Source organism: Scaptodrosophila lebanonensis, unplaced genomic scaffold (genome assembly GCF_003285725.1).
Source record: "Scaptodrosophila lebanonensis strain 11010-0011.00,11010-0021.00 unplaced genomic scaffold, SlebRS2 tig00000089-arrow-pilon, whole genome shotgun sequence".
NCBI lineage: Eukaryota > Metazoa > Arthropoda > Insecta > Diptera > Drosophilidae > Scaptodrosophila > Scaptodrosophila lebanonensis.
The window spans coordinates 2,228,566-2,516,923 of record NW_022060565.1 but is presented as its reverse complement, the minus strand read 5'-3'; the positions used below and the strand labels follow the sequence as shown (position 1 = coordinate 2,516,923).

The window sequence follows — 288,358 nt, the reverse complement described above, 5'->3', positions numbered from 1 at the left end:
TGACCTTAAATAACTGCAAGCATTTAAGATGCGAGGGTGATTACTTCCACCCTTCCACTTCCCTGAGTTACATTTTTCAGCTGCGATATTTTTATCAGAAATGTAAGGCCAATTGACTATTAAATTTGTTCTATACAGGAAAAATGTCTATTCGACCAGCTAAAATATATTTAAAACATAGCTTTTAATACAGATTTTAAAACAAGCCTGCAACAAAACATTATACTTAATAACTTTTCAGGATACAATGCTTGTGCTTAGTCTTCTTCATCAATAATGTCCAGAAAAATATCTCCTGGCAAACACTGTTTGTATTATAGCTTAAAAAAAAAATATCAGTGTAAATTAAATATACTTTTACAGGAATAACAATATCAATCGGTTCGTATCAATACTATGCCATGACAACTTTTCTAATGGAATAAATCGATTAAATAATTAAATTAAATAATCTAACAAGTTATTTTAAATTTGTTACATCATGTGAAGCAAATTTTTTGGTTAGCTTGGATTTGGAACAAGAAATAAATGCGATAGATCTTTAATCTTTATTCCCGATGGCTTAATAATTATTAAGACTATTAAGGCAGTTTTCTGAAGATTTCATTGCAAGATTGAATATTAATCGAATACTGTTTAACATTTTGGTGTGTGAATAAAAAGTCTTGTTTTTCATAAATTACCTTTCTAATATGTTCGATGTCCATCCAATTATTACTTATGACAAGAATTTAATTATAAATGATGACAAAATTTGTTATATACGTGTCATTTCGAATTTCTTCCCAAACAAAAACTGACAGAAATGAACACGTAAATATTCCTATTATAATTGCTTTCTATATACAATCCGCTTCAATTTGTGATTAATTGTGACAACTATTTAAGAAATAAATTAAATTTGACACGAAATATGGATGATTTATGACATTTTAAATAAGCTAATTAAGATGAAAAACCGTTGGGTAAAGCATAATTTAGTTCCAACTTAAAAAGTGAAACATTCCAACAAGGTTGAAGCATTATAAAAAAAAACTTTCCAAAATTCTTTAAAATGTGAAACTTATATGAAGAGATGTAATGTAATATGTCAATACAACTGTAAACATCAATTAAGTAGAATACGAAAGTTTTACCAAAATTTTTCCACACTATACGACATCGATCTGCACACAAATACGGTTGTTCATTTTTTCAACCAACTTTAACTTCATCCAAGCACTGGCAAGTCGAAGTTTCTTGAAAAGAATAATTAATTCCGAAATACAAGTACTTGCACATTTAAGTCTAAGGTGAGCCCACACACACTTAGGAATGAATAGGCCTAATGTGATGTCCTCTTCGCTTTATTGCTCCTTTTTCAACCTCTCGTTGGAGCAATCTCCAGTTTTGAAATGCTTGTGAGATCGAACGAATCTGAGCCTTCTAAGTGCTTGACAGCTACAAAGAAGGTGATTCTCCACAGTTTCTGCAGAAATCATCACCAAGTCCGGAAACACACAACTGTGGAATCTTCAGTCCTTTTCAGTTTTAGGAGTGTTGTAATCTCTCGACGTCCAGACTAACTGCGAAGACTAGCGACATACCGATTCCTTTCTCCCCTGCCAGCTCAGCTGTAATGCAGTCTCCCGTGTTCTGGTACCCAATGAGGCTGGGCTATCTCGTTGAGAGATCAACTGCAATCATTAAAGTCTTAATTTCTAGGCCATTTTAAACATCAATCAGTTCGAAATTCCAAACATTTATTGGAAAAATGCTTTAATGCATCCATCAAGCAAACCGGCAATTGCATTCGAAATGTGTTTAATTTAACACGTATGTATGCTTTATAAAAATGTAGGTGAATACTTTGTTCAGATTAAAGCAGAAGGAAAGAAAACAAGGACAATGGACATTGCAACACCAACACCAACAACAGTAAGCAACGAAACAAATCAAGGTAATAAACATGAAATCAATCGATTTGCGCTTTTAGGCACTTTTCCTTTTGTTTTCTGCAATAATTTTGCGTAGATGCTAAAGCACAAGCACAAACAAAAAAATTGCAAAAACAAGAACAAAAACAACAGGAAAACACAATTTAAAAATGCCTTTGTTGAAAAGTGCAGACAAAGGACAATGGGAAAAAATTTGGAAAAGCACGGCAACAACAAAATGATGCTGGCATATGTGAGGCGCGACACGGAAGGGTGTGGGTGGGGGAGGGTGCTATGGAAGCGAGGCAGTCGGGGCAGTCGGCAGTCAGTGCTGGCAGCTTTAGTGGAAATGACGGCAAATAGAAATGCTAATAAAAAAATTCCAACATCAATCTGTGGAATTTGTGTTCAACATATGCGCCAATAATGTTGCCACACACACACACACAGGCATACATGCATGGAAACATACGCAAATATACACATACTATATATACACACACGCCTCATGGGCGCACGCAGCTCTGTCGTCATCGTAGTCGTCGTAGTCGTCGTCGTCGCCCTCATCCTCATCGGCCTCATCATCATCGTCATCGTAGTCGTAGATGAGGTCGATATGTTTGCTTAGCTGAATGTTGGTGATGATGTGTAAACATTTACATGACGTGCTCCAGTTTATTTTAACCTTTGATCGGCCTCAGTTTGTAGCTTGCTTTCTGGCGCAATGTTTGTAAGTGTGTGACTGCCTTCGATGATTTCACAGGAAAAGTAAAAATAAAGAAAAATATTTGCATTAAAAATGACTTGTTTGTGTAGGCAAGCGGCATTCCACTCAACATGTTTAAATGTATGCTTGTACTCGTTTGTATGTATGTATGTATACATGTGTGTCTGCGTGTGTGTATATGACTTTAAAGTCTGCGTGCATAAATAAACAATACACACGCATACGCACACACACACACACACACACACACACACACACTCGCACTCGTACTCGTACTCGCACGCACATGGGCACGCACATAAAAAGCGCAACGAACAACAACGAGACAAACCTCAAGCGTACAATAAATCTGCACATGGCGTCGCCCGAAGCTCAAGAGCTTGCCTCATGCCACCTCACATGCCACCAAAGGCGTTGCAAACAAAAAGTGTCTGCCTGGATTTGTAGCCAGCCATGCCCGCTTTTGCCGTTTGTCTGCCCAAACTTACTTTCCTATATATATATATGTATGTGTGTGTGTGTGTGTGTGTGTGTGTGTATGTGTGTGCGGGTGCGTGTGTTTGTTGAATAAACAAAACAGCAAAACGTGCCGAAAATAGCCTAAAACAATAAATGCTGCCCTTGACAACAACAACAGCAACAGTAGTAAAACCGATTTGCTACATCAGCCTAAGGCGCAGCTTTGATCGCCTACACCCATACTTGTACACACACACACACAATCAAACATAGCGTCAAAGACCCGTTTAAGACTCAGTGAGAAAAAACTTGTGCAGAAGTAACGCCGCAAAAATGCACGTGTGAATTAAACAAAGCACATTCAAATCTTTATCACTCCATGGAAAACCATTTTTAATTATGTTCGCATATTCCCATTCAGCATTCATTTCACTTGACAAATATGTGCAAACAATATACTCGTATGTTGGCCTGACATTCTAACAAAAGAAAATTTCGTAATATTCCTCGGAATTTGTTCATTTCGAATTCTTCAGCTCTTAATAAAGCTCTTTATAAAGCATTGCTCGCCACTCGGACTGGACATGAGAGAGAAAAAAACTATTGCATAAGCCAAGGGGCAAGAGAAAAACTCACAAATGAATGTCATTTAAGAAACGTACTTTGCCGTGTATTATATTATCAGTCAATGCTATTTTATTTCTTCTTCTTCTTCTTTATAACTTCAATTAAATATGACTGCCCTGAAGAATCGTAGTGCCTTTGATTCTAATGTATAGTATACTATATATTATATTTAAGTTGACCAAAAAACTACATTTTTTATTACCATCAGTTTCTGTTACTAAGCTAATGAAGCTATCAATGCAAATTGATCGATAGAATCATCAGCTGCGATTCTCCTTACTTGACAAAGCGTGCAAAAGAGAGAGTTTGATTTCATCTTCGTAGCGTCTCAAAATTAACTTGAATTAACTAAATATTAAGCTGCGGTTAAATTGTTCTAACAATCAAGAATCACTGCATTTTTCTTTTACATAAAACAAACTTTTGCTTTATGCATTCCGTTAAATGCTCTGTCAACCCACTCCATGTATTGATCTCATTAAACAGTTTATAAGCACTGAGAAGAGTTTTTGTACAAAAGTTTTGTTTGAACAAATGAGTTTCCCTCAATACTTATGCAATCACAACCTTATGGGTGGTTTTAATCTATTGAGTGCACACCGAATGGAATTTCTAGTATAATCTGTTATTATTTGTAATTTATAGTATTTTGAATAATTTTTCATTTGTCCACAATTTAGATTTTCTATTAATTTGTGAAATAAACACATCCGAACGAACAAAGTTTAATTTTCTTCCAAACACTCACTAGCCATAAAATGTACCGGATCTGAACTCCAGCGGATTTTGTCATAATCATGGAGGTATGTAGCGCAGTATAGCCGCGTCTCCGTGATGGGGGCCTGGCCGATTGGAACACTTGACGTTGCTCTACCCCCCCCCCCCCCCCATGTAAGAAGGTGGCAAGGACAAAGCCACTGGCAATGGCGGCGGCCACATGGGCTGACACTGATGATCATGGTAATCACTGCGCTCTATGCTTTTTATATATTTTTATTGCTTGTTTATGACGTTGTCGTTGGTTCATCCTGCCCCCCTCCTCCCCCTGCCCACCCAGCCGGTCCGGTCCGGCCCACTCCAACTCGCTCGCAGCACATGTGCGTGTGTCTGTCTCTCTGACTGGCTGGCTGGCTGGCTGGCTGGCTGCCTGCTTGCCTGCTTGTCTCTCCATCATCGCTTTGGAGGGTGTGAGAGAGCGCCTTTTGTTTTTTCGGACAAAGGATACTTTGCGTGCGTACGTTTGGGGGCTTGAACAAAAACGAGGCAACTTTTACGAGCACATAATCGAAAAAGTTCCATGCACAGGCGGCCCATTTAAAACGCGCTGTTGTCTAGCGGTTGGTGACTGGCGGCTGGCGGCTGGCGGCTGGAGACTGACGGTTGGCTACTGGCGGTGCGAGGCCAAAAGCCTGTGTCGTAAACAGCTGCTTTAAATGCAACAACGACGAGGGTGATGATGACGACGGAAACAAGGACGATACAACGTTAACAACAACAAAAACAACAGCAACAGCAGTGACGACAATGACAATGACAACGACAACTTTTTCATTGTTGCTATTTCGATGGCCGAATGGAGCAATGGAGAGGATGATCGAAGAGGGGGGAGATGTCGAGCTTGGCCTGGATGGCAGCTTTGCTAATTGTGTGCGCGACTTTTTGATTTCGCATTTGTCTTCATGTGTGTGACGACAATTGAGCTTGCCACTAATTGTTGCATGCCCAGGCAAACAGGCAGTCAAACAGACAGGCAGAGGGTCAGACAGCGGAGGACAGAGGAGGACAGAGGAGGAGGAGGACTGGCAGGCAGGCAGTCAAATGCCTGGACATTTCAACTGCCGTACAGAGAATGTCGAGGTCACAGACGTTGCTCACATTTTGTTTGCCATGTTTCATTTCAGGTTGTTCTATGTGGACTTGTGGACTTGCATTTGAAGCTATATACTTGTACATACATAAGTATTAGCGAGGGGTGGCAGTTGTTTATTGCCTTCATAGTCATTAGACGCACTTTTTTTGGCCACTCACTGCTCTTCCTGGACTGAGCAATTAAAAATATATAGCAATTGACTAAAAATTGTGCGGCTTAACGAGTGGCGGACATTTTCCGACTGTTACCGAAACTGCAACTCGAAGCGCCGCCTGAAATTTTATGCGCTTTGACAGCGCCAATTGGGTTGTGGCAAGCAGCAAGTGGAGCCTCGGTTGCAGCTGCTGAAACTTCAGTTAGCTTCAGTTGTTGACGCACGCCGCAAAACTTTCTCATATTCAATTAGCGAGTGAGCGCGAGTGCAACAAAATATTCTGCAGACTTTGTCTTGGCCCAGGAGACAATTTTAAGCTCCAAAGCTGGCCCAAGAGAACGTGACGCAGCCAGCCTACAAATAATTCACAGGCGAGCTACTGAATTAGAAATGAACTAGAAAAATGTACGCTTTGGGTATGTTTTTATCAAAAGAGGTAAATTCTAAGCACATACTATACATACATAGGTCATAACTTCTTTGAAAGTTAACATGCTCGTGTGCCTTCAACATTTCAATTTAAAAAAAGTTACAAAGTAAGAAAACAATACGAAAAAGCTTTGATTTCATATGCTTAGAATATGCGTGTCCTTTAATGTTTTGTGTAAATAAATATAAATATAATAATGTATTAAAAAGATGGGGTTTCGATTTCGAAACGTGACATTCTTTGATCATTTGTAATTAATTAGTGTATTCTATGAATTTTCGGAAATGTATCCTATAGGGATATATCTGCAGCGTTCAATTTGTCTACAATTTTGTAGACAATACCTTTAAGTTTTGCGAACAAACGAGCCTTAATTATTATTGTCTGTATTTAACTATAAGTTTAATTTAAATTATAAATATGACAGTATAATTTAAAAAAAGAAATAAAAAAATATATATATATTAATGTCCGCTACGTTTGTTAACAATCCATATTATGATGGAAAAAATATATATATTATTGTCGGCTACATTTGTTTACAATCCATATTATGATAGTATAGAAATATCAATACCATATAGTATTGGAGGGAAATGACGATTAAGTCCGCTTACATGGCTCGACCATTTGACTTAAAGTTGCTTACTGCTTTGGTTTTGGCTCCGGAGCTCATCAGCCCCAGGAGCTTACGCTGCTGCCTTTGTCGCCTGACTGCCACAAGATTCGCTTGAGATTTTATAAAGTCCTCAGCATATGACAGTTACTTATGTGTGAGTTCGGGTGCGGGTGCGGGTGCGGGTGCGGATGCGAACTGGGATGTGGGTGTGTCAACTAGTTACAAAGTAATTTTTGGCTATGGCACCACCGTCAAGCTAAGCAAAGCCCTCCCCGTGAAGTCAACAATGTTGGGCGTCACATGAGCTGCGAGCCGAGCAGCGCCATCTAGTCTAACCCAATCCAAATCCAACCCAGTTGCTGATGGTGATGGTGAGGGTGCGGGTGAGAGTAACGGAGACGGTGGCGCCTTTGCCGTTGATTGCGATGTTGTTGTCAACAAATATTTGTCGTTATATTGCATTATTAGTTATGAAAAGTTAAATAATTGCACGCACAAAACTTGAAATTGTCAGGACTGCGTTTGTGATCTGCCACTTTTCTCCACTCCAGACCACTCTACTCCGCTCCACTCCACTCCACTCCACTTCACTGTAGCGTCGTGTGCATGTTTGTGCATGTGTGTGCTTGTATTGCGTTTGCAACTTTGTGACAGGGCCGCCTTTCGTTTCATTTCGTTTGGTTTACTTTTCGTTTTTTGTCCGCTTTTTTGCTGACACACGTTTCCTATCGTTATTTCCGCTATTTGATTGCCACGCCAAAGTTCTTTCGAAATTCCACAACTAACTTGACTCGGGTACACGCCACACACACACACACACACACACACACATACAAACACACATGTACGTGTATATAGTATATACGAGTATAAGTTAGGGCTCCCCAGATAGTAATTATCAGTAGATTGTTTGCTCGTTCAAAACAACTTTGACAAGCCACCAAGTTGTAATCGTTGTTTTGCTTTTTATTCAATTTATTGCATATGACAGGCATGTGGCTGTATGGCAAGGAGGCGGAGGCGGAGGCGGGGTGGGGCGGGACGGTGCCCCAGCAGGGAATGGGATTGTGTTCAGGTTGGGGTTAGGGTCTATGGATGGTCAGTTTAAAATGTCAGCAAGGCTGCTGACGTAATTAGGTAGCCACCACTGCAGAAGCCAGCCATGGCCAATATCCGATCAGATACATATATATGTATCAATCTACTTCTGTATCTCAACATTGACGCAGCCAGTCTATTGGCTGTAGCATACTCTACTCATTTTTTATTTTTTTTGTATTTTCTTTCTCTTGCTGCCCATCGTTCTCTGCGTGACAATATGTTCGAGAAATATTGAATAGTTACTTAGCTTGCTTTTGTTGCCGTCCAGCAATGGACATAGCAATAACATCAATGCTCCTCCTTCTTGGGTCCTTACACACACGCCTTTAACCACATACACAGTCACACACACTCACAAGCGCAGACACAAACACATTCACACAGACATCATTGCCCGTCATCCGTCGGCCCCCTTCACTTATGCTGTTCTGCGTTAAAGGAAATGAAAAATTCTTAGAAAAATTCCCATCATCCCTTATTGTGCTCTAGGGCATTTTACTCTGCTCTTTCAAAAATACCCTTCCCATCGGCACTTTGCATTTACAGTGATGTTTGCAGCACACCCAAGAAGGCATCATGCATTTATGGCTGGCAGCCCAAATAATCTGATGTCATGGATAAGCTTCTCCACTTCTTAAGCTACAGTTCTCGCTTTGCATCTGCAAACGTGCGAGAGTCTGTAATCTGACCCAGATTCCATTGAAGAAACAATTATTACTCAAATATTATTCACCCCAATTCGTCTAGTAGGTTCCAGGTTCCCTATTCTTAAGATATTGAAAAGATACTTTAGATACTTCTTTCATAATATTTCCTCAGATCGTTAATTTAAGAAAAGGAATGCAAATTCCAGTCCATGATCTGCTTAAGAATAATATTTTGATCTGACTACATCTTATAAAGGTGCTAAAATATTTGCTCAGATCGTTAATTTAAGAAAAGGAATGCAAATTCCATTCTATGATCTACCTAAGAATAATATTTTGATCTGACTACATCTTATAAAGGTGCTAAAATATTTACTCAGATCGTAAATTTAAGTAAAGGAATGCAAATTCCATTCTATGATCTACCTAAGAATAATATTTTGATCCGACTACATCTTATAAAGGTGGAAAAGTATTTGCTCAGATCGTTCATTTAAGAAAAGGAATGCAAATTCCAGTCCATGATCTGCTTAAGAATAATATTTTGATCTGACTACATCTTATAAAGGTGCTAAAATATTTACTCAGATCGTAAATTTAAGTAAAGGAATGCAAATTCCATTCTATGATCTACCTAAGAATAATATTTTGATCCGATAATAACTATTGTAGTCCACCTAAGCTACTTCCCACAAGAAGTATTTTTATTTTTTAGTATTATTATTAGTATAAGTATTATTATTTTTATTTTTTAGTTTCGAAATAATTCACAGAAAGGGTATACATTTACCGGCGCGCAGCTCCCAGTACTATTTTTTCCAGTTTCATTTTTTTTTTTATTTCATTCTCGTTTGTGGCGTTTTTAACAAAATCGGTATAGTGTGTTAGTGTGTGCATGTGTATGTGTATGCGTATGTGTGTGCGTGTGCGTGTCTCTGTGGGTAAAAATGACAATAAACACACACAATATGTAATAAAATCGGACCCGTTATACATATAGTATAACGCTGCAGGCCACGAGCTTGAGGAGAGCAGCGAAACGAGTAATAAATAAAATATGAAAAATGAAATATACTTGTGCATGCACATAAAATCGAATCGAATTTAGTTAAGTGTTAGTTTGCGGTCACTTGATTGGTCAAATGCTCGAATCGGGTCATCTAGATCTCATTTAGCTCTCAGAGCGTCTATGGGTGGAGTCGTAAAATAAGCTCCAGCTTCGATAACAACAGTCCGTTTCAAAATGCTTGTTACTTAGTAGAAGAATTGGCAAAAAAAGAATTTCCTTAGCTATGCGCTAACAGTTTAACTGATAAGAAAAATCAATTGCAACATCCAGTGGTTAGTTAAAAAATGTTTCAAGGACTGGCTTCCCAAGCAGGCAAAAAAACCTTTCTTGAATAAATACCTAGAACTTGAATAATTGCCTCCGAACAACAATGTATTTGTATGTAACGATATAGACTATTTGATTGAAGGAACTGCTCTTACATTAGACAATCAAAGATTACTATAAAAAGTACCAGAGAGAGAGGAAGATCTTGAAATACCTATTATTGTTAAGAAGCTATCATACTTATGTATGTAATTCTTGCCACGACCCCAGGACTTTACTTTAAAAAATTGTTCAGCTTCGAAATATTTAAATTATTCTGTAGCCAAGTATAAAGGTCATTTAGGAGCCTATTCACGAAAAAAGAGCGACAGTGGATAGATCATCATAATTAGCGCCAAGATAGAACCGAAGAAGAAGAGTTCATAGATTCTATTTTTATCAGTAGCAGAGAAAAATGAGGACAACTTAAGGAAGTTTCTGGTATTTTGAATACTTTTAAGCTCCTTGACTGATAAATAAAAATATGTATGAACCCACCAATTATTTCAGCCTTTTATCAAAAGACTAATGGATACGCTACTTGTTCATAGTCAATATTTTTAATAATACTTGTAATAATTGTAAATAATGATTAATGATTAATTATTGTTAGTCCTTTAAGAAAATAAGCGGAGATTCAATGTTTAAAAAAAATTAGGAATGTATAGGTAAGAGTTTGATTAAGTTTTTAAATGGGTGGTTTAAAAACAGCATCATATAAATGAATATAAGCAATCTAATCAGGAAAAAGAAATTGTTCCAATACAAAACGTAACAGAAACTAAGAGTAAAGCTGTACTGATTCTTTTAATTTGTCGAAGACTGAGCTTTTGTTGAGCACTGAGAATTCTCGAACTGCCTATACTTGTAGATGTACTTATATTTTTTTCGGCTTTTGAATGTCCAGTTCGATTCATTCCCTCCAATGCCCATATCTGCCTGCACCCAAACAAATCAACTAAAAATATCAGTTTTTGTGCCATTTTCTACATGGGCTTTGCTGTTCAATTGCCAGACATACTATACTCTACATACTTGCATGTGTATAAGTGGAGCAAGTCCAATTATGCAAGCATAACTGACTTTCTTTGTTGACATAATTTATTTATTTATGCATTTCAGTTAGCCTTTGTGCACACTAATTAAAATGAAATAAAATATTTGGGAAGGAAGCCAGCAAAGTGTTTGCTTGTGTGTTGTGTGCCCAAAATCCATCCGACCTCCAGGCCCCCACAAAAACCAAATAAACTTAAACGCACACAATCAGAGCGACAGCAATGCTGTGGGCAACAAAATCGAAAGTCAAATAAATAAATACATATTAAGTATTAGCATTTGCTGAAAACTAAAATGGCAAAAAGCAAATACCAAATAGCAGTAAAGGTAATAAAAAGAAGTGCAGGATAGCAGGATAGACATACACACACATTGTATGTATGTTGTACGAATGTTTGGAGTGTGCGGCATGGGAAGAGCTACAAATTAGTCAAGTCCTCCCGATGCCCAGATGTGCAGTCGTCCCGTCGTCCCGTCGTCGAGCTGGCCAAGCTGGGCAAGTCCTGTCCGTTCAGTTGGGCAAAGGCCATGTTGCTTCGATGACAGATTTATTTGGCTTTTCAATGTCGTAGGCATTGGCGTTGGCGTTGGTGTTGGTGTTGGGGTTGGCACGCACACGTCGGCATAGACAAAGGCAAACTTAATTTGCCACAGTGTCTTTCACTCAACACTCACCGCTCACCACTTACCACTTACCACTCACCGCTCACCACTCAAGCACGCCGCACGCCTTCACCTTTGCGCCACCATGCTCCACCTCCAGGTCTGCCTCCATTACTGATGCCAACGCTACCCGCAGCCATTTGCTGCACATAATTTAATTACCGCAAAATACTCACACCATGTGGAATGTACGAGTACGGGAGTATGTAGCAGTTGGAGGCAGTTTCAGCTTCAGCTTCAGCTTCAGCATCAGCATCAGCTCCATGCCTACTCCCACGAACTGATGCCGAAGCCACTCCACTTCTCCACGTCTTTGGCTGCTTGGCATTGTCTTGCTGGGAGCTTGGGGGCGCACTTCCTCGTTGCCATTGTTGCTCGCCCTGCCTTGCCTTACCAGGCCTCTCCTCGTCCGCCTTTCCACATCTTGACTGGTTCGTGTGGCAACAATAAAGTGCAACATGTTTAGAATAGCAATTAAGTCAATAGAGCCGGAGACGGAGACGGAGCCAAAGCCAAAGCCAATGCTGAAGCTGAAGCCAAAGCCATAACCATAGCCAAAGACAAACTCAGCTGCGTGTCGGCAGGCAGACAAAGACAAAGACAAAGATAGAGATAGAGATAGAGATAGAGATAGGGAGAGAGACTAAAGCTCTTAGGCTCTCAGGCTCTGAGCCAACTCGGCCGACTGGGAGAGGCAGCAAACTGAATCGAGCTGCCTGACACTTTGCCACTAAACGTTTAAGTAAACGTGCGTGCATGTACACACACACAGGCACAGGCACACACACACACAGAAACGCGCTTGTAGCTGCCACGTGGCTAGGTGTGCGTGACTTCAGCTCCGGCCAGCTTATTCCACAGGCAACGCACCAAGACCCCAATCGCATCCGCCTGCCCTGGCCAAGGCAATCAGCTCCACATATCTGCGTATTTATAGAGAGGACTCTGAACGGGATTTCGGATGCAATTCTATATGCAAGCATCAATCTGCATCAACCTGATGCTGAAAGGCGCAATTAGCTCTATATCCTGGCCAGCACCGAATGAAAAGAGTTGGCCCAGAGGGCCAAGAAGTTATCGAGAGACTTCTCAGACTGACATTCAATGAAGATATTTTCTTTCTTATGCTTGTTGGCTTTTCTCTTCTTTTCTTTCATTTTCGCAATTGGGTGATTAAATTCGGGTATTTTTCTTATGCCAGCGTAAAAGAAATATATTAGGTTTGTACAGCAGGTATGTAACAGGCATGAGGACAACAATCGAGCTTTTCTTTTCTTTCATTTAATTTTCACAATTTGGTGATTACACTTTTCTTATGCCCTGTATCCGAAAAGTAATACGGACATATACGATCTTCAGCAGATCGTTATGAGCCTGGATGTCTAAGGCCCAGGTAACACAAATAATATTTTATGAATAATTTGATGAAAAGAGAATTGCATTTTTACAAATGTATGTACATAAATATTATCCAACATTAGTGCACAGAGCGTATTTATTCGTGGGGGTACTTGAAATGTATAATCTATGCAGACTGAAAGAAAGAAATTGGTGCAACATTAAATCACCAAGAAAAATAAAATTTAATGATTTTGAGCTGACGAGTTCCTGCTGAACGGCTGTTGACTTGGTAACAGGATGTATTGCCATACTTAGATAAATAGAAATTAGAGGAATTAAGAGTTGATTTAGATGTGATCGTAAATGCTAAGTAGTTGTTGCTCACAAAAGAGGAAGTCAAATGCTAATTGTAAAGAACAATTTTAAATAAAAACAAGTTGATTTCAATATTTAACAATAATGCAACACAATACAATTGAAAATAAAATTGTAACCACTATTATTATCTATATTTCAAGTCTCTTTGGCAAGTTTAGAGAAACGATCTCATCCACTCAAAATATTATCATTTCATTTACAGCAATCGAAATGACGGAACAACCAATTGAACGCAAATTCTACGGCTACAGTCCTGGTTCAAACCTTTGATTTATCACCTCAAGCTGGCCGGTTGGTAGTCGGTTGGCTTTAAAATATTCGTTGCGTTTTGCATATTTTTGGGCAATACACTGCATTGCATGGTCCTGGCCAATATGTAGCCAGAACAACAAGGACGAGCATTTAGAAGCCAACACCAGCGTCGATGCACATGAGCATTCATTTGTTCATTCATTCATTCATTAGCTCTTTCGGTCAATCAGTCAGTCAGTCGCATGGCCTTTTGGAACATTTGTTGGCAGACGTTGTGACTGTGTCGTTGTTGCTGCTCCTAGTGTTGGTGTTCTTGGCTAACGGCCTGCATTGGTTGGGGACCGGCAGGTTGGCATTTGCTTCATTACCCCATCATAGCCCCGGGCCGCTCATTCGCTCGTTCATTCGCTCATTGAATGATGCGTTTCGTAATTTACAGCTTTCCTGATTGCACATGCGTCCATGCAAGTGCGTGTGTGTGTGCGTGTGTGTGTGTGTGTGACTTGGGTAAATCATCGTCATCATCAACATCGTCAACACATTGCAGATGAACATTTTACCGCCGTTTGAATGCTCCAAATGATTTCGGAATCCAGCTCCCCACGGCAATCGCGCCAACCATGTCTGCCCTCAACTCCCATCATCCCATCATCCCATCAATGAATGAATTTTGCATTAATTTATACTTGGTTTTTAATACACAGACAATTGCCGCCACAGCACCCAAGAACTATTTAACAGGCACTTCCGCTTCATTTCACCGCCACATGTAAACATAGCCATGACATTTAGTGTTACGGGTATTCCGATATTCGAGTTGTTTGGCGAAGTGTACGCATTCCAAGCCAAACTTTCGCTGGTCACTTCGCTCTTGTTGCCAGCTCCCTTTTCCCCTTTCCCTCCCTACTCCCTTCCACTTGCTCTATGCTTCCTGCTCCATGCTCCAAGCTCCCTGTTCCCTGTTCCCTGCTCCCTGTTTGGCGTCCTTCGCGCATTCCGACATTTAAGGCCACACTCGGCTGCACTTGCCAACGCCATTTTCCATTATCCGTTAGTTTGCGCATTTCCGGTCCATGCGATTGCACGCTGCAGTCAACAGCGAAAGGACCAACGGGCCGACGCGACGCGACGCGACGCGACGCGACGCAACTCCAACAGTCGGCAACCAAACGACCAAAAGCGCTAGTGTCTTTACGGAAGTGCGGCTGTGCGGCAGTGCGGCAGTGCGGCAGTGCGGCAGTGCTTCAGAGGCGTAGTCATGGGTATTACGAGTACCTGTCCAGAACGATAGCGTGAGCTAAAAATAAGTTTTCAAACTCAAAGTTTGCCCGAAAACATTCCAGTAGTAAGTATGACAGAACGCATGATTGAACAAATTTCAATTCCACCATATTATTTAATAATTGTTCTTCTTAGAGCAGTTCTAAATAAAGAATAAAGATTACAAAAAATATACAAGTATATTTGCCCGAAAACATTCTCATACTAAGTATTCAAATAACATGATTGCAAAGCAGCAAAAACTTAAAAACTATTTGCTTCAAACACCTAAATTATATCCAATTATAAAATGCAAAAAAAAAGTGTTAACTTTCGCATTAAACATCTTACCACTAACTATTAAATATATTAAATGAAATTTGCCCACATTTTCTCATTCTTCGGAATGTGCGATAATTAAAAATTTTATTTGAACATTTCTCAATATACAGATGTAACTCTAATTACCAAAATCATTTTTTATTTCCTATTATAGCATTAGACCTATGTTTTGAACAACTTTAAATACAAGTTAACAACAATTTTTCATTACTCATGTTAAAGCAGACGATTAGAGATACAGTCGTGAAATGTTCTCTTTCGCGATAGTTTCGTGTTTGGAAAATATACATACTTTATGTTGTTTTTTATCTGCAACTCATAAACAATGATTGATCATCATTCCTTTTGCACGAAACTGAGTAATCAATAAATGATATAGATATAGCCAATTAAGCGAATAATTTCCACATAAAGTTGGAAAGTTTTACATGTAGGACGGAAAATAATAATAATAAATATTATTTTAAAGCGGTTTGTTGAATAAAATAATGCTTTTAAATAACAAAATTCGTATTTAAACAAGAGAGAATATTTTAGTGAAGCATCCTGTGGCCAAAAAAACATCAGCCACACAGCGAATCCATTGCAGAATTGTCCGATTCAGATGAAATTTAAAATAGATAAGACAGTTTCAATTTAATTATGATTTCAAAATCCCGTTTATATAGCTCTAAAATTGTAGACAATACTGACGAATTTCTGTATTGGAAATAGAGGGAAGCGATCCAAAAACTCAAATATCTAAAGATTAGTGGAGTAGTTTACATAAGAAGTTCGGTCAATATGGACTTTCCGTTTCAGAAATCTAGGCATCCAGACGAAGGGACAGCTGGACATGTCAAGATCGATTTATCTCATCATGCTGCTTAATGTTTGTAATATACCCTTTTTTCTTTGTGTGCAGATTTTAGTTTCCTACCTCCAACCTCGAAAACAGTTAAGATTGTCATCAAACACGCAGCTAAATTATTTTAATTAAATTAAAGTAATATTATTAAAGTAATACCACTGCGAGGAGAATCCCCCTGCATCCAGGTCTGGACTACGCACCGTGTGGGACGCACACTCGCATGACCTCCAATTGGACCGAGCACAATTGCTGCTGAATTTTTAATGTGCTTGAGTGTTGCTGCGGTGGCAGAGGCTGGTCGATTGTTGTAGTTGTTGTTGCTCAACGGACCAGGTCCAGGCCCAGGACCAGCGAAGGAACAAAACGTGTATAAAAATAACAACAAAAGCAGAAATCGCGCAATTGCCGTTTTAATTAAATTTTTATTTAAGCTTTGCATATTTCTCACATTGTCATTAAGGAAGATGTGGGAATGAGATTTTCATATATGTATGTATGTACTTGTATCTAGATGTAGCATATTTTGTGAAGCTGAGATCTTTCAGCTTCGATTTGGTCAATTCTACCAAGAACCTTGGCATGACCTTGAAGCACCAGGTCATATGCTTCAACCAATTGAGTTTTGGACTTATTTAAAAATTTCTTTAACTTTGTGTTTTCTCATGATTAATTCCAAAGTTCATGGTAATTTTTTATTATTAATATTGATTGGTCTTGTTTGTATAGTATCTAGTTAATCAAATCATATGTTTAACGAATTTAACAAATATTCATTAAAACAAGTCTTTTTCATCTCACTAATAGGGACTATGAATTCTTTCGGTTAGTAAGAGAGGCGACTTGGAAGAGATCTGAATTTTTCCATGGTTAATATCATATACATATGTATGTATAAAGGTAAAATATTATACTTAGCGGTCGGTCCAAATAGTGTTTTTTTTTTTAGATTCAAGAAATGAAATAAAAATGTATTATATTATTCATTATTCGAAGGAGCAAATATTCACATTAATTATCGAACACGATTCTATTCATGTGGCTGCCTCGGCTCGCTTCGCCTTGTCGAAGGACTTTGGCGAATCAACCGCAAGTTTCTGCACAAACACTGCAAACTTTAAAATCATATTATATTATATTGCTTGCAAAGTGTGACAAATATAATATTAATCGTTTTTCAATATTGACTAAACTTCAAATGATGTGCAGGCATAACAATTGTACTGCCAACAAAAAAGTTATTCTAGTAAGATAGATTTGTGTACCAATCGGTTCTGTATGAATGGTGGCCCTAGCTTTTATGATTCAAAAGTTTTCAGCGTTTATACGATGTCTAAGTCTATGTCGACTTATCTAGTCAGTCGAATCATATGTTTAACTAAATTAACAATTATTCATTAAAACAAATCTTTTTCATCTCACTAATTGGGAAAATGAATTCTTTTGGTTAGCAAGAGTGGCAGTTTGGAAGAGATCTGACTTTTGTCTTGCACAACTTTTCTGTTTTTAATTCACGAGTGTAATTGTGTTTGTTGTTCATGAAACTGGCCTAAAGAAAGTGAAAAATTCTGTGAGCTAGCGGATTTTAAGGTTGGTTGATACGGCCAGGTGCCTTTTTTTCTGTGTTTGGTATGTGTAGTTGATCTTTAAAGGCCAGACAGGCAATGGATGTTTGCAGATGGCGGTGGAAAAAATCACATACGCTGCACTTTTAAAGCCGCGCGCGCTGCATGGATGTGTGTGTGTGTGTGTGTGCGGAGGTGTGTAAAATGTGTATGTATGTATATACTTTTAAGTATGCACATAGAAATATTTAAACATTGAAGATTGGAGGAGACACAAGAAGTGACGGCGACGGCGATGGCGACGGCGATGGCGATGCCTTTCCCTTCGCAAAATGAAGAGGAACAAAGCGGGCAACAACATTAACACCATCAAAGTTGGTAAACAGAGATACAGCACGTATCTAATAAAACGCCACAACGTGCTGCTCGCGGCCTCGTCGCCATAGTCGCCATAGCCGCCGATGTGTGCTTGTGGGTGTGTGTGTGTGTGTGTGTCTGTGTGTGGGAGTCCGTTTGCGTTTCGTATTGGCTGTGATTTCCTTCTGTGGCACACACTGTGTGTTGCACGTTTCAGCTGCTTTCTTACAACAATTTCATACATAAATACGTATACATGCACATACATATTATATATACATATATATATACATACATATGTATATATGTACATATATAGGCGGCTATGCGTTGCCGTCTGTACCGTTGCTCCTTTCAACGCTTTTGCCAGTTGATATCCTGCTTAAGGATGCGCTCAAGTACTTTCAAGTCACTTGGCAGCTGCTTAAGTTAACTTTTACTTGGCTGGCCGACAGCGACGACGACGACGACGACAACAACAACAACAACAAGAACAACAACAACGAAGAAAGACGAGCACGACACTGCACGCCATGGCAAGGCACGACAAGGACGAGCAGGACGAACAGGAAGAGTCGCACGAGCATGGCATCGCAGCTGGCATGAATGTGTTTCAATGTTGACAGTGCGCTGGGGCACGGCTTCACTTGGCATACCTTTCACCAAACCAGTCAGTCAGTCAGTCAGTCAGTCTGCCAGTTAGAGAGCCAAGTCGTCTCCGAACTGCCTGTTGCCTGGCTCGGTCTCGACCCTGTGCTGCCACTTGACTCAAGTGGCCTGCTTCAAAGCGACAAAAGTGTCGCCGCAACAGTTGCGGCTGTATCTGCAACACATACACGGCATACCACCGACAAAGCAGTTGCGGCAAAACAAACCGGCTTAAGTATGTGGATTACACTTGAAGAAATCATCTCAAAGACGGATGAAATGAACTGCGCAATGAATGGTAACAAACACTCGGCTTATTTATTTCTGCCCTCTGCCCTGCAACAACTTGTGTTTACAAGTTTCAAATGCGGGCAAAGCGGATTGCAACTCTGTTTATACGAGTATTTTCATATTTTCCACCATGTACTTGTATTTGTAGAACAAACACCAACCAAGGCGTAAATGCCACCTCAAAGCATTCACTATGATTTTCATGGATAAGTAAACAGTACAGACATACATCAGTTGTGGGCTTTATGCGAGAGCAAAACTGTATACCTAAAAAGTAACTAAACTTGCCAAATCACATAACTCTCTTTTGTGCTTCAATATAATTAATTTAATTTAATTTAATTGAAATAAGTTAGAAAAGAACGCAATTTATTTGCCCCTAATGTTAGCCCTTCTATCGACTTTGTGGACACTCTTAGTAGCTTACGAAGTGGATAATTAAGCATCTTTGTAACACATCAATACTATTTAGAATCAGGAATATTGTTATTATTGGATGTAACACCACGAAATACACCTAATTCTGTTTTTACACGATACATTGGTTCCTAACAAAGTTGAGTAATATAAAAACCGTATAAAAAAAAATTAAAGGGATATGCAATTTTTATTAATTTTCAAACCGTGTTAAATCAAAACTGTTTAAAAACAGAATTAGGTGTACTGCTGTACGGATGATTTGGGGTATTATAGTAAAAATGAAATGAAAACAATAAACACTTTCCATGCAATCTTTTCTGTGGTTATACAAACTAAAGCTTAAAGGCTAACAAAAGAAATTGTTATTGTGCAAAAAAATGTTTAGATAATGTTTTAGACAATGCTTAAGAAAATGAATATTCCGTAAGAACAACCAACAATTGAGTATATTATTCGCAGAGAAGCAAGTGCAACCAAATGCTTTCAAAGAAAATGGTCTTCCTTATTTTCTTGGCAGAGTTCCCGACTTCCCCAAAGATTACGTACACTTTGAAGCAGAATGTAGGAATATTTCAGACTGACAACAATGATCTTATACTCATCTACGATCCTTGGTCCCAAATGTGTGAAAATTAATTGAAGTAGGACAGCAGGACAGTGCAATCAAGACCTTAGTGTGATGTTTTGTATTCCTGATAGCAACGAACATATTGAAAAGGATCTCTAAAGCAAGCTAAGCAAGTGTTTTACTTGTATATAGTATTACTTATACCCTGCACAAATATACTAGTTTGTGAAAAGTATTGCCATATCTGACCATAGCTTTATACCGACCGAAATATGAACTGCTATACTGACCAAATTTGTGTATAAAAAATAAACACCAATCAGCTCATCTCTATCTAAAAAGTAAAAACTTCTTCCCTGCCTTCTTCTCTGCAGTTTCGATTCTTTGTCATATACTCGTATTTGACACTGTTTCAGAATAATGTTCGCCATTGTTTAATTTCACTTTCAAAATTTGTGTGCTTCCTCAGACAAAGAGATGTACTCTGTACAGGTTGGGGAAACACCAAAGTTGAAATCAAACACCCCCTTCGTCCCCTCCTCCGTAGCTAACCTGGCGGGCTCTCGAGTTTTCGGGCTGTCGATGCCAACTCTACTCTCGTTCTCCAGTCCCAGCCATGCGAGACGCCATCAACATAAACGGCACTTGTATTTGAATTTCGTGAAACATTTTAGTGGAATTACTTTTAGTTTAACTTGCTGTAGACGGCTTAATGTTCAGGTATATAAATTACAAAATAAATTAAATTGTTGAGCAAAGTTTTGCGAAAAATGTAATAAATATCTGCTTTAAGCTTAGCCTAAAATAAAACATGAATAATACTATTACTTTAATAGTAAAAAATGGTATAAACAACGATGATAGACAAAGATAGATATATAAGTACATACAATACAATAAGGGTAAGGCGAGGAGATTTTATTAACCACCTTTAAAATACGGATTTGAATTCATAAAGTTTGGCATATAAAATGTGTTGTTCATGAATGAACAGGGGCCTGTGACATAACTCAACCAGCTAACAGGAATCCGACAATGTGAGTTCGTTTCTAAGTATATAACGCGGTACGAATCACGGCGCTAACATTATCGAATAAAGCATGATTAAAAAATTACTTGCAGTTTTAAAAATTCTGTAAGAGTGGTTTAATTTCTGAAAAAAAAAAATTGTCTAACTGTCGTGTTATGACCAAATCTGCAAGCCGATAATAAGCATAACAATAAAAATAAAAAAATAAAAAATAAATATAAATAAGGACCTTTACAAATGGTTCAAATATACCTTTGCTGATATGTATATTCAAAGTCTAATAATAGATACTAAGAACTCAGTCTTCTAGTGTTAGTCTTCTGTTTTGGTAACTTAGAGCATTGTTCTGATCACCTTGATTAGAATCTGTCTTCATTCGTCTTCTCAGGCGAGGAGATTTTACTAAACACCTTTAAAATCCTTATTTGAATTCATAAAGTTTTGTACAAAAAATGTGTTATTCATGAATGACTAAGCACCCTTACCAATGGTTCCAATATACTTCCCTTTCTTGATTTGTACAAGTATATGCAAAGTCTAATAATAAGTAGTTACTTGGAATTCAAATTGTTTGGTCTTCTATTTTGGCATTCTATTTTGCCATTGTTCTGATCACCTTGATAAAAATCTGTATTCATTCGTCTTACCATTCGTCTTCTCAGACGAGGAAATTTTATTAAACACCTTTAAAAATCTTATTTTAATTCTAAAGCTTGGTATAAAAATGTGTTATTCATGAATGAATAAGTACCCTTACAAATGGTTTAAATATACTTCCCTTTCCTGATTTGTATATTCAAAGTCTAATAATAAGTAGTTACTTAGAATTCAAATTATTTGGTCTTCTAGTTTGGTAACTTAGAGCATTGTTCTGATCACCTTGATTAGAATCTGTCTTCATTCGTCTTCTCAGACGAGGAAATGTTATTTGAATTCATAACGTTTGGTGCAAAAAATGTGTTATTTATGAATGAATAAGTACCCTTACAAATGGCTTAAATATACTTCCCTTTCCTGATTTGTATATTCAAAGTCTAATAATAAGTAGTTAGAATCTGTCTTCATTCGTCTTCTCAGAATATAGCGCGTGATGCTGATCAAGAATTTGTGTATATGCTTTGGCACAAACCTAACATACTCTCCGACAACTGAATATTATAATTGGCCGTTATGAGACATAAATCCCCCCATGCTTGAAAATAATTCACAAGTAGTTGTTGCTATAGAATTTTCCATATAACTTTTTATTGGTCTATCGATGTGTGTATACTCTGAAATCTTTGCCTCTCTACAGGATTGTTTACATAAAAATAAAACTTTAATTACTAATAACTGAACTGTGACGAATGCTGCAGTCTGCACGTCTTTAAATTTTTCCCTCTGGCTGCAATATTCCGTTTTTGGCTGCGGCCCGCGGATGTGCCACTTTAAAAGAGTAAAGGCGTGGGAGGGGGCTCGACTCGGCGTTAAGTGTAACGTGATCAAATGTACGTAGGATATATGTGTGTGTATGTACAAGTATATAGCTTTATCTGAGTACCCACAATGAGCCCACATAGAACCTGACCTCCGCTTCGTAACGCCAGTAACTCGTACACGGCATCAAGGCAAAATCAAAAACTCACTCGCACTCTTGCAAGTTTGAAATTCAATGCAAAGGGTGCTGGAATGGGTGCGGGAGTGTGACCTTCTATGTGTATGTGTGTATGTGTGTATGCGAGTGTGCGAATTGGTGGCAGAGGCAATGCGGTTAAAGGTTAAGTTAAACTCCGTTTGAGCATTGTTTTGTTTGCTTCTTGTAGTCTTCTGTTGTGTTGTGTTCTGCTCTGTTCTGTACATTTCTTTAGGATTATTCGTTTGCCTCGTTTACGTTTTCGTTTACGTTTACGTTTCGCTTTGCCGCTACGTTGCCTTGCGTGCCGAGCAATGCGCGGAATGCAAAAAGGCAATACAAGTACCGGAAATACTTGAAATTTTCAGCGCGCTCAACTCGCTCTTTGCACTTGTTCCTTGTTTGTAGTCGCTTTGTTGTTGCTGTTGTTGTTGTTGTTGCTGTTGTTGAAGCAAACGTCAGCTTGCGTGTCTGGGTGGGCGGGGGAGAAGGAGTACCAATTCAACAACAGGACTCGTTTGGCATTGAATTTAATGCTAGGCATTAAAAAGAACTTTGAGCTCAGCAGTATGGATAGGTAGGTATGAGTATAAGGAAACTAAACACACAATTGCCGCTTTAATCCTACTCCGTGTTGTAAGACAGTCACTTGTCGCTTTCGTTACATCGTTCCCTTCATCGTCCTCCACTTCGTCGCTAGCAGCGCTTCTGCCGTTGGCCACCGACGCGCCTCGTTGCCACACGAACACTGAGCCAAAGGCTGCAGCAGCCAAAGGCAGCCAGAAGCCGAAGCCAAAAGAAACGAGACGGGTGGCCAACGGGACGATGACGACGACGACGACGACGACAATGACGATGGCGATGGTGACGACGACACCGACAATAAACGACGAAGGGACGACGACTTTGCCAATTGGGTGACGCTGACGGTGACTTTGTTCTTGGCAACATGTTGCCCAACATGTTGAGAAGCTCTCTTTGTTGCTGGTAATGCTGTCGATGTTGCGCATGGCCAGGCAGGCAAATAAATGATCGCCCATTTACTAATTACTAACACAATTATTGTTGCATTTGTGGAGCAGACCGCATGAGCACTTTCAGCTGGACTCTGAAGTCAGACTCTGCGATAGCAATGGTGGCAGTGTCACGTCTGTGTCTCTGTCTCCGTCTGGCGACTCCGTTCGCGTCACTCCATTAAATTATAACGAGGCAAATTAGCTAACAGAATTATGAGCCGTAGCTCTTGCACAAAGTTTTCAGCTTAAGATGCACCCTCGCCAAGCACCCCTTCCCCCTCTCCCTCCCGCTCCCCTTCCACTAGTCCATTTTCAACTGCAACTCTGCGAATGTCAGCGCTCGTACATTTTGCCAACGATTTGCCTTTGTTGCACTTTCCATCATCATCATGCACAGCATGCGCCGCTTGTCAGGAGGCAGGGAGTTTGGAGTAGGGAGGTGGGAAGGACTGAGTGACTGCCAGTGTGGATCGGGTGTGGGTGTGGATGTGGGTGTGGGTGAAACTTCTCTGGCTTAAGCGCCAAAAGTTTCGTCTGTGTGCTGCCCTGCTTTGGCAGCGCCCTGGGCTCGGGGTTAATTTCAGTTTCTTATTGCAGTTAATTAAGTGAAACTTGAGTTTCCCACTGGGCGCGAAAAGCGAAATAAGCACGCGTATAAAGAATAAGGAAAAAGCCAAGCAAGGAAAACACGCCAGACATAGCAACTTGTTTAATTTATGCGTGACGCTGTCCTTGCAATGCAAGTCAAATTTGCCAAGTCCTGCGGCTGTGATGCGCTTGCCAAAGTGCGATGACGCTGATGTTGACGTTGACGTTTGTCCTTACTCTGTCTGGCAGCCTGGCAGCCTGGCTGACTGGTTGACTGGCTCTAAATTTAGCGTTAAAGTTGCCGTTGACAATGGCAATAAAATGTCATAATGACATGAAAATGATAATGAACCGAACCGACAATAATTTCACAAACGCCAACGTCGCCAAGCAACTCTCCCACACTCACGAAACAGTACTCGAATAGTTTTTATATGTATTTTCAGTAACTGAGATAATTCTGACATGATTCCAGAGAGCGAAGAACTTGTAAACATTTTTACAGCTGAGCTTCGTTCATATCTATGCTAGGTTTTTATTATATTTTATTTTTACCCTGCACCCAAAAAGAGAAAAATCTTAAAAGGAATCGCGGCAGCTAAAGTACATAAATGATTTTCAAGCAGTCGATATGATAGCAAGGTTCTTGGAAAGTATAGGATCTAGAATAAGTACACCTTTAAGCCATAAGCAGTACATGTTCTCCCCGTTGAAACAATTTATTCTTCTTTGAATATTTGAAAATAATAATTCAACCTTTTGTTGTGGCACATATCGTGCCTTCTTCAGCGAGCCTGTTTTATTCAAAAAGTACATTTTTCCTACAGTCTCGTCATTTGTCCTTGTGATATAATATTCAATTAATATTTTATTTATTGATGTATTTATTTATCATTAAATATTATATTATTGTTAACTTCGTGACCAAATTTTAAGAGACTCCTAATTCAGCCTTTACTTTGATTTACAAAAATACTTTGGCTTACAAGAATAAAGTTTACAAATATTTTAAGAATTTTATTGTGGAAGTAGGTAGAGATTATTTAACAGTTGAGCCCGCTCGCCTCGAGCATTTCATTGCTTAATTTATTTTCACATTGTAAAAGTCTTTTAGTTTCCAGACAACAAATAGAAGTAAATATTCAACTAATAACGACATTTGAAATTTAACTTATTGCCTGATTTTGCATTGAACTAAATGTGAAAGTAGCAAAAAAAAACTCTGCAAATTGTTATTTACACTTTTTGCCCATTTGATCTCAAAGTATATGCCAATCAAATATGTTGCGTCTATCAGAAACACAACACAAATATTGACTTGCGTTAAAATTTGAAATTGACATTTCTGACCATTTTCAATCTTGAGGCAACCAAAAAAATTCATATTGTTATGCTTACATTCGTTTATTTGATTTTATATTGCTTTGGTCCAACAGTTTGTGCAAAATACCATACATATGTAGACTTTTAAACCGCAATTTATTCACAACTCAGACACGCATGCAATTTAACAACTTAATCAAAAAACAAACATCAGAGACCGAAAATTATTTCGCATAGTTATAGAACTTTTCTGTCAAGGGTTTGCGATGTAGCTTTCATTTATGAAAATTATTATTTGTAGCCATGGAAAGGAATCTCTTTCAGCAGCTACATCCGATTAAAAACTATTTTGTAGTTAGTAGACAGTTCAAGGGGTACTTTATTTACTTTAAGCAAAAATATAGAATTTTATTATGAATAAACCATTACCTAGGATATCAGAATTCTTTTGTCAATCAATCGAATTAAGCTAATAATTTAACATAAATTGTTCGATATTTGTGCATTACATTTAAACTCCGTAGGTTCGAAGGAATACTGATCACCATTATCGCATTAATTATTCGACTTCTGTAATGGTTTTTCAAATTCAGAAAATATCGATTTTCAGCAGTCAGGGCAGTCAGTCAGAGCAGTCACAAAAAATCGTGTTATACTTGTGCGTTTTAAAAATGGCTTTCTATTTTAAATCAATCCTCAAAATCAACTTCACAGCATGCAACGAACAGACATGATTATAGCGAGTTAAGAAAGTTAGTTACTTTGGTTAAAAATATAGTAAATATGTTGACCAGCTTTTAAAGCTACAAGTGTTTGTTTCCTCATATTAAGCACTTATTGGATGAATCGGTGTAACTTCGGGTGCCTTTCTCTAGCTAGAAAAAGGATTATGCGTAGCAACTGGCATCTAATCTCCGCACTGAGCTTGCTGCGCATATTTCCGAGTATTATATGTGAGAAAGTCCAGCCACATATATTCAATTGGACTCCTTAACGTGCTGTGCACTCGTATGTGCCGGGACCATTGCAGAGCTGCTGGTTGTGCGCATTTTGTATGCGCCGGTGTGTGTCACAAACAGTGATTACGCCATAAAGTATGCAACACTCGATGCGATACGAAGTGTGGTGGGGATTGTTATTGGGGATGGGATGGGGTGGATGCGTGAAGCAAATATCTTCACATAGGTGCGAAGCGGACAATCCCACGCATAATCATCATAATGGCAAATTATATATAATAATAAAATATTTCGTGTCCAAACTACAAAACTTCGTGCTGAACTCTGTGAGTTGGTCTGATGGTGATGGTCCGTGCATTTGTCGATTTGTTTGTACGTTTTCCAATACAACACAATGCGTACGTGTTTGCGAAACCGGCACCCGTTCTAGCCAAGCCACTTCCAGCCCCGTTCCTCCGCCAGTCCTCGCCCCAGTTGGATGCTGTTTACTCGACTTTAAGGAAATCCTTTTCGAGGATATGCCACTATACTTTACTATACTGTATAGTACAGTGAAAACTCTCTTGACAGGACACTCACTGTCGAAGCGAAAAGCTAAACGTTTTTTCATTTTTTTATTTCTTTTTCTTGCACATGGATATTTTACTAATTTTTTGCTTGTTTTTATTACTTTTTCTTTTCTATGAGTATTAATCAAAAATTCAAATAAAAAGAAGATCTGAATTTATTCAATAGTTATACCTAATAATTAATGCAGAAAAGCGAAAGAGAGAGAGAGTTTAATGATATTTTATTGTGCATCTATTACAAGAAGATCACATGGGTAGAAAGAACTAATTAGAAATAAAAGCAATCTGAAAAATACGGACTATCAAACTTAGTGAAGAGTATCACTACAATCGTCCATTAATAAAAAGAATGGCCCTAGTTAAATTGTTTCAAACAATTGTTTCCGGTTAAGAGTGAGTCCGAGGAAAGTACACCAAAACGAATGTTCCAGAAAAAGTGTCCGCCTGAGAAGAGTGTCCGGATCAAAAAGGGGTGTGCATTAAAGAAGTTCTCACTGTATACGGCATGACAATGGACCGGTTCCAAATCAATCGTCTGCGTGACTACACCCTCGCACGTCTGCCGAGCCACTTTCAGTTTATTTGGTCGTTGTTGTTGCTGTTGTTGTCGACGTCGACGTCGTCGTGACCTTTTTGTGCGCTGCATGCAAAATTAGCCAAGAAGGGCAGACAACGCCACTGGCAGACCAAATCAAATGTTTGGAGACCTTGAGTGCAAAGCGTGTGCATTAACAGAGTCTGTATGTTGGTGTGTGTATGTTGTGTGTGTGTGTGTCATATCCGTTTCCGCCCGCCTGCCGTTTCGCTTTGCCAACAAAGGATACGCTTCGCATTCAACGCGTGCAATATCAATTTCGATATCTTCGATTTTTCTGCTGCCGACTGCGTCTGGCAGCTTTGTCTACAAACTTTTACCTTCGCCGCCAACGATAGTCACAAATTAAGAACAAATGCTGCTGTTCCAAGCAGCACGCTGGACAATCGCTGACGGCATTTTAGCGAACGCATAAATTATCCACTTTCAGCGAGCTGGTCTGAGTCTGAGTCTGATCGGTCGGTTGGACTGGCTGGCTGGTTGGCTGGTTGGGTGGTTGGCTAGATACCTAACTGGCTGGCCTATGAATAATATTGCGTGATTTGCCAGCGTTCAATATTTTAGCAATTCAACTTAAAAGAACCGCACAACCACCCTCCCCTACATATGTAGGGGCATGTAGAAGCGGCTACAACGCCGACGGCTCACTCAACCATGGACCAAGTCAATTTACAACTTCGCCTGTATGACCGCAACCTCAGCGCGCCTCGCCGACTGCCAAAGTATTCATTTCCTTTGTGCCACTTCCGCCAACTGCTGTGAGTGCCTCACAGCAGCCAAACTCTTAAAATGTGCTCTCCAACGACCAAGTGTGCGTCGTCGCCATCCTCGCCGCTGTTACTGCTACTGCTGCTTCTGACACTGCAAAGTTCAAAGCGAACATTTTCGATTTTGCCATTAATTAACGTTAGTAAATTAGCGGCTCAGCTGCCGCCTCTGTTGCGGTACAATGTTGCATCAGCGCGTCGGCCAGTCGCGGCTCGGTGTCGAGTTCATTGAATCATCATCAATGGGCCCCGTACGATTTACTCCAAACAGGTGGGCTGGCACACGGCTAGGTATTACCATTGCGAGAAAATTTATAATGCATCCATGTAAAAATATATGTGCCCTATCATTTATGTATATGCATGTATGTCCGTTGGTCCGACCATCTGGATGAACACCCTAATTTCGCATTGACTTTCAACAACCACCTGCTCTCTACTACGAAAGCGTTTTCTACAATTAATGCTATAAACGGCCTGCGTATATTTTATTGGCAATTTTGCCCACACTACAATTTTCAAAGTTTTGTTCGTCATATTTGCTGCTCAAGGTCGTACTCATCTTTTACCAAAAATGTAATATTTTGATAATAAAATAATAATTTATGCATATGATCAACAGAAAAACTTCAAAATTTCCAACTCAGTACCACTTTAAAGCGAAATAGTGCGCGATAATAATGAATGTATGGTCGACTTCAGTTAGCGAAATTTGTTTTTAAGATTTAGAGGACTGCCTCCAGTTCTGGACTTCTGGAACAATATTGTCGTTAAACTGACATTTATTTATTTATTTAAAGGGCAGTCTAAATAAAACACAGAAGAAGGCTTAGCAGGCCCCCAAATCATATAACCAGCATGATAAGATGCATCGATATCTGTCAGTTTTTCCGTCTGTCTGTATGACCGCAAGAATCCCTGAGAGAAAGAGCTACGATTCAAAAATTTGTATTCATATTCTCCCAATAAAGAGATAATAAACCAATGCATAAATCTTTAAATTTGTTTAACTTATCGAGAAAGTGGCGCATGCCGTTGGAGATTCATAAACACATTCGCATTCGCCCTGTGCATCATTTAAGCATGAGCATATATATGTATGTATGTATATATACACACATATGTATGTGCTACACATGCGTGTGCATGCGCTGGGCTCCAACTTTTCCTATTAGTTCGATTTTGACAAATTCTGATGTGCTCTTAATGTGACTTGTGGCAGCAAAACTTATAGAGATACATACATACATATGTATGTGTATGTATGTATGTAAAGACTAATACATACACGCGTATACAAATATATGTATGTATGTTCATATGTAAGCTCTACTGATTATCAGATTGTCCCTGCCACAGATGACAGCTGCTGTTGCTTTTGAAAGTTTTGGGGCTCATATTGTGTTGGACACACATTTCGCTGATGAGTTTTCAGCTGCTTGAAAAATACGTAAGGAGCCGCAACAATAGCAGCATTAGGGCTGATATTTTTCCACGTCATTTCAGGCCATCAGTTTCTTTTATTTAGCACTCATTTGAAATCTAATAAGTTTCACATTTATCGTTCCGTATAGTCGCCTATCGATTAGGCAGATAAGTGCATAACTGGCATACAAGTATTTGAACATAGTTGGCGACGCCACAAAAATGTATATAAGGACGGAGATTTCAGATACTGCTCCATTTCATTTCGAAGTCTTGAACAGCCAGGAGCTGTTCTAAAGAGCCATTTTCTTTATTATTTCTATTTTTTAATTCTGATGATTTCTTATTTAGTGTTTTTTTTTTCGCCTACTGAGCATTCTTGGAATCCTAGAACCAATTTCGGACGAGCATCATTATTTTTACTTTCTATTCTTTCTTATTTAGACAGTCACCAGTTTTTATTTAATTATGTTTGTCATTTATTTCAAATTTCATTTGGATTGGTCAATCCTCCAGCACTACGCCCATAAACTTGCAGATTCCAGTTCGCACTGGTTTTTTCAATTGGCTTCTGGTATTTGCGCCTTCAACACATCAGCGGAAATTTGCTTGGGTACAGAGTATTGTATTTATATATTATTTATTCTTTATAAAAGTTAGTTAAAGAAGTTGCATTTTTTATTTTATTATTACATATTTTATTTGTTGCATATGCTTCGTTTATTTTTTGCATTTTTGTGTACGGGCTAATAAAATGAAATTGTTCACCATTTTTAATTAACCTGTCATTTGAACTAAATCATATATTATATAGTTTAGAAAATATAGCGATGTGCCGAATTGCATCAAATGATGTTTAAATCAATAATAAAGATTTATGGACTTTTTTATAATGTGCGTTGGTTTTATGAAGTTGTATTTGGGAGCAAGAAAAAAAATTACTCATATACATCTTCTTGTAATAAACATATATTTGTTTTTCGAAACCCCATAGAAAACAATTATGCAGAACTCAAGAACTATACAGAATAACTATATGCTGTATAGAATTTGCACTTGAATAGTATGATTTATTAGAATACCTATACAGAAACTGATATCTTATATAGTATAATTTTAGTATGGTATGGTGAATGTTTTTGCAACAAAATGCAAATCGTTGCTGAACCGATCAAATAGAACACAGAACAATGGCTATGTACAGTTCTTGGTTATAGATGTATGTACATCAATACACGATTATTGGCTATGCTTGCACATATACAATACAATTATATTTTATATTTGATTATTTAAGTATTTTAATTTTTTTTTATTTTCTTTTATCGTTTATTGCTTTTTTCACCTCCACTTCTTTTTTGTTAGGTCTAATAACGTATCTAACTACTCTTTGCTGTGAATCGGAGCATAGCTGGCCGTTTGGAAAATAATATTCCACCGTGTCGGATTCGTTATTATATATTTTTATAGCCTGTACCCAAAGGGTGAAAGGCTATACTAGTTTTGTGCGCATGTATGCAACACACAGTATATATATTCTTGATCAGGGTGACAAGCCGAGTCGATATAGCCATATAGTCCGTCGATATAGTCCGTCCGTCTGTCCGTCCGTCCGTCTGTATGAGCGCAAGGATCTCACAAGGTATAAGAGCTAGAATTACCAAACTTGGCATCCAGGTTCCCCTAAGCCCTAGGCAGGACAAGTTTGTTTTTTTATTTTGATACACCTCCCGCATCTCCGACCCCATAAAGTTTCTACAATGTTCTTAATCAGCATGACGAGAGAAATAGATCTAGACATGTGCGTCCGTCTGTATGAACGCCTGGATTTCGGAAATGGCTGAGTCCACATTAACCAAAGTTGGTAAGTAGACGCTTCTGGTCCCTAGACAACACAAGTTTATTTTATTTTTTGATTCCCCCCTCCTCCCCCGCTTGCGTTGAGTTTTACATTTGTGGAAATGTTAAGCACGGCCAACAGAAAACACATTAGTCCCTGCTGTGTGGGTTTTAATGTAAAAAATAGTATAAGTAAACTACATACAAATGTATGTACAATACATACTACATTTGTTATTTGTAAAGGCTAAAGGCTGTGTGTAATATTCGATTCAAGCAATAGTATGTTCAGTGCTCTGTTGTTGACCATAAAAATGATTTAAATGCCCTCGACATCGCATTTGGCTGCTGTAGACTGAGTGCCGGTTAAAGTGACAGTCGTTTCTGGCCATCAAGTAGTATCAACTTCATGGCTGGCCATTGCTAGTGGCAACTTCGTTATGGCCGTTAGCGTCTTTATTTTCCAGCGCGATGCCGTCTGCTTGCTGCAGTAGCTTTGGACCTCCTACTTACATACTACAATATACATACACACATACTCGTTTGTATGTATGCATGTTGCTTTATATATTTATGCAAGTACATAAATTTATATATACTTACCTCCTTCACAGCCGCACATCTAACTTTTTTGTATACTACATCTGCATACTTAATGCATTTCCATTTTATTTGAACTGACGTCAGGCAACCAAGTCGAGAAAAAGAAGTCGACCAAAACGGCCCCTTGCCCAGGATCTGAAAATCCCAAATGCAAGCTTGCAGCCTTGGCAACCGCCTCTCACCCCGTGCTGACTGCTGGCTGTGTTCTTGGCCATTTGCTCTACGCCTTGTCTTGTTTGCGTACTTTCATTTGTTTACTTGTATTTCATTCGGTTAAGTGCTTCCTTGATTGTTTTGGTTGCGACCGCGCTGCTTTCATTCCTTTGGCCAACTCTGGTGCTGGGGCTTCGTGTTCATCTTCAGAATTTTTGCATTTTCCACTTCTTCAAGTAGTTTTGCATTATTATCGACGGCATGGCGTGGCAGCGTTGAGGTCTGTAAAATCAGCGTGTGTTTATGTCTTGTACTTCCCTGACTTTTGAGCCCTACCCCAAGTGCACTTAGCTACTGCGGACCCGCCAGTAAGCACACTAACCAGCCGGCTGCAGTGCACCAATTACGTTGAAACACTCGTCGATGCTCTCATAAACGCAACAATTTGCTGCCAATTGCTGGGGCTTAACTCGGCCTCGACGCATTAAATTGATCCTATTCGCATATGGGCCGCTCCCGGATCAGAGCACTGTGGGGCACGTAACTTGCGCGGCTAATCAATAAATATATACATACATACATACATATATTGTTGAACCAATGCTGCAGTGTTCAGCCAAACTTATAGGATTTAAAACTACGAGTACTGTCACCATCATATATTGAAGGCGTTCAGTCAAACTTCTTCTTTTTTTATAGTTTTTAATTTATCGAAGATCGATCAGGCAGCTTGTAGCAGAAGATTCGAAACTTAATTGCTTATTTAGGATGATTTCGTTTTTTGTTGCGTTAGGGATTTCGTTATTTGTTAACGATTCTCAATGATTCATTTACACGTGTTCCACATACTCAAGATGCGTAAAAATACACCCATCTGGGCTAGTCGGCCATTACGTTTCAAATAGAATCTCTGTCTTGGTCCAATACTACCATTAAAATCAGATATGTAATTATATTTATTGCTTTTTATACTACATTTCCATCCAGTAATGCTTGCCCATTATATTTCAAAGCTCAACAACGCACTTACAATTTGAAATACGAATCCGAATTCTATTTTTTAGCCAAAGAAAAAAACAAAATGCTTCACATTCGAAACCAAATTATGTTCCAATCTTTAATAAGGACAGTGTTTCGAAGGCTTAAATAAATTTATTATTGCTATAGTTGCAATTTTTTTCATCGTTTATTTTTCACTCAGCATAAGCTTGTTATGTTCATTGAACATTGAAAAAATGGTGTCGTTTAACCGCCATTATGCTACTTCAATCAATCACTGTCAAAACTTATTTTAATTAATTATTAATTCATTAATTGACTATGAAAATAACATTTGAATGGTGATTTTGTGTCACCAATCAATAATCAATGGCTAATCTATTAATGAATCGAAATTTAATGATTTTGTTACATAACATCATTAACGTCTGTAATTACTAAAATTATTATAATAAAGCACCAAATTTTGTAGGAAAACATTGTGATCAACAAAACCAGATAATTGACATACTTTGCAAGCTCCAAAAATGATGTCGGAATTTAATTCGAATATAAAATGTGTGGTTTTTGATTCTCTAAAATTTAGAGTCTAAATACACACATGGATATGGCGAATTGGTAGATCTATAATACAGGTATTCAGTCATAAATGTAGATATCATTATATACTTACAAAAATACATTTTTCATACTTTTCGAACAGCAGCTTTTATTTAAAGGTTTATACAGCCTTTACACAAATATTTGCAGATATTCAAGCAACACAATTACAGTTCCGTCCCATTGTACAGTGGTTAAAGCCAAGCGCCTAGTGTTAACAACATTGTGCAGGATTATGTGCAACTATTGACACCAATTGCAAACAGAGGACGCCCCACAGCCCGCTCCCAGCCCACTCCCCCCACCAGCAACATTTTGCTCCGCTTATTCTGAAATGGTCGCACATTTTGCATAGTTTATGGCGCGCTTTCAGTTATCGTTACCATCTACCATCAATATGCCTTTATGCATACATTATTTTAATGAATTATTGATTTCATGCAGTGCCACACGTTGACACCAAGTATACACTCACACGCATCTGCATATATATAAATACAAGTATATTGATGCAGGGGCGTAGTCCCCATCGGAGTGGGAGGGAGTCGAAATTTAAAAAGTTAAATTATATATATGTATGCGAGTTTTAGGAGTAATATCAGTTTTAAGAACCAATGCGCCAAATGACGTATTTCTTATTCATCTCTTCTGAATTCCATTGTTAAATTATGTTTGTTTTCGAGAGAAAACGGCAGCGCTTTTGTTTAAAAAGCTTTACAGATCGAAACGAAACAAAACGCTACCGAAATGAGGAATGGCATGAGGAAATGAGGAGGCGAAGAAAATGTTTTGGGTAATCCCATGTTTAACAAAGCTAGCATCAATTATTATTTGTGCTCAAAATTCCGAATTCTTCCTATTATTATAATTTAAAATACATTTTTATTTTGATTATTGCTTTCGTTTTCCGGTGCCCGGTAATCAAATTATGGCTTGATTCTTTCTATTATTGTAAATTAAAAGTTAAATATTATTTTGATTGTTGTTTTCGGTGATAAAATGATGGCTTGAAGGTTATTTTCGTTTCAAGCCCTTTTACACAGTCCGGGCTCGTTGAGGATCCTTGATAATATGAGCTCTTAACGCCATCAAGTTTTTGGCGAATTTATTTTCTTAATTAATGTAAAATTAACTATTATTTGACCTCTTTAAATGTTACACTATAATTCTGGTTATTCACTACAAAGAATCATGACTACGCCCATGCATATGCACTCGAAATAGAGATGTACATGAATGCGTGAATGATCGTGAGCAGCTAATAAGAAATAGAAATCTCAATCAGAGTAAGATTGATAGCAAACTTCGTTATGAGAAGGCGAGTAACATAAAATATCGTAATTTGGATTTGTTTCTGTTGTTTCTTCAATGAAATGAAGAAACATATATTCAAACGCCTTTTAAAATTATAAATTTTCGTTGCAATTGAAATTCACGTGCATTCACGTATAACGAAATACAAAACACATATTTAAATGCGCTTTTAAAATTATAAATTTTCTCTGCCCAGTTAAGAGTAAAACTTCAAATAACTTAAAAGTATGAGCAGCATTTATTACGATAATGCAATAAAATTGAAATTTACGTATCACGAAACATGAACAAATTCTGAATATTGCACGAATGTTGAAATTGATTTCTTGAATGTGCGTGATCGTGAGAGCATTTTCTGTCACGCGCACAGTTTCAGTTCGATATACCCATACGTACTATCTACTACTTGTATGTATATGGGGGTGTATGGCTGTGAGAGGGTTTATTTTCTTATATGCATGTATGTACAAGTATGTATGTGCCACATACACACATACATACATACACATAATTTATAATGCTCGTTTCACATTGAACCCATTTTGGTATTGATGGCTCGACACTTTTGAACTTACAGAAGCAGAAGCAGGCGGCGCCTTGTGTTTACTCTATTTCAGATACTAAGTTAGTTGTATTCAGTGGCGTGCTCTTTGTTGTGCGGTTCTTGTGGCTGCCAACAGCACTTTGTGCGCTCGCAACTAACCAACACACCAATACACCCAACACCCCCTGCACACCCACACGCACACCCACACGCACACGCATACACAGTCTTATACAATAAGAGCCTTTTAGGCTGCTACAAAACGCATTAATGGAAATAATGGGGTATCTATTAAATTATTTCGATGCCCATGCATGGGTTTACTTGCTGTTGTTGTTGTTGTTGGTGTTGTTCCTTTTGTTGTTGCCCTTTCTTGGCCTATGTATCACGCGGTTTCCTTTTAGCAACCTATGTATGTAGGTGCAGGCGTATCAATTGTATTTATGTTTGAGTGTATATACCATTTCCCTTTATATATATATACTATATAATTGTATGTATGTGAGTGTCATCCTAATGGATGACAAGAACATTTTATGGCTAGACATAGACCATCAGCATACGTGTGCCAACTACTACGCACTAGTCGTTGTCGCCACTGCATATTATGTATTATATTAAAAATCCATTAGTGATTTTTGAAACTTGTGGTCGCTATCTTTCATTTTCCATTTACATTTTGGCACAGAGATGTGACGTCAATAAAACAAGCCAGACAAGCCAGAAAATCAACCGACCAACCAGTCAACCATCCAGTCAGCCAGCCAGCCAACCAACCAGCCAACGAACGAACACGCCGACCAACCAACGAACGCCATATTGTGGTCACTAATTGCATTTTGGTTGAGCCCGAAATCGACGGCAGCAGTGAGGTCTGACAAGGCTCGTTGGCCAACCTGTGTAATTATCCAGTGGAAGCGGAGAGTTCTGCTTAACATGGGCACAACGCTCTTGTGCAGTCAAAAATCGAGTTCTATTACACAAATTTTTTTTTGAAACCCGAGACACATCAGGTGATTGAAATGCTCATCACCAGAGACAAAGTGGCGCACACTATTACACCTAATTGTGCGCCTTTGACGGCTGCACCAATAGATTTCTTTCGTTATGTACAAGTAATGATATGGCCAGCTGAAGTTCCCGGAATTTAGAAACGATATTCGATCTCTGCGACTGCCACGTACAGAGTCGATACGGACTTTAAATTTTCTTTCACCTTAAGGCTCCCTTTAATGTTTAACAGGCTTAAAGGATATTATTAATAAGCTCTTTCTGTCTGCTTTTGTAAGAGCTCTATAATACCAATAACATCACACTTCTCACTCTTCTTCTTTACACATTTTGCAAGCGACCTAAAAACTGATTTTTTAATCTACCTGCATTAATTTCCAGCAGCATTTCAAACGTTTTGTCAGTCTTAAAATATGCCTTTAGCTTAGCTGATCTCTTCTATATTTAACTTTCAGGTTTCAAACCACTTACAAATAGGAGTACTATAGAAATTTCAATTTCATAGACGTTTTTTTAACTCTCTTAATATTATTGAATAATGATAATCATGATTTAATTTTTTTTAAAAGTCGAATATATCAAACCTCAACTACAAACTGCTCCACAATTGAAACACGGCATCATAACTGTGCCATGTAGTTGCTCGCCCAATTGGATTTAAATTAAAGCTATGCATCTGCAATTAAGATGATAAGACGACTAGGAGTTAGTTAACTCGATTCTTCAACTATGTGCTTTCGAACAAGCCAACAGTTTCTTTATACGCTTCTCAAATCTTTCTTGCATACTAATCTGAAATGTATTCCAATCAATTGTTTCACAACCCGTTTCCCAAATTGTTCAGACATTGCAAAAATTTGTTGTTAAGATGTATAATTTATTTGAAGTGCAGTAAACTAAATGCTCTACCTCTAAGCCTCCTTGTATTTATTAAAAACAAAATAGTTCCAATAAGTCGCAAAAATATATAATTGACGATGTCATTCTCAAGCGTGGTCTTGATTTTGAAAAATCAGATATACATTATTAATAGGTTGTTTTTTAAGTGCAAGAAGGTAACATAATGCTTAGTCCGGTAAAAATAATGAGCGACAGCTGGTCGCTCCAAAGGCGCATACCATTTGTGAGTATCACTTATCCCTACAACTAAGCCGTTTGTTTCGGTAGAAGTATTGCAAGTTGTCAGTAGATTCTTTTGATATGTTTTTAGCAAGGATTCGAGCCCAATATAGCTTATACAATACCGAGTATCAGAGTGGTCCCGGAACAGTAAATGCTGACAGCTGGATATTAAATTAAAGGTTCTTTGCTTGTGAATAGAAACAAAATGGGAAAACTGCACGTTCATTCGACAACGCGCTGAATCTATGACTAATCTCAACTTTTAGCAACGCCAGCAATATTAACGGCAAAGTCTGCATTAATGCATAAAACAAGTCTATGAAATGGAAGGGGGCGCAACGCACGAGGGGGCAGAAGAGCGCTAATTTCTGACACCGGAGCTTTGTTGCTTACTCTGGATTAAAACTGAAGAGCACTTTGCACAAGTTGCTTGCATAATTCCAGGCTCATAATGGAACGGTTCTGGCTGCAGAGCATCTACAAAGTGTTGATGTCATGGCCACCTACTTGTACATTCGTATTCGATTGCTTTAAGTGGACAAGGACAGAGACCAGAATCGTTAGAGCCACTGATTGGCGCATCGTTATCTAATAAATTGAATGGAATTTTTTGTTGACATACCCAATTATTGTTTGGATTGTATGGGAAACAAATTGTAGACACGAAAGGTTTCATTTACTCAACAACAAAGAGCTCGCCGGTACTTTTGTAGCAAACGCCATTCACTGGCAATCCTTTTAGCATGATAAGCTGTTCAATGGGCGTCGGAAAATGCACAACAGGCTCACTCTTAGCGAGTCCTGAAAGCTTTTAATGCCACTTACTAGCTAAGTAAATTAGGTTTAAGGTGTATGCTGTCCAAGCACAAAGTGCCGCTCCTCCTCTAGACAATAGCGATACTCAAATACTCGCCGGTAAGCAGAATGAAAAAAAAAGAAGGGATCGCACACAATCTCTCTATTATCTATCGATGTAGCATTTGAACAGTAAAAACTCCTAGACGTATATGAAAATAATATATAGTAAGTAAATAAATTAGAAATAGACCGCTTAAAAAAAACAATGCATCGAATATTAGCCGTCCATGTAGTGTTATCGGCTCTAGAAAACAAAACAGAATGACCTGTTTAATATTTTGATGTGTAAAGTGATATTTAGATATTTATAAAAGCTACTTGTTGCATAACATTTCTTTATGTTTAGCCCATAGAACTACTCTTTTTCCCACTGTCAGCTGTCCGCAATTTCTAATTCCTTTCGAATTGCGACAGCATCTTCTGTGTACGTTTTGATTTAGTTTTGGCAAAATTAAGGATTAAATAGGCATCTGGACTATTAGCTTTTATCATATGATATTGCTTCGGGATCGAACAATTCATTTCTCAGTTGCTCAAAAGTATTTTATCATTAGTTTTATGGCTTGGCCCAACTTTTCTCTGTCATACAGCTCCTCCGGACACATTCAACTAATTGGCTCATGTGTCACTCAGTCGGACTCCATGTGTGCCATTCACGACTGAGTGGCGACCAGGGAGCAATGAGGCTGAGAAATAATGTTTTTGATTTTAATACTTGGTCGCGCTCTTCACAGTGGAACCACCAGGAGGAGCCGCATTCCAGCGAATCTGCCGCAACCTTTGACGCCTACACGTGGCTCCAAACAGCTTCGCGTTCGCGTTTCTTTCAAAGGATTTTAATTGAAAACAAACAACACTTTTGGCATTCGGCTGAAAGTTTGCTCGTGCGGTACCTACACACCCAGCCACCCCGGCTCCTCTTCTCCTCATCATATCCTGCAGCCTCTATCCCCTATCCGAAGAGTGACGAGTCGCTTAACACTTTGTTTGCATGTGGTGTGGTTGACATTGGCGTGGGTAGTGGGTAGTGGCCATTGAAAGTGAAATGTCTGTCGTGGATGTCGCTGTGGCTGTGGATGTGGATGTGGCTGTCACCCTGTTTGGGGAGTGGGCCACGTTGAATAAAAGTGAAAAACAATTGAACCCTTGGGCAAAATTGGTTTTGACAATGTAAATAAATAAAACACAAGCATAAATATTTACTGCTGACGGCGGAAGTGAAAGTAGTCGTATAACTAAGTAAGCGGAGAGATTACAGCAGCTCAGCAGAGTACATTTTCGAATGGGTTTTCACAAGCAGCAGCATCACAAGCACAAGCCCAAGCCCAAGCACACGCATGCCCATCCCACATCCCGAAAACCTTGCCCACACCCATACACAGAGACAATCAACCCAAAGTTCATAGCAACATCAACAACAACAACAACAACAGCAGAAGCAATGGCGTCGGCTTTGTTGCCGACAGGGCGGTTGTATGACCTTTGGCAGGGCAAGTGCCTGCCTGGGTCGATTGGGCAGCCTCTTAAGCAAAATGCTGCCAAAAGGATTTGCAGTTCATTTCATGCCAAATGCACTTGTGCGTGGCCCCAAGACCCCTTGCCAGATCCTACCCCGAGCACCAGGCCCCGGCACCCGCCCCCGCTAGAGCCATAGCCTTAGCCCAAGCCCAACGCAGCAATCCTTGTGCTAATATTTGATTGTTTGGTCTCTGGTCTGAACAGAAAATTTAAAGCGAGCTTCGAGTAGCAAGCTCTTTGTTGGCCTAAGGTTTTAAGTGCATGCAGTAAAAATATTTGAGGGCCTTTGAGGCTTACCACGCGATTGAGCCTGACTAATAATCGATTTTGAATGTGTGCGAGGGTCGTACAAGTATGATGACAGCAACCCATCCCAGATAATTTCAACACCGACACTACCATGGAATGCTGGTACTAACCCAACAAGTCATACCGTCTAGCTTAGATCTCAGCTAAAACTTTGTAATTAATCTAGGAATCTCTTGAAATACTTGTTATAAATTACTCAACAATTTCTAATAGCACAACGACCATGCATAAAAAGCGTTCTATCCAGAAATCTGAACATCTGAAATCAAGGAGCTACTTTTTTCCGAGCCTCGAGAAAAACGACAGCAAAAGATTTTCAGGACTCCACAATCAAGCAAGCACATAATAAAGAATTAAATAAATTTCATTCCCATTTGAGTAGAAATAAATATTTGCATAGGGAACCATATAAAATAATTTGAATTTGACTTTGTCAACATTAATAATTTTAATTCGGAATCTCTTTTAAGCCTCTCCTATTTTTTGCATCTATGAATTTCCTTATTAATTTTCGTGCTACTACAGTTTATTACATATTGCCAAAAACCACTTTATAACTCGAGCCACGCATTTACTTATATTTATTTAAAAAAATATATACAGGGTATGTCGGTATGTAAACATTGAATATCTTTGAAAATAAACAACCGATTTTCAAGTATGAGATATTTTTATTTAATTTGGTTCTGTACAATTTCTTGATTTCTTGAGGCTTTCAACACTGGTCCACTCAAGTCAATCGGTTCACTAATGACAAAGTTATTCAATATTTACATACCGACATAAAAGATGGCGCACCCTGTACATAGTACCTCCAGTTGTGTTGAATGAAATAGAAGTTGCGCATCTGATCACTTTCAAAACTCTTCCAAAATGCACACTTGATATTTTGTTGGAAACCCTAGAATGCAAACTGCAGATATCCAGAAAAACTTGGATAGATTCGCACTTCTTTTCTATATTTTCGATGGTTTATTGCATACAAGTATACCCACAAAATATGCTGTTCATTGAAATAGTAGTGCTGGGAGTAAATACCTCAAAAAGATGAAAAAACAAAAAAAAAGATAAAATAAAGACGCAATCAGTAAGTTCGCTTTAATTATTGATTATTTTGATGAACAAAATTGTATGCACATTTATATATACAAGGACAAAAAAGACATTTCTGAACTCAATTATGGACTACTTAGGAGCATGCATTTAAATGACCAGCGCCTAATATCGGATGTACGAGAACTTACACACACAACTCGCATTTTTCACACAGCCCCATACACACACTTATGCAATGCACACCCATGTAGCAGAGAAGAAAGCACAAAAGCCATAAAATTTCAATTAGGCAAACCATTCAAGAAATTAATTGACAAACCTTCTCCTTGAGTTTTCACTTGGCACACTCACAGTCATACACACACACACACACACAAGCACATACGCACGCATAACAACAACAACAACAACAGCAACAACAAGCCTCTCAACGCAATTTGCAGCTTTTCAACATGAAAATTAATTTTCGACAATTTACTGCGCAATCTTACGCAAAAGTTCAACAAAAGCTTTGCGCACTTTACTCCACTGGCAGTTGGTGGCTCTCCGCCCCACACACCCTCCCACAGCACCCCTCACCTCACCCCATCCAGCGCATGACCCCACCGTCACCCATGGCCCAACATCTCCCCAAGCTGCGCCGCACAGTTAAACCAAACAATCTGCAGCTGCGTGAGTGAGCAGCGCATACGGCGAAGCGTTAAAATTCCTTTACACTTCGACTGACACGACCAGGCGGGCGGGCGGGCGGTCGTACGGGCAGGCAGACAGTCAGACAGACGAGTGGAGAGTAGAGTAGAGGCGAGGAGAGGAGAGAAGGAAACAGGCGCCAGGCGGCAAGCAGGAAGCGGCATTCATTCCAAAACAAAAACAACAAGTGCAAAAAATGTATAAAACTTCTTGAAAAATTACGCTCTCTACGCGACGGCGATGTCGGCTCTTCAGCATATGAGCGACAAGAAGTTATCGCATAGCCTCCCCATTCCGCGTCCTCCGACAACAGGCTCGGCTCGGCTCGGCACCTGCGCCGCCCATTTCCGGTGATAGCGACAGCGACAAAATCATCCACATCTATCTCCGCTTACAACAATCTTGTTCCCCCCCGCTCTCGCTCTCGCCCTCCCCCACTCCTGCTGGCCTCGTGCACGCTTTCTCAACTACATTGTCATTTAATTTTGGCAATAAATGTGCATCCCCTCCACCCACACCATTCGCTACACGCCCATGTCATCGGCAAGCGAGTAGCTCGCACACATGCGCCGGCGACATTGTGTGCAAACTGTCTGATAATCGTCTTCCGCCTATTTTAACGTAACCCCCCTCCCCCCACCCACTCCGATACCCGCTCCCTTCATGAACAACCCCTACAACCATTGAAGCGACTAAGTGTTTTTTTTTTTTTTTTCATTCGCGCCCATGTGTGCGTTTAAATTATTCAACGGAAGTGCGCCAGCTCCAGACTGCTTCCCTGACATCCTGCCAGCCTGCCAGCCAGACTACCAGCTCTTCGAATCCGGCAAACGTATTACAAGCCTCTGCTCTAAATGCCGTTAAAGCGCCACCCACGCCATACTGGTGTCTGTCTGTGTGTGTGTGTTTGTGTGTGTGTGCGTGAAATATGATATTATGGCGTTCAAATAAATTACGCGGAAAATTATTATGGCCAGCACAGTAGATGGCTGCCGTCGCCGCCGTTGCCGCTTCTGCTGCCTGGTGGCCCATCACTTCATCGCTTCCCAATGATAATGCTCATAGTAATGTAAAATTAATGCAGCGCCTGCCTAGGCTGCACTGATGCCCTGCCGCTGCCCCTGCCGCTGCCCCTGCTCCTTCCCGCCCCCCACCACATACAAATGGACATGCTTATACATGCACACCCGTATGTAGAGTGTAGACTGCCGACTGCGTGCTTTCAGCATGAATTGTTAGCTGAATTGTTAACCAAATGCGATTGGGAATGTAAATGTAACAGCAGCCTCCGCTGGCCCATCAATTGGACGCGTAGTCAGGTCCAGCATTGAGGAGACTAGTCAGATAAAACTAGTCACAAAACTATGTACACCTAATTCTGTTCTTACACGGTCTTTTTTTAAACGATTTTGATAAAACACGGTTTGAAAATTAACAAGAGAGAACGCTACAGTCGAGCAAGCCCGACAGTGTAATACCCTGTACCCAGGTAAACTTCCGGCACTGAGATATATGCGCCTCTAGCAGAAGCAAAAGGAAGAAGAAGAGCGAACATGATGCTCCAGCTTGTGGACGTAGTACCGAATTAAAATTGTTTCGCTAATAACTCTTCTTAGAACCAACCGATTTAGATGAAATTTGAGACAAAAGTAGATAATTATATAGGAATTATGTGTGCAAAGTTTGGTTAGTAGCTTTGGTAGCTTTTGAAATGTACAACTATTGACGACGACGGTATTGACGAAATTCTGTAGCGGGGGAAGGGAGGGAAAATTCCAAAAAATAAAATAAACTCGTCCTTTCTCGGGACCTAGGAGAATCTGGATACCAACTTTGGTTATAGTTTCTGAAATCCTTGCGTTCATCCAGACGGACAGACGGACGGACGGACGGACGGACATGTCTAGATCGATTTCTCTCATCTCGATTCAGAATATATACACTTTATGGGGTCGGAGTTGCTTCGTTCTGCATGTTACATACTTTGCACAAGCCTAATATATAATTTTTACCCTACGGGTACAGGGTATATATATTTATTTAGAGATAAGGAACCAATCACATATTTTTGCATATGATCAATGTCTTTTTTACACGGTTGTTTCTGGATCCAATCTACCGTGTAAAAACAGAATTAGGTGCATATACATATGACACCACTCTAAACACCATTCTTGTAGAATGTGCGAAGGAGTGTTGAAAAATATTAAATAAAACAGAAACAGCTTCAGAGAAATTATATAGTTTGTTCACACAACTTCTCATAATACGCTTACACTATTTGTGCCAACGCCCCAGTATACAGCTAATTCTTTTTTTACACGGTCTTTTTTACACGGCTTTGATCTAACATGGTTTGAAAATTAAAAATGTTTTATATGGTTACACGACATTATTCCATTTAGCACGATTTAAAATAACACGATCAATGTCTTCTTGTACACGGTTTTTTTACACGACTTTTTCTGGAACCAATCTAGCGTGTAAAAACAGAATAAGGTGTACTTAAGTGTATTGAAACTTCAACAATCAGCCCTTCTTTCAAATTTTATCTTAAATTTGTAATAGATTATTATTAGAAATCAAATCTAGTTACGGGAATACCACTTACTATATACATATGTATTTCCTATCAATATTTTTCTGCAACATACAAAATTAGTCATACATCGAGCAAATACAAAACTTTGAGTATCAGAGATATGAACCATATTTAAATGTCATTTTGGAAAACCATGTTTTTTATATTCAAAAAATATCTGGTTTGTTTTCTTATAACAACTAATAATTGAACATTTTGGAAACACAAGTGCACCTCACTGTCTTCTGTTTCTTTTTTTATGAACAAGTGTGCGATCAACGACTAGCTTTACATTACAACCAAGCTTCGGTGAAATAAATTGAAATGGAATCAAATACATATCAAATTTAGGAAAAATGTCGTATTAATTAATATTTTGATATCGCTTCACCCTTCCTCTATTCCTTTAACCCGTTTCTTTTAGCTCAAGTCAACATTTTTATTTAAGCTGCTTGCAAATTGTTTCTTTGCACTGCATTTCTTGTCTAACTTATTCCCAACCTGTGCACTCAACTTTAAGGGTATATGCATTAGCTTTGGATTTTATCCGATTTTGCAGAGAAGTCTGTAAAAATCGTATTGGAATAATCTAACTTCAACGACGGAAAAATATCTACAAGCAGTTAATATTATAGCCCTTTCAGACTCTGATGCATTAAAATTGAGAAAATGTTCATAAAAGGTAAAGACCATATATTTCAAAAATCATAAAACAATATTCAGTGGTTTGGCGGGAGGTCTGAAAGTGATAGAAGAGAACTTTTAACTTTTCACACTAAAGAATATTGTGAATGGCCTATTTACTCCTTAGCATAAAATTCGTATCTGGCGAAAATTCTGTTCCGCTTGGTCGTTTCCCATGTAAGAAATCGAATATCTTTTCCATCTTCTTAGCTAAACGCGCATAAGCTGCAATATCGATTTCAATTAACAATGAGTAGCTCAAGCTGAATATAAATTTGTAGCTATAATCGCCGCTCAACTCCATTGCCGACATTAATGAGCTGAAATGTTCAGCAATAGAAGCAGCAGCAGCATCAGGAGAAAAACAACAACAATAGGAAAAGCAATCTCTACAAAAACGAGAGCTCCAATGTCGTCATTATAATGATATCAAAAGCCATGTTGAAGTTGTAATTCAATTAGAGTTCATTAAAATGATTACATAATCAATTATCTGAGCTGAAATGAGTGTGAGCGTGAGCGCTAAGCGCATAATGAATAACTTTATGTTGTACTACTTATAAGCAAACACACACTTATATACACACGTACACACGCCCACACCCACATGTGCAAATACACGCACAAGTGTGTGGAATTACACGCTCGCTGATTGTTTTTCAAATGTTCCACACAGTCAACATTTGATTTAAATATGCATGATTTAAAATACACATAAGTAGATGCTAAATACACATGCGAATGCACACGATGATAGTTAAACATTTCATTTATAATTCACTGTGAAATATGAAAAATAAAAACTGTTTCGAATGCACAAAATGAATCAATGCAGTATTTACAAATGGAAACAAAATGCAAAGCTTCAATACAATTTTGTGTAATTATTGGGCGCTCGAACTCACTCGAATGGAAAAATGTGCCCTACACATATTAACGAATATAGTGTATTTCAGATCTTTCATACCATATTACATATTTCTTTTTATAGCCTGTACCCAAAGGGTGAAAGGCTTTACTAGTTTTGAATCCAATATATTTTTAATGTATTATATATATATATTTTTCAATACGAATTTTGTTTTAGGCAGTGGTTGGCCTGCATGTCCTTTAGAATGGTACCAACACTTTGAATGGCTTAAGCTTATTTGCTTTCATGGGCCAAAATGTAATAATCGCACGGAGCTAAATCAGGCGAATATGGGATGCAATTTTACAGACGGATGGAAAATACCATAATAAATTACAACATTATCCGTTTGTCCAGGTTGAACGAATTCCCATTAAATAATTCCTTTTTTATAGCCTGTACCCAAAGGGTGGAAGGCTATACTAGTTTTGTGCGAATGTATGTAACACATATGTAATTTAATTAAATAATTTAATTAATATACTTTTTTTTAATTATTTAAAATTTTTTTTTTCATTTTTTCCTTTTTTGTAAGAGGTACAGGATATTTAAGAGTTGAGCTTGCTCGACTTTAGCATTCTTTTCTTGTTTTTAAATAATTTAATTTTTAAAATTTTTCTTTTTTGTGGAGAGTACAGGCTATTTTACAGTCGGGCTTGCTCGACTGTAGCGTTCTATCTTGTTTTGGGTTTTATCTTATGGGGGTGATCGCATTTGTTATTTTGACGCATGGTTTCAGGAGCGTATTGTAAAACATATTTTGATATTCTTTTCATTTTCCAAAAAAAAAGTGCAATTCCCACCCATTTCAAGAATTATTCCACTTTAAATATTTACATATGAAACATATATTTTTATTAAATTCTTTAAATGTTGCTAAATAGCTGGCTTAGGCCGAGTCTTAGATTTAGTCGTTGTTGGTTGTCGCAGAAAAATTAAAATAAAAAGTTAGGTGCTTACGCAAAGCTTAATACACACACACACACACACACACCGACACACACACACCGACACACACACATCAACACATGCATATTTTCAGGCACAGTTCACATAGATAGGCAACGCTCACGAACTCAGCTCCTGCAAATCCTTCAGCTAAATATCCAACGTCGCCGTTTGCTGGCTTTGAGCGTGCAAATCCCCCGCACTACGACCGCTGCATACACGGGTTGGTGTGTGTGTGTGTGTGTGAGTGTGTGTGTGTGTCAGGATGTGCTGGGACGGTTCACAAGGCAAAAAGTAACAGCAGCGAGGATTAGGCAACAGCAACAGGCACTGCAGGGCTTCGACTGCTTTGCTGTTTTTGTTAGAAATCGTTTTTGTTGACATAGCCGCCGACGTCGAAGCAACTGCCAAAGCTACTGCCACCTGCCCCCGCGGAACCTCCCACCACTCACTCCATCCCCGACTTCCCCCTTTGTGTTGTGGGCTGCTTGCTCTCTTGTGCGCGTTTTTGTTGTTAATTACAATTATGATAATGAATCTTACAAAAGACTAATTAGTATGTTAAAAATGTTGGCGTGCACAAAAGCTTCGGATTTATACCTGTCTGCTGCCCTTAGAGTGCACATGAATGCGTGTGTGTGTGTCTCTGTGTGTGTGTGTGTGTCTGTGTCTGTGCTTAACTGCTTTCAAGTATGCATATAACTTAGTCCTTATGTGAATTCAAATAAAACCTGCACAAAGCCAAAGCAAAACAATCTTTAACAAATACATACGAGTATATGTATTTACACATGTACTCGTATGTATAATCCAGCCCCGGCCCTTCCGCTTTATAGTTAAATCAGAGGTAACCAGCCAGCTTACTAGTCGACTTAGTATTGCACAATCAACAGTTAGGCTGCGAGATAACTGCTGGGAGTTAAGCGTGTGTTAGTTAGTTGACGGGCATGTCTAATCGGCAGAAACGTTACCATAACACCTGAAAGGAAGTGCTGGCGAACATGTAATGGTTTTCAAACAAAGGCTATTTTTGAATCAAATCAGTCCGATTTTCTCGAACATATAAGGTATGGTTAGCTGAGAAAATTTGTAATTAAAACAAGAAAGGAATGCTAAAGTCGAGCAGGCTTAACTCTTAAATACCCTGTACCACCTCACAAAAAAATTAATTAATTTAATTTAATTTAATTAATTTAATTAATTAACTAAATTAAATATAAAATATTCCATACATGCATACATACATTTACATCAAAATCGTGTCTATGCGTGTTTGTGTTCTTGTACATATGTATGTATGTGTGCATTGGGCATGGTTATATGGCTATAACTTTCTTTCTAATCAACCTATTATAATGAAATTTGGTATACGGATATATAATTACTAATTGGATGTGTCTACCAAATTTTAATTTAAAATTCTATACGGGAGTTATAGAATCTTGAATAGGGGGGGAGCGCATCGGGAAAAATGAACAAACTCGTCCTTTCTCGGGCTCAGGAGAATCTGTATACCAAGTTTGGTTATTCTAGCTCTTATACTTTCTGAGATCCCTGCGTTCATACAGACAGACAGACGGACAGACGGACATGGCTATATGGACTCGGCTTGTCATGCTGATCAAGAATATATATACTTTGTGGGGTCTGACACGCCTCCTTCTGTGTGTTACATGTACACTCGCACAAAACTAATATACCCTTGTACCCTTTGGGTACAGGGTATAAAAAGTAAATTGTCAATGCAGTTCCCTGAAATTAGTTCAGAATTTGAATTCAAACGTTTAGCGTCTTTTTTTTAGGCCTTAGCAATGTCTTTTCATGTCTATTTATCAGGGACTGTAATCATTACAAGTGTTACTAAAAAAAATTACAAAATACTGACTATTTTTTTACTTTATTCATTCGCTCACAATATAATGATTAATTTTGAGTTTTAATTTATTGTAAAAATTAACCAATTATCATTTTTGATGAGCCAAAAAAATAAAACTCAAAGCATAAACATTATTTTATAATTTTATATATTATTTTCATATAAAACTCAAGCTGTAATTTTGTCTTTTTCATAAGGACTAAGGGCAAAATTTAATCCTTAAAAAAGGAAATCTGTAAACTCCTCGCTTTTTCAAAGTTACTATAATTGAATGATTTTTTCGTTTAAAAAAATAACCAAATAATCATTATTTGCCTGCTATACTTATTACTACATATATAGCTCATCTAGCAGTCAGATAAGAAAATATATACTTCATTGTTCACAACTACTCAACGAAATAAGCTATAACATGTGCCGATATGTAATTACTTTTGAGAAATGTTCAGCTTTATTGACAGGTCGCTTAACTGGAAATGCGTGATGCATGAATTTAACGAGTGTGGAAGCATTATGTGATGATACCTACTTGTTAATTTGATTATGACATTTATAATGGGTATTCGAGCTTAATATATGCTTGCCAATGTTTGTACTTACATACGTATTATGCACTGGCCTGTAAATAACTACATATGTTTATATTTGTTTGTATTTGTATGTATGTGTGTGTGTGTGTGTGTGTTAAAATGTCATTTGTAATTAATTTTTGTGGTCGATTTTTTCATGTGTTTTTTGTTGCGTTCACTGAAAATCATTTATTTTAATGAAAATATACATTTTTCCATATTTATTTAAAATTGCTTTTAGGTGATAATGGTGCGTCCACAGAGAAGGCAACAATTTACAGAAAACTACATACATATACATATATATGTATGTATGTATGTATGTATACACATGCGTGCATTTTGTAAAATGTGCTAAGCGCACACACACAGACACACTCACACCCACACCCACAATACGCATTCGCATACTGCTAGTCATGCTCATAGACATGCAAATCTAGTCGCTTTCCGCTTTCCATTTACAACCGTTACCGTTACGTGCATGCTAAAGTGACTCTTTAAACGATTTAGCTCTGCAGTCGACACATGAATTAGCCAGATAATGGCGACAACATCACGGCACAGCTCACCAATAACAACAGCAGCAACAAAAATACAAGTATGAACCGAACACAAAAATAACAGCAACAGCAACAACATCAGCATCAGCATCAGCATCGACAATGCCGTCGCCAATATTGGCTTTAACAATTTTTCCTTTGCGCCAACCGCCAACAAGTTGTAGATTTTCATTTCGATTTGTACCAGAAGTTGGCGCTGAGTTTACGTTAAGCGGTTTTTATACCAGCCAGCCAGCCAACCAGCCAACCACCCTCCACCCACCACAAACAATTGTTGGCATTTACAACGCGACATCGACAACAGCCAAAGGGGCAGGAGCGGGGACAAGGACTGGCACAGGAACAGGAGCAGGAACGACGGCATTTGCATAGGTGCTGGTGCAAGCGAATGTCTGTGCCCGACGTCCAATGCAAATGAAATCGATAAAAAGTTTGGTTTCTCTTAATAAAATCAACTATAACAGCAACAACAACAACAATAACAAAAACGACAGCAGCCGCAGCAGTCTTGTAGTCTCGATTCGATTGCATTTCCAATCAAATTCAGCATGCAAACAAGCTCCTTCAAGGGGCAAAGGACTTCAAATAATCCTAATTCTTGCTTACTCTTGCAGTGTTCTTAGCAATATCTTATCAAAACGTTTAAACGTGTTTGTTAGATCAAGAAATAAATACAACAAATACTAACGAGTATACTAGCAATGTGACTAATTCAATATAAATTATTCTCCCTACTTACGAGTATGTAAGTGCTGTACACCTACAAGTATGTATATAAATATAAAATTTGTGGAGCCTGCAAGCCTCCTTATGGATGTTACATGCATTTGCCGTTAATATTTATTGCCTTTTATCCTCTGGGAAGTGGGTATACTCGTAGAAATATGTAATAGAGACGAAGGATTAATTTTTAGAAATATATAATAGAGACTTGATTGACTTTTAAGAACATTTAAAACCATGCTTCTTCTTGAAACTGATCATATCTTTCTAGTAGCCTGTTCCTACCCCATACGACTGCTCTCGAAACACTAAAGAATATTTCGAAACATTGATGATAGTAGTGCTAGAAACAGTAGGAGCCAAAACATATTTTTCCATTTTAAACAAACGGTGGCATGATGGTTTGAAATTCAAAAACTCAAAAAAAAAAAAAAAGGTGATCGGATAATAGAGCGTGAAGTCCCTAAATACTACAAGTAGGTACTGCTTGAATAGCCTAGAGCACGAGTCCTTAAAACTAGGGCAGTGTGGAAATACATATGTAGTCCAAGTATAGGGCACAACTTATAAGAAACACTTTGAATAAAGATTAGATCAGATTAGATCGTACTTGAATCTTAGATGCCATAACGTACTTTCTAGCCATAGACAATAGAACAACAAATAATACCCTGATTGAAATGGTAACTAAAGCAAGTTATCTTCAAGTATGCTGCTACCACAAAACATGATTATTGGTACCGAGGCGATACACCTTTGTGCTTTTATACACACACGCCTAGACAGAATAGGTATGTATATGGACAGCCAATTAGTATTCGGTTCCGCGCCGTGTTTTCATTTATTTCGGCAAATCCAATTTAACGCACAGCTCTTGACCCTCAACGACATATTGCTTGTATTGACCTTTCTGGCTTTTCTCCGATCTGCTGCCGGGCAATCCTTTGCCATGCCGCCCACTTTGTTGCCGGCTCTTTGGGGCACTCAGTGCGCCGGACTTTGGCTAACTCGCATTAAATTTGTACGAGTTTTAGCATTTAGCATATTAAGCGTTACTGGCACTGAAGTTGAACCGACCACTGGCCGTCAGCCAGCGGTACTACGGGCTACGGCTACGACTACGACTACTGCTTTGACTTTGGCTTTGGCTGTGGCTCCTGGTAGGGCAACGGCTTCAACTACAACAGTAGTGACTCGTCTCGCTGTCGTGCACTCATTTGCCGGATATGTATGTGTGTGGACGAGTGGACATGCGGATGTTGTGCGATGCTGTTTATGCCTTTTACATTTTCCGCCGTAATGAATTCTACGCTGTAGCAGCAGCAGCAGCCGTAGTCCTAGTCGTAGAGTCATGGCTGGAACAGCAGCGCACTGTGAAATTTCAAACTTCCGCTTTTTGCAAAGTTGACAACATGTCTCTCCGACTGTCCACATGTCCGCCTGGTCGTGTGTCTGTCCATCTGTCCCACTGCCCAACTGCCCAGCTACCCAACAACTGCATGTGCATTGCCTCAACTACTCCGTCGACTCTTTTTTGAGCTTTACTTTGCACTCTCGATTTTATTTTTATACGACAACATCTTTACGGGAACTGGAGTTGTGGTTCCCGCTTTTTGTCAGCCACTGCTGTGCACACCAAAGTTGTACACTTAAGCGCATTATGGTCGGAGCGTTTTGTCACTGCAGCTGGACGAGTTGCTCCAAATGGGAGAGTGGCTTAGATTTTCCACTTTTCACAGTCAACGAATTCTTTACAACTGCACATTCAGTCGGTAATTAGGAGAATGAACGCGAATCAAATTGGTTCCTACTCATTCCCCACTTTACTTCCTGGTTATTCTAGATGTAACGCTATCTCTATACCCTGGCTGCGAAAGGTAAGACGGCTTACTAAGAAGCCCAAAAGTGCATGTAACAGACAGAACAAGAGAGAACGCTACAGTCGAGCAAGCCCGACAGTGTAATACCCTGTACCCAGGTAAACTTCCGTCACTGAGTTATATGCGCCCATAGCAGCAGCAAAAAGAGGAAGAAGAAGAGCGAACTTGTTGCTGCAGTTTGTGGGGGTTGTACTGGCGAGAATTTGTTTCGCTAATAACTTTTCTTAGAATTGACCGAATTGAATAAAATTTTGAACAACAGTAGACAATTATATATAAATTATGTGTGCAAAGTTTGGTTTAGGTAGCATTTGAAATGTGACGAAATTGTGTAGCGGGGGAAGGGGGGGGGGGGGGGGGGGGGGGGGGGGGGGGGGGGGGGAATTAAAAAAAATAAAATAAACTCGTCCTTACTCGGACCCAGGAGAATCTGGATGCCAACTTTGGTTATTCTAGCTTTTATAGTTTCTGAGATCCTCGCGTTCATCCAGACGGACAGACGGACGGACATGTCTAGATCGATTTCTCTCGTCATGCTGATCAAGAATATATATACTTTATGGGGTCGGAGATGCTTCCTTCTGTATGTTACATACTTTGCACAAACCTAATATACCCTTTTTACCCTACGGGTACAGGGTATAAAAAGGTGTGGTACGAATCGATCCACACATATTTCTCATTACGTATGAACACCGATTACTTTTTTGAAGTAGCTGGCTTACTACAAAATCCATATACATACATATGTACATACATACATACATAGATATACATATGTATGTATATATGTATGTATGTCGTAGTTGTTTGCGCAAACTTTTTCATTTATTTTAAATAGCCAACATTCGAGTTTATTTGATTTTTAAATATTGCACAATTTGTTATCAATATTTGCCTCTTTTAAACCACCTTTATCTCAAAAGTGCGAATGCATTCATGCCAAAAGAATACAAGGAAAAAGCCGGGATATTTGGCTAACTTGCAAAAAAACACATACATACATATATATGTATGTATGTATGTATGTATATACGTTCTTTAGGCGCGTTTCAGCAGAAAAAAAAATTGGTTTTGTTGCTGGCCCGTGTAGCCATCTCCTCTTTTGAAGGCACATACGACGACACAGAATAAAATGAGCGAATATCATGTTAAATGTTCACCATGATTATTAAAAAAATGCAGCTTTTTACGCTTTTTGTAAAATTGTTAAGCTTTATATCACTCTTCTTCCCGTCAAACACAGCTGTTTTCCTTCTAAAATATTGGCAGCACTGTAAACGATATACATACACACATATGTGAAGAAGAAGACATTTACACCCGATTAATTAAAATGTTCAAAAACTTAGCCACAATAAGGTTTTTCAATAAATATGTTTATATTTTTGATATGTATGTTAAATTTTCCCGATCCCTCCTATAGTAACTTGATAACATGACGAGGCAATAAATGTGTGCTTATACTCTGGGTATATTATGTTTGTGCAAGGTATGTAACAGGCAGAAGGAAGCATCTCCGACCCCATAGCAGATCTTCATTCAAATCGGTAAATTCTAAGAAAAGTTATTACCGAAACAATTTCACTTGAGTAATACGTCCACAAGCTGCATGATCAAGTTCTCTTCTTCTTTTTGCTTCTGCTAGGAACGCAGACGGGAGTTTGACTGGGTACAGGGTATTTCCCTGTCGGGCTTGCTCGACTGTAGCGTTCTCTCTTGTTTCCATGTATGTACATACTTACATACATACATATTTATTCAAGCCTACATATGTATGTACATTCATAATCAAAAACACATACATATATATGTACATAGCTTTAATTTAAATGTATCGGCAAAATATCCCAATCCATATTAAATGTTTGCATTTGTCCACCTTGCGTGCAAACACTGACCATACAAAATGTACGGTTAGATGTGCAAGTCTGGTCATGTTTGCAGTGTTGTTAAACATCACTTTCCTCAATTGGCATCCTCTTCCTCTTGCTTTTGCTTTTTCTCTGGCGCTTTTCCCAACATCGTCTCTTGCGGTTGCAGTTGCGGCAGCGCGCGGTTTTTGCACTTTGATTAAAAATTGCATTCCACATCGAAATTCCACAGTTAAAAGCATAAACTACTTAATCAGTTGTGTCTGTGTGTGTGGCACGATTTACTAATTTCAGGTAAGCGGCAAAGTGAAAGTGTTTAAGGTTAAATCCGACAACTCTTTGCGCAAATAAGCTTAAAGCAAATGAGGTAAAATTGTCTTTGCGGCGACTCCATGTCTGCACGTTCGGTTGTAACGGCGACTACGGCTCATCATATGATAAAGTACCGTTTTAGAGGCAAACGGAGAGACGCCGACATCGGCGAACCGACCAACACATTGGAATTCATGGCTACGCCTCTGAGTGCACCGCACAGGCAATAATTTCATGCATTGTGTGTAGCCTTTTCTTGCTGTTGTTGTTGCTGTTGTTGTTGGCTGTTCACGGAAAAGTGCGCAGCGCGCAACATAACAAAAAATGAAAAGAAAAGGAAGAAAAAAACCACATTAAAATAAATTTGAATAAAAATGTCTGCAAAGATTAAATCGCTATGAGCCGACGGCCTCGCAGCCGTCGCCCATCCAATGGCCACAATCGTCTGCAATTCCCAGACGCTCGTAACTCCCCTCCCCCCATCATGCCCGTGCCCTGTTCCGTGCATGACTCGGTCACAGAGCACGGGTGCTGCTCGATTGCAGTTGCTTGTTGTTTGGCTTATTGTTGCGGCATCAACTTCCTGGACAGCGACCGTAGCTCTTTCGTATGGCCCACAGAAAGAGAAAATAAAGGAAAAATACAGAAATAAAAATGCGTATCCGTTGCGGATTTTCTGCCGGCCATGCAGCTGTACAGGCTTGGCTCTTAATTTGTTTATTTGTTGCCGTTGTCGGGGGCTGCCGTCGGCGTCGCCTTCACCTTTAAACAATTCCATTTACAATTTCAACAGTCGCCGCACAATTGCGACAAATTTCAGTTTTTATTACTTTCGTTGTCAACTTTCTTGCCACGTGCGGCAGGTGGAGTCCGTGTGTGCCAGATGGTAGGGTTTTAGGGTGGGGAGGGGGGATGCTAGCTCCTCTGGGACATTCAGCGACGCCGCTGGTCACTCGACAAATTTTTGGAACGGCCTCTGATGCACAGACATACATATGTATGTATGTACATACATATGTATGTAGATAGAGCTGCTGCAATAACAATAAATAAGTTAATCTGAATACAATAAACACAATATGGCCGCTGCGCCAGTGTTGGTGAACAGCCCTCAAATAGACTTATTCTTTCATTTCATCCATAGGCTGCCACTTGCCATTTTCCACAAACGGCTTTAACATGGCCAAACGCCGCAAAGCTGTGACCTTTGTCACATCCATGGAGGAGCTGACCCAATTGCATGGGGACACGGTGGTAAAGGCAAACGTGGGCATTGACAATGTGCTGCCCCGGCGGGGCTGCCTTATTTTTCATGCCCAGGTGCCGGTGTCGCTGGTGCGCGCCAATCTGTTGCACTCGATATTCGATTGGCCGTTTGTCAACCAGCTGATGGTCGCGACGATCCCCAATGGCAGCCTAATGTTGCAGAAGAAGATCAATGATCTGGAGAAGCTTTACAAACTGACCAGCACGATGCAATGCATCAGTCTACAGCACAAGCCGGGCTTTAAAATGGAACACATAATAACGAATCCTACCTACGATGTCGCCGTGAAGCCCAATGGGCAGGTCGTGGTGAAGAAGGTGCCAAATCTTCTAATCAAAATTAGCGCGCCGGGTAATGCCGATGAGGAGATTGCGGATGATGAAGGCGGTGTCTCAACCTCTAACCAATTGCTTCCTGAAAAGGCTGCTGCTGACCTTAACGACAGCTTGGATGATTACAAAGTCTTTCAGTCAATGACCCAGGTCAACGAAGTATACAAGAGAACGGAGCAGCGCCTACAAATGCAGCAGCAGAGTACTCCGGTTCATATTAAGCCCATTACTGAGATTCCCGTGAAGGACTATAGCGCGCTTGGAGCGAAACCAAAGAAACTTCACATGCAGCCAAATGTTTTGATCGACGACTTTTCCATTGCGGAAAATGAAAGTGGGCTTACTAATATGGACGCCAAGAAGAATAAGAATACCAACGAACTAGCGATCGAGGAGCACAGCCCAAAGATTGATAAACCAAAAGAGCCAAAAGAAGATCTCAAAACTATAGATATTATCATCAACCCAGTGGTGGCCATCAGTAACGATGTTGCTACGGCTACTGAGGTCGTTGAACTCAATGATGTTCAGCTGCCGCAGGTCGCCGCGGAGTGGGAGGTGTCAGAGCCTAACATCGAAACACGCTCGTTCTGGGATCGACTTTACAAAGCACTCAGGCTATGTTAAGCGCCGTTCCACAGCCTAGCCTAGTTCCTATTTTCAATTCGAACTAATTCGTACAACAATTTTTAAATTTAAAAAATAATACAGTTTTCATTTGCAAGCTACCACAACCCCCATTAGAAAATGTGAAGAGGATATACATTGAATTTAAAGAAAAAAAACTGCCATTTGAGTTCTCTTTAAGCAACCACCTCCCATTCCTTGCAAAATAAATCTCAAAACTTTGTCACAAATATAACACAAAATAACTGATTAGCAGATGTACTGCAATTTATGATTCATACGCACGATCTACTTATATTTGTGGTTCGCTTTTTATTTGAATAAAAGTATACATGGCTATAAGAATAATTCAAGCTTTTGAGGTATTTTGTGGGCTTCAGCCCAAATTATAAGATCTCACTAAGACCATAAAAGACAGCATCTCTAGTTCGTATTAACTAATGCTAATACTAACTAGTAACAGGAAGCCAACGCGCTTTGTTTATAAACGAATACCGCTATAGATTTTTATACCCTGTACCCGTAGGGTAAAAAGGGTATATTAGGTTTGTGCAAAGTATGTAACATACAGAAGGAAGCATCTCCGACCCCATAAAGTATATATATTCTTGATCAGCATGACGAGAGAAATCGATCTAGATATGTCCGTCCGTCCGTCTGTCCGTCCGTCTGGATGAACGCGAGGATCTCAGAAACTATAAAAGCTAGAATAACCAAAGTTGGCATCCAGATTCTCCTAGATCCGAGTAAGGACGAGTTTATTTATTTTTTTTTAATTTCCCCCCCCCCTCTCCCCCGCTGCAGAATTTCGTCAATAGCGTCCACATTTCAAATGCTACCTAAACCAAACTTTGCACACATAATTTATAAATAATTATCTACTGTTGTTCAAAATTCAATTATTCAATTCTGTCAATTTTAAGAAAAGTTATTAGCGAAACAAATTCTCGCCAGTACAACCCCCACAAACTGCAGCAACAAGTTCGCTCTTCTTCTTCCTCTTTTTGCTGCTGCTTTGGGCGCATATAACTCAGTGACGGAAGTTTACCTGGGTACAGGGTATTACACTGTCGGGCTTGCTCGACTGTAGCGTTCTCCCTTGTTAAATTTAAAATTTACCTTATTTTAAATTATAGTACAACATAGCCTGTTGCAGAACTAGCACATTGTATGTCAGATTTAAGTATGCAGTGCTATATATATATATAGTGTATATAAAAAGCTAATAAATACATTATAGTAGTAGTGGATTACCATTAGTTTTGTTCAAATATTGCCCTTGGGTTGTTTGAAAATACTTGCTATTTGCTATCTGAGAAACGACTAAGGTTCACGAATACTATTTATATTGCAAGTTTTCATTGAATTGGACTTATGATTGATTACATTTGATAGGAGTACGAGTCTTATGTCCCATTTCCCGACTTCCTTGTACCGCCAAGCTTGACTGTTCTATAACTTGTGTGAATTTGTACATATCATGCATTTGTTATTAGACTTTAAGGCAATACTCACACACACCTAAATATCCTTGAGTTATTTTTAGTCCTTAAACTAAGTTAAAGTTTTATTCTACTTTGCTTTGGCTTGGCATTTAGTTAAACTTTAAAGTTAAATGTTGCAAGTGGGTTATAAATATGTTATGCAAGTTATATTCATATTAATTTTAATTTGTACACATTCTGTTGGGTGTTTGTCGAAAGCTCCAAAACAGATATGTACATTAAATTCATATGATCTACTAATAGGAGGATATGCACATTTAAATGATAGATTCATAGCTTTAAAGCGTACAGTTACTTACGGAAGGAATAGAGCTTCCAAATGGAATTATTGGAAACTAATGAAGTTAGTTCTTTCCTATAGGTATGTCCAAAAACGAATACAATTCGCACGATCTAGAATTTAATTTTAATTTAATGTTCATTCGGTCCATTTTATTCGGCCTTCCATAATCTGATGAAAATCAGCGTCTGCTGGCCCTGGCCGGTGGCAAGACGAGGCCAGAAAACCGTTGTCGAGGAAAGTCGGAGTTAAATCTGCAGATGTGCATATGATGTGTGTGGGTGGGTGTGGATGTGAATGTGGATGTGGGCGTCGAGGTGGATGTCGAGGTGGGGTCGAGGTGAGTCGAGCGGCAAATAAGTGTGCATAAGATAAATAGAGCAAAAAGCTTTGAGGCAACATTAAAAGAGGCACTGACAGTGGCAGTGGCGCAACGGCCGTGGCGGAGGCATAAAAATTCATTCACTAATGGCTCGTCAGTGCAGTAGTTCCGTGCACGACAGTACCGTTCAGTTTAGTGTATATACATATATATGTACAATTATTGCATATACATACATATGTATATGTATGTATATAGCTCAGTGCAGACAGATGTGATGCGCGCGGCAGACTGCCAAAGAGTTCGCAGTCGCTGGCAAATATACGGCCTGGGCTTGCTGTACATGCAGTACAGGTTTGCGCCCATTTTCCATTTTTCCATTTGTATTTTCACTTCTATTGGCAGCATGTGGCGCTTTTATTAAAAATTCATTTGCTCAGCATGTACACTGGGTCGGTGGTGGAGCGAGCTAGAGCGAGGTAGAGAGTTGGAGAGATGTGTGGGGAGCAGATACTCTAGCGGATAGGCAGGCCAGACAGACATCAACATCAGTGTGAGCGACACGCGCTGAAGTTTCGGCTCGGGACGTTGTGTCTATCGATGGAGAAGCTGGCGACTCATCTTGGCATTCAACGGCGATTTCGTTTTTAGTCTTTTATTATTATTTTGTCAGTCTTTCATTTTCTTTTTCTGACCTTCAACAGCTGCCACATTTTCGGGCACATTCCGTCGACTTGGTAGGCATGGCCGGCTCTCCACCAACCATCGCCATTCAACATCCGCCGTCAGCTGGTGAGTGGAGCCGCATGTTGTCTGCACTTCTCGCTTTGCAGTCCTTTGAAGAGTGCAATTTTTGACCCGCATATGTAAAAATTCTTTGATGGATTACTTAAATAGTAGCTACTTGGTGCCCGTCATCCCGATGCTTGGTTTATGGCCGACGGTTGATGGCGTTTTAAATGGCAAAGCCTCCCAAATCTGTGCAGACAATTTATGCAGGACAGGACACGAGCCGGATCTTGCGCTTAAACGCTCTCCACACCACATGGATTCAACAGTTTTCTTTAATAAACATTTAATATAAATACGTTACATTTAACTCCACTAACTTCAACAGCTTTTCATAAATTGAAGACAGTCAAAGAAAGTGACGATATAAGACTGTGCCATGAAAACGCCTCATACGTGTATCATCAATTTCTTTTATTTTAGAATTGTCATTCTAATATATTTCGCATTTCTTTGTATTTCTCTGTACCCGAAGGGTATAACAATATATTGTTAATTAGCTTAATAGGACGAGCCAATCCACATGACTTCGTCTGTGAGAATAAGCGTGTGGATGTTGAAAAAATGTTGACCACAATGTAATTGTACTTGTAAATTATTGTTAATGCTTTTTCAATATACAAGTAGCTTCAAATCGAATGGATTTTTATGGATGTACTTATCAATTAATTGGTTTATTTTATTTAGGCTATGTATTACCATCTCCAATTCCACCAATACTTCATATTACCCATCTGCCATAAGACAATTACTATTAAAAAACATTAAAAAATGAAAACTAATATGGATTCCTGGATACTGCGGGATAAAAGGCAACGAAGATGCAGATAAGACTGCCAAAGACGCTTTTCTCCTCCCACTCACATTTCACAATAACTTTAATATCACAGACATCCTAAAACATATAAAAAAAAACATTTCAAATCCGAACAAATATCTCTTTTTCATCAAACGAACTCATACTACAATTCCCACAACACAAAAGCGAATACAATATACGACTACGGTCGAAATCAATCCAAGCTTTCAATTCCTCGCTCCACTTTCTCGAAAATTATTCGTTTAAGATTGGGCCACACCAACCTCACTCATAGTTACCTTTTTAAGCGTCCTCACATAGGGCCCCTCTGCCCTATGTGCACCATCAGCGTATAACCATTCAACATATACTGGCGGAATGCCCACATTTACAACCTATACGAAATTCTCTATTCCCCACAATAAGCCCCGTCCAATCCCTTTTTGATCTCAATCCCCTTAATATAGAAACGATAATCCGATACCGCAACAATAGCAATACCCTTAAGTTAATAAGTTAAGCCCCGTCCTATATATTTATATGTAACAAATTTAAATATCCTTAACTGTTATTTAATGCTAGCTTAAGGCCTCGTAACTATAGCTAAATATTTGTTCGCCTGTACATTTTACATTGCAGCCGAACTGTTAATAATAATAATAATATTTAGCCTATGTGTTAATGAAACATTTAAACAAGCCAGTTTTTTATTTAACGAATAAAACACTTCTTAAGTTATTTGAGAAATGTTAAAGGGATTTCTTTCAGATATTTACAAGACTGAGGAAGACAAACAAACCCATTGTGTGAGAGAGCAATCGTAAAACTACTGTTATTTAATATTTGAACTTCTCTTCATTCTCAAAAATGAAATTGTTCACCCAATTCAGGTTTTCATTTATTGCTAGTGGCACCAAAAGTTGGCACCACAGGCCAAGGGGTTCAGTTCAGTTTAGTCTGGAGTCAGGTCGAGTCCAGTCCAGTCCAGTCCAGTCGAGTGAATTTGGCGTCCCTTTCGAAATACAAATGAAGTGGAAACAAGGAATTTCACACAATGTGCACCGGCACGCTTGCTGGCGGCGACACACCCACACACCCACCCATCCACAGACACCTACGCGCACACCACACACCAGGACACACGTAAGTGATAAAGCAAATAAGCCAACAAATAAACAGACAAACAGCAAACAGCACAAAAACAAACCAAAAATGCGACAATGCTAAAGGGCGTGGCAGGGCTAGTGGAAAAGTGGAAAAGTGGGCAGAGGGGAAAGTGGAAAGCGGAAAGGGCGGCGAGTATCTACGGCAGCTTGCAATGGGCATTCCTAGAAGAATTTTGTTTTAACTCGCAAATCACATGAGTCGAGTTGAGCGGCGAATCTCGTTAGTGCCATTGTGTAGTTGTGCGGCGGCGGTATAGTCACAGTATGGTCCCAGTCCGCCCCCTTCCCCCCGAGCCCTTTTCCCTATCACTGCACTGACTCACCCGCTTCCGATTTGTGCTTGTGGTAGCATCAAAACGTACTTCATTATTACACTCGATTGTGCACAGTAGCTTTGTCCGGTGTTGTTGCTTTTGTTGTTATTGTTGTTGTTGGTATTGTTGTTATTGTTGGTGGCGGTGGTGGTGGTCAGTCAGCACAATGGTGCCTCACGTAACACAATGGTAACGTAACATTTCATTTGTTGTCCTTCACATTCTCTTTTCACACATTCAACATAAACAAAAGGAATGCCAGCTGGGAGACTCGCAGGCGGACAGGCAACTAGACAAGGCAGATGCTATGTCCCTATGCCTGTGCCGAGCTAGTTTCACCTGCTCTGTTGTAATTTTGTGCACCCTCTCCCTTCCACCACGTTCATCTCCACCTTTTCCCCCATTCTGTGGCACCTGTGCAAACAGCCAAAGCTTTGGCTGTCTGTCAAATATGCAGGAGAAATATTTCAAATTGTGGCTGCTAAAAATTGAACGTCGTGTGCCTGCTTGCCAGCTTGCCGGCCGACCTGACGGCCTGCCTCCCATGGCAAGGTGTCCGCATCCGTATCCGACCAACTGACCAACTGACAGACGGCGGACAAACACGAGCACTGCGGCATCTTTGCCACATTTCTGTTGCTTTCATTGCTATTGCTCTTGTTGTTGTGGTTGTCGTCGGCGTAGTTGCTCCTTATTGTTGTTGCTGTTGTTGCTGACGCCCCACATTGGGACAGCGTCCGTGGCCATTGCTCTTATATGTTTCCTGCAAAATTGGCAACCCACTTTGGAGTATTCATTTCATTTATTTATTTGGTATTCAAAGCGCTGGCTCCGAACCACGCGCCAAGTCCCATCTCTCCCTCTCTCTCTCTCTCTCTCTCTCTCTCTCTCTCTCTCTCTCTCTCTCTCGCTGTCGTCTGCCGCCTTCATGGACGGAAATTTTATTATTTGCACCCTTTGTTCTATTTTAAAGCAGAACTTTGTAAATAATTGGTTAGCTTCAATTTGTTTGTTTTATTTCAACCTCATTACGGACTACCATAAAGGTTGCGCAAATTGGGCAAGTTTCCTTTTGTTGTTCATCAACTTCAATTTGAATTTGTGAGTATTGCCTGGGTGTGATTTATGTTTTACTCTGGCCATTTGCCATTTTTTATTGCTATTTCGTTTTGCACCTCACGCACCCACTATGACTTTCTTTGGCTTCGTAAGAAAGTTTACCAAAAAGTTGCAATTGTTCGCCACACAGCCTGCACGCCAAATACCCTTTAGTGAATGAATTAACAGTGTAGTGTTTGTAGGGCTCTTGAGTTCAATTTCATTGTTTAACATTTTATCTAATTTCTACTGAAATTCGAGAGCTGAATCAGTTCCACTTTTCAATAACTCTGTAGAATTCAATTTGATGATATGGTTACAAGACCAAACAAAGCAAGGCATTGCTTTACATTTCTACTCTTCAACTTTTTTGGGACCGATCTCACATTTCTTGTCCTCACAACAGTTTATATAACAATGAATTAACAAATGTGCTCTTAAGAGAGGGGGGCGGAGCTATTTACCATCAAGGAGCATTATTTTCCATTTATCTTGTCTGCACAATCGTTTTTGCACATTTGTTCCAATTATAATGATGTTACAAATTTCTCTCTCTCTCTCTCTCTCTCTCTCTCTCTGTATTCTATAAAAGCTCTCCTTTAAACTTATCTCCGGAGAAATCTTTGACCACTTACTGCATACACCACCGGGTTGAAAGTTTTCCTTTTTCTTTTTCTGCTCCTTACTTCATCTAGATAGCTCTTAAGTAGAATTTAGTTTCATCATCTACTTACTATTGTTTGGAAGTTTATTATGTCTACAATGTCTCAGATATATGGCTGTGAATCGGGGTATAGCTGACCAAATGGCCAGTAAAATTGACATGATTGTAAAGTTCACTTTGAGGCTTTCTTATTTCTTAAGTTGTTATTATACAATAATATTATTCAATAACGTCATTGTTTATTGATTTACTAAATAAAATAAAATATATTTATTCAAGAAATACCATAATATTTATCCAAAGAATAAGCATTCATACGTTCGTTTTATCCAAGTCGTTTACAACCCAAGTCCCCTACAACGGGATGTAAATACTCAAATACTCCCTCATCGACTGCATTGTTTTAATTACAGCCAGTCTTTGAAGCCATACATAGTTGCACCGCAACAAGTTTTTTTGTTGCTAATGCATTTCAAGTAATTGCACAAAAGTACGAGCATAACTTTTTGTTTCTACAAAGCTACAGAAGTGGCTTCAATTTACGATGAGTTTTCCTATCAACAGCGAAATAAAATAAAAGAACAATATTCAAATTGAATTTCACGAAAATGCCAAACTAAACTATTTGTTATCCCTGTCTAAATTTTAAAACAGTAAACAGTAAACTGTCTAATGTCTAATGTTAAAAAGCTTTATTTGTTTTTGTATACAAAAGTAACGATTTCATAGATCTACTAGTCAATAAAAAATTACGTATACGTAGCAATTGAAGGTTTATAAATAATAATAATTATATCTCTTCCCTTATTTACTTACCTTTAAGTGGCATTTAGTTGTGCATAAGCCTCGACCCATAATTAAAATATGAAAATTAGAGCACCGCAACATTTGGCCGCACGAACCTCTAATCTTATAAAGTGCCCACAACACACTACATACGAGTACATGCGAGAGCCCAAACCCACTCCCACTTCCATGCCCTTGACCACACTCACACATGAGCAGCACGTGCCTTTATCACAATGCCTTTGACCTTTGCTTTGTGCTCGCAAAATCAAACGAACGAACAAAATGCATTCAAGCGCAACTGACCAAAGGACCAAAAGATTGAATTTGTATTTAATAAAGCTAAAAAGGAATAATAGCCAGTGGTCGGAAGGACGGGCGTATTAATGAATTAATACGTACGGCATAATCAGACGCACATACACAGGCGTATATATATAATTATATATACTCGACTAATTCAAATTTCTTATGAAATACAGCCATAAATATAAAACTAGATACGTAGAATGCGTAATTAGTAGTATATAAATTATTTAATTCTTTTTGTTTGGTCTAATTTTATTATCTTCTTTTTTAACTGATTATGTTTAAAGAATCGTGACATAGCTCCTGAATTGGCGAATTACAAATTATTCAATTGTAGTCTAAATGGAACAAAACACTTCTGATGACATTTTGGATTGTATTTATGTTTTCATTCATACACGATGTTGTTTTAAATTATTGTAGACAACAAAGTTTAAGTTTCGTAATGTCTGACTCCTTAGCTAGAGCTAAAAAGTTCCAACTGTCCGCTCTAAGGGTTTCTCAGTTTCTCAATTTATTATTATTTATACTCTGTACATGAAATGTACAAGAGTATATTAGGTTTGCGGGAGCTGAAAAATGTAACAGGCAGAAGGAGGCGTGGCAGACCCCACAAAGTATATATATTATTGATCAGCGTGACAAGACGAGTCGATCTAGCCCTGTCTGTCTGTCTGTCCGTCTGTCCGTCTGTCCGTCTGTCCGTCCGTATGAACACCTGGATCTCAGAGACTATAAGAGATAGAGACACCAAATTTTGCACGAAGATGCGTTATGTGTGTATTCTATACGAGTTTGTTTTATTTTTTTGATTTTCCCCCCCACTTCCCCCCTATGGGGGTTTTCCCGATTTTCCATTCGTATAATCGCCTATATCTCGGAGACTATAAGACCTAGGCACACCAAATTTTAGTCCAAGATGCCTTGTGTGAATACGCAGAAAATGTATATTTTGGAATTCCCCTCCCTCCCCCCTCTCCCCCGCAAATGCGATTTTCTCTAACTCCCGTAATTCTTGGAATTTCGAACTAAAATTTTGCAAATACCCCCAGTTAGTAATTATGTGTCCGTATGCCATGTTTCACTATGATAGACCGATTTACCAAGAAGTTATAGCCATAAATATATTTGCTGCTGCAGCGCTGCTCAAGCGCTGCCCGCGGCTGTTGTTGGTGTTGCTGTTTGGTTGACTGCGAAAATGCTTACACAGACACGAATTGATGCGCATAGGCATACATACACTCACACAGACGCAATTGCTATGTAAATGTGCAATTATACACCCTTTACGTGAGTTCGAATACCGAGAGAGGTAAAATCGATCCAATTTTTTTTTTATATATATTTTTTTTTATTTTCTATAATTATTGTAAACATATGTACAGAGTATTTCAAAGTCGGGACACCCGACTTTAGCTTTTTTACTTGTTTTTTGTTTTAATATTATTATTCAATATTGATGTTACAAATACAAGCAAGTGGGATAGTTTTGAGCAGCAATACAATTCAATTGATTTTACCCAAAGCATCCTTTAGTTTAAATTCTCACTATTATTAAGACAACTAGATGGGTTCGGCCTCAGGCCTCGAAATCTGTTTCTCGTCACATCTATCTACTTTTATGAAGAAGAATGGCACTTAAGTCCCTCTTATTTGTAGGCTTTATACTTAGAGAGCAATATTTGTTATCCGTTTCTATAATTTTGTTAAGTAGTGTGAGTGTGTGTTTGGGTGTAAGAAAAATTTTTCTCATTTTTCTTGTTTTTGTTGCTGACTCTGTTAGCCCGCACTATTTGTGGGAAAAGGCTGCTGGAGAAAAATGCCTAAGTAAAAATCAATTTAAGGCAAAATTAGATTTTCAAAATCAACAACACAAGGCGCTCTCCCTCACACAAACACATACACATACATACATACATACGAGTAGATGTACATGTACATACACACAAGCATCGCAACAAGAAACAACATTAAGGAAAACCCGCACGCAAAGTTTAAATATGAGTTTCGCAAAAAAGTTTTGAGGCGTAAATATTTTGTGCCAGCAGTTGGCTGTTTTCGCTCTTGCCTGTTGGCTGTTTGGCCTTTTTGCGCGCTTTTGGCGAAAGCGTGGCATACTTTTAGGCTATGCCAGCGGTGAGACGTTTGCCTCCTGTTCCTTGTCGCCATTACCGTTGACGTTGCCGGTACCGACGCTGACGCTGACGCCGATGTCGTCGTTTTCGTTGTCTGAGTGTTTGATTTATGCCGGTTGAATTTTAAAATTTTCTTTTCTTTTCTTTGAGCTGCGTAAAGCAACACCAACAACAACAACAACAGCAACGAACAGCATGAGTGCACGCCAAATCCGATTAAGTTTTCAACGCTCAACACTAAAACCTAAGCAGACAACCCTTACGTGCGTGAGTTTGCGTGAGTGCTGAGCGCTGTCGAGTGTGTATATGTGTACATATACATACATACATATAAGTATGTGAGTGCGTGTGGGAGTGTGCAAAGAGTTTTAAAAAGATCAAAAAGTTGTGCATTTTTCAATCTTGTGTCAGCCCCATCCAGAGACCCAGCTTCACCTTTTCGCCCTTTCCTGCCCACTCCTGGCTTTGTTTGCTCATGCCTGTGCTTCACTTTTCTAATAACATACAAAAAACGCCAAAGCAAAAGGATTCAATTTTCTGAATGAAAAAACTTGAAGCCAAACAGTAAGCACAAACACGCACACATACACGTACACGTACACGCACACGTACATAAAAACACATTCTCAGTCACAGCCAGCTACTACAACAAATCACAGCCTTTGAAGTGCAACAGAGTGTGGGGCACGACGGCCTTGCCTAAATAGTTGGCATAACGCGACACGCAAAAGCGAAGCAAATTTGACAACTTTTTCCTTATACTCGTACATTTTTATACTACATACCCAGTATATACAATACTCGTATATACATATTTGTATATTTCAGCATGTATTTATATTCGCACTGAACTTTCGCCTGATTCGTGTTGGCATTTTAATGATTGCCGCTTGTTGTCGACTCTTGGCAGAACGGCGGCAAGCAAGAAGAAAATATGCCGTCAGCTAATTTTGTTATACAATAATTTTTGTGTAAGTTTGGCGGTTGTGGGGCATGCCTTACCCAATCGTTAATGACTTTCGTCAACTTGTCAACGCGCAAATGTCATAATAGATTTTTCACGCTTTTTTGTTTGCCCAGTGCCCCCCGGACAGCCCCACCAGTTGCCAGGCTAATGCCCTTTTTGTGTGAAACCTTCGGCATGCCTCGACAAACACGCGCCACAGCTCCTTGATTTTGTTTGCTGATACATATCGTGACCGTGCCGTGACGTGCCTGTGTGTGTCTTAGTGTGTAGGTGTATTAGTTTAGTGAGATTGTGTTTGGAAGACAAATAAAAAAAAGAAAAACACATCGCTATCAAAGCTAATTACCGTGGGTCATTTATAGGCCAGTCATCGGACGTAATTCGAATGCATTTGTTTAACTAGCTGAGCAGAGCAGTACAATAAATGAACAATAAAAGCATAATAATTGATCAAGATTTCTGGCTAAATATAAACTTTAATCTAAGACCAGCTGAATCATTTGGCTGATGTAGGGTACATTCCATTCCATTATATTCGATTTTAATGCAAGAAACCGATTGAGAGAATTTCGAAGCATTTTTACTCCTAAAACTTAAGCTTATAGAATATCATAATTTGTCATTATTTGAAACCTTATCCCCAAGTCACAAGCAACATTTTAGTTTTTGTTTGATTAAAAGTTATGCAATATGCATTTTATATAAATATAGTCTTTGAGGTTATGTGTTTAAATAATATTTAACCAACTAAACAGCTTCCCCATTGTCTTAAAGACATACTATATTAAATGAAATGACCAATCATGTAGTTAATAGAATACAATAGAATCCACATGAACTGAACGCTTTCGAACATTACAAGTAAAGCCCATACATGGCATATCATGGCGTATCTATAGTATCTTCAATCGTCAGTATCGAATCATTGTCAATCCCAAAGAAACAGAACTTTCGAACATTTGTTAACTTCCTGCCAACTTCAAAAAGAAATAGTTTCAAAATACCTAATACTCCTATCCTGACCTTAACAACCCAACCAAGGAAAAAATCAGCAAATTAATAACATATTAAAAGGGAAGGTATTTATGTCATCAATTATATTGAAAGCCCGAATCAATTTGAATTTCAATCTATTTATTAACTATATAAATAGGTAAGTCAGTAAATAAAAGTCGGCTTCAGTTTTGCTAAATTATCTAACATTTATAAATATGTAAGAAGAGTTGAATATCGTGGAGTTAAAAAACTGACCCAAACCAGCTAGCTTAGACTTCGTACAGTAGCTTCAATTATCAATTAATATTTGTAGCTAAAACATATCTTAGATGTAGTCAAATAAAAGGGATTTGTTTTCATATTTCAAGAGCACTTGCTAACACACATTGAATAATACTTATGAAAGTCACTTGATCGCTGCAATGTAACTATAATTGAAATCTATTAGCGAAATCGAATTATAAATTATTAAGGAAAGAATCCGAGACAGAAAACAAAAGGAAAGTGCAAGAAAGTGCCAGCAAATACAATCCCCAGCCAGTGCACTGGCCAAATTGAAAGCCTCGCAAGTTGAGGCCAAAGTTGAACGGGGTAAGAGCCCCAACATGCACAACTGCAAGAGCAACTAACAACGTTGGGAAAAAGGGCCGGGGCTGTGCAGTAAGTGGCGCTGAAAAACGCAGCATGAAAGAAAGATGCAGAGAAAGAAGTAATAAAATTATTTTTACCAAAAGCAAAGCTAAGGGAAATTCCACAAAGCTATAAAGCCCCATCGCCAGCGCCGGAGCTTCGAAGATAAAGTTTTAAATGCCGTTGCAGAGGCCGTGGGATAACACTAGAGATGGGAACAGGAGCAGCTATAGACAGTGCAACAGCCAGAGAATGCACAAAAAAAAAAGAACAAACACACCGAGAGTGAAAAGAAACTTAAAACTAACATAAAAAGCCAAAATCTTGGCGCGTTTGAAGACACCGCACTCCACAGCAGATGAAGTTTACGCTCGATTTTCCACAACGCGGCTGCCTAGCGGAGATGGAGACTGAGACTGAGACTAAGACTAGAGCTGCTACTATGACTGTGGCTGCGGCTGTGACTGTGACTCCGACTGGGTGTGCGTCTCGCTTTGGGCGTATGTAGGTGCTGCTCTGCGTATACTTGATTTTCATTGATTTCGTGGGCGGGCGGCAACAACGCGTTGACGCCAAAAACTGTCTCAAGGCGAAACGCGCGTTGAAAGTTGTAATTAAAACCTTGAAGCCAAAGTCGTAGCAAGGCGGACGGGCATCCAGACCAGGCCAGAGCAGGACAGAGTAGGCCAGGCAGGGGCAGCCAGGCAGTCCAATCCACCGCCAGCGAGCAATTTTGACTCAGCTTTTTTACACAACTGCTTTCTGACTTCAGCTTCTTCCTTCTCTCTCTCTCTCTCTCTCTATCTATTTTTTTCCAGCCTCGCGTCTTCAAGCTGTGCTTGTCCTCATCCTCATCCTCGTTCTCGTCATCGTCGTCGTCATCACAAGCAAAACCAATTGAGGTACGAAAATTGCAAACTTTGTCTATGGCAAAAATTTGCTGGCTCGTCTCCTCCACTCCCAGAACCCCCCGCCCCCCTCCGTCTTAGCATTTCCAACACTTATGCCGCCCACAGTGGCCTTAAATTGATTGCGTCTCTGTCGGCGTTGGCGCAATGCCCTCCGGAAATATTGATTCTCTGTGCACGCTTCTCCGCCGCTCTTACTGCTGGTCTCCATCTCCGTCTTCTCCTCTGCCCCAATACGTACATCTGCCGCCGTCGACTTCGACTTCGGTCACAATCTTAGTTCCGTTCCTGGCTGTCTGTTTGTCTGTCTGTTAGGCAAGTTTGCATTTTTCCCAGACTTGACTTCTTTGCAGTTTTTCACTCGAAGCAGAGTGTGTGTCATGCTAATTATAAATCGAAACTTCCGGCGACACTTTGTCAACTGCAAAAGTTGGCGTCTGTCCACACCTACTCGAACCAAGACCACACTATAGTTTCACACCACGGACGTCTGTCCGTCTGTCTGTCGTCATACTTTCTGACACTTTCAGCGACTCGCTTCTTGCCACTGCTCCAAATTAAATTGATGCAAATGAAACTTAATGAATATTGCAGGAAATGATTGCCCATCAATATTTTATGCATTTAGGATATATCTTTGGAAATGCTAAATGGAACAGCGTGGGAGCCCTTTGTGGAAAGATCGTTCCTAAAGCTAACTGATACTGTGTACACACATACTATAAGTACATATATCTTAAATTTAAATAAAAGCGGATCACTCAATTAAAGACGACCCATTTAATATAGGAAGTAAGTAGCGGTTTTATATACACATTAAATCGTGTTTGATTTTCCCACTGGACCTAGAACTAATACTTTAAGCAAGAAGGCTATTTCAACTTATTTTATGTAATTTTTCCATGGGAATTAGGGCTTGAAACAACCCTGATGGTTTCTCAAAAAACATACAAAAACAAACAAACAGAAATATTTGAAAACTTATAAATATTATTGAAACCATTTAATCCGTATCTTTAGTTAAGAGAAGTTGAATTTATCAATTCATAGTAGAAAAGAGGACAGATATTGAGTGATAATTAAATGAAGTCAGCTTTCAACTACATAGTATTACCCCCAATTGTTGCATTCTCACCAGTTTATTACAAATGCAACTTTTATTCGAGTACAAATACTATATATGTATGTATGTACATATGTATGTACGTACATATGTATTTTCGATCCATGTTCTACTTTATACAAACATTGTCGACATGGCGCGTACAATTTCACTTTTTTCATATAATTTGTCGAACTTTATTAAGTGCATGCAACACCTGGCCACAAAATGCATAATTAATTCAATTAATGATATATTTTAAAATCATAAAAGCTGTCAGCAGTTTGCCTGCCACAAAGCTGTGGCATCCCTACCGCCTGTTCGGCCGGCTGAAAGCAATCAGCGTCATGGCGAGCCGCAATGCTGGACGGTGCACGGAGGACGGCGGACGGTGGACGGCGGACGGAGAAGGCGCGACAAGTGATGGATAATTTAATTTTGGACGCGCACACTCATTCATAGCATCGTTCTTTTTCTCGTCCAGTGATTTTAATATCATTTCGCGGTAGATGTTTTATTTTTATAGAAATGCTACGTTAGCTTAAGTGGTTAAATCGCTTCATCGATAAGATAGAATTTTATTAAATCTGAAATGACAATCTATTGTTTGCCTTTGCTCTCACAGATATCGTTCCAATATCGTGTATATACAATATAAAAAAAAAAAAATAATGTAATTTGTACATATATGTATATGTAGCGTAGTAGGATAAGTATGTACATAGGAACTCTGGCAACCCTATCAGCTGTTTCCCCGATCTCGCTGTACATTGTAGCTTGAGCAATTCGCTCGAACTCTGACGAGTCATCGAATAAAGAAGGCTTATTTTGTAATTGTGTCAGTCTTGTGTTTTCCGCTACGTTTTGTCTTCCACAATAGTACATCAATACTTTGTATTGATTTGAGTTTTGAAATAAATTGATAAAAGAATCTCCTATGTTCTTCTAATTGTTGCTCCTAAATATATCGCTGCCAGCAAGCCAGCTAGTCAAATAAAAGGAGGAGGGATATAGAGTGAGAAGAGCTTTACAGATGCCTCCACATTTCCACACAGGCTTCTGCTGGCAATACAATGTTGCTCCAACAGGCCTGGATGAATTTTATGTGGCTGCTATAAGCTCATTACAGCGGGAAAGCTGCTGGCGTTTGTCTTAGCCAACATGAGCCGTCAACAATGTTGTCGTTAGCATTGTCTTCATCTGTGGTAGTCGTTGCCATTGGCGTTGGCTTTGCCATCGTTCTCAGCTTGAGCCACAGGCTGGCTTTCGCTTTTAATTTTTTAATGACACATTTGGAGCAACAGCGAACACCCAATACTCGCACTCCACCCAGCGTTCCAATGCCAAAGCCAGTCGCAACTTTTGCCTTGATTTGTGGCTTCAGTCGTTGACGTTTACTGGCAGCCAAGTCCGGCGACTACAACCAGAGTGCTGCTTGTCTAATTTTTTTAAGTGGCAACAGGAGACAGACGCCGGGCATTATTTAAACATTAAACACCGGCAACGACAATGGCGACGTCACCGGCACCAACACCAACACCGACAGCATCATCAACTTTATCAACATCATCACAATTCATAACTTATGCAGTTGCCTCCGGAGTCGCAGATTCGCTGTCCAATGTTGTTGATAGAGCGCCTGTTAGCTCCGGGCATCGCGCAAATCGATCCGACCGCTTAAGCATTTATTAGCCAGTCTGATATAGACGGAATAAATGAATAATAGCATTAGGCGCCAACATTTATATTTCATTGACTAAAAGCTTCACTTATTTTTAAAACTCGTTGTGGCAACCTCTAGTCCCTTTCGAAGAAGTTGGATTTAATTTTTAAAAACAAAGCAGCTATAAAAAAGAAAGAAAATTAAACGGCATAAAAAATTAAATCACGTTTTTGTTTCATTTAGAATAATAAGCTGTTTATGTATTTAAGTGGCCATCAAATTATTTTAACATTCTTCGTGTCGAATTTCGTTTTCAAATATAGACGTTCCAATGATGTGACGCAATTGGCTCAGAAGCTAATATTGCTGCTATAATTTCTTAAAGTTATATCTACAAACTAAATAAATAATATAATAAAAATTTCATTTTCTTAAGATATAAAGCTAAATCGGATTAGCAGCTGCGACAATCGGGTAACCCCCCAAATTAGAGCTAAGAATGCTCTCAAGATATTATTTCGTTAAAATAAACAACAAACGCCGCACTATTGCGAACAACATTAAAGGAAGGCTCACGGATAATTTCAAGTACTGCTATTTGTAAAGTGGGCCTTGAATTAAATTAAACTTCGGATAGACATATATACTTTACAAGTAAAAAAAAAAAGTTCCGAGCATTGTGAGTGTGAAAAGTGTGTGATAAGTTAAGGCAAGCCAAAAACTTTCACACGTTCCAAGACAGCGCACGGTGTGTTTAGTTTCAAAACATTGTCGATAAAATGTACCTGTAACTGTACCTGTAGGATAAAAGAGTTTTACTAGGGTTGTGCAAAGTATGTAACAGGAAGAAGTACCTCCAGCCCACTCTATTCTTAATCAGCATGATAAGACAAATCGGTTTATATGCGTGTCTGGACTAATGCCTTGATTCCGGAAACGGGTTACTTTACTTTTTATATTTTTCCCCAACTCTCTGCAGATATTACCCAAAATATTATTGGGAAAACCATAAAGTACTAAGTATTCTTATGGGCTTAGCAATGCATATAATACAGCGGCAAATGTAATTTATCTTCTTTTTTTTTTTGGTATATGTACTAACATAATCTACTTGTATTATTGTAATAAAATTACCTAAATAAAAGTTACATATGTACATTCTTAAAGTTTCCATACTATATTGCAAATATTTTGGTTCCAATATGTTATAATGTTAGTCATTGATAGATCTACAAAATGTGTTGTTTAGGCTAAAAAAAAATCCTAATATTCCAATAATTTGATTAAATAATTTTGGAAAATATAATGAGAAATAAAAACAAAGTCATAAATTGTAGAATACTGAGCGTTGCATTATTTTTAATACTCCAACACTTTTAAAATATAATATAATTAGTAAGACTTGAGTTGCTGCGCCACGACTCACGCTCTTGTTCCGTTTCTATTTCTATGGCCCTGGCTGTGGATCCCCTTCGACGCATTTTCCGAAGTCGCGACTCCCGTTCTTCTTCCGTTTCTATGTGGATGTCCTTTCGCGACGATCTTGCAAAAGTGATTCGGGTTCATCGGCACTTTCAGCTGCTCTTTTTCCCCACACCTTTTTGATTTTGTGGTTTTGAATTCGATTTTGAACAATCTCCACGAAACTCCACAGTATTACCAACGGGACTATTTCAAATATTGCCACAAAATTTGATCCAAATCGGTTGAGCGGTTTCGGAGTCTATAGGGAACATATGTATATAATATACATTCCATTCCATTTTTATATACTTGTATATGGATTTTGTTATTGAATTAGGTCTTTCTTCAAATTAACGAAACTTATAATTCTCTTAAAGCATCTTAGAGTACATCCAATCGTAATCGCACTTGTTGGTCCGCTAGTTTCAATCGTACACTTTCATAATTGAATAGATGTTACCATGTAGGTCCTTTTTAGCCCACAGTGCGATGGCAAACTACGCGAAAGCAAAACTATCGAAAGGCCAATGATGCAGACAAAGTGCGTCCTGGACACGAGCCCCATGTGGGAGGGATGGTGTTTGTAGTGTGTGGGGATACCGTATTTGACAGTGCCAATTGGCAGCAAGGGTGCTGCCTGGATGCCTGACCAAATGGCTGACTTGCTGCTTGAAGCCGTTGTTGTCCTTTTTACCATTTTATTGCTTGTTTACGAGCTGTTTTTCGGGTTCTTTTTGGTTCAGTTTAGTTCGGTTCGGTTCTGTTTAGTTTTGTTTAGCCTGATCTCCTCGGTCTTTATCACTACACCAATACAACAACAACAACAACAAGAACAATAACAACAATAGACTGCTGTGTATAAGCTGCTGCTGTTGTTGTTGCTGCTGCTGCTGTGCGGTCAAATTGCGGTTTTGCCCAGTTGTGTTGCTGGTCGTGGCGTGTATTGGCAAACACCGAAACTTTTACGAGCATATAATCGAAAAAGTTTCCCCCTTTTCTGTGGACACACACACACACACACACACTTGACGCCCCAGCGTGTTGACATCGACGAACCCAACAACACAACAACAACAACTATTCCGTATTATGAATCTATCTATCCCATCGCATTGCCACATCGAAGGCACATGGCTGGGCGGTCGGCATGGAAGGGTAGAGGGATAGAGCAAGGACAAGGACATGGCTTCCCATGGCATGGCATGGGACATCAAGACGTAATCTTCTTCGTTGTGGCTCACCATTGTTGTTATTGTTGTTCTTGTTGACGCTGTTGTTGCCATACTTGACGCCGCCACCCTTTACCCTTTCAAATGACCCTCATAGATACGGACTATTGCATAAACTAGGATATAGATGAAATTGCCAGAATTCAAGGTAATTAACACGCACCCTATGAATTGGGAACTGTTATGTATGTGGCGGTATCTGGATAAATGTCTTCAGTGTCTTAGTGCCAATCCGAAATATCAACGAGTCCGACTCAACATGGTAAGACAAATTTGATAAAGCTATTTGAAAGTGGTTTGTCCTTTTGCTTGCCAACTATGCAGTTGACAAAGAAGAGAACAAACTCAATAAAACGGACAAAAGTCGTGATCGCATGGTTTTATATCTCATCTAAATAGAACGATAAAATGCACCCACAAACTTACAAAATACAAATAAGGTTCAAATATATGCAAATTATAAGACAACACTTAATATTTAATGAGTCGACTCTTGCAGATTGGGCCAAATATTGACTGCTTTTGTTCCAACCACTTGGAGATACCACTTCTAGTTTTCGTTGATTAACAGATTATAAGGAAAATAGTTGCATTCTTATGTTTCGATTTAAAATCTACAATAAATACTCAACAAAATAAAAATAACATCCAAGAACGGGTCGGACAATTTTAGTAAATTTAGCTAGTAATTCAATTAAGGCAAATATAATAATATATTATATGTATAATATGAAATACAAATGCAAATTTATAAGGGCTTTTCGTTAAATTTATCAAATCAAGATAACCCTATAAGAGCCGAATGCAAGCAAAAAAGTCCCTTGTTTACAATACATACTACTTATAAATATTAATACAATATTTATAGAAGAAAGCTCAGCTATGGAAATAATATTAGTCGATAACCTTTATGCAGCTCATCGCTTATGATATATATATTATTTCTCTAATAGAAATTCTAGTTGTGCTTCGAAGCATCCTGCTACGTTCTTAAGTTTAATGAGCTTTCGAATCGAGTCCTCCATGAAATCAAGTGCGAGAGGGTCTATTGTAGTTGTCCTACACAATATAGTATGTAGGGGTCGAAAATTCTATCTGATTAGAAACTAAGGACAATTAGTAAAAGAATAATTAATTAAATTTCTTGTTTCAGTCAAGCCCAATTAACTTTATTGTTTCTAATCTCATTTATTGTTACATCTTCGCCTTGAGTTTCCAGAAAATGTTTGTCAAAAATAATATTTGTTGATGAAATGGGAATGAGTTGTGAATTCAGTACATACATATACAAGTATGTAAGTACTTCTAATCGTTTAACCTACTTATTACGATTTAAAATAATTGAAATACTGTACCTAATTTGAACTTGTGATAGAGACATTGACTTACCATAGCCCTATTATATAATCTATAAGAACCCAATTATCAATTCCGGCTATTTAAAATGTTAACTCTTTATATTTTAAATGTTTTAGAATTAAGTGAAGAATTAATTATGCTATGCCATTTGTAATTATATTATCCATTTCATAAATGCTGTAATCAATATAAATCTGAATACAAATTCTGGTGCTTAGATAGTAGGACTAAGGCAAAAACCCAATTATCAATTCCGGCTATTTAAAATATTGTTTTTATAATTTAAATATTTTAGAATTAAGTGAAGAATTAATTATGCTATGCCATTTGTAATTATATTATCCATTTCATAAATGCTGTAATCAATATAAATCTGAATACAAATTCTGGTGCTTAGATAGTAGGACTAAGGCAAAAACCCAATTATCAATTCCGGCTATTTAAAATATTGTCTTTATAATTTAAATATTTTAGAATTAAGTGAAGAATTAATTATGCTATGCCATTTGTAATTATATTATCCATTTCATAAATGCTGTAATCAATATAAATCTGAATACAAATTCTGGTGCTTACAAGTAGATAGTAGGGCTAAGGCAAGAATTTAATTGCATGTTTCATGACCAATTTCTTAGTTTAAATTGTTTGGCCTCAATGCCGGCCCAAGCTCGGTTTCAACAATTAGATTCAAGTAGTCATTCATTTGCTTTTCAATTGAATCGAGTGGCCTGGCAGCCGGAAATATCGAACATTTGCGGAGGCTGTTCATTCTCGGGCAGCAGGATGTTCGTTTTTCAAACGATGTGTGCATTCATTACCTTAATTGACGAGTGTGGATGGCTTAATAACAGGCGAACGCGTATACCAATCATCTGAGGGGAGAACGAGTACGAGTACGAGTACGAGAACGAGTAGAGTGCACCAGACAGATGTCTGAAATGGGTGCGTACGTGTGTGTCTGTGTGTGTTTGCGTGTGGTCGAATGAAACCGTTAATGATACTACTAATTTGTAGCTAATTAAGTCAAGTGGCTGAGATGTTCGTCTGATTACCTGATTGATTGACATTGCAACAATGCGGTTTAGCCAGCAAACACAGCCGCGAGCACGATTTCCCACACAAAACCTAATAACAAACCAATACAAGATGAATATACTTACTATATATGTATTTGCAGATATGTATGTACCATAGAATACATACTTTATATGCCCCTTTTCATGTGCCACAAAAACTTTTACTGCATTTTATGTAAAAATTTGTTGGTTTATTTGCTTTTTTAAACGAAAGAAAAACTTGTACATGCATCCAATATTTCTGTGATAGTGTGTGTGTGTGTGTGTGTGTGTAGGTATGTTGTGTAAATCCTTTGACTTAATATTTATTGCAGTTGACTGCATGTTGCAAACAAACAGTGCACAGCCACAACAACAATATACACACATATGCTGCAATGTGTGTCTATGTGTGCGTGTTGCCAACTGAAATGACAAATGACTTTTGCTTTTGCTTCAAGTTGAGTTAAACCAACAAGAAAGTTAAACACTGACAATGAGATTTATGAGAACTTCTACACACACACACGCACACCAACATATTTATACATGTGTGTGTGTGTGTGTGTGCGCGCGCGCATGTATGTTGATGTGCATTAAAGCATGACTAACCTAATTCAATTGTGCTTCAGGATATGCACAGGCATGGCCTAAATAATAACACTGGCTGAAAGGCTGAAAGGAAACTGTTGAATATGTACTTTATATTATACATATTTGTAAGTATGTAAGTATATGTACGCATGCACATGTATATACATACGCATGTACATATGTATGTACAACGTTTTTGTAAAATTATTTATATTTCAAAATAAAACCGCTCTGCGTTACAAAAACTATTCCAACAATATCAATCATTAGTCTATGTTGCCCAATCCTTTTCGCAAAATATATGATATACCATATATGTATATATTGCCCGGCGATATTTATCTGACGACAAACACTTAATCCCATATACAAGTATGTAAGTACATACATATATATTTATTACGTATATTATTAATTACACAGATGGCGCGAAACGAGCTAAAGTTTGTTTTATATTTTTGATTTTCCCCCCTATCGCGGATTTTCTTGAACACCGTGATTAGTGATCTTCCATAACACCCGTAACTCAAATACAGATAGATTTCTATACTACTTATATGTATGTCGGTATGCCAAGTTTCGTTATGATAGACTGATTTAACAGGAAGTTAAAGCCATAAATATAATTGCTGCCCAACTGCTGCCCGCAGCTGTTGTTGATGCTGATGCTTTGGCTGACTGCAAACATGCTCACACAGACACGAATAGACAAGCATAGACATGCATACACTCATATAGATGCAATTACTATGTAAATGTGCAATTATACACCCCTTACGCGAGTTAGAATATCGATAGAGTTAAAATCGATCGAAACTTTTTTTTTTCATTTTCTTAGTGTTCTAAACATATGTACAGAGTATTTCAAAGTCGACTTTAGTTTCTCTACTTGTTTTGCAAATGATCAATGTCTCTTTGTACCCGTTTTTTTGTGGAACCAATCTACCGTGTAAAAACAGAATTATGTGTAATGTATGACAAGTTCAGGAACTAAAAACAATTATGTATGTAAAACAGCTATGTTGTTAACAAAAAGAATAGCTTATTCAATTTTTGAAGTAAAAGAGTTAAAAACAAATAAATAAAATAATAATCATAAATAGAGGAACATACATTTAATTTAATAAAACCATTATGATTGCTGAAATAATTTTGAACTGGACTTTCTCTTGCTCGTTCGGCATCTACATTTTTGACAGTGAACTCTGGTATGAGCCGTTGTTGGCCAATTCTTACTACCTCTTTGTATAATTATTTGTAACTACCCATACAAGAATGATTTTTAGCCGTTTGTGCGCTGTGTGTTCCTTTTTATTTGTGTTGTGTTATTTTGAATCGTGCTAAATTGAATAAAATCGTGTAAGAAAATTTAAAATTTTGTATTTTCAAACCGTGTTAAATCAAAACCGTGTGAAACCAGAATTAGGTGCACTCAAAATTCCTGGGATCTGTCCAAGCAGTGAACGTAATTTTTAATCTCTGGTCAAGTCTTAGTTCAGCGTCGAATATAGTTGCTTAGCTCCAATGTTTTTTGAAGTTTAAATATTTATAACTGATTATCAAACATATTTATAGGCAGTTATTCTATATTGTAAGCTATAAACTATAAATAGTTCGTTCATTTATTAATTACATATTTTAAATTGCTAGTTTTTTAAATTCTATCATGCTAAAATTAATTCGTGATAAAATTATACAATTCTTAATTGTAGACAACGACAGTCATACTTATACTTACATACTTGTATACATACGTATGTGTACATGAGTATGTCTGTACATACTTCTGCATATGCCTTATTTTTCGGTACGCAGAAATATAATTGCTGTTGACTAACTATGGCTCAACTTAATTCTACATTTTTTGATTTGATCAAGTGTTAAAAATATTGCATTGTGATTTGGATTAGTATTACAGTTGAACACTTCACACATCACCATCAAAATATTCTTTTGCAGTCTCGATAGTCGGATCCAACCACTCCTCAGTATCGGATTCAAAATCATCGCCTGATTGTTGTCGATGAATGTACTCGGGTTCCAGATACAACTGAAATGGGTTATTATGGTCTTTCCAACGCACAACGTCATTGTCGAGATGACCAAAGCCTGGTTTCATAAACTTATAGTATTTAAATGGCAAGGGATATGTAATGATCATACTCTTATGAACGCTCATGTAAACTGTCCGTCCTTTCATATGATGATCCAGTTTACTGAAGTGCCCTACACATTCCGTCGATATTGCGAACGACAATTTTTTCGGCTCATAGTCCATGGTGCTAAAACAAATTTTTCCACATGTTTGCAAAGTGCATGTGTACCGTATTTTATCCTCCGGCAGCAGCACCTGCAGCTCCAAGGTCTTTCTGGTTTGATAATAAAAAACCTCAGGATAGCCGCAGCCAGGCGGCAATTTTTCTGGGCGTGGAAAATAATCGAGCGTGTGCAATGTCTTTGCATGCTTTTTAGACTTCAATTTTCGATGCAACTGCTCAGTAGATATTTTGCTTTTCCTTACGGTACGTTTCTGTTGCTGGTGCAGATTATTATTGTAATCACCTAATTTTTTTGACATTCCGTTAACAACAGCTTCGAAAAATTCAAGCACATTGGCCTTCTCCTCGTACATGTCTAATTGATCATCCTCCTCATTTTGTTCTGCTTTGGCGGCCATTTCAGGCGATTGTATTTCTTCGCCACCTAAACTAGTTTGCTGTGAACGCCCGTATGCTTTTTGTAATATAGTCTGCAATATATTTAAAGGTTCCGCCCGCACAGTAGTTTTTTGGTGCGACGTATCTATCTGCTGATGGTTCCACTTAATTATATCAGGAGATGGTTCGCTGTTTGTTTTGATTTTCCTCCCGTTAATTTTATCTGGCTGGTTTAAGTTATTATTGTCAGAACCAAACGATTGCTCAGATTTATCACTAAATTCGTTTAGCGTTTCGTCAACAACAGCTTCGATCGATTCAACCAGACTGGCCTTCTGCTCGGACTTGTCCTTTTGGTGTTCACATATTATATCCTCTTCACCCGTTATTTGTTTAAGTTGTTCTCCTTTGGCGGCCATTTCAGCCGATGGTATTTCTTCGCCTCCTACACTATTTTGTTGTAAACGCCCATATTCTTGTTTTAATCTATGCTGCAATTTATTTAAAGGTGACGCCGGCTCAGCCGTTTTTTGACGCGACAGTTTGGAGGAATTCGTGGATGTATCTATTTGCTGCGGGGTTTGCTCAATTAGATCAGCAAACGGTTCGCTCTTCTCTGTCCGTTTATGACTCCCAATTTCCTGTTGCTCGTCAAAACTTGCATCGTCGAAATCATAAAATGTCTCAGAACTACTTGATCCGTTTTCCACTTCATCAATTTGACCAACAAGAAAATCAAGTAGCATAGTCTCTGTCTGTGGGCTATACTTGACCAGACGCTCATTAAGCAGGCGCTGACGCACGTTCAATATATCGATATGTACCTTCATGGCGGGTGCATATGTCATGGCTTTTATAGTGCGCACAAAGATCGTGTGCGACAAAGCAAAAACTATTTTGGCCTGCATGAAGTGCTCCATCGTAAGATTGTTGAGCCAATCGCGAACTATATACCCATCTTTTTCGAAAAACGAAAGTTCATTAGTCTCCGGCACCAGGCCAACAAGGCGTAAATCAATGGCCAAGGGTGGCAAATTAATCAAATCCGGAGGACAAACATATAGCTGACCACTGGTGGTCGAAACAATGCGTCTATCCACATCCAGTGCTTGCACCTGCACCTCAAGATCCGTGCATGCCAAATTAATGTGTTTGATGGAAGCAACGTTTAAGATGCGCACACGTTCGAAGCCATTTGGTGAATGTAGAATGCAAATTTTCTTCGCCTGAGGCGGCCAAAAACATTGTTGATTCTCCAGATTTGAAAAGTGAATCTGGAGTCTCAATTCCATCTTGCCCATGTTGTACAAATGCTTCTGTTCCTTCCAAGTTCCATCTTGTGGTAAATGTTCCAGTAGACGTACACAAAAGTGCACAGGCGAATAGACCTGACGATGAAAATAATAATTGAAAAATTTTGGTATATCGAGAAAAGAAACGCTAAAGGATTTGCGGAGCTGGCATTTGTCATACATAAATCGGTATGGCTTCTGTTCAACTAATAGACTGAGATAAAAAGAAAAAGGAAACTTACAAAACGCATGTTTTCAAATCAATTTTTCATTTCCTAATAATTAATGTATATGTTTGATGTATCCCATTATCTATCTTAAATTATATACTGAATATATAGAAATACTAACCCTCACAATATCCACTTTGATATCGCCATCATTGGGCAAGTTAGCAGGCAAGTTATCGTACTCGCGTAACTCATGCCGCCACTCACACTGTACATTGTCACAGACGCCGTGAGTCATAAGATGTGTGCAGAGCGCTGGCTCATTATCTTTTTTTCGCTGCTTTTCATTTTGTATGCGGTTAGATAACTGGACAACGCATTCATCTAAAGTATATTTATGCCGCCTCATGAAGTCGACAAGGCGAGGTAACTGCTCATTATTGCTTTCGTCCAGTAATACCACCGATTGCAATGACAAGCCTGATGTCTTCGACTTAAAAGGATACAGGGGATTTTTACAATTGTGTAAGAACAAGAGATGACGTTCCTTGAACATGGAGTAGCTCTCGCTCACTTCGTAGTGTATAATAGTGTGAACGCCACGCAAATTAATGTCGGGACAACAGCCAGTGCAGATAAGCACGGCACCGCGAGTCTGTATTGGATTTCAAAAACGATTAAGGTGTTTAGCAATCAATCCTGTCTTCAAAACAATTAATTTTTATAAATTGTTTTGATCTACTTACATTTTCAATCCAGTCCTTCATAAGTTCAAGGGTATTGAGAGAGATGTCTAGGTAGTATGGAATACATTTGTAGCTATTACGTTCCAACTCTGACACCAATTTTTTAGTTTCGCTGTCTATGTTGCAAAAAACTACAGTACGCATTCTGTTGGGCTGACGCTCCTTGAGAATTCGCAGCACCTCCTTGGGTTTCGACTCACTCTTCACCATGCATATTTTTATACGTGCGCCTCCATAGAGTGCTGCCTCTAGCTCATCACCAAAGAGCAACATTGGATGGTCATTGAATGCCAATAGCTTTGGCAGCATTGTGGGTAAATACGACTGTGAGGTCATGACCATTTGAGGCCGACAAGTACGGGTCGTTTCCAATAGATGCGAGTAAACCTGCTCCAGTTGACTTGAATCTATCAAATCGACGTCATCTAAGGCCACAAAGCTCAACCTACGAAATTGGATCACTTCGCCATAATTATGAAGCAGCCACAAATATTGGTTAGGTGTGCAAATCAGACATCCAACACCGTTCCACAGTCGTTGAAAAAAATTATCTTCGTACGCTGAGGGCACGGTTAGTATTATCGTGCTGAAAGGATTGGGCATGGGCATCTTGTTCAGTAACGAGCAGCACTGACTGGCAACTTTAGCTACGCGCTGTAAGCCCGGCACCACGGCCAACGCCAGCGGGCCCACCCAGGGACTCGCAATTTCGGTCATGGAGGTGACCACAGCCTGACACAGAGGCGGTATATAGCACATTGAGCGTCCACTGCAGGGAGCACTTGTAATAATAGCACCATTATCTATGCCTCCAATAAGATGTGGCCAGGCGTAGCTCTGTAGACGCAGCAGCTGTGTAAAATCCAAATCGTTCATATTCTGCATTATGCCCGGCAGGAGGCGCACATCGGACATGTGTCGTGCCGGGCGCACATCGTGTTGGGAATATGCCACAGCGAAGTCCGAAATCTTGAGTGAGGTGAGCGGTCGTTCAAGGTCAAAGGCGATTACAGGCTTACTATTGAAATGATCAACATTGTCATTTTTCCACATCATAGAGCGTTTGTCGCTTAATGCGACACTGGTCTTAGACATTTTAGAAAAACGTGAAAATACTTAAGATTACAAAAAAGCCAAACCCAGCTTACGCTTTTTACAGAAATTGTTTGAAGTAAAGTTGGCTGCGCTTGAAGGCGGTAAAATGTTAAAAAGACTGGTAGCAAAAGATCCATGCTACGAAACTCACTGATCTGCTTAAACGATACTACTCAGCAAGGAGTATGTATCAGTGTTCCCAATTCGGCTTTTTTCCCCATCATAGTAGGCTTTTTTCGAAGACCAATTGCATGAATAATTCGAAAAGTGCGGAAATTGAGAAACGGAATGTCTGGTGTTTTTTTTTAAATTTACTCAATTTTTACCGCTTTTTTTAATATTTCCAACATTTCAGCTTATTTTCACTCTCCTTCTCGTCAAAAACAATAATTTTGTTTGAAAAGTTGACAGCACTTATGTATGTATATAAATATAAATATAAATATACATACATACATACATACATATGTATGTATGTATGTACATACTTATGTATGCGCATTTTCCTAATAAGTACAACAATTTCAGAGACCACATAACTACCCAAATACCTTACATACATACATACATATGTATGTATATACATATGTATGTGCATATGCATACAAAAAATTGATTATTGAAAGCAAAATTTGCATATTTTAATTGATCATAAAACAGTTCCAGGTCTATGATACGCATACAAATATGTCTATATGTACATATGTATGTAAATATGTATATATGGTGTATGTATCGACTCACTGTACGCGAAAGCACGCTTACATGTACATATGTATGTATGTACATATGTATTTTTCAATTATTTTATAAGAGAAGCGCACACACATGCATGCGAACAAGGACAAAGGAAGGAAGAAGCAGAATTCGTAAAAAAAACGAAACAACAAACAGATTTCAATTTGATTGATAAATACAACGCAGCGTGTAAATGATGTTCCAATCGAAGAAAAGGACACAAAAAATTACAAACCGAGACACATTCTTCCACATAAAAAGTTTTTTTTTAGAGGCACGTCAGTGGAAGTGGGCGGGGTAGAAGTCGTGCTGTTATCTGATATGCTTCGCGTCGGGCGCACTGCACACAATCACAATAAGTGGCTGTTACATTTCACACTAAACATTGATGGACCCGCTGGCCGACGGGCCGGACTGGGACTCCGGACTCGGACTGGAGCTTGCAGTGAGAAGGCAAGCGAAAAACCGCACAACCAAACAAGCCACAAAACAGCAGCGGCAGTGGCAACAACCCAAAAACGAAAGGACGGCCATAAGCAGTTTTGTGGCCATGGCAAGAACTGTGTCAGACGCCCAGCCCCGCACCGCCCCGCCCCCACCCGTTCCGACCAACCAACCATCCAACTGGCCAAAGCTGCCGCTGCCGCTGCCGCAGCGCACAAAGCATAAAAGAAAATCACTGAATTTCACAAAGATGTTTATCATTTTCACTCCAAAAGTTTTTCCAGCGGTCGCCGGGGAGCCGTGGATGGAGTGAGAGCGCACAAGCGAGCAAGCGAGAGAGAGAGAGAGCGAGTGTGCAAAGTGGAAAATATTTTGTGCATACAGATTTCACAAGTAGATAAAGTAGTAAAAAGAAAATCAGCAAAATAAAAATAAGCAAGATGCGAGGGGGGGGAGGGTGAGGTGGGCGGAACAGGACAGCAAAAACTAGCAACGAGGAGCATCAAGTTAAGCAATAGCTAGTTATTTCGGTTTTCGGCCCTGTCTTCCTTTTTCTTGCTTTTTGCTTGATGTTACCCAAAGGACATAATCGGCAATGAGCGAACCGGACGTTGTAAAATGAAAAAAAAATCCTGACGGAAATAGCGCGCGAGAGCCCAAAACGGGAAAAGTAACAGCTAAAATTGTGCTGGGAATAAATCGATCACATAATGCAATATTATGGCGTAATGCTGGGGCACACCATGGTTATGGCTCTGTTGGCAAAGGGACCGGCTGCCTCAGCCCCTTCTCTTGCCCAACATACATACATACATATAGTATATATAGTATGTATATGTATTTATGTTTGAATGTGGAGAATTGCAGTCGAGTTTCTATCCGTTGTTTCTATTAAATGAAGTCCATTATGCTGACGCCACTGGGAATGAGTTTTGATTGATCAAATGATTCAATAACAGGATGACAGGCAGTACACTAGCATTCGCATTGGCATTGGCATTGAGTGACAACTGAACATTTCAGACAGATTCTTAGCAACGATACTCTCAAAAGCAAGTTTTTAAACAAGAGTGAAATGCGAGCCCAACTCTTAAATACTCTGTACAAAAAATTGAAAAATATTTTTTAAATTAAATTAATTAAACAAAATAAAAAATTTCCATTAGGAAACAAAACATAAAATTTTCTATCCTTGGACTTGGGGCAATCTGCATAACAGGTTTGGTTATTCTAGCTCTTACACTTTATGAGAATGCTGTGCTTATACAGACAAAACAGATGACTCGTCCTGTCATACTGAAATACATACATATATAGTATGTACTTATACCACATCATTTTTGTGTTACATACTTTCACACAAAACTAATATATCCGTTTAATAAAAGGCATCATTGTGCAGAATTTGATGTCTCTAGCTCTTATAGTCTCTGAGATACAGGTGTTCATACGGACAGACAGACGGACAGACAGACGGAGATCGACTCGTCTTGTCATGCTGATCAACAATACATATACTTTGTGGGGTCTGCCATGCCTCCTTCTACCTGTTACATTTTTCAGCTCCCGCAAACCTAATATACTCTTCTACATTTCATGTACAGAATATAAATACGAGTCCTATTTCATTCTTTGATAATGCTGCATTCCAAGATTTTGGGAGTAATTAGACTCCAGTTTCTACAATAATGTCTTACTACACGTATACTCAAATCCGTACGCTAGAGTTAACAAACTGTTATGCAAGCTCTTCTATATCCGATATTGGAAATATTTATTTATTCCTTCATACAATTTGTAATGCTTTCAATTAGTTTTTAAAAATTGATAAACGTTTTAAAAATAGTCCCCAACAGCCTAAACACAATCAGAAACGACTATAAAAATTATCTTAAAAAGAACAGAATGGAAAAAATATGTTTTATGCTTGGGAACTGTTGTTTTGTTTTTATTTCTATCTAGCTTTGTTATATTAGTTACCTAGGATATTGTTATATAAGATAATTTTTATTACCGATTAATGATTGCCCATCGATGCAGCTAAATAATTATCATTACTGATAGGTAAAATATTGTGATTTCAGAATTTGTTGACAAAAATCACAGTCGGTGGATGCGACTAATGCCGACTGCATAAACAATCATTGATTGTTAGAGCTCGTAACAGTTTTATTCCGTCGAGTTATGAACAGAAGGATACATGAAAAAGTCCTCTAGGAATTATACACAGATACAGATGCTTCTATGATGGGCAACGGAAATAGTCATGAATGGGTTGAACAAGCATTTGTATGTTATACTATATACTTTCCTTGTATATAAAATGTAATGTTTCCAAAGCCCTTTCCATTTGGGAGCGACAACATGTAACAATTGTCAATCGAATCATTTTATTATTTAAATTTCATACACACAGTACCAGCTTTAACATTAAATTTTGTATTTGGTGTTTTTTCTCGTCTATTTACTCATTATTATTTATTCCATGTTTTATTTGATTTGGCTTTGCTGCGGATTTTTCATTTGATTTTCCAAGCTGGCGCTTTCAGTTTTCATTTCTTTGTCAAACACGTTACGCAAATATTAGCATATAGCTCCCATGGTGGCGACACTGACGATGACGACGTCGGCTATGGCTATGGCTATGGCTTTGGCTTTGGCGAGTACAAACACCTGGCGCTGTTACCTGCACCGCAAATATAATGGCTGGAGCCGTGCACGTCCACACACACCCCTCCCCAACCCCTCCCCAAGCAACCAAAAAGCCTACGCTGTTTGTTCACTTCACAGTGTCCGCACGCCAGCTGTCAGCTGTGACAGAGACAGCCACCACTGGTCAATAGCCTATGGGAGGTCAATGTTTTGGTTCTCCTCCAATGTATTTATTTTTCAACTTAATGTAAATATACTACATGTACAGTAGTCAATCATGCCATAGGAACGCCTCGCCAGCCGATGTTCTAACGTTCACTTGGATAAAGCAACAGGCATGGAGAGAGTCAAGCTAGAATCTTGCAGTAGACCAAGTACAACTGTGAAATACCCTATATGTACATCCACCCATACTTTTGCCTCAGAAGCAGAAAGAAGAAGTGGGCGTACATCGAAACATCGATTTGAAACAAAGCATGGTTATAAATATTCAAATAGGCATATGGTTATAAAGATTCAAAATAAAGCGGCATGTCAGAGCTTCAATTTCAATCAATCAAGTTCTTAAGTGATGCTTGTACTAGATGAAAAATGTTTTTTTTTTCGGACCATTTTCTCACCATATTTTAATTGCCTAACAATATACTTGAAAATTAAATTTTTCTAAACTGTGCCCAAGAGGTAAAACGGTATACTAGGTTTGTGCCAGACCCCACAAAGCTTAACAAGCCGAACCAAAATAGCCATGTCCATCTGTCCCTCCGTCCGTCTGTATGAGCGCAAAAATTTCACCACATACAAGAGCTAGAATGACCAAACTTGGTATGCAGGTTTCCCTAAGCCCTAGGCAGATGAAGTTTGTTTTTTTATTCTGATACACCCCCCACTCCCCCGCTAATAATAATAACATAACTCCCGTTATCATTGGAATTTTCTGCTCAAATTTGGCAATTAGATCCTGTTAGTGATTATGTGTTTGTATGCCAAGTTTCATCATGATAGGTAGTTCCGAAGAAAGTTATAGCCTCTGCCCAAGCTCTGCCGCAGCTGTTGTTGTTGCTGCTTTGTATTATTTCTGTAATGCATATAAACATGCAGAGACACGATTCTTCTGTTGAAACTGTACTTAAACATACGTTTTCATTTATGTATATTTGTAGTTAGTAGAGTTAGTAAGTTCTTATTTAATTTAATTTCTTAAAATTAATTTCTAAAAATTTTTTTTAAAAATAGTTTTCGTTTTGGTGGGACTAGGTACAGGGCATTTAAGAGTTGAGTTTAAAGTTAAAGCCCAATCATTATGAGATTTGTACAGTCGATAAGTATACTATAACAATCCGCTCAGAAGCTAGTTGACTCTTATACGCGTATAAGATAAAGTTCTTGGTGTTTGCTGGAATACATCTCAGCTTATTCCCAGCTATTTTCAAAAACTTTGCAATGTAGCCCTTTTAGGCATAGAAGTTGGCTGGATGCATTGATGCAGTGGCAAACCTCTGTTTAGCTCAGCCTCTAAGGCCCGGCATAAATGCTGGCGAGGGTGAGAATGGCGCTGTTGGCCAGGTGTGCGACGTCAACGTCATCATCTAGTGCCCGTGCACCGGCAGTCGGCTGGTTTGTTGTTTCACTTACAACAGCAACTGCTCCATTCAACTGCGCTCCCCTTCGATCCGATCCGCGCCTCCACTCACATCAATTGCCATATTTGCGATTTATAGGGCGCGCGCGAAATTCTCGCACTCGGACTTACCGGTCGACTCTTTGCCATGTGCCACAATGCCACAGCAGGCCATGCTCGTGGTTTTTCAGCACGTTTGCTGGTTGGTCACTCTGCCTGCCTATTCGTCTGCCTATGTGCGTGTGTGTAGAAATCTCTCTTTATTTTCCTTTTTTCGTCCGTTTCAGTGTCCGCCTGTTGTTGCTGCTCGCCCCATCCTGCATCCCCATCCGCTTTGTCCGCTCATAAATTATTCCGACGCTCCAAATTAAGCATACGTCATCGCCTTTTGATGGCCTGCCAGCCAACGCCAGTGTCGAGGCAGTCGAGCATTCGAGCAGCGCATGGCTCTCACACCTATGTTCACATATACTCGCATACTATATGCAAATGTGTGTGTGTATATATGTATTTCTTTCATTCCTTCTTTTTTGTTTTTGTTTTTTGTTTGTCCAACAACATTCAACAATTCATTTTTTGTGCTCAGCTTTGTTTGCCAACGGACTGGCCAACTGGCCAACCGGCCAAGAGAGGCGAAGCGACTGCCGGTCCAGCCATCCATCCATCCATCCATCCATCGTCCAACTGTCTGGTCTGGGTGGCTGGCCCATTGGTTTTACATGTTGTGAATAAATAATGACTGCCATGATGTGGTAAATTGAATATGGCGTGAAATTAGCTTAAGTAAATGGAATTAAGCGGATTTCACAGTTGAGAGACTATTTAAAAATGAGCTGCCAGGCAGTGGCAACTTGAACAAAATCCGTTCCAGGGCTACCAAATTGATTTAGTAGCACATCAAGTGGGTCATATGCAAAACCACACACACACTGAGTCACACACACTGAGTCACACACACACTGAGTCACACAGCTGAACAAGTTCATATAAAGTCAATAAAAAGATTGGAACGCAAGCCTTAAATGCATTTATACCCTAATCCGTTTGCGTTTTATCCTTCTCGCTAGGGGGTCGGTGGAGGATGCGGCTCGGTATCGGCCATAAAAATCCGGCAAGAAAGCCAGCCATTGCCAACTTGGTTGAGAAACATGCTAACGCACACACACACACACATACACATGTATATCGTGTCACTTGTCGTGTCATGTCATGACTTTTAACCCCCCCTTTTGATGGCAACGACAAAAAAAACCGTGTGGAAATATATAGCACGTAAGTTAAGAGTAAGGAGGAAAAATAAGAGGACGAAGAAGTAGAGAAAACAGAAATCCGCTCAAGCAAATCGCATCGTATTAACCTTCAACATTTTCATTTTCATTTTGAACATTTCAGCGACAGGAATTCAATTCCACAAGGAACTTCACTTGATCCGCATTTGATTTGTCAACCCCAGGCGGCGGCTGGTTGCTGCTGGCTGCTAGCTGTTGGTGGCGAGTCTCTCTCTATAAGAAACTTGCCAAAGTTGCATGCAAAAAAAAAAAAAAAATGGGCAGAAAAAAAACGAGGAAAGGGGTTTAAAAGTTTGGTGCCCAACCCTGCTCGCGTCGTACCCTCACGAGCAATGACACTTGTCGCAGGCAGACAAAGCGCCCGAGAGAGGGACGGACATGTGCGTCTGTGTACGAGTATGTCCTTGCCTTTGGTTTTTTAGGGAAATGACATTCACTGACACTGAGCACTCGCCGCTTGGGAGCATTGCAATAAAAATAAAACGCTTTTCAAATAAGCGCTCCGGGAGCTCAACTTGCCCTTCGTCTCCAGCATCCAGCCTCCACTCTCCAGTCGCCAGCTCCCATTCGCCATCGTCCTGCCATTCCTTCACTCACCAGTTCATTCTATCTTTTTTTATGCGAATGTGTATCGTCATCCTCCGTAAGTATGCGTGCATCTACATATGTACAAGTATATTGTATATGACACTATGTACTTGTACTATAGGTATGTAGCCAGCATGCATGCTGTTTGTGTGTTTTGAGGTAAGCTTTGTATGCATGCAGATAAACGTTTTGTAAGAGCGCAAAATGTGCCACGCACTTGGCCATTTAGCCTACAGCCAGCAGCTTATTGCCTTTTAAAGCTCCGAAGCACAGCCAAAGTGGCGGTGTGTGTAAGGCACACGCAACTATCTCCGTGTTGGCAGCTCGTTGCCAAAAGCCATCCAAGGCAGCACAACCACATACGAGAGTGCTGGGACACATTGTATGGGGCCTCGTTGATTTACAAAAGAGAACCAAAATTAGTTCTTCGTCAACACTCCCATACTTTATGTTTGTATATCGAATGGCAGCTTATTGAAGCGCTTAATTATTTGAGAACAATCGGGCTGGACAATACAGTAATTGTACAATTTAAGTTTTTGAACATGCTTGCATAAAACAATAAATAATAGATTCCCTAGTTTCGCTTAAATACTAAAAGCGAACATGTTGTATACATATTTGGGATAGATAATCTATTAAATAGCTTTTTATCCGTCGGGTACTTAATATGTTGATTTTCTCTATGCAAATATAAGTTTAATACAAGCCCTATGTAGCCTCATATAATATTAATTTCAAATAAAAGGCAATGACCGGTATTAATACGCTGTTTGTAAGGGAAGAAAATTTCCAGCTTAACGCAGTTCATACACACACTAGCAACAGTACATCTTAATAACCTAAATTATATATAACTATAGTATACATATCACACACTTAAAATAAATACTATTAATAATTGAAATGTTCAACGTCCAAAAAACTAAATAAAGCTAAGTCAATTAGAAATAAATATGTATTGACTAGCGTAATAACTTAAAAGTAATCTTGTACTTGTAACGCTAGGATAAGTTAATAAAATAAATAAAAATATAAGACTCTCACTCGAAAGCAACGGACATTTCATAAGAATGTGGCATGCTAAGTATCTTAGAATCTAGCGTCGGAGTGGCAAAGCCTTGTGAAACCATAATTGATCTAATTGGGAAAGGAACTGCTAAAGTCAGCGTACATTTACAATAGTAGTATTTAGAGAATTTTTCTACTTTATACAGGATATCTTATAAGTAGTACTGAATAGGAAAACAAATATCACAAACAAAAGCCATCTTGGCATGCTCTTTCGTATGTTTGTTCGTCTGAACGCATCGATCACAAAGCCTATACATCTTTAATAGCTAGAGACACCAAAAAATGAAGGTTTTTACAAAAATGAATAGTATGTTTTGCAAATATTGTAAGCAACAGCCTAAACATAATGTCGGTACGTATGTGTGTATCACAGTGCATTAAATGTATAATAATGACTCAACAAATATAAAAGGCATAGTATAGTACGAATTATGAATAGAAAACGGAATTTATGAAGTTTTGATGACTTTCTATGATTGTTTGATTAATTATTTCGAAACACGAACGGAATTTGGCCTCATCTTCTCACTTTGCTCTTAGCGCTATACAAGTATATGTATGGTTTTATATGGATGCCAGTGCAGCGTTCTCCGACTCCAACTGGTGGGCGAAGGAAAACCCCATCACAACGCACAACTGCTTAAAATGCTAATTATTAAAACAATTTTCACTTTATGGCAGCTTCGTTGCTATGCATGCGCTTTTCCGCTTTTAACAAGTTTCTTTTGCTAATTTGTCAAACACTTTGCATAATTTTACTCGGCAAGCCGAGTTCCCGTTTCAGCGACAAGTACGCGCCGCCTCTGATGAGGGAGAGCAACTAAGTGTTGCTGGTGGGAGGGATGGGGGTGCGGGCTCCTCGTACGCATGGTCCTTGGCAAGCCGTTGGCTGAGACGTAGTGTTAAGAAGGTCGGTTGGTCCACTCGTCCACTCGTCCATTGTGCTTGCTGATTATTAATTTTGCATGCAGCCTCTTCCCAGCCCCCTTCCCCCATCCCCGGCTCGGCTCATAGTTCACCACCCATGTGCTGCTGACCCGTTTTAATGAAGCGCTGTTTGCTCTGTGAAGAAAAAGTGAAATGTTTTATGACTGGCATCTGTACAGCATTTAAAAGTATACTACAGACCAGCTTGGATACACCCAACCAAGTACATACTTATGTAACTCTTAGGTGACCCTTACGGACCTTTTCGCTAGGGAAGCGGACTCGAACAGTAAAGACATACTATGTATGTTTTTTTTATATATTTTGTTCATTGTTACCAATGTTTTAAGAATCAAAATTGACATGCTTCAACGTTTTAAGTAAACCTTTCTGTTCATCAAAAGAATTGAGATTTCAAAATGTTCGAAAAAGTGACAAAGTTATTTTAGAAAAACACTTAACAATAAAGATTTGGCAATATAAATATATATTTGAAGAAGAAAACACGTTATCTGAATCATTTGCTGCTGTACAAGGCAATCGTTAAGCCGGCATGGACCGAGGGCATTCAATAATACTCGTAGTCCCATTAGAGACTAATTTAAAAACATTTAGCACAAATAACTAACACATCAAAACAGTGAGCAAATTGTCTCGGAAGGTTAACTAAGTATTTGAAAAAATGGCATGTCATTAATTAGGAATTTTTAATCCATTAAAACTCGTTTTTAAAAAAAGAGATACTCTAAGAAGCTCTGTTGAAACGGACGCACTCGGCTCCTATATCTCATATTATTTATACAATCTAGTTTTTTCCGAAAATCTATATTCCCCATAATAGTAAGATTTTTAGTTGCAGAGAAAGATACAATCGACAGACTTAATATTAATAAAGGTAGAAATTCCTTATAAACGGTGTGTTCCAAACAATACATACATGTTACAAAATATATACTTTATCACATGCAAAGGGACTTTTTAATATAGAGACGTACAGGCGTGCAGATATATCGAAGCAGAATTATATTTCCCTTGACATGCTTTTAAAGCACTGAGTGTTGCAACCATCACCGACCTTCCCCCCACCTCCTGCCAACTGCCGGCTGCCCACAATTCGAGAAGTCGCACAACGCCAATTGCTGCCTGCCACATAAAACTTGTCGCACATAACGCAGGCCGGCATTTGTTGACTGCCAAAAATAAAGGCAGAAGCAGCAAACAAAATGCCGCATTACGCATACGCCAGGTTGGGCGCTCATACAATTTGCATGTTCCTCAAAAAAAGAACAAAAGAGGCGACGGCAGGTAAACGAAAGTGGCGTGCCAAGCAAATGTGTTACATACATACACAAGTATATTAATTATACCCTCCACTTGAGATATTGGGGTATATTATCTCCTTTCAGAATTAATTTAATAGATTAATAAAATACGGCAGATCAAACGATCAGTGTCCCATTGACAGACATTCCAATGCTAGAAATATGTTTTTAGTAATTAAGAAAGGTTCTATATTTAGTTGAATTAAAAGAAAATACAATAACATGCCTACACTTTCGGGTGATCAGATAGTTTAAAAATAATACATTTTAAAATCTGTGAGATCAGGTATAAAAAAGCTTTGCTTATTAAAGTACCTATCTACATATATTAGATCCAAGTTGCTTATGGGAAAGTTTTTGTATTAGTTTATTGACATTTAAGGCGGTTGTGTGGACCACAAGGACTAAAGTACTAAGCTGAGTTTTTTACTCCTTCCAGAAAAATATGGTTGGAACTAATTTAAATTAAACTCTGAACTTAAAGAATATAGTTCTAGACAACACAAGGTACCAAGACGAGTGGATATAGACATGTCTATCTGATTGTCCTTCAGTCTGTCTTTCTGTTCATCTGTCTGTATTTTTTTTTTTTTCTGTTTAATCTGTCTGTATGAATGAAAAAGTTTGCATATAGCTCATCTACCTAAAACATCATTGAATGACTGAATGACTTAGTATCTGTGAGTATCTGTGGGAGGCGAAAAAAACCCTCTTAGAAAATAATCTGGTTTTGTGTTCTTCTTGTTTATAAACACAGTGTAGAGTATTAAGGGTTGTTGCAGCCGAGGCTTCGCTGAAATACACTTTCTTTTTTTTTAATTTGCTCGTGAGCAACGAATTGCACGTTGGGCGCACATACTACTCGCAGTACACACACACACATACACACATACACACACACAGTACGCAACCAAAGTTGCCAGAAGTCAGTTTGTTTATTTTAAAATTCAGCGCGAATCATTTTGTTGGAAAATGTTGCACATAATTCTTGTTTAAGTATCTTGTAAATTGCTTAATAACGCCAAAGGGACTCACTAACACAGCGTACACACGCACACCCCCAAAATACACACACTCACACACACACACACACACACACACACACACACACGTACACGTTGAGAGCGGCAATTACCCCTTTTTCCTTACGACACCCAACTTTGTATTCAAGTGCGAAGCGTTGAAAAATTTAAGACCAAACTTGGCAGACAGGGTTGCCAACTGAGCAAGTGCAAATTAATAACGGTATATATGTATGTATGTTAGTACTATGTATGTGTGAGCGTATACACATACACATATATATGTACGTATGTATGTCTGTATGGGTGTTACTGCTGCTGGCTTAGGTTGAACTTGTTAAATTTAATAACAAAATAAATGTTCACGCGTACGTCAATTTATGAGTTTGGAGTTCCTTCGAAATGCACACATTAACACGTACGCGGTCGTCGAAGGCGCGGTGTGTGGGGGGATGGGGTTCGGGGAGACATAACAACGGAAACAAAGCCGCGAGCCAAAAGAGCCCCGCCCCCCACCAACCAGCCACAAAATTGTGAGCATTTTTGAGGCATAACTCTCTGAGATGGCTGCGAAAAATCGGCGCAAGTTTTTTAGCAACTGCGACCAGGCGATAACTTTTAGCTAAAACTCTCATTATTCTCATTGTGCTGCTCATCAATCCAGGCAATGCAATGAATGCCTTGAATCGCTTCACACGGACTTAAGAAACAACTAAGAACTCCATGTATCGCTTTGAGAAACAACTAGGAACTCTATGTATCAGTTACATAAATGAGGAAGATAGCTTTTTAGATATATGTATGTTATATACTTGTAGAATAAACGCAAAACTTTGAATTTGGAACAGATTTCAGTTGGGACAGAGATTTCAATAAGGGCTTCTACTTAAAGACTAGCGTTCAGACATCAGAAAAGGTTGATCCAATCCAAGAAAACCAAACCTTATTCTGATTTTACACGGTAGATTGGTTTCCGAAAAAGTCGTGTAAACGGTGTTGTAAAAGATATTGATCATATGTGATTTTAAATCGTGCTAAATGGAATAATGTCGTGTAAGCATATGTAAAATTTTTAATTTTCAAACCGTGTTAAGCTAAAACCGTGTTAAAAAAGTCCGTGTAAAAACAGAATTAGCTGTACTAAGAACAGTATACAAGTCTTTTCCTTACAAATATGATATGAGTGTGTATGTTCTAGAACAAAAAATATTGGATAATTTCAAGTTATTGGATAATTTTAAATAAAAAAACATTTTTTAACAGCCTATGACTCGATTAAAACAAACAATTGTTAATTGTTAAGTGTCTCAAGAGTAAAAAAAACGGAAATTGAAAACTTTAATTTCTATTCTTAGAATCGTTTATAGAAAAGAAGATAGTATTTGTTTTCCTTGTTATTTTTGGAACCAATCATTTAAATTAGAAGCCTAAAGATCTTAGTTGTAACTTTTTCTAAAACTATAGTACATAGAAACATTTATATAAAAAAAAATAGTATTTCTTTTCCTACTTATTTTTGTAACCAATCTTTTCAATTAGAAACCTAAAGTTCTTAATTGCATAATATTTCTAAAACTATACATACGCCAGCTACACGCGCTTTTTTCTGCAATCTGAGCAGCAGAACAGTAAATTTCTGTTTTTCCAATCGTTTTAAGCCTCCTTGAACACCCTCTTATGCGTTTAATTGTGTGGAAACTCTCGATAACTCATATATGTATATACAATGTATTGGGTCGGCGTGAAGTTGTGAATGTTTTATGAAAAACGTGTGTGCTATTGATCCCTCAAAATCCGTATAAGTCTTTTTAAGTGCGCCTGTTTGAGCTTAACAGTTTTATAGTCAACAAAACTGAAATTAAATGCAATATTGCAGCCATCAATTGTGTCCTTAAATACCGGAAATAAGCTGGCATGTTTACTTTTAACAGCAATCACTCATTCAGTGGCTCGGCATGTCAGTCCGTTGGTCTTGTGCTTGCTCCTTTGTCTGTAGAGGCCTTCCTACCAACCAGAGTCGAAGGCAAATCCGAGTAAATCAATTAAATAGCTGCCTGCTGTATACATTTATGCAATACGCATTTAAATGAATGTATAAAGCAGCATACATTCAAGAGTATGTGCGCAAGCACGAGTCATTCACACACATACAATACACACGAGTGTGTGCAAAAGTATAAAAATGCCATTGCAATAATCAAACTTCAGGCCAATTGAAAATTCAAAAGCATGGAAAGCGTTGCACGCTTGGCATGCAGCATGGCAGGGGCTTTTCATATTAAACAAATTAAATGTGTGGGTGGGACTGGGGGGAGGGGCTGGTGGTGGTCTGTGTGTGTGGGTGTGTGTGTGTGTGTGTGCATCAGTGTCATTCAAAAGATTTTACAACAGCAATAAACAAAAGCAATTGAAGCTGTGTTGGTAGGTTGGCCGAGCAGAGAGAAGCCAGCAGCGAGCAGGGCAACAAGCAGAAAACTGTTGCATTGTAAATGCAACGTTGTATTTTTTATTGGCACGTGTAGCCCGAAGGCAACACAAAAAAGTGCTCAAAAGTGGGAGGGGGGATATGAAATATCATAATATTGCGCATACGCCATGTTGTGTGTCAACTTAAAGTCTTGTCTTTGGCAAAGAACGTTACATTTTAGCATATCGCGCATACGCCACATAGCCAGCCAGCCAGCCAGCCAGCCAGCCAGTCAACCAGCAAGGCAGACAGGCAGACAAGCAGACAGACGAACAGCCAACCCATTCCCACCATCGTATCTCGTCGCACTTTGACAAAGTGCACTAAAATGTGCAAATTCAATTTTCTGTCAATTTCGTTGCACGCCGCCCGCATAAGGTGGGTTCCAACTGGCAATATTTAATGCCGACACAAAGTCAAACAAAGCAGACAGCATACTGACAGCCATAACTCACATTAAATCTGGCAAGGATACACGCGTCGCTTGTGCGCGGCATTAACCCGAAATGAACTCAGCGCCCTGCCACCCAAGGCTAGAAATGGCAAGCTCAGGCAAATCATCCGAAAGCGAAACATCTTTGCCGGCTTAGCAGCCTCCCGGTTGCCGCTATCCGCCTTGCCTGGCTTGCTGGCTGGATGGCTGGCTGGATGGCTGGCTGGCTGGATGGCTGGTTGCCTGGCTGGATAAACATTATTCTAGTGGCTCTGGCATTGGCGGGCTGACAGGCGCTTGACATGTTTGTTTATGCATGAAACGTCGACACCCCCGCCTGATGCCACCACCATCGTAACCGCGTCACTTGATTCGCTGCCCCAAACGACCAAGTTATCATCTCCGCGCAAGCACGCAGGCAAATCGGTGGCGAACAGCGAACTGCGAAGAGCAACGAACCAGAGTTTATTTCATGTCGCCTCGCTGTTTGCCTTCCAATTTTTATTTTAGTTTTATTTATATTTTGTAGCTAAAGACCCTGGGAATATCTTTAACTACACTCGTAGGCAGGATTAACATTTTTCAATGTAACTGTTATGTTGACATTCCTTTTTTTTTTGCTTCAAGTCCTTCTTTCGTAAAAATTTACATTACAATAAACTGCTACTCTTATATGCAGATAAAACTGATTGGTTTCATTTTCCGTTTGTTTTTTAATTAGAAATTAATGAGAATTAAATAAGTGTTTCTTTTATATTTAATAATTTTCAGTTAATTGGTATAATTAGTTAATGAGGACTCATAATATCTCTGAACCAATTTGGCTGTAATTCGGGACATAGCTAGCTGGATGGCAAGTAAAATCTCCCTATATGTCGGAGCTACAATAGATATTACAATTAATAAATAATCGTGTTTAATTACTTAAGGCTGTAGCTCTTCGTATATGCAGATAAAACTGTCTCAGTAAAGTCAAGTTTGATTGCAAAAGTGATTTTCCATTTGTTTTTAAGCAATCTAATTAGATATCAATAGGAATTAAATAAGTGTTTCTCTTATATAAACATTTTCAGTTAATTGGTCTTATTGGTTAATCAGCACTCATAATATGTCTGCAAATCGGGACATTGCTGGCCGGATGGCAAATAAAATCTCCCTATGATAGATACTGCAATTAAAAAATACTCTCGTTCTTGTCTTTTTAGTTGAAATTATAAGGTATTTTGCAACCCATTTCGACAACCTATATATATTTGTAAACATAATAATAAATAAATTGGTAAATTCATTTAAAATTTGGTTTGTAAAATAAAAATTATTTTAGAAAAATAATATATATTTGTATCAAAATGTTCACACGAACCTGTGCTTTTCTTTACCATACAAATATTCAAAATAGTATTTACTAGTTCCATTCTATTATGAATATTGTAATGTTTATTAAACATCGGTATCTCAGATTAAAAATCCACCTATTATGCATTTAAGGGATAAGATTAGGGTTGCACAATCAAAAATGATAAAAATATGTATTTGCGTTACTAAATTTAGAATTTTGTATTAGAAGATAAGATTTAGCATACCACGAGTATGACTAAATTATTATTTATATTCTGTAAAAAACTTCAAAATATCATTAATGAAGCTAAAACTAAAGTAAATAAATGAAAGCTTCAGTTTAAGCTGCTAAAAAAAATTAAATATTGATAGACTTTGGCTTCTTATTGATTGGTTCGCCGCTTTCATATTTATCATTCAATCCAATCCGATCATCCTTTCTGCAATAAACTTTTGGTGAGGTTAGAAACATATGAAAATTCCGGACATGAATGTTGTGTCGAAAGAACTAAGTCGATTTATTTATACATATATTTCGGTAATTAGGAATTTAGGAATTTTCTTTTTTTATGACATTAATATAAACAATTCGCGATATGAAAGACATTTCGTTGCGTGTTGAATGAGTTTTTTGAGCTGCTGTCCACAGCAACCAACGACCAGCCAACCAGCACACTATGTACTACAAGTATGTGTATGTTACTTTGGCTGAATAACGTACATATACAATTCAGTTAGTCAGTGCTTACTACCTCGCGTACGAGGACGATTTCCTCCAACCATCGCTGGGCTATTTATTGCACCAGTTGATAGCTTCACCCAATGATTGCAAAGCCACAAATGCACCTGAACAGATACACATGTTTGTATGAAAGGCGTACATATGTATATACTTAGTACATACATACATAGTACGTACACTCTGGCGTATCTATAAATATTATTGTACAATTCGATTTGAGCGCGGGTGACTTTATGGCGCCAAAGTGCTAAATAAACAAAGTGAAATGTAAGACCAACAAAGAAATAGGAATGAAAAAGCGATTGATGCACGACTGAAGCACAGAAAACAAAGAGTCCAACATGGCTTTTGTGTTGGTGAGTGGGAAAAAGGGAGATCATGACATTATTTTTATTAGATTGGCCAATGCAATAGACTAGTAAAATGTAAAGCAAAAGGTTTCTCGAGTGCTCGTCTCTACCTCCGATATCATTCGCATTGTTGCAACAATCTTCAACGATGGGAGAATAGAAGAGTACTTGGACTCCCTTTAAGGAAGCACTTCTATAGCTGAATACACAATTTTTATGACTTCTTAGGCCTCACAAGCCACAATGATCTCAAATATTTTCTGTAGATGTATTGCTGTGCAGTATTTTTGCACATATGATATATGAACCATGGCACAACCAAAGAAATATATATATTTATTTCAATAATTTCTATAAAATAAAAAAAAATACATTTTTGCGTTTTCCCATTCAACGATTCTAATGTATACTTGTATTTATATTTGTTTTCTTGAAATCGTTGGTATATGCAGATAAAACATTAAACGCTAAAAAGTGATGGACAAGTCAACCATACTGATGTGTTTAGACAGCATTGCTGATGATACGATAGCCATAACATGACATCAGGACATCTGAATGTAAAAATTAATGTTTAGAAAATAGTGGCAAAACAGAAATATTTGACAAGTTAGTTCTAAAAATTGCTGTTAATATAAAGTAAACCCTAAATTACATTTAATATTACCTATATATAGTTTTTTTTTTAACCTCAGAGAACTTCTACAGTACACTTTAAGCGCTAAAAAGTGATGGATGATGATCCGAATAAGTTCTTAAGCCCGGGCTTAGCCATAACATGACATCAGGACATCTGAATGTAAAAATTAATGTTTAGAAAATAGTAGCAAAATCAAAAACATTTGACAAATTTGTTGTAAAAATGGTTAATATAAAGTAAACCCTTACCTATATATAGTTTTTTTTTTAACCCACCCTTAGAGTACTTCTACAGTGCACTTTTTTTTAAGGACAACTCATAATGTTCAGCAGTGGATAAAGCCAATTAAATGTGAAGAGCAAATCAACAGTCCTACTATGTATCATTGAAATTAAAATGTTTGTGCACTCAAACAGACACACACACACACACACACACACACACATACATAATGTATGTAGTATGCATGTTTATATCTATCGCCCACTAGATAGACAAGCAGCGACTTTTTTACGTCAACCGAAGCAATTGCAAATACAGAAAAATGCAATAATAGACTTTAACTTGCTGACTGCATTGGCTCTTGTGTCACACACACACACACACCCACACCAGCACACACACGTATACTACATACGTACCTGGGTTCGCACGTAGACACTCGTCGTTGCACCTGCATCATCAGATCAAAATAATACCATAGCTATGGCATGGCCATCATCATCAGCATCATCGTCCTCACATGCTCGTCCAGCCGAGTGCACTTGTGTGCGTGCGCTTTAATGAAAAGGCTACTGTGTAATTGCACAAGCACACAGCCACATATCTATATACATATACATATATACTTGTACATATGTATGTGTATTTGTGAATTGTGGGTACGAGCATATGTATGTCCGCGTGGGTATAGCTTTGTAGCAGCATCAATTCAATTGCGAACACACATTTATTATACCCGTTACTCTGCAGGAACAGGAGTACATCATCCAGTTCATCCTGTACACTCGCAACGCATCGGTGAAAATGCTATTAATCCAACTGAATATTGGAAACAAGCGAATCATGATCTCCATGATCAATGCGCTTCCGACCAATGAGCATTACTATGGAGGTCCACTTTCAAAAATATAGAAAAGAACATCAATTAGAGCCTTGTGTCTGTACTAACTTGTTATTCATCAATATTAAATTTAATTGTAGCGAATATGGAAAAATATTTGGAATGAGTCGTACGTTAACCAGGTCAAGACTTCTTCTATCCGTTTACTGCATTTAGAAAAACTTCCTTTTCGTACAAAAAATATACCAATTCTTTTGGTAGAAATGTTTTTGTACCATATTAGAGGTTTATTTGGTTATATTGGCCCAAACGATATATATTATATATATATTGATCAGCCAATTAAGACAACTGAGGACAGAGAAGAAAGAAGAAAACATCACAAGTTAATATTTGAGACAAGTGGAATAACCAGCTGAAATATTTATAACACCATCAAGTAAAAATTAGAGTTAATGATATCGCATAAAAAGAAAGAGACACTTAAACAATACAAATGTGTTACTCTTTTAAAAACATAGTAGTAGAAGGGTGTAAGATATTCGTGTGAGCAATTTTAGATTATTAAAAATGGGATGGTTAACATCTTACTATCTAATAACATAAAGCTAGTTGTTGTCTTGGTAGGATGGAAATCGAGGAAAATGTTTGATATTCAGTGAGAATTTTATCATAGTCATATATTTATTCAATAATGAATTATACATTTAATTTACTAGATACATACATATATAGAGCATTGAAAGGTAGCCTACTACCTATTATTAATAATACTAATATACACTGTCGCATACACAAATTTAAATCCAGCACCTTATCAGTAAAAGCTTTGAAGTACTAAGTATTCAAGTATTGTATAAGTTAGGCACACATTGACTTTGAAAGGGCATCTATCTGTCGGTGCATCAGATCTTGTTTTCCTTGCTTGCTTTCAATTTCAACTGCTAATCCAGAGAAGCACTTAAATAATATTTACATTGCAGTGACCAAGGGTAGCGTCGCGGTCGCGACTCTTTTCGCCTTTGTATTTATTTATCTTTCGATTGGCTTGCTCTGAAGTAGCTCGGCGGTACTTCAAACTGAAATGACAGAAGAAGAAAAAAAACAAACTCTAAAAAACGCGAATATGGGTATGTGGTTGTAGGAAGCGATATATGTTCTAGTAGTGGTTTCTAAGCCAGATTACAAGTAAACTGCGGCGCTTGCAACTGAGAATGATTACAAACTAAATACTCTTATGTGTTTAATTCGATTACACAGCAACCTATTTCGTAAACTTCAGATACAACTTCATACTCATTCGTGTAACATAAATGGAAAAATAGGTTTAGCCAGAGAAAAGTTGTTCGTTTTTTGTTCAGATACTAAACATACATAAGTGTCTCATTCGCTGAAGCAGTAAATATGTCTACCAATCAAAGTCCCTCCCCCGATCCGCAACGCCAAGATGAGGAACTTGTGCAGAAGGCAGCTTCGGAGGTAACCGAAGCTGGCATTAATGGTGAAAACATTGAACAGCAGGTGAGTGTACGCTTCAACATATAATATTTATATTGTTCAGACTGATAACAGTCTTCTTTAACCAATTTGCATTCAATAGTCAACTAGTGTCAATACTGACACTGTCGAGGTACCCGAAGATGCTTCGGGTCGCACATATTTCGAATTGGCAACTTTTGCGGGCTCTCGCTGGGTATTTAGCATTGCACATTCGGATCTTTTGGCCCAGAAACCAAAACCAAATTAGGACTCGTCAATAATATCTCGGAATTTCTAATTATAGGAGCAGCAGCACACCAGTAATGAGAAGAAAATAGAGCAAAATTCTCAAGAAAACAAATGTTTAAATTCAAGTTATCATCCTACTAGGATTCTCATTATTTTTTATTGGCCGATTTCATTTACTGTTCGTTAATTGTTAACGCTTCGAGAAGAGTATAAAAGAACTGTTGCTTCACGAAGCAACAAAGAAAAACTATTTATGCTGTTGTTTAAAACTTGTTACGCGTAACTTATTAGTTGGCTACAGGATGGATGGGGGGTATGGGGTTATTGCGCAATTTGTAGCCAGTACACGCCGAAAAATATTATATTGTTTTTGTTACAATTGTGGTCTCGCACCTCTACAGATGACAGTTTGTGAAGTTACCGAAATATCGGGCAAGCGATTAGACATCAAACGATGAGTGATCCGATAAGCCAGTTGCCCAACGAGAAACAGAGCAGAAGAATACTGGCCTACTTTAAGTTAAGAGAACGAGTAAAAGACAAGTTCAACCTACTACAAAATCGTATATGTATATGTATACTATAAACTATATTTGTATTTTTTAACCTAACTTCTCGAAAGTGGGGATATTCCAAAAAAGTTCATATGCTATGTATTTGAGGTAAAGTATGGATGGCCCGAAACAGTTTTGACAACAATTGGAAAATTAAAACCAGTTGATATTTGTATAATAAATACTTCAAGTGAAGAACAAGGCAGGTATCTTAATAACTAACTTAAGACACAACGTAAAACTACAGGCTTATCGCTGAGCCAATGAGTGCTTGGTTAGTCTTCCTACCTGTATCAGAAGCTGAATTTACAAAGCAATTGTGGCAAATTGGGAATGGTACGATGTCTAGTCGCCTGGAATACAGGATTGATAGCACTGCCGGACGATTTCTACCTGTACTTGCAAACAAAACAATAATTGATTTTATGTTAAGCAATATTGTGTAAAAAATGCAAAAATATCAATGAGATTTACGAAGAGAGAGAGAGAGAAAGAGATACCATGTCCATTATTCACATTCAAATTTGTGGAATCTGGATAATTTGAATCACGATGATTTGCCAAGAAACAACATACACGTATTCCAGCGAAAAATAGAAGCGACCGCAAAATTTTTGTAACGGCAGCAAGTCTCCATCAATTAGCTACAAGGGCAATCTTTAGAATGTATGAATAAGTACAAAAATATAGTTTCCTCACATGGCCAACTATACGGAAACCACCAGCATTTAACTAATTACTCAAAGGACTAAGGCCAACGTGGAAGCATAGCTTTAGTCAAAAAACTTTCTCTTATAAGAAAAAATCAACAGCAAATGCACGCAATGTATGATCATAATACATGTTTGTAAAAATCGAAAATAATATGAAACACCACCATTTTTAGTTTTTTGGCATTTGGCAGCATCTTTGTTTGGCAGAGGCTGCCAAAAAGTAGTTTTCTATAATTAAAATTAAATTCATGCACTTTCTCATGTTTTCGGGTGACGTCTCATTCTGCCTTAAATGTTTATCTTCTTATGTGTGTCATATCATCCTTGTTTTTGTTGTTATTACTACTGCTGCACTGTTGTTGTTTTTTTTATCTTCTTGTTTTTATCATAAGAATTTTTTAATTTAACGCTCAATAAGCTTTTGCCGCATTTCCGTTTCCGCGCCCAGTTTCCGTACTGTAATTTTTTGTGCTGACTAAAACACAGCAACGTTTTCCTCGTGGTGCACCCTCAACGCCCCCCTCCCCACTCACCCACCGCTCCATCGGCCCCGGACCCAACAACGACATTTGCCTCGACAATGGCAATGCCAGAATTTGCCTAAAGGAAGCGAGCGAGAACCGGCAGCCGCTCCTAAAAACCGTCGCGCCTGTGCGTACTCTCATGTGTGTGTGCGAGTATATGTGCGTGTGTGTGTGTGTGTGTGTGTGTGTGTGTGTGCACACTAGTGTATGGCATTCGACCAAGATTGATGGGAATTTAAATTGAGCATTTCGTTATAAATATGCGCGCGTTTTACTGTTTTGTGGCAGCTTCCAATGGTGGCGCACGCAAAACTAAAACCAAAAACTACATCCTGACACCCATGGAGCTACCAAGGGCCCGCCATTCGTCCGTTCATTCGTTCATCCGTCTGTTTGTCTGGCTGTCCGTCTGTCCGCCTCTCCCTCCTCCTGCCTGACTGTCCGTCCGTCTGCTCGCTCGTCTCTGTCGGCATGTACGTGCGCATATGCCGCACTTAACTTGACAGTCAACAAGCAAGTCAGCAAGTGCTTTCGTCATTCAGTCAGTACGTCATTCTGGCCAATGCCGCTTCCAGCTTCTCGTCTCCACTTTGGTGCGATGTGGTCTGGCCTGGCCTGGCCTGGCCTGGTATGGTATGGTCTGCCTGCTTCATGTAGAGCCACTGTTCTGACACAACGCTGAGCATGACGCACATAATTCCTAAGCCACAGACGCACCAGGCCTGTTGGGTGGAGCATATGGATTTGCCTGTGTCTCCTCCGTTCCCTTCTTCCTCATGGCTGTCTCTTCGCCTTTCGGCCCTCCTGCTGGCCTGAAATAATGGGCGCAGGCATTGCTGCTGACATTTGTTCTATTGCTGACATTGCGCTCAATGCTGCACACACACATGCACGCAGTGGCTAGAGAGGTGGGGTTGGAGTTGGCGATGGGGATGGGAGGAAGGGGTGCATAGGTTTGCAACATGACAGTTTTATATAGCATAGACAGTACCAGCGACAGCCTTGATAAACTTCACACAAAAACATAAACAAAAACAAGAGAGAACGCTACAGTCGAGCAAGCCCGACAGTGTAATACCCTGTACCCAGGTAAACTTCCGTCACTGAGTTATATGCGCCCATAGCAGCAGCAAAAAGAGGAAGAATAAGAGCGAACTTGTTGCTGCAGTTTGTGAGGGTTGTACTGGCGAGAATTTGTTTTGCTAATAACTTTTCTTAGAATTTACCGAATTCAATAAAATAAAATAAACTCGTCCTTACTCGGACCTAGGAGAATCTGGGGGCCAACTTTGGTTATTCTAGCTTTTATAGTTTCTGAGATCCTTGCGTTCATCCAGACGGACAGACGGACGGACATGTCTAGATCGATTTCTCTCGTCATGCTGATTCAGAATATATATACTTAATGGGGTCGGAGATGCTTCCTTCTGTATGTTACATACTTTGCACAAACCTAATATACCCTTTTTACCCTACGGGTACAGGGTATAACAAAAACAAATACAAACATGAACGTGTTTGGAGTTGGCACGCATCCCCAGCGGATTTGGATAAAGCCGCGATAATATTTATTTGCATATATGTACTAGTAAATATACCCATACAAAAATCTATATAGTAATAACAAATTATACACATTTCCTCTATCAGCATTCTGTTCTTGAGAGGTACATAGTACAAAGTAAATCAATTCTAAATCTAAACTTCATCGAAATTCACAAAAATGTGTTGTATTATGTGTTTTATTTTAAATATAAAAAAATATATTGTACTTATCATATTTTTGAAAATTTAACGTTATTAAATCGGATTTTGATTATTTACAATGTATTAGCAATAACAATAATTTATGTATTATTTTTACACCAAACAGAATCAAATACCCCAACTGGATTAAATTCAAATATTGATAGAATTCCATTTCATCCTTATTTTTCATTTAAGGATATTGTAGAATTTATTATTAGACTATTTGCTTAGTACTAGACTAGTGCCTCATTTATTAGGAGATCTAGATAATTATATTCCAGTAATTAATTCGATCGAGGTAATATAATTGTAATTACTTTAAGCAAGCTACATAGCTGTCTCGAGTCTTCTCAAATGGCATTTGGCCAGCTTCGAATTGCGCAACGCAAACAAAAACTGCCTAAAATATTTGTCTCAAGTTGATAGTAATGCCTATATTTACACCAAAATTGTTTACCGACTGCGACGGCGACGGCGACTGCAGCTGCGGCTGCGACTGCGACTGGGCGCCCGGGGAGAAACACAAATAAATATGCCATATGATAAATGATAAATACTACATAGGAGGATTCAGTTGCTTAGCGATGCAGAGGGGAGCTTAACTGAGGCTTAGAATTGGAAACTCATCAAATGCGGGCGACTATGTGGTTGGGAAAAGCTTTTGGTCGCCCCAGCTCGATCACAGTTGCAGGCAATCCGCATATCCGGCAAGTCGTGCTAATCAATCAGCCGCAGGCATTCAATTAACCAGAAAGCATGTTCAACGCTCATCGATCTCCAGATTACAAGTGGCGCAGGCGTATGTGGGACAAGTGGCAAGCAGAGGAGGAGGGGCTAAAGATTCGTTCGAGCAAAAGAATAAAGCCGCAACTAGTGACGAATGCTTCACCGATAATTAAGTTGCAGCAATCACTATCCATGGCCATTATTAGCAATCCCACCACACGTAACACCATGTTTGACGATTCCACTCCAAGATCCAAGATCGTATTCGAAACTGCTACCTCACGAAAGAGTACTTTGGATGTGCCTAGTTCAAGTATACGTAAAAGCATGATTGACGCTTCCGCTTCAAGTAGCAGCGTGATTGATGCTTCGACTTCGCGGAAGATTGTTGTGGACGCTTCCAGCTCGCGTAGAATCGTATTTAATGCTGACCGTGCCACTTCAAGTAACAAGAGATTTAAGCCTTCCACTTCTCGCGCGATCCCTTTTGATACTCCTATTTCAAGTAACCACGTGCTTGATGTTTCCACCTATCGTGTGGCCGGTTTTCGCATTCCCACAACTGCCAAAAGCAACAACTTCTCGACAGGTAAAGATAGTTCCTGTTCCACCACGCCCATACCTCAGAAAGATGCCAGAACCAAATTTGAAGAATACGTCGGAAACCCTTTGAATCAAGAGATGCCCAGCTCTTCGGACAATTCATTCCAATGTCCTAGGCCCAAGTTTATTCGTAGAAAGGCTTGCCTCATCCACGACTATCGTGCAGCTCTGCTGAACAAGGATAGAGAGACGGCCAGGGAGATCTATGAAAAGATACAGCGCATCGATGAACACGTCAATGAGTGGCAAGGATCCAGTCCCTACCCAACCAAATCCATGCTTCCAATGTCCCCAATGAACCAACTAAGCTCCGGCCCCCGAACGCCCATTTCGAGTATACTTCTACAAGTACACAGTGAGTTGGCAGATTTTATGCATTTTGCTTAAGAATTTACCTTGCATCTCTTTTAGAGCAGCCACTCCAAACTGTCCCGAAACTAGAGTTACCCCCACCAATGAAGAAACGCATATCACTGGATCAATATCGTGATCGTTGCCGTTATTCCAAAAACAAAAACTAGGCTTGATTATGTCCTGTTTGAACTAAATTGAAAATAATTTTTTTTTTAATTTTTCTATTTTAATACAAGTACATTATTACTTCCCCATCCAGAAGTTTTAAATTTTAACGCGAATTATCACTGTAAAAATTTCAGTTTTAATTTATTAATTTCACATTTTTTCATTGACATTAAATAAATTTCTTTAAATTGCACTTAAAACAAATTTTTGTTCTGCCTGGGTCTCTTTCTCTGAAATAAAATTGGTTACTGTTCGGTCTTTAACAGAAGATAAAGATAAAGATATGTATAAAAAATTATTCACAATAGTTTTCAAATATTTTTGAAATAAATATACCGTTATACTTAATAGTAAGATGAACAAAATTCAAAAAGATATTTTTTTATTAAACAGGCATATTTTTCATTTGCAGACCTCTGATGGAATGCACGTTTCAAGCCCAATGTTTTTATAAAAAACCCTACTATGTAAAAAGTTTCGTAAGCCCTATTTTGTTAAGGACTTGTTCTTAGAGCAAAAGGTACTTAAATCGGTCCATTAATTGGATGCTTTAAAAAAGTACTTAAGTGTAGAATTTTGTACTTGAAACCAGTATGCTCGCACTTTCCCAACTAATGCATTTGGAATGAAAACACTTGTGTTTTTCTCTCAGTGTATCAATGAAAAAGTAAAGACGAAATATGGAATACACTGAGGCGGCATCGCAACTCGAATCTTGTGAAAATTAGCATGTATGTATGTAATCTACACTGGCATATACATACATACTATATGTATGTAGTACGCATGCAGATACAAACAGACATACTCTGGTGTATAGTATGTCCATGCGGAAACTCAAATTTCTAATTTCAAAAGGAAAATTGGCCAACGAAATGTGAGAAAGAAATTATTAAAACAAGAAGGTTTTCGGCTTGGCAAATATTTATGCTGTCGACTTTATTGCGTTGTGTTTGTTTGTTGTTGTTGTTGTTGTTGCTGTTGTTGTTGTTCTTTCTGTTTCTTGTATTTGTGTTGGTTGAAAATCTTGCTCACCGCATACAAATAATTATGTTAATGCTGGTGGAAAATTTGTTGCCCCCCCATGCATGTATTCGGGCATGTGTGTAGAAAGCCGTGCGCATGGGTGTGGGTGTGTTTGTTTGTCTGCATGTGTGTGCGTGTGTGTGTGTGTATTTGGGAGGTTGTTGCCGACAAATGACCGCAGAGTCAGCAGAAATTATTTACAAAATTCTTGAGCGCAACCCAAACGAAAACTTATGAAAAATGTTATGAAAATTGTGTTTCCCAGTACTGGAAAGTGGCGGTGCATTTCAGTTGGCTAGCTGACTACCCTGGCTGTCTGGCTAGCTGGCCCGGTAAGGCAGAATAATATGGTTTCGGTTTATGTGGCCACTTTTTAATTGAAATAACTTGGTTTATCCTCCAGTCGTAGCCTAAAATGGCAACAATAATGTGTGTCATTGAACAACATTTATATAGAGCTATGCTAAAAATGTTTATACAATAATAAATAATATGGAAAATTTTGAAATGATTGCATACGTTTCCTGTGCACCTCGAAACAGATGAAGAGGTGGGAAAGAGTAATAAATTGATTAGTTAATCCTTTTCAGCTGCACAAGCAAATTGGGCAACAATTTAGAAAATTCAAACATTATTCCAATTTGGTCTTAGTTGAATTTTAATGCATTCAACTTCAAATTGTTAGGCGCATTTTTAAAGAAATAAAGAGGTTGCTTGATGCACTCCTCCTTTAATTCTTGGAATTTCCCCCCTATAACGAACATTACATGCTTTTAGTGCTAATTACCCGCATGATACTTACCTGTATTTATCTTCTTAACAAATATTGCTTTAAAAGGGACTTAGCATCAATGTACTTATTATCTAGCCATGAAATTGATGCTATTGCTTTGGTTTAAGAGCGTACGAGTACGGGGCACCGATTTCAATCAACCTTTTAGTGAAGCATATTTTGTTGGTAGTAGAAGTAAATTAAGTGAATGATTTTATACGTTATAAGTATTGCATCAATTTGACAAATCTGCACAATATTGTTAGATGTTATACAATTCATTTTTATTATTATAATTTGATTTAGTCTTAGTCCACCAATTTAGATAAAACTTCACTTTATATATCCAATTTCATTAACAAACAATTCAGGAGTAAATAATCCAGTTATTAGCATTTTCGATAGTAGGAAGGGCACATAAGTTTCTTAGAGTTCCGAAGATATTAAAAATATATTCACTCATGATACATATTTATATATGTATATGTATGTATTTGTGCTTAATAAAGTTTTTGATCTGGCTGAGTGAAACGCTCTTTCACCACACATCGACCACTGAATGATTTCAATTAAAGGCTTTCCTTTGCAGCGGACACACTTAATAAACCTGCATATATTAAATTTTGTGTTAATTTTTTTTTACTGTAAATGCTTAAAATCAATTTGCGATAAATAAAAAAACCACAATTGCCGCGCAAACTCTGATGGTTGGCGCATAAAAGCGCCGCTTAAAATCTCAATTTAACAAATCGCAATATTGATTAAAGTCGAATTAAAAAGCCAAAAGCTTTTTAATTCAGCGGCCAGACAGTTCGTCGCCCACAAAGGCCCAACATAAAAATGTTTCGACAAGCGCCTATTAGCGGGCCACTTAGCGTGGTTGAGTTTTTTGTGCGGTGGTGGTCATTCAGTGATGCAGGTGCCTGGTTAAGCCTTCCAGATGGCTGTGTGCTTACCCACCTGCAGTCCACAATTGTGGACAATACTTTAAAATATTAATACAATTATCTATTGAATTTTTCATGCAAAATTCGAGTCTAAAACTGCATACTTAATTTCATTATATTCATGAATTACTTCAAAACATACCTCATCCAGTTTTTTCCTCAAAGCCAGTAACTGCGCAATTGGTAGGAAAAGAGTGGCCACAACGTAGCTGGTGGCAGAAATTTAGCCGATCCGACCCATCAAGGGTTGTCGGTCAAGCAACAGGTCGGTATTCACACTTTGGTTAAGCTGTCGACAAATTGCTCTCTTAGCCACTACAAGAATCCAGCTGAAAGAATGACTTTTTGATCTTTCCGATACCGTTCTTTGATGGCTGTTGGTATCTTCGCGTTTCAAAGATTGCGAGACTTAGGATGTTTTTTTGTTTGTACAAGATACTTAAATATCAATATAAATTTCATTTATTCGCTTTTACTTTGTCTTGAGTTGCACTCGCACATTTCATTAGAGTAACATTAATAAGTAATTAAAATGAAACAAAAAAGGAAGGATATGAAAAATGCATGAAGCAAAAATACAGCGTCCTGATAAAATAAAACTGTTACTATTAACTATGAGCTATGAATGTACATAAGTATGTTTAAAAACAAAATCGAATAGCGAAAAAAGGAGTTGCTCTAATGGAATTCTTTGCCGTCACTCGGCTAATCCTAGGTGCTAATTTAGGTTTATAGCAATTTCAATTTCAATAATACCGCGCAGTTGGACCCTCATCTAGTAGTTGAGTTTGAGGGCGAAGTCCACATCCATTTTGACGCCAGGTTTGCGAACAACCACTGCTTGATCCCGTTGCGACACCTCCAACTGCTGTGTGACGCCATTGACTGTGATTGTAGCCCCGCTAGGCAGACGTCCCAGGCCCGCAATCACGATGCGTTCAATCCAGGCCTCACTCTTATAATTTGGCTTTCCAATGAAGCTGTTGGTGAGCTGATTGTTCGCAAAGTCGTACTTTACATAAATAAAGGAGCCGCTACGATAGGCATAGCTCTTCTCATCATCCACGAAAAGCGTGCCGGAAGCCTTGCCCTCACGATCCAGACACACGATAAGCGTGTAAGGGTCATGCAGCATTAGCGTGGCAGCGCGGCGAAGGCGCTCCTTTTTGGGTACGATGCTGCCCCCACGCTGAAACACAGGAATCTGCAAATAAATGATTTGTTATCGAGGATTGCACAGATTACTTGGCTTATAAATAAAACCTTATACTCATCAACTGGCACGCTTTCGTGACCGACTCGATCATGACGCTGATAAGTGTCCACATCATACCAGTAGTCGCCGGTCTTTTTATCATCCTTAACCGGGAAATAAACATCTACCTTGTTTACGCCCTGTTGCATGACAGGCCGTACCAGAAGGCGATCCTGCACAAGCAGGGAGTTGTCAATACTATAGGCGTCCTTGTCCTGTGGATAATGTGCCAGCAGTGGACGAATGACTGGAGCTCCCTCCCGCTCTAGTTCGTAAAAAGCGGTGTACCAAAGCGGCAGATAGCTGTAGCGTTTAACCAGCGCGTTCTTAATGATTAGGCGCGTGCGTTCGGGAAAGAGCCAGGGCTCCCGTCGCTTGGTGTCAATGTGAGCGTGCGCACGGAAGAAGGGCAGGAAAGCGCCGGTCTGGTACCAACGCTCGATCAACTCGCTATCTGGATTGCCAAAGAAGCCGCCGATATCAGCTCCACAGAAGGAGAAACCGGCTACAGCCTCACTGAGGCACATCTTGATGGAGTGCTGCATATGAGTCCAGTCAGCCATGTTATCCCCAGTCCAGATGGCTGCAAAACGCTGTGAGCCCGCAAAGTGCCCTCGAGTTAGAATGAATGGACGCTGGTTGGGATCACGCTTTAAAAGACCATCAAAGGTGCCCATGAGATGCATATGAGCGTACAGATTGTGCACATCGCGATGTTCCCAGTTCCCGAAGTGCACCAGATCCTTGGGCGCTGTCACCTCGGGTCCATTGAACACTGAAGGCTCGTTCATGTCATTCCAAATCATAACGTCGGAGGTTACTGTTTTGAAGTTGCTCAGCAGGTACTGGCTTCCATAATAGTCGCGCACAACGGGATTGAAGAAATCAGGATACCTGGCAGCGCCTGGCCAGCACCAGCCTTCGTAATCATTTCCATCACGCGTTTTCACATAGTAGCCTCGTTCTGTACAATCATTGTGGAAGAAGTAGCCACTGTCGCGCTTAATATGCGGATCAATTATAATGACTAGGTGACGGCCCAGCTCAGTGAGATTCTTTATCATGGTCAGCGGCTCGGGAAACTTGAAACTGTCCCATGTGAAGTATTTTTTATTGTCCGTGTACTCAATGTCTAGCCACATAGTGTCCATGGGCATGTTGTACTCATCGAATTTTGCAGACACCGAGGTCACGTCCTTTTCGTCGTTGTAGTTCCATCGACACTGATGGTAGGCGAGAGCGAAAAGCTGCGGAAGCTCATGAGTACCTGTCAGTGCAGAGTACTGCTTAAAAGCATCCATTGGCTTCGGGCCGAGCAAAATAAAGGCATCAATTATTCCCGACTCGGACATGAAGTGGGCCGCAGGTGGCGTTGACTTTCGTGAACCGGAAACAAAATTCACCAACGAGGAAACCACATTCGTTTCCGAAGAGCTGATATCCACCCAGGTCTCGGCTGCATTCTGCCAGTAGACACCTGCTGTACGCTGAGGACTGCAAAAATGAGAGAAGTACATGAGCAACAACTTTTGGACACCTCTGCTGTGACTGCTACTTACCCGTGTCCATAAAGTACCGGAACTGAGCCGTATAGTGCCATTTTGCTGTCCACTACATACTCAAACACGTCCAAATTGTACAGGCGATAGGGATCGGTGCCGGATGTTGACTTTAGTATAAAACTATCGGCATGCTCGGGTATACCGAAAAGAACCTCGGCAGCAGGAAATGAGAAGTCCAGAGCCACAGCTTCCGGGCCATTTGGCTTGGCATCGTGATGCGATTTGAAATTTTCCTCCCAGGTGCCTGGCTCATCATCCTGCTGCGCCTCTGCAGCGGGTTGCTCTCCACCCTCCGGCGCCTCTGCAGGCGCAGACGTCTTCTGGCGTAAGTGCTCAAAGTACATCCAGTTCTTCGCATTCACAGAAACGGCAAGCACATCACCCTCGTAGAAATCAATTCGAAACGGATCCGCAAATAGCACAGCCTTTGTATTACCAGCAATGACAGTCAATTCTCCATTCATCTCGCTGCGTTCGCGTATGCGACCCAATTCCGGCTGTCCTTTGAGCGCATGCTCCACACGATAACGTGGACGTAGTGGTTCCTTCTCATCAATTTGCAACCGGAATGAGCTACCGACCAGAGCCTCCAATTTAAGCGAAAATTTATGATTATTCTCTTTGTTGACCAACTCCGCTGTCAGCGAATCCGAATATGTGTTCAATGAGCCTTCAACGAGTGCATATTTGCTGCCGGAGCTCTGCACCTTACGCGACCGCTTGCAGAAGCTGCTCTGCTCGCAGGTTTTGAAATTATTTGGGTCGACGCCAACACTGTAGCTAAAGAGTGCCCCAAATGTAAGCAATATGGCGACAGCAGAGCGCATTTTGATGCGTTTTTGCCGGCTTACCGCTCCGTCTACGTTCGTTCTGTCGATTTTAAGATTTTAGATTGCGCTGTAATATTAAAAATAATGGTGATATAAATTTTTTTATTTTAAACTAGAATATTTAAAAGAATATTTGTCTACTAAAGACCGCCACTTTGCCACTATCTTTACGGTTGTTATCGTCTGTGTTGTTGAAACTGCAAATTGATTATAGTATTCATGTACACGTCAGAGTTTCCTATACAAGCAATTTCGATGAAATTAATTGTTGTCCCAAACGCTTCAATGACTATTTACGGTGCTCAACGTTATATACAGTTGAAATAAAATTCAGTACCTTAAGAATCTTAAGAATCTTATTGCAGCCATTGTCGATGACGAATGTATAATGAAACTTCAACAAGATATTCCATATAGACAATAATAAATAAAGCATCAACTTTGTGCAGCTGTTGCGCAATGCAAGCGGTGGCGCTGTCATTAATACCTAACAATTAAATATGTATCCACAAACGCTTCTTACCCAAAAAGTTACATATACTATATCACGTTAACAAATAATTTCTCCTTCGAAACTGCACCGAGAAACGACACTCGCCGGCTTAAGCAAAACAGTGTGCACCTAAGTTATATAAATGAAAATATTTAGCATAGCATTGCAGTTTACACATTTCTTTACAAAATGTGAATGGCAAAAGAGGCGCGCTCCTGCAATTTGAATGAAAACAGAATTTTATTATCGTAGATTATTCAATTTTTTAAAGAGGAAAACACATACTGAAACAGCACATACAAATTAAACGTTCAAGATGAGACGAAAATACACACTGTAATAAGTAATAAGGGCGGTCTCAACAAAGATACAAGCAGAGTCGAGCCATCTGGGAGGTATTCCGTTCCATACAAATTTCCCATGTATGTACATATGTACATATATATAAGGGGCAAAAAAATTCAATAGCGTATCAGATTGTTGACAGGGAATGAACGGCGCAAGCTCATGCACTTTTCCCGATCAATGAACAAGGCATTGACCTTAGCTCGTAAATCCACCTCCAGTTTGCAGCGTGTTCTGAGCAAACTCTGGTGTGTGGCCTCGGCCTCTTGCAGTTTGTGGTGCAGTTTATCAACGGTGCCCTGAATGTCCTGCACTTCCTTCACTAGACGATCCTGAGCGTAATCTCTGCGGTGATTCATAGGGTAGAGGAAAACGTGTAAATATAAATCTAAATGTATGATAATGGTAAAGTGTATTGACTGACTTGCACAACTCCACGCCTTCACGATGGGATCGAGCCTCCAAACGTGTTTGAGCCACCATCATCGGTCCAGCCTTGTCCTGCACAGCCTTTTGAAGCAGGAACAGATGCTTCTCCATATCAAACAGCTCTTGCTGCACTTTATGTAAGTGTAGTTGTACGCGGTTCTTAGCCTCAGACATTTCCTGTGCACGTCGATCGAAAGCGTTGTTCGTGTTGCTCCAGTGATCCCAAACTGAAGCCGCCACAGCATTTACCACATTCTGAGAGTCGCTGCGCAACTGCGACAGCTTGGCACGCTCGGCCTGGGAGCTGCACAAAATCATTAAATCAAATAGTGAAAATATGTACATATGAGCCAAGATGATAGCTTACCGTCGCACGTGATCGCTGCTGGTCTGTGCCCAAGACTCCTGTGTGCTAACCGATGGATCGAACTTCTCGATGCCACCGTAGTAGGTAATGCCGCGGCTATGATTATTCATCTGATGGCACATGGAATCAATTCCCAATGAAGACTCCTTATGGGCCACATCATCCTCCAGAAGATGTTGGGCACCCCGACAGTCAAGCGCCTGTTTGGCGATCTTCTCGTGCAGGCCGCTCAGACGATCGCGTGACAGACGCAAATTATTTATCTCTAGTAACAGCGCCTTCTCCACGTCGTCGTGCACCTTCTCAGTATCCTGGCGCGACTCGCGATGGAAGAGGCACTCCTGTGCGATATGTAATGGTATCTCCAAATCCAGTAGTGCTTTGCCACACAGCCGCTGCAAATCATTTATGTCTGACATCTCGGCAATGAGCTTTTCCAGCTCACCGTTCAGTTCGTTGCGCCAAAATGTCAAATCCGTGATGCGTTCACCCAAACAACGTCCTGCGTCACGTTGTCCCGAAGTGGCCTTTTCGTCCGTCTCGCGCATTAGGCGGAGGGCATCGTTGCGCATGCGCTCAGACATATTTCTGATTCGTGATTTCACAGATATGTAAAAGAGCCATAGGAAGGATAGACAATGCGTTAGTACTTACCGGTTCATATTGGACTCGAGGTATCTCATCATGTTGTTGTTGTACCATTCAGTGTTGGTGTAGCGTGTGTAGAGTGCGGCACGCGCTGCATGCTGAGGATTCCTATCGAAACCGGTCACCACATTGGGAAAGATCATGCCCTCGGTCCGCATGCCCCTAGGCATGAAGCACTGTTTAGTCAGCTGGTTAGTTACTGGCTGATCTGGCAGATGCTTAACCTTAATAAGCTCATAAGCCAAGGCAGGACGCCATGGATGTCGGTTCGAGTTCGCATAGGCATTGCCAACCCGTGGTGGCACCGACGGCCCCACCACTTGCTCCACGCAGGGCAGCGCACCCGCTTGGCTCCATGGCTGCAATTGTGAATACATTATCGTTGGTTTCGGCACATTCAACTTAGCCTGGGTTCTGCCGCGTCTAAACATCTTGCCAACAGTGATTATGGATTACGAATAGCAGTGCAATGTGAAAATAAGACCTGCAATGGTCACTACTTGAATTTTTTAAACGTTCGATTTACTTTTACTAAAAATTTTGGTTTTTCAAAAATGGAAAACTATTTGTTTATGTGCGTGTTTGTGAGAGTCCAAGAAAAACTAACAAGATAGATTTAAAACAATCAAAGAGTTGTGTAAAACGGCTTGCTAAGTTTCGTGAACAGATATACGTATAACTATGTACATCCATATGTATGTACATAAGTACATACCAAGCAGGATCTCAGTTCTTGCCAAATGGTACTTTTCGCACATCAATTTTTTTCCATACATCAATTTAGAAAGGCTTATCATAAAATCCCATTTGGTAAGAATATATACATAAACATGAACATACTTGTGTAGATATTTCTGAGAACTATGTTATTTGATTCTTTGTTTTGTGAGGTGTTAAATATGCGTTATGGTCACGGTTGCCACTTCAAGTCAATTTTATTGTCAGTTGCATATACGAGTATACTTAAAGCTATTTAATCTTGAGTCATAGTTACGAATGTAGTTCTTTCCTCAGGCTATCTTAAACTTTTCTCACTTGCAAATGGACATGCCCAACAAATTACGATCATGACACATTTACTTAAAAGGATCCTTTTTGCCATCCCCGCGAATAGGTAGATATAGAACACAAGGAGTAAGTCCTCGTACCTTAATAGGTAGGATCATTTTTATTTCTACAAAATCGTATTCTGCTAAAATATGACTGGCATATTCCTTTTCATGAGGAGGGCACAGTTGCCCATATTTTTAACTTTTTAACAGCATTCATCTGTTCATACATATGTATGTATGTATGTATGTATTTTCTGAAAGCGTTCTTTAAGTTTTCGTTTACATTTTTGAACTAAGTATTGTATGTATGTACATATGTATGTATTTCCAAACCAAAATAAATTACAAACTCCAATTAAAAAGTGGCAGCCGTGAAAGTGAAATAGAAGATGATGATATAATGATGGTTTTAATGATAATGATGAGATACATATGATTCCATTAGATTGCGGTGGTCCTTGCGTTCCAAATACTCGTTCATATCGGCAGTGGGCCATTTGTCCAGCAGGTTATCTTTGACCAAGCGATGATCGAAGATTCGATTTTCGAGATATGAGTGCTTGTGGAATTTGGTGACCTCTTGACCTTTTAGTGGTGCCATTTCTTCATAAATTTTCTTGTGAAAGCGTTTAATAATTGCTTTAACTGCATTCAATTTTACACGCTTATCACAAAAACACTCACAATGGGAATACTAGAACGCAATAGCAGGTTTTTCAACGTCTCAGGGGCCTTTGGCTGTGGATTTGGATAGCGTTGACTAAGAAAATGATCTTCATTCGCCCAGCAAAGCATTTGCCGTGGATATCGAACACACCGTAAGCGAGCTCTGGAATGTTGCAACTGATTTCAAAACGCCCATGGTACCAGGTCTAACAAAATACTGTAACTGTTTATTGATTAAACTTGTGAAATATCTTAGTAACTTGATGGTTGTCGGGTTCGTTTATCCTGTCTGGATTGTGAAATCGATGACTTTGAGCACGGGTTTATTGACCCATTTCAAAAATACAATTAAGGACATACAGATATTTCATCATAGCGTGCAGGAAGCCAAGGGACAAATTGACATGGTCGCACAAATATACAATTAAATATAAATAATTGATTCCGAAAAAACGCCTAACAGAAGTTTATTGCGTCCTATTGCCCCAATAACGGAATTTGTGTCATATCTGTAGCGTACAAAAATAGAATAAACAAATTTAGTTTAAAAATTAATTCATTAAAGCGTTGGGTAGCGATAACAATAAGGCATACACTTCATTATTTTGTAACTACCATTCACACATTTTTTACTTCACGAGTGTGTACACACTGCTAATGTACGACATTAAGCATGGGCTGGAATGCACCTAGGTAAGAAGAAGCATGTCAGCGAGGCAAAGACAACGACCAACGCGAACGTAGGAATATTTGCACAACAGTGGGAATACAACAAAAAAGGGAACGGATGTGACAGCTAGGAAATTGAACTGCCTGCTCAATAGTAGAATATTTCAAATTCAATAGCCAGAGAAACATATATCAGTCGTTACGATGAGCCTGAACAACAATAAGGCGAATACCACAACAAGTGACGCGGCGACGGCAACGATACTTTCTGCTGATGCGGATGCAGATGCTGAGAATGCCAGCGCTGAGGCTGGTGATACTGGTGATAGCGGCAACGCCGCCGCAGATGAGGCTAAGGAGCGCACAGAGCTGCAACAATTTATTAAAGATCTGCAGGATAAGATCGATAGCAAGCAACAGCTGCGCAAGAAAAACTCGGATTTTGAGTACCCAGGCGAGAAGTATTTTGCGCGCTTGGACTCAAGTCTTAAGAAAAACACCGCTTTTGTAAAAAAGCTTAAAATGTTTACGGCCACGCAACTGGATTCGATGCTACGCGAGCTTTCCGCCCTCAATCTGAGCAAATATATATCGGAAATATGCGCTGCTCTTTCCGAGGCTAAGCTGAAAATGACAGACGTGCCGGCGGTGGTGTCGCTTGCATCGAAGTTGCATTGCACCTATGCTGATTTTGATTCACAGTTTTTGGAGGCATGGCAGAAGACTTTAAACATCAAGGCGTCTGAGAAGATCACTAATCCCAGCAAGCTGCGCGTTGACCTGCGCCTATTCGCGGAGCTAGTCAGTTCAGGTGTGCTTCCGATGAAGTCGGGTCTAGCGCAGCTAGGCATGGTGCTAGTGCAACTAATAGCGCAGGATAAGGATGATCATAGCAACTTTTCCATTATTCTTTCCTTCTGTCGACACTGCGGTGAAGAATATGCTGGTCTAGTGCCGCAAAAGATGCAGAACCTGGCGACCAAGTATGGCGTAGAGGTGCCAAAGTCAGATTTCCTTACCGCTGAAAAGCAACTCAATTTACGGACTATGCTCAAGGGCTATTTCAAAGCCCTGTGCAAACACGTGCTGTCCGAACAGGGCGAATTAATGAGCATGACAAAAAATTTACGTCGAACCATGGAGTGCAAAGGCGAGATATCTCAGGAGAAACGCGAGAAGAGCGAACTGATGCAGGCTAACTTCGACAAGCTGCTCGCCTCGGCGCAATCTCTGTCGGAACTCTTGGGGGAGCCGATGCCTGAGCTAGCCAAGGAGGTTGAGTGCTGCAATCCCGGCACAGTCATCGAGAATATGCTGGACAGCGCCACCTTTGGCCCGGTAGATCCCTGGGGCGACGAAGATACACGCAGCTTTTACACGGATTTGCCGGATTTGCGTCAGTTTCTGCCCAACTTTTCGGCGCCAAAGGTGGATCTAGAAACATTGGAGGAGACCACCGAGCTGACCGAAGAGGCAATCGAGGCAAATATCGATGCCGAGCTAGACCTAGATGATCCTCCTTCAACAGCTTCTGACACGCCGCAGGATAAGGAGGCTGAAGAGCAAGGAACGGGTGCAAGAGCAGCTTCAACCACCCCAGAGCCGATCCTAAAACCACATAACGATAAGAAAATGGCTAATGCGCTAATGGAGATCGGTCGCCAGCAGAATAGCAATCCGCAGCATCCACAACAATCACAGGGCAGCAACGCCGCCCAAATGCGCCAGCAGTTCGACAGCTTCCTGGTCAATCTATTCAATTGCGTCAACAAAGAACTGATTGACTCGGCAGCAATTGAGTTTCTGCTCAACTTTAATACAAAACACCATCGCAAAAAGCTGACGCGCACCATTTTCGGTGTGCAGCGCACCCGCCTAGACATTTTGCCCTATCTGTCCCGTTTCGTAGCCATTGTCCACATGTGCAACATGGACGTGGCCGCTGATCTTTCCGAGCTACTGCGCAAGGAGTTTAAGTGGCATATACGTAAGAAAAATCAGCTTAATATCGAATCTAAACTAAAGATCGTACGTTTTATTGGCGAAATGGTCAAATTCGGCCTATTCAAAAAGTTCGACGCACTTGGTTGTCTCAAGATGCTGTTGCGCGACTTCCAGCACCATCAAATCGAGATGGCCTGTGCCTTTGTGGAAGTCGCCGGAGTCTATCTGTACAACTGTCGAGACTCGCGACTCCTGATGAACGTGTTTTTAGACCAGATGCTGCGGCTAAAGACTGCAACGGCCATGGATTCGCGACATGCGGCGCAAATTGAAAGTGTCTACTACCTGGTGAAGCCACCCGAGTCCTCAAAACGTGAGGCCGCTCCTCGCCCACCCATGTACGAGTATATACGACATCTTATTTTTGAGGAGCTCTGCAAACAAAATGTGGAGCGCTGCATTAAAATGCTGCGTCGCATCAACTGGACTGACCCGGAAACCTGCAACTATGCCATCAAGTGCCTAAGCAAGGCGTATCTGTTGCGGTTCCCCCTAATACGCTGCCTTGCAGATCTAGTATCCGGACTAAGCTCCTATCAGCCGCGCGCCATCACCATTGTGATCGACAACGTCTTCGAGGATATTCGAGCCGGCCTGGAAATTCACTCTCCCAAGATGTCACAACGTCGCATCGCCATGGCCAAGTATCTGGGCGAGATGTATAATTACAAGCTGGTCGAGTCAACCCACATCCTAAATACGCTCTACTCAATAATATCATTAGGCGTCTCATTGGATGTTAATGTGGTGTCACCCTTGGATCCGCCCGATAGTCTATTTCGCCTTAAACTGGCCTGCATGCTCTTGGATACTTGTGGGCCCTACTTCACCAGCCAGGCCACCCGTAAAAAGTGAGTAGTGGGCTAGGCAAGGGAGTACAAATTAAAAATATACGCGAAAGGAGAAAGAGGGAACGATATTGGCTTAATATAACAACAGTTTTAAAATTTATATATTTATGCCGCTCACAGGAAGTGTTAACACCCATAAGGAAGAATGTTAGACATGCCATACTTACATTTCTGATCAGCATGGCGAAACGAATCCAAATCATTACTTGTCTGTCTGTTTCAATCACTACTCCTCCCACATATAGCTAGACCAAGCTAGATTACTGCATCTACAGCTGCCACGGAAAGGATTTCCCTTATTTGTAGAAAAAGCATATACGTTTATGAAGGTACTGGAACCAAATGAGATGTTGAGTGTATGGTTGTTATTATTACTAAAACAATTAAGCGTGTAATTATCCCATTAACAAGTTAGAACAGATTTCATACTATTATTATTGTTGTATTAGAACCAAGTATCGATCAAATAGAAATGGAAACAAATAAAATCATGTAATTCTGTTTTTGTTTTACAGGCTGGATTACTTTCTGGTATTTTTCCAGCACTACTACTGGTTCAAAAAGTCGCATCCCGTGTTCGCCCATCCAGAAGATACATCTGATCTGTTTCCCATACTTGTGGATCACACATATCGCGACTGTTTGGCCGCAGTGCGTCCGAAACTGAAGGTAAGTTGAAAATCTTGGCATACAGACTGCGACAAATTGTATTACAATTCGATAATTGTCGCAGCTATACAAGAGTTTGGAGCAGGCCAAAGAAGCCATTGAGCAGCTTAAAGAACAGCTCTACCCGCAGCTGAAGTCCACTGATGGCACCCAATCTGGATTGACCATAGGCGAGCATAGTGAATTGGAGGAAGGGGTAAGCTGTGCTAAATCTTAACGTGGTTCTTAAATTCCATTGTTAATTCTTCGCAGGTAACGGATGAGGAATCTGGCTCAGCAACTGAGCATCGGCAGCGACATGCAGCTGCTGCCGAGGCTGAGCCTGAAGCTGAGACGGAGCATAACAATGACTGGACTGAAAATGAAGTGGAGCAAGCAGTGCCACAAGCGCCGCCCGAAAAGTCTAAGGAGGATATCGAATTTGAGCAAATGTATGAAAAAATGACTGCCGACTCGTATCAAGAGCGTCTCAAGGAGCCGCTTAAGGCCACTGCTAAGGATATACCAGTGCCCATGACCGTGCGTCTGCAAAAGAAATCCTATGACCATATAAGCGCTTGTAGCAGCAGCAGTAGCGCCACATCACTGATCTCAAAATCTGCGGGCTCCACACTGAGCGTGCGGAGCTCCACAGACTCAATACTGTACCCCAGCGCATCTTCAGTTTCCTTAGGTAACAATCTTGCTAAAAGCGAGAGCGCTACCGAGACTAAGGGCGGTGCTGTGCCATTTGTGCTAATGGTACGCGGGCACAAGGGGGGCAAACAGCAGTTCAAATCTTTTGTTGCACCCCCCGATTCGCATCTGGCTATCAATCTCAAGCTTCAGGAGCAAAAGACACGTGAGGAGAAAGAGAGGGTCAAGCGACTGACACTCGATATAACAGAGCGAATTGAGGAAGAGGATTATCAAGAATCTTTGCTTCCACCCCAGCAACGCAACTTTACGCAAAGCTACTACCAGAAACCCCACAAGCACAAATTTAAGCATCAGAAAGGTGCGCCCGATGCTGATCTGATATTTCACTGAATCACCGACTTACCACCTTCATTAGCCCACGCTGCCAGGCTCAACGACAATGAAGATGCGGCCACGATGACGAGAAGACGACAACGAAAGTAGTAGTAGTAGACGCATAGACCACCCACGGGCATTTAAATCAGGCGTTGGTATTGACTGTGCGTCTCGACCCTTGTGAGAAATGGCAAGTTGTTGGCCCACCGCCAACGACGCTGGCACGCCATCCTGATCCTGCCATCTTGTTTAATGTTGATTCGATTCTATAATTTTCGTATTCTTGTTTTAATATAGCTCTTGCATTTGGCTATGAATATGTCAAGTAATAAAGTGACGCTCAAAGAGCATCATTTTTAAGCATAGCATCAAGGTATTTAAGGTTTCCAAATGCTTAAATGCTAAGTCCCTCACTAGCAGCACTGCTTGGTTGGTCAGCCAGTCATAGAGTCAGTCGTAGTCAGTCACCCGATTGCTGTGGGCTCGCGCATATTATTGTTATATACTTTTGTACTTTAATAATGTCGTCGTCTCAATTCAAGCTAAGCTTATTTTGTTAAGCATATGTATTTAGAATGTACATACATAGATATAGGAATTAAAGTTGCCTCTTTATTTTAAAGTACTATTTCATCTGTTTTTTTTTTTTTTGTTTTTTGTAGGTTTTCATAGTTTTCTTTTCAATAGTCTCTAGCTCTATTAGTTGTCTTTCAATAATAAAAAGCTTTTAAAATACAAGTAGTTGGAGTTTGCTAAAAAAAAAAATGTAACTACTATAACAAACGACTTCCATACCACATCGAAATTTAAAAGGTAGACACCCTAACGATTATTCGTAGGAGTCTCGGTTAGTAAGGTAGGGACGATTTTAAAGCAGAGCTTGTACTTTTGAAACAAGAGCTCCGTTTACTAAGTAAAATTAGAGTTTTGTACCATAAGAAAAGTTGAAAATCACTAGATTCTTGAATAAAGATTGACTACAAAAAATAAAAATACTTTCGTTATCTGTATGAAACGGGTCGATTATTCTACGCAAGATCAAATAATGCACCCAATACTGGAACACAATTACAGTTGACGGTCAGTTGTAACTAAAAGTGTAGTTTTCTTTTAAAATATTGACGTTACATTCGGAACGAAGCGTAATATACCGGGAAGTATATATTTACGTCAGCATGAGGACATTACGTGACAGCTGTCTAGGTATAAGTACTATAGGTTAAAACACAATCGACACTCCCAACGATGGTAAAAGCAGCTTTACATATAAAGATATTCCTATACTCCTTCAGTAGACTGGGAATGGCCTGTGTAAAAAATTCCCTATTTGTAATTAGATGAGTACTTTTACAATTTCAAGAAATAATATAACACACGAACACACTTTTGAATTTAATTTGTTTATCATTATTTATTTAAATTATAATAAGAATCAAACGAAATATCAAAATAATACAGAAATACATAAAATTTTCATTTGGTTTTATTCAATCAAATTAGCGTCAAATGGTTTTTTCGCGTTTTTTTTAAAATTATTATTATTTACTTTTATCAGTACAAATCGCAAGAACAAGATTATAAATCGCTATAAATTATAATTCGTAGAGAAGTAACTTTTAAAATTCGTTCCTCACAAAAACGTTAATTGTTTAATTTTTTTTTAAATATAAATTTTGGACTATTTTTATTAAACATTTGTGAAACATGGAGCTTATATGTTAATTGGCTTAATTCTGAAGCATAAAGTTAGATCAAATAATAAATGATACGAAACTTAAAATTGTAGTTAAATAAGTTTAGTGAAAATTAAAGGTCGTGCGAGCTTAAGTTTAGTTGCTGAGCACATTCCTGCACAGAACGCGCTATGGTCATTATCATATACACTACGTTTTAAACTACAATACAATACAAAAAAAAAATAATAAGAATATTTATAATAAAAAACACATTTCAGAAAGGTCGTGGTACAAATGTATGTGTATATAAGTCACAGGCACAGGCACATTTGGCGTACTGTTCTCTGTTATTGCAGCTGTTGTTGTTGTGTTTGTTGTAAAAGTTGCTCGTACTTGGCATTTGCTCATTGTTGTGCGTTGTTGTTGTAATCGTTGTTAGTTTTTGGCTCTGCTTATATGGAAGCATTTGTTGTCTTGTATAAAGTAAGTTTAATATTTAGAATATGGAGAGTGCGCTCGAAAAAGGAGCAGCATAACTGCACTACCTGCTCGTAAGAGAGGAACCTCTGTGTTGCAAATACATAAGTATGTATATACTATATGGATATTTTCCGAGCGCAACCCTTTGTTAACATGTGTGTTTGTATATATACTTTTCAAGGCACAATATTTTTGCATGTTTATACCATTAGCATGCATTTGAAATTCTTTTTTTTTTAAATTAATACATATATATGTATATGCATATACATATTAAATGATGATCTCTCTATACAAATAAAATCTGACTTAGTTTAGAACGCGGTTCAATGGCAGTACTTTGTTCAAGCATATCATTTTTTCTCGACACCCTTCGAATCTAGTAACACTGTGACTCGAAAGTTGCCAAGCTAGAAAACTTTAGGGCGCACCTGGCGAAATGCTTTTCAGCGTGTATTGGTGAGTAAGTTCGACGAAATAGACAGCGATGGCGTAGACAACGGCGACTTGATCTGATCCGATCCAAACTAGTATGATCTGATCTGATGAAATTGATTTTGACTAATCAAGCACAAACAGTAGAAATGATGATGGCAATTTTCTTTTTCACTTATCCCTATAAACAATATCGTGCTGCTGCTTCAGCGCAATCCATTTACTTGCCGGCATACATAGGGTTCTTAAAAGTGGACGTGGCCTGCTTGTAAATTGGATTCTCACCCTGTAATCGAAAGAGAGGGAAATAGTTATACGACTAGCTATAGAGCGATAATTGGGCGCTCAATGACACTCACCGTATCCCACTTGGCGTTCATACGCTCCTTCTCGAAGCGTGCAAACTCGCGGCGATCGTGTATGGTCGTGAGCAGCTTCCACAGCATCAGAATGGCCAGACCCACGAGTACGATGGCCGCAATGACTCCCAGCACAATGCCGAGCATAAAAATCTTCGGCGGGCACTCCGTTTGCTCTTGGGCATGCACCTTAAGGATGCCGCCAACCTCTGCATACTTGAAGGTAAACTTGCAATCGTCCTCATCAAAGAACACGCACAGTTGCTCGTCCAACTCCTCGTCGATTTTCACCTTCTCGACGCCAACTGGCGTGAAAGTGGTGCAATTGGTGGCACAATCGTTTTCGTTTTTCAGAACACCCGTATGGTACATCTGGCACTGTACACAGTCCTTCAGCTCGTGACAACGGCCCGAGCAAGTCGGACACTTCTCACAGTATCTGCCCGAATAGCGGCCCTCGTCGGTGGAATTGCACTTGCAGACGCCGCATTCACAAACGCCGTGGTCTGAGCAGATCGGACCGCCGTTGGGTGGATAGCAGGTGTCCTTGGAAGACAGACAGTTGCAGGAGCTGCCCTCCCAGCCAGAATGACAGATACAGCGGCCGCACACACAGTCACCGTGGTTGGAGCAGAGATCGTTCTTGTTCCGTTCACAGCTGAAGTTCTCGCATTCGCAGAATTTGCCAGATATTATCTCCTCGGGATTGTCGCGCTTATTGCACAGACATTTTCCACAGAGGCATGTGCCTAAACCGTTACAGTCGTGGAGTGTTGTGTTGTCAGCTCGGCAGCTGCTCGGCTTGTCCTTGCTCAGATGGCCATCCGAATTGGAGCACTCACAGGTGTTGCCAAAGTGCTGGTCGTCACACTCACAAATGCCACACATGTAGGTGCCGTGGTTGCTGCACTTAGTCGAGTGCTCCTCGTAGCCGGTTGAGCCTGGATGCTCGCAGGGACAAGAGCACAACATTTCCAGATCGATAACCATGCTCTCGTTGATGCCAACAGGATAGATCTGTATAACCTGCTTCCAGTCTCTCGGATTTAGTGGACATTTTGTCACTTGGATTTGGGCTGTGAAGCTAACTTTGTCGCCGACCTTGAGGCCACCACATTTGGATGTTTTTATTTCGGCACCGCCAGTCAAGCAGGACGAGAAATATGTGATCTTTACCTCGTCTGTGGCATTATCCTTCATTTCGACCGAGGAAGATATTTTCTGCAGTCATAAAAGTAAACAAAAATTAGAATTATATATCTTGAATTTAATCTCTTAATCATTACTTTTAGTTCTAAAAGAGAATATTCCCAATTCTTGATTATTATTTATTGTAATAACTTGTCTACTTACACGATATTCCTGAAGAACTAGGTCCACAACATTGGACGAATCGTTAGAAAGAATGGCGCTAGACGAACCCTCGATGTGGCTGGAAAGCTTCTGATAAATTGAGTGCTGACTCTGTGTAACCGCAAAGATGATGTTGATGGCATTCTGTTTGACCTTCTGGTTGATCTGTGAGATGCTCGGATAGTCTTGTATAATCGAATGGGTGTACATGCCCTGGCTATTCAGATGGCACTCGCCATCGTTCGGTGCAATAACACCGCCGAGCTTGCCATCGCCGGCATAATGGAATCCTGCATCTGTGGAGAAGACCAGAAGACGACGAGCCTGCTCGCGCCAGCCCACCTGCTGGCGACAGGCAATGGCCTGCATAATGGCATCGAAACCGCCCTCGGGCGCATCCAAATTTCCAGACACTGCGGCCTCTTTCACCTCGTTCTGTGCGAGCATTCAATTTAAAGTGGGTAATGATAGAAGCGGGATGAAGAATTCAGTAGATTTGGTAAGTAAATACTGGCGATTCGACGCTTTATAATGTTAATTAGTAAGCGTGGCAAGCATAGATTGGTACACTCTTGGTTAGTAGCCGTTCTAAAAACTCAAAAATCAATATTTTTTGGTATATCTGGTTAGCATTTTGTAGAGACAGCTATCTCTTGAGCAGACAGGCAAAGATGGAAGACAAACAAAGTATTGTTTTAATGTAGGTTCCATTCTTAAGCAAAAAATTTTATAGCTAACGATAGAGAAAAGAGAGTGTAGCTAGCTCGAAAAAAAAACTTTATGAAATTTCTTCTAGCCGTTCACGATTCTACACATTATTATTTTTTCTATATTTAATATTGAAATATGGTATTTTTTAAAGTTAAATAATGTTATGAATTTTTATGGAAATCGTTTTCTTGTTATTATTGTAATCTTAAGAATTTATTCAGAAATTTGTTGTCGCAATCGTTCAATAACGTTTATTCTGATAAGGTGCCTGCAAACACCCAAGGCTTGCTGCTAGGGGCTGTGCCTGTGATAGCGAGCTCGTGAACAGTTCTCGGAGTCAACGATAAGATATGCCTTCGCCTGCCCAAGTTGGCGCTCCTTATCGTATATACCAGTTGCTTTCGAATCCATACAATTTTAAAAAGAAACGCAAACAAATTCAAGAATAACATATTATACATACAAGAGTGTACCCACAGGAGTTTAAAGTTGTTATTGAATGTGCAACTAATCAGGCCATTGACTAAATCATGCCCAGACACCAATTAAATGTTAGTGCGGTTTATATATAAAAATTAGTAAAACATAACGACATCAAGATGGAACAAAAATCATGCAGCATGCAAACAAATAGAAAGCAATTTCTTGTCAGATTAGCAGTTACTGGATAAAATGGTTTTTAAATTTGTTTGCTTATCCGGTTATGAGCGTGAACGACAACTTACAGAGAATCTATATGTGTCCGTGCTCAAAGCCATGACGTTACGATAGCCATACGGAGCATCACATTTAGGACATGGCTCCTCCAAACTAATTTTGATACATGGTTTTGTTTTTGATTTCAAGAAAGCAAGACAACAACCAATATTCGGATATACACAGGCCAGAATAACATAGATATATAGATTGTGTGTGTGTGTGTGTGTGAAAGAGATAAAGAGAGAGATAGATTTTTGATAGATGTAAAATAAAAGATAAATATGTAATTAAAAAAAAAAATCCAAAATAATAATTTAGGAAAAACGTTTGATCCGGTGCAACCGAAAACTAGATACCTTTACAATCATTTTGGAGCAAAATTCTCCCATAGACATTGATTTAATCAAGTACTAAGTTTTTAAATGCCAATATATTTCTATTAAAGTTTGAATTTCTATAAATTTAACCCAAAATTTGTGTTTATTTGAGTTCGAACTATTCGTCCTCGTGAGCAAAATGATTTATGGCTTTTTCTTAAATCAGTAGGCGGACCTCGCAAAATTTTCAATATACATATCTTTGCAAAGGTATTATATTAAACAGAAAAAACAACAAAACACATTATGATAAATATATTGTATACGAATACCGACAGGTGGGAAAAGTCAATTTTTATGCCACGTTTAATAATGTAAGTGCTTCTATTTCAGATGTTTGTGAGAGCGACGAGGTACAAGTATGTATAATAGTAGAAGCTTATTTTATGGGGTCAGACCGACTCATAAATACCTTGTAGCCAACCTTTTCCCCGCGCTATATTCATTGAACTCAAATAAACCTATTCTACCAATTATTCTTATGACGGCTATATTATAAATGAAACCGATTTTGATAAAACTTCAGATTATTGAAAGCCACTATAAATAAATCATAAATATCTTCTTTTTTTGTCATGAATGTGGAAAATACAAGTCTATATACCTCGTTTGGTGATGTTAAATGTTAAAAAGTTTTCAATGTTCATACGGACGGACAGACGGTCCTCTAGCCTTCAGAATTTCTAGAACACCCTTTAAGTCCATATGTTCATAGTCAGAATCAGAAGCGCTTACATAAAACGCGGACATATTAAAAGCATATCCCATATATATGTACACGCACACACAGTCAAACTTAGATATAAATAGTATGTAGCATAATTTAGACAGACGTTAAGGTATGTAGAGTATAAATGCTTATGTACGTACTGGTGCTCAGTGCAATAAATAAATATATAATTGTATATACGAGAATGTAAGTTATAATTAAATATATAAATATGTATATTTAGGGTAATACATCGATAGGTTGTAATATTCATGTTGTATGCTGCTAGCAGCAAGTGCACTGCATATAGTATAGCTAAACGAAATGGAGAGATAGAGAGCAACAAATAAAGCCTTCGCCAAGAGTTAGATTCTTAAGCTATAGTTAGGGCACGAAACGCAAAACACACATGTCCAAGAATTAGAAAGGTGCACAGATGACAACAAGCGATGGTAAACTTATAGATAGACAGATAGATAATAAATACATGCAGGTGCAGAGTACAGCATGTGCGCGTATGTACTATAAGTTGGTTTGATATTAATTTGGGGCTCTTACAGAAAATATATCGGTGTTATTGCTCAGTGGCATGTGATTGCGGTAACCATAGGGAGCCTTGCAATTATCGCATGGATGTTCGAGTCTGTAGGTGGATGGTAATATCGTAGGCGTGATCGTGGTTGTTGTTGTTTGGTACATTTTGTTGATGTGGAGGTGTTTAGTTTTTATTGTTGTTGTAGTTATTATTATTATTTTTGATTTTATTATTTATTTTGGCGTTAGTTAGCATTTAAATAGTTGTTGGTTTTTGCAATAAAAAAAATTAATATAAAAACAATTTGTATTAATTTCAAAGGTCAGCAAAATCAAAAGAGAAAAGGAGCGATGTGTTAAACTAAGTACATTTGTTTTAAACTAACGCAGCTTAATTCAGTTTGTAAAGCCAATAAAAGCAATTTTAATTTTGTATTCTGTTACTTCGAATGTGTTACCATATGCAAAATATTGGTAAGAACCATGACACATAGTATGTTGGTATATACACATGGAATGGATTTGAAGAGGTTTCGAGGCTTGCCTTGTTTGTTTTCATGTTCGGCGTAGCGTCAAAAGTTAATCGGTGGGTTACATTTTGGAAACTCAAATTGTGTTAAGCTGCTTGGCATAAAACTAGACTTAACAGGTAACTTACTGGTCCTATATGTGTATGACATAAAAATAATTCTCTTAAAATATTCAAACTTGACAAACAATAAACAGGTCTTATCTGGTATTCGAATAACAGTCATAAGGCTATGGGTCATCGAAATGGTTCACTAATTATATTATTTAGTGGTAGAAAGTAATACCTACGATACTATCTTAAATAACGATTGTAAAATTAAATGGAATGTGCAGAACAGAGCCCAACATTTCACTTGTCTTCAATTCTTTGGATTGATACTATCATTAAATACATTAAGTTATTTACGAGTTGTGTGGATTATTGGGATAAGGCCAAGTTAAGTTTGAATGTTGCAGCACTTGGTATTTTATTTCTCATTGTTTGTTATACTTTCGGAACAAATGGTAGGTAATCCATATTCAATCAATCAATATTTTCAGCCACCTGTCTATAAGGCCTATTCCCGTTTCCGAATGAATTCGACCATGTTGGGTAAAATCGAAAATTTACCAATTTCTGCACAATTTTTTCGAATTCGGGAACGATAAAGCGCCTCATATGTATGTATGTATATAAACGTATATAATAATACGTAAGACCTAATTTAAGCCGAAATGACAAATTCACTCTAAAAGTGAATAACCTTTTAAGAGAATAAGAAATATTTCGTGCATTCGACAAACTCTTCGTACTAAATGATACACTTGAGCTATGACTAAGACTACTTAGAAACGTTATGAGCTAACCTTTGTAGACAACTAGGATAGGAAAATTGATTACTCACTTCTTGGGTATGGTGGACACATAGGGCATGAGTACTTTATCGACAAACGAACCAAAACCTAAACGGAAATTTGATGTAATGCGCTTCATGGTCTCCGACAATTTATCGCCCAAGGCGGACAACTTTTCCTTATCGTCCTCCATGGATTTAGACAAGTCCATCAAATAGTAGAGATCGACGGGATAGTCCTCGGCCTGGGAATAGCTCACATGGAGGTTATGGATTTGATCTGAAAAAAGCACAAAACGATTAGTTTTTAGAACTACTGTTTGGGACGATCAGTTCCCAATGTCAGTCCCACTTACTGATGCGCAATTTCAAGTTAACACGCTGTGGCTTTATCTGTACGATCTCGCCGGCTGCAGCGGCGGCGCTGGCGGCAGCAGCACCACCATATTGTGCACCGTAGGCGGCGGAAGAAGAGCTTGAGGCCGAACTCTGTTGGTGGTAGCTCCTTTGGTATGAGCCGCCGGAGACGAACTGACCGGCGGCCCAGGCCTCGGCACTTTTGGCCAACGTCAAATTTTTGTTGATTAGTATGGTCTCAGAAGTGTCGGGATTCCACACGAACTCCTCAGGGCAGATCTGGGGCGAGCTGTGCTGGAAGCAGCGCGGTCGATCTCCATAGTCGTCCTTCATGCACCAGGCACAGCTCTGGGTCTGGATGCACTCGTGGCAGTTGATCTTACTTTCGCAGGGATTCTGCTGCAGCTTAGCGGGCATTTCGGCGGCTATGACCACCAACATGGAGAGCAGTATGGATAAACACATTACCCGATGGGACCTCCTCCTGCTAGTCGACGTCGTCGTCGTCATCGTCGTGGGTTGTGTCTTGCGGTGGGCAGGTGGTGTGGCGGTGTCTTGTGGCAATCCCATTGTTTTTTATTTTATTTTTATTCTTTGTATACTTCCTCTCTAACGTGCACTCTTTTTTTCTCGTACTCTTCTTCCTATGTACACATGTAGCTCTCTCACCCTTTCAGTTCTAGGCTAAAGGGCTGCAAGAAAAAAGAAGCGTTTTAATTGGGGCTAAAAACTGATTTACAACACGTTCGTGATTTGCTCGCGTCTTTTTACATAAACATAATCCACACACATATGTATATACTGTAGGTACGTATTTAACCAGCTGCGTATCTTAGGTATGTACATACATACATACGTACTTGTGGAAATATCTATGTATGTATGCATGTATTTGAGCGTATACCTCGATTTTGGTTAAAATTTCACGTCTTTGCGCGACCTGCGTTCGTTGCCAAATGAGCAACAAGCTAACACACACACATACATATGCATACGTAATAAATAAATAAAAAACAACAACAACAACAACAAAAACATCTGTGCAGCCCACTGGGGCGGTTAGTTGGTTGGTCAGTCGACGTCAGCGCCAGCGCCAGCGTCGAAACACACAGGTTTGCCTCATGTTTAATTTTATTTCGATTTTCTTGTTGCTGTTGTTTCTGCTGCTGAGCAATACACTCAGCGTCGTTTCGTACGAACATGACTCATCCAATGTAAAGAGACACACAAACAAATCCACACACACACAAGTTGGCTAAACTGGCCGAGAAATCCGATTTTTCATTAATAGAGCGTGTCAAACGGAACTAAAGGAACTCTTAAAGGCGTCGTCGTCGTTCAATTATTGCACGCTAAGACAGACAGACAACCCACCTTTGCGCAAACAAGGTGTGTGTGTGTGTGTGTATCTCCAATCGCGTAATCGCAGATAGCTCCCATGTTTATAAGTGTTGAGACCATGAGCAGCCAACAAGCAAACATGTCAGGGAAGTTGCCGATTTAGGTTCTTTTAAAAAATTTGCTTTTCTCATTAAATTATATTTGATTAATTCATACATATGATGAAAGGCCTTAAGCACTATTCTAGCAACTAGACCTAATTGGAAATATAACTTACTGCTAAGGCGAGCAAAATATACCAGCTGTTTTCCTTATTTGCCGCGAACTAGAGTTGCTTGATTTTTGAAAAAATATATAACATAGATGGAGTTCCAATTTAGTTCAAGTGGTGTCCCAAAAATGAACATAAAATGCAAATTATTGCAAAATATCATTTGCAAAAAAATAGCAAGCAAGACATCCAATATATTGATATTATATAGTATGTAAGCCGTTTTGTTTATTTTGTATTTGGAGATGACGAAACAGTCAACAATTACAAATTTATGTGAATATAGTATTCCACATACTGACTCATCTGGAATCAAGTGGTACCGCTGGGATATACAATATCGCCGGCTTTCATCCAAACAATAATGAAATTAAACGTAGACAATTTCAACGGGAGTTATCATCTTAATTTTAACATTCTAAATATATGGATAAAGGAATTATATTTAATCTTGTTAAGAACGTTTCCTGCATCAAATGAAAAAGTTGTTCTAAAATTTAATTAGAATCACTTAAAGATTAACATTTTTAGCTTTAATTCAAATAAGAAGGGGAAGACATTAATTACTAAATATCTGACAAATCGTAAATGCCTCGCACCGTAACCAACAACTGCAACCTGAAGAATTTTTAATGAACTGGCATCGAACTGGGGCTAACATTTCGAATAGTAAAATTTTGTAGGATGGGCAAGGTATATAATAGCGTACGCATACACATGCATTCGGTATGTGTGTATTTGCGATTGCTCGATATGTGCCTTTTAACGACACGGAGCAGATTAATGGAAAAGCTAACGGTTCCATGTGTGACTGTGTGACGAGGGCACGTTTCCCTTCCTGCGCGCTCGAATTGAAAATATAAACAAAGACGAACCACCACCGAAACAAAACCTCACGAAATGCAGACAAAGGAGTTCCTTTGTTGCTGCAATCAATTGCAATCAGAAATTGGGTGGATGACAGACCCAGCTAAAGCTTACCGGCAATATCGCAAACTTTTGCACACTTCACTCGGCTTAGTCATGTGAAGGCGACGCCGGCAAAGTCGGTGATGCTATTGCTGATGATATGATGACTAGGCCGCTGATTGCCACTCAGCAAATCGGCATTGAATATCTGGAGAATTCAATGAGCAACGACATTTCGAGGCATGTGTCACCAGAAAGATTGAGAAAAATGTTGAGCTTAAGGCATTAAGGGTATTCCTGTTCACTAAAAACAACTGCATGAACAAAAATTTGCCGCAATTTGGATTTGTGTTGGAGTGTCTCAGCCCGAACCTTTTTTTTTAAGTAAATCATCATTTGGTTACTAATTGCTTCCCTTAAATTTAGCACACTTTGTTCTAAAATATCAGTATAGATGGCGACTTTATTTAAGATATGTACATAAACCAAAAACCTGTAAACAGGTGTTTAGCGACATAAGATTCTGAAATAGCAATCAGGAATACCCACGTTATTATGAAAGAGGTGCATTGCCTTAGTAGAAATTCTTTTCGGCACAGTCATCTGTTTAAATAATCGTGACATAAAATCACATATTCAATCAAAACGGCAAGTTGGTGAATGGCTGAATGATGATTTGTGTTTCAACATGGGGGCAAACAAAAATTGATCATGTGACGTAGAGGGGCGAGAAGAGCAGAAATTGCAGGCTTCATAGCGCCAACTTTTATCATTCTTATTGTGCCCGGTGAGGGCATAATGCTTTGCCTCAAGGCATCGAGGACTGAACACAACAATTCTCCATGCGTATGTTTGTTTATCTCTGTGTGTGTGTGTATGTGTGTTTATGTTTGATTGTATGCGATGTCTAAATATAACAACCCACGCTGCCGCGACCGATAGGCAGCTGCAGGCAGCATTGGGCCAGCATCGTGATCTCTGCACAGTGGGCGCAAAATGTAAACCATTTGCATGCAGCAATTGTCTGCCACGAGATCGTGGAACGGATTAATATTAGATATTCTTGAGGATGTACACAACATATGCAACTGATACGTAAACAAATGTTGACCACTGTGCGAGCATAGAGCATAAAAATATATGTATGTACTACAAAATCGTGGGCAAAAAACTATGGCCAAAAAGCAGCACCAAATCTTGCACACACACACACACACATTGACGAGTGTCTTGGCCTCGTACGCACGCCCACAAACAACAGCATCTGCGACACACCAGAATGTGGGCGTCAGCAACTCGTACTTGTTGTTGCTTTAAGGCAGCGCGATAAACAGACAGCAACAACGACACCAAAGAGTGTGGGACATTTCCTTGAGAGTTACAATTCCACCCCACAGGCAATAAGTAAACGATTTTGGGACTTAAAGTTACAGAACTACGACGCGCACGTTGCAATTAGTAGCGGCGACTCCTGATTTTTAACTTTAAATTCAGCATTTGTCTGATTATTTTATTTTACTCCAACTTCCCGACTGCAACCAACGCCAACAGCGCTCAGTAAATATCACATACACGACATACACACACACGCACGCTTGTGCACATACAGTGTGGCTTTGTATGCGTGTGTCGTCGTCGTAGTCATTGCGAATGAAATCATCACTCTGAGTAACATTTTTGAGTTAAATCAAATGCAGTAATAAATGTATTATTTTATTACGTAATTTAACTTCGTTCGCAATATTTCATGAACACCCAAGCGTTTGATTGAACCTAAATTGACATTTTTATACGATTTCAATTAAAATTTCAGTAAAATATTTCCATCAGGGTGGCGACGTCTTCGCTGCTCAATGTTTTATTTTGATTTCATTTAACACTCACACACTTGTGGAAGCTGAGCCACCACTCACGGGCACAATCAAACTTTACTTAATTCTTAAATGCCACTCTTGAAGCATTTTTATTTTGCATTTGCTACACGTATTTGCCACCAGTTTGTTTAATTTATTTAATACAAATAAAATGCTATACAAATCAACAAGAAAAAAATTACTTCGTATGCCAATGTACCGTCCACAAACGTCCGCGCCGTCTATCGCTTATCATAAAACTGGAAGTCTGTGAACGAAAGTGTGACCATATATTTAAAAGTATTGGTTCTTAGCAGGTATCCAACTTTTATTTTAGCCGTTATATACAAAACAACAATTTTATATTAATAGTAGGTAGTTTCTCTTTTTATCCAAAAGTTTTATTTTAAATTGCACGTTATTTTACAGCCATAATTAACGTAATAAAACTATATACATATGTGAAGCGTTAAAAGTCACATTTTATTTGCTTTTGTAAATAATTATTTTATTTTTTGGTGCAAACATTGTATATTTTTCAAAGCAGTATCAAATTGTCTATGCCTGCTTTTAAACTTAATCGTGTCGGTTGGGCTTCTTCATTTAAATTGATTCAATTTGAATCTTGTTTTAATACCAAATCTGCAATTTAAAATGAGTTTTACAAAATAAATAATTTTACAAATAATTCGATCGTTAAGCTAAGAGGCAGCACTGCACAGCTGCGTGCAAAACATTGGGCACACTAATGCGACGCCATCTAGCGAGTACAAAGATTGCAACGTTCGAAACGCGTTGGCCCGTTCGCCATGTCGAATGTAAATAACAACAGGCGATAAATTGTTAACAAAAAGTAGTGCAAGTGAGTGCAGTGAAGTCATCAATTGTGTCTGTGCCAAATCAGAGCATCAAATAGTGAGATATCGACGCAGGCACACAAGCCCAGCATCGGATCAGTAGTTACAAAAACCAACTTAAGCTGAAAGTGGCAACGCTTGCTGCCGCACTTGCAATCGCACAAAGAAAACTTACTAGGCAGATAGGCAGGCAGCTCAAGGCAAACGCATTACCTTGGAGTGTTGGGTGGGTGCCCACCATGGAAGATTTTGATATCGATCTTAATTTTATGCAGCTGAGCCGGCAAGAGTTGCTACAGCGCTACACGAGCGCTGTCCGTCAGCTGCGACGCATTGCTGAGGCCAACTATGGGGTGCGTCCTCTGATCTTCGATAATTATGTGCTCTTTCAGTATTTCCAGCAGCGCAGCTGGCTTCAACTGAATAGTCCGCTGTATAACACAACGACACCATTGGTGAGCTACCTAAAGTTGGAGGTGCTGCACCACCTCCTCGATCGTCGGCGGCAGATACTGTGCTGGCTCTTTTACCTTACTTTGGTTTCGCTATGTGTGGTGGCGTACCGGTACGAGACATCGAGTGCATCCAACGGAAAGATGGTACAGTCCATGGTCTATCCAGGAATGCGGATGTGGCGCCGCATGACCATGCCACTCATACAACGTTTCCCACGACTCACCGAGCTCTACGACGAGTCCTGTCTCATGGGCAATCCGTTCTACCAGCTCGAGGATCTCAGTTGCGGTCCGTGCGCAAATGTGGAGACTGTCTGGTTCGAAAGCGAGGAGTGCGCCCAACTACTTGTCAGCAGCAATGACATTGAGTCCGATTCCAAATCTGAGATGGTGGGCGGCTACCACATGATGGCTCCAATCGAACGCTGTCAGAAGCCCGCAATTCATGTGCCCTTTGCTTTCAAGAGCAGTCAGCATGCAATTGATTTAAATGACTTCTACAACATTTATGCCAATAACCACAAGATCTTCCAACGCGATGCCTATCGCGTGCATTCCACCAATCAGGGCGTACACAATCTCGAGGATTTATTCGGCCAATTCAATAGCAGCAGCAACGGAAGTGGAAATGTTCAGAGAGCAGCATCATCCACATCTTCCCCCACTTGGTCGCAACAGGCGCACAATTTGTGGCGTTGCAATCGCATGCTGCCAGCCCGCCTCCTGCGACCCATTTTTGCGCGTCCCTCGCGTCTCCCCAGCATGGGTGTCGCCCTCGAACGCTATGTAGCCATCGATACAGCACAAGCTCCATCATATACGTTGCCCGAAACGGAATGCCCAAATGTTTATGTGCATCAGGCCGTGGGCACACGCTTCATCATTCTGCGTCCGACCAGCGAATGCCGTCAGCGATGTCGGACACTCTCCCTGCGCCTAACGCAGTCCTTTGTGCGTGAGTATCCTTTTTGTAATCTATCTGTTTATCTGTGTAATGTAACTGATGTCTTCGATTTTTTGCAGTCAGTTACAATTGGTTGTACTGGAAACCGATCTCTGCGCCCGATCCCATATCTGAGTCGCTTTCAATTAGTCTGATTGGCTCCTATTGCTAGACGCCCACGTTTTTTAGCTCTAAGCGATTAACACACAACTGCAATAATTAACCCGATTGTATCCAAGAGTTACAAATTATTGCAACTATTCATCATCAGCATCATCATCATCTTCATTATATACATTTATATGCCAAGCCAAAATAATCACTATACAGGAAACACACAAATGCTAATCCCATTCAAAATGGCTAGCTATTCTTAATGTGTAAATCGCTTCCCTCACCTATTGCCAAGGTATTACCGCCTGGTCCGTAGTTCATAAGGCTGACTTTATGTTTCATTTTTGTGTTCAACTCAATTCCTTTACTTTTTTGTAACCAACTGCATTTAATATATAAGTTCTACTATTATGTTTGATATTTTATGTTTTATACCTACATGTACACCATTATATACACACACACATGCATCTGCATAGGCAATGTGGGAGGGAGATATGCAGAAATTCGATTTTAGACTGTAGCTGAACCTAAAGCTGAAAAAGTTGTAAATATGTATGTATGTTTGTATCTGTATGAAACGTTTGCCAAAATACAGTTCGATTTAACACCACAATGCCCATGGCGTTTCAAGTGAAATTTATTATAAAATACACAAAACCAATCATATGTATATACATGCCGATTTTCATTGATTGGAATAGGAGAATCCTATATGGCTGCCCGCCGCAATTCATCGAAATATGACCCAGTCATAAGATCAGCCTCCAGGATGCCAAACTTTTCGCTTAGCTGCTCAGCAATTACCTGGCCCTGTTCCAGGGTCTCTGACGGCTGCAGGCACACCTCAAACTCCATGAAGTAGCCCAAGTCCTGTACCTCGTCCAGATGAATACGCGTCTGTTCGTGCAGGTAGAGATGGCGTTTCTTGGCCAGCACACCCAGGGATCCGTTAGATTGGCACAGTATCTTTTCAAGAACCGCTGGTTCGTCCACCTCGATTTTGTTATATTTGGATAGCTTTGGGCCTGCTACGTCAGGTCGGTCGTAGTAAACCAGCTGGGAACGTGATGGAGCCTGCAAAAAGCGTAGCTTCAGGCGGCCGCCTAATGGCGAATTGAAGAAAACATCACGCTGCACGATGAGTTCTCCTTCAGCGCCAGTCAGCTGCCTGGCAATGTTTATGCGGCGTTTAAACTCCTCGGAACTGCCTATGCGTGCCTTGATCTCGACATTCCGTTGGTTTTCGGGCACGTCTCCGTCGCACATACTGGAGTAATTCTTTCCAAAAATATAAAATCTAAATGCTCGTTGCCACCTCATTTAAAAGATTAACTTGCACCGCCAACGAGGGCTACTCTGAAAAACAAAGTGGAATGAAACACAGCTGGCTTTTGCAGCAGTGGCAACCCTCAAGCTCCTATCCCTTTGCTAAAATTATTTCCAATTGAGGACGCAAACGCAACTGGTCATAAATCGAGCCGCCGGCGTCGTTTCAAGATGGTCTTTTATTTCAAGAGCAACATTGTTCAGCCACCTGCCATGCTGTACATGGGCCGCGACAAGCACGAGAATGAGGAGCTCATTCGCTGGGGCTGGCCCGAAGATGTTTGGTTCCATGTACACAACTTGTCGTCGGCACACGTTTATCTGCGTTTGAAGAAAGGCCAGACCATCGATGATATACCCACAGATGTACTTGTTGATGCCGCCCAGCTTTGCAAGGCGAACAGCATCCAAGGCAACAAAGTGAACAATTTGGAAATTGTCTACACTATGTGGGAGAATCTGAAGAAAACGCCGGACATGGAGCCCGGTCAGGTTGCCTATCACGACGAGAAAGCTGTGCGCAAGATACGACTTGAGAAGCGTGTCAACGAAATAATTAACCGCTTAAACAAAACCAAAACAGAGGACGAACATCCCGACTTTCGTGGACAGCGTGAGGCACGCGATGCCGCCGACCGTCAAGATCAGAAACGTCTGCAGCGCGAGCTGCGCGAAAAGGAGAAGGAGGCTGCCAAGCAGCGTGAGCTGGAGGCGGAACTGCGTAGTTATGCATCGCTACAAAAGCCCGAGAATATGCGCACCAACTACGACGCCGGCAACGAATCCGACGACTTCATGTAGGTGGTGCCGGTATGAAGTGACTAGCGTAGCATTTCAATATAATTTTTATATATATTGTACATGTATATTAAGTGCTATTTTTTTAAAATCGTTAATTAAACAAATTTTCTACTGTGAAACCGATGAGTGCTTAGTCTTACGTTTTCGCAATAAAATTCCATGACGCTTTTACACAATTATTGGTATTTCGTGAGTCTCATCACCATTACACCAATGGTTATGTGCTTTTCCTTTTATAACGGTTGTAAATCATGGTAACCTTATAGGCGACTAAATGTTCTAAATACAACGTTTTGGGAAGACGGGAGTCAAATTATATATCTAAAGGTACATATGTATTTGCACAGCGCGCCAAGTAAAACATTGCCACACAACCAAAAAAACATTGAAATATTCGCCACAGGCCAAGTGTTTGCTACCACATGGTGAGTATAGACCGCCATCTGTTAGCAATAGTTTGCAGTGCTGGTAAACAATACCGTTAAAGACGTGCAAAATTTCAAATGCCAGGCAACTGATTTTACAAAGTCGAACTTGACTCGATTTGTGTTATTCAAATACTTTTGTATCGTACAGCACGTAAACGGCGATCAGTATAAAAAAGGGTTTTTTTGAAATGCAAATATCGAACATGAATGAAACTGTCGTCAAAAGTAATGGTATTCAATTAAAAAGCTCATTTATTTTTTTACACATAGTTTTTGTTTTCTTTTATTTATTCATATGCTTTGTCAATTACATTTACACATATATTGTATGCTAATACTTTGTGCTTGCTGCACGCCTTTCACTAATTTCTTACATCTTTGCTTGAGCTTCTCTAGCTCTGGCTTTGTTGCTTGGTTGGTTATTTTTATTTCTCATGCACGTTTATGCATTTCTGCTCACTTGGCTTTTCTACTTAAATGTTAAACGCATGCTGGAAATTTGTTTTCCTTTGCCAATTAACAATTATATGTTTATTCATTCACTTAACTAATATGTTATATGGTATGAACTTGTGCTTTGAGTCTTTGAAATATAAATTATTTTTTAAAAAAAAAAAGAAGGAAATCGACCAAACTTTTGTATTTTTTTTTTGCAGTTCCACAGCTTGTACATAAAACTGTCAGAAACAGAGATGATTTGGTGTATTTGTTTTCAGTATAGGTTCCTAGTGCGATTTGCTTGAATGCGTCGAATGTGTCTAAACATAGTTAATACAATACACGTACATACATATTCATATCCATACACATATATATGTTTATATATATATATAAATGTAATAGAAAAAACGTACAATTAATCAAGAAAAAATATATAATCAGTCATTGAAGTTAATAGATATAAATACATGTACAAATTGTAGCTCAGACAATTACATATCAATTCAATTCGTTTAACAATTAAGAATTACATTTTAAAGTATGTTTAGTTTGCGCATACTGCTTCTTCTTCTTCTTCTTCATCATCATCATCTTCTTATCTTCATAATCTTGTTGCTTTGCTCTTTGCATCGCTAATCGCGGATCGCAGATCGCTGATCGCATTCATCCATCCATGGATTCTTCTATATTTATGTATATCGCTTAGACTATACGGTATATAAATACCATCTGGCTTAGTGCTGCTAAGATCTGCATGCATTTGTTTGCCGCTTAATTTGTGTATGAGAAAAAAATTGAATGCATTTCATTTCGTTTAATTTTTGTTTTGCTGCTTATGTGCTAGAAATTGCATTAATATGGCCTATATATTTATTATTAATCATACATATATAGTATGTATACACATATATATGTTAGAACACACACGTAGTATTATTGAATACAATAAAAGCATTCCAAAAAGTAAGTTTCAATGCACATACACAGTAAATAGTAAATAGTTACAGCTTAAGAAGAGGCTTATGTTTTAGATATGCTTTTTGTTTTTTCATTTCTTTTCCTTTGTTTTGTTTTGCTGTTTCTTCTCCCCATCAGCTGTCGTCAGCTGATTGCATCAGCTGATAACGTTTCTTCACTTCGCTTCCCATCCTCTTTAATATCCCTTTCAGGACCTTATCTAGAGAGTGCCAGTAGAATAAAGCACAAGTTTTCTTTTGGAAAATCAAACACACTCACACAATTATTTGAAATTAAATTTTAAAATTCTTACACTTGTAACAGTTACGCGTATGCGAGTTTGTTGTCGTCATCGTTATAAGAGAAATTAAATATAATGAGATTGCGCAAGCTATAATGCAAACAAACACATCTACAGGCACACACCATACTCACACACACTCACACTCGCACGCACACACACGCACTCACACAAAACAAACTAACACTCTTCGAAAGGTTGGCGACGCCTGCTCAATGGAATCAAACATGAAGTTGGTAGTGAGTGGGGGGCCAAAAAACAGAGAGAGAGAGAGAGAGAGAGAAAAGAGTTGCTTAAATTGTAAGCAAACATTATTGTTATCACAAGTTTTTGCTTTGTAATGTGGCCAGCAGGTTGAAAATGAAAAGAGCACGTTCCAGAATTGGTGAAAACAGACGACGCACAGATAGACAGACAGACATACACACACACACAGTCACACTCACACTTACACTCACACTTATACTCCCACGTACACTCACTTAGCACTCATGTAATAAGTTATTAATTGAACAAATGTTAAAAAAAAAGTATATCGTTTGCGAATTTGTACAACTAAATGGATACAAGAAATGCTTGTAAATCTCAGATCTCTCGTTTTTGATCCTAATAAAAAAAAAATTATGTTTAGGGGATAACTACTACAACTATATATGTATATATATCCATATAGCAGCGCACCAGCAACACAAACACATTCCATCCAGACGCGCCACAAACAGCAGCTGCAGAGCATCATCACTTTTCGCCTGATATGTTACCCTGACCGCCCCCCGTTAACAATCTCTTTCCATTCTAATTTCTCTCTTCTATGTCCTTCTGCTACTGTCCTCGCTCTCTCGCTGGCTCTTTCTGCTGGATTGCCTGTGGCGCCTCTCAGACGAATGTCTCTCTGATGACGGTACTGCTGCTACTGTTGCTTAGATCTTAGAACTCGGTTGATTGTCAGACAAATGACGAGAAGCCGGGCAGTGGTGCTCTCGATCTGGCCATATTATTGACAATAATCTGACCACCATTGAGGCTCATCACTGCACTGCCCTCCGGCTCGGAGTCAGTATAGCTGGAGTAGTTACGGACCGGTTTGGTCTTCTTCCACGACTGTCGCAGCGAGTCATTCACATTAGCGTAGTGATTGACAAATGAATGCGGATCGGAGCGCACGCTCTCGTTCTCGCTCTCCGAGTGCTAAAGAGCAGGGGAATCCAAATTAGTGGAATGTCCATCATGGGGTAGAGTATAGTTTAAGAAACTCACCTGTGAGGCCTCCGAGCTGCTCACCTCGGATGGCTTCTCGGTCACGCTGCTGTCATCGGGATTCTCATCGTAGCACTTGAGACTCTCCTCATCGCTGTGATAGGCCACTGATGCGGGCGATGGGCGTGGCGGGCTCTTTCCCAGCTGCATATTGGTGGGCGGCCGATTAGTTGACTTGCGTCCCAGGGTGCCGAGCGTGCCGCTCCTTAGTGTTCCCACACTGTTGAGGGTTCCTGTGCCGACGCCGTGCCGCGACCGATACAGCTCCAGAGCTAACTCCTGACGCTCATCAATGGACATGGCCATGGACTCCTCCAGCGTCTTTTGTGCCTCCTCTGCAAATGATCATTAATTTAGTTTACGGAACACTTGCAACCCGTAAGCGCCTCACTCACGTTTGTACTTGTAGCTCTTGCTCTTCACACAGAGGACGGCGATGACCATAACTATGATGACAATGGAAGTGGCAGCGAGTGCCACCATGAACCAGGTTTGCCTGTAGAAGGGCTTGTGCTGCAGATAACCGTACTCCAAGTGGAGCTTGGATGGTGTCAGTATGGAGTCCTTGGAGTACACCGGATAAGAAATGCCGAATCGGTTGTACGCAATCACACGGAATGTGTAGGCGGTGGAGGGCATCAGTATGTGGTAGCTAACTGTGAAGTCCTGCATGGTGCCTTTCTTAGTTTTTTCGATTTTGGTCCAGCGGGAATCGTCTGTGTGGAATGAAAGCGCTGAGGTTAAAGAAATATGATCTGGCCCATCAGAGAAATTACATGAGTGGTATTATCCACTTTTTTCAGAAATTAGGTTAAGCTTGACCCAGAGACCGTTACAATTAATAATCGAAGCATAAATTAGTTTCCAAAAGGTTTCGAAATCAATCACTAAAGTAATTCAAATAAAGTAATTGAGAAAATGAAAATAAAAACTATAAACTGGTAGAAACATAAGCAATTATTTAGATTTATTTGCCAAAAACCATGGTATATAATTGATTTTAGATAAAAGGTATTGCAAAGAAATTATAATGGCTATGCTTGATGAGAGAACAATAAGTTCCCTCACTTACAAATCGTAATTGTAACTTTGGTCCCTGGTTCGGATATTCGGTTAATTCTACAGCGCGTAATACTTACAAATAAATGAGGGTTCTCCTTTTTCTACGCAAGCATTTTGTAAAAGTTATTGCATAATGAATTTCATAGATTTGGTAGCAATTTTGTATTTTATAGTTTTTGTTTTTGTTTTTTTTTGTTTTAAAGCACCACTCCACCAAAGATTAAATAGAATAAAGGGAAGAGCAAAAATATTGGACAGTTAGTGGAGTCCCAAACCGAAAAGTACCGCTAGATATACTAGAGGATTAGAGCAGAGCCACTTACCGCGCTTCTTGGCCTCAATAAGATAACCCAAAATAGGGCCATGACCTGACGGTCCATTGATCCAATGCATTTCCACGCTTGACAGTGTCTTGGTGAGTATCAGATCGCGAGGAGCCACCGGTGAGCCAAACTGCGGTCCAGTGGTAACATTTTCGCTCACCGCCGGGCCATAGTCGATGGTCTGGGCCCGCACGGTGAATGTGTAGGTTACTTCCTCCTCCAGATTTTGAACGCGCAGTGTTGTGTTGGAGACCTTTTGCTTCACCTGCTTGCTGAACTCTGTAAAGGGTTTTACGGTTAAGGAGGGGTCCAGAATATTTGTTAGGGCTATAACTTACTCTCATTCTCCTCTGTCGTCTCGTAAGTGACCAAGTAGCCAAGTATTTCACCATTGAGGAACTTGGGCGGATCCCAAGTGACCTCTAGGCTTTGCATGGTGATGTCACTGAAGCGCAAATTAAGCGGCGCACTTGGCACACCCTGGAGAGTCTTGACCGTTATGGGAGACGAACGCGGTCCATCGCCGGCCGGATTGAAGGCCAATAGCTGTATGCGATATTCGGTGAATTTGTCCAAGAAAACTAAGCTATGCGATGTGGCTGTCGCAGAGACAACCTCAATTTCTTCCTCCCATTTGCGTCCCTCCTCCAACACCTGCGGTGATTCGGTTACGAGATAGAAGATCTTATAGCCCAATATATCGCCGTTTTGCATGCTCTGCTTTGGAGGTTTCCAACGCAGGCGCACTTCGGTGCTGGATATGGGCGCTGCATCCACCGCACGCGGCTCACCGGTTGGTACTGCCTCACCCACATAAACAGCTGCTGGTGGCGTCGCCGGACCCGGTCCCTGGGAGTTGAAGGGGAGCACAACAATCTCATAATTACGATCCTGCTGCAAGTCCGAAAGCACCACACTGTTCACATTTATGCCCATCACATCTGTTTTGGGCGTAGATTGCAGCGCCGTGGGGAAGTCTGATAGTTGTTGATAGAGTATTCGGTAGCCGCCTGTGGCTGCATCTCCATTCCACATGCCCGTCTCTAGGGCGTTCCAGTGCACACGCACCGATGTGGTAGTAATGGGCACCACTTTCAGACCAGTAACACCCACAGCGGGTGCTGCGGGAAGCGTGCGCACTACAATGCTCTCACGACTGAACGCCGAGGGTCCCAGGTCGTTGGTGGCCTGTATGCGAAACTGATAGGTGGTATGGGGACGCAGACCCTGTGCCGTGTACGAGGTCAATGCGGGATCCACACGCTCCGGTAGCGGCAACCAAGGTCCTTCGTTTTCACGCATTTGCACAGTGTAGTAGCGCAATGGCGCATAACCATCGCGTCCCGGCGTCCAGCTGAATGTTATCTGATGGGCTTGTATCTGACTGCGTGACACCTGTGGCATGGAGGGCGATTGAGGCCGCTCGCGATTGTTCGTTGTGTAGACCAAAACGGTGGCTGTCTTGCCCCAACCCAGGCGCGTTTGTGCTGTCACGCTAAAGCTGTAGTAGCGCTCAGCCAACAGCTGAGTGGCTCGAAATGTTCGATCCGAGGGTGGGAACTCACGACTATAATTTAAATTGGAGCTTCCGTTCAGAGTGTAGGTAACCTGATAGGCCATTATTTCCCCATTCGGATCTTCTGGCACATCCCAGATGATGCGTGCCATCGAGAACGTGACATCAGGAAAACTAACATTGGATGGTGCGCCTGGTGTATCCTCAAAGGTTTGGACCCTAATGGGCGGTGTGCTGAGAGCACCATCCCCAAGACGTGTGTAGGCCAGCACTTGAACGTGGTAGACAACAAATTTCTTCAGCTCCGTCAAAGTGGTTGTAAAGGAGCTGTTATTTGGTATGGTCTTATGCAGGACCTGGCCGCCACGATCGGTGGCCACATAGAACACTTTGAAGCCGTCGATCTGTCCATTGCGATGCTGGCGCGGCACTTCTCCCCAACGAACCACAACGGTCGTCGATGAGGTGGCATTCGCCTGGACATCGAGTGGTCCGTAGGATGGTGTGGCTTCACGCGTGCGCTCCACTGCCGTGACACTATCACGTGAGCAGCCGACATCGTTGCAGGCATTCATGAGCACTTCGTAGACAGTCCACTCCTCCAGGCCCTCCAACACATGCGAGTTGGCTGTGTGATCCTCGATGAGCACACTGCGTGCTGCAGTCTTGAGGGTCGTGCGCTCCATCTGGCGATAAGTGATGTTGTAGCCTCGCGGGTTGCCGAACCACTCGGTTTGCTGCAATGGAATCCAGCGCACGCGCAACTGCTGGGCACTCATGGCGCGCACGGTCACATTGAAGGGGGCGTGCATGGGACGGGCCTGAATGGTCTGGAAATCTTTGGTGGCTTCCGAAGGCTTCGAGGATCCTACAACATTGGTGGCACTCAATCGCAAGCGATACTGTGTGAATGGCATAAGACCTGTCACGGTGAGAGTCTCTGCATCGGGATCACTAATCTCGCATATGGTGAACCAGGTCATGTTCCGAGCGGTCTGAGCCTCGACCTTCCACTTGGTTATGGACGAGTTGCCATCGAAGCCGGGCGTAAATTGCAGCACCACGGAAAATGCCTCAATGTTTGAGAGTGCCAGGTTGGTGGGTGCATGTGGAAGTACTGGTTCGACGCCTGATTGTATGGTTGCCGTCTTCGGGGGCCCGTAACCAATGCGCGACTTTGCACGTATTTCAAACCAATAGTGCGTTGTCGCCTGCAGTTGTGTGACCGTCAGCTGTGTGTCTTCGGCCGTCAAATTGATCGACTTCATTGTCTCCGGACGATCTTTGACTTGATAGCGCACCATGTAACCGGTGAGTATGCCATTAAGGTTCTTTGGCGGTGCCCAGAGCACCTTGACAGACCGATCGGACACCTCATCGAAGTGCAGTGCGGTTATTTCATCGGGGACATCCTCTTTGGTTTTCACATAGACTTTGCTGCTGGCCACACCGTCGCCGGGATCGGTAAAGCACAATACTGTGATGTTGTATTCAGCAAATTTGTCTAGTCCATTGAGGATGGCTGTTTGCTCGGCCAGAGGATCGATGAGACTGGGCGGTACCGTTATCATGCGCTTCTCAACGTCGCGTGGTTCCCCTTCGATGTAGCGCTGCTGCCACGCCTGTATCTTATAGCCCTGATTGATACCATTGATCTGTTGTGGATTAGGAGGCGTCCAACTAATACGCGCCGCCGTCGAGTTCAGGGCCTGCACCTTGAGTTGTGTGGGCGGTGCCTCGGGTACACCTTCTTTGGTCTTGATTTTGGAGCCGTCTGTGTATACACCGACACCCATGTTGTTGTAGGCCGCAATTTGCACAATATAGTCCTTCCAAGTGATCAGCTCTTGAATGAGGAAATTGCGTTGGGCCTCGTTGGTAATATTCTGGTACGACCAAGGTACATTATTGTAGCCAAAGAGGCGATAACGCAATATATAGCCCAGTATTTGTCCGTTTCGGTGCTCCTCCAGCGGCGGTTGCCACTGGGTTATGATCTCGGACATGGAGCGAGCGGAACCAACGAAGCCAACAGGTGGACCCGATGGTGCTAAGGGGCGGGGCAAAAGATGGAGTTATTCAAAAATGTTGCTTAAGCTAACAAGCAAGACAGTGCTATTATGTGTGTGTATGTGTGTGTGTGTATCGAATACTATCGAGTGTTCTTGTGTGTTCTTTGGCAATGTACCTCGATGAAGCGGAAACTCTACGCAGTTTAATTTCATGTTTGTAATAATTTTTTTTTATATATGTATATATTTTTTACGGTCACAAAGCGGTGGCGACGAGGGCGATGACGCAGTTGACGACAACGATAGCGATAGCAGTTAGAAGTACAATACATAGTTTGGAGTATTAGTTCTTTACACTATTTATACTTATATACGGGTGCTCTATAGATGGGTTGCTGATATTTGCGATATAATATTAATATACCAACGAATAATTGTGTAAAATAGGCTATATGGGGGTATAACTAAAAACGAAATTTCGATTAGACGCAATTACTATCGAAATATATATAATCTTATCTGGTTCAAAAAAGACGCCATTTTGTATATCAACCATCTACGTTGACCTACCATCTAAGAACTAAATCTTGTTTTTAAAATGGCAGGCTTACAAAGTAGAAAAGAAAATGTCTGACTACAATACTAATATCAACAACCCGTATCTTTACGCATAAAAATAAAAAGGCGCTCGTCGAGTCCTTAAGATTTTGCCGAGCGTTTAAGTATTGGGTTGGGCAAAAGGAAATCCATTTTTTCGTTTCGAGTTAGTCAACTTTAATATTGTAAAGTGTTGGCCACACTGAGTTATGCATGGGCTTATTGAAAACGTGGGATTTTCCTCTCTTGTGGAAATGATTGAAGCAGACCGGCATGGTCAACAATTTTACCGTTTGAAGCCAAAAAGTCACCTGACTTGGCCAACAGAAAAGGCAGTTTTATTACTCGCCGGAAATTCTGGGAGCTTGGTGGGGAGAGTTTAAGGCATCCACCGTAATGTTTTTGAAATCGGTTGAACAGTTGTTCAGCAGCAAGGACCACCAGCTCTTTTGAGAGAGGAATTATTAAGCTATATTGCCTCAAAATGGGACATACCTGACCCAAATCGGGCCAATTTGAAAATAGGGCGAAACGTAGAGATTTCTTTTCCCCCAACCCAATACAAATAATGTAGCACACAAATAAATATTGAACTCATTGGCAATAAAAATAGAGGCTTGTAAAAAAGCACAATTAAAAGAAAAGCTAATACGGAATTGAACAGAAATATAGAAAAACATAATGGAACAAACACACAATACATGTATATATATATATATATATATATATTTAATTAGGCACCTCTAGAGGCCTCCACCTACCTTCTTGTGGCAACTCAACCACATTGCTGGGATCCGATGGTGTGCCCTCGCCAACGCCATTTACAGCGCTGACACGAAACTGATAGACAGTAGCCGCCTTGAGGTTCTCCAGCAAAATCCAACGCTGATCGGCAGAGACATTGCTCAGCTCCGTGATCCAGTTGAGCAGGGGATCTGGAACTGGACCTACGAATTTTTCTATGATTGTTAATGCGTTGAGAAAGGCAGTGCAGAGAGTGAAGTGATTGTTAAGTGAGTGAGCAGAGGAGTGAGTGTTAGGCCAGAGACGGAGAGAGAGAGAGAGAGAGAGAAATGTGTTATGTACAGTGAGTGAAGTGAAGAGCGTGATGTAAGAGTGTTTATTTTTTGTTTTTGTCGTGATGTTCAACAATATACAAGTGTGTGTGTGTGTGTGTGTGTGTGTATGTGAATAAAAATAAATTGCAAATTTTTATATTTAATTGATAAACAAAATGTACAATATATTAGGTGCAAATTACATGTACAGTAAGTAGTCGAGCGTTGCCACATTTTTCACAAATGGACATGGATTGAAGTTTCGTATATTTTTGTATATTTGTACCGTTCGTTGTTGTGGCATGGTAGCATTTTCAAAAGAGTAATTATAATGGAAGGAAAGTAAAGAAGAGAGAGCGCACGCGATTAGAAGAAGAAAAAAAGAGAGAACAAAACAAATAAGTCAAAAATATAGTCAAACTATTGCTGTGTAAACCAAAATAGTTTACAATAAATAATGTTCGTTCTTTATTTGCTATTGTTGTTGTTGCTGTTGTTATTGTATCTGTTGTGCCTCTGCTCTTGTAATACTTAGTTTCAACTCTCCTAGTTGTTCTCGTTGTAAACTTGTTAAAAGAAAAAGCCTCCACTTTCTTCATTCGCACTTTTCCAACTAATATTTCTTTGATGAGAATGGCGGCATAAAATCTCAAAAATTCAAAAAAAAAAAAAGCCCTAGATTTCGTCCATTTACATACATACTAGGAACTACTAGTACTACTCGTATGTTCATACTTCATTCAGCATTTTTCCCAACACGTACGAAATAAATTTCTCAAGAAAACATTATTTGCCTCTTACTTCCATGTACGTGGTACGTGACTCTTGGGCTTCTGTTTTTTTGGCGATTGAGAAATATGAATCGCTTGCATGTGAGTGCCAGGAGCGCATAAAAGTAAACGCCACTCATTTATGTCGTTGGCTACACGAAGCCATCAACAATCAGAGTTACGAGTATTTATGGCGTTGTGCGCGTTCAGAGATTTGTTTAAACATTGTCCTAATCGGCATTAATTATTGCTGACACCAAAGCATTTTCCAGGACCATTTGACCTTTGGTACTTGCGCGTTGGCGGTTAAATGGGCGCTCAATCAATCAAACCGGCAGCTAACGAATAGGTGGCATTGTCCTGGACTGCTTGGAATAATGGATTATCAATCTTTCTTCAGCAAAGTTTCCTTTTTTATTAATTGATTTTTACACAACTTTTGACTGTGTCAGGAATGAGATTATACTTTCGGAACTGTTGTTTCGAAATTTGAAATACTAATTACAATTCAATTGTGCATTAAAGTTGAATGTAATAAAATGTTCCCATAGATAATACTTGTAGTAGCAGTAAAAAAAAAAAACATAAAAATATCCTATTCTTCTCAATACAAGTGTCGATATTCGTTGGAAAGCGCAACTATTTAAACCGACCTAAGTATATAGTATCTTTACAAGGTGCGATCCAAAGTAAACAGGACTTTTTGAATCTGTATGTCGACTGGTGCGTTAGAATCTGCTATCTTTATCGATTGTCCAGTGAGAATTTCATGACATTTCATCGATTGGAAGTGAAGTTATTGCGTTTTAAGTGTCAGTATGTTTGTGTTATCGGTGCGAAAATCAGCTTCGAACAAAGAGCCAACATTAAATTTGGTTTTAAAATTGGTAAAAACTTTTACCGAAACGTTTCAATTGATGGAACAAGTTTATGGCGATGATTGCCTATCCCGTAGCAGAGTGCACGAGTGGTTTCAACGTTTTCAAAGTGGTCGTGAGGACATAAATGACGATCAACATGTGGGCCAATCAAAATTCGTGATCACCGAAAATTCCTTCGACAATTCATCAAAAATCAGCCGAAATCATCATTGAAATTGATAGAATTGGAATTGAACATCTCCAAAACATCGATTTATCGCATTTTGACCAAGCATTTGGGCTTACGAAAGGAGTGTGCACGGTTTGTTCCGCACAAATTGACTGACGACCAAAAATTGCTCAAAAATCAACCGATTGTGACCGATTATTTGACCAAAAATTACATTTTAACCATTAACCACTCGCCGTATTCACCTGATATGGCACCGTGCGACTTCTACCTTTTCGGAAAATGCATTTGCCCATGAAGGGAAAGCGTTATGCAGACGTAGGGGCCATTCGAAAGGCTTGCACTGGCCAACGAGCTAAAAAAAAGCAAAAAGCTGTATTGAAGCAGAAGGAGACTATTTTGTTGTGTTTTTTTTTAAGTCCTGTTTACTTTGGAGCACACCTTGTATAATTATCTTTAAAAAATATTTAATTTCAACCTCAACGTCGATTATCCCTTAAATGTATAATTTGTTTGTGCAGGCCTATGGGCTCTTTCAAAATTTGTATAGACACCGAAACCACTAAGTCATTTAACCAAACCAACTAATTACTACTTGTAGGTACATACGTGTATGTCAAGAGTTTGTCAATTACATTGATGCAAAAACTTACCCAATTCGGAAACCTCACGCCGCTGGATAATGAACTTTGCAATCGGACTGTTGCCATCGAAACCAGGTGTCCAGGACACGTTTATGGTGCGTTGATGCGGTTCGGCGAGACGCTCCACCTTGACATTTGTGGGGGCAAAGGGCAACTCGATGACACTGAGACGTGCGGAGCGCGTCTCGTTGCCCCCCGAAGAGGTGACCACGCACGTATAGGTGCCCACATCGCTTGCCCTCACCGCCTGTATCTCCAACTGGCCATCCGCCTGCACACCAATGCGCTGGGAGTTGCTAATCGGCGCCGACTGGCCCTCTCGATACCAGTCGATGTTGTACGACACGCTCGGGTCACTGGACACTTTGCACTGCAGCGATGCGGTTACCCCAAGCAGCACGGTGGTATCCACTGGTGGTTGAATGATTTGTGTGCGCACTGCGAAATGGCAAAAGAAGAAATAACATTAACAACAACAGAAACAATAGCAGCAACAAGAAGTACGACTGCAAGCAAGCAGGAACAACATCAGCAGAGCCGGCCAGCTAGAGAGGAACGGCAATATGGCAATGCAGATTAAAAATAAGCCAGCAAAAGCCGTTTGGTTGGGATTCGATGGCCCCCACCCCCCAGCCTCCCCCTTCTCCCTCTTCACATCGTGTTGTCGCATTAAATTGTATGCATATACATATGTACATATGTATGTATGTACATATGTGTGTGTGTATGTGGAGAGTTGAGCGCCAGACAGAGCAGAGCCTCTTCTCACTCCTGCGCTGTCACCTCTGTTTGTTTGTTTGTTTGTTCGTTCATTCGTTCGCTGTTGCTGATGTGTGTGTAGGAAATTAAGTTTTAAAATGCCAACAAACAAACAAACAAACAAACACACACACATACAAAGAACAGCAACTATATTCAGCATACGAATACAGATTCTTTTTGTTTATGCGATCCTATTTTTGTTGTTGTTGTTGTTTTTTTTTTTTTTTTGATTTTCTGACGTCCACATTCACATTCACATTCAAATGCATTCATTCCAGCCAGCCCATGCACAAAAAGTTCAACGCACAGACATTGTTGGCCATGAATAGCGAGAAGAGTAGGCCCCCATTTGGACAGCACTTTATAAATGGCTGAAGAGTTGTCCAGCACCTGCCACTCCCCCACCCATCACCTCACCCATCAATTGCCCCCGTCTGCCCTCGAGCACATGTACACACGCACACACACATGCACACACACACATACAAATGCAACGCGGTCAGCTCGTTTGGCATATTTTTGATTACCGGCCATTTTCTATGAGCGACGACAACGTCGCCGTCGTGTTTTATGCAACACAAAAATAAAAACGAAATAGAAAAATAGAAATAGAAAAAGCAAAAAGCAAAAACCACAACAACAACAACAGCAGCAACGAAAACGAAAAAGGAACAGGATCCAAAACATACAGAGCACTGAAAATTGAAAACAGAAAAAACATGCTGCATTGGCCATTGAAACGTTTTGCCAATTAGCCGACGCGGACTTTGGCGCTTTTAGGCTACAAACACATCCATGCATGCTACACACACAGACACACACACACACACACACACACACACACACACACTAACACATGGCAGACGAGCTAAAAATATGCATGCATGCATGTGAAAATCAACTTTAATTGCAACAACAACCATAACAATAACATCAGCAATCGCACAATGAAACAAGTAAAAAAGCTAAAGTCGGGTGTCCCGACTTTGAAATACTCTGTACATATGTGTACAATAATTATAGAAAATAAAAAATTAAGAAAATAAAAAAAAAAATTTGATCGATTTTACCTCTCTCGGTATTCGAACTCACGTAAAGGGTGTATAATTGCACATTTACATAGCAATTGCGTCTGTGTGAGTGTATGTATGCCTATGCGCATCTATTCGTGTCTGTGTAAGCATTTTCGCAGTCAACCAAACAGCAACATCAACAACAGCCGCGGGCAGCGCTTGAGCAGCGCTGCAGCAGCGCTGCATCAGCAAATATATTTATGGCTATAACTTCTTGTTAAATCGGTCTATCATAATGAAATTTGGCATACGGACACATAATAACCAACTGGGGGTATTTCCAAAATTTTAGTTCGAAATTCCAAGAATTACGGGAGTTACGATTTGCGGGGTAGAGGGGGGAGGGAGGGGAATTCCAAAATATACATTTTCTGCGTATTCACATAAGGCATCTGGGACTAAAATTTGGTGTTCCTAGGTCTTATAGTCTCCGAGATATAGGCGATTATACGAATGGAAAATCGGGAAAACCTCCATAGGGGGGAAGTGGGGGGGAAAATCAAAAAAATAAAACAAACTCGTATAGAATACACACATAACGCATCTTTGTGCAAAATTTGGTGTCTCTATCTCTTATAGTCTCTGAGATCCAGGTGTTCATACGGACGGACAGACGGACAGACGGACAGACGGACAGACAGACAGACAGGGCTAGATCGACTCGTCTCGTCATGCTGATCAAGAATATATATACTTTGTGGGGTCTGCCACGCCTCCTTCTGCCTGTTACATTTTTCAGCTCCCGCAAACCTAATATACTCTTGTACATTTCATGTACAGAGTATAAAAACTAGTAATATGCTAATGCTGCGACGGCCGACTCTAAAATACCCTGCACCTGATCCCCGCCCCCCTTTTTATTCAAGCTTCGGCCTAACACAAACGTTATTTAAAAAACAAAAAATGAAGTGATAAATCCTTTCTGTAGTTATCCCAAAGGCACTACAAGTATATCTAGATTATTACGAAGAGACAATCAATTACTGACATGCGTGAACGACCGCCATTTTATTCATCAACTGGGCGCATTAAATAAAAGAATAAAAGGACATCCCGTCTCTCTCATCCCCCTTTTTGGCTTGTATCTTTTTATCTAAGAGTCAAGACGAGCAGCATTATACCCTGCACCCAAAGGGTAAATAGTATGGTACTGGTACTTATTTCCACTCCTTTATAACTGGGAAATCGATGTTATTCATTATTTACTATACTGCTCGAATAAGTTATATTTTTGTTAAATATAATCCATTTTGACTTCATTGTAGTTTCATTTCAATTACTTACAGAAAAGCTGAGAGAAATAGCATATTTACAAAAGGAATGCAATAAAAAAGCTCGTTCTGAATTCCATTTAGTGAGTGTCTACTGTAAAATTAACGGACATATGTCTATACTTGTATGTGCCTACACATAAAAAAGTAATGCTATCTTAAATCTTTCCTGATTTGGCCAAACACTTGAACGGTTCAATGCAATATTCCGATCACTTCAATATGTTATTTTAATGGCCATGAAAATAATGATCCTAAAGATAACTTTGTGTACGCCCTTCTACATACATATAGATGTATGTTTAACTGATGTTATCGCACGCCTTCTTCTGGATGTTGCATGCATTCGAAACTTTCTTTCAATTTTGAAAATATTAGATACAGGATATTAGCGCGTTCAAAATGACATTTTAAATTATATTTTGGAGAATAAAATTTTTTGGCCAAACATTTGAATGGGGTTTTCACATTCAATTCAATCTTCTGATTACTTCATTATTTTATTTTAATAGCCATGAAAATAATGATCCTAAAGATACCTTTGTGTACGCCCTTGCACATACTTTACATATAGATGTATCTATAACTATATGTTATCGCACGCCTTCTTCTGGGTGTTGCATGATGCATTTGAAACTTTTTGGTGCAATTTTGAAAATATTGGATTCAGGATATAAGAGTGTTGAAAACGACATTTTAAATTATATTTTGGAGAATAAAATTTTTTGGCCAAACATTTGAATGGATTTTTCACATTCAATTCAATCTTCTGATTACTTCATTATTTTATTTTAATAGCCATGAAAATAATGTTCCTAAAGATACCTTTGTGTACGCCCTTCCACATACTTTACATATAGATGTATCTATAACTATATGTTATCGCACGCCTTCTTCTGGGTGTTGCATGATGCATTTGAAACTTTTTGGTGCAATTTTGAAAATATTGGATTCAGGATATAAGAGTGTTGAAAACGACATTTTAAATTATATTTTGGCAAAGAAATTGTTTGCCGTGAAATAAAATATCTCGAATAGAAATGCAATTGAAAACAATTGCACTTTCTCTTATACAGGGCGACCCAAACTATTCGTTTCTCTTTGTAATCAATTATCCGAGAAAACTGCAGTTTAAGATCTCATGGGCATATGTATTCGATTTTCTTTTAACAATTTCTTTTCTTATTCAGTGTTTTAATAAAAAAGGCTACATCTGACGTCGATACTCACAAATTCGTACGTTCTGTATTTCTTTCCATAAGTACTTTAGAAAACATAAGATTTTATTGTGCTCAACAGGTAAATGGGTATTACGGTATATATATTATAGTACACCATCCGCACAAATTTAATACGACCTGGTTAAAAAATAAAAACATATTTATTTATTTTAGGGCAAAGTTGTCGTCTTCAAAGTAGGTTCTTTTTAAGCTAATCCAATTTTTCTTGCACGTTTTATAGGACAGCTTATGTCTCTCAAGCAGTTCGAGAGGATAAGAAGTCACAGGGAGCCAAATCTGGCTCTTAACGATGTCAATATGCACAAAAAAAAATAGAAATAAATAAATAGAATTCTTAGTATTCCTTATTGACCGTTTGCTTCTATACAAGTAGAATGAATTAATGGTGTGCCACACACATCGACTGATTGCTGGGCAGTTTCGACTGCATATTTATAAAGCCACAGTAATACCCGCGTTTGACGAATCTCGGGTTATTGGCTACGCTGGCAACCATCTCTTTTACGACAATTAACGATTAATATTTATGCCCAAAACCCCAATCAAAATGTGATGTGTCGACCCATCGAAATGATGAAAGCCTTCACCATTTTTCTAAAGCCAACACGACTACTTTCGAGCACAAGTTCCTTAATTTTTGGTTAACAAAGGTGGATGGTGGATACAATAGGCAAGACCCTCAATGAAGGTACAACAGACCTAGGCAAGAGAATTTGACCGATTCATCGATTTACGCGCACGATTTAAATGGACCAGTCCGGGCCAAATTTGTTCAGATGGTCTATAATTTCTTCATCAGGTCAAAAGGTGTTAATATTGTTGTTGTTTTTCTTCCTCCAATAACCCCCCACCCAGTCGGATTCGTTTTTAGATACTTTTGGAATTTTTATAGACTTGTATTTTTGTTCTCTTTATTTTACATCGACAGCTCTGTTTGTCGGGTAAATAAATAAATAAATAATTTAAAACATGCAATAATTCACGTTTAAATAATAATATTTGCTGTATACAAACAGCGCGACAAGTCCGACATAATCCGTCACTCAAACAATAAAAAAACTACGACTATATACTTGTAGTACCCTTTGAACTCTATACTCGAAAGGTGACGCATGTATCTACTAAGATGTAGCAAAATAAAACTAGAGTGCTCTTTAGCTAATAGGCCTCACTTTTGCACCAGATCGCGCATTTGTTTTGTGCCACCCGGTTCCAATATACGGCCGAAACGATGCTGATTTTCCTGTTGTCCCTGGGCGCTTAAAGTTGTTTTCAGGCGCTAACATCATAATTAGAGGCTCTGCAACTAAACTCACACGTCAATTCACAAAACAAAAGCAAGGAATGAAACGGCGGTTCGTTGGGTTAGCGGACATACATATGTACATACAAACATTTAGACAAACATACGGCAAATTGCTGAAATCACGTTTAGTGCCAACCTACAAATACATTTGTAGATTCGAGTGCACACATATGCTCGCAAACATACATACAAGTACATACCTACGCTTTATAATGTGGTCAGTATGATTAGCTTATAATTAGGAGCAAAGTAATGGGTTGGGGAGGCGTGATGGGGAATGTGTACGGGAATGTGAACAGGAATGGGGAAGGTGGGACGGTTGTTGGTTAGAATTGGCATCGTGCATATAAAACTTACCTAGAACGCCCAAATAGGCCTCGCCCTTAACACTGCCAGCCTCGTTGGCACGCACACAAATGTAGAGGCCCGCATCCGTGGCTCGTATATTCGAAATGAGTAAATCACCGGATTCGAGTATCTGCACACGGCTCGATATCTCAACAAGTTGCGTTTCTGTTGGCGGCCGCCATTGATGATGTTGATTACATGGTTGGTGACACCATCATTGCGCCGTTGCCAGTCGACAGTCGACAGATAGTGGGGCGACAGATAGTCAGACACGGCATGTACACATGTTGTTAACAACAAAGTGCAGTTAACAATGGCGTATGCAGATTCGAGTGTGCGTTTGTGTGCGTTTGAGTGTGTAAGTATATGTGCATTTGTTTGGGCAAAGTGCGCGACGTTTCCACAGCACATTTGGTTCAAAGGGCGGGCATGAACGTTGGTTGGTTCGTTGGTTCGTTGGTTGTGTGGTTGTTTGATGGGTCGTTTGGTTGTTGGTTGGTTGGTATTAGAGCCGTCCAGAGCGTAGCACAGCAAGCAATTTTTATCAAGCACAGTTGTTTGTGTTTTTTTTTATTTTTTTTTATTGTTTGTTGGTTAGCATTTTTAGTGATGGAGAGAGGCATACAAAAAATAAAAAACACAAAGAATACAAAAATGAATGACAAATTATTAGCATTCGATTTGGAATTGGTACTAGCATCTCATCCAGATTAGTTAATGACATGCCAAGACATCGAGAACAAGTATGTTCAAGTACAAGGTAATTCAAGTAGCTGCCAATCACTGCACTTACCGTTGTAAATCCAGGTTATGTTTGGATTGGGGGCGCCCACGGCACGACATGAAATGGTCGCGTCCTTTCCATCCAGTGCCGTTACATTCTGTGGCGGTTGCTCCAAGACAGGTGCCGACGCTACGGATGAATCAAGACAGAAAGAGAAAGAGAGAGAGCGGGAGAACGTGTGTAAGTAAATCGAGCAAAAGTTGTGGAATCTTGCAATGCTAAAGAAAAAGAAAGAAGGAAAGAAAAAATAACAACGTACAACAAACTGGTGCAAGAAATGTTTGCAGTCAATGTAAATACGCAACGACGATCTGCCGTTGTGTGCGTCTCTAGCATATACATATACATATACGTATATGTTTGCATGTGTTTTTGTGTGTGTTGGTGTGCAGCGAGAAACAAATAAGAGGAGCGGCAGCAGAACTAACTATAAGTATGGAGTACAGTAATTATCGATTACATGCAACGCAGACAATTCTATATCCAGTTACGTATTGTATATGGATTCTTACAACAATCATCAGGTACTTCAAATATTAGGAACAAACCATTTGTGTATTGTCGAACTAAACAAAAACTAAAATATATAATCATCAGGTACTTCAAATATTAGGAACAAACCATTTGTGTATTGTCGAACTAAACAAAAACTAAAATATATAACCATCAGGTACTTCAAATATTAGGAACAAACAATTTGTGTATCGTCGAACTAAACAAATACTAAAATATGAATAATCGAAAGTTGCAATTTTCCCAAGGTACGCCTAACTATTAGATAGTTAATGGCCAATTTGGGCAAAGATACATAAAGCTCCTGCAAATCAAGCTACAAGAAAAAGAACAAGGTAAATAGTAAAAAGCAAATGTAATTGTTTCAACACAAAAATCTATTTCCTAATTTAGGAAAGGAATAATGTTTCATTTTTTAAGCGATAAAGCTAAATAAAAGTACGAAAATTAAATTGACGTTTTTTTAAAACACTTTACTTTTCTTTTGAAATTGTTATTAAATTAGATTATTACATTTCGACAAATTTGTTGAATTTGCTATTTATTTAAAATGTGTATTATTATTGTATTATTTGTACAGAAAACTCTAGATATTTCGGCTTCGGTTGTTACTCAATTTCGAGCGATTTCATTTTTCTTACTTGTACTTCCCCTCCAAACCGTCAAACAGCAACAGCTGATTTGTCAACCCATTGACAAAAGCTGAGAGATTTGAAACCAATCGAAAGAGATGTTACTTTCAATTATAAACGAATCCGCAAGTAAACGAGTTTGCTCATTTGTGACTGATATTTGTAGAAGTTCATAAACCTTTTTTGTAAACTTTTACATCTTGTGAAGAGCTACTTGGAACAAATATAATTAATACTTATAATAAATCAACCGTATTAAACTATTTTTCAATCAATATCCGCTGCTGTGCCAGTTTCCTTCTGTATTTCTACATTTATTGTCCCATCTTCACGTCGCTTCATATTTTGTAAGCATTTTTAAACAGTAAACATAAGTCAAGTATTTATCTTAAAGCCAGGATTTCTTGAGGAGTGGGAGTCATCCTGACGCTAAAATAACGAAAGCATCCCAACTAGTTGTCAATATTTTTGTCAAATTCTTGTTCATTTATTTTCACACAATTGTAAAAGTTAAACAAGTTTACCAAATTGTACCGTAAATTATGGACAAACATTCTATATTTAAATGAAATAATAATTGATTGCACCAAACGGTGGCAAGCAACCTAAAGCCCACAAAAACCAAAAGAAAGTAATTAAATGAACAAATTATGTGTGAAACGCATTAACATCTATCTATTAATATCTATAGTATGAGCAAACTATAATACACAAATCGGATGCAAAAATAACTTTAAAAATTAATCATTAATTGCAGCTTGGGGGTATATAGTCGATGTTAACTGTACAGCTGAAGGAGCGGTAATGCAATTCAGATATATAGTTTGTATAATGATGAGAGCAATTGCGATGTTTGTCAAGCAGCTCTTCTGCTACGGTGCCCGGCCCCGTGGCCTCATGCATCGCCGCAGACCTTAGTCAAGTCCCCGCACGACGCCCTTAATGCCAATTCTTTTATTGAGTGGCAGCCGTGGCGTTTGTTTTCATTGTTATGGGCCGCATGCCACGTGCCGTGCACGAGTTAAAGTTTCTGCGACCATTGCTGCTACTGTTGTTGTGGTTGTTGTTGTTGTTGCTTTTGTTGATTCCTTGGTCAGGCAATGGCCGCACAAGAAGTAATAATGTAATAATTTTGTATGATGAAGTATTAATGTTAACTACGCTTATGTAAATAAGTGCATAAAATTACAATAAAAATGGCTTTGTTTCATTTTTAATATTTTATTTCATTCCACCAACATTAAGATATTAAGTACTGCTTGCCGTAGGCGGTTGAGTGGTTTTTCATGGCAATATCATGATTTTCATGGCAAGGTAAAATATATACATAAGTAGTACTTACGAGTATATATATTCAAGTATATTCGAGTGGTATATAATGTGCTAGTACGATAGTACTATCACTTACATTGCGCGTAAATGTGAAAGTGTAATTATGAAAGCCGGCATAAATTCCAATTAAATACGATTCAAGGACTTTTGCACAATTTTGTTAATCTTTATAGCAGTGGCAGGAGGATTTAAAAACCCAATCATAAGCGATAAAACAAAGGTTTTACAACATTTATCTTAAAAGCGGGTATTTTTTATTGCCAATAAATATACGAGCACACCATTCTTTAAGCAAAAAAGTCGTTAAATGTTTTGATTTCATTTAGTTATTGAATAAACATAATAGTAAACCACCAATCGAAATCAATTCATGTCTATGTTACCTATATAACATTGTTGAGAAGTTTGTGCCCAACAGTCAGCCAAAAATTAGAAAACAATTACTACTTTCAATGGGCAATTGTTTGAAGAGGCGTAACAATTTATAATACTTACAGTATGTTCCAAACACTGAGCTGACTAATGCAAATCTGTATGTAATGTCGACTTTAATTTGTTGTCCTTTTTCAACATAATAACAAAGAATTCCCCAGCTTGTGACATTCATAAAGCCATAAAGGCTTGACACATAGCTTAGCTGCTCTAGTTTGTAACTTGAAACATTCTAATTAAAAGTCTTTTATCAAGTATGGACGAACTGTGTTGATTGGGATTAGGGAAGCGAGTCGAAAAAAAATTTAAATTTATTACACTACATCTGTTCCAGTACCTACCAAGACTCAAACGGATGGAGTAACGAACAGCCATGATGACAGACATACTGCTGCCAATCTTAAGTCTCCATATCCAATTTCAAAGTCAAGTGCGTCATTTAACACACAAAATGGATCAACTCAACTCTCTGGTGGAATGCACAAGTGCAATAAAAAATAAAAATAAAACAAAAAAAAAACAACAACAAGAAGGAAGAAAGCTCAAGCAGCACACAGGAACCAGCTAACTGCTCAATTCCGTAGTCATAAAAGCAAGAGCCGAGGGAGCGCACCTCGAAATGCTTAAAGAGAATGCAAATTTCTTAAATTTTTTGTGGCTATTTGGGGGTCTGGCTGGCTGGCTGGCTGGCTGCCTGACTGCATGGGTGTGCTGGCCACGTTAACGTGTTAAAAGTGCTTAAGCGGCTGCCATAATTTTGCCTTTATTCGCATTGTTTTTGTTGTTACTTTTTTTTTTTTTTGCTGTGCCGAGTGCTTCGTGTATTCGACGCACGCAAAAGGCATATTAAAAAAGAAACAAACACACACACACACATAGCAACACATAAAAGAAAGGAAAGAGGAACGTGCACGGTTCGAAGCTGCAACAAATTTGTAGCATAATTTTGGCCGCCTCAAGTGGCCACAGACGCACCCAGATTGTTGCCTCTGTACATACCATACATACTCGCACTTGTATGATGAGAACCGAGGTGACTGACAATAGCCGTCGATTTATGCATTGAGCTGCGAGGCAATGGGGCGTATGCGCAATGCGTGTGCTTTTTACGACACGATCCCACCATCGACGTCTGCATCCTCGTCCGCGTCTTCGTCGCAGCCTTCGTCATCGTCTTTGTCGTCAACGGCTGCGTAATTAATTTCAAGTTGACCCAGTAAAGCGCCACGTAAAAGCCATAATAAAGCGCTTGGCGAAAGTGCTGGCCGTGGCGTGGCAAGGCAAGGCAAGGAAAGGAAAGGCAAGGAAAGGCATGGCGTGCGCCAGCGATAATTGCCATTACTTACAATTGAAGTGGCGTGGCTTGGGGGGAGGGGGGTGGGCATGGGGTATGAAATTTAGTAAAGTGAAGTGGCATGATGGTAGTAGTATGAGGAGTTAAGAATTTGGAGCTGGAGCTGTTGCTGCTGCTTGGAATTGAGATTGTAATGGGTTTGGTTTGGGGCTGAGACGGCTAAGACGACCGGTCTGCATAACATTTGCATACGAATCGCTTTTTTGCATTTACTTCTTGGGACGCTCAGCGCAAACTTTTACTTTGCTTTGCCTTGCTTTGCCTTCCCTGGCATAGTCTGGTCTGGTCTGGTCTGGCCTTGCTTTACTTTCGCATTTGCTTGGACTGCGAATAAGTAAAGGAGGAAAAATCCATTGCTGCCGCTTTTGCATTATACACTGTATATTGGCTGGGCAGTTAAATATTTTTGAAGAAGATGTTTGCAAAAAATAAAACTGTCATTATAATTAGTGCTGTGAAAGTTGGCTTGCTTCGTAAGCTTAATGACCCCTTTGGAATTTACATTATTTTATACTCAGTTTCGTGACTTGGTTTCAATACGTTAATTGCGTGTTTGAGGATTCAGCCACCAGTATTTTAAGGAGCACAGATAAACTATTCCATTGATTCCTTTAATACCCGTGCAAATGCAAGTAGTAGGATGTGAAGCGAACCAAATGTTATAGGTACTACATAAATGATCAGGATGACTCGATATAAGCCATGTCCGCTTTCCTATATTATTAATTAATTAATTAATTTAATTAGGCTCTTCAATGGCTTCATTCTTCTGCAAACACATCATTTACAGCTATAGGGCCTATCGGTTTCTTTTTGGTGATTTTTTAAGTGAACCCACAAATATTCTTTTAAATATTCGTAAACGGTATTGGAAATTTTGTTGATGTACCGAAGGATGTTTCACACATGCGACTACAAAAATTATTGTGCTCGAAAGTTTGCACTCTAAATTAAAATCTATTTTTTATTTAAAAAAAAACCCCCCTATAATGTATGTAATTGTTTGGTGTAATTGAGAATGCAAGAATCGATATTTCATAGTACCCGTATCGTGTTTACAGCCTACTATAGCTACAACCGTTTCTTGGCAGTGAAATTAAATTAAAGCTCAATATCTGGTTTGCGTGAAAGTATAGCCATGAAAGGAGCATTTTTTATAGGCATAAGCAACGTCTTGCGTGGCTAATAAAATTGAACTCGTGAGTTAACTTACAACTTACTTAGAGGCAATGACGCAATATTTTGCGACCTCGACCTATTCAATTAGTTTTAAGGAGATAAACAGAATTTTTTGGCCTATCCAAAATTGTCCTTGACTATCTCTGCAATAGCAACTAATTAATTAGTTTGTGCTCAATAGCCATTTCATTACCGGAAGTATGTTTAATTATCTCTATTATTTAAGATCACCTTTACATACAATCGTCGTTCTGTATTTAGCTGCAATAACTATTTAAAATACTCTCTACTCTTTACAAAGGACTGATATGTTTAAGACTGTTATTGCCTAAAAAAATGGCTGGGTTAATGCAAGTCTATTTGGTCATTTATAATTGAGTTGATGGTTTCCCATTTTAACGTAAATTGGTTTTAACAAAAAGTACTTATCGATAAGCGTATACAAAGCTACGATCTGTCGCTAAATAATTTTCGCCAGCATGTTTTTATATTACTTTAATTTTCGTTGTTTCTTTTTTCTTTTTTTTTACCATTCTGTGCATGGTAATAAATAGCGACGATGCGGACGTTGTCGGAGAACCGAACCGATGGCGGGGAGGGGATAGGAGGTTGGTCGCATAGTTTCATGTTGAAACTCAATCAAGCACAGAGCGGAGGCCACAGCAGTGTTATTAAGTACAGCCCGCTTTTGTTGGAGTGCTCCGACCGGCCCATCTCGTCCGTCCCTACCTCTGTCAGTTTTCATAAAACATTTAATATTTGGGCCGCAGCTTGCTGCATTCGTTGCGTTGTTGCTGTTGTTGCTGTTGTTATTCTCGGTTGTCGCCGCTATTGCTCCAGCAATTTAATTATGCAGAATGCCGCGCACAAAGCCACACAGCACAATGCATTGGCCATTGTCCTGAAGTGACCCGAGTTGTAAGCGCAGCGCCACCTGTTGGAAAAGCACTGCGGTCTCGCACGCTGTATGTTAATTGAGGAGACTCAGATCTAACCGCTAATGTTGCATAGTTTTCGGGGCAACGAGGAAAATGGTGAGTACTATATATTACGTAGGCTCTGGTCCTGACCGTTTTCGACAGTTGATGGGCATTGTTTCAGCTGCGCTCAACTATATTAATTACCTGCAACTTTGCAACTTTAGTCTTAAGTCTCTGTCTCAGACTCAGTCGCAGCCTCAGTCTCAGACTTAGCTACAACAATGACGTAATCATTATTGCTGCCAACTTTGGGGCGCTCAAATAAAGTGCGACACTGTGTTGCGTGTTTCATGTTTCCTCTTCATTGCCGCACCCCCCACCACTGCTCGTAACAACCATCACTACACTCACTATGCAAATGCAAATGCCGCCTACAAAGACAAACACACAGTTCTTTGCTCCACTTTGCTCCCACGGCAGCTTCATTCAGCAAGTGCCGGAAACAACGATTAAAATCACTTTGCGTTTGGGAAATTACGAAATTATGTTACTTGAGCAGCCAAGCAGGCGGAAAATGCGCACCTACAACAACAAAGTCAAAGTGAAAATGCAAAGAAGGGCGCTGCCACACAACCAGACAGCTCAACATCTAGCCAGTCAGCTAGGAAGCCACCCAGGCATTCAGCCAAGTGCCAGGTGCCAGCTGTGCCAGGTGTGGCAAGCTTGTGTATGTGTGTGTGAGAGAGTGTGTAAGTGGCAACTTTGGCCAAAGATTTGCGCTACGCCAACAACAACAAAAAAAACGAACTGCAAAGAAAAAACTTTTGCCAGGCAGCCGGCAGCGCAATTAAAATGCAACATAGAACAGCGTGGGAGCGACTTTTGGATTTGTACACTTCGAGAAAATATTCCAACTGTATCATTATATTTTTTTCCATGTTTTCCCGCCGCAATGCAGTAAAAGAGTAGATTGGCAAGAGGCTCGAACACAAATGTCCTTGTTTGTTTTTCTTGATATAAATACTATACTGCTAGTAACCGTTAAAAGGGGCTGCTGTTAATCGATTGATTTTTGTAACGACGGCATTTACATAGTTATGTAAGTGCTCATAACTTTGCCAGAAATCTATAATTTTCTTGAAACTTTTTACTTTAAATTTCCCGAAGAAACAATTTAGTTTTTGAAATATTATAAAATATTAATAAAGGCATGTTTATTAGATTAATGACCCCATAAAGTATATATATTTTTAATCAGCATGATGAGACCAATAGATCAGGACAATCCTGGATTTGGAAACAGCTTCCCTTCCTTTTTTAATTTCCCCCTGCTTTCCCACACGACTGAAATTTGCCAGCACTGTCCACGCAGATTTTTCTTTTTTTTTTATAGCCGGTTACAACCGGTTGTCGATTTTGGCCGCTTTAAGAAATTCTCACCAGATACATAAGGCTCAAAGCATTCACTACTTTTTGAGTAGTTTTTTAATTAAGTTGTTAATTTACAGGAAAGCATTAAATGCACACTTTTTGAAAGTAGAAACTGAATTATTTTATTTTAGTGTAGCTGCAAACACTTCGCCCGCTCCGCCCCCTGTTGGCATGCCGTCATTTGGCTTCTTAGGCGCGCGCTATGGCGGAAAATAATTTCAAGTCAGTTGCAGCCATTATCTGACTCTGCAGGTCGCAGTTGGGGCGCATTGTTGTTCTTGTTTGGTCATCGTCATCGTATCTAAGCGTGAAAAGCGAACAGCCAGCGCGTCATTTGTTGCTGCCACTTGTTGTATATGCACCCACCACCCATCCACAGCACCCACAACCCCAACTTATCAACGAATCTCATTGCGCTGCAAAAAAATATTTGTATATACGAGTATATGGCAACATTTTGTCGAGTGGAATTATGTGTGGAGAGGTATTTGAGAAGCTTAAATAAACTAGAAGAATTTCGTTGATACTTGAGATGGAAACAAACCGGTTAGTTAATCTGATTGTAGTATAACATATCATTCGAGTGGCATTTATTGTAATCCATAATCTTCACTCTTTAATTATAGCCAGCTAAGCTGCATTTCAGTGTACAATTTGAAATATTTTAAGTGTCTATTCGAAAGGAAATACCCTACAAACAATGTTTCCGATATGATTTGAAAAGCGCCAGTTAGGGCCATTTCGTTGAAGTATAGTTCTTAAAGGTCTCAACTGCCTGGATCTTAATCCGATTGGAATTCTTTGAAAATATTACACTGAATGGTAGTAAGTAGCGGGGTGAGAAAAATGTTAAAAGTTATGAAATCATTAAAAAACAAGAAAGGAATGCTAAAGTCGAGCAGGCTCAACTCTTAAATACCCTGTACCACCCCACAAAAAAGTAATTAAATTAATTAATTAATTAAATTTAATTAATTAACTAAATTAATTTAATTAATTAACTAAATTAAATATAAAATATTCCATGCATGCATACATACATTTACATTTACATCAGAATCGTGCCTTATGCGTGTTTGTGTACTTGTACATATGTATGTATGTGTGCATTGGGCCTGGTTATATGGCTATAACTTTCTTTCCGATCATTCTATCATAATGAGACTTGGTATACGGTTATATAATAACTAACCTAATGTGACTACCAAATTTTAGTTCAAAATTCCAAGAATTACGGAAGTTATAGAAAATCGTTAATAGGGGGGGAGTGGGGGGGTGGATCAGAAAAAATGAACAAACTCGTCCTTTCTCGGTCTCAGGAGAATCTGTATACCAAGTTTGGTTATTCTAGCTCTTATACTTTCGGAGATCCTTGCGTTCATACAGACAGACAGACGGACAGACGGACAGACAGACGGACAGACGGACAGACGGACATGGCTATATCGACTCGGCTTGTCATGCTGATCAAGAATATATATACTTTGTGGGGTCTACCAAGCCTCCTTCTGTGTGTTCCATGTGCACTCGCACAAAACTAATATACCCTTGTACCCTTTTGGGTACAGGGTATAAATATTAGAGTAAACTAAAAGTAAGACGTCGAAGTCTTCATTTATGCTGAATAGAATTTTTCTTTTGAATACATTTCAGTAGAAAAGTTACTAGCACATGCATGAAGTTGCAAATTTGAAGTCAAACATGAAAGTTTAAGTGCGCAACAAGTTTGAAAATGTTTGGTAAAGAGCAAAAATGTCAACGCATCCTTCAAACTGGCAGTTAAGTGTCAAAATCGGCTTATGCACACATACACGTACATATGTACATACATACATATGTATACATATTTAGATGGACTAATAAACAATTCAAGAGGCGGCGGCCTGATGGCGAAGCATCGTCAATTTGAAACACATTACAAGAGTCTTTAAACTTTTGATTGGCTTAGACCTCAACTAATAAGGAAGGCGCTTAAGAAATTATGGCAAGTTGCTCCATCCGCTAAACAAATTGGCTAAAATTGTTGGCACTAAAAGTAAATGATACCCATTTGCAAGCAAGCAACGATTCGCTGACGGTCTGACTGAATGACGAACAGTCAGTCAACTTAAAACGCTTAACTCCCAACTGACGATTGTCGTCTGTGTGTCACACAGCGAGAAAGCGAGCGAGCTGCGACTTCGCAGGCAAACAACTTAAGTCGACTTGGCTTGGGGAAACTTTTTCAATAAACTGCCGCAGGACGGCCAAATCTTTTAACTAGCTCAACTCGATATAGCACAGCGTGGCAGGAGCAGCACGCAAATATTTTGTAGACGAGCGAGCGCCAATAAGTGAGAGAGTGAGGCAGTGAGAGAATGGAGGGCGACGTTGAAAGGGCAATGAAACAACTTAAGAATCACTCACAAAATATGCATAGAAATTGGGCAAGCATTTGAATTTTACATGCCAAGCGGTCTTACGATTCTCGACCATAAAAATTTCAACAACAACAAAAATACACAAAGAACAAAAAATACTACAAGTTGCCCAAACACAAATTGTAGCAAAAACTTTAGCGAACACAAATTGAGCTGAGCTGAGAAGTTTTTAAAGAGCAATAAAAACAAAAACTTGTTTGCTAAACAATATTGTACAAATGTATACTTGTGGGTGTGCGTATACTTGTTAGTGTGTGTGTCTCTGTGTGTGTGTGTGTGCGTGTGCGTGTGTAAGCACACACATTTTTGCATAATAATTTGCGCAAAATAATTTCAACATAAAACCATAGCAAGATATTACGCTTCACTTGCCGATGTTGTTCATAAAACAAATCGAGATATAATAGGTGACCCGACTGGGCTACATTGCCGAGAGGTGTAGCGCAGTCTGGTGTGTTGTTGTGTGGTTGGGCGGTACGGTAGGGGTTGGCTGGTACGGCAGCAGGCGACAAGTTGTCGTCAACGCAGACTATCAAATATTTAGGCGACAGCAGAGCAGGTCACTCAAATAGCAAAAGTTACTTCTATGAATGAATAATTGTTTATCTCTGCTTTACGAATGAGAAGGTGAGCAAATTATATATAGCATACTTTTTAGGGCCAGGGCAATAAGAGGACCAAATTGCTAGCTAGTTTCTAGTGCTGCTGCTCCTGCTGTTGTTGTTATCATAGCCGCTGCTTCTTCTTCTACATATATATAAACACACATTGGTTGTTGACTGACATTATAGCACGCACATGTGAGCGCGTGTGTTAATTTTCGTATTAAATTCATTAAAACACAAACACAAATACTAATGCAATGCCTGCAGTCTCTCTGGTAATTCTATGTGCGTGTGTGTGTGCGTTTAATGGCATATTTAGTAGCATTTTAAAGTTACCATAGTTTCCAACCTGATGTCTAGGCGGCCGCCCGTCCCCTTCACTCGTCCCATTTCGTCTACGCTAACTTCAAAGGCCACTGTAGCAATAGAAGCACTTAACGGCACTCTGGTGTCAAAACTCTTAACAGCAACCTACCAAGCAGTGGAGACACCGCATATGAAACCGAACAGCCAACCAGCCATCCAGCCAGCCACTCTGCTCGCCAGCAATTGACGCAGCAAAATCAAGACGCTCTCTCTCCGGCTGCTCGGCAAAATTTCAATGAATATGCATGATAGACTGTGTTGGGAGTTCCCTCTGCTGGCTTCCTTCCTCGCTGTCTTTTGCAACCTCTTTCCCCCTCCTCCCACTGTTAGTTATGCTCTTTGCTCTTGTGGCTGACACAAAAATGTAATAGTAATCATAATAATCGTAATAATAATGCCAGTTGACGGCTCCATTTGAGAAATGAATATATTTATGCTAGTTTCAATTGCAAATGCTTATCATTATTATTCTGAACTGGCCCATCGCAGTCCGTCCAGTCATACTGCTACTTTATAATAGAATTCTCAAGTCATGCTAAAAGTGATGGCAATTCCTATCACAAGCGCCAGTTTGTTTCTTTGCCATTGAGCGTTGCTTAGTTTCAGCAAGGCCTTTAGATATTTCATTTTATATTGCTCATACGCCGCATTGGTCGCTTGGGTTTGATTTGTAATTTTTATACAAGCGTTTGATCAGCACTCAAGAGTGATGTAGTTATGTAAATAAAAAAAATTTCGAAAAGGCTTATGTTTCAGAGAATGGTTATGGAGATTTGTATGAGTTCTAATTTATAATAATAAGAATACCCTTTCTGAATTTAATTTAGTTAGAATGGAGAAGCACAATTATTTTCTAGAGTTTTGTTTAGACGACTAAATAAAATTGCCTCCAGAATTCGGTATCTATTATTTTCGTTTATAAGGGTACACAAGTTTTAAGATTTATGTATCGGTTCCAAAACATAATTGAGTATAAGTTATAATCGGTATGTATTGACAACTTTTGTATGTATGTATATTGTGGGCCACTTTTGCATTCAATAAGTGAGGAATTCAAATTGAAATGCTAACGCGTATGTTAATCAATAAATAAAAGCAACAATAATTTTCTACTGAGTGGCGCCTCTTTGTCAACCGATTTCCAAGAATAATTTGATCTACACGTACAATAAAAACAGTTTACAAACCATGCGTATAATAATATTGTATGAAATGGGATATTAATATCATATTTATATATATTATATTGAATAACGAAACCAGTAATAAAGAAATTGCGCATTTGGAATATGAATATTAAGGTTTCCCGCTGCACAAATATTTACAAATGTTTTGTAGAATTGAAAATCAATGCGTACAAAGTCTTTCCCAAAGGCGTGACAATACCAAACGCATTTCGATCGTACATGAGTTTGGTGTCTTTAAGTAGACAACTAACTCGAGATACTAGCTTCACTTAATAACAATGGAGCCATTTATTTGGGCTCACACCCACAGGCCAGTTCATAAATGACGTTTGCTTGAACTGAGCATTAATATTTATACTTGTAATGCATGCATGCATTTCTGCCTGTGAAGGGAGAATTTACAAACGATGACACGAAATGGCTTAATACACAAATAAGACAAAGCTACATACTATATCTACATACTACATGCATACATATATACATAGTTGTATGCATGTATGACTGTTTGCATCTGCTACAATACTTGTATTTAATGTGAAGTAAAGTGTGCTAAAAAGTGCAAAAGGCATGCATATGTGTGCGTGTGTGCAAGGGGGGTGCTCGGTAATATTTGTTGTTGGTGTTGTATGCATTATTGCAGTATTTAATGCCCATACCAAAGCGTAGTTCCTTGCGTCTATAGCCCGTGCCCGAGCCCATGCCAGCATGCGATGCTCTCACCCGCAAAATGCGCGGCTGCGCCAAACGCTTCACACGCTGCCGCATCAGCGAAGCTCCAACAACAACGTCAACGTCAACGCCAGCGTCACCGTCAATTGCATTATTTAAACATTTTTGTTGCATTCCCATTTCCTTGATTTTGGTGTCAATTGTGGCGGCGACGTTGACTTTAACATTGTTGTTGGTTGCAGCAAAAGCAACAGGCGTTTGTAGTAGTTGTTGTTGTTGTTGTTGCTGCTGCTGCTGCTGGGCATGCGTTTTAGTTGTTGCCGTTGTTCTGGTTGCTGCTAAGGATTATGTTATCAATGTGGCAAGCAATTTGGGCAGCAAATTGAAAGACAGTTGAGGGAAGAAGAGAGAGAGAGGGAGAGAGAGAGATGGCATGATTTATTATCAATTTACGGGCTCATTAACCGCCAACAATTATATTGATAAGCTGTGCGATTTTCGCATTAAGAGCCCAGCACAGTAGTTATTTTTTAAGGCTGCTCTGTTTGTTGCTGCCATTCGGGGCATACTACATACATAAGTACGCGCATACTTGTACACAGATGCTGTGATGGTAATTATGTCGATGATGATACAGCAGCTAAAAAATCGAGGCACAACAACAACAATTCAATTCACACTGACAGCCGTTAAAGCCTTAATCAGAGATTATTATACATACTACATACATATATACCTGCACAGGTACACATGAGTATGTATGTGTACGACTGTTCGTATAATGCTACTTGACTTACTTTTTACACGCAGCCAGGTATACGCCGATCGCTCTCCCACCTCATTAGTAGCCAGGCATTGAAACATGGCCGCATCGTCGAGCGTCAGTTTTTTAATCACCAATGTATTATCCGCATTCAGGGCATAGCTGAAAAAAGGGAAATATATTACGTAAAATATACCAGAAATTTTACTTTACTTTGAATGGCTGTCAGATATTGGCAAACGAATTGTTTAAGCTTGAGGCTTATGAAGTATAAAATCTTATTTTTATACCCTGTACCCAAAGGTACATATATTCTTGATCAGCATGACAAGCCGAATCGATATAGCCATGTCCGTCTGTCTGTCCGTCTGTATGAACGCAAGGATCTCAGAAAGTATAAGAGCTATAATAACAAAACTTGGTATACAGATTCTCCTGAGCTCGAGAAAGGACGAGTTTGTTCATTTTTTCTGATCCACCCCCCCCCCCCCCACTCCCCCCCTATTAACGATTTTCTATAACTCCCGTAATTCTTGGAATTTTGAACTAAAATTTGGTAGTCACATTAAGTTATAATTATATATCCGTATACCAAGTTTCATTATGATAGGTTGATCGGAAATAAAGTTATAGCCACATAACCAGGCCCAATGCACACATACATACGAGTACAAAAACTCGCATAGGCACGATTCTGATGTAAATGTAAATGTATGTATGCATGTATGGAATATTTTATATTTAATTTACATAATTAGTTTAATTAATTTAGTTAATTAATTAAATTAATTTAGTCAATTAATTAAATTAATTTAGTTTATTAATTTAATTTAATTAATTAATTTAATTTCTTTTTTGTGGGGTGGTACAGGGTATTTAAGAGTTCAGCCTGCTCGACTTGAGCATTCCTTTCTTGTTTGTAGATCATGTCTTAAGGCTTTGTATGCTTGTTTGCGCGGTCGAAAAGTATTATTTTTTGAGCGATCGTTTCTATTTAGATATTGACAAAAGAAAATAATATACGTTTACGGTTTCCACCAGCATACAAAACAGTTGCTCATAATACTACACTATAATACCAATATGTAGGTTTATCAAATGAGATTAATTACACACTTTTTGTTAGACCCGTAGCTTTAAGGAGTATTATAATAACGTTCTGTTTTTGTAACAACCAAAGTACACCTAATTCTGTTTTTACACGGTCTTTTTGTAAACGATTTTGATTTAACACGGTTTGAAAATTAACAATTTCATATATATTTCTTTAGAAATAAGGAAACAATCACATATTTTTGCATATGATCGATGTGTTTTTTGTACGTTTGTTTCTGGAACCATTCTACCGTGTAAAAACAGAATTAGGTGTACACGTATAGTTAACTAGCCGTCTATCTGTCAGTCTATATGAACACAAGAATCTCCAAAAGCTAATTCTATTGCATGCTGTTAGTGCTTATTTGCCTTTATTTCAAGTTCCATTTAGATAGATCATCTCCAAATATACTCTTATACTCAATAAGCGTCGCAGCAAGTTGATGAATAAAGTCGTTTTTTATAGCCTGTTTATACCTTAAGTCAGTGGAAATAAAAGTAATTTCAAAACCAAATCTTAACCTACATATACTAAGCTAATACTTTCAGTTGAAACTCACCTGCCACTCTGAACTTGCGCATCCACCCGCTCGGCATTGCGATACCATTGCACTCGGGGTGTGGGTTCCCCGATTACATCGCAAGGCAGCGTTACCTGCGCCCCGAACTCGCCGTAAGTCTCGCCCCGCATGGGCGTAAAGAAGATGGGCGGCTCTACAATTTCCACTTGCGCCTTGGCGTTCACGGTCTTGTAGCCCCCACTGCGCAATCGCACCTGGCACTCGTATTCGCCGGCATGGGAACTGTTGACCTGCAGAAGGGTGAGGGTGCGATTCCACGGATCGTTGAGCATGTGGGATACGCCGGCATCTTTAATGGCTAGTCCATCCTTGAGCCAGAGCGTTTCTAGCTCGTGCAAGGGTCGGGCATTGGCAATGCACTGCAACTCGGCGACTGCTTCGCCGCGTCTCAGCTTCAGATTTTGTGGTCGCACAATAATTTCAGGCGCCACCTCCACGTACGGATCGCCACTCACATTCAAATGCACATACGCGCTGAGCTCATCCTTGCCCAGTTGCGTGTTAATGGCACGTGCTCGATATGCCTTCCGATCGAGTTCATCGACGCTCAATATGATCAGTTGATCGGCCGACGTAAAGGCATACTTGATGTCATAGTTTAGCTCCCCATCTTCCGTTTGCCAAGACACAGATGGTTTGGGTACAGATTCAATCGCTGGCACATCAAATATGGCTGGATGACCACTTACGACGGTCATGTGTCCTTCGGTTGTGTTCTGAAATGTGCCCATGTCTGCAAAGAAAGATCGAGGATACAGAATTATTAATTAACGGGATGATTTTTTTAATGGCTATGTTTAAAAGGATATTTTGAAGATCACTTGATCTGTCGTAAAAATGTATCAACTAACTTCCCTTTTAACCAACTCCAAGCCAAATTTCATGGTAGTCTCTTACCTAATACTATTAATTAAATTGAATCAGAACAATTTATAAAACAAAAAATCAATTGATTTAACTAATTTATTGTTTTATTTAAATTAAATTCCAAAAAATAAAATAAACTCGTCCTTTCTCGGACCTAGGAGAATCTGGATGCCAACTTTGGTTATTCTAGCTTTTATAGTTTCTGAGATCCTTGCGTTCATCCAGACGGACGGACGGACCGACGGACGGACGGACATATTTTATGGGGTCGGAGATGCTTCGTTTTGCATGTTACATACTTTGCACAAACCTAATATACCTTTTTTACCCTACGGGTACAGGGTATAAAAATTTAACCGATTTTAACTCTCTAAATACGAAAGTATTCAACAGGTTTTAAGGTCAAATACTATCTTACAAGGGGAATCATTCTTTTTATGGTAAATTTTTTACCTGAGGGATGACGATACTTGGACAAAGCACAACTTTGTAACGAAAAAGTATTTTTAAGCCTTTGTTTTGAGTTGAATTTTGTGCAGCAATAATAATGTCTTCCTTACTAATTGTATGGGACACATTCAGAGCTTAAGTCTTGGCACTCTGTTTAATTAAATCAACCCCATGCATGCCCCCAATCAAGCCTCATCATAGTGCATTATCTGGCTATGCGCATATGGTAGTATCGTATGTATGTACTACGAGTATCTGATATACATAAGTGTGTCTGTTGGCTTTTGTTATTATATTGTTGCTGGCCCGCTTTTTATGCTCTCAACTGCGCTTTAAAGGTTATTAGTTCAGTTTAAGCACATTCCAACAATTAATTAAGTGCTCAAGACGTTCCATGGCGCTCCATCAGCCAGTCAAGCAGTCAGCTAGTCAGCTAGTCAAGCAGTCATTCAGAACTGCAGCCACTCCCTAGGTTTTGAGTTCAAGTTGCCGTTGCCGTTGCTGTTGCCAGCCACCATCATCGTCGTCGTCTTCTTCTACTTATGTTGGCGTGCCCAAAAGAAGGTCATCAGTAGCGTTCAGTGGGTCGGTCGTCGATGATGACACGAGGGATGGTGTTTAGCAAAAGACTCTAGGGGTAGGGGACATGCGGTGAGCGACGGCCAGTGGGAGGTGGGCAATGGTTGACGTGCAAGCGTTGAGCACTCGATTTATTAGGTTCAAGTAGTTTGTAATGCGCACTCACACACACACACACACACACACACACATATATATATATACACACACATACACAGGCACACTGAAGTGTTTGTTGTTGTGCTTCTCGTCACACTTGCACAACTGCTATTATTCTTGTTGTTGCTGTTGTCGTTGTAATTAAGTTCGCATTACAGAAAAATTAGCAGCCACATCTATCACGGAGTCAAAGGTTGTTACGCGACAAACAACACGACGCCCCCTCCTTTTTATGTCATGTGGCATTTCTGTCCCCAGCAATTGGCGTTCTTTTCTTTCTTTTTTTGTTTTTTCTACCAGCGGGTTAAAGTTTAAATGGCTCATTGCCTGTTTATTTCTGGACTGTTGCGCTGTCGGGCCACGCAATTGTGCCTGCCCGCTATTGACTGGAAAAGGTCTTCAGTATTTCGTTGAATCAGTTTTGAGAGCTCAGTAATTAAGGAAATTGAAAAAAATAAACAAAAGTGCAATTGTTGGGGCATCTATGTGTGGCGTGGTGTCAAAGACTGAGCACATTGCAGCTATTTTGGACTTCCTTTTTTTCTTTATATTTCATTTAAATGTTCATTATTTTAAGCACAAAAAAAGAGATCGTAAAATTATTCATTTAAAGTAATGATGATTATTATTTTCTTAGAATTAACGGATTTAAATTAAATTAAGTGCAGGTGTAATGATCAATATATATATGTGGCAAATTGTGGACAGTATTGATGCAATTCTGTAACAGGGGAAAAATAAATAAATGGGAGAGTAGACTCTCTCAGCAAGTTTGATCACTTAAGGGTGAGCCCTTTGCAAAATCTAGGCGTTCAAATGGACAGACGGTAGGACATGGCGAGATCGGACTGCCTTTATTCACTTTATGGGTCTAAGATATTTCTTTCTAACTGTTGTTACACACTTTGCACAAGCCTGAAAGGTAAACAATTTTTACCCTAGATGGCTAGACGGTCTAAAAAGAAGAATGCAATTACAATATTTACAATTTACATTTAAAAAAAGTAATTTTCCAGCTAACATTTATCTGAAATATGAATGTAACTCCTTTTAACATTTAGAGATTTCGAAAAAGATTGCTAAAAATATCTGTAACACCTAAAAGGGCGTTTTTCTTAAAATGCTATGTTATTTAGGTCGATCACATTTCCGTTTTATATAATGAAACACTTTAATCAGTGTTAATTGATGATTAATACTCCTTTCCTGTGCATAAAATACAATATATTTGCTTTAATCTGAAGGATCTGGCCGTGCTTGCCGAACTAAGCATTTGTTTTTAAAATTATAGCGCGCCTGCGCAAAGTTTTGATGTTCTCCTTGTCGTAACGTCATTGCTGCCACAGTTTTCGTATTGCTGCTTTCCTGGTCCCTAGTGCGAAATCACAGGCGACATTAATTAAACTGTAATTTGGTTAAGTCAACCATTGTAAAACTTTATGCTTTCACGTTTTACTATAGAGCTTGAAATTGTGAGATCCAATTAATCATCACCGAGGACAGAAGCTTTACTATTTACTATTTTTTTAGTTGACATTTATATTTAGATCGCATAAACGTATTATGTTTTCAACAATATTCAACAATGCGCGCACAACTATTGATGTCATTTTCTAAAGGTTCTTTTTCCGCCCTAGTACAATGGACTCGTGGAATGCGTCTCATTAATTCTTTGTGTACGAAGACACTCGCCAGATGGGCGTCGTCGTTGCCAAGCGACGCTAAATGTTAGTCCTTGCGGCACTTACATCGAATCCCTATTTATACTTGGGCAAGTAATAGCACGGCGAAGAAGGAGGACGAGCGGGTAAGACTCTATTAGAGAATCTATTTCATGCAGCTCTAAGAGATAAAATCACATAAAACATGCATATAAGGACATATGTACAATGAAAAGGTGCATGTATAAATGCATGAATAATAGTTGTGTCCAATTTACAGAATAATTGTTTAAAATAGCGCTGTGACAAAAAGCGTCATCATGACCAGCACAAAATTGTCTGAAGCTTTTTCTCGTGCAATAATAATAATGACGATTCAATAATAATAAATAATAATGGTAAACGATTATTAAAGGCTTTGATCTCTAGTCTAGTAAGTAAATTTCCGGATTTTATGTAGTTGTATAAAAAATGTATGTAAATGGACATAACGTCATTAGGATTTTGTATTCAATTACGATTGTATTCGCTATATTCCTTTCATAAAACGATGTTCTATTATCAATATTGTTGTATTTAATAAAGATGTAATTCCATAGAAACTCTCTGCCTAATTGATGGACAGGATTGTTTTAATTGTGAAAAATGTTATGGTTGTATTAATTACCATGAAGCCGTGTAGGCGCCTTTTCATGATCTAGCACACTTTTATTTCATATACATATATAAGTGTTTTGCTCCGGTTTTCGCTAATTGCAAGAATTGTGAATCCGAAAGAAAGCTTAAGGTGGAATATTCTATATGAAATAAAAGTCATCGGCCAAAATATAAAACCCCCAAAAATTAGTTCTCAAATTAAAGACCTGGATTGTAGTTTCTATTGAATTTATTCTTCCGAAACACAAATCAAGTTTAAGATCGATTTAATAAAAATTCAAAATTTTTTTAGACGACCCTCTTACCATTTTGGAGTTCGAATTTTGTTACACTACTATGAAAGGAAACTTCTCAACAGTCAATCATTCAGTTAGTTTGGCAGTCAGACGGAACAAAGTGCTTTATATACATACTATATACAAGTATATGTGTACTATTTATAGATGTGCTATTTTGTGCTTGGCCTGGACCTTCATGATTCCCATAACAGTTTTCGAGACGTTCGAGCTGCAGCTATGTGAGGACGATTTAAGCGAACTTTAAGTCAACTTTGTTGCATACACGATTCAACCCAAGTGACCTCAATGGCTATGGTGGGGTGGTGGGAGGTGATATAAGCAGGCAGCTTATCGTTGCCAATATCAAGTTGGCATCGCTTCGGTTTGCTCGTTTTGTAAAGTCCGTGTCGTCCTTTATGTGTGGTGTGTGTGTGTGTGTGCAAATCAAAAGCAGTTACATGGCTCGCCAGCGATTACGTATTGCTTATAACGGTCTAAGCGTTCGCTTAATGCGCTTATGTATTTGATAAAGCCAATTTAACACACATACACACACACACACGCACACACACAGACCCACTAACCACTTCCACTTGCATATGGCAGCTTATTAGCTGCATATGCGTGCGTGTGTGTGTGCGTGGGTGCTCGTGCGTATGGATGTGGATGTGGATGCGTGAACTAGCTTACATGTGTACTTACAGGCAACAACAATATCAATTTTTTCACTGAATATGGAGCCAGCATCGTTCTTGGCAATGCACTGATAGCTGCCGGCATCCTCGCGTCTTGTGTTGTGGATGCGATAATATGGACTGGATGAGTTATCGCTAACGGGTTCGCCATCCTTGAGCCAGCGATATGTGGGCTGTGGGTAACCTGTAAGTAGAAGCAAAAACACACACATATATATAAAAATATGACATGTAAATAAAGAGTTCAAAATAAAGGAAGGAGAGACGGATAGAGAGAGAGAGAGAGAGAGAGAGAGAGTGAACGCAAAAAGAATGAAAGTTAAATATGAGCGTGCTATGCCTTGGGCTGGCTACCACATGAGCTATTGTTGCATAATGAAAATGTTTTTAAAACCAATATATCTCTCCTTCACTCATGGCAGTGTGTGCATGGCATGCAAAACGAGTCAAGTGCAAGATTAAATCTTATTCAGACAGCGAGGCAGCTCGCCTCGCATCGACCAGGGCCACCAGCCACAGTCACAGCCACAGCTATAGCGAGAGCCACAGGCTCAGAGACAGGCAAAGGCAGGAGCTGCAGCAGAATCAGCTCACACAAAAGAGGATATTATTTCTGTCAGTGTGAGCTTTTTACTATTTGTTTGAGCTTCCGTTGCATATCGAGGGACCAGCACCAGTACCAGCACCATCAGCTTCGTCCTACTCGATTTGGCACACAATTTGCAAAAAACGATCGACATTTGGGGTGGCAGGCAGTGGCAGTGGTGGAGAGATTGGTGAGTGGTGAGGGGGGTATGAGGGTAGACGCCTCAATAGACGAGACTTAAATAAACGACGTTTTTATTTCGTTAGACGTCGGCGTTTTGATTTCGATTTGTGGCCGACCAACCGAGCGACTGTGCAAAAAGTATTTAAATTAAAGTTTATTTATCTATGGCCAATGGGCAGGATTCAGGGCAGGCTAAGCAGCAGCAACAACAACAACAACAACAGCAGCAGCAATGGCAACGGCAGTGGAAACAGCGTTTGCACTTTGACGTAATGGCATTTGCAAAGTTGTTGCTGTTGAAATGAAATTGCAATTGCAATTGCTAAACAAAAATTACATGTGGTGGGGTGGGCTGATGCGGTGTGAAGGGGAGAGGGCGTGGCAGTAGCAGTGGATAACCGATGGCAGCAACTAAATGAAACTATGAATAAAATATGCGATTTACCTAACTTAGAACACCAAAATGCTAAAGCTAGAGCGAACAGGTTGAATTTATCCGCAGATGCATGCAACATTTTTTTTCCATTCCTTTTTGCTGTTGCTGCGCAAAGCCCAGACAAGCTCCAGGAAGCGCAACAGGATGCGACAGACGGCAAACGGCAGACGACTGAATTACTGACTGAATGGTGGCAGGCAGGAACAGCAGCAGCAACAGCAGCAGCAGCAGCAACTTAGGGATGGCCAAAAGGTGATGGCAGCAGTTGGTGAGTGCCTGCGGAAGAGGCTCACTTGCTGCCGCCATTAAACAGACACTCGCACACACATGCACACACATACATACACACGTCTATATATGTATGTATGTATATGTCTGTATATGCAAGCAAACAGAAAAGCAGATGGGCAGACAAGCCGACAGATAGAGAGAATTACAGACAGATAGGCAGACACAGTGGCAGTCAACGTTTGGGCCAACTGGAAGTTGCAGCTTTAGCACGATTTAAAAATATACGTAACTGATGGACATGAGCAGAGGCTGAAAGAGCTGAATGAATTGCCAAGAATGGGCAACTGTCTCATTTATTTTCGTATTCTTCGTCTTCTTCTTCTTCTTCATTTTGTACTATTTTTTGGAGAAAATGCAATTGAATTTAATACACGAAGGCGACGCGTATAACTATAGCTATATATAGTAGAGCTGCTTCAAGCAACAGCCAAATCGAATTGAGCGTGGAGAAGTGAAGCGCAGCTCGCGCAGCAAGGCAAAAGTTTCAAGTGGCAAAAGTTGTGAACGGCTAAGCAAGCTAAAAGTATATTTGAGCATTTGGGCAATGATGCTGCTATAAAATTACAATTTGGGGAATCGTAAGGCACACACACACACACACACGCACACCCTTCTGACCAGAACGAAAGCCGAATAAAAGCAAATGCACAAAAATGTACTCAGGCGATATGTGTCAGCGCAAAATCGATGTGAAAGCTCAATAAGCAGGCCAAATAGCCATTCATGTGTGTGTGTGTGTGTGTGTGTGTGTGCAGAAATGAGTTTTTAACTAAACTGACAAATCCTTTAAGCCAATAGGCCTACAAATCATTCAGGCCAGCAAAATAGTAATAGCCGTGACCAAAACAAAACAGAAAGCCTGTAATGTCGATTTGAAAAACGACAAACAACTCAAAAATAAGAACTTGACGCCCCAAAATGTATGCTACACATTTTACTCTCATCACTTTTCACATTGACACAATACAACAACAACAACAAAAAAACGCCTGTTAAAATGTTGCTCTAAGGCAACAGCAAAATGAGAAGCAGCCACTTGAGGAAGTAAGTCAGGCAGTCATTCAGTCAGTCGGATAGACAGGCAGGCAGTTATTCTGTTAAGTTTGTCAACGTCTAAGAAAGTGTAAAAATAATTGTCAAAATTTCTCCAATAGCACTCACATAAAATTTAAGCAAAATTTGTGGTTGGGTGAATTTTGTACTTTAAAGAACTTCGATTATTTGGCATTGACCATTTAAAATCTACACAAATGATAGAGGCAGTTGGAATGTGGGTGACAAAATTATATATTTTTTTAAATTCTACATTTTGTTGAGGTCTAAAGGATATCAAAAGGAAGCTAAAATAACGCAATATTTGTACATTTTAACAACTGAATAATTAAAGCAACTTAAGCAACCTTTTCTTTGCCAAGATTGTTCGCAGAATTTGAGAATTCCAACCGCCATATTAAAAAAAAAATTAATGACCATTGCTGCCGTAATTCTTGGAATTTCAATCAAATTTAAAAACTACATCTCCGGTTAGTGCGTATGTGTTCGTGTATTTCATATCAATTGTTAAGAATTGTGTAGCCATAAAAGTAATCTCTGCCCGCAGCTGTTGTTGTTGCTGCTTTGGCTGAGCTCTGTATTGCACATGCATATACACATATATACAGTATATACGATATAAATGTGTGCTTTTGAAGCTGTACATTAACATATATTTACGTGCGTACGTATAGTTTCATTTAATTGGTTTCATTTAAAAATAATTAATTCACAAAATATTTGGCATAATTTGTGTTTGTTTGTGAAAATGGGTGTTAAAGGGTATTAAAGCGGCGGGCCCCCTAGATTGTTGCATTCCATTCTAGTTATTTTCATCGGTTTGTAAATCAAATTATGTTTTTAGCTTTTGCTATTCATTTATTTGTCAGTCAACACCCTGTTTTGGGTTGAATTATTAAAAAGTAATAATAATACAAATAAAATTGACTTCGCCATATCTATTTATTATGTTTAAAAGAGCGGACGCAATTTATTGTAAATAATTCATCACATATTCAACTAAAGAATGTGCAGTTTAGCAATTCCATCTGTTTATGCTTAATTCCTTCGATTTTCCCTTAACAGTGTGGAATTCGTTGATTCGTTTTGAAAAAAAATGGATTGAAAGGTTTGATTCAATATTCATTAATTTCCAATTTAATTAAATTTGTTTTCCCATAAATTAATTTAATCATGAAATTTCATTTAATGTCCTTTTCAAATATGAGATTTGCTCACCCTTTGCAGATTTAACGAACTGCATGAATAAATGGTTTTTTGTTCAGCAGCAAATTAAATATTTAGTGATGGAATAAAGAGTCGGAAAATCCAAATGTTTAAAGTGTAAAAAGAATCAAAATACATAACTCTATGGGATTTGTCAAATGCAGGACATCTGCCTAATGCTGCACTAACTGGGCGTCAGTCATGCACCAAGCAGCCAATCAATCAGTCAATCATTTAGTCTGTCGCTCAATCACATATTGAGGCAGTCATATAATGGCAAGTGAAGTGAAAAAAGTAAGTATACACGAGTATACGGTGTGAGGAATGATGTATGTATGTATGTATTCAGTTCAGTTGCTAAGCTGAAGTGCCCGAAAATTCCGAGCAACAACAACAACTGCAAAAACAACAGCAGCAGCAGCAACGGTAACAGTCGAACTGCACTTGGCATTTGCCAGCATCCTATCAGTTGGTCAGTTAGGTTAGCAGGTTCGTTATGTTTGCTAACCGCAGGCGGCATACATTGTGTATGATTTTTGTTGGCTCTCCACTTTAAAATCCCTCTCCTCTGTTTTTTTTCACTTAATTGCATTTTTTTATATGCTACCAAGAAAATACAAGGTTTGTGGTCATGTACTATGTAGTATGTAGCATTGAAAACTTATTCGCTTTATCCTTTAGGGGCTACACAAGCAAAATATGTGAAATTCGTCTCTACCGATGGATATTTGCTTCCATACATTAGGTTTTATATTGGTTTTCGGTTTTTTTTTTTTGTTGTGTGACGTCTTCTTTGCCCGATATTTTCATACTTTCTCATACGCTCTCACTTTCTGTCTTCACCTTCGAAGGCGGAAGAGATGGGAATCTCTTGAATAAATGTGCATTTCGGAGAATGCAAAAATAAGTTATTGATGTCGTTCGATGCAAGCAAAAGGGAATTACGTAAAAAGTCCATTGTGCAGCGATTTCTTTGAACATTTTTATTTTACTGTACAATAATAGAGCTAGCATATGTTGGAAGTATCTAGAATGATTGTTCGATAGTTGAGAATATAGTTTAAAGCAGTTAGAGCTGATCTGATTTCAGCTAAGATATTGTAAAAGATATATTAATTAATTAATAGACCTTATTGCACAGCTTTTTCTTAGGCTTTCTTCTCTTTTAAGTTTAGATTATAATGGTATATTAAGTCATATCATCATTTGAATTTGTTTTTTTTAATATAAGTATATAAAATTGTAAAATATACTTTAATAGTTATAATGGAATGTATCGACAGAACTATTGTTGATTTACTAAATAAATGAATAAATAAATAAATATTGTGGATAGCCTACGCTGCTGGATAACGATTATTGTCCAGCGAAGTAGTGACAAAGATCAAAGGAAATCTATCCATAGTACTTATTGATCGCATTTAATCTAATGACGAAGCCTCATAATTCTATTAAAATTTAAACACCATTCAGAGAAAGCAACGTATTGGCTAACACTTGCTATTTTAATGCAGTTGTAAAGCTAAACACTAAAATATCAATCAGACCATCATTGACAAGCAGTGTATTATGGTGCAGGGCTCCTCAAAAGTCGACTGCGTTTAACTATCAACAACGAGTATCTGGTGTTCTGTTTTTATTTTTATTTTGTCTTGTTGTTGTATTAATATTTTCTGTTTTTACTATGCTATAAAAGGGGCGAAGCGCATTTCGAAACCTGAGCTGGGCATTTACCTCAGTTGCTGCTTCCTTTCTGTCTTGCTCTGACTCTCGCCCTATCTCCCTCTCACTTGCTGTCTTCTTCGGAGGCTCCCATCTTTTTTATCTCTACGAGTATGTAGTGTCATCGATTTTGAGTTTGGGCCAAACGGCGGCAGTCAACGTGCAAATATTTATGCGGTTTTAGTGTCCTCACGTGTAAAGTGAAACGCACACACACACACACATATGTACATATATACATATATAACGCAATACACACAAGTGGCTAGGCCATAAAATTGTTTTTATAGTTTTTTCTTTTGCCAGTTGCAAGTTTGCTTTTTATTTGCAATTTTTGTGTTCTTGTTGTTGTTCTTGCTGTTGTTGTTGTTGTTACTGTTTCTGTTGCTGCTGCTGGCGCTGTTTCTTTCAATTCCTCTTCTTATTCAGCTGCTGTTGCTTTTATTTGAGTTTAGTTTTTGGACAACTGCTGTTGTTGCTGTTACTGGTGTTGCGCCTAGTGGTATGTTATAGTTTTACTTTATTTGTTTGTCTGCGTGGCAACTCTGGCACATGTTTGCTAAATTATGCAATGCAATGCGATGCTGTTGTCGTCGCCTCCATCGCCATCTCCTTCAACACCTCTCTGTTGCCCTTAAGTCCTGCAATGAAAACAACAAGCCACAGAGCATAAAGTCTCACACACACACACACACACAGACCCCTCTCCTGTTTCTTGCACCTCTTCTTTTCTCTAGCCGACACACTTCCCTTGCACTAGGCAATTTTTGCTTATAGACGTGCGTGTCCTATTGTTGTTCTAGTTGTTGTTGTTGTTTTGTTGAGGCACTGCACTCGAATTTAAGTAAACTTTAAATATGCCTAAAAGGCTTTTGCGCTTCTTGTTTTCTAGTATCGCGTGTGCGCTACTTGCTTTGTTTTCCTAATACTACTTGCTTACTGTCGCTGTCACTGTTGTTTCTGCTTCTGTTTCTGCTCTACCAGCAACCAGCAGCACATTTCACTTTTATGCATTTCTATTGTTTACGCTTTGTCCTTGCCTCCTCAACACTTCTCAACCGCTATCTGTGTGCGCTTGTAAGTGCAAGAGTTGTGCGCGAAGCTACCATCGTAGTGGCGTCGCTTTTGGTTAAAATGCTGAAAAAAAGAAAGCAAGAAAAACCAACTTGGCGATGCATAGGAAGTGGCAACTTCTGCCAGCATGGCACATAAAGGGGACTGAAGACGAAAATTAAAATCTAGGAAACCTAAGTGTGATTCCTTGTACGAAAATATAATGAGCCATAAATCAAGAAATTAGGACAAGCCAAAAAAAAAAGAAAGACGAGTTCAAGATAAAATGTACACTCAACTATGGAATGCAGTACTGCACAAAAAATAATGGTTTCTACAGAGGATTATTCAAACAATCAGACATGGCATTCAATATACTTGTATAGTATGCACTTAGAACACAAATATGTTTCTTAGGGTTGAGATTCCTTAACAGACCTAATGCGATCAATAAGCTTCAGATGATACCTGATTCATCAAATTCATATTTTTTTAACTTCTCGGAGTTTCAAACTAGTTTTAATTGCCGACGGCTTACTTATATCGCCAAATCATTTCCCATAAACTTTGTCACTACTGGGATAGACAATAATCTTTATCCAGCAGCTTATGCTATTTCCTTTAAAATATCTTAACTGAAATCAGAAAGGCTCTAGCTGTAATCTGAAATATGTACCGACTATTATAAACATATGATAACTCTTATAATTTATACATTAAGAAATAGCATTTCAATTTATTTAATAATAAAATTTATGGTCATTTTAACTTTATTGTTTTTGTATATTTTTCCAATTTTTTTGCAATTCTATTTACTATTGTTTAAAATGATTTGCTACTTGTTGATGAACACATTATTTTATATTTTAATATTAGACTTAATAATTACATATATGAAATTATATGAAAATTATTATTATATTATTATTATGAAATTTATTTGTTTCCGTTTTTTTTTTTTTGTATATTTGTTTATATTTTTTTCCTTCTATTTTAATTAAAATAGTTCTGTGTTAACATGTAATTTAATTTACTTTAAAAATCTTTTGTTTATACTCTTCAAAAATCTCAATCAATCATTTTTTTTATAATTAAAGAAGAACATTTTAGCACTACCATAATGGCTGAACATACTGCTCAGACAGTGCTCCATTTAGGGCCAACTAATTGAATTCTTTACTGAATATGGCGATTAAAATAATTTGAGTTATGGCGCTAATTGTTTTAAAACAATGTAGTGATAAAATAATTAGCATGTAGAGGGAAATCAGTTTTCTCTGTCCGCGCGTCTTCCACAATGTGGGGTTGCCCCAAATAACTTGCTGCTTACATTCTGCTTCCCTGCTCTCTTCTAGTTTATTTACAACATTTTTATGCTGCCCGATCAATTGATAGCTTGTCATCATGTTGTCGGGAGCTGCTTGAGGGAAGGAAGAACCAAAAACAACGACCAGGAGAGGCAACAGCAAGCGACAGTCAGCTTGCATTGTGCCATAAAAAGGGAGGGAGACTTTTGTTCATCCAACAAGAAAAACAATAGTTTAGTACTATACAAGTATATAGTATATACTATAGATGTAATTTTTTACTTGCGTCTTTGTTTTTGTTTACGTTTGAAAAAGAAAAGCAAGATCTGTGTGAATGTAAATGCCTGTGTGTTGTTTGGGTGTGTGAATGTGTTTGTGTTGTGCGTATATTTCTTTGGGCTTCCCTGCAACAACTGCTGATGCTGCTTCTTTCTCTTGCTGTTGCTTTTGCTTGCCTCGTTGCAGGCTTTTGTGTTTGTTGAGCACTAAAAGTCTTTGTTGCAAGTGAATGCGCTACATTTGAGACGCCGTTGCAGTCGCAGCCGAAGCCGCAGCCTCAGTAGCTGCCACAGTCGCCGTCAACGTAGCCTCATTGCATTTCACATTTTCCTAGCTTGACTCAAAACAATTCAACAACATGCTGCTCTAGCTTTATTTTGTTATTATTGTTGTTGTTGTTGTTGTTGCTGTTGCTGCTGTTTCCGCCATTGTTGTAAGAGAAATGCAAGGAAGCCACAAAACTTGTTTTGCACGCGTTCGCGAAGGCGCACAAAAAAATCAGCAGCAGAAGCAGCATCCGAGCGAAAATGGTAAAAAAAAAGAAAGAAAAAGAAAACTGTAGAAGGCAGAGGTGGATAAGTGGGGCGATGGGACTTAGAAGAGTAAGGTGCGACAGTGGGCATATGAATTTGCTGCCAACGATAACAACAGCAACAACTACTACTGAGAATGACTTTGAACGCAAAAAACCAAGAGCTAAATCAGTCAACAAGCAGTAGTGTTTGTACACTTGAAAAAATAACGATTAAATACCAAGAAATATTTGGAGGCTGGCTAGATTGGATTGAATTAACATTTCAAACGTTAATTCGAATTTTATAGAGAAATATTGACCAGCCCCAAAGCAAAAAAGAACATTTTTTGCCTTAGTTAGGCATCTGGACATATTTAGGATCTAAATAGATCGGAGCCAAGCCAACCGGCATGCCTGCATAAATACCTAACGTCGGAAATCATTCATCAACAAACATTAAAATTAAAATTGGATTTAATTTACATTTCAAACGTTAATTTGAATTTTAGAGAGGATGTATGTTGAACAGCCCCAAAGCCAAAATGAAATTTTGTTGTCTAATGTAAAGAATCTGGATATCTGTATTATCTATATAGATCGCAACTAGCATGCCTGCATAAATACCTAACGTCATCAAAATTAAAATTCGAAAAAATATTCAAATTGGTAGAGAGAATTTCGGATAGCATTCTTGGCCAGTTTTTTCTTCAAGTGTAGGCATGTGAGTGTTGACAGCTAAAAGCGCCAAAGTGACTGAGTGCGTGTGGAGCATCAACGACCGCGTGGTATGTGCAACATCAAAAGTAATAGCAACAAAAACAACAACAACAGAAACGCGCGCCAAAGAGCAGCTAAAAAGATTTGCATTTTTTCCACGGCTGCGGCATTTTTGTTCGCTTCTGTTTTTGTTTTTGGCTTAGATGCCATCGTTTTCAGCTTATGCAAAGTGCATGTTGGCCATAGCTGTTGCTTTAGGTATGCGCTTGTCTATCTACACATACCTTTACTATGTACATATACTATATACATATGTATGTATATGTTTGCATATAAGTATGTGTATGAATATAATATGAACGCGCAGCTGACAAAAAAATAAAGTCAAACGCGATGGCCGCCATGAAAAGGCAAATCAATTATAAAATGGCCGAGACCACACGCAACCAACTACCCGCACAGACATTGGACCGAGTGGCTGCCTTAATGTTAAAGTGGCTAGCTATGTGTGTGTGTGTGTGTGTGCCTTCCCGCTTTCCTGTTTGTCACTCAACGTACATGCAACATGAACGACAGCTGATGCTGTTGCCATAATTGGCGCCAGCTTGTCTGCTACATATTACAAGCATTATAATACGAGTAATGCCATGAAAATCGGAAAGTCAATAAATGCAGTAACAATGCTGTATTTATTATTTATTTATTTATAGTTTGTTTGTTTTTTAGGCAATATTTTAACGCATTTTGTGACATTGGGAAATGGCTCAAGAGATCCTTGGAACTCAAGAACTCTGACTGTATAGGAACTTGGCTAGAAACTGATGATTGCAGACTGAAAGCAAGAATAATTCAGTTCCCAATAGTCTAGGTGTAAGGTGTAGTCCTCAGAATTATTGGCACGATACTCAAATAAAAGGTTTTAAATTAAGTTTGGTTGAAGGTTTAAGTGGAAGGACAGTTTATTTTTATTATTGATTGAACATTATTTTTTAAAAATATACTCGTACATTAAATGAAAACAGTTGGTTGGCGTCCACTGGCTACCTGGGAGGTGTAAGGATAGCAAGGGCGGGCATTCAGCTGGCAATCGACTGGTGTTTAAATGATTTGCTTTTTTCAAAATACAGTTTTCTGGTCGGTCTGTTAAGAGCTTTTGCATAATTAAATGGCATCACTAATAGTATTTATGTTGTGATGTTGAATTCATTTAGCTCAGTTTAAATAAGCGTATAGTTCGTCAAATATTGATTTTAAATATATCCTTTTTTTAATCATTGGTTAGTCAGTTGAATGCGCATTGTGTGTGAAATATTGATTTTGTTTTTGTTTAATTACATTTAATTTTTTATGATTGTTCAGTTGAATACGCATTGTGTTAACAATGTATGTATTTCATTCATTCAGTCTCAATGGGTATTTATTTATGTTGTTATTTGTTTATTAATTATGTTGCATTGAAATTTAATAGGCCGCATTTCCAAAGCAAGTGGCAATGTGCAATGGGCAATCGATCGGTGGATGCGATGGGCTGGGATGGGATGGGTTGAGCTGGGCTGGCACGTTTGTAGTTAATTGAAACCATTTTGTAAATCCTACGGCCAAAGCGAGCAACAACCGAAATCAGCCACGCGCAAACACACACACACACACACACACACACATGGCAGGAAGTAACAGGAGTACCTCAAATGCCCGTCGCCATCAACATATAGCCGTGCACATAAAATGTCTTGAGGCCTGGGCTGACTGTCTGTCTGCCCAACGAATTGGCGAAAGCATAACTGGCGGAGGCCGCAACCAGGAATGCTTATTGTACGCAGTTGCCAGTCACCACAACCAGTAGCTGCAGCAGCAGCAGCAGTAGCAGTGGCAGCAACATCAGCAGTTAGTAGCCGGCACAGCAGGCAGACTGGCAACCATTCTCGTAACATTTTTGGGCCAACAAACAATATGAAACTGATACTTGACAATGTCCAAGCTGAGCGGCAGTTACGAGAACGCCACTCCGTACCAAACTGAAAAGGTTGCAGGCGAAAAGCATATGTCGGCGGAGATAACGACTCGTCGAGGTGGCGCACAGTGGGCATAATTACTTATTCCAGTCGAAACAAATAATAATTGATAATTAATAATAATTGATAATTAATAATAATTGATAATTAATAATAATTGACTTCACCAATGGACAGGTTCGCAGATAAGATTAATTTTATTTTTGATATTTTGAGTTAATTAAACCAAATACATACTACTTAGCCTCTATATGTTTAATAATTTGGTTGAGCTGCCTAAATTAGAGTTGCAGAGGCGGATTAAATGTTGTTAAAAGAAATATTTTTTCATTTATATAACAACCCTCTAATACCATTCCATCTGATCGCATTTGACATAAGAAGCAGGGACTGTAATCATTATAAGTATTACTAAAAATAATGATTATTTTTTAATTCACTTAATTCGCTCACAATTTAATGATTAATTTTCAGTTTTGCTTTTAAAATGAACCAATAATCATTATTGATGAGTGAAACAATAAAACTTATAAAATAATGATTATGCTTTGAGTTTTATTTTTTTTCATCAAAAATAAAACTCAAGCTGTAATTTTGAAACTTCCTATTAAGTCCTAACATCGCTTCTGTTCGTTGAGTACTGCTTCCATCGCTTACTTTATTTAGACTGTTCAGAGTTTTAAGACATCCTGTGAACAACCGAAGTAAGAAAGCATCTCTTCCGCACAAAACTATGTTAAATACTGAAAAAATAACCGATATGGGAACGATAAATAAATAAATAAATAAGTTGAACGATCTGTATCTTGAAATTTACGTTTGAATGCCAGGTCGAAACCATTTGTCTATCAATTGATCTTTTATAGAATTTACGATTTCCTATCTTTCTGCCTGAATCCTTTATTTGTACTGATTGGATTTAATAAATACAGCGATGGTCTTCACAATCCTAAGTATTCTTTAAAATTCTTAACTTAAAATTAACTACTGTGCGGCGATGATGGCAAGGAACATTACCTGTGCGCTCAGTAACGACTGACTGAATGCTCTGCACGGCTCGTAACTACTCAACGATGTCTGGACACGCCCTTAAGTGTTGCGCGACAGACCTGTCATATACAAACGCACACACACCCACATACACACACCCACACACACACGCTCTGCAAAACGGCTCAAAGGCTTAACGTTGTTTCCAGCGCCGCGCCATCGCCTTCATGGTCATGTGTAGGCGTCTGTAGGTGTGGGACTTGACTCGCAAAAAACTTAAGAAGCAGGAAGCCCCATAAAAGTTATTGTTTTTCTACTTCATTATCTTTGGCAAACAAAAGCAGAGGCGAAGAGTAGAGTATTCAAAAAAAAAAAAGTGAAAAAGAAAGTGTTTTCGTTTATGGTTTCGTTTTACAGGACGCTTGGCTTCACTGCGACACATACTATGTACATAAGTAGTACGGGAGTTCACCCATATACGATTATGAACCATGTACATATGTATGTATATGAGTATACAGGTGTAGCCACCAACCACGGTAGCTGTCAGTTATTTTGAAGGACAAGTATAGTATAAAGCTCAACACTACTTCTGCCTTCTGCATATCTGCTAGGACTGACGAGTGTACTTACCCAGTGCACAACATTCTAAAATTTTCGTGCGTCCTTCGTTAACAATAGGGCCTGCTGATGAGGGATGTGTTATAAAACGTGGAGCTTGTAGTTGTTGCTGCTGTTGTCGTTGCTGTTGCTGCTGCTGTTGTTGTTGTTGGGGCGGTAGATGATGCTGTTGTAGCTGCGGAACAGCGTCTGTAATGAGAATAAAAAATTAAATTGATGATTAGCCAAATATCCATATGTGTATGTGTATGCTCAAAAAGCAGATAAAGGATCGTATGGATACAAATATAAAATGAAGCAAGTAAAAAAAAAAAAATTAACCTTGACCCGGGGTGGTTCAGTTAAGCATTCTGAACATATTAATAACTTGTTGGATTTATCTAAGTAGGCTTTGAACATTTTATTCAAAGCTATCAATTTAATTTCGTATTTATTACATGTATAGTTTGGACCCTGCCGGGAAAGCATCGCAATATTTTCCCTTTTTTTTAAATAAATTAATTTCGTATTTTGAATTATTCCTTTCTTTGGCAATACAAATGCTGGATGTTCGATTATTTATCACAAATTAATTATTAATAATGAGATTTGACATCGAGGGACTATTGCTTCCCCATGCACCTCCAGAGATGGCGCATATTTTTATTTATTGTCGCCACAATTTTGAGATTAAATTTTATGTACCCCATGCACCCTAAGGACATGCACCCTTGTTATTGCGACAAGATATTGTACCCAAAGTGTAAGAGCTGCACAACCCAGACTGCAGACTCCAAAAAGAATATATATTTTTGATCAGTATGACAAGACATCTGCCCGTCCATTTGAACGTATGAACGCAAGGATGTCAGAAAGCTAGAAAAACCAGAACCACTATCCAGATTCTCCAAAGTCCGAAAAAGGTTGCTTAAAAGCTGCTCTTAAGTCAAAACTGATTTATAAGTACCCTCTATAGCTAGAATTATAAAGACAATCTCGTCAAAAATGATGCTTGCTTCCAAAATAGTTATAAGTCTATGATGAATTTAAAGTACAATTATTCAAACAATTGCATTATCTGTTGTACATTTAATTGATATCTGATATGACTTATTGGCTGAATTTGTGTCAAATTTCATAAAACAATGGCTTTACATTTTGCGTGCAATTTTCCGCATTACCGAAAATGCTCACTTCTTTCATGTGTTAAAAGCATTTAGTACGAGCATACATAGTAAGGAGAAGGAGTCCATCCAGTTCTATAATAAATGAAAAATCGAATGAAACGAAATGTATATGTCGGCAATGACAACTACGTATAGTATTACATTTATTTATCAATAAAAATGCTCACATCTTTCATGTGTTAAAAGCATTTAGTACGGACATAGAAAGGAAAAAGATTCTATCCATTTAACCGACATTTAAATTTGCTGAACGTATTTTTTCATAATAAGAGTATCTAATGCACTAATTCTATAATAAATGAAAAATGGAAAGAATCGAAATGTATATGTCTGCAATGTAAACTAGCATATGTACTCGTATGTAGAGTTTGGTATTTATTTTGTTTGTTTTATTTGATATCTCGTTAAAGCAAAAACATGACAGCCAAATTTACAACAAGAACATCAATTACAAGGACAAGAACGTATTGTTGCAATTGCAAATTTGTGCATGATAAATTCATGTGGCAACAATAACAATTATAGCACCAGCAATAATATAAGCAACAACTACTGATATGTACAACAAATTGTTGCTAGTTGTCGCTGTTTCATTTCAATGAACGAACATTCTACATGAAAATATTGTAGTACATATATATATATTTATACTATAGTGTGTATGTTGATATGTGTGTGTTTCGCTGACCCGATTCTAGGATTATAAATTCATTTTCAACGCAAACACGCTCAAATATTTTCCACGTTTTTGGTTGAATAGTAGTGTGGTTGGGCGGGGGAGGGCATTGGGTTGGTGGGGAGAACTCTATATATTTTGGTGCATGGCATTTTTTTTTTTTTTTCCGTAACATGCAATATTGTGGCCAAGTGTTCAAATTGGGCGGCTTTTTAAAGAAAACTACGATGTAAATAAATAAATACTTGTAGTATTTGTATTGATATACAAATTCGGCTAGTCGGTTTTAAAAATAACTGCGAAACGTAACGTAATGCAACGTTTTGGACTTGTTTGTAATTGTTTAAAGATTTATAGAAAGCACCCATATCATACATTAAAGAAGCCAAATGGAAAGGAGAAAATTTCAAAATCTGGAGTTGTCTCACATACCACGCATATAAATGGCTACCCCATTCATATGCGAAAGTAATGAAAACTAACGTTCTATAAATTCTCACATGTAATCAATTTAGTATTTCTACTCTCTAAAATTAATTTCAAACTCAGTTCTTAAGGACAAACATGTACTAATAAGTTCTGCCCTTTTATATGTTCTATATCATTCCAATAAAAAACAAGATTAGAAAGAAGAAAGTTTGAAAGAAATCCGTATCAAAAGGGTAGGACGCATGGCTTTGTGCGGTTTCCATAGCTACGCCAAAATTTGTAATCGAAAGTTTCGAAAACAAACGTTCCTCATGTGAAATCAATTTATTTTCCCTACCCCTATATGGGAGTTGCTTTAAAATTGTAAACAACTAAATCACAAAGTGAATGAATGATTTTTTAATGCCCAAAATTATTCAATGAAGAAGTTAAATTTTGTGAAAGTTTCGAGTTTCTGCATCCGAAATGTTAAGAATGTTAAAAAAGGCTTTCGATAAACAGACTATTCATATATATTATTTGACATATTATATTTGAGGACGGTCGAAAAAGCGTTTTAGATGAACCACATCCAAGACGACGAAGAACATGAACTGATGAAAAACACGTCTAGCAAATTAAATTAAATGCTCAATGGATCAGTCAACACCAGTCAACACTAATTTAGTTCCGTGACTCGATTGTGGAGATTCGAACCGAAACGCAGACAGCACTGAGGGCCATATTAGAAACGTTGTTTTTTTCACTGCTTCGAAGATAGGAAGTGCGGGTAATATTTATTTACAGGAATACCTATAACCAGCGATACACACGCAATTACTACAAATACTCGTATGTATGTATGCAAAATAATTAAAAAAAATAAATAAACATGTATGCGAAAATGCATTCACAGTTTGGCCAAAAAGCTTAATTGCTAACATGCATGACTGAGTTTTGTGGGCAAGGTCGCAGAATCGCGATTTGTGCAATCAATTAATGCCACAACTAACAACAATATATGGTGTGGGGCAGGGGCTGAAATCTGCTATCAAGTCGGTCTTTGTCCGTGTTCTGTTGTCATGGCCACATCGTTGTGCGTGTGTGTGTGTGTGTGTGTGTGTATGGTGCGTGGTAACTAAGCATGAAATCGCGCCCTGGGCAGGGGAGACATTCGGGCAACAATAACAATTGCAGCAACAACCAAGCAACGAAGCAGTCAACTTCGCTCGACTAGCGTCAAGCAAAGCAAGCGTTAAATTGTTAAGAGGGGTTAGCAGGGGCAGGACAGGACAAGGCAAGAGTGGTTAAGTGGAGCGTGCGATGTGATCGTGAGCGAAAGGGTTTGAACTGGTAACTCTTAATATGTTATATTTAAGAACATTTCCGATGCTACCAATATGGGAGAGAAGGGTTGAAAGCATGGGCGATTACTTTGACCAATCGATATGAATTCGAAAGCTCGATTTACAAAGACATGTACATCGTTGGTAAATTGTTTGTTCATTTTTAAAGGTATATTTCACTTAAGATGGAATTACAATCCAAACTACTTCTTTATATATGGTTAGGAATTTGATTTGTTCCCACGTTTACTGCATAGCTGTGAATTGTTTATTTCATGAGTTTATTAAAGAAGTGGATTTGCAGTTACATGATATAGGAGGGTTTAAATCTTCTAATCGGTTTTAGAAACTAGACAGAATATCTCGGCTTATTACCGAACTAACTCATGACCTAGGGAGCCAGGACCTTTGCTTTATGCCGCTTGAAAATTATTCACTACGATAATTAATAATGTCATAACACATACTTCTAACTGTCCTTTTGTTTTATAACATTGACAAATTGTTCTCATTATAAATCGAACTTTGTAGTCTGAAGTCTGTTAAACTTTTATGAGAATAATTATGTTTTTAAAATACACCACTACTGTGTAGAGGAAGAGTTGAACATTATACATAGCTAGATTTGAAATATTTATAAACATTTTATTAATATTTTAAATAGGCACACACATTTAATTTCTGTACAAATATCAATTAGCAGAGGAATTGAAAATGTTTGCAATTTTTTGTGAACAAGCTAAGTGCGACCGTGAGCGTGATTTTGCCATCTTTAGGATAGCGGTGCTGTTTTGTTTCTGTGTTTGCTGCCCACGAGTTTTAAAACACGCGTAGTTATTATTCTTGTATATGTACATACTTGATGACAAGAAAGCATCTGAAATCAGGAAACACCAATTGCGACAGTATTAGTGGCAGTAACATCAGAAGCGGCAGTAGCCTCGTGTGGTGGTCTTGCGGTTTACGCATGCGTAGCGGTCTGCTGCATCCTCAATGGCTTCACAGCAACAACAACTCAACTGTCATTCGATAACGTAAATTATGACTGGCCAAGTCAAGGCACATATATGTATGTATATTCGTACATACATACATAGTACTGTATATGTACGAGCTCCTATAATTTCTACTTTCAGGCTTAATTAGAAAGGTTTTGCATGCCAATGTTGTTGTTGTTGTTGGCTAAAGGAAAACTGTGCTATCTATGCATTGAAGCTTTGAGCGGATACACACACATACACGCTTACACACGCACACATAAATCGTACGCCAAACAAAATGCATAAAATGCTCACAAGACGTTTATTACCAGAAAATGACATGGGCGGAGGGAGGGAGTGCGGTGCAAGCCGGCCGTATCGGTCCTGCCAGTGCATGTGGTTTGCTAAGGCTGTTTGTTTAAGACACACATTCACACACACACACACACACACACATATATATATACACACACATTAACAAGAATGCCAAAACGAAGCGAAACATGTGGCATGCTCACATTGGTCAACAAGCTGCATGAATGCCGGGCAGAAGAACAAAAGTCGAAACAGGAGCAAGCACAGCAGATACGGACATGGACTAGTTTGACTAGAGATGTGCGAGATATTACAGTTATTTTGCCATTAATGCTTAGAACTAATAATTCTTAGCATTCTTATTAACAGCGAAAAAACAAAATGGTGGCAAAAACATCGGGTACTTATATGTACAAGTATTATTATGTAGTTAGTTTGCACTTGTTGGTTAATTTGTTTAATACCGCCGTAAAATTATTGAACTTTTATTAAGCTCTTCAATAAATTTGCAATTAAAAGATTTTAATCAAAGAGATTAACAGAGCTAGCTTACCATTAAATACATCTGAAATGAGTCAATGTAGAACCGCAGCTTGGCTCGCATATGAAACTGCTTAAAGTTATTTGAACACAAGTTTTTATACCCTGTACCCAAAGGGTAAAAGGGTTTACTAGTTGGGTTGCCAAACCCTTCTCTTCTATGAAATAAAAAACGTAAAATAACTAACAACTTTTGGTTTGTTGAAAATATACCAAAAATATTCGAAGGCTGATTAACAAAAAGCAACAAAAGCAAGAAGTTGTCATCTTATTCTAAAGTTTTAAATTTTTCATATTGATTTAAGCAATAAAAATGTTATTGATTTAGTATTTAGCATCTTTACAATCTCACAAAAAGAGAACGTTCTTTTCCATTACAACAGAGATCTTTGGCTTCTTAGTGGGTTTGAAAGAGTTCAAATGTTTTAGATGTACTATAGAATGAAATATGTAGAATTATCTTTCCTTTAAGTTATTGTTTTTAGAAATCTGAAGAAAAAAAACATGCCATATCGCAAAGATATGAAAATCCAGAGTCCGACTATTGTTCATCTCTATGGCTCCGATATGGCCATAGACGTGACGCAGAGTTCGTTGCAGGCTTAGTCACTTGCTTACGAGCACAGTTTAATGTTAATGATAAAGCACTTACACGCAGACACATGTGTGAACGTGCATGTGCATGTGTCTGCGCGTCTATGTCGTCTGCATTGAAATGTGATACTTTTTAGTTGGTCACACACACACACACACACTCACACACACATGGACGCAGTGGGCGGGCTATAGCTGTGTCAGCCAGGCAACGATGCCGACGAGTGCCCTAAGCAGTTAGTCACAGACAGTGGCGCTTAGTAGTTGTCTTTGCTGCTGTTGTTGTTGTTGTTGTCGTCATCGCATGCATGCAATTTGGCCGTAAGAAAGTCGACGACGTCACTTACCGCACGCACACGCATATGCTTGCATTTTACAGTTTAATAAGCAGAAATGACACAAGTGCGTTTGCGTGTAGGTGTGGATGGCTGTACTTGTATATAACTATATATTCCTCGTCATTCTAACGCATACCTGACAAACACCTCCCTTGATATTTTATTCCGCAACAATTTATGCAGTAAATTACATTATTTAAGTTGGCGGTATTAGTGGAGAATTAAGCAATTTATGGGCTTAGCAAATCTATGTATATACCTTATTATTACATTTTTAATATGACTATATATTTTAGACTATGATTTGTACGTTGTTAAATGTCTCTGTAATTTGATTGTGAAGAGGCAAACCGATCTAGACGTTTCCTTTCGTAGGTTCCTCTGTCTGCCTGGATGAACGATAACCTTTTAAAATCGGCTGGGCCCCCATTGCCCAAGATAATACGAGTTTACGGGTATTTTATTCTTATATTTATTAACCCCTCCCTACCCCGCTACAGAATCAACACTGTTCGCAATTTCTTAGCTCCATAAACTAAACTCTGCACACGCAATACTTTATATACCTATGTATGTAAATTACATTATTTAAGTTGGCGGTATTAGTGGAGAATTAAGCAATTTATGGGCTTAGCAAATCTATGTATATACCTTATTATTACATTTTTAATATGACTATATATTTTAGACTATGATTTGTACGTTATTAAATGTCTCTGTAATTTGATTGTGATCTAGACATGTCCGTTCGTTCGTTCCTCTGTCTGTCTGGATGAACCTTTTAAAATCTACTGGGTCTGAATAACACGAGTTTACGGGTATTTTATTTTCATATTTATTTACCCCTCCCTACCCCGCTACAGAATTAACACTGTCCGCAATTTCTTAGCTACATAAATTAAATTTTGCACACGCAATACTTTACATACATACATATGTAATTATCAAATCGATCAATTCTGAGAAAAGCGTAACCATTTCACTCAAAAAACTTAGTTTTATGTAAACTAAAAAAAAGCTATTGGATGGAAAAATATATGCAAGTAGGGTCTTAAAGTAGTAGCAGGATTAGCTAACTGAACGAAGGCCAATATGATTTTCGAGAGGTGCTTCAAAAAAATGCATAATTAATGTCTGTTGTGGGTGTTATTTTGTTGTTATTTAAGTACAATATGTGCGAGAAATGTTTCTTCTTACTCGTAGTAACAATCCCAATTAAATGCTCTAATTTCCTTTTAATTAATGCTATACACTGTGCTGATGCACGCTACATACTCATAGATGTATGACTGTGTAGATAGGTGGATACGAGTACGAGTATAATTCAAATTACCACCCAACGCTACCCAGAGCTCCGCACAACTCTCTAGCTTTTTTAGCCGTCAATCATTCTGACTATACGCCACAAAAGTGCACCGCATTCTTTAGCCTGCTACCGATATACACACACTCTTCCACTCTAATCTCATGCCGGCACTCTGTTGTGCGCCACTCTTCGTCTGCTCCATTGGGTGCGAGTCTCTCAACTAATTTTCGTGTTGTCTGCACGCAGCGCACGGCACATCAATCAAATTTCAACACTTTTATACCTCGGCACATTCTTTCGGACCGTTTTTCGTTTCATTTTCATACGAGTTTTTTCCAATGCTTTAAGATTCTTTTATTCTATTATTTGCCCCAGTGTTTGTCTGTCCGTCTGTCTGTCCATCTGTCCAATTGTTGATCTGTCAGTTGACGTTGATTTTTCGGTCGTCCAAGCTCTCCAAATAGACAATGCACAATTTGATTAGCATTGCCATGTGATGGATGTAGTACATACATACATACATACGTATGTGAAAAAAGGGAATCCAGTTGGGTAAATTGTAGAAATGTATTTTGATGCATCTAGTTACTAAAGTGGCCCCCTTCCCTCCCCTTCTCTCTCTATCTCGCAACTATTGGTGCTTCTTCTTGCATTAAACGACGCCCCTATCGACCCATCAAGCCAGCGCGTTGTATGCTAATGAGCCACATTAAAGTCATTGTGAAAAGTCGTGGTTGATTTTCAGTCTCTCTAGCAAGCGCCATCACCCTTCCCGCCCTCTGGCCACAATCGGGGGGAACGACTAACACCAACATGTGGGCCGCCATGGTACGGTAATTATAGCTGGCCGAGTGGTCTTTTAAATTTATCGAACATAATATAATACACCACCGAAATACAAGACACACAAACACACAACAACGATGGCGACGACAACCACCAACCACGCCAACTTAACAACCACATGTGACGCTTTAAATTACATCACATGTGCGTGTGTGTGTGTGTGTGTTTTGTGTGCCACGAGCTGCGACTGAACGTGAAAAGTGCCATTGAAGAGTAGCAAGCAGCTAGCGCAATTGCAGTACTGCATGTCCGCTGTCCCTTCTCCAGTTCTACCTACCGCCGACGCACACCTCCTCCCTCCCTTGCCAACGACATCGATGCCGCACAGCTGACGCTGTCGCCATTGTCGTTTGTCACGACAGGCGTCGCCCGTCCGCCCGTCCGCCCGTCCGCCCGACCCAACAGCTATGCCAACTATCCTGCTGCTGCCTCCACGCACACTTATCTCTCAACTTCAACATTCCCGCCCAGCTCCAACCCCACCCGAAGCGGCACCATCTCCACCATCGCCACTCTTTTCGCTTTCGTTTACCCTTACCGCATGCTCTTATCCTATACCCACACACCGGGCACGTCTCATAAATTTTTGTTGTCGTTCATCGTCGTTTAATCCGCGCCTCGCGCGCCACGTGAGAAATTGCACTTTTCACTTTCACGCTCTCTCTCCACTTTTTCTTCGTTATTCCTGTGCTGCCGCGCACATCCACCTCCCCTCTTCTACCTCTACCTCTAGCTCTACCTCTGCCCCTGCCTCTGCTCAGCACAGTCTGCAACTAACTAGAGAAAGAAGCAACAACAAGGGCTCTACTCAACGTGCTGTGTGTTTTCCAAAGTCTATGTTAATGATTTTTGGGTTCTCCATTTTTAAGTGTGTAGCGAGTGTTGCAGCGGCTGGGCGGGGTTGTGGTCTGGTCACTAATCCGTTGGGACTTATGCGCTGACACGTCGTGGACTGCGCCGGCGCACGATTTTGCCATAAATAGGCGCATTATGGCTGGTTAATGGTTTTCCCCTGGGGTTACAGACTTTTAAATAAGCCCCCATTGCAAGAGTATAATTTTCTAATCACACAAGAGCCGCATATGAAAAGATGCATTAATTTAGGGAAATGGACAATGTCAAATATACTCATCATATACTATACATATATATATCATAATCAGCAATTGGATCTGCCACTGAAAGCCAACTTATTTTTCTTTTTTTTTTTTTTAGAAAATTCTCACCTATGTATATTCGAAACATTTTAAACAATTTCTTTGTGAATAATGTAATTTATAGCTATTAAACTATAGCTATTTAAACTCAATCTGATATCATTTTAAAGTCAACTCTCTGGCAACATTGATACAAAATAGGCCAAGAAGCAAGATTGCAAGATGAGCAAAGGCTGCTCGTAAACAACAACACCAAAAATTGCAAGCCATAAAAAAACCAACGATACTCGTATGTAAGAAAGAAAAAATTAAATAGGGCGCACATAGATGACTTTTCAATGTCCCAGTAGCTTTGCATGATAGCCACAAATTCCAATTTGAGGAAACCCCAAATCGAATTTGAAAGCGCATGCAAAGGACGGCAAGTCAAATGGTACAAATTTGGGGGGTAGGGGAAGAGGACGTCTGTTACTTAAATGAAAAAAGCGAAAAAAAAAGAAGAGAGGAACTGAAACCAAGAATCGACCAGGCACATGTAAATACTTAGTGACAAATAAGTCTGTAGACCCAGACCCAGGGCCAAGATGACGATGAAAAGTTCATAGACTAAACAAGTAGGCCGCCCATTGTAGTGGCAGGGACGCTGCAATAAAAACACTTAAGTTCAGCAACAAGAACCACAACAACAATAAGCAGCAGCAGTTCGTAAAAAACAAAAACAGAAAGCAAAACTATTAAAATGCCATTCGAAATTCTTGGCACATGTGACGATAGCGCAAGATGTACAGTGGTAAGAAAATGTTTCTGTTGGTAAAAAATCAACTATCAAGTTGTTTGTGTAATTCTCCCTTTTTTACAGCCTTTGAAGCAAATATTGCAATTAAATATTTGTTTAAGCAATACAACCAGCACGAATTCTATTTGTAGCATCTTATTCAATTATTAGTGAACTTTTATTACAAACACTTTCATCAAAACTATGGATAGCCAAGCTTAAGAAAGGTTACACCTTTTTCTATGAAAAAATTGTGTGTTTAGTTTAGAATATAAAGCTTATGCCAAATAATCATCAGATTATTATTATTTTACAAATACTTAGTAAAAGTTATTTAAAATTCTTTTCATTAAAACTATGAAAAACCAAGCTTAGAAAAGGTTAAACTTTTTCTATGAAAAACATTTGTATGCCAAGTTTAGAATATAAAATGTATGCCAAATAATCATCTGATTATTATTGTTTCATACATACTTAGTGAAAGTTACTTAAGATTCTTGTTTGCTCTAGAAATATAAAAGTCTGTCCTGAACATTTTAAGAAACCCATAAGAAAAGTATTTTCGAATTCGTATTCTATAATAATAAGCTGTCCGGATATACAAGAAATGAACAGCAAAACGTCTTTCAATATCAACAAATAATTATAATCGATTTAAAAAACAATCAAGAGAAATGTGCCGATTGTAAACATTCGTTTTCGTATTGGGAATATTTTGGTTGCTGAGCCACAGTGTCGGAATCCATGGCGATGTTGTTGAAGGGCACGGCACAAAGCCAAGGCGCAAGGCAAGTACGAGTGTGTTGCACTGTCTGTGCGAGTGTGTCGTCTGCCAAAATCTACTTACTTATAATGTAGACTGCAATAGCAAGAGCAAGAGGAGCAGCAATAATAAAAACAACAAGCATGGAGCTGCTGGCAGCAACATGCATATGACAAGGAGAAAAGTTCAAAAAACTTAAGTTCAACATTTATCGATTTTACTTTTAGTCGCCGCCGCCAGCCATCGTGCCATCGGCTATTTGAAGTCGGTCTTGGCGCACCATTCAGTTGCTGCTTCCATACAAATAATGCAGCCATATAATTGAAAAGTACGCGAGCCAAGTGAAGAGTACACCACCAACGTGTATAATTCTAATTCTAAGGCTGATGTTACTGTTGTGGCTGCAGCTACTCGCGGATGATGATGACAGAAATGTTGGTCGTTTAATCGGTCAACGACTGCGACTTACTTGTAAGTCCCTTGGGCCATTTCTTTTAGCTTAATATATGTACATTTATTCGGGCGACTTATGCATATTTAATTATTTAAAAGAAGAAGCTGTCCGACGACAACAAATATTAACAACAAGGGAAAACGAACAATAGCCACTAGCTGTTGGCCTTGGCCATGAAACGATTTTTACGCTCTTGCTCACATTTGTATGTGAGTTGACGCTGCCTATTCATATTTATGATATGTATTAGTTAGTTATTGTTATTAATGAACAAGAATCAAGCTAGTTAACCACATGTCCCTCCCTATACCTTTGACTCGGTGGCTTGTCAATACACGCAAAGACCGGAGGCTATTGCCCTTTTTTTGTTTGTTGTTCTTCGGATGGACTATAAATATCTTAACAAGCATGTACTCCCATGTATAGCATATATGTCGCATGTTAGTCTAGTTTGTGTACAATTTTCAAAACAAAGACGGGCTCATCCTCGCAGCAAGATCAGACGAAGTGCTAATTATTTAAAGAAGCTGTGAAATCATCGCGTTTGTGTTAGATTTCTTCTGTATTTCAATTCAATTACTTGTATGGAATATGTATAAGCCGTACTACAGACAGTACAGTTTAAACTGCACTTTTTTATATATAGAAACATCAGAGTCTGCTATATAACATGAATAATCTGAATGTGCTATATTTTATTGAAGGGAAGAGGAAAATCATACCCTTCTCTCATTTCTTAAATTATTCTATTCTTTGTCTATACTTGTTGTACTCTAAAAGTAAAAGTATGAAAACTACCGATTGGCGAATAAGTGGCAGAAAGTAGTAATAAGCCCATTTGGCAACTGTTTTACTTACAACAGTTGACAACTGATTAAATGGATCGCTTTATAAAACGTGACAGAATGAGCACTGATTTCAAACACTAGATGAACTTTGTTTGCTTTTGCTACTGTCCAAGATATTTCTATGCTCGTTTCGACATGATATTGTAAGTAAGCCAACGAATTATCTTAAGGCTAGCTACTTATATGGAGTTATCCACACCTAAACGTAATCTTAAACAGTTCATCTAAAAGCTAAGCAAGCCAAGCTTTCAGCATGGTTGCCCCTTTTAGGCGCGTTACGTATACGCACCCATTGCCAGGTGAGGACAAACATTATTCTCAAACCGGTTTGCTTTGCCCAACTTTACAGCGAACGTATATACAACATACATATATTCACATAAGTATATACATACGAGTACTTGTATATACAGATGAACACTCTTCTTTATACCCATTATTATCTACATCTTTAGTCAAATTCTCACAGCTGCTGTTGCTGTTGTTATTGTGTTGCTTATAGTCATGCAATTTTCTTGCTGTGCTTTTGTGGATGTCTCTTTGTTTATTTCTGTTTTTCTTATTTATTTTCTTTCTTTGTTTCTTCTTTTTTTTTTTGCACTAAAAAATTATTAGCAATAAAAAGACGAGCGCTAGCGCGGCTCTCACGCTTAGCGTGAATAACAACAGCAACAACAATTGCAATGCCATGGGCGACATTGCAACAACAACAACAACAACAAAAACAACAAGTGGAGTCGGCATCGTTTCATTTGCTGCCCTCAGCAACTTGTTCTCATTCTTCTTCTGGCTCGGGGCAAGCTGCTACCACCGTTCGCCCAAAGACAAACACATACATACGTATATGGAAGACAGTTGGGTAGGTAAGGTACACAGGTACTCAGGTACATAGGTAGGTAGGTAGGAAGATAAGTGGTGGCCACTGCCTCGGCCAGAGTCCGCCACAGACGCGAATACACTCCAAGCTCCACCGCTCGGCTCTTGTTCCCTGCTTACTACGCTTTTATGTTGTTTATTGCGCTTTTATTTTAATATAATTTCCAACAATTGTCATTGTCTGTTGTTGGCTGTTGTCTCCGCTGCTGGCCATGCCACTGCTGTTGTTGTTTCTGTTTCTGTTTTTGTTATTGTTGTTGCCTTCGCCTTCGCCTCTGCCACGTTTGTTTATTAACTTGGTTTTTTATGCCTCTGCAGAGGCTATTATAACTTTAGTGTCATGGTTGTAACGCATAGAAGGAGACGTTATAGATATGTTAACAATTTTAGATATGTGTCCCAATGTATAGCCAATTGTTGTTCTAGAATCTAGATAATACTTATTCGGCACAATGGCTTGTTGTTATTTCAGGGGATAAATGTTTGCCACAAAAATTAGTCATTTTTTGACTATGACCAAGAATAAGTGGAATGATCGGAGTCGAGCGGCACCGACTTTTAAATACCCTTTACCCATTCGATGTATAGGTACTGCTGGCAGAGCTTGCGCATTGAACACATCCAAAAGGCTGAAGATTCGTTCCATATGCTATTAGACCATGGAAATCATATCAAATATGGAAGGGAACTTTGAGTAAAACCAATTGATTCTACCAAAATTGTGCTTTGTTTTTCTTATTTTTATAACAAAATAGTTTTTATTGATGAAAAGCTAAGTAGTGTAGATCAGCGGTTTGAATTGAGACTTAATCACCCAATATGAAAAATTCGAGGGTATGTAATGTTTGATATACTCCAGATGGTTTTCCTTTAAATAAGCTTAAACTAATATGTACATACATATATACATATGCCATTACATATACACATTCATCATCTGTCCTTGCGCATTTCCTTTGTCGGCCATTTTCCCCCTTTTTCTGTTTTTCTTTTGCTTTTTGATTTGGGTTTTCTGTAGTTCATGTTTAGACAATTTCTCAGAATTATATGCTAAAAAACATAATTTGTTTTTGCTGCTTTTGTTGCTGTTATTTTTTTATACACGCACATTAAATGCTGCTCGCACTTTATTGCTTCTTTGATGTCTGAATGTTATGGTTAGTTAATTTCTTGTTCTTTTTACATTATGACTACTTCATTGGAATTTTGCATTGGCATGTGAATGAAAAGGAAAGGAATTAGAATTAGCAGTGTTGATCCACATACAATAATAATGGTTGTTGAAAAATTTAATTGATTCCTCAATACACTTATAATAAGTATAAGTAGTGGTATGTTAATAAGAAAACCATAAAGAAATAACAATTGGTAGTCATATGACATTTTAAAGACTCTTTAGCAAAGCTTCAATAAATTGAACCCTCAACAGGATTTCATCTGTCCGAACTGGATGCATGATACGCACCTGGTATCCTTGATCAACAGCTAGCCTATCTTGAGTGCTACTCGGTGTTTGGTGGCCGCCTGACATACTGACAAGACCCAGTTCCACCATAAAGCACGACTCTCGATTCGTATATACACATACGCTTGTACTTGTATATACATACATGGATACAATTATGCTGCATTCATTATAATATTAATTGTTGATTGCTTGTTGGCTGTTTTCATATCCTTCATTAAATTGGCCAATTTGGTTGTCAAGTCATCAAGAATTCATCTCTTTATGTTAAGACGCTTCTGCAGCTTCGTTTGATGCTTGTTTCTTCCTTCTTACCGGAAGTCTGCCCCAATGCCATGCCAACATAATTAGCACATTTCCGTGCTGTCTCCCTTTTGTGTGCCTTAACTGTCTGCTGCCTCTCGGCAGGCTCCTCTTTTTGTGCTGCTCTTCAAGTGCAGCTGCGTTTGTTGTCAACTCCCACATGCAGCAACCAAAGTTGCAACACTTCACACGCACTTTGGCTGCGCTTCCGCCAGTCGTTGTCTTGGAGGCCGACAACAACAACAGCAACAGCAGCAACAACAATAATAACAATAACAACCTGACATTGAAACAATGCCTTGCAGGCAGGCAGGCATGAAAGGCCTCACAAGGCGCTGCAAAACTTACACGCCTGTGATATTTTCTTATTATAATTAAGTTTTGTCGCCACTTCTGTTGTTCAAGCAAAACACACACACACCCACACATACACACAAACACACACATGCTTACACTTGTCTCGTAAAGAGGGAAAAGTTGCGACAATTGCTGCGGGTGTACACTGGGCAACAAAACAAGAACCTCAGCTGACAGCAATTTAAAGCTCGATTAACTGTCACACAATACTTGCCGCTTCATTGATCGAAGATGATTCTGAGTCTGAGTCTGGGACTAAGATCGGGGTTCAGATTACAAAACGGAATTAGTTCATCCATGACACGACTGACTGACACAGCCTGACATTTTAATTGCCGAGGCTGCTGCTGATGTCCGCCCATGCTAATTATGCTGCAGGGCTGTGGCTGTGGTGGAAAAGTCCAAGAACATAAATAAATTAAGTAAGTTCCACCCACAAGCGAAGAGGAAAGCGAAAGACTGTAAAATATTCTGCGCATTTAATTATGAGGTCAATGCTTCACGCCTAACATAAAAGGCTTCAAAGGACATTATGTGGGGTTTAGCAATTAGCAGTGACTCTCTTCTAACCGTTAAGAATTCTAGTGTATTATCGAGCTGATTACCAATTGCAGTCGAGACCTCAGTCTCGAAACGCTGTCCAAGAGCCTCTAAGCTCAGGAACAATGTGTGATGCATTCCTGATAAAAGGAGATTTCGTATAAAAAATATATTCCTTTAAGGCATTTTAATAATATTCTTTTAAGATAGTGCAGAGTATGGGTTAGCAGTTTTATTTTCCCAATAAGCTTGGAACATATAGTATGTCGATCGATGCTTATATAATAAGGGTCCAGATATTTGAAAAGAAAGAAACCTTCATCGAAGAGGAACTTCTTATTTGATTGTATATTTTTTCGTTGGCATCTTAATTGCTAAGGTGATTGAAAAATTAAATTTAATAATTTAAAGTAAGACTACATTTAAAATGCACTTTCTAGAGTACGTGGGAGCCGGGTCAATGGCCAATGGTCAACAGCCACCGGCAACTCAGCAACTTTGGCACGAAGTTACACTGAACATGGGAGGAAAAACCATGGCAAAGTGAAAAATGCAGCGTTGGAAAACCGCTAATTGAGCAAAGCAATTTATTCTGGTTTGGTTTTCCTTTTGCGCTCACTGGGCGCTACAAAAAAGTAAATAAAAAATAAAGAAAGAACTAAATATTAAGCAACCAATGTTGCGGTTCGGTGGGCGTTTAGTTTGCTGCGGCCGCCGGTCGGGTAGGGCTGGGTTCTTAGAGTTTGAGCAAAATAGTATAAGCAAATAGCTTTGCATAAATATTGATTTAGAAAATTAATATGAAATATGCAAGCAGCAGATATCTAATGTGGTTCGATCTTGAAGACACGCTCAATGAGCTGAGACATCATTTGGAAGGGAAAGTGCTAATGAATTCAATCTACGAGTTCTCCAGATCCTTTCAAGCGTCTAAAAATATGTTTATTCAACCATTTTCTATCTTCTCCACTTCAAATTGGATTGAATCGCTCAAGGTTTATAAACGACAATTTGTAATTAGAGTTTCCATTGTTTTGATATTCGCATTACATTCCACAGGAAATCCGTTGCATAAGTTTGTCATTCAGAGGAGCATAGTTTTAACAAGGAATTTACCTAAAGTTACTCTCTTGCAGTATTTGGAATCTGTACAAATATTTCAGTTCAAACTTTTAAAGTTAATTACCATCACTGCCATCCCAGAAAGTTCCCTCTTTATTGAACATATTTTCTCTGAAAAGTTTTACAGCCATTGCTGCATGCAAATCCAATCGCTGCACTACAGCTATATATAGATATTGCAACATGCTTGCGCAAACAGCACCACACATCAACTGCAGGCTAAACTGTAGCGCAGCAAATATAGCAGCAAGTTTGTATGTGAATGTGGCATGGCTATATTGCATATTGTTTCTAGCACCCTTCTACAACCTGATGGACCCACAGCCCCGGGCAGCCCCTCCGGAAAACGCTTGCGGCCACGCCACACAAAGCCACGCAACGCAACGCAAAGCAAAGCAAAGCAAAGCAATGTGAAGTGAAGCGAAGCGCAACAAACCAAAGAAAAGCAAATGCAACGCGCAGATTTATAAACAATTTTCAATTTTCATTATTAAACGCAACTATTTGACGAAAAGACGCTGAAACGAACGATCAAGAAGGAAAAATAAAATCCATGATGAAGAGCTATTAGAGCGGGCTGCTGCCTGTGGTCATTGCATCTGGCTTCTGTTTCTGGCGTGCTGGCACTAATACAGTAGAGTTCCCATAAAGGGTACGTAATGCGAGATTAAAATGTGGAATAAATTAGTTTTATAATTCGGATTCAAATGTGATTTTCATTCATTTATAGTTTTGAAAATTTGTTGAAACTGAAAAGTCGTCTGGCATTTCTATGATTTAATGGCAATGCCATCAACATAACTTCTTTTTGGGATGGGTTTCTAGAGTATCAGTAGAGTTCCCTTAAAGGGTACATAATGCTTATTCAACTATATTGAAATGTAGAGTAAATCAGCTTTAGAGTTCGAATTCAATTGTGATTTTCTTTCTTTAATGGTTTTGAAAATTTTACGAAACTGAAATGACTTCATTTTAAAACGAATATTATAATTTACTATAATGGCTGTGACATCAAGAGTACTTCTTTTTAGAATAGGTACCCCTATTAGTAGAGCTCCAATAAAGGGTACGTAAATTAGTTTAAAGTTCGGATTCAAATGTGATTTTCTTTCTTTAAAGGTTTCGAAAATTTGACGAAACTGAAAAGTCATCTGTCATTTCTATGATTTAATGGCAATGCCATCAACATAACTTCTTTTTGGGATGGGTTTCTAGAGTATCAGTAGAGTTCCCATAAAGGGTACGTAATGCGTGATTAAAATGAAGAATACATTAGTTTTAGAGTTCGAATTCAATTGCGATTTTATTTCTTGAATGGTTTCGAAAATTTTCGAAACTCAAAATTCATTTGGCATTTCAAAACGAATATTATGATTTAATATCTCTGCCATCAACAGAACTTCTTTTTGAAACCAACTGCGTAGAAGAGCGACTTCTACAACTTCTTATATTTAGATTAGGTATAATAAATTTTGCTTTTAATATTAATCAAATTTCTTTTAATTATTTTGAAGAAGAATTTTTTATTTATTTATTTATATAATGCTAGCTTAGGATTAAAATCTTAAAACTAACAGAAGAGAATTATGTTAGCAATGGCTACTAGGGCCTTCAGCTAACTTTGTATGTACATTCTACAGTGTTAAAGAAAAAAGTAGGAATACATACGTATGGGGATTGGGTTTAGATTTTGTGGTAAATGTTTGTGTCTTTTAAATATTTAAATATGAGTTTGGAGTTATGTATTGATGTGAAGAAGAATTTTACTTTCCAATAAGGTGTTTAATCTGTTGAGTGAATTCGCTTATTACAATTAACAATGTTTTATAACATTCCGTTTAATTTCAATTTTACTAAGCGTCCTCCTTCATTCGATTGTCAAAATCAATTGAACTATACTTATTTGTTATCGGTTACTATCGATTATTGATCACTGTTCACTACTTCGCTGTTCGATCACTATTTGGTCGCTGCTTAATTATTATTGTTAATGATTATTACGGGGTGTTCCTACGATTACCCAGTTAGGGCATTCCTATAAATCAATGATTTATTTATTGAACTGGTTGGCAGTTGTGCGGTACAGCACAACTATTTTTAACTATTTTTTTGGATTTAGACAAAATAGCAGACAATAATTTTGAGTGGAAAAAGCTGGAGATGGTCAACAAGATACTCTACTGTAGTAATGTTAATGATGACGCTGCCCCGCTGAAGAAATCTGCTGCTCTAGCTGTTTACAGGCTAAAAATTGCTTGGATATTGCTGTTGTTTATTTGGATTGGTATTAGCTGTTTTAAAGGGCCATTTGGTGGAGTTGTTGTTTTTATTGCTGCAGTTGACTTAGTTACTTTGTGCCCCAATTGTGAGCCGCACACATGGCTGGGAGTGGAACGCATTTTTGGCCAATTTTTGGCATGCACTGCAAAAAGGAATTACAAAGAAAATGTAAAAAATATTCGGCTGGAGGAAGTGTGGTCGGGTCGATGGTGGGCAGGAGGTGCAGGCGAGGACGCGGGCACCGGCGCGGGTTTGAGGCAGGCAGTTTAAATAAATGCTGAAAATTTATGTTGCAGGTCAGCGCAACGTCGTGTGCCCACAAAAAGTCGTGCCCCAAGGCGGCGCTGTTGCCACGGCTTGGGCAAACGTGAGACGCTAAGGAGGCCGAGGTGAGTTAAGTTGGGGCAAGAGGAGAGTTGCAGCAACAGCAGCCGCAACAGCAGCAGCAGAAGAAGGAACAACAGAACAAGTAAAGCAGGTTTTCGGTCGTCAGCGTCAACGCATTAACCTTTGTGAGTGGTTGCTGCTGAAACATTTCAAACATTTCATTTCAAGACAATAAAAATGCAGCCAGTCGGGCAAGGCAGGCTGTGAGGGGAGCGGAATGGGAGGGAGGGAGGTAGGTCTGGAGGTGGGCAGGCAGGTAGGAAAGCCTGGCCTGGCTTGGCCAGATGAGGCCGCAACAAAATGCAGTTCGTTCTTCAGGTGGCCGTTGTCCGCTGTTTGCTGCTGTTGCTGCTGCTGCTGCTGCTGCTGCTGCTGCCTGGCATCGTTTGCGGTAAGCGGTAAGTGGCAAGTGGCGCGCACGATTACTCACATGTTCCCTCTCCCCCTGCTCCATCCCTCCGCACCCGTATGCAACGCTCTTTTTTGAGGTCGCTTGTGAAGTGGCTTATTTCCGCTTTTGCATGGGCGCTGAGGCAAGGCATCGACATATGCTGAATTTATATATGTATTTAAATGTATATAAGAAAGATTTTGTATGTGTGTGTGTGTGTGTGTGTGTGTGTGTGTGTGTGTGTGTGTGTGTGTGTGTGTGTGTGTGCCAGCTCTGCCCGCTCGTTGCTTTGTGTTGTGGCAGCATGCAAAAAAAAAAACAAAAAAAATATTAACTTAAAATCAGCAGTGGCAGCAAAGAGCGCAACAAAAAGTGGCACAATCACACACACACACTCACAGACACACACACAGAGAAGCGAAGCAACTAAAGTGGCTGCTGTTGCTGTTGGGCAACAAAGCGCCAAGTGTCGATAGCACGAAAAATGAAATGTTGCTGCAAAGCGCGCGCACACACACACACACACACACATACATAAACACTTGTTCAATTTTCCTTTTTGTTTTGCTTTTGCGCTTTTGTTGCTGCATCACTATTGGCTTTTCTTTTGTGCCGTTGTTGCCGCTTTGTACAACATACATGCATATACAAATATACATACATACATACATATGTACATACATATGGTGTATGTAGTACATCGGCAATAGCAACACCAAAGCCAACGACAACAATAACAACAACAACAACAACAATAGTAGTAGTAACAGCCAGAACCCCAATATATAACAGCAGCAATCATTTTAACCCAAATTGTTATTGTTGCTGCCATTTCTGTATTGCAATTTTTGTTTAGCTGCAATATTTTCTGTGGCAGGCCATAAAATATGTGTCGCAAGTTGTAAATAGAGGCGGGCGTATAAACGCTGCAGGGTTGCCGATCCCGATCCCGCTCCCTCTTCCGCTCCCTCGACTCCTGCTGATGCTGCAAGGCCAACAGCAACAACAAAATACGCACTTTATTTGTTTCAGCTTGCAGCAGCAGCAACACTGGCATCGAAGTTTCCTCTGCAACTTTGCCTGGTTGTCGTCACCACAAGTTTATAAGTAATTTCATTCGTTGCTAATTCAAATTTTGGCATCATACAGACAGACATCTGTGCATACTCTACATACTGTACTTTCTTTGGCAACGGTACGGTACTCGCTGTCTGCCTTGCCACAGAATGATGATGAGACGATTGCAACACAGATTGCAACCTGACAATCACAGTGCGGCGGCACAGTGGGCGACAAATTGTATTGAACGTTTGGCATTTCAGCAATAGCTGGGTGTGCAATAAACGGCATGTGTTTAAGCTGGATCGACATGAATTCAATTTAAATGCAACATAAGTACATCCTTTTGTGCAGGGTGTTATTTATTGGTAGGAGGTATAGAACTTGAGCAGAATTGAAACGAAATACACACTTCGATAGGTAATTGAATGACAATACTGGCAGATAATAATTGTCCAACGGTTATAAGTACCAATATATTGATTTTCTTAATAGACTGGGTTCGTCTATTTTAAGTTAAATTATATTTTAACATTTTCACATGGCCTTTTGAAAAGTTATACACTTTTCTTCAGTGTTGCTTAATTTTCTTGCTATGCACAAAATTATAAAAGTTTGAACGCTGATTATTACAACTACATTTAAAATAGGTATTACACAGAATAGCTGCGAACAGATGCTCCATAAAAATATTCCAAAATGCGCAATTCGTAAATCAGCAATCAACTCGAAGGATGATTTATAATTTATTTTTAGAATGGTCGTTATCTTTAATGAAATTTTGGGCATGATTTCATTTAACAAACTTAAGTAAAGTCGGGTTTCAGGTTCTTGGAGATTTCTCCAAAATATTTGTCATTAATGTGCTCTGAGCACAAGCATGCTCCCAGTTATTGCATTTTAGCTTAACTTTTCTAATTTGTATCCGAAAATTATTGCAGTGTATAATATCTTTCAAAGTGTTTACTTTATAATTAAATGTCAAATATATATGTTGCAAACATAGGACTGTTGCATTTGGTATTAATTATAGGGCCTATAATATATACTACATTAAATCGCCACTTCTTATTTGCTACAAGATCTTCGCCTATATAGCCTTTTTACATCACTTATTGCTTTCGATTTAATTTCAATTTTATTGACCCTGAACTGATCTACAATTCAGTTTTCGTTGATATTTTGGGCATCTTGAAACAAATGACAGAAACCATATAGGAGTATTTTCGAATAACATGTACATTATAAGTACGAGTATAGTTTTGAAAAGGCTGGCTGCCACTCGCGGCCATTGTGCAATGAAAGCACACCACTTCTACTACTAGTATAAGTAGTCGAGGAGACTGAGGCAATTGAAGTGCCTTAATTTATTTTCGAGCTGCCTGCCACGATGACGATGATGACGAAGACGAGACAGAACTTCAGACTGGAGGAGACTGGCGGCAATCAGAGCAATCAAGCAATTCAATCAACAGCCGTTTCTGTCTGCCTACGGGTGTCTTGTGCCGACGTCGCGACCGCAGCTCGCGATGATTACTTAGTTGCCGGTGCAAGGCGGCAGTGGCAGTGCCAGTGCCAGTAGCGGTGGTGGTGGTGGTGGCGGTGACGGCTACGTGTTGCAACATCAACAGCAGCATCCGCATCTGCTGCTAACGTATCTCGTCTGGCCGGATTTGCTTTGTCTTGTTCTGGCAAGACCGCCCATCCGCCCCCTCTTCGGGGCGATACTATGGTGCCTTACTAGCGCTAAACTTTCGAGCTAAAAGTGACAGAGCAACAACAGAAGGAACAAGTTGTTGACAACGGAAAAGAGCTTGCGCTCCAAAAGGGTAATAGCACAACAACAACAACAACAGCAACAGGAACAGCCAAGACAAGTTGTAGAAAGGAGTAACAACACAGAAGACATTCTTTTTGTGTTCTACTATACAAGATTTTCTGCAGCTGAAAAGTTGCGTCTTGGCGCATAATTCCTAAATAACAATTTTCCCTTTAACCCCATCCCCATCCCCACTCCCCCTGCCATCCCGCACTTATAGCCGCACTCCACAACAACAGGAACAACAGCTCAGCAACAAAAAGTGCAGTCAACTTTCGTTGTTATCGCCCGGCAGCACAAAAACTTCAAAAACTCAATTCGTGCAATGCGCCGCTCTTGCAGTCGGTGGTGGTGCTGGCGGTGGCGGTGGCGGTGGTGGTGGCGGAGGCAGTGGCAGCGACTCCTTCTCGCCTCGTCGATAGATAAGCAGCTGCCGCTGCTCCAGCTGTGTTTTTATTTTAATTAACGCTCGAAATGCGTCGTCGTAGTCGTCGTTGTCTGCATCGTCAAAGGGGCGGGCTGCATTTATGATGCATGTTATCTAATTATAAAAACAAAGCCACTACGCAGGCTGGCAGGGGCACACACACACACACACACACACACACACACAATCATATGCATTTGTATATATAGTTACATATATAGTACATATATGATATTCAAATGCGCACTCAGCAGTTCTTTGAACCACTTACTTTGGTAATTTCAGTGAGAAAAGAGAGCATTTTCCCCCACATGGGATGGGGTCGATTGCCTATTCGATTTACCCACAACTAGTGGAACTAATACTTAGTATAATGCAAATTATCTTCGCCCCACAGATTTCATATTTTTCAAATAGAAATTTCCCATGTAGACTAACTAAAAATATTTTGACAATATCATATATTTTCTCGGTTTCGAGGCATTAGGGACACGGCTGCATCAAGCTGAATAATAAAGCTATTTGAAACACAAATTTCAGTCACTCTGTACTAGTGCTTCATCAATTAATGCTGATGGAGATGTCCTTGCTGGCCTCGCTGATGTTGTTTTCTCCTTATCCCATTTACATTTAAATCCAAAGCCTGTTTTTTTTTTTTCCCCAACAAAACTTTCAATGTAGTCAAAAAAAAAAAAAGAGTCTTAAATAAGGATGGCTTATGAAAGGCAAGTCAACACGAAAGAGCAACAGCAGCAACAAAGCCGACTAACAGAGGTAACAACAATAATAATATCAAGAAGCAAGCAAAATACGAAGAAGAATGGGAAAGCTTTTAAAAACGCATTACAACAACCAACCTACCTGCTCATGAATGAATCATGCTAAGAACAGTTGACATGTTTGTATTGTTGATTGAGTGTTGCTTTGCTGTTATACTTGTAGTCGCTGCCGCTGCAGGATTTTAAAATGTAATTCGGAAAATAGCCTTCTAAAAAACAGTTGGGAAGGAGAGGGGCAAGTGGGCAACAAAACTGTTTCATTTAATTTCGAATACAAGGCGTTAGTAATGGTGCGAAAATATCAAAAAATTTGATAAAGCTTGTACATAGTATATAATAATACATTCGTGATTATTATGCATTTGTTTTTACGAGTATTTATGAATAAAGGCTAAACTAAAAGGCATTAAAACAGCTCTTGAATAAACGTACAAATGTATTTAGAATTACATTGAGAAGTTTTAAATATGAAACTTTTTCAAACGCACAAATTAATTTCGCATACATATAGAACTGAAAAACTGCACAAGTTACAGACACTACTCGAACTTTAGACCACATTAAATGTTTCCTTCATTTGGTCCTTCAACAACAGCTCAATTGAATTATAAGCATGTGGTTTAAAGTCAAATATGCCGATAGAAATATACTGCCTTTATGTGGAATCTATGGGCTGAGTCCGTTCATCTGTCGGACTATCTGACTAGTCAACGCATATATTAACCTCAGAAAACACAAATTTCATAAGTATATTTAAAAAAAAAAATGTTTTCTCCCGTTTAGGCACGTACAGATTGTTAAGGGAATGTGAATACAAAGTTTGATTATTCTTCTAGCGCCTTTACTTTCCGCAATCCTTGCTTTCATACCGACGGACAGACATGGCTATATCGCCTCGTCTTATTACACTGATCAACAACATATATCTCTATATAAATAAAACAGTTTGTCCTGACTGCCTGGCAATCAAAACACAGCCCAAACGCTAAGAGCTAGGAAGCTAAAATTGGGCACAAGATCCATATCACAGTGAAAGTGAGCACTAAGAAGGGGTTCTGGAAAATTCGAATTCAACGGGCTCCAACGTTTGTATGAAAAATCTGCAACTTTCATTTGATTGGCTTCAAACTGGGCTGAAATTTAAGCTTAAGTATCCCATCATAGTGTGTGTGAGCACTAAGAAGAGATTTTGGTAAATTCGTGCTCCAAGTGGGGAAAAACGAGCTTAAAGAAATATTTTCGCAAGAACAAAAATGTAACGAACTACTAAACAATTTTTTGTCAAGAACAGAAAATGTTCATTTAGTGGTAACTAATAAGGTGAAAACATATGGGTAGGTCATGCACACACAAAATAAATACAATTTGAAACATTATTTTGAGTCGGGTTAAGACGGGCAATATCTGCTGGTATATACATAAATATATGTATATATGGTATAGTGTGTGTTTTGCGAGATATGCCTTACATCCAAGAGTGTACGATATAAGAAAATGTATATCTAATATTACAACACAACATTCTAAATCCGAATTTGATTTTTAAGCTCATCATTATAAATGCATCCGGGCATTTGAAGCCAGGAGTCTGCTCACAACGTATGCAAAGCCTAGAAAGTGTGTCAGCCAGACAGCCAGCCAGTCAGCCAGCTTTTAAACCGTTTATACGATTGTCATTCCTCACCCACACTCGCCGATTTAATTGGCGCTTGAACTGCAGCATCAATTGCCATAAGTGCAACAAGTGAGAAAGGACGCAACATTACAATCATATAAATGATATTACCATAGAACGGCATTTGGAAAAGGAAAAAGAAATACATATATAAACTGAAAGGTACACTCGCGCGCACCATGTCCTTCATGCTGTGTGTAACCCCCATATGCCCTGTACCTGTCTGCAGCTTCCATTTAGTGTAGAATTACAAACAGTATTGAAAGACATGTATTTGCAGTTACTGCTGCTGCTTCTGCTGCTCTTGTAACTGGTCCAGAGTACAAAGCAATGTGCAGAGCTGAGCTAATCAAAGCAATTTCGAACAATAAAGTCATATATATAAGAACACAGCGCAACACTGAAGACGAACTGCACCCAAGGGCGGGATGATGGTAGGGGTGGATAGGGGATAGGGGGGGGAGGGGGGGATAGGAGACTCAAAGCATGCACCACAATTATTTCTTGTTGCAGTTGCAACTGCAGTACACATTCAAAAGAAAAAACTTCAACAAGAGGAGCAACAGTAAAAGCATTCCACAAGCAATAACATACTCATGCCATAGCTGGCAATTCCCCTTCCCAATGCTAGTCTAGCACTGTCATGGCTATTGTCGTCCTGCTTGCCATTTTTCTACAATTTACGTTCAACTCTATGCATCTATCCATTGGTTGCTGCTCGCTTTGCCTCCTGTTCATAAAGCCTGTGCCTTCATCTTCGCCCAGCTGGCCCCCCCTCCTCTGGAGAAGAGTCTACACGACTCTGACGTCAACAATAACAATGAGCAATATATATACATATATATGTATATATATACTTATATAGTTTTATTTTCGCATCAATTATTTTACATACGAAAATTGCAGTTACATTTCGTTAGCATTTCAAGAACAGACAGGAAACAACGGCACAGCAAGGCATGGCACTTGTTGGCCTCAAGTAGTACGTCTCTATCTCTCTCGCTCTGTGTGTGTGTGTGTCGCATATAAAAAATACAAATTAAAAAAAAAAAACTTCAAAGTGCACTACATGCTAAAAGTTTCTCTTCCGAACATGAAAAATGCATCATCTGTCGACACTTGCATTATTAACTTTTGCCTTTCACAAAAATTAGATAAATGCATTTGTTACAATATAATTGACAGTAACTACTCGAAATGCTCAACGATCGATCCGTTTATTTCAAGGTGGTTAAATATCTAATTGACAGATTTATCACAGGACTATGCAGAATGTCTAGTATACTATAGTGCATGAAGGCTCTAAGATTTCTACATTTTGCAAGCTGCATAAGCAATTGGTTCCACTCTTCTATTAAATTAAATTAAATTACCTTTAATTTGTTAGTAGGACTCAGAGATAATAATGCACGTACAAGTCTACTTTGAGTCTTATCACTTAGATTATTATTAAATGGCTTCTATTGAGTTCAAGTATTTGTGCATGCGACTTAGGAAAACAATTTTCCAGTTCAAAGAAAGAAGTCCATTAACATAAAATATTGATGCATCAAACTGTGGGATCTATTCTTGACTTCGTGCTCACGAAAATATGGTCACATTATTTTAGATGGTAAATTAATATGACTGTTCTCAATAAACTCAAGCTAAGTTGTGTGCAATATTAACTAAAATTTATAGAATTTGTGTGTTTGCTGCAATAAGGTGCAATTTTCAAGGCTTTTTTAAAACCAACTTGTGCAATTAAACTTAAAGTTCAATCGACTATTAACAAGACTTGAAAAATAATGCATGAACCACTGATGCATTAGTTTTGTTAAATTCGATACAATAAATACACGAATGTAAAAGAATGTAAAAAAAAGAAAAGAAGAAAAAAAAAAGAAATTGAAATTAAATAGCGCACGAACCATATCCATTTACCCAAACACATTCAAATAAACTTCGGACGTCCGTTTGTAAGTATGTTTGTTTACACAAAGGCATACAAGTATAAGGAAAGTAAGTATGTAAGTACGCGTCCCCTAATTGTGTTAAAATATTTGTACGTAAGCTGTGTAAGTAAGCTTATTTGTAAAGCAACTACTTAAACACAATTACTTTCAATTAGTACATTATTCACTGTATTTACAACAGCAACACAAGCAGCAACAGCAGCAGCAACAAGAACAGGAACAACGAGAGCAACCCCTTGCCCCCAGCGTCAGTAACTCTGTTAAGTGCCCTTACTTTTTTTTGAGTTTGGGTGGAAAGTGGGGGAGGGGTTAGGGGGTGAGAAGATGGAGAGGTTTATACTTTGTATATTTGCTGGGTTAATTTGCGCGGCCATTACGTTTTATTTCTTTTAAAATGTTTACTAAACGAACATACAGCGTTTCAAGAGTTAAGCGCCGCACATCATTGCAGATTGAAGAGTGTAAGATAGGGGGGTGGGGAATGGGGGAGGGGGGTAGCATAACGATGAAATTGGGCCAATTTTGAAATACCGGCGTAGTTTTTGGATACTCATGTACGTATGTGCATATGTATGCATTTTATGACTATCACATATCGCACTTATTGGCATTTACTAAATTTAAATAAATTTTTGGACTCAATTTCGGCAAGTCAATTACCTAAAAGCAAATTGATTGACTGATTGATTGATGTATTGCGAACATTTTCTTTATGCTGTGCTGCATGTGCGTCTGTGTGTGTATTTTGTTTACTCACAAATTAAACGTTGGCCAATGAGCTGTGAAAAACGCGCAGAATATTGTCAATAAATTGAACTTTTTATCAATCTACCACAAGCACAAAACATATGTATATATGTGCGCACAAATTTACATAACACCAACACAGAGCAAGGACAATGGGTTGGCATAATGTAAAAAGAAGTAAAAGCCAAACTAATAAAATAGTATCGATTAAATGGAACAAAACAGAATAGTATCTGATACCCTGTAGCCAGACTGTGTACTCGTACTAACTACTTAGTCAATCAACTTTATGGTACAATTTGAGTTCTTAATTAAACCAAAACTGCACCAGCTCCGTACCATTTAATTGAACTTTGCTAATAAACTAAAATATATTTTCAATTAGGACTTAGGATATTAAACAACACACCATGTGCAAAAACACATAGTCCGCAAAAAGTCTGAATACGGCAGCAGTGCAGTATGAGAATGCAGTTAAGGTTTTCTCGGTTTCTACAAACAGTAAGTCAAAGATATGAAGGATATATTTACTTTCCTTCTATCTACATTTTAATGTTTTCCTTTCAACACAGGGTATCAAGTAAATAGAATTCATAAACTTCAACAAATCAACACATTTTGTGCTGAGAGCTTGCACTCTGCCCACGCTATATACATACATTAATACATACTAGACATACTCATGTATGTATGTTTAAAGCTTATACATATATGAGTATGTGTGTGTGTTTGTCGTAACAAGCTCAACCAACGTCTACACAAGCTGTTGATTGAATTGTGCGCGCGCCCAAAAGTAGAAAACTTTTAGCAGTCGACGTGCGTCTAACAGCAAATTGCTATGTGTGTGTGTGTATATATATATATATATATACAAGTATATATGTATGTGTTTGTGTTTTGTTGCTGTTTTGTGCAATATGAATATGTAATGAAAAGTTCACACACACGCCTACAAACAAATACACACGCATGCACATTCAACAAAAACTTTTGAGAACAAACCCAACTAAGCAGGCAGGCCTACGTTGACTTTGAAATTAAGAAATCTGTTGGCCAACAGCATCCCGCAGTTGCTATCCAATTAATATTTTTGCTATAGGGCCGGAAAATTCAATTCTGCATTGCTATTGTAGAATGGCCAGACGTTCGGCAACACAATGGGTGTTCAGTTTTTGACACCAGCTAGTAATTATGTCAGGTTAGTGCATATGCCTTTCTTTACACTTGTCAAAGTTTGAAATTGTCATCAACTCTCAACATCAATAGTTCAATTTTCTAATGCAAGCAAACAAAAATGATTGTGTGAAAATACAATTTTGCAATAGATTGTATTTTTATTCCAACTGTTACTGGTCTCCCGTTTCAATTGAATGTCTTTTTGAGGTGGAAAAATCTTTGATACATTTTCATTGTGAGTTTATAAATAGCAGTTTATAAATACTTACTGGCCATGTGAATCGTTTTGTTCCAATCACATCAGGAGTTGGTTATTGGTAGGTTTAGACATACGCCTGAATACAAAATGTATTTTCCATGACATACGAAACGAATTTTAAAAATCTTGTACAATATTTCGTATTTCTCGTATTCTTTCTACCCAACTCCCTCTTTTTTTTATAGTGTAATTGTGCATTGTAGTAGAGTTGTGCTAGAAGTGTTGATTGAAAAGCCAACGCTGAAAAGTATGCTATGAAAAATTTTGCTACTTACTGCCCAGCAGCTTGTGCGTGCGCGCCTGTGCGTGAAAATGTGTTTATTAATAAAGGAAAATGGCATTAAAAACAACGCGAGCACACATATACACATACACATACAAATACATATATATATATATATATATACGAATACAATAAGGCAAAGCAAACGTCGCCTTAGTCGCTTGCTGTGCTTCTGGGTGCTGACTCCTTGCTCCTTGGCCGTCGCTGACATTTTGACATTGACTTGAGGAAGGCATGAAGGCTTCGTACTCAGGCCAAACAGGCACCCACACATTTTAGAAGCTATGCGCGCAGGTGGACCTTGAGGTTCTTAGCTGTTGTCGTTGTAAAATACATAAAAGTTTATGCTTGCACATTTTACCCGAAACGGAAATTAATTAACTCTATCGATTTTGAAGTCGTCCCGCCATCAATCGTCTGCTCGCAGAAAGAGGTGGGCAAGTATGTATAAGGTGGAGGTGGAGGCGGGGTCGGGTACGCGTACGGTCTCCAACTCTTTGGCAGACAGGCGGCAGCCTAGCAGGCTATCCGGCAGGCGTCACCCATTTACAAGCTATCAATTACTTAATTAAAAGCATAAAATAAAACACAAATTATTATGTGACGTTGCAGCACGCGTGCTACCAACATTTTACTGTATGTGTCTCTGTGTGTATCAAAAGGCAGGTCTGTAACAATAAACAACAACAAAAAATGGGGAAAAAACCATCACAGAACAGAAAGAAATTGAAATGAATTATGTTGCTAGCGATCAGAGACGAGACTCAAGCGAGAAAATTGCACATAAAATCTGTCAACATGAAATTTAAATGTAATTTATGCGAACTCTCATATGAAAAGTGTTGCGCGATGTAAGCCGCCGTCAAAATACAAATTACAACCAAATAAAATACATAAAGAAAGCATGGTGCAGTACAATATAATCACAATAAAAATAGTGATAATAAAAATTTAATATGAGTATGTACCAAGTGGAGTTGAGTGCCGCACACAATCAACATGCAACATTCAACATTTGAAGCCGACGGGGACGCAGCTAACAATATCAACTCCACTCTTGCATTTGCACGATGGTAATGAAGGAATCCGGCCGTGTGCTTCAAACTTTGTTTGCTGCCAGACCAAAACACCCCCCCCCTCCCCCCCCCAACCCCTTCTTCTAAAAGGTGAAATTTTTGCTGTGCCACACGCAGTTCGTGCGACAGGGCTTATGAACTGGGTACATAAGCTGGTAGCCAAGTAGACAGGTAGACTGGCAGCTGGACAAACTGGATAAACCGAGTATGGCGGGGAACTGAGCAGAACAGAGGAGAGCACTGCGCTGCGATAGCATTCATATGCGGAGTGCAGTTGCTGTCAAATGCGCAATTCGACTTGCAAAAGGCATCACAGGATGAGAAGTATCTATGTATTTGAAATGCGAACAATATGACGATTCCAGCATTTGATTGAGTGTTAAACAGTGTTCAGCATGGCTTTCAATATTTGCTTTGGACGGCCATAGAGAAGGGTATCGCAACGACAAGAAATAACCCTAGCAACTGTTACTTCATACTTTCATTCTCCATTCCAAAATAAAGAAGAAGAAGGGATGCATTAGGAAGTAGGCTTGATTGCTACCAATTTGCGTAGCAATAAAAGCCTATTTTTTCTAACCATTGGTTGGACTGTCTGCCTTCCTGCCTTGATCTCAAAGCTGCTAGTATTTGTCACTCACGTGTTTTTAGTAATATATTTTTAGTTGACATAGGTCGGTCCAAAATGAATACTCGTATTACTTGGAGAGGGCTATGTTTTCCATTCAGTGCTCTGTGTTTTCCTCTTATTTTCTGGCCTTATTTCATACTCAGTTTGTATACAATGTATTGATCATTGAAATGAATTAAGAACTCTATCCAATTTTTTATTCCATTTTCCCCTTTAGGGTACAAAAATGCCAAGGTATTATATATTTGATCAGCAAAACGAGTTAAGTCGATATAGACCTTGATGCCTGTCTCTTCTTCCGCATAAAGAATGAAAACTCTTGAGCTTGTTACATAGATTGGTCAGAGCAAGTTTATTGCACATTATGTTAGTATTTTGTTTATAAAGATATTATAAATTACTTTACTTTGTTCGAATTGTTTTGTAATGTCTTATAATATTCTGAAGATTCATTAGAAACGGTCCATAAGCCAATTTTAGTACCAAATAAAATAATCAAAATTAGTGCAACAACTTGTCTCGTTTTATTAAAGATTTAAAAAAAATGTGTAGCTAATTGTAAAATATGCGGTAGCTTACCATCACAAAAGGCAGCAAGATTGATAATATGGAGACACTTACCTAAAAAGAAATAATGAAGAAATTAATGGATTAGTAAAACATTGCATTATCATATTGTGTACATATCTATTGTAATGATATTTCATATCATTGTCGTCAGTTGCGAATTACATTTATCTCCTATTCATTCTCAATTCGATCAATCAAAACATTGTCTTTGAAAATGCCGGCATGAAAAACGAAATCGGCAAAAAGAGCAAGAAAAGTTCTTGCAATTAGAGTGATAATGGCACGGATTAAGGAATATAAATGATTATTGTCTGAAACATTTTTTTTAGGTATACCTTATCACATATCAATAAAGGTGTACGAGCACAAAAGGGGAAATTTTTAATTTGTATTTGTGCGTTCTTTTTTGTGTGGAATTAATTAAGATTTCAGTCATTTAGTTTCTCTTAAATACTAAAAAGTAAATACTTATGTGCTACATAATAGTTTGAAAACAATCAAAACAAATAGCCCTCTGTGTTGACACTTTAAAGCGCCAAGATAATCGAAAAATGTGAAGTAATTTATTAAATTGCCCATAGGAATAGCTGCAGCTGATAAATAAATCTGCCAACTCTGTGCCGACAACATGCCTAACTTATGGCCTGGTTGGTCCGTTCGTATCAATAGGGACCACCCATACCACTAGGGCGAGCATGAGATTAAAGCAAATTTGCTTCATTAACACGTTTATGTTTTGTCATTCTATTTTTATTATTTTTTTTATAATGATAATGATGATTTTTTTTGTTCTTTCTATGCTGTTGCCTTAATGAACTTGTATCGGCATAATTAAATTATACAAAATATGCGACAATAATAATAAACACACGTGGATGAGGGGCAGCTGTCAATCATTTAGCGCCTTTTAAATGGCTCTCTGAACATGAGAATTTTGTGTATTTTCATTTTTTCGTGTGTTTTTTAGTTGACAAATAAACAAGAGTGACGTGTCTGGCGACATGACAGGCTGGGCGGCTGGGGCGGCCTGGGGACATACACACACGAGACTTCATTTAAATGTTGCCGGGAGGCAAAATGTATGTACGAGTATGTATGAATGTATGTTGACGAGATGACATCGAGCAGCAAGCACCCAAGCACTCATCAAATGCAACGCGCGACGGCAATTCTAAAATTTTTATCGTTTTGTTACAGGCTTGTTTTTGTGTTTATGCAAAGGGTGGCCCCCAGAAAGTTGCCATGCCATTGGCAGCCCAGCAGCGCCGGTGCCAAAAGCTAACAGACAAACAGACAGACTGACACACTGTTAAATCAACAACAACAACAAAAACAACGACAATAATGCCAGTTGCTGCGTGAATTATTGCTCAGGGAGTGTAGAAGCGCGAGAAAAGAAGCAGCAAAGACAAATAAATAAAATCAAATAAAAACTGACAGGCTGCACACGCGACTGCGCCAATGTCTAGAAGGGGATGTACAAGCAGACAGACAGCAACCATACCTACATACATAAGCATTACATAGTACATAGAAGACTTCTGCATGTATGTACATATGTATGCAGTCAAAAATTTTAGGCATAAAAACTTTGTATTCAAAATTTACATTCCAAGGGAACACATTTGAAAATATACATACAAGTATGTTGTGTTTCATATCATAATTCAGCACCTATAATACTTCCCAGCCTTCTTGTCTCCTGCAAGACAACAAACTTTCAGGAATTGGACAAAGTCTGCTCTGAATTTTGCCAACATGATAGCGTTTGTATAGGTAACAACAACATAAATAATTACTGAACATCATTAGAAAAAATCACTTTTGTGAAACCATTAGTAGTATAGTATAGTATAAAAAAAACTAGGCATATTGCTAACATGCTTGAATGGTTTCATACATAATTATTCGTGCTATTTATTCTTTATTATTGTGTATATTTGATGATAATCAATCGATTGTTCTTCGATTCATTTTCATTGCACTCCTAAAACTGCATAATCTTGCAGTTCTCCCCATTTCAATAATTTAAAATTTTTATTTTTACTTTTGAATTATCTTCATGCATAGCTCTTGTGCTTACATACGAGTACATACCAGTTTATTGTAGAGACTCGAATATAAATTTGGAATGTTGTGTCAAGGAGAAGGAGCAAAGGCACTGCCGACAAATAATTTTCTGATACTGATCAATGTTGAAAACACACGCACAAATAAAGCATTTTTCGTTCCATCTCAACATAAATACCAATAAGACAGGCGAGGGAGTTGGAGCGTTGCCATTTACGTGGGAGTACATACATACATACATACGAGGTTGAGGTTTATGTTTAGGTTGAGGCAGTAATAGGCGTGCTCTGTGGCAACATTGCGTGCCAAATGTAGTCGATTTTTAGGCGCTTGAGTTGCCGGCAGCTCCTTGGCTTGGTGCTCGCTTGAACGACTTTCGTTTTTGCCTATAATACATACTATATACTCGTAGTACTTATAAATAGGTCTCTGCGGCGCATGTTATGGGGAGGGTGGCGTCGCAGCAATGGCTTGGCGTGCATGCTAATAAGTGCAACCGAAATTTTGAATGTGAGAATTTGTATGCTCTTTGCAGAAACCATAAATTGGTTGCTGGAATTCTGAATGCAGAATTCCTCATTTTATAGGTATGTATACAAGAAATGATTTTCTTGCAAATTCCTTGTACGGTGCTAAGGCATATTCGCCCAAAACTTGAACTAGAGGCGATTGTTTCAATAATTGCAATTGTTCTAACAGGCTTATTTTGAAATCCCATCTAATTCGTTAAAGAATCCGAGTGTTTCACTAGTTTCGATGAATATTTAAAACTTGGTGTTGCTAAAAAAGAAAAGCTAGATTATTTTCGTAATAAAAAATAATCATAAGCTTTTAATAAATGAATATAAAAACCTTAGGGATAATTATTGCTGACATGGATTTCAGAAAATTTAGTTTTGTTTAGCAATAAAAAATCTGTTCTTATTATAAGAACTGTTGGTTGAATAGAGCACATGGGTGGTTTCGGTGGCTGAAGGGTTTAAGCAGGCTCTCAACATATATACTATTCATAGTATATGTATGTATAGTCTGATCTTTGACCTCCTGCTGATCTTCGGGGAACTTTCTATCTTGTCGTGCTTGATAGCAAAAAACTCGGCGGCCTTAGCCTGATAAAAAAGAATTCTTGTTTCGCTGTAGAATTGAAATTTTAAATGAGTTGTGTCCGCTTGTCATGCTCACTTCCTTTTTTTAGTCCATTAACTAACATCATTAGAAAATCATTGTATTCGTTTGCACATAGGGCATGGCTATACAGTTAATAACAATTTCACAGTGTTGATATTAAATTAAATTACGACTGCGATGTGGCAAGTACTAGATAGAAGCGAGCATTTGGGCGACGGCGACGCCGACGACGGCAACGGCATAGAAAATGATAATGTCAATGATGTAGACAATGGCGGTGAGAGCTCGTTAAAATTATGTGCTATTTATGTTTGTCTAACATTTATTGATTGCTTCACGTGCATGTGTGCGTGTGAATGTGAATGTGCTAAGCCTACAACCGTTTGATAATGTTGATTGACTAGATGTGACTAAGCGTGTGCGTGTCTCGCTCAAATTTGCTTTAAGTTTTAAAACGTGTTAAGACAATTGAACGAAATTGCTCCCCGAGTCGGTTGTTCCCGGCCAGTCAGAGGCCGCAGTCAAGTTGGAGACGCGCATTTTATATCGACAATAAAAACAGAGCCGTCACAGAAACAAACACACATACATACATACATAGACCCAGAGTGAAAGAGAACGCTAATGGACTTAATTATGCAGAGGAGGCATAAAACAGCTGAAGTAGCAGCAGTGGCAAAAACGCAGCACTATTTGTTGCTATTGTTGTTGTTGTTGTTGTAGTTGCTGCTGTGTACTAAACTAAACGACAATTAATGACGGCAAGCCAAGTGATAGACATACACACACACACAGACATATAGTAGGCGCAAGGGAGCAGCACAAGTCATAAGATGGAAGAGAGAGCCAAAGAAGAATGTAGAGCAGACCAACGCCGGCCAAGCAAGTACAGTCGAATTTCTATATAACGAACTTCAAAGCATTAAGTAAATCTAATCGTATGATTCTTCAACATTATTATTTTCCTAATATGCTGTGCTGATGTTAGGGATTCACAAAAAAGAAAATGAATATAATTTTACTTATTTTTTTTTACGATTTTCAGTATTGTTGGTGGAACTATCGGGCAAGTGGAGGCTGTTGGTGGCGCCAGCTACTTATATCAGTTTACAAACATATTCTTATTGCACTCGTCAAACAATATTTTTTTCAAATCAATTTTATGCTTGCTTGTTTTCCTCATCTGCAGCATATCTTAAAAGCAAAGTTTGAAACATAGTAGTCGCACCCATTTCTGTCTGCTCGACTTTTTGTCAGGAAGACAACAAACCTACTCCTAGTCTTTCCTTTGACTTTATTTATAAATCGCTAGTTGTTTAACAGTGGTTATAATTTCATGCAAATTCTAAAGGTGGATAGAACCTTCCAGAGTGTTAGGAACACATTTTTAAAGTCTTTGTCTTTTGTGGGTTCACTATTTCCAAATCCAAACACTCCAGCTTTGAAAGAATGGGAAAAGTAACACAAATTTGACCTGCTTAGGGGATTATTAATACCAAGTTTGGTTATTCTAGTTCTTATACTTTCCAAATTCCTTGCGTTGGGTTCCATTTGGGTGCAGCGTACAAAAAGCTTAAAACACGCTTCTTGGTTAGTAATGGCTTGATTTACTATGCTTGATTATACAACTTATAATCTTACTTATACAAATGTGTTTTTACATTTCCTATCGCACATTTCTTACATGCATATGTACATAGATACATATGTATGCATGTATGTTGTAGAGAAGTTTGACTGTTAAAAGAAATTAAGCAGCGATGGCAAAGCGACCGCAGCCAAGTCCAACTGCTGGGACTCAGGCCTGAGACTAATGTCTTTTAAATGCGTTAAAACGACGACCACAACAACAATAGCAGCAGCAGCAAAAAATGAGAATCATATAGAAGAAGTTGTAAGCTCGGATAGTGGGCATACAAATGTTGAACGACTGGGGCAATCAATTGAAAGTATGCCTGATGAACGGCAGCGGCAACGGGAGCAGCGCCAACGGCGAGGCAGCTCCGACGACGACGCCGACCACCAAAAGTCAAAGGGCTTTATGCTAATTGGTTATAAACTCAGTAAGTATGTACGCCAGCATTAATGTGCGTGAGTGTGTGTGTATACTATATGGGTTTGTGTGCGTGTGTGTGTCAGTTTAGTTTTATTTTAAATATGAACTTCCTGTTTGCGTTTAAACAGACAAAATGTTTGTGCGTTTCTCATGTTTTCTTCATTCTCGGTTTGTCTTTTGGGTTTGGGTTTCGGTTTTGGTTTTGGTTTTTCTACTTTTTCTTCTTTCTCGTTTATGTATCAGCTTAATGCGGTTGAACGGCATGGCCGATTTCCAGTGAATTATGTACATATGTATGTATGTACAGTGCATACAAACATATAAGGCATATCAATTAAATGGCTTACAGCTAAATGCCATAAACTCAACAGACAGAAGACTGCTTGAATGCCAAGCACTTGTTGACTGACAAGCAAATACGTTCTATGGCATCTTTCTCTCTCTCTCTCTCTCTCTCTTCCTTCTTTCTCTCTGCCTCTTCCAAAGAGCGTTTCCTTTTTTGCCTCTCTAGATTATCGCTCAGGCATCTAGAAAATGTTCAAGTGTTGAAAAATTGAATTTGATGAGGCAGCACAGCACCAGCAATTGCTGGAGCAAACTTCATCTGCAATCTGTTGGATATATCTGCTGCAGCTACTTCATTTTGAATTGGACTTAAGAATAAATACAAAGTACTATACGAAGCAAATGAACCTAATCATATAAGCATGTGAAAGGGAAAAGATTGGAATAAAAATGCTAGCTACTGACTATTCCTATTCCTTAGTCCATGTATGTATTTCTCACTAAGCTATATTTGTTTTTAATATGGAACATATTTTTACTAGGAATGTTATTATGTTTAACAGAGCATTACCGATTAATAACATGAAATAGAAATTCTTTCTTGCGAATAAAGATGTTTAACAGTTTTCAGAAAATGTGATTAAAGAAGAAGAAAATCTATCTCTTATATCTGTTTTTTCAGCTTCTGAGCTATGTTTGTCTACAATTTGTATAGCCTGTATTCATAGAAGTATTATTATTTGTATTATTAGAAGTTTGTTTGCTTTGTTTTGTGGGACGCACACATCAAATAGTTTATATTATAAATATCTGGAATGCCATCATTATGAATGGATTGTGAATTCGGCCCTTTTTTCAGGCTATTTTAGTCCCTATAGTTGCAGTTAACGTGGCATTTTTTATGATTTAAGAAAATTAATTGCTATGCATTGCTTTAAGTAAATGAACCAAGAGTTCTATAGTTTTGAATAGTTTCCTCCTCAAACAAAGTTTATGTGCCGTGATTTTGATAACCAAAGAGAAATCGCTCAAGTGTAAACTTTCTGGTTTGCATAATGCCGGGCAGAAGGCACATTCTGAGCGCATGTGTTATGCATTAATAGGTTGTACTCTTTGATTATTTTTATCGTGTAGTTTTATAGCACTATTGCCTCATCTTTATGGCATTAGAGGAAGATCTGCAGGCGCGCAAACTGTCTGATGTTTCTACTTAAGCACTTTGTGCCAAAGTTGCAATGCGTAAAATGTTGGCTGTAACTTATTGTACACGAGTATGGCTCCCTCGATGGTCCCATTAATACGATGTTATTGCCCAACACGAGCACACGCACACGCGCACAGACAGACAGACATTTGACTGGTTTGTCAGCCTCTAGTTGTTGCAACTTTGTGCGCTTGTTTAACACTTGACTTGGCCATCCAGGAAAGAATCGTGTGCCACATTTGGTCATGTCTAAGCATATTTCAAACACATATTTCATCTGCAGTTTTATTACCAGAGACTATACATACTATACGTACACATATACATACGTACCTACGTACAGTAGCAACATTTATTAACTGCTGCAAATGGTTAAACACGTGCTGTTGTTCAAGTTGTTGCAGTTGGAGATGCTGCAGTTGAGGTTGCTGCTCCATCTGTGGTTGTCACGGGCGCGTTGATGATAAAAATAATTTGACAAGCGCAGAGCAGAGCCCAGCAAATGTTGCAAATAGTTGCGTCTGCATGTTAGTACAGTATGTTTGTTTGGCTTGCCAACAGGCAGCCAAGTAAGCAAGCAAGCAAGCACGAAAAACACATGTTGCCCATGCAACAGCAACACAACTGCAACCGTCTGCAGTGTCTAAGCAAACAGCAAAAACTCAATGCGCACAACACACACACACACACACACACACACCCATGGCCAACTATTCTGAGCAACGCTTCCGTGTTTTTTCATTAACGAAAACAGCAAGGCAACTGCACTCAGAGAAAAGAAGGCTTTACCTTGATTAGATCAGCTCTACCTGTTCAAAAATATAAAATTGTGACCGTTAAAGTGGTGCCAATCCGATTCTTGAACACCCCTCTACCCAGGCTTTTCCCTGATACAGTCTTTCAACGAAAATATTGATAATATTATTAAAACTTTAAAAACTCCTTCTATAAATACCAATTTTGATTATGATATGTTTATAAACTTAAATATTTTTTGCAACAAAGTTGATTACTATGGCAACTATATGGTGTAGCGCACCGAGTTTGATGAAACTTCAGAGAATATCATAAGGCACTATTAAAATTACAAATAATTAAAAAGTATGCTTAGAACTAACAAAGTTACCCAACTAAAAGTGAAATAATAAAGCTGCATATGGTTTGTGATAAACTTGATTTGCGTATCAAAAAGACAAGTCTACATGCCAAGTTTGGGATGTCTAGCTCTAATGGTTAAAAACTGCTCGGTGTTCATACGGACAGACGAACTGAAGAATTCATCTCATCTTGCTGATCATATATAAGTAGTATGGAATTTATAACAAGAGATCTGACTCGCCTGCCTCTGCCTGCTGCAAACATTAAGTATACCCGCTAACCCAACGAATACCGGGATAAAAAAACAAATGTTTCAACATAGTTAGCAATTATATTGATTATTAATTCAGTATTTCAGTATTAATTTTCTTGATGATATTTAATTGAGGTCTTGTGATGGGCTCAAAACGTTTTACCTAACATACGATGTTCCGATTTTCGATTGGAAGGTAAAATCGAGACCATCTACATAGTTTAAAGTTCTGAGTTCTCAAAACTCCCGATTACGTATATTCTTTAAAGAATATTCTCTAAAGAACATAGTGAATTGCTGCTTTAAAATATTTTATGTTCATGAAAAGATAATGCAATTCAAATTTTATATAAAAATTCTAAGCGATGTGATTAATCAGTATACACCGACTTATTTAAATTATCTATTTACATTATTTATTTACATTATTTATTCACATTATTTATTCAAATTATTTATTTAAATTACAATTATTTGAAAATCTTTCTAATTGTATTTCGAGTCATGTATTTCATATATGTACATAGAAATTCGAATTGAAAGAGGTATTTGGTATTACAATGTCGTGAACATATTACAACGGACGTTTATATTATTTTATAATTATTATACTATATCCTTTTTAAAGTAAGCAACACTTTGTTGGTGCTCATAGTCCATATATATCTATGCAAATGTATTTTCTTAATTCAAAGAATCTAAAAAAAATTTTCCAAGCCTTGTGTTTTACGCAAGTGAGATTGTTGATATTTCTCCTTAAAATAAGTAACGAAATATTCTCCCCATATCGCAAAATGTAAAGTTATGTTTTCAGAACAATTTTACCATTTGAAGAAGCACATTCTTTAGTCCAGGAAATTATGCGAATGAATTTGGAATAACTTTCCTGTGTACCTGATTTTGTATAATTAAGATTTCCGGAGATGGTCAGCCATCTGGTCGCCAGAGTTTAACATTTTTCTGGCTCGCTAAATAAATAAATTGCAAGGTTGTAATAAAAAATAAGTGCGCAGTGTACTAAAAAGCGTAGCGAAAAGCGTTCGCAACAGAACTAAACTAAACTAACCCGCCAACCCAACTCAACCCAACCCAACCAGGAAGTGCGCCAGAATGCACATTGCCTGCATGAGTGTGAGTGTGTTTGTGTGTGTGTGCAACTAAGAGTGTGTGTTAGATGTGGCACATTTGAGGATAGACGGCAAACCACGACGAGTGGCAGGCTGTCGGTTGACCTACGCGTTTATGTGGTTATGAATTTCAAAAGCCAACGCGCCGCATTGACGATGAAGTCGAGAACGACGACGACGACAACTGAAGGGTGAGGGCAAGGTTTGGGGATTTTGGGGTAGTGGCAGCTCCTGCGTCAGGCATCGCGGCACCTACGCTTCAGTTCATTATTTTGTTGAAATATTTTCTTTGACTTTTTGCCAGTTGCCATTTCAGTTGTGGTTGTTGTTGTTTTTGTTTTAGGAGCTCCTGCTACCGCGACTGGCTTTTGTTTTTGTACGTTTTATGCGTTCTGTGAAATCTTTTGGTTGCGCTCTTTTCCCTCTTTTTATTTTTTTAGGGCATGTATAAACAAAATCATTTCTTTTGAAGTTTGACACCAACAAAAACATACACACACATACACACACACACACATATATATATAGATATATATACAAACACACGCCCGCACACAAATACACGGGTACATATAAACAGATATAAACAAACATGTGCGCTTGTAAAATATCTTAATGCTTTCAGCGCGGCCAACATTGACGCTGCCCCATTGCAACATACAAGTATAATGCTCATAATTCTGTTGATATAGTAGTCGTCGTCGACATCGTTGTTGTTGTTGCTGTTGCTTTGATATACAGCCTCGGTCTTGGACAACTTGATTTTGGGCGACCCGATTTATGTGTATGTGTGTGTGTGTGTGTATGTTTGTCAAACATGTGGCTCTGTCCTGGTAGTTGTTGTAACTGCCACGACTCTCATCCATGCAGCTGCCCGCTCGGAGCGCATCTCTTAATTACTGGCTAAGTTGTTTGGCATTTGATTTATATTTGGGGCTTGGCATTTATGTTCTTTGTAATTATTTTAATTTGTGGCTGTATATCAAGAACTATGACACAACAACAAGTGATATGTACAAAGTGCAGTGGCAAATGGTGTGAAATGTCAGTGTGGTAAGTACATTCACACATACACAAGTATGTAAAGTATTTATACACAGATATGTAAAAGGGCGCCCATGAAAACTAACGAGATTGGAGTGGCAAATAAAACGCAGAAAGCTCTTAAGTCGAGTTACGAGTAGAAATAGAGGACTTTTATTCAATTCGACAAGTACGTGGCTTTGCAATTGGGACTTTGATGTGCACTTACATACATATGTATATACATATATGGACAACATAATAAGTACATGCTTGAAGGTCAACAATAATTACCATAAATATTTTTACCAATTTAATAATCATTTATTTTCTATCAAACATTAATATAATTTCATTTAGATAAGAAGTCTGTTCACACAGACTGGCTGGTTAAAATGGAAATAGTTAACTGGCATAACCATCCTAACTTATTTTGTATGACCCTTGTTATGCTGTTACCCTCATAACAAATTGACATTTCGTACCAATTGAAGTTTCAACTTCTCACAAAGCTTTCCAATAAAGGTTAGGAGACATTCACTTTGTTGTTGTTTGGTCATTATCCTGTTCAAGCATCCATCGTAGAAGCATATATTCGTCAGCTTTGAGATTTTTTCATAAACCGGTTCGGTTCGGAACTGACGATGTGCAGGTTATTTTTTTTTTAACAACACGGACGATATGGTTATCAGTTGTTTGTGATGATCGATCATCTCCAATCATCTCAAGCAATTTTTTAAGGCATTAAGCACAAAACAAACCAAGCATCCAAGAATTTTGAATGGATCTCCCAATGACTTTTCTATTCTTTGTTCAGATCTATAACAGACTTTTTCTCTTCCAAACCTTTTAGCAAAAGATTTCTTATCCTTTATAATTAAAAAATAAAACAGCACATCGGGACTTAGTGTCAAGTATAGTAGCATTGAATCGAAAGTACTTATTAAATTGTCCATTTGTGTACATACAGAAGACAATTATTCTTTTAGTTCATTGGGACCTTTAAAACATATTTAGTTACATTATTTTAAATAAATAAATATACATATAGGTGTATCTAAAATGAAAGGTGTTTTACAAGATTCACTTATTTTATATACGAGCAACGTGACCATAAGCTTTCTCTGGAACTTGTCCAACAATATTTGCTTATCTGGGCTGTCTGTCGCATTTATTTCACACTGCTGAGAACAATATTTTTATAGTATTACGCAGCCAGTGAAAATGCAATAAATTAAATTTTTGAAATTGTTTAAAATGTTTGCCGATTTTACGGGGACTGGGTCGGAGTGGGCGCAGTGTCTTGCTCTGTTGCTGTGGAAATTCTATTCGTCAAAAGGCGTATCATTTTAGGCAGTTCTTGGCGTTGCAGTCAAAATCCTACCACTCGTACCATATTCTGCAGTCGCAGTTTTTTTTTAAATCTACTTTTTGTAAGCGTAAACTTGACTTTGTTGAATAACTGTACCTATACTTATAATGCGCTTCAGATGATTTGAGCTACATGCAACTCATTTACAGATGTTGGTGCGATTCATCAGACATTTATTCCCGCAATTCCATTTCATTGAGTGTGTAAACATTGTAGATTAACAGATATCGGAGCTTGTTATTTTTCTCTGTGATTCACTACATATTCAAGATATTTCATGCAATCGACTCCAGTTGTCAGAAGCTATTGCAATAATCTTTATCGGCGCTCTGCTGATTCATAGTTATTGATGGCTGCACGGGCCACCATATGTTTTAGTTTCCATTTTAATGGCTACCAAGTAGGGAGAAGCACAACTGACTCATTGAGCGGGCATGCAAATCAATTAAGGAATAAATACTGTGTATTGGCAGCAATGGGGGAAATAAACATATCCAACTACAGATTTGCATAAAAGCATTCTTGCACATCTCAAGATTATATAGGAGTTCGCTAATATGATGGAATATGCCAGACGATGAAGACGCAGCTGCTGCTATGCACGCATATGTACGATTATGTACCACTTATAAGTACTATATATGTATGTATTCAAGCGCCCACCGATGCACCAGTCCATGCACAATTACGATAACAATATAAGTACATACGAGTATAAGCAACAACAATTGCTAAATGCTTGCAACATGCTCACAATAGTATACCCTGTACACAAAGTTAAGGTATATTGCAAACCTATTTATACCCTGTACCCGTAGGGTAAAAAGGGTATATTAGGTTTGTGCAAAGTATGTAACATACAGAAGGAAGCATCTCCGACCCCATAAAGTATATATATTCTTGATCAGCATGACGAGAGAAATCGATCTAGACATGTCCGTCCGTCTGTCCGTCCGTCTGTCCGTCTGGATGAACGCAAGGATCTCAGAAACTATAAAAGCTAGAATAACCAAAGTTGGCATCCAGATTCTCCTAGGTCCGGGTAAGGACGAGTTTATTTTTTTTTTTTTAATTTTCCCCCCCTTCCCCCGCTGCAGAATTTCGTCAATAGCGTCCACATTTCAAATGCTACCTAAACCAAACTTTGCACACATAATTTATAAGTAATTATCTATTGTTTAAAATTTTATTCAATTCTGTCAATTCTAAGAAAAGTTATTAGCGAAACAAATTCTCGCCAGTACAACCCCCACAAACTGCAGCAACATGTTCGCTCTTCTTCTTCCTCTTTTTGCTGCTGCTTTGGGCGCATATAACTCAGTGACGGAAGTTTACCTGGGTACAGGGTATTACACTGTCGGGCTTGCTCGACTGTAGCGTTCTCTCTTGTTTTACCTATTTTAATGATCACATCTGCATGGACGTCCTCATCTTATGAGCATTTTGATAAGTACGTATATAAGTACTGCCTCTTTTGTACTTATAAACAATTCGATTGGGATTCGACTTTTTCTTGGCGCTTTTGCAATTGTTTAATCGATTGATTATTAATTTTTAAATATTTATCATGGTTTTGTTTTGTTTACGTATTTATCAGGAAATTCAATATTCAACATTTTTCTTATACAAGAGCATAGTTTTATTTACTTCAACTAATAACGTATTAAAAGGAAGATTATTTTAATAAACAACATTTTACATTTTTTTAAGGCATTTTAACAAAATCATAACATTTCGTGTGAGATAAATTAAAACTGTGAGCTTCCTTTTGTTTTAGTTTGTATTTCTAATTTCAAAACTAATATCCAAACGTTCTCTCTATTTCTAGTTAGCATTGCTAGGTCAAACAGAATATGTTATTTAAAGCTACTCAGAGCTTAGACTTAGGTTCAAATTAAGATTGACAAAACTTACGTAATATGGCAAAGACTTACCTAAAAAGAGAAATAAGAATAAATCGTAATTAGCATCAACATTATAGGTTTGCAAGTAAGTAATAGATATAAGTAGTATAAGGTTTTCAATTTCTAATATTAAAGCGTATTCCAAGGTCGATAGTGTAGCATCATCTCAATACTCGTATGTTCATATATATGGTTGTATGAACGTACTTAGTTACGTACGTATTCAATTCCGTGCGACTGAGAATGTATAGTGCGTGTGTGTGTGTGTGTGTGAAGGTTTTTAAGAGCATTTAATGAGGCGAGACATTTTTAATTGATGCTCAATTAAGCAGCGATCAAAGAGAAACTACGTCGACTGCGACGTCGACTGCAGTGTGGCGGCCATCAACTTCGCTTTCGTTTGGTTTTCTCTGCTCTTCAGTTCGAGAAAAACTTAATGAAAGAAAGGCGTGTGGTCGGCGGTTTATATTACACACATACATATCTGTACATATAGAATATGTATTTATGTATGTATGTATGGATTTATAAATATACGAATGAGCGAATGGGGTGGGTGGTGGGCGTGTGGAGTCGCGACCACGACCAACTGCCCGCCTGACTGACCGCCTTGAAACTTTCATGCGAAAATCCACAAAAACGCTTTACACGCACGCATTAAAATGCAAATGCAGAGTGCTGAAAAATTTACCAGCAAAGAGAAAGAGCAAAAGCGGTTTAAAAACCAAGCAGCGCAATACAAAAAAAATTAAAAAAAAAAAAAAAAGTTTAAATAAGAACAACAAAAATACAAAACGAACACAGGAGACGAGCAGCTGAAAAACTTATTTTGTAATTGAAAAGGTCATTCGAGTGCAAAGGCAGCATCAGAGGCCAAGCGACTGAAAAACAAGTCAGCCAGGACCTTGTGGCACACACACATACAGCCATACATTTTTGTGTGGGAGAGTCTCCGTGTGTGTGTGAATTGAGTGTGTTTAAAGCTGCTGTATGTCTGCTGGTGTGTGTGTGTGCGTGCTGTAAAAAGGCAACTGTTATGCGAAGTAAATATTTGCGTAATGGCGCAAAAAAAAAATCACATAACACACAAAAATGCACATAAAATGTTAAAGCAGACGCTCGACCCACTTGTTGTTGCTGCCTTTGTGGATGTTTGGTATCATTATTATTATTGTTGTTGTTGTTTTTGTTGTTGTTATTATTGTTTGTGTATTCGTCGCCGTAGTCTACAAAAATAAACTGAGCGGCAGCAACAAACAAACAGAACCAAACGAAATTATAATTAAACGTAATCAAATTTTAAATAAATACCAAAAAAAAAAACAACAAAAACCATTAAAAAATAAATATAAATTAAATATAGAACAAGACGAAAGCAGCAAAACGAACAAACAAACAATTATGATAAGAGCCCGCCCAAGTCGCAGTTAGCTATACTTGTATTTGTACGCTCCTGGACGGTATGGACGACCCCAGGGCTAAGCTGACGCCAGGGGTCAATTAACATGAAGTGCTAGCTAGTTGAAAAGGTACATGAGGGGGTTTGAGAGACTTACGAAATGGTCTAATGTCAAATATGAACAGCAATAAAAGTAATTACACTAGAGTTGTACAACAACAACTTTACTGCGACATGGATGGCCAAAAAAAGCTACAAAACAAAAATTAAAACTTAACAAAAATTATTAGTAGTTAGTCATTGTAAGTGAGGTAACATTCAACGGAAATAATCCGGCCTAGCTTAACGGACGGGCAATACATTTATTTTTTTACATTTGACTTTTTATCCTTAAGTAGTCTAATTAGCTGAAAACTATAATTAAGTTTCCCTCTATTACTTACTATTTTTTCTAGCCATCTTGTTAGCAGCACATACACTTGATACGATATTTCTTAATCTGGATTTTAGCCATGTCATAAATTGTGAGCAATGGTAGTTGATATTTAATCTATGGTTCTTGCTTTGTCAACTAATACTGAGCATATATTCTACTATTGGCAACAAATTCAAAACCAAATTCGTTGCTTCAATGAGAAAGAAATAAATAAATTTGTAAGGTAGATAAACTATGTAAGTCTTATTAAACCTATCGCTTTACAACCTATACTATTACTACCTTCCCTGAGAGATTTATAAATAGGTATAGAATTTTAAGACTCAGGCTAGCAAAGCACATATAAACACATGACACACGACGACTGTAGAAAAACTTGGTCAACAGCACAGCAGAGCAAAGAACTTTATTTGAGCTAGATAATGAAAAGTTTCGAACGAGAGAGACAACAAAAAAAAAGGGTAAATGCATGCTGTAAAATATAGGGACACGCAGACAAAGGAAGGCGTAATGGCTGTGAGCAGATAGAACGCTAAGATATTGAAACAGCTGCACCACTCCCTATTTTCAATTTAGTTCCCGGGCAGCTGCTTGGCACCAAAGCCAAACGTCCAAAGAGACAGCCCGCCCACCTATCGTTTTCCCCTGTTGTTACATTTCATTACCTCCTTTCACTGTCTCGATAAAAGTCGGCTTATTACGCAAACAGATAAAAAGAAAATAAGATACAGGCAGAAAGAAAGAAAGAAAACGAAACGAATAAAGCAATTTTCAATGCTGCTCATTGTTGAGTTTAATAAGCAAATATTTGCATTGTGTTTATCGGAATTGTAGCGCCCGGTTGGCGCTCAATTAACAAAAAATATAAACAGAAACAGAAGCTGAAGCCGAAGCCGAAGCTGAAGTGAAATAAAAGAAAAGGCAGCCAACGGTCGAGACGGTTATGTTCAATGAGCGACGCGACAGAAAACATTTTTACAGCATTAAAATTAACAAATGTGCAAAATTAAAGAAAAGAAAACCAGAAGCAGGCCGGACGGCCAGCCGTTGTGTGTGAGGGAGCTGAGCTGAGCTTTCACGACGACTCCAGCGACTATGACGACTCTGACGACAATGCTCATCGGTCCAGTGAGCAGCGGCAACTGCACACAAGAGTTAACAGTGCGTTCCGTTCAGGATGATAATGATGACGAGGTCGACAAAGGCACAGACAAGCAGAGAAAATGTAATGTTAGGCTCAGCCGATTCTACAATACTCTCAGAAAGTTTATCTTCTCGCCGAGCTGCATAATCCTTGTTTAAAGAAAGGTTAGCTATTTAACATTTTGAATTGCAAACGTTTTACATTTTCGGAAATTGCATTTCAGTTTTCCAATTCTTTCAACTTTTATACCCTATACCCAATACTACACTGATGAAGGCGTGGCAATGTTCTTCATCAGGATGACAACACGTTAGAGCCACGTCCGCCTGACGGTCCGCCTGAATGAACGAAAGAATCTCAGCAATTAGAATAACAAAACTTGTTATCCAGGTTCCCCTAAGTCCTAGACAGATTAAGTTTATGTTTTTATTTCTGATTTTTCGTATCAGTAATTCTTGAAATTTTAAACTGCAGTTTGGCAATCTCGTCTGGTTAGTACTTCTGTACCATCATCAAAAGTTCCATTATGATAGGCTAGTTCTAAAGGAAGTTATAGCCTCTGACTTTGCTCTGTCAGCAGCTGTTGTTGTTGCTGTTGCTGTTGCTGTTTTTCCTCAACTTTGTACTCATGCACACAGATTTACGACAATGAAACTGGGTACGTATTATATACATATTTAGTGTTGTAATAATTTAATTTCTTTAATTTCTTTAATTTTATTAATTTAATTAATTTAGTTTTATTAACCTTATAACTTTCATTTAATTATTGTAACTAAATATTTTGTTTAATTTTTTTTTTTTGTATTATTATTTATTTGCGTAGGTGCAGAGTTGGGTCCGCTCCAATTTAGCATTTTTTTTTTTGATTTGAAAAAAATTTCCTTTGTGATATATATTTTTTGGATATTGGCCCAGCCTAACATAAAAATATTTTAATTCACTTGGAATTCGCGGTGATTCGCTGTAGCAACTTATTCAAATACAAAATTAGGAGGAGAAAACTAGATTTGGTATATGCTTCTACATGTTATACCTTTAAAAAGGCTTAACAGCTGTTTACAGATTCGACAAGATACGATGGCCAGTGAAGAAGAGTATGGAACAGACGGCGATGACTGAAGCGCTTGTTGCCTAATCGGCAAACAAAAATTTGGTATCATTGCTGTTACAGAAATAGGCTGTAGATATAGCGTACAGCAGTTTCGCCCTACCTCCCCCATTTCCCAGTCTCCCTTTAAACACAGCTGCTGGGTCGCATAATTAATAACTAGCACAAAGTTGTGGTGGACACTGGACACTGAACACTGGACAAGTGGACGAACGAGCCAGCGAGCCAACGATGGAACGCCCGGCACGGCAAGGCAACGAGTTGGTCCCAGTCCCGTCTGACAATTGTCGTCAGCTTGTCAGCATTGCCGCAATTTCCCACAATCAACAAGACGCATGAGGCGTGCCCTGGGCGTGCCATGGGCGTTGCATACGCCTCTACGCTGACAATTATTGGCGTGCTTTGTTGTGGTTGTTGTTAAAGTTTTTCATTTTCTTTCGACTATTGTAATGTTTTTGTAGTGGAAATTGTTTCTTCAGCTCTTATTGTTGCTGCTGCATTTCAAACTTTCTAAAACTGTACAAAAGCAAAGGCCTACTAAGACAACAGACCAATGGTCAGTCAGCAGACGCTTAAGTCAACAAAACTGCAAGATCTGCACGCAAGGCAGTAAAAACTTTACTGCAAAAGTACAAAGTTGCGGTGAGGTAGAATTGGCAGCATTAAGTTCACGGACGGGTGGCAGGGGAGGAAGAGCTTAATGACATATTAATACTCTACTGCAAGTATTGCAGCATATACACTTGTTGCTCCGGAGGTAAATGGTTCTTGGAAACATATTAAAAAGTCCACTTAATAATGACCAATGGGAATTGTGCACAAATGTGCAACGCTGATACTCTTATCTAAATAGAACAATATTCAATAAATAGCAATTGGAGGATAGTGCGCACAAGCGACACTGGTCACTCGGAAATATGAAATTTAAAATATAGCAGTTCTTTCCACATTCCGAATTAAATATAGACTATATATTATTCCAGTCATTTGCATTATTTAAATAAACTGGAACGAAATGAAACTACAGAGTAACAAAACCATTATTTCTGGAATCAGAATATAGGTATTAAGTGGTGAATAATATATAAATAAAGTTACATAAGTTTCCAAAATGGGAAATGGATATTATTAAAGTATCTTATCACAATAATTACCTCGATTTTATGGTTTTATAAGGCACATGAAAATCTGCCAAGAATATTATTGTATTATTAATAATTAATTACACATGTTAGCCAAACATATCCCTATTTAATACCCAGCTTACAATCGAATGATTGCTTTAAAAGTGGGATTCTTTATAGCCAATAATGTTGGCTTTCGAATAAGATGCAAACATGTTTTAGAACAAATGATAGGTTTTGTGAAGGAGGAGGTCTTTTTTGGACAAACCGTAGTTGCGTGAACAGTGCGCCACAGTAACCAATCAAACTCAATCCCCCAGAACGTATATGTGTGGCATTAGAAAATAAATTAGAGTAACCACTAAGTGATTGAATGTCGCATTTCTCATTGTGTGTGCCATTTCAAGAACAGTAAATTGATCAAAAGCAGAAACTTTAACGTTTGATTTACTTAAGCGCTCCCACACACACACACACACACACACACACGCTCATTAAACTTTATCAATTTACCGTTGGCAAACTTTTACAACAGACTGTACGACAACAAACCGGTTAATTCTTGAGGCAGGCACAAAAACCAAACACAATGGGCGGCGGTCGTTGAATATGTGTGGCGCATTGTGTGTATGTTTGAGTAGGTCTCTGTTTCTATCCATATAGTATGTACATGCGTACGTACGTATGTATGTTTGTATGCGGTTGTGTGTATGTGTGTGCTCACTATTTATGTCAAATTAATTAAGAAGATGTGCAGTCTGCCAGAGAGTGGGAGAGAAGGAGAAAAGGAGAACCAGAAAAGCAACGCATAAGTTTTTATTGTCTTCCAACACACACACACACACACACACACACACAGGCACACCATTTAAACTTCGATTTAGCACAAAACATTAAAACGAATTGTCATACTTTTGTTGTTACTACTGCTATTGCTGTTGTTGTTGTTGTTGTTTCGTGTAGCGGTGAGTAAACAAAATCGTACAAAAGAGTTGAACAACATAATATTTGCCACATAATTATGTAAGTGCAGCGGCAGCAGCAAAATAAGAAGAAGAACGACAACAACAACAACATCAACATAAAACAACAAGGCAAGGCAAAAGACAACAGAAGCATCATGAAACGAAAGTTGATTATAAACAGGGCACAACGGTTGTTTTTTTTTTTCTTTCGCTCCCTCCCTCTTTCTCTCTCTCTCTTCGCCAGTGGGGTCGCGACCCATTCGCTTCCTTAGCCCCAACTCCCTACACCCACACATTTGCCTTATAATCACAGCAAACAAATCTGTGTGGCGAAGGAACAACAACACACCAGTAACGCTGTTGACATACGCAACATAGACATGCACAGAATAACAGAAGCAGCAGCAACGAAGACAACGGCATCGACAATGACGATGACGATGGCACCCATAGCCCAGCACAGGCCCAGTCCCAGTCCCAGTCACAGTCGATGCGCCCATTGGAGGAGACCCCACACCTTTCTCACTTAAGTGCCGTTCAGACAATGAAACAAATTTCATAAGCTTGGCGTGTCAAAAGTTTCAAGAGAACAATTGGCTTGAAAAAACAAGTCCCGCTGCTTGTTGGGCCCTGGGTTGCTTTTCCTACTTCAGTGGCATTGCTCGTATGTGGAATCAGCAAAGGGCGAGTATTAAAAGTGGCTTTGATAATATTTTGTTTGTAAATGTCTTGAACTTGAATGTGTTTAATATATTTTTATTAAATCAGACACTGCTCGGAAAACAATAAAGTGAAATCGCAGAAAATGCTGTTCTCTTCTCACCATATATGTAGTATATAACTAAAAAATTAATAAGCAAACGATATTATTTGCTTTTAATATTGTATTTAACAGGCATTAAAATTGTTTAGTGATAAAAACACACACTGTACGTGTTTTTGTATTAACAGAGTGTTTTTATTTAAAACTGTCCATCGTGGAATTTGTTAAATAAACTTGACGATTAATTATTTCATTTATGATGCGGTTGTAGTATCCGGCTAGTCCCTGGGGAGGTCCAGAGGATGGGTCCTACTGTACATATGTATGTGCTCTTAAATATGAATAAAAATTTGTTGGTCAACTTTATCAAATTTGTTCCACTGTCGGAATAATACTACTGCAGTAAGCAGAGCAGCAGTCCAACTGGCCGCGCATTTGGTGGGGTGGGAGGCCACATTCCAAACGAGCCGACCGCACGCAAACTACAAATAACTCAAATATCTTAACAATAGCGGGTGGCGAGGCGGCATTAAGATTTCTTCAAGCAGTCAATTAAGACCCACCACCACCCACCATTAATCAATTTTGATGCGAAAATTGGCACAAAACAGCAAAAGCAACAACAGCAACAACAATATTAGCAACCAGAGCACAAAAACAGGCACAAATTATGGTCAGCAATAGCAAATGAATTTGATTAGCCAAGCAAAAGTTTTGTTTGCCTGCCTAACAACAATAACAACCAGGGATGGGAAGAAAACCGAATTTGGACCAAACCAATTACTAATCGAGCCATTAAACCTTTCAACAGCAAAGCATAAGCACATTATTTTCATACCAATGCCTTGTGTGTGGGACACTTATCTACAATAAAATGTTGCAAAACTGATCTGGCTATGATTTAGATGAAACCTTTTAATCGGTATACAAACATGTACATATGTATTTCTGGGAATGTAATCAAAAGAAGGTAAAATCTTGGAGCGATTTCAACAATTCTGCCTCCAACCAACACTTTACGAACTATAACGTATTAAACTAATGCCTAATAGAAATCAATTTCGTTTTCCCTCTTCCCTATATATTATCTTAATGAGATATTTAGGTTCAAGGAAAATTATAAATGCTTTTGCAACAAAGTTTTTTCTAACGATTGCATCCGTATCTAATTATTAAGAAATTAGAGGAATTCTTATGGAATCTAATTATTAATTGTATGTAGTTAGTTAAAGACATTGGGACTGGATTCACGTAGTATATTAAAGTTGTACTATAATTTATTTCTGAAGCAGGAACGTCAAGCCGTACAAACTGAACCTAAGTTTGAAAAAGTACAATTTTATTATTATTTTTTGGTAAGCCAGAGTTTCGAATTTTTATTCGCAACTTTTCGTGGAAAATTCCAGTCCCAAAAGTCATGACACAATAGCAACAAGAGTTGACATTAAGCTGCATGCTGTAATCACGTGCAATGTGGAAAAAGTTCAAGTTTTGTTTAAGCCTTAAAAATGGAAAGAAAAAAATATATACTACGAGTATATGTATACTATAAATAAAACTGGGAAGACAATGCCCGAACGCATTAGTTGAAACTCAGTTCTTTGCAGGGGCAGATTCTGGGAAAAGTTCAATGCAAAGCGGAAGGCAAAAAAAAAAACAATAATAAATAATAGACAACAACGCAACAAGAAAAGTAATTACACAGCTACCTCCAGTAGGTGAGATAAAGTCAATGCATGAATGACTGACTAACTGGCAAGCTGACTGACTTACATTTCTCGAAAGCCGCAGACCACTGCAGACTGCAGTTTTGGAGTCTGCCGCATGCTGTCATCTCCTGCCAAATGTTGGTCGTGCCAGGCGAGGCTTTACCACAAAAATATCCCAGGCAGACATGCAAGGTAGTTGAAAATTTACACCGAAAATGTCTGAGACAATAACAACAAGGAATTACGATGAATTTTCAATTCTCAAAATCTGCACACATTTACATGCAGAGGCAGTTGTGTTTATGTAGCAGATTTATGCAAATGAAAGTTGCTATTAATTTCAAAGAGGCGTGCATTAATAACATCTAAAAGGCAAATCAAATTTGACAATCGAAAATGCATCTTTGACCGAAAATTTATTTAAATTATGGCCAGATTATACGGTTACTTGACTTTACAATTTAATGTTTATGTTGTAGGTGTGGATGGAATGCATGAAACAAGTGATTGGACAAGTCTTTGGCAATTTAAAGAGCAGCACCAGCTACGATATTTCACATACCAGGTGAAGGAAGTTAAAGGGTATTTGGCACGCATCAGCTCTTACATATGTTTAGAGAGTGTAAGTCAGATTCAAGATTCGTTTTGAGTATCAGAGTCATTGCTTTTTAAAAAGGAATCGTAAAATTTTACTTTATGTGTTCCAGCTAAGACATAACTTAAGTTGTTAGGTCGCTACCTAATAGTTTTCATTAAACCATCGTTTATCTCTACGCATTTTTAAATATATATCTTAAATAATCCTTTACTATAATGTTATCAATACTATATATAATGAATAATTATATAATATAATTATATATATATTTATATAATATAATTATATATATATTTATATAATATAATTATATAATAAAGTCAAATAGACCACAATATCATTTTTTATATAATTTCTGTTTTTAAACGGAACTAATATTAATCTTAGAAGCATAAAGATTTCGAGGGGGGCATACATTTTAAAAAGAAAATCCTGTAAAGGAACAAGAACAAAGAGGACTGCCGGGCTTACTCCATTTTGGGACAAAGTTTTCCAAATAAAGCAAATATATATGACATAATTGTTGGATTATTTTATGCTCGCAATATATATCATGGGAATCTTTCATCTTTACGTTGTACTCGTTTGATTTATTAAAACGTATATTGGATATTGCAAAAAGTAAACCTAATAAACAATATATATATATATATATATATATATATATATAGATATATATATATATATATATATATATATATAGATATATATATATCTATATATATATATATATATATATATATATATATATATATATATATATATGTGTATATTAGTACATAAAAAGTAAATACCTCATAAGGATGATTGGGGTCGAGTTTCGCGAAGCGTTTTATTTATTTACTTGAGATAATATCTTTCATACTTTTTATAAATGTGCTGAGAAATTCGCGAGAAATGACTCAAAGCGGTTTGGTGGGAGCAAAAGAAAGGTGTCCACCAGCATTTCCATTTCTCTTTAGCCAATTATACAAATGTTTTTATGTATATAAATATGTATGTATGGATGTAGCGGTATGCATAAGAAGCAAAGCGCTCAACGCAAACAAAGGGCTTTAAGTAGCGAAGACAAATCGCGCTGCAGTTGGCAACACAGGCCGGCACAGTCGACACACCAATCGTCTGAGTCACAATCATGGCCAAGACGATGGCAAAAGACGGGTCAATACACATAATAGTATATATGTATGTATATATATATAGTCATGATTCAGCTTAAAGGTATGCGTGGTTGCTGTTTAGAGTTTAAAATCAACTTTTATTCCAACTCGCTTTTGGGTGCGTAAATGTTGTTGTTCGCCTTTGGTAACTCGTATTAGTGTGTGTGCGTGTGTGTGTGTGTGTGGCACAAATTGCGATCTAAAAATGCTGGTTGCACAATCTGACCAACTTACATATAAGTACGTAAAGTACATACAAACATACCACAAATACCCTGAAAACAACACACCTGACGCTGGAAATTAACTGCTAATCGGCAACATTCATCACTGATACCAAATTATACACAACCAACAATGACAAATATTTAGTAAAGAAAGAGCAAGAAAAACACGAAATGCATGCTGACAAAATGATAACAGCAAAATATATATTAATAAAATAGAAAAATAAACTCCATTCACGTGCCATGGTAAGTATCAAGCCCATTACGTTTCTGTATAAACACCAGAAGGGGGACACAACCGCAGCGAAAGCAAAGCCAGCCAAAGCTCAGGCACAACGGTCTAAATTACTGGAAAATGCCGGCGCAACGATAAGCAATGTTGCAGTTGTTGTTGCTGTGATTACTCCTGGTGTTGTTGTTGTTTTTGTTATTGTTATTGTTTCCATGCTCTATTATGGGCATTATTATTATTACTACTATACCATTTTGTAGATGGCGCGTTAAAAATGCGCGCCAAAGTGGCAAGAAAAAGCAAAGCAAACGTAACGTAGGTTGGCGGCTTGCTTGAGCGCATTGCTGATAAAGCGGCCCAATAAGTGGGACAACAACAACAACAACAACAACAACAGCAGCAAAGATATAACAAATTAGAGACACTGCTTGCTCGCTCACCCGTTTGTTTGTTCTGTTCAAATTATGAGTTTTTCTATTCAGCAACAACAACATTTTCTTTTTTCCAACAACTTTCTATAAAGCTTGCCATACATAAGAGCTAACAATAAACGCAAAAAAAGGCCCATCATTTAGCATAAAACTGTTAGATCATTTGTTCATTTACCAGAACCACTTGAGGAGCTTCTTTTGGGAAGGTCAACAGCTATTTATATCCTGATTCTGCTCATCCAGAAACTCAAATGACTCAAACTTAGAAAGTGATTTTTAATGCAAATCCCATATAAGAAAGCCTATAGCTTAGACACGATTCCTTAATTATCTGTAAGCTGCTTTTAAAACTTTCAAATGTGTCCTGTCCTTTAAAGCGGAGTTTCTTGACACGGTGCTCGAAAACGCGACATGCTTTTTCATTTTCGAAATGAAATTATGAAATATTTAAAATGTGCCCGCAATGTCAACTCCGGGACAGGCCTGATAGGGGGGCCATGGCAATGAATGAAAATATATTGCAGTATACCGCCAGGCGCCTTCATGGGGGCACAACGGCACGGCAATGTGGGGCAATGGCAGTGGCAGCAGCAGCAGCAGCTATGCGCGCCAGCTTATTCTAATAAGAAACTGGTTTAACCAACAGAAACAACAACAACAACAACAGCAGCAATAACAATGTAAAAAACAACAGCAAATAAAACGCAGGACTCAAAAGGCGTGAACAAAAATGCCGCGTGTGCAAACAAAACTGAGGCCGCAGCCGGAGTTGGCTTTTCGACCGGCTCTGTAGTTGTTGCTGCTGTTGTTGTTATTATTATTTTTGTTGTTAGTGCCGGCTGCTGTTGTCCAGCAAGTTGAAGCGAACTCAGACAAAAAGGTGCACTAAGTGGCAACAATGAAGTGCAGGCTAGATGAAGAACAAGAACCAGAAGAGGCAGCAAATATTCTAGACTGGAGGCTCAAGTGTACCTCAAACAGTGAAGCTTCTATATAAGAATTGAATTTAGTAGTAGAACCGCTAAGCCTAGTTTTCAATGGCTGACATTCTTTTGCCTAATTGGCTTGGGAGAGATTCAACATTATGCACCTAGTTCTGTTTTTACACGGTAGATTGGTTTCAGAAAAAAACGTGTTAAATAAAACCGTGTAAAAAAACATTGATCTAAAACCAATTAAAATCAGTGAAAAACAGAGATTTATGTTTATACTTGTATTATTATGGAATGGTTTCTAGCTTTGCGTGTTTTTAATTATTTATTTTGTGTTATTTGGAATCGTGCTAAATGGAATAAAGTCCTTTTCATTTTCAAACCGTGTTAAATCAAAATCGTGTAAAAAAGAATTAGGTGTACTAGTAATGAAGCTGGAAAACATTTTAAAGAAAATATGAAAAATAAAAGAAATTCTCAGTTGTAATCTTTTTATTTTACTCCATTTATGATTTGTATACCCTTAACCTTTTTCAAATCACAAATAAAACTCATTTTGATCCCATATACATAATGACATCGGATTTTGAAGATCATTTGATCGAGCCTCTGTAGGCCTCTCCTTTTAGTAAAGCATAAGACTCACCAACAAGGGTTTGGCTTAGAAAGCTATTTAAAAAGTAGAAGAATTCGACAGCTCAAAAAAATTGTTTATTATTTTAGTTAAGACAATTATGTTTTAAGAAGTTCAACTGTACTTTTTAGAGCAGTCTTTTCTTAATTTCTCCCTTTTTTATATTTTTTTTTGGTTGTATGCAGTAACTGAAGTACTGGGTACTTCACCCTTGCTGCTCTACGGGTAGCGCGTCGGCGGTACTTTGTCAGAAAGCCACAAGACGTCGCCGTCGCCGTCGCCGCCGTCGTCGACGACGATGATGATGACGCTACAACAACAAGAACAGCAGCAGCCATGATGGCAGGTCACATGCAAACAAACGGCAAACGCGAACTGCGCAACTTCAAATGCTGGTAGGCGTGGCATGTTTGGAAAGGTGGTGGGAGGGAGTAGTGGGGAGAGGAGAGAGAGGGAGAGTAGGAGGTTGTTGGTTGTTGGTTGTGTGTTGAGGGGCGTGCATAAGCACTGAAATATGCCACCTTGCTGCAAGTTGTTGTTTCTGTTGCTCTTATTATTGTTGTTGTTGTTGCTGCCATTGCGCTCGCTTGCTGGGCTTATTTAATATTTAAACGCGTCAACAAAAACAACTTGTCGACTGTGGGGCGGGGGCGGAGGCGGGAAAGAAAGTGGGCAAAAAAGTGAACAAATGTTCGTCAAGGCTACAACAACAGCAGTGACGAACATATAGTACTGTATAGTAAAATAAAAATGCATTGGGTTGGGTTGCTCCGTGCCTTCGGCTACAACAAGCGAATGCGCCAGGTAAGCAGCAAATATTGGGTGGCTACAGGGAATGGGGTTCCGCTCTGGCGTACTCACTCAGATTTGAGTTTACGTTAAGTTGATAAAGCGTGTTGTACGAGTATAAGAATAATGTAAATTGCTATTGTATCAATGTGTACGAGTATGTGTGTGTGTGTGTGTGTGTGTGGGTACATAAAATTAGCCGTGGGTATTAGTTATCGACATTGGGTAAGCACGAGGGCGCTGGCGGACAACAGAACTCTTGGTTATGACAACTTAGTTGCTTAGTATAATGTGTTTGACCGAATTCGACCGACAATTATCATAGTGGCATAGAAACAGCGCACAAATCTCAGATAAAGGGGTGTTGTCTGTTTTTCAGCTTTTCCTAAACAGACATTATTTGCAAAGTCAGCCATTTGGCAATTAGAAAGTTTAATTTTAATCTTTAAAGAACAAACCACTCTACTGCTGTTGCAGATTTTTGTATTGAAGACTCGAGTCGCCGCTGTGTGCTTTAATTTTGTGACACTTCTGTCACTTTTCTATAATTGTCCTTTATATCTTTTATGTTGACAACATTTTTTTGACATGTACATGTAACATGTGCAGCTTCATTAACATAAATTAACATCGAAATTGTATGCACTACAGAGTGCAGCCAAAGCAGCAGCAAGAACAACCAACCACTGCTGGCGGAGCATGGGCAGAGTTTTTATGTATGGCTATACCTTACATTAAAGTTGACTTATCACGATGATTTAGTTAAACGGGAAATAACACAAACTTGTCCTTTCTCGGACCTAAGAGAACATGCTTACCAAGTTTGGTTAGCCTCGCTCCTATACTTTCCCAGATCCCTGCGTTCATACAGACAGACGCGCAGGCGGGCGTACTAGATATAAGGTGTGCCCCGCCTGCTTCTTCCCACTAAACCCTCATTCGCTTTGGACACAGTGTACAAAAATATAAGAAAGGAAATCTTGGAAAAAGTAAAAAATAAAACAAAAACTGGTGCGGAAAATGCAAAATATCAACAGATATCATGTGAAAAATTACATTTTTTGTATAAATATTGAATACAACACAATACTATTTCGTTGCAACATTCAACGTAGAGCCTCGAAATATATTTTTTGTTCGTTTAAGAGGAGCCCTAGCGCTGCAACAGAACTTTCATGATAAATTACCAAAATTCAAATATAAAGAAGAGGCTGCAACAATAACAAGATTTCCAACTGAGTTTTAATATGAAGCGTGCAATGAAAAGCCTACAGCAGGTATGTGTGTACATATGTATGTACATAACTGTGCGCATGGGCCTAGTAAACAAAATGGACTGCACGACGTATTTGTTAATTAGGTAGAATGCGCAGAGGCAGTGGCGGTAAAAGAGAACAAAGCAAAGCAAAACAAGATGGGAAAACGCTAAATCATATGCACAACATATAGGCAGCATATGTATGTGCATATAGTATGTATGTATGTATGTATGTATGTGGCAGCCATGCTGAGAGGCCGTGCAGGCACGCACACTCAGGCAGAGACCAGGCCCAGACCCAGAGACCAGGCCAAAGCCTTAACAACAACGTTGAACGTGGAACAACGGACCAAAGTCGTCATTGCCGCCGCCGCCGCCGCCGTCGACGTCACATGCTCGGTCGTATGTCAGACAGAAACCAAGTGGAAGACAACAAAAACACCATGACGACGGCAGCGAAGACCATGAAGGTAAAACGGAGGCCGTTGCAACACAGAACACTGCTCACATAAGTGTATGTTTGTGTGTGTTAGTGTGTGTGCGTGCAGTCAAAGACCGGAAACGTCTAATGATAGGAACGCAGGCGCGTCGTCGTCGTCGTCGCAGTCGCGCTAAAAACAACAATGACGAGAGAAAATGCTATCCTCGATACACCGAAAATTCCATGCACTTGCCAAAAGTATGAAAGGATATATATATATATATTTTAGATTTATTTGTATTTTATCTTAATACAACGATTAACTTTGAAATTAAATATAATAAAATAATAATATACATACAATTTTATATATTTTCTTGTAATCGGCTTTTTTTTTTGTCGAAACAAATATTTGAATTACAAATAATATCTATAGTTTATAATTTGTATAAACAAGTTAGGGCATTTCAATCCAATTCAATTATGGAAAGCAGCATTTGAAAAATCATATCGGATTTGCAAATGATAATCTGTTTTATTTTAGAACTTAAAATTCGCTATATTCTATTTATATATAAGTACATACATTCAGGATAAGTACAAGAATTTAAAGTTGATCGCCTAATAGAATATAGCAAGACATACAAGTATACAAATAAATTATTTGCTATATTGATGACGTATATTTGGACCAAGATGTTACCAACAAAGTTTTTAAAGTGAAGAGCAGGTATGGGTTCAGCTCCCTTGTTCTTAATGGCATAGCCAATACGTTTTTTTTAGGAAGTGTATAAATATGTCGCAGATAGGACTCATATACACGCATATGGTCACACTAGCTGACACAGAGCCTGTCAATTTGCACCTGGCCGTGGCCATTGCTGCCTCATACACGCACGCCTCTTTCAATTTTTGCTTTACACACACCGTGCTGCATTTCGTATGCGGCTCACAATGAAATTTGTTTACAGTTTATGCAAATGCGCCGCGGCAATAGCAACGGCAGCCAACAGAACAGTGACAGCAGCGGCCGAAACTGAAGAAACCAACTGGACTGATCCGAACCTATACTCGTATAGAGGAGTTATTCAGAGTGTTGCGTTTGGCGACGTGATTTTGGCCTTGATCGGTGCATACGTACTCGTTTGTATGTATGTAGTATGTGTGCATAATTCTTGCAATGGCAGACCATCAATCAAGCCATGTAGACAGAGTCAGTCACTCACTCACTCACTCAGTCACTCGCTCAGTCACTCACTCAGGCACTCGCTCAGTATGCTTTTTATTTGGTGGATCTAAGAGGCAGGCACGAATTTTCAATGGATCCCAAACACACATGCCATGCTCCACAGCATATTAATTACAACAAAGCGCGTGTTCATATCACCGTAAATCTGATTGGATACCCAGAAACATTTCACATTTCACATCCCTCTCCCTGCCTCCCTGCTTCCCTGCCTGCCTGACAACGTAATGACCTTTCCAAGCGGATTAAGCCCGTAAATATGCAATTGCATGGGTCGTCGGCTGGTCAATGTGGTTTGATGTGGCCCTTTGGCTATAACTGGGCCTTTGCGCGAGCATGTCTATTAAATACATATTTAATTAATGTTACAGCATCACCTCCAACTACTACAACACTTTTGAAGTGGAAAAATAAATAAAAATAATGGTAAAAAATAATAAATAAAATAATAATTTCTCTTATGACTGCACAAAATGCAATGCGCGTGTCTAAATAACAAAAATAACAACCACAGCAACAACAACAACATAAAATACACTTGTCCATACATGTTGAAGAGTTTGTATTTTGTTTGAGTTTCTGTTTGCATCTAAAAGGTGCAGCAAGACAATGTAAATAATGCATATATGCACTATGCATACTATACCTTTGGGGTATGTGTGTATAGTATGTACACATGTGCTTTAAAATAAATTACCAGATATTACCAGAAGTTATAGAACTATGGCCCAGGAGAAACTTTCTTTAATAATTATTCACAGCACGCTCTGGGTTTTATGAGCTAGCCAATACTAATGGAATTCTAGCACGCATCATTTAATGCTCATACATACGTAAATACGTCCGGTATTAAGGAAAATGGGAACAACACCAATTTTTTTTTTTTTTTTTTGGTCTAATAGCTGCCTATAATGTACGAAACGAATATAGTATTGGAAATCATTGGTAATATTGAATTGATTCCATAAATCGTACATACTATGTACATAGCAGGAGCTGAGCAATAAATCATTAATTAGTGCTATTTTAAAAGTTCCCTAATTTAGGAGCCGATGCCTAATGCTAATTGTATCTCCTGTAGTAAAAATTTTACACTGTCAAGCCATAAAGTGCTATCTATCTCAAATTATTTTGATAAGAATTATATGTAATATAGTTCAGGACCTTCTCCCATTCCCACAGGTTGTCCAACCTACAGCTTACTGAAGAATAGTATCTTTACAGAATGCAGTTCTTTACACGATGATTTTTTCTGAAAACTGTAATTCAATGTACATTTTGCATCAATTGTCAACTGTTAGGGGTTGAATTTGCTCTTGAAACAGTCATTTTAATGTACAAAGATGTACATATGTACTGAATATATTTAATTTGTTAACGCAGCAAGAAATATTCTTAATATAATAATTCATGAAACAGTCATTAATCTCAAGTTGACGCGTACATCTAAGCCTGCAGAGTACTTCCCCTTTCTTTCACGCACCTCTGAGCAATCGAAAATGGTAATAAATCTGGGAAGCAAAGACTCTAGACATTTTGTCAAACCTCAAACAACTAATGAAATGAAATTATGACATTTATATTATACTAGTTTAATATCATCGCCAAAATTGCCGCGTACACTGACACGGCCTATTCGAATGATTTAAGCAACATCTACTTAACAAACCAGTGTCTACAAGTGTCTCTCCCCAACTGCGCTTTGGCGGCGGCATGTGGCGGCCAAATGTGGAAGCTGCATTGCGTATGCAAATGTGACAATGTGCCAGCCACTCAGCTCAACACGCTGCGTTAGCGCCAGCGATTGCCATTGCTAGCAAAAATTTGGCCAACACCAGTCATACCAACAACAACAAGATAGAACTGGCCAACAACTGAGTGTCGCAGCAATATTGTCATTGCATTACAAATTATGCCTAAGCTCAATGCACGATAAAGTTGTTTTTGTTTCTATGACACTATGTGCACATATGTATACGAGTATGTACATATGTATGTATGTCTGGGCTCTATCAGCGCAATTGTTATTGTTATGGTTGTTATTTATGGATACGTTCTCCCATACGAAAAGTTCCCTTTTTAGGTCTAAAACGCACAAAATTCTGCATCACTAAACCGTCAACGAATTCATTGGCAATAAAAATTCATTAGCCACACCAAAATGTTGTTGGTCAATCAATTTTTGACGCAATAAAACAATGGTTGAGCGCAAATTTGATTTATCAAATGCATAATGTGGTGAACCAGCATACTGAAAACCAAAAACGGCGGTCCTGCACTAATCCGACTAGCTTCTCTATGCTCTATTGCTGCCACAATTTAATGATTGACAGGTGCTGGGGTGTGGGGGACGAGGTGGTGGGGTCTGGGGGATAAGGTGGTGTTGTAATGGGCGCATAGGGTGTATTGTGGGTTTAAGCGCGGTCAACGTTTATTAAATTATGCTACATGGGCCAACAGCACCAACAGGCATCATCATCAGCATGACTGCCAAATGCTAAACCCTAAATATCTGATGCATACTATTATGTGTGTGTGTATGTGTGTGTGTGTACAAGTGCATACAAAAATATCTGCCCCTACGCCGCAGCTCTTGTGGTGCTGCATTTTATAAACGGCCGCTACAAACCACAAATGCGATTATTGGGTTAAAGCGGCTAAAAGCCAAAAGCAAAACAGGCTTAAAAAATGCAGCAGCATGCGGATAAATTCATGGATGTCAGTGTCGGGGCTGTGGGTGTGGTTGGGTATGCTTCCCACTAGCCTAAACTAGGGCGAGCGTCATAAGTTTGCCATGTACTTGTAATTACAATAGCGGGCATTGAGATTGGGACAATGATGAGCACAAAGGTCTAGACCAGTCTATCGGGTTATGGTCGAGATCAAAAACAAAACGTCAATGTATTGTGAAACCATTTCATATTCATTTTCTTACATTTTTTAAGACAATTTTAAATTGAAAGCACTCCAACTATTCGAAATGTATATTGGAATCGATTTATAAGCAATTTCTCGTTGAATAAAAAGCTAAGAACAGTACCTGGTGGTGTTCATGCCTACAATAGCAAGGTTTTACACATAAAACCAATGAATTAATTGCTTTTTTTTTAGTTTCTCGCTTATGGAACTAACACACATGTTCCTGATGAGAAAAATTAAAGCTTTTTAAATATTCTGAAAAACAATTTTTGTTTTTGAAATTGGTCGCCAAATGTAAATTTATGTTGACTATTTTCGGAGATTATTGATAATCTGAGGAGATTTGGAGAAAGCTTAATCATTCAAAATTGTTACCATGTATTTCCAAAAAAGTTTTGAGGGTTTAGAGATAAAAAAGCAGACATTTTTATATTTTGTCCCATTGTTGCTTTAAATGCGTTGGTATTTTATTCTATTATTTTTATTATTTCAGATCACGCATTAAATTTTATATATGATTGAGAATCAGGATATAGGCGTTCGAATGGCTCACAATTTGTTTTCAAAGTTAGTTAATTAATTTAGAATAGATTTTATAGATTGAGTCACTGAACATTGAATAACACAAACAATTTAAATTCTTAAATATGATTTCGACTCTCATCTTCGCAGTTATATTCGCTATTCTATTCTTTAAAAGTATCTAATTGAACGTTGAACGATAAAGTCCAGCCAGTTTGCATTTTAACAGCCGTTCACTTCTTGTTAGCCGCCACTGTACACATGTTTTTTTTTATTGCAGTGCCTTAGAAATGGAAAACTTGCAACAAGTTAATTAACATGTCTGTGTGAGGCCTCAAACCAAAAATGATCTGACAGCCTGAAATCAATCGGTATAGGCGAAGGCGAAAGCAAAGGGACGGATAAGTAGGCCAATTAAAAACAGTTGCTGTATTATCAAAGACAACATGCAAAAATTTTGTGTCTATGCCCTAAAATTGTATATGTATTTGTTCTTTGCCAGACAAGCCAGCCGAGAATTCATGAAAAACGAGCTGCGTAAAAAATTATCTTTTGTTTTGTGTTGGCAAAGAAAAAGCAAAACCCAAACCTGGAGAGAGAAAAGACAGCTGGACAAGCAATTTGTAAATCAGCTCTAGGCACATTTTTCTGCTTAAGTTACCAAAGCCAGGGAGTGGGGTAAGAGTAGAATGCTATAATTCGAAAATTTGGGCATTCGGGCTAAAACAAAACACAGTGTTTCCGAAAACAGTGTTTTAATTAAATTATCTCATGTAGCGTCGGCACATGATCCACATTATCAACAATAGTTTTTTGACGCTTCGGCTTGTTGTTAATTTCGCTTTTTATTTCACTTTTTTATATTTTTTATGAGCTCTGTCAGCAATTTCCACGCATCTCGAAATGCAAGCACAAATGAGAGACTGCAATTAAAAAACAAAAAGTGAATTAAATCACATAATCGCATTGCAAAATATAAATAAATATACAGGTGGGTCCCAACTGGTTATCTGGCTGGCATTCGACTTTTCAGGGCTATTGCAGTGAAAATAAAAACTGCAGAGTCTCGTCTTTTGCGGATCTGAAGAGACATGCATGGATTTAAAACTTGTCTGGCAGACAATTATTAACAATGAATGTTGCGTTTGGGGACAAGTTATCCAGCCAACCATCCTCCTAGCCAGTCGTATGTATTCCTCTCATCATTTTCATAATTTTTACAAAAGGCGATCTGATCCACAGAGACTCTTTCATGAAAAAAATCGTCTTTTGAAAAAAAAAAAAAAAACGCAATTCCTATTTAAACAAAATGTTCAATTTTTTCTAAATAATATTCAAGGTAATTGAATCATTTCTTCAAAATATATACACTTTTATCTTAAGCAAAATACAATTACGTTATAATTTCACGAATCGTTTCTCGAGATTTGCAGTCGATCTAGATCTAGAATATGTTCATACTGTGCCATTTGCATAACTGGTACATAGATAAAGAGAGAAAATCTAGAAACAAATGTTTAGAATAGACGGTTGATTAAATAATGGATGGAACAAACAGGTTCTGCAATGAGTAGACATAGATGTATGAATGCTATATATATAGAATTTTTGATGTAGCTGGCACACTTGTAACAAACTATTAACAACTCTCATTTTCATTTTGTTCACAATCATCCTTTCGAATAGCTGCCATTCAATCAATTGTTAAAAGGCCTACAAATGTTCAAATAGGCCATATAATCTTATTATTAAACATGTATTTTTACAATTGTGTAATTAATACTGATGTTTGTTCTAAATAGCTTTACATTTAGAATACTATGATGTGATGTCCACTGTCGAATATCCATAAGAAGGCTGCGCATTTAGTTATAATATTCGCTGTTTAATTGACAGCCAACAATTACATAGAAATAGTGTAATATATATTTACCTACTTATGTAAGTACCTTTGTGTTTATTCAATTAACAGCTAGGTTCGAATTTCAATAATTGTTGTTGCACGTCAATTCTAACAAATTACATGAAACTTACAACCACCTGCAAATAATATATTTATTTTGATGCTAATGCAGCCGACGGGCATGAAAACTGGCTAATAAAACATTTTGCAAAATAAAATTTGTTTTTTGTTTTGTTTTTTTTTTAAGCTGGCAATTAGCTGGTCTTTGTACAAGAAAGAACAGCATTGCCCGTGAAATAACTCCAAAAAGTGTGTGGAGGCTTACTGGCCGAGATTATGGAAATATAAAACGCACTCTTATTTATTTTCATATTTATTTATATAAAGCTTAAAAGTAATTAAAGTAACAGTTAGGCTATGATTTACTTTAGTTTCTTTATACTTCAATTTAAGAAACTATACAAGTATTTTAAAATTGTCTTTAGAAGCACTAAAATGGAAGGTGGATGGGTCCAGTGCTGGGATAAGGCGACTTTTAAATTATTGGCATTCTGATAAAATGTGCTTTCCAGAAATGGGGGTATGGGTATTGCAGAATTGGCAGATGTAATAGGTTATTTTTTAACTGCGCACAAACCTTATATACCCTTTCTACTTTTTAAGTATATATATAAATAGCACTATTATAAGAATCTGTCTTTAATGATGTCCTAATATTACATAAACGTAACCTCTTAACGAATAATTAAAAAGAAACAACCAATTTAAAAATGTATTTAAAGTTAAAAAATGTTAAGTTTTTGAAAATATTTACACTTACAACAAATTTAATTAATAGCGGGATATATTTTGGAGATTGAGTTTTTTACAGCGTTCCCGAAAAGATTCTATGTTTGCCAATAATTGGAATTTCTTTTTATGGGAACAGCATAGGATTTTTTTTTTACCAGAATCAAAACTTTTATGATTTTTCTTTTTTTGTGACTACCATATCTACGTTATTTTAAAAGTGAAACTAGAGTTAGAAAGCATGATTTAAGTTCCATCGTTTTTGCATTCTGAGAGGAACGCAGTCATTTATATTTTTTACTGCTTCATTTTTCAGAATACTTCCTAACTTACCGACATATTTTGAAAAGGAAACCTTTTCCATTTGAAAGTAAGTAAGAATTTCTTCCCCAACGAGAAACCGATACCTAACCTCAGCCTCAAAAATATTACAAAATAGTGACAGAAAAACAGTTTTTGGAAAAAGCACCTGTTCACTAATTCCACCGCCACTGCACATATGTATAGTATTTACATATGTATGTACATACTTGTAGATAAGAATATACATAAACATTTGAACTTAGTTGTTCCTCTCCCACTATAAATTGCACCAAAGACAATTTAATATTATTGTTAAGTTACCCAGTCTCCTCGAATTATTAGAAAGAAAGAAACAACGTAAAAACCTATTTGGAGCTAATCGGCTTTGAGAATGCTTACAGATTGCAAAACAATGATAATTATTTGCAGCTCTGTGAATATCTCCGGGGGTAGCCGTTTTATGGCAGTGTCCCAACACATATCGGAAAGAATACGGTATTAAAATGCTTATATTTGTTGGCGTTGGGGTATAATTATGTGCAAATGTCTCAGAGTAGGAAACAAAAAGGAAAACACGGGAACAGAAATGAGTGTGGAAGTTTTTGATTACTTTCTGCGAAAAACATTTAAAAAAAAAACAACCCAAGCAAAGGTGTTGAATTTACATTTTTGCCATTTTTTGCGCGAGTTTCAAACAACTGGTATATACATGCATACATATATACATACATACATATGTATGCATGTCTGTATATGTGTAAGTGTAAGTGAGATTGAGAGTGTGAACAAGATTTGCAACAAAATATGCGAAAAAGGTGCAACTTTTTTAACGGTTTTTTGTGTTTTTGTGCACGAATATAAATTATGCAGCACGCACACAAGGGCACACCCACACACACACACAAAACATGTGTAAATGTGATTTTTGTTTTGGGCAACTACTACGTGTCGGTTTGTTATTGTTGCTGTTGCTGCTGTTATTTCTGTTATTTGCCCCGAGTGGCAGTTTAAGGGGCCAGTGGGTCAGTTTGCTTAGCTTAGTTTGATTGTAAACAATAACAATGCGACAAAACAAATACAAAATTTAATGCACTCAAAATTGTACTTGTAAATACAAAACAACAAGATGTGAATATATACATACACACATATGTATATAATACATATATGTATACATACAAATATACTTTTTATATTTTTCCTAACACAGTAGCACCACAAAATTTCCCACGGCTGTTTGTTTATTATGTGTGTATGTGTGTGTAAAATTACTCGATTTATTTTTTTGAGAATGCAAAAAGAAGAAGAAGCGCAGAACTTACCCGCGTAACATGAGCAGCTGTCCAAGTTGAATCCGGCAATGCTGAGCAGCAGCAGCAGCAGCGACGTCGACGATGACAACGACGACGACGGCATTTTAGACCACGCTGCTGCTGCTGTTCGTTTTGATGTTTTTGGTGCTGTTGTTGTACTGCTGACGCGTCGCAGCGACGACGAATACGATCGTCGCTGCTTTTCCTTCATTTATGGCAGACGCCGCTGTTTCTTCAATTCGCCGTTGTGGTTGTTGTTGTTATTTCTGTAATTCTGCCTCTACTTCTACTTTTTGTGGTAGTCGCGTCGTTACTTTTATTCACTTTAAGTTATTTAATTTTTCGGCTTATTCATATTTTTTCCATACATACATATGTATGTTTAATTCTAGAGATGCTGTTGGATTTTCACTTGGCGGCAGCTTTATATTTTGTTTTAATTATTAATTCGTTAAAATTTGTTCTGCCATTTTTTGGCTATTACTGCTACCGCTTGATGCAGCATATTAGTCAAGAGTTATGGCTGCGAAATAAAAGCAAGCGAGAGAGAGAGAGGAATTGATAAACTATGCACCAAAGCAAAAGCCGAAAAAACACAACACACAACTCAAAGTTAAACAAACGCTAACGTCATTTTATCTACCTTTGCTTTGTGTTGTCATTCGCACAACAACAATCCAAAACACATTCACACACCACAAACACTCGCATACTCACGCACACCTGCTTTAGGTAAAACGGTCGCTAGTGTAGGAGCGGCAGCAACAGCACAAAAAATATAAAGAGAGCGCGAGAGAGGCGCGTTGATCGCTCAGTAGCAGCGACGTCGGCAGCGAAATGCACGCCATCTAGTGAGCGCTACAATTTTATTGGAATTCTGTTGTTGTACTCTTTGTTGTTAATGTTTGCTGCTTTAGTGTGGAACCCTTTTCTTCGAAGCTGCTGGCACCGCAACCTCGACTGCGACGACTGGTTGCAAGAACTCGTTTTCAACATGCAATTCTTTTTGGCTGCCGTTTTTGTTGCTTCTCACTTGACACACACAACCCTACATACAGACACACTCATGTACATATACAGCTAGGCCAACAAATAAAACAGAATTAAATAAAACTCGAAATTTGTATTTATTAAAACACACACACACATGCAGGCAGGCAATCGGCGCGCCAAAGCAATTGTTTAACCATTCATAACCAATTTATTGGCGCACTTTTTGCACTCGGCTGTTGTTAGCGCCTCTTGGTATTTGTATTTATGTGCATTTTACACAAATTATTATTATTTTGTTTCAGCAAGCGCACGAAACACATACACAATATTAAAAAAAATAAACAAAAAAAAATGGTTTATGATGATCTGCTGCTGCGCAAGCCGACGACGCTGACGATCGACGCGCAGCAAAAAGAGCATAAAACAAATTCACCAACGTTTTTCTTTTACTTTGTACTTCGTGCGATTTCGTTTCAACACACACGACAAGCCGACAACTACGAACAATTCTGGCGTACTAACGCAACGCAACCGTCGAAACCACGCGCACAAAACAAACTGATGGTCGCTGGTTTACTGGCTGGCTGGCGCAAGACCTAAGCGCATAGCGCTCAAAAGAATAACGAGTGAAAAGCAGAGAAGCACTCAAAACAAATGTATAAATGCAACGACGCCATCTAGGGTTTGATTTGCGCAACGCAAACATTTGAGTCACTTGTGCTTGAGTATAGCGTGTGTGAGTGAGTTTGGCAGCTGACGGTTAATTTGAATATGTATTTGCCGTTATAATGGGAGAGATTAGAAATGAAATATATAAGTATGTACATAAGAATGTGTATTTAATTTAAATATTTTTAATATTTTATTGAATTTACAAATTGTCGATATATGTATGTATAATTGACAATTTTTGAACACTTGTTGGTATATTCCTTGAAATTGTTCATACTTGTATTCAAAGGAAAAACCAGGGAGCAGGTTAGGCTAGGATGTTACTTTCCTATTCCAAATACCTATAACTGAAATGTAATGAAATTAAAAACTTATGGCCCTTTTCTATATGCTTCTTTTTTGTCATTATTGTAAATAGGAAATTCTAAATAGTTAAGAATACAAGTAACTTACTTTCAGAATATTCTTCAATCAATCAATGTCCATGAAATTTTTCATAAATATATATATGTAGATACATATACATACATATGTATCGGATAATCATTTTAGTGAATTTATCCCAAACTACGGACATGTTGCTTAGCATTCTTTGAGTTTCGAAACGCTGTTAAGTCTACTCTAGTACTACAGACCCAAGTATTTGACTGTCGGGCTCACTAATCTATGTATAACATTCTCTTTTGTTTTGTTTTTATTTGTATTTGTTTCAAACGCCTAGAAAATACTTAACAATGCTTTAATCTCTCTCAAATTTTATTCATTATCTTCTTTATTTAAAGAAGAAACAGTAATAGCCATAATTAAACTTTTTGAACAAATAAAAAGTCCCGACCACGATTGCTAACCATACGACCACCAGAAAGAACACAAAACCAAAAGAAAATAATTCTCCTGTAAATAAACCCGTAACTGAGTGGAAAATAACTCTTTACCATCCGACTGAAATCGGGTTTTATTTATCTCGGCAGATCACACATTCATCTAATATTCTACAACTTTTCTACACTCTGCTCTAGTTTTGTGATTTCAAAAAATATAGACAATGGGATACGCAAAAAAAACATCCTACCAAAAATGCAAATATTTTGAATATTTCTGAAGGAGACCACGAGACTACGATATTTCTTTAGAAACTACATTTGGATTTAAATTTAAAACTAGCGATTTGTATTATTATATGAAGCTATGTATATAATCGCATAAAATCTATGTATTTTATTGAACAGAAATTGGGAACTGCAGAAAAAGCGACAATATCCTCTCCATTTTCATCTGGGCTAAGGGTAATTTTTAAAAAAGCCAAATTTTGTGCAAAGAATGGAAAAGTAACCACATCTAAGACGACCAAGAACATCAACTGCTGAGCAAGACGTTCAGGGAAAGAATTCGTGCTCCAAAATCGTCATCAATTGATGGAGAACTGATATTACTGATGATGTTGCGTTTTTCTAATGGAGATTAGGCAAAACCAATTTAGTAGAGCTTTCGTGTCAAAAAAGGGAGTTATTGTTTTCAAATTTATTTTATATCTATCAATCTTTTGAATGATTGAGAAAAGTATAGAAACATTTATTTAGATAAATATGTGTATTTCTTCTATTTATTTATAGCTTACTTTCACCGAGTCCTGAGCTGTCCAGTCAAGTGCACAGAACCACAAACTCCCGAACAAACTCTATACAACTTTGCTAATGGCTTTTGGTGAGTGTGTGCGTGTGTGTGTGTATGCGTGTGCGTGTGTATGTGTGTGTTGACCAGCAAGTTTTTTGTTGCTATTAAAAATTGTCACATGCGGTCAGAAAAGGGGTGGGAGATGGGGGGAGAGTACGCCCATAAAAGCCAGTAGGAATGATATGCCATTAGAGCATATTATAACAAGAAAGGATTGCTGGAGTCGAGCGGACTCAACTCTTTAATACCCTGTAAAAAAAAAATGTGTTTTTCAAATTTAAAAAAATACTTAATTAATTAAATAGAAAATATTCAGTACATACATACATACATACATTAATAAAGACATACATATGGAGTACAGTTTCAATAGCATACATTTGTACGGGGATCGTGTCTATGCGTGCCTATGCTTGTGTAAAGCAACAACAACTGCGGGCAGAGATAACATTTATATATTAAGTTATAGCAATTGACTTATCATGATGAATTGAATCAGATTGATTTAAAAACTCGCCCTTTCTCGGACTTGGGCGAATCTTGAAACCATTGACTCGTCTTGTCACGCTGATCAAGTAGTACATATATGTATACCTAATTCCGATGTTACACGGTAGATTGGTTTCTAAAAAAGTCGTATACAAAAAAATTGTGTAAAAAAAGTCAATGATCATATGCAAAATGAATCGTGCTAAATGAAATAAAGTCGTGCAACCATATATAAAATTCTTTTATTTTCAAACCGTGTAAAAACAGAATTAGGTGTATACTTTGTTGTTGTCTGCCTCGGCCCCGTTCTGTGTGTTACATACATGCGCAGCAAACGAGTATACCCATTTGGGTACAGGGTATAGAAACATGTTATAAAACTACTGCAGTAACATTTACCGACACTTTGTTTGAACTGCAAAAATCTCGCTGTATGTAATAATTTAATTGCAATTGCGAGTTTGGCGTTAATATGAAAACAGCAGGAGCATACAAGTAAACTAAAAAAAAAAATGTAATGCTATATGCGTTTGTTTCTGAATAAAAAGAGTTTGGAGCATATTAGTATGCACTCAAATAAACGCATGCATATGTACAAGTACATACACAAAATCAAACATACAGACGTACAGACATATATTTTTAAAATGCACTTTCAAAAGTGTCGCGCGTCTGCGTCCCAGTCTCTCTCTCTCTCTTTCTCTATGTGTGTGTGTGTGTGTCTGTGTCTCTGTGTGTGTGTGTGTACGGTCGCTAGAGGTCAGGTCAACTTCGCCGCCTGCCAATTAAAACTTTGTATACGTTGCGATGCATACATACAGATGTATGTACATATGTATGAATTTATGTATGTCTATGCATGTACATATGTGTGAAGTAACTGTGTGTACATACATATGTATGTACATACGTCTGTGCATGCATTTATGTGCGTGTGCGCTTCAAGTAACTTTATAAATGCGATTTCAGTTAATTAACAACAACAATAATTATATGCACACACACACACATACACACAGACATGCCGACAAGCGCTGAGAAGCGGCGGGCCAAGCCTCACGCATTTGGCCAAATAGTCAAAAGTTGGAGCCACGGCCAACGTCGCCACCACGGCACAGTCGCGCCTTCATCCAAAATACGTGACAGAAATCAGAAGTTCTGCAACTGAGTTTTCCCAATCATGGAATACAAATTGTTCTCCATATACTAGAATGTATATAAGTAAGTGGTGCGTATGTCGAAAGTACGTCCCAAGCTAATAAGGAGTTTTTAAAAAATCCAAAAAAATGTCGAAGAAGTGTTTTTTTAGCCGTCGAACCAGCAGGTCCTTCTGAAGGGCAACGCCCTTATAGCGTTTCTTTTCACAGGCAAATACACAAAATTCTGTTTTTACGCGGTCTTTTTTTTTTTACACGATTTTAATATATCACGGTTTGAAAATTAAAAAATTTCATATATGTACATATATTGCTTTAAAGATAAGGAACCAATCACCAAAGTCTTCTTTTACACGGTTGTTTCTGGAACCAATCTGCCGTGCAAAAACAGAATTATGGTTACAATTTTTCGAAAAAGGTAATTAGTAGTTATCAAATCAATTCAAAAGAAACGAATTTCTGATAGAAAATTACCTTCGAATTGTGGAAACAAATCAATATTATATTTACTTGGATTTGACTAATCCGTTCAGCACTTTGCTATTGGGTTCAGAATCATTCGCCTTTCTTCCTCCGCCACACACCTCAATTGAAACGTTCAAAAAAAAACTTCAAATAGAACTTTATACTTATTTCGATCTAATCTTTATCCACAGTGTGCAACAACTCGGCATCTATTCAGGCGATATTGTTGAAATGTTGACGGGATGTCGATTGCAGATGAACCTATCTAGCACAGTCACCCATTAATCTGGTATATATTGTTCCGGTTTATGCATATAAAATTATATGTTTAATATGCTGAAATATGTACAGTTCTTAAAACGAATTAAATCAATTCATAGCTTTAATAATATTTTGAATAACGCGAACATCAAGTAAAACAAATGGGTAAATGGGTTGATAAAATGCCTATGCAAATGTTTAAGACTCTGAGTTAGATTTACATACTTATGTACAACTTGGCATAGATTTTGTGGTCGTGTTGCTGGTACAGATCTTAGCTGCCTGGGCGTTAATGTGTTAAATTCTAGCTTACGCTAAAAATGATTCCATAGTGCGAATGTGCCTGCATTGAAAGCTTCTGCGCTCGCTGAACACTTGAACTGCTCTGCAAAAGAGCCAACTTTACTCTTTGATTATAATTATCTTTTTACTAGTATACTATATAGTATGGGAAATGAAAATAATACGAGCATCGCACATTTGTTCATTTGCACGCGCTAAAAATGCAAATTTCAGCGCTTTCTGTCAATTTGAGTTTGCACTCAAAGTGCCGCCACACACCGCACACCACCGCCACTCCCGCCCACAATGCGACCAAGCCGCACGAACCACTGAGGCGACGAACGACCGAGCCGAGCGACATCGAAGCCCCACACCCACACCGACACTGGCGCCTACGCATGTGGCAATTGTTTTGAGTCAGTTTTTTGTTCGTGCAACAAGTGTGTGGCTTGTCCACGCGGCTGTCTCTAAAGCTTTACATGCATGGCCATGTGGCGTATCTTGAATGGCAAAGTACACGCAACCTGCGCAACCCGAGCTACCTGAACTGCTAACCCCAATCCCCAAACCCCAGCCTAAGCCATTGCTGGACTGTCAAGCATCCTTCAGAGGTTCAGTACCTAAGCGAAAAGTATGATCCTTGCGCGACTTCAGCTTGCATAGAGGGTAGTCGAAAGCTGAGTCCAGGAGTTTAAAGCCATAATAAAAGCCTCTCTTTTCAGCCATCTCCGGAATCGCTGGCCAGGATCGGTTGAGAGACGAGGCATAGCTTGCCGGACTGGCTAAAAAATCTTCCCCACCGGGTCTGAGATTCCAGTTTTTTTCCCTCTCACTTTTTTTTTTTAAATTAGCTCTTAAGTATTTCTAAGCTTCTTCTCTCTGTTAAGTTTTTCCTTTTTTAGATCTATTGACGCCTCTGACCAAATAATATTCCCCCACCGGGTCGCAGGCGTTAATTAGATATTATTGTAATTTGATTAGATTTCTGCTTCTTAGGCTTTTCTAGCTTATAAGATGCTTTTTATAATTTTTCTATATATTTCCTACGTCGACAGTCAATGTTAGTTGACATAAATAAAAATAAATAATAAAAAAAAGAGATCATCCATCCTTGCATCCTCAACGGGAATGCATCGCTCTTTATAAAACCACGTTGACCAGAGCAGATTAGATTAGATTTAGAGTCAGCAGAATCTCTCTTTGGAGTTATTATTTTTTGCAAAAACTTAAAAAATAGCAAACATTTGTGCAAAGCATCCATCAATATAGACATTCGAAATATCAGCCTTCTTGTGTGATAATCATACATAAGTATGTGGTTATTTGGAGAAGACAAGAGAAAGTAAGAGTACATACCCACAAATGTACTCTAGATGTTGTAAATAAATAATACTCTCTCTCTCTCTCTTTCTTAGATCTGCCAGGCCCGCCACATAGATACAATATAACTTTTGAAATGTTTATCATCTTATTGAAAACAATTTTGGGTACAAGGCCACATGAACTGTCACTTGTAGTGACATCTTTAATTTTGTAACTCGTTTTCGTTTTGGTTCTGGCGATCCAAGCCAAATAAAGCTTTAAGATCAACCTTGAGAGTTAGGTCCATCAAATCCTTTATGTCCAAATAGGAAGCAGCCAGCATCAATTTGAAATTGGTGCGCGGATTATTTTTAAGAAAGTTCTCATCCCAAGCCGATATCTTCTTCTGACCATTACTTTTGCGCTTTCGGTCGTTCTGATGGTGTTTGGCCCAAGTAAGAACCTTTTCCAAAATGATCGAATCAACATCGGGCAGTGGCAGTATAGCATTTGCGTCGTTTCCATTGCTGCGATTTATTAGCATCTCCTTTATGGTGCCCGAGCACTTTACAGTCTTTAAATTAACTTCAAATATTACTAAGTCGGACGACTGCAACTTGATCTTCTGCATCTCGCTGTGGACGAAAGGCATTTGAACAAAATATTTAACTAATAATCCATGTTGCCTCATTTTATAAGGAATAAAAGTGTTGTCTCATTACGCAGCCAACGCAAACTCCCATGTTCCAACTGGGCTTGGCAATGGCGCATCGAGATTAAGGAATGTTTAGTGTTAAGGAAAGCTTTTGAGTACAGTCGAATTGCTAAAACAAATTGAGACTATACGATTACTCACCTTACTTAATGTTTAATCGAATTGTAAAATAAATAAATTTAGTTTTCGTCAAATCGTTTGATTAGATGTTGCTGCTCCTTAGCAATAGGTGATGGAAAAGATATTGACACGATTAAACTGGCATATCGAAAATTTGGTGAAGGGTCACACTGAAATGTTATCGAGCACATTCCGTCGAAATGCTATATGAATTCCTAATGCAAAACCATCTGGTTAGAATTGGTTTACATTTTCTTCGAATTGCTATATGGGTGCTTTCAATTTGGATTGGGTGTTTTTTTTTCATACACAATATGCTTGAATAATCATTTTGTCTATTTGTGAAGAGCAAAAATGAGCAAACTTAAGTATTTTTATTTCACATAAAGTCAAGATGGAAAGTATTTTTCTAAAGGAACTGCCAATAGCAAAATACTTTGGTACGTTTCTTAAATTATAATATTGTGAAATTCAACTGTGACATTTCTGATAAATTAAATTAAAATATTGTGTGCGCCCACCTCCGCGATTCTCATACCAAGTACCTCAGCGCTGGCATATCGATAACTAAATTGTGCGATTGTCATAGCAAATCTAAGTGCTGGCAAATCGAGAATTAAATTGTGAATTTCTAAAAAATTAAATAATAATAAAAAAATTAAATAGAAATATTGTGGACGCCCTCCTCTGCGATTCTCATACCAAGTACCTCAGCGCTGGCATACCGATAACTAAATTGTGAAATTTCTAAAATATTAAATCAATAATATTATTGTGAAATTAAAATGTGAAATTTCTGAAAAATTAAATAAAAATATTGTGGGTGTCCTCCTCTGCAATTGTCATAGCAAATCTAAGTGCTGGCAAATCGAGAATTAAATTGTGAATTTCTAAAAAATCAAATAATAATACTGTGGAATTAAATTGCGAAATTTCTAAAAAAAAAAAATTAAATAAAAATATTGTAGACGCCTTCCTCTGTGATTCTCACACCAAGTACCTAAGCGCTGGCAAGTCGAGAATTAAATTGTGAAATTTCTGAAAAATTAAATAATAATATTGTGAAATGAAATTGCGAAATTACCGTTTGGGCAGTGCGTTGATTGCACAAAGCTTTTCGTGTCCCGATATTTCCCTATAATTCAGGCCCCAGGAAAAATAGCGAAAAACCAAGTATACAGTTTTTTTTTTTGTATTTTTTCTGAGAGTATAAAAACTAAGGTATATACAAATAAGATGTAATTGTAGATTTTTCATACGTTGGAGCCCGTTTTCCTCCCTTTGGCGTTTACAAAAGGAAACTGGTGTCCAAATTTCAGCTTCCTAGCTCTCAGCGTTTGGGCTATGCGTTGATTGCCAATCAGTCAATCAGCCAGGACAAACTGCTTTATTTATATGGGGATGGATGAGCCTGACTATTCAGGCACATATCTGCTAAAGTATATATGTGCATATCTTACACAATTTTCTTAAGATTCTTCTAGTTCCGAGATCCTCTTAGTTCCAAAGAAGAAACAACTTGAGAATGAATAGACCTCTCAATAGTTCCTGAATATTTTGTTGCAATCAAGTTCGGTAAAAATACTGGCTGTTTTAAAAGAAAGCTTGATGCGATATATCGAAAATGGGAAAATATCGATGAGCTACGTCAAATAGCATTAGGTACATATGGTATTCCTGCATTTGATTTACACCGAATGTTAATTCATTGCATATTCATTGAATTTTTACAACATACAAGTAGTTCTTAAGCTGTCGGATCGCCATAAGTTCGCGTGATTTTGGGGATCCTCAGTTGGAATTGATCTTGTTTTACTTTATATAACAATACTTTTAAAACAAATGTGAGAGCAGTTGTAACAGATTTTGACATTAACAAGGGGATGAGACCTTCGGACTTGTCAGGATCAAATCTATTACTCAGCAGGTAGCGAAGTAGGTTATTTTTAAGGAAAATTCGAAAATTCATTACAGTTTCTAGATCATGTGTGACTTTGAAAATGGTAGAAGTCTTCTGAAGACTTGTTGGTTTGGTAGCATTTTAATAAGTAAGTAATCGCCATTTAGTGCATCCAGAAATGTTGATTAAGGAGTTAAGACCTTCGAGCTAATCAAAATCGAAGCTTTTGCTCAGCAGGTCGAGTGCTGGGTGGCTTAGGTGCAGTTCTCAGATCATGTGCGAGTGTGAAGATGGTGCACGGCTTCTGAAAATATGTTTGTTATCTAATCTATCTATTTATGTTATTGCTAATTAGTACATCCAGAAAGGTAAATCAGACCATCAGCTCATCAAAATCGAAGCTATTGTTCAGCAGACTATTGTTTAGGGGGCTAGTAGGTTTAGGGGTAGCTCTCTGATTATTTGCGAGTGTGAATATGATACACATATGGAGTATGAATACCCAATGGCTTTACTTATTAATCAACAATTTATGCTCGAAACGCAGAACAAGCCTCAAGTATTTATCAATTTATCGATGATAGTTTAAATTCAGAAATCTGTGAAACATTTAATGACTACGGGAGGCATTAGCTTAAGTGAATTGTTTGAAAATTACAGGTAACTAAGACAAATTATATGTATGTATGTATATTTATGTATGTATGTGCATATGTATATGTGTATGAGCTGTCATTAGCTAAAATGGTTTTAATTATTCCGTTCAGTGACACATTTGTTAAATTATTTGGCTAAGCTTGTGGTAGGAAAGCTGGACTCTGCAACATGCTGAAGCTTAGGATGCGTGAATTTACGTAGCTACGTACATATGTATGTCTGTATGTAGGTATGTATGTGTGTACGTATGTATGTATGCATGTGGTTTTGTGCATTGACAGCCAAATACACATACGAGTACACACAGCTACCCATGCCCTACCCGAATATAAGATTTTATGTCGATGCGGTATGGCTGTTGTGGTTGCTGAAAACAAACTAGAAAACAAATCCAATATATGGATGAGAAAACGGAAATCAAATGCATTGTTTTGTGTGCGAATGTCGATGGGTGTGAATGTGTATGTGCTGACAGCTTATTGGCAAATCGCACAAAGCATTCCATAACAACAAGAACAACAGCAATTCATGCTCATATGTACATATATGTATAATACCGAACCGAATAGGGGGCGTAACGGGATTTAAAAAAAAAAGGAGGAAAACAATTCATCGGACAGTGCAGCAGCAGCAGCTGTCAAATTTATTTGCGCGTAAAAATTCAACAATGCCTGCTTCTGGCTCCCAAACGCACCAAAACCCAAAGCCACTCCGACACCACCCACTACCCCACTACCCCTCTATCCCACTCCCACCCAGGCAGAGACAGGGGCAGGCATGGCCAGCTCCAACCCGGAAAACTGAAGCAACAAGTGCCACTCACTTGTATTTGACAAACACACAACAATTGACATTGTTGGCCGCCTCCGACCAGGCCTGGCACTAGGCGTGCAACTGCTATTCATTTTTGAGGTTTTATTGGCAACATCGGAAAACCGTAGAAGGAGCGATCTAGCAGCTTGGCAGGCAATAACGTTCGCATCAAATCTGCTGCCACTGTGACCCCAACAGCAAACAACTTCGCCCCACACACTGAGAGGCATCACAACAGGGTGACTTTAAACTGTACTTCTCCAATTGCCCTAATCTGGAAGGTCTCTGTGTGTGCTGCCCTAATTAGCTCTGCTCACATTTACTTGTACATCAAATATCCATTAAATCAATAATCCATTAACAAATTAACAACAACATTCAAAGTTAGTGACTGGCAAATTCGTCCTTTTTTATACTCTGTATGGTACATGAAATGTTTTACCATAAGACTACTATTGTAATAGCAAGTGTACTAGAAATTGGAATTTACAGATTATTTGGACCAATTTAAAAGAAAATGTGAGCAAATAAATTAAAATTATACAAATTATGTCAAATGTTATAAAACAAAGTTTTGCTCGATTTTAAATTAATTATTGCAGTCATATCTCTTACCAAGAAAAAATTGCATACAACCGTGAATACTTTTTTATTCTGTAATCATAGTTAGATTTTATAAACCAAGTTTGAAGTAAATCGGTAGAAATACGCAGATTTTGGTCATACAAAGGTTAAAGGCTGTTTCCTCATTTGGGAGTTTAAATTCTGCAAAACCGTGTCCAAATGTCAACTTGCAATGTAGCTCTTACATTATTCAGGTTAGCAGTCAATGGATAAACGAAGCTATTAACAAACTAAGTTTGGTAAATTGTTTAAAAAACATGAATTTTATTTAAAACTAATTGTTTTCAAGAAATTATTGAACTTTAAACTGAAAACCTTATTTTATATCATTTGTAGTTATTTTAACCAAATTAAAGCTTATATTATATATATATATTTTTTATTAGTAGAGTGTTTTTTATTTAAAACTGTCCATCGTGGACAAATATTAAATTGGCTTAATAAACTTGATAATAATTTATTTAATTTATAATAAGGTTGTAGTATCCGGCTAGTCCCAGGGGAAGTCCAGAGGATGGGTCCTGAGCAGCCCCTCGGCCGTTCGCTGTTAACAAGAATATTAAATGCTGTATTTTTTTTAAAGTTATACTACCATAGTAGTACATGAATTGCTATTAAAGTTTCAAGATGCATGTAAACGGAAGACTGAATAGTTGATGCTTAGCATGATTGCCGTATAATAGCCCGGAAGGTTTCTGCAATAATTCATAAGTGAGAGCAGCAGGAAGTTAAACGCATTTTAACTTTTTATACTCTGTACACGAAATGTACAGAAGTAAATTAGGTTTGCGGAAGCTGAAAAATGTAACAAGCAGTGAGGCGTGGCAGACCCCACAAAGTATATATATTCTTGATCAGCATGACGAGACGAGTCGATCTAGCCCTGTCTGTCTGTCCGTCCGTATGAGCACCTGGATCTCAGAGACTATAAGAGATAGAGACACCAAATTTTGCACAAAGATGCCTTATGTGTGTACGCTATACGAGTTTGTTTTATTTTTTTGATTTTCCCCCCACTTCCCCCTATGGGGGTTTTCCCGATTTTCCATTCGTATAATCGCCTATATCTCGGAGACTGTAAGACCTAGGAACACAAAATTTTAGTCTCAGATGCCTTGTGTGAATACGCAGAAAATGTATATTTTGGAATTTCCCTCCCTCCCCCCTCTCCCCCGCAAATTGCGATGTTGTCTAACTCCCGTAATTCTTGGAATTTGTAACTAAAATTTTGCAAATACCCCCAATGAGTTATTATGTGTCCGTATGCCAAGTTTCACTATGATAGACCGACCAAGATAGACCATAGATAGACCAAGTTATAACATGTTTACACAGACACGAATAGATGCGCATAGGCATACATACACTCGCATAGACGCAATTGCTATGAAAATGTGCAATTATACACCATTTACGTGAGTTCGAATACCGAGAAAGGTAAAATCGATCAAAAATTTTTTTTTTCATTTTCTTAATTTTTTTTATTTTCTATAATTATTGTAAAAATATGTACAGAGTATTTCAAAGTTGGGACACCCGACGTTACTTTATTACTTGTTTTTACTAACTCCATGTTATTCGTAGAAGAGGTTTTATTCTTAAACTAAAATTCGACCCACACTTGTACATACTTTAAGCAATGTTACAAATATTAATATGTTTCGATCACAAAACAGTTGATTTTTGTTAGAACACTGCATGAATTTCAAAAAACAACCATATTTAAACAAAAATTTACGCCAAAAAATTTTAATTTTGATTAAATAATGCACGATGCATTTAAAAAAAATTTAATGCATATGATCAATGAAAAAATTTCAACAAATCCAGCTCAGATCCATTTTAAGGCGAAATAGTGCGTCATAATAATGATCGTGTGGTCGACTTTAAATGCAACATTTTTTGTAGGGGTGGGCAGGATCCCCCCGCCACCCTTTTCTACGCCCTTGCCTACATACATATAATACAAGTATCAATGATTTATGTACATATATATGTAGGTATATAAAACGGATTAATTCAAATTTTATACAATTTCTCAATTTCTGCAATTTCAATTAAATCTAGAATTTAAAATACATTCACTACTGCGCTCCTTCGTTTCAAACTATAAGTTAAATAAATAAAAACGACAAAAGAATGCCAAAAATGCTGAGGGATATGTACGTATGAAGCATATATTTAATACGTATATGTACATATATGTAGTTCTTTATAGCCTGTCTTCATGCAAAACGAAAAGTTGTTGATAAACGATAACGTGTTTTTTTCTAATGACCTTTCTTGTTACTTATCATGGAAATGATTTTAATACCTTCCTTCGCATATTTGTGCAACAAATGTTTCAAGTTTTGGGCTTAGCAGTACAGTTGGACTCAAGTCTTCGCAGCCATAACAAGAAGCGGTAAGGTTTAGCGCTGGATTAGAGCTGCAAATCGATTTAGTCGTTGCTTAACTTTTTTCATAAAATTTTTTTCAAAAATCGATTTATCGCGCAAAGCCAAATGATTATGTAATTTAGTTCATGTGTTAGTAGTAGTAGTTCAAGTTAATATCGTTATCGACTTTATTTTGTTATTTATGCATATTCCAGATTGTTAAGCATTTGATCTTCGTTTTGTTTTGTATATAATGCCAAATTAAGCTTTTCTGCAAATTGCTGTATTTAAAAAGTATGCGTATGGCCACAATAAATATGCGTAGCTGCAAAGCGTCGGATTGATTTGATTTTAAAACTGTATATAACAAGTTTATTTTTAAGTTAACCATAAAAGTTATTTAAAATGAAGTAAAATACTATGACAGCCTCTTTGGATTTATAAACAATTTTGATTTAAAACATCTCTGTTGTTTTTCTCCCTAATATGGGCATATTTTTCTATGGAAAGTTAATTTTATAAAACATTGATGACTTTTGCGATTAATCAAGATCAATTTCTGCAAAGCCACTCATGATTTATCAACTGGTTTTTGTTCGTAAATAGTAATTCGGCTACTTTCAGGGGTGCCAAAGAAATCTCTTTTGGGAGGTTTCAAATTCAACATCGATGTTTATCAAAATTGTTAAATATCGATTTAATCGATTCTGCATAGATTTTTTTGCAGCTCTAGCAGAAAGTACACATTTAGAAGTGCCGGTAGCCGTAAATTTCGACAAATTCGTTTTATAGTTTTCGGTGTGGAAAACAGCGACTCTAAATTTGGTGTTCGAGCCCAAGTAAGTATTCCTCTCACAACACTTGCAATAAATGTTAAGACTGATCTCTGCGGACATTAATTAATAGACATGCATGCGATATACATATTTCCTATAAAAAACAGACCTCTTCTCTCTTCTGCCGTCGACCATGTTGCCATTGCCACTGTTCTGTAAAAAAAACTGTAATGAAATTGGAATGCAAATGCCAATGCTTAAATAAAACATGCAAATAACTATAATTAAGTTTGACATGTTGGCTGCAATAAAGTTTGCTCAAATTAATGGATGAAAATCGAATTTGTGTGTACCTGTTGACATCAATAGCAACTTCTTTACTGATATTATTTGTTTTTTCATATTTGATGCCATGTTTGCCAATGTTTCCTTTTTTAAACGTGGGTCGAGCTGTATTTAACTCGGAGTGGTATGATTGAAATCAACCCATAGCCTCTACGATTTTTATGTGTTGTATCCAAACTAGAGCTGTGCACGTGACTGAAAGTGCAGTCACGCACAATCATGAAATTAAATTGTCGCATTCGCACCCTTAGTGAAGATCTCATATTCTGCCATATTTCTCAGGACTATGACTTGCATTGCAATACAAAATACTTTTTATACCCTATACCGAAGAGCTTTATTGCAAATTGGCAAATGTCCATACATATATATGTATGTATAAATATAGTTTTCATCAACATAAGCAGCCGAGTCGATTTAGGCATGGCTTTTTTTTGTCAGATGCCTTATATGTGTAATTAGTGCCCACAATCCCTAAGCTACATTAACGAAACTTTGCGTACATCATTAACATATCTACTTACATTTAAAATTTTATTGAAAAATATCAGCGAAACCATTTTCACTTATTTTTTTTTGTCTGTTCCTGCTTTATAGCGGCGGATGTTTGTTAGGGTGTAGGGTATGTTAGTGTTGGGTTTGCTGGACTCCAGCATTCCATTCTTGTGTTACTTATGGGTCTGTGCTGCGTACATTGCACGACTTCAGTCATCCAGTGGTTCCTTTTTAGATTGAGTAATACGTGCTAAAAAAAAAAAAAAATTGTGTGTTTGGGAGACACGCAATAAAAGTGAAGCTTTAACATTTTTGTTAAACTTCGATTTGTTTTTGGAGAGTCTATTAATCGTATAAAGTAATGATATTGTCTGATCCCAACGAAAACGACATTAAAAATTAATTTTGTTCAGCTTTACCATTACCCGTTTTAATTTTAAGAAAATGGGAAACGAAAAATTTTTAATTTCGATTATTTTATAGCTCTAGGGCCCCAGTAAATACATAAATGCTTATAGCAAAATTAGCGGAAATAACACAAAAAGTGCCAAAACGTTTAAAGCTTACAGCTGGAGTTTCATCTCGTTTTTTCGTATTCAGCTTCGTTTATCTTCGTTACCGCATGCCTTTGAAATACTCTCATATTTTTTAACAATCGAAAATGATAAATTTATGCCTACATGTGATCCTGCTATTGGTGTACTTGAAAAAGGAAGTTTTTTAATTTGACAAACATGACCTACCAGGTAGTCATAAATAAGCAGAAGACAAATCAACTGCTGACGATTGGGCGACTATTTTAATACAGCGAGATTTTTTAATCGGAAGCACAACAACAATGACCGGTAGAGCTATGAGTGAATTCTAAGGAAGATCTAGCAACGACACATGCATTACGTGTATTTTGTTTGTGCATCAATCTGCTTGTGCGCCTGGCACTTTTGTTACAAAAAAGGTTGCCGATCCAGCAGACAAAAGTAAGAAGCAGTAAGAAGTTTCACTTAAAATGAAAACAAAAAAAAACAAAAAAAGTGATAAAAATCAGTCACCCTGCTTTAAAGCTAATCCACATACTACTCCCAGGATTCACTATGGCATGGCTCGTGCATAGTACACCCCGCAGCCCCCGCCTCACTCACACTTTGCACAACTGCTGCCGCTTCTTGTTATCCGCAAACGTTTGACAGACATAAGCCAGGGCTTCGCACAGCTGTCATCGCATGCATCGCATGCATCGTTTGGCGTTATTGGCATTGACATAGATGCAGATCCATGCCGCTACTGCCATTGCCACAGTCCCCGGCCCCCCACTGGCTGGACACTTTTGGCTAATCGAATTTGAATTTCAGTCAAATGAAGCGCAACAACCAAATGCAATTGCAATATCTGCATATTTCAAATTCGCACTCGGAACGCTGCCAGGGATTCTGATTGCGGGCTGGGGCAGGGGTTAGTGTTGGTGCGGGTGTGGGTGTGGGTCGGCGTGTTGAGTGCGGGTTTGGGTGTCCTCTCCTCATATGACGCAAAATGTGGGTCTCCCTCTCTCTCTCTCTTTCTCTGTGTGTGTGTATGTCCAGCTTATTTAATCAAAAGTGCTTTATGTGGGAAGCCAGCGTTGCGTTTGGTCTCTGCATCATAATGACACGGACGAGTATTGCTGACAAAGATATTTAGAATGGTAACGATGTCTCTTATCTGTTGTTAATGGCATATTATGCATAGACATGTGTGTGTGTGTGTGTGTTTGTGTGTGTCTGCAGGTGTTGAGCTGATAATTTGGCATTTAACGAGTAATTGAATTAGTCAAAGACACATGTTTGCCATTTCAAAAGGACTGCGCTCATAAAGACATCCGAGCCAATGGTCTCGAATGTAGAACAAATGACTGCTTAGCCTGTCAACTGTGTTCACAATTTACAAATTGGCTACATAATTGGCTTACTTCGAATTCGGTTAGTTGTTAACATAAGTAACATCTACTTGTATTGTTACAATCGGAAACAATTCAGAACGTTTTGCAGTCTTCTATAATTCATTGTTTAACTGTTCATTGTCTAGAAAGACAAATTTTCGGGTTGTACAAGAACGAAATGGAAAATTTTGCACATTTCTTTAAATGAAAATTCATGAATTGTTTATTTATTAGAAAAGTTTATTTCCAAAGCTAAGACATTATAAACTTAGTGCTAAAAAATATGTATATAAGCATTGTATTCATTGAAGATAGTGCCGAGATGTTTTGTTTTAGAGAGCGAGAGAAAAAAACACTGGTTGCCATATCCAAAATCAAATATAGAATCTATGGAGTAGATGGAATATAAGTATTATTAGTAACTCCTCTATCTAGGTCCCGCCTATCAGGTTTTTTTCCGATTAAAAGTAAATCAATGTACTTCCTCTGCTAAAAAACAAAATTTTGTGTAATCTTCAAGATTCAAGCGGAATAAGCAAAAAACCAATTCATTCAATCATTCGCTTATTTTGACAGGTAATACAAGTATTCTAGAAAAAAACAGACAGAACCATAAGAAAGCCATTCACTTAGTATGTTTAGATAAGAATTAACAACTACGAGTATAAAACTAATGCACTTTAACAAATATTTGTTGACCTATTAGCTCAAAATAAAATACTTCAACTATGGCCTTAAAAGATAAAGGATCGGATCTTATGATGTTGGACCTAATCGATGAATGCCAGGTCATCGGTAAGTAACATGTTTATCGTGTTGAACCACATTTACATATTTCGTTAACATTATTAGAGGAAAATTTGGCTGCAAACACCTTTGTGCACAATATTGCCGCCTCCACAAACATCATATTCAGGTCATTTGAAATAATAACTAAACCCAATCATCAGTGCTCCTTCAACCGAGTAATTATGCTGGATTCGTTGTTGCACGAACGCATCCAGGAAATCATTCGCAAGATATTCGCACCATATTACAAAGACAAAGCTGCTCCGAAACGCAAGGTTCTCGAAATCTGATAACTTTAATGGAAAAAACAAGATCAAATAATGTTAAATTTTAGTCTTCAAATTTTAAGTTCGTATGGAAAAAACAAGAGCGAGCTCAACTATTACCTTGTACCTCCCATAATTTTTTTTTTTTAATATTTTAAAAATGTATTTAAAAAGTTAAATTAAATTTTTTAATTAAATAAAAATATTCAATACCTTCATAAATAAATGAAATTAATATTTATGTACAGTTTCTCCAGCGTACGTTGACATCAGAATCGTGTCTATGTGTGTTTATAAGTACGCATGTATGTATGAAGTACAGGAATAAGTCAAAGCAGCAACAACAACAACAGCTGCGGGCAGAACTTCGGCAGGGATTATGTTTATGGCTATAACTTTCTTCATAATTACCCTATTGTAATGAAACTTGGCATACGGTCTCATAATCACTAACTGGATGTAAGTACCAATTGGAGTTTGAAATTCCAAGAACTATGAACTATGCATCGAAAAAAAAAACTCAAACTCGTACTGTCTCGGACTTGGGAGAATCTGGATACCAAGTTTGGTTATTGTAGGTCTTATACTTTCTGAAATCCTTGCGTTCATACAGACAGACATGGCTTTATCGACTCGTCTTGTCATACTGTTCAAAACGACACCTTCTGTGTGTGGTAGAGGCTATAAAAAGATGTGTGACTGAATAAAAGTCATGTGTACCATCGATACAGA

The 288,358-nt window shown here is 38.5% G+C and overlaps 9 protein-coding genes and 1 pseudogene across 12 annotated transcripts; 3 read left to right on the top strand and 7 right to left on the bottom strand.

Moving 5' to 3' along the window:
* Positions 1-81,348: 81,348 nt before the first annotated feature.
* LOC115626759 (putative ATP-dependent RNA helicase BoYb) lies at positions 81,349-85,703 on the bottom strand. Its single transcript, XM_030522215.1, has 3 exons — positions 84,559-85,703; positions 83,994-84,467; positions 81,349-83,738 (listed from the first exon to the last, which is right to left on the bottom strand). The coding sequence occupies exons 1-3, from the start codon at positions 85,651-85,653 to the stop codon at positions 81,621-81,623; spliced, it is 3,687 nt and encodes a 1,228-aa protein (XP_030378075.1). The 5' UTR covers positions 85,654-85,703; the 3' UTR covers positions 81,349-81,620.
* Positions 85,704-114,663: 28,960 nt separating this feature from the next.
* On the bottom strand, positions 114,664-118,464 carry LOC115626805 (neutral alpha-glucosidase AB). Its single transcript, XM_030522275.1, has 4 exons — positions 118,395-118,464; positions 117,039-117,938; positions 115,488-116,973; positions 114,664-115,428 (listed from the first exon to the last, which is right to left on the bottom strand). The coding sequence occupies exons 2-4, from the start codon at positions 117,866-117,868 to the stop codon at positions 115,000-115,002; spliced, it is 2,745 nt and encodes a 914-aa protein (XP_030378135.1). The 5' UTR covers positions 117,869-117,938; positions 118,395-118,464; the 3' UTR covers positions 114,664-114,999.
* A 121-nt stretch (positions 118,465-118,585) lies between these two features.
* On the bottom strand, positions 118,586-120,689 carry LOC115626842 (tektin-3). Its single transcript, XM_030522329.1, has 4 exons — positions 120,160-120,689; positions 119,506-120,093; positions 119,134-119,442; positions 118,586-119,054 (listed from the first exon to the last, which is right to left on the bottom strand). The coding sequence occupies exons 1-4, from the start codon at positions 120,582-120,584 to the stop codon at positions 118,826-118,828; spliced, it is 1,551 nt and encodes a 516-aa protein (XP_030378189.1). The 5' UTR covers positions 120,585-120,689; the 3' UTR covers positions 118,586-118,825.
* Positions 120,690-122,596: 1,907 nt separating this feature from the next.
* Positions 122,597-128,071, top strand: LOC115626847 (regulator of nonsense transcripts 2). Of its 2 annotated transcripts, XM_030522345.1 has the most exons (5): positions 122,597-125,395; positions 125,911-126,064; positions 126,129-126,260; positions 126,317-127,061; positions 127,119-128,071. In XM_030522345.1, the coding sequence occupies exons 1-5, from the start codon at positions 122,745-122,747 to the stop codon at positions 127,184-127,186; spliced, it is 3,750 nt and encodes a 1,249-aa protein (XP_030378205.1). In that variant the 5' UTR covers positions 122,597-122,744; the 3' UTR covers positions 127,187-128,071. The 2 variants fall into 2 exon arrangements, with proteins under 2 accessions (XP_030378205.1, XP_030378206.1); XM_030522346.1 differs by having other exon boundaries at positions 126,317-128,071.
* A 670-nt stretch (positions 128,072-128,741) lies between these two features.
* LOC115626712 (integrin beta-PS) lies at positions 128,742-140,754 on the bottom strand. Of its 3 annotated transcripts, none has more exons than XM_030522152.1 (7): positions 140,710-140,754; positions 136,132-136,824; positions 135,827-136,055; positions 134,436-134,520; positions 131,382-131,816; positions 130,029-131,249; positions 128,742-129,955 (listed from the first exon to the last, which is right to left on the bottom strand). In XM_030522152.1, the coding sequence occupies exons 2-7, from the start codon at positions 136,700-136,702 to the stop codon at positions 129,890-129,892; spliced, it is 2,607 nt and encodes an 868-aa protein (XP_030378012.1). In that variant the 5' UTR covers positions 136,703-136,824; positions 140,710-140,754; the 3' UTR covers positions 128,742-129,889. The 3 variants fall into 3 exon arrangements, with proteins under 3 accessions (XP_030378012.1, XP_030378014.1, XP_030378013.1); XM_030522154.1 differs by lacking the exon at positions 134,436-134,520 and adding an exon at positions 132,818-132,902; XM_030522153.1 differs by lacking the exon at positions 140,710-140,754 and adding an exon at positions 140,538-140,613.
* Positions 140,755-141,312: 558 nt separating this feature from the next.
* On the top strand, positions 141,313-143,491 carry LOC115626730. Its single transcript, XM_030522176.1, has 2 exons — positions 141,313-142,773; positions 142,842-143,491. Exons 1-2 carry the CDS (start codon positions 141,603-141,605, stop codon positions 142,931-142,933), a joined length of 1,263 nt encoding a protein of 420 aa, XP_030378036.1. The 5' UTR covers positions 141,313-141,602; the 3' UTR covers positions 142,934-143,491.
* On the bottom strand, positions 143,469-144,153 carry LOC115626732. Its single transcript, XM_030522177.1, has one exon. It carries the CDS (start codon positions 144,142-144,144, stop codon positions 143,587-143,589), a length of 558 nt encoding a protein of 185 aa, XP_030378037.1. The 5' UTR covers positions 144,145-144,153; the 3' UTR covers positions 143,469-143,586.
* A 135-nt stretch (positions 144,154-144,288) lies between these two features.
* On the top strand, positions 144,289-145,124 carry LOC115626857 (coiled-coil domain-containing protein 25). Its single transcript, XM_030522358.1, has one exon. The coding sequence runs from the start codon at positions 144,376-144,378 to the stop codon at positions 145,003-145,005; it is 630 nt and encodes a 209-aa protein (XP_030378218.1). The 5' UTR covers positions 144,289-144,375; the 3' UTR covers positions 145,006-145,124.
* Positions 145,125-146,292: 1,168 nt separating this feature from the next.
* Positions 146,293-270,016, bottom strand: LOC115626685 (protein sidekick). Its single transcript, XM_030522113.1, has 17 exons — positions 269,972-270,016; positions 268,551-269,064; positions 198,017-198,193; positions 185,042-185,218; positions 179,668-180,421; positions 178,047-178,174; positions 164,216-164,335; positions 163,432-163,587; positions 157,431-157,859; positions 154,661-154,858; positions 153,479-153,496; positions 150,113-153,340; positions 149,775-150,053; positions 149,529-149,552; positions 148,785-149,105; positions 148,390-148,724; positions 146,293-148,320 (listed from the first exon to the last, which is right to left on the bottom strand). The coding sequence occupies exons 2-17, from the start codon at positions 268,750-268,752 to the stop codon at positions 148,078-148,080; spliced, it is 6,789 nt and encodes a 2,262-aa protein (XP_030377973.1). The 5' UTR covers positions 268,753-269,064; positions 269,972-270,016; the 3' UTR covers positions 146,293-148,077.
* Positions 270,017-275,983: 5,967 nt separating this feature from the next.
* Positions 275,984-276,793, bottom strand: LOC115626926 (annotated as a pseudogene).
* Between the last annotated feature and the right edge of the window lie 11,565 nt (positions 276,794-288,358).

What these genes read in the sequence shown, in the direction of transcription:
- LOC115626730 (XM_030522176.1), top strand. Translation starts at nt 141,603, where the DNA reads ATGGAAGATTTTGATATCGATCTTAATTTTATGCAGCTGAGCCGGCAA. An exon ending in CCTAACGCAGTCCTTTGTGC is followed by an intron (nt 142,774 to 142,841) that starts GTGAGTATCCTT and finishes GATTTTTTGCAG; the next exon opens with TCAGTTACAATTGGTTGTAC.
- LOC115626685 (XM_030522113.1), bottom strand. Translation starts at nt 268,752, where the DNA reads ATGAAGGAAAAGCAGCGACGATCGTATTCGTCGTCGCTGCGACGCGTC. An exon ending in AGGAGAACCCTCATTTATTT is followed by an intron (nt 149,106 to 149,528) that starts GTAAGTATTACG and finishes CATTCCACACAG; the next exon opens with ACGATTCCCGCTGGACCAAA. An exon ending in CAAGAGCTACAAGTACAAAC is followed by an intron (nt 148,725 to 148,784) that starts GTGAGTGAGGCG and finishes GATCATTTGCAG; the next exon opens with AGGAGGCACAAAAGACGCTG.
- LOC115626847 (XM_030522345.1), top strand. Translation starts at nt 122,745, where the DNA reads ATGAGCCTGAACAACAATAAGGCGAATACCACAACAAGTGACGCGGCG. An exon ending in AGCCAGGCCACCCGTAAAAA is followed by an intron (nt 125,396 to 125,910) that starts GTGAGTAGTGGG and finishes TTTGTTTTACAG; the next exon opens with GCTGGATTACTTTCTGGTAT. An exon ending in CAGTGCGTCCGAAACTGAAG is followed by an intron (nt 126,065 to 126,128) that starts GTAAGTTGAAAA and finishes TAATTGTCGCAG; the next exon opens with CTATACAAGAGTTTGGAGCA.
- LOC115626857 (XM_030522358.1), top strand. Translation starts at nt 144,376, where the DNA reads ATGGTCTTTTATTTCAAGAGCAACATTGTTCAGCCACCTGCCATGCTG.
- LOC115626759 (XM_030522215.1), bottom strand. Translation starts at nt 85,653, where the DNA reads ATGTCTAAGACCAGTGTCGCATTAAGCGACAAACGCTCTATGATGTGG. An exon ending in TGAAGGACTGGATTGAAAAT is followed by an intron (nt 84,468 to 84,558) that starts GTAAGTAGATCA and finishes AATCCAATACAG; the next exon opens with ACTCGCGGTGCCGTGCTTAT. An exon ending in TCAAAGTGGATATTGTGAGG is followed by an intron (nt 83,739 to 83,993) that starts GTTAGTATTTCT and finishes TTTCATCGTCAG; the next exon opens with GTCTATTCGCCTGTGCACTT.
- LOC115626712 (XM_030522152.1), bottom strand. Translation starts at nt 136,702, where the DNA reads ATGGGATTGCCACAAGACACCGCCACACCACCTGCCCACCGCAAGACA. An exon ending in TAACTTGAAATTGCGCATCA is followed by an intron (nt 136,056 to 136,131) that starts GTAAGTGGGACT and finishes TGCTTTTTTCAG; the next exon opens with ATCAAATCCATAACCTCCAT. An exon ending in TAGTTCTTCAGGAATATCGT is followed by an intron (nt 131,250 to 131,381) that starts GTAAGTAGACAA and finishes TTATGACTGCAG; the next exon opens with AAAATATCTTCCTCGGTCGA.
- LOC115626805 (XM_030522275.1), bottom strand. Translation starts at nt 117,868, where the DNA reads ATGCGCTCTGCTGTCGCCATATTGCTTACATTTGGGGCACTCTTTAGC. An exon ending in CCGGTACTTTATGGACACGG is followed by an intron (nt 116,974 to 117,038) that starts GTAAGTAGCAGT and finishes TCATTTTTGCAG; the next exon opens with TCCTCAGCGTACAGCAGGTG. An exon ending in TGCCAGTTGATGAGTATAAG is followed by an intron (nt 115,429 to 115,487) that starts GTTTTATTTATA and finishes ATTTATTTGCAG; the next exon opens with ATTCCTGTGTTTCAGCGTGG.
- LOC115626732 (XM_030522177.1), bottom strand. Translation starts at nt 144,144, where the DNA reads ATGTGCGACGGAGACGTGCCCGAAAACCAACGGAATGTCGAGATCAAG.
- LOC115626842 (XM_030522329.1), bottom strand. Translation starts at nt 120,584, where the DNA reads ATGTTTAGACGCGGCAGAACCCAGGCTAAGTTGAATGTGCCGAAACCA. An exon ending in CTCGAGTCCAATATGAACCG is followed by an intron (nt 120,094 to 120,159) that starts GTAAGTACTAAC and finishes ATCACGAATCAG; the next exon opens with AAATATGTCTGAGCGCATGC. An exon ending in AGCAGCGATCACGTGCGACG is followed by an intron (nt 119,443 to 119,505) that starts GTAAGCTATCAT and finishes GATTTTGTGCAG; the next exon opens with CTCCCAGGCCGAGCGTGCCA.